The sequence below is a fragment of the Harmonia axyridis genome, chromosome 1, assembly GCF_914767665.1.
Source record: "Harmonia axyridis chromosome 1, icHarAxyr1.1, whole genome shotgun sequence".
Lineage (NCBI taxonomy): Eukaryota > Metazoa > Arthropoda > Insecta > Coleoptera > Coccinellidae > Harmonia > Harmonia axyridis.
The window spans coordinates 71,633,866-71,875,452 of NC_059501.1; the positions used below are offsets into that span (position 1 = coordinate 71,633,866).

Genomic DNA, 241,587 nt, shown 5'->3' on the forward strand with positions numbered 1-241,587 from the left:
ACCACGTGATAACAGTAATTTATTTGAGAATGGTGGAGGAGGACGGAAACCTTCTTGAAAACTCGGCCAAAATCCCCACACTCTACTTCTGGGGGTCGCCGCGTTGCAGCAGAGGCTCCTCTCCACGATGGTGTGCGACCATAGTGAGTCGTCAAATAATCAAATAGTGCTTGGAGGTTTCTGAATATATTTTTTATATTTTATAATGTTTTATGGCGGTATTATAAATTGTTGATATTTTTGGTTCTTGTATACAATGAGTTCCATAAATGAAAATGTTTTTTGCAAGGCTTCAAATTTCATAATTTTTTCATTGATGTGCAGACTCCACAATAAAACTGCTAAAAATCAAAAAGTTTGATAGAATCTACTTAATTTTTCAACTACTTGATAAATTAATACTTGAATTGAACTTGATTTGATTTCAAGTCAAGGAAAGTCGCTGGAATATCAAGTCAAGCTGTGAATCTCTACTCATAACCATTTCGTGGATCTTTGTGTGGTTTTCTGAAATAATTACTGAATTTTGGCGACCAAAACGTTCAGCAACAACAAAGGTTCTTTTACCACGTAAAAAGCCAACATACTACCTTTTAACCGTTGTTGTCAATTGAGCAGAGTCTGAAAAACGCTTATGGAGCCTTTGACTTGCACAATTATTTTTTTCATAAAAAACTCAATTAACCTCAAAAATCCCGATCCAGACTGAACACTAGGTTTGCGAAATTCTAACGAGCATCTTCTGAAGTTTGGTACTAAGAAGATGGTATGCAATGCTGGTGCCATCTGTGATGTAGTACTGTTATTGTATTATCAAAATTGTAATTTTATTATTTCTTATCTCGACTTATTTTCGTTCGACCCTGACCAATGTTGTGTCCATCGCCAGAATTTGCATGTTCTCCTATCCAGGATCGATCTAGCATCTTCCAGTCTCCGTAGTGCCTGCCCAAACTACTTGGACCTCATTCAAATCCCCCAAAAGACGGAATCGCCCACGGTTTCATTCATTTTCCGGCCGCGAAAGAAGGGGGAAAACTCCCCGCACGTGGCGGAAAAGCCGGCAGCCACTCGCGTCGACGGGAAAGCCGGAAAAGCGGACCGAGGAAAACTCGGGAGACAGTTGGTGCGTCGACTGTTGCTCCCCGCGGACGTTTCCCGGATACACAGGGTGTTCTAGTGCAGTGAGCGCACCGATGCGGTGGCCGCCGTGAGATCACACATGTTCGGAACTTGTGGGTAAGTTTTCTCAATTGGAATTTTTGAGATTTTTGTTTTTTTTTTATTATTTTGAATTTTTTCGTGGAAGGTTTCTTTAGTGGCATATATAAGAGCTAGGCTTTCTGAAGAAAATTCTTATTGAATATTCGTCGGGGCTCCAACAATGAGGTTTCACGGTCATCAAAAAAATACTTGAATTTCAAGAGGATCAAAAATTTATTCAAATTGAATAAAATGATTCGATTCATGATTATTTAGGTATAAAATCTACTAACTTTGAAGTTCCTTTCTTCTATACAGGGTGTTTCCAAATTAGACGTGAACCTTGAAGGAAGTGTTAAAATCACTCATTTGATGTCAATTGAACCATATTTATTATAGGTAATAAAGGAAAATCAACAGTTTTCGAGATATTGTGTTCTTAATGAAAAGTCTCACTTTACTTAATTTTTCGTCAATTTTTTCTACGTTGACCAAGTTTGATTCAAATTTTGGATCATATTCATCAGAAAACGATATGACATGTATAAAAAAAAACAGAACTATGCTGTATTAGATGTTGAATAAAAATTAGTATGATTTGAAAATTGGTTTTTATGAAGGAAAGAATAGTTAATTTGCCTGCATCTTTCGAATTCCACAATTGATGTATGATAAAATTATTTCAAAACCTTGCCAAATTCCTTCATTGTTTCCTAAAAAGTTTTCGTTAGAATGTAGTCACTAGTTTTGTTTTAGTAGAGTTTGATTCGAAAGAAAAAGAGGCAAAGAAGAGGTGTTTTTTTTGCAATTGAAATTTCAGTAGAAAAATGTATTCATAAATTATTTTTGAAATGACCTCAACTATTCCTTATACAAGCACGTGGCCTCTCTCTTATTTCTTCAGTTGTTACTTTCCGTCTGAAATTTACTTTCAAACTTCTCGCTGTTTCGTCTATTCTAACGGTGTTAGATCCGGACTCCTCGCTGGCCACGAAAATAATCCAAAATCATAATCAAATTTGGTCAACGTAGAACAAAATGTCGAAAAATGAAGTAAGGTGAGAAATCTTTCGAAAATCACAAGTACTCAAATATCTCGTAAACTGTTGATTTTTGGATATCACTAAATATGGTTCAAACGACAACAATGATGATGAGTCAACGATGAGTCTTACTAACACGTCCTCCGAATTTCACGACTAATTTTAAAACACCCTGTATATGCTGAAATCTCGTTTATTCTTTGGTGTTTTATCTGAAAAACCTAATAAGCGTGAAAATTTTGCCGCCAAAATTTTCATGAGTAGGAAAATGTGTTGATATGGTAATTTCCCGGATGAAATTTGTCGACAAAATCTCTATTTCGTCGAAACAAATGACAGGAGGGAAAGCAACAAACTCGAACGAAACTACGGCAAATTTGGTGTACTGACATTTCTCAAAATTTTGCCGCTGAAAAATCATCATGTCGGTTTTGACGAAATGAGTAAAAAAAAAGGTGAGAGTTTTCTCCACTTTAGTGAAATGGTCAATAAAAAAGTTATTTTTCGAAATATGATAGAGAACGTTGAAATTTCTATAGTTCACAAAGAGTCACTGGTTTGACTGGTATCTGTGGTGAATTTCGATTCTGCCTATCTGTCTATAAACACAATATAGACATAAAATGTGCCACTTATATATGAAAAAATTGGAGTTTTCTATGGTGAATAGCTTGCATGCATGAAGCTTGAAATTATTATGCTTCATATACAAGCAATATTTCAGCTTTCTTAAGCTGGAAATTTATCGCTTATAGAGAGTTAAAAAAAAATGAGATCCTCAACTCCGTCGGTTTTTTAGTCAATGGAATATTGCATTATTTTTTTCAGATATTTCCTAGAATTTTCTATGGTTCTAGTTATGCGAACATTCTGAAGTTTGGTACGAGGCTTAAAAATTTCATTCTACATCTGAATGCAGTATTATATCGAATCTGCTCTTCAAAAATCAACATTTTCACAAAATTTGTATCAAAATTCACAGTTATTTTTTTCTTCAAAGAACAATCCGAAAAATGACGTTTTTTGATGAAATAGATACTGTATTGAACCAGTTCTAATGAATGAGAATCTGAATAGCACACAGGCTACATATTTGTTGCTGCAGGAAAAATTTGAGTGACTATATTATTTGGTGATTTCATGCAATTTTCTCTTGAAAATTAATTTGTTAATTGTCCAACAATTATAAAATTATGAAAAATTTAAATAGAATCAAATTTCAACAATCAAAGCGTCTAAAAAATATTATAAAATATTGTTCTGAACGATCTTATTCGATAATTTCAAAAGATTCTAGTATTATTGAAGAATTCAGAACAAAATTTTATGAGATCGAAGATCTTGGAATCACATTACCTCTAAAGGTACATCGTAAAATTTTCACACCTACCATAACAGGTACCTATGTACCTTGAAGACCTACCCTAACTCATTCAGTAAAACTTAGTCATAAATAGTGAAATTTCTATTTTTTCTGACAGACGAAGGTCGGTGCTAATAACCAGAACTAGGTAACTCATAAATGGTGTTAATGTAAGAAATTGCTCCTTTAGAAATTCATCCGGAGGCAATTGAAGATTAACTGGTTGAAGCAGAGTGATTTACAAGATGATTCTTTAATAATTTACTGTCATCATGATTCGATTGTTTACAGATTTAATATTTATTGTTAAACAAAATATATGAGATACATTTATGGAATAGATATAGTCAGTGAGTGCTTCCCTGACTCCTTTTTTTTTTGGATTTTTACGACACAATTACAACATTTTCAACATGGATTTAATACGATCCAGAAGCTCATCGGCACTTAAAAGAATTTTAATGTTTAATATTTTGTGATATTAGTGTTTTATATTGTATGATTTGAGGTTCCTGAAGAAGATACAAAGCAAGATAGAAACGTTGGCCCATGGGCCGATATTACTCCAAATAGAATTCTCCTACACCACTTAACCATATAATTGTTTCAGTGAAAAAGAAATTATGGTATATAATATATATAAGCAGTTGGGACCTTCAAAAAACCATTGCTTGCTCATAAATTGCCCATAATTTTGTTATAGATTGGAACCTTCTTCAAGAAGTGTGAATATGTGAATATTCTTCATGCATACAGAAAAAAAAAAAACAATTAATGCAAATTGCAATCTCTACTAGATATCAAAAGCACTCCAAAAACATAGTAGTTGTTGAGGAAAAATTCTATATAAAACTTTCACTTCAGTCTCCATTGACTGGCAATGATTCAGTCAAACCAAACTGGGTTTTTGTAACCTAACTTAATAAGCAAAAACGTTTTTTTTTCAACCTGTCAAAAGTTGAGTCCAAGAAAATAAGGCAATACGCCCATAAATGAACGAAAGATCGAAAACTCTGGATAGTGCGTTGCCTTTTTGATTTCACAATCGCAGAATGATTATTTATAACTGTATATGACTGATTTGTCTGCATATCGAAGGGCTTGAAATATTGAATCAAAAAAATTTCTGTTGATTTCAATGGTGAGCTAGATAGTAAGAAACATAGGGTAAATGCACTGGTTAGCCCACCGGCACTGGTTCTCGACCATTCCGTGATTTGAGATAAAATAATAATAAAAATATGTAGTGCAAAATATTTTCGCGGTACGTGTTCTCGACCATTCTACCCTTCCAAGATAGTTTGCATAGTAGTGGTATAGGTCAAAGTTTTCGCGCTAAAAATTAGTTTATAATCGTCTATCATAGAAAAAGGTTCTTTCTCGTCCTCTGTTAGAAAAGTGCTTTGTGATATATGATCAGAAAATAGTAATTATTTCTTATTTTAAATGAATTATGTATGTATATTTTGTTCCATATCAACTATAAGATATATTTTTGAGTGTATTTCAATCAAGAAGCGAATAAATGTATATTTAACTGGTATTGGAAAATTTGTATCTTTTATTTCTCGACCAAAGTGGTCGAGAACCAATAAGTTACTTCAATAATTGTTTATTTCAACCGATATATTTCTGTTGGATCATTTTATTTTTTTTTTTTGATACCCTGATTCATTTATATTTCTACTTTCTGAATATTAGTTTGCGACTACCGAATTAACGTTGAAACACTTATTTCTACCCTTTATTTATTCGCGGTCGAGAACCAATTTGATTGTACTTAATTCTCGACCACTGGTGGTCGGCGTTTTATATTTTATTTACTTATTAGTTTCTAAATAGATATTAAGAGCAAAATAACCAAATAATTTTGTATGAGTTGCTATTTTGAAATATTTATAGAAAGTGGAAACTTCTGCAAAATATTTTTTTTTTTACGTTCCGAGTGTTTCTTACTTGATTACCTCATCTGAAACCCTTCTGAGTGATAGGTACTGATGTCGATGGTACGGTACGAAAGTAAGTACTAATCACTCATTTCGCTCTAAAGTTTTTTATAAAATTTCCAAGTGGAGCGGCCACTATTATTAGTGGTCGAAAACTAACACAAAAATGGTCGAAAACTCTGCGGCGTGGTCGAGAACCGAAGGTTATTGAGATTTTCTAGATGTTTTCACATTTCAAAGGTTAAATGCGGAAAGAATGCTTTAAATTATATGACAAATCATTTAAAACTCGCCAAAGAATCGATGAACACCAACACCATTAAAGTTAAAAGTGTATGTGTGAAAAAATCGTGCTCGAAATCGATGTTTCTGTTAACTGGTCGAGAACCAGTGCATTTACCCTATTTATTATAAAATATGTGTCGTATATTCTTGATTGCCGACCTATCTAAGACGAGACACTCCATAAAGCACCCTAAGTAAATACTTCACACTATTCTCTCTCTCGATTCCAAAGCAGACGAGATGTGGTTCGACCGTGTTCAGAGGTGAGAAATCTCGGAAGAACCCATAAAATCGGAAACACGGTTCAACTCGCAATTGTAACAGTATTCTCGAAGGTGCGATAAACAAAAAATAATTGAGTTTTACAGCTCTTACTACCTGACGAAGAAGATCGTTGTTTTTGCACCTGGATTTGCGCGCCTATTTCTAAGAACCTGCTGATGAGGGCCATCATCGTGTGGGATGGTATTTTAGGAAGGTCTTTATGTACCCGAAACAGTTTCATTTGGGCCAAGTCGATGACTTTTTACGGTTTACAGATTGAGATGAGGGTGGGTGGTTTTTTCTGGAATGAATGGAAAGGCAGACATGAAAACAACTTGTCGAAACCAATAGAATACTGGAGTCGAATGTAAGATCTATATTATTTCGGAGGAAGTGAAAAGCTTACATTATTGAACTCTTTCAGAGGAGCACTAAGTTGAAGAATGTGATAAAATGCGGAATTATGAGATTTGCAGAAGAAGCTTTATGATAGTATTTTATTTTCTACCATTACATATCATACAAAATGCTGGGAGAATGAATGTTGTTGCAAAAGGGAGATGGGCAAGACTGATAACATAAAATATCTAGACTTAATCATCAATAACACTTTGAAATGTGACAGTCATTCCCAGTACTTAACCAACCGATTAAGAAAATTTGTGTACACCTATTACGAACTGAGAAAATTATCACCAATAGAAGTACTTAAGAAAGGATATAAAGCTTTAGTCGAATCTATCTATTCATACGGAATAGTTGTTTGGGGCGGTACTGACGAAAGTCAAATAAAAACCTTGATTTTGACGCAAAAATGGATTTTGAAAGTGATAACCTCAAAACCAAGGAGATTTCCAACAAGTCAACTGTTCTCAAACAGTTGGATGATGAACATACGACAATTGTATATTTTCAAGTTTATGTACCAAAATAAGATGACAACAATCAAAAATTCACATATTTACTACACAAGACAAAGAAAAAATTTGCAGATATCACAGGTCAATACAACACTATTTCAAAAGTTTGTATGTACTACTGATCCTAAAATATATAACTGCATCCCTCAGGGGGTGAAGAACTTTAGAAATTTCAGACTATTCTCCAGGAAACTGAAATAATTGGTAATATCTAATAAAGATTTTTGCCAGATTACCTTAAAGACAAAAAAGTAATTATACCCTGATCTATAGTAAATTCTTTCACATGAATTATCTGAACCAACAAAATTGTACAAATCAGGACAAAACAATTCCCCCGGGAGTAAGGTGCATTAAATTATTCTAAAAATGTATTAACTCTGGAAATGTTGAAGTCGTTCACTAAAATGTATTCTATTCTATAAAATGTATTCTATTGACATGACTGTCACTTGGTTGAAATCTATTCAATTGATTTCAAATACAAGTTATTTCAATTTCCACATATCTTAAAAAAATACGTTATGGAAAAGTCTTTGAAAACCAATTTTAACCTCAGTAAATTTATTCAAAATAGACATTACGAAAAAAGTCTTTAAGTTGTCATGCGGTCTTCAAGTTGTCATGCAGTAATTGCTAAAAGGTATATTGAGTAAACAGAAATATATTTTTAAGAAGAAGTTAACCAACATCTGGAGTGTTTTCTTAACAATAAGGAAAATATATCATATTCCAAACATCTATTTTTTACTATATCTTAAACCATTCTTCTGAGGAGCTCGTTAATTATGTCTTCCCATATAAGAACCAGGTCATCATTTTAACAACAATTTTGAAATTTTATGCTGCCCTTACATTATTATAAGCCTCAGGAATATCTAAGGGTGCAATCTGCGCATGAATGACGAGAGATCAGCGCACAAGAGCTCAATTTAATTTTTCGTCAGTGCTTTCTTCATTTTTTTATATTCTGATTTCATTTCCTTTGATTCAGATGACACAAGAAATTTAGATTTGAGCTAGAAATTGTTATTTTATATTTACTTGCTGAATATCAACTCAGTGGGATCTGTTGTCACTGAAATACTGAGTGTTCTACGAGAAGCTTTGACAGAAACTATGCACTCATTATTAATATAGTATCAACATTCCCCAATAATGAATAATAAAAATTGTTCAAAATATGCACCTTCGGCTTAGAATTTCGTAGTTGCTTATTTGGTATTTAGTTTATTTTAGTTGCTATTTAGTTACTTTATCAAGTAATTGTCGATGAGAGGTAATTTCAACATGGTAGACAAGCTGTTGCATATGTCCCCAAATAAAAAAATCTAACGTATTGCGATTCGGTGAACGTATAGGGATTTTAATTTTTTTTATTATACGGTGTGATATGGGCATTGGTAAATCAGATTTTTTCAGGATATGAAAGTGTTTTTAGGAGCGAAAACCGATGAAACATTCACAAGTTCGGTCGGCGTCTTTAGTGGTTCTTAAATTGTAGATAATAAATCGAAATTAAATTACTACAATCAATCTACTACCTAGAAACTACGGGAACGTGTTCGCAAAAACATAATCATTAATATTCATCAGTTTCATAAACTAATAACAATTCAAATATAAGCAAATTTTATCCAATTTTCATTCGATTATCTCGGACTCAATAACAAATTTGTTCAATTTGAATAATCATGCTTCGATAATGGATCAATACTTATCGATTTCACTTGATGATACTTTAATCGATTCGAGTAGAGGATCGAGATATAAGTCACATGAGTGTCACTTCGAATCTAAAATTCAAAATTATCATGATTAAAAATATGAATGAACAGTGAACACAATTCATCATTTTTGCATCCGAAAAATTGTTGCAAGCAGCTGTTCACAAGCAAACAAACGCCGTCCAACATCTACGGCACCAAATTTCCTTGTTTCTGAATCATTCCCATGACTTTCAGGCGTTTTGAAATAGCTCTTTGCGTCACTCCGAATGATCCTGTCAATTGCGTTTGACACGAGACTTGATCAAGTAATGCCTTCAATTCTGCATCTTCGAAAACCTTCTCTCTTCCACCGCCATGCTGGTCTTCAACGTCAGAATCACCGTTTTTGAAGCGATGACACTACTCACGGCACCTTCTATCACTAATAGCGGCCTCACCATAGGTATGTCAAAGCATTCGATGAGCCTCAGCCGCAGATATATTCATATTGAAGCAGAAAATTAAAACCTCCCGCAAATGACGAGAATTTGGCTCGTAAACCGACATGTTTAATCGAGCATAACATTATGATGCAGATACAAATTGACTAATATTTCGATGGCGTTATGTTTACAAATAGCTAAGCTTATTGTATGACATCTTCGATCTATTTATTTCGACTACCACTTACCCCTGTCCGCTACAGCCATCTATTGCAAAAAGGCGGAAGCAAAGTTGTACACATATTATTTTTTCTTGATACACATAGAGCTTTTCTCGACCCCCTAACTTGATATTCCCGCTGCCCTATGCAGATGGTCTTATGAAAATAAAAAATTCCAATAGTTTAATTCCTAAAATGAAAGTAAACATCGATATGCCGTTTTCAGCTTCTTTGGTTTCTCGGAAAATGTGCTAGGAATTGTGCCATCCATTTTTCGTCAACTGCTCGACTTGAAGTCAAGTCAAGTTCAAGTTTTGAATTTTAAAAATCAAGTACATTCTATCCAGCTACTTGATTTGTAATTCATCGAGTGAGTTATGACCATTACCGCAAGTTGAAGACTATACTTTATCTACGACTATATCAGTAAATACAAAGAAAAAAATACAGACTTAGAATATGGACAGAAGGAACGTAAAATAAACATATGTGCTCGATCCCGAGTACAAGAGAGATGGAAACTTAGTGTCACCAATCACAATCGAACTAGCTTCGGCTAGCTCGAATCCAGTACAGAGTACAGACATAGAACTATATTGAAAAACTCTAATAGTTGCCTATAAAAATGCATTAAAATAAACGAAAAAAAATTTCCTGTAAACGATGATTAAATGATCTAACTGCTATACCAATCTTGAAAATTTTTTTAAACTCCTTTTAATTTTTTTCGGTCAAGTAATTATCTATGGAAACATTAGCTGTTGGTATTTTGGAAATGTATACCTATATAATATTTCATCTTCACTATCTGAATAAATCGTTTTCAGCAAATCATTCACAATAACTAGATATCAACTCAATTTGAAACCGTCAAAATTATTAAAGTAACATTCCCTTGGACATTCCTCTCCTCAAAAACAATAATGGACTGTTCCCTTTCGGCCAATCGAATAGAAGCAGAGAAGCACAGATTCATCTTTTCAGATGCATTATAGTGAGTTATAGTAGTGAGTTAGTATAACTCACGCTGTTCGTTTAAAGATACTATTAATTGCTCAAAAGGAGTTGAATAATGACTATATATTTCAATAGAAGTAGATGATAGTATATTATTCAACGAGCGGTAATGTAGGTCATAACTCACGCAGATGGAGTTTGCAGCCCGAGCTGCAAGCGAGTGCTGTAATTCATCAAGTGAGTTATGACTATTACCGCAAGTTGAATACTATACTTTATCTACGACTATAACAATGAATACTAAAATTCAAGATAGAGAAAAAACTTTATTGACAAACCTTGATATTTACCAATAGACGTCAAAATTGTCAAAGTGACCCTTCCCTCAATAAACAATAGCAACAATAGCATGGAATGTTTCCTTTCGGCCAACCGAATAGAAGCACAGAAGTATAGAAGCAGGGAACCATATTTTCCGATTTATTATAGTGAGTTATAGCAGTGAGTTATTATAACTCACGTTGTTTGTTAATAGATATTATTAATTGCTCGAAAGCATTTGAATAATGAAGATATAATTCAATAGAAGTAGATAAAGGCTTATTATTATATCAAAAATTTACGTAGGACTCCCCTGTACAGGGTGGGCAAATAAGCGAGGTAAGCGGCTATATCTCAAGAACCACTCATCGTAGAGACTTGCGGTAAAAAATTTTACCACTAAAGTAAACAAAAGAAAACACTGGAAATTGTTTTGAAGTTCATACCTCCACCGCTAGGGGGCGTAATAGCTATCGTCGAGTAGAAAAATGCATTTTACTCGAAAAATTTTCATATTAAGTTGGAAAAAAAATATCATCACTGTAAACCTGGGAAAATTCTCTATCTGTTTGAATTGTCACTTTCGATTTTGCGACATCAAATAAGGGTGGGGGAAAGATAGAAATCTGACTAATTGAAATGTCTGTAACTTCAGTTTGGCTCAACATTTTTGAGCAAATCAGATCTTATTTGAGAGACAACATCTTGTTGATTAAGGAAAAAATATACTTATGATGAATTTGATTCAGCTGCTTCCGATAGGGAGCGCTAAGTCAGAAGTTCATTGTTTTGTTCATTTTTCTCTGAAATTTCAAATGTAATGATAGAATTTCCTTAACAGAAACAAAAATTTCATTGAATTTGCATGAAAAAACCTGAAGGTCGTAAAGCGATAATTTCAGGCGTTCTGAAGTTATGGCCGAAAGAAGATAATCTTCAACTGATGCACTGCGAAAAACCAAATTGAGTCTTCAAGTTCTAACAGAAACAGAAATCCCATCAAATTTGTATGAAAAAACCTGAAGGTCGCAAAGCGATAGCTTCAGGGGTTCTCTAGTTATGGACGAAAAAAGATAATCTTCAACTGATGCACTGAAAAACTAAATTGTGTCTTCTTTCGGCCATAACTCCAGAACGCCTGAAGCTATCGCTTTGCGACCTTTTGGTTTTTTCATACAAATTTGATGAGATTTCTGTTTCTGTTAGAACTTGAAGACTCAATTTGGTTTTTCGCAGTGCATCAGTTGAAGAATATCTTCTTTCGGCCATAACTTCAGAACGCCTGAAATTATCGCTTTACGACCTTTAGGTTTTTTCATGCAAATTCAATGAAATTTTTGTTTCTGTTAAGAAAATCCTATCATTACATTTGAAATTTCAGAGAAAAATGAACAAAACGATGAACTTCTGACTTAGCGCTCCCTATCGGAAGCAGCTGAATCAAATTCATCATAAGTATATTTTTTCCTTAATCAACAAGATGTTTTCTCTCAAATAAGATCTAATTTGCCCAAAAATGTTGAGCCAAACTGAAGTTGCAGACATTTCAATCAGTCAGATTTCTATCTTTCCCCCACCCTTATTTGATGTCGCAAAATCGAAAGTGATAATTCAAACAGATAGAGAATTTTCCCAGGTTTACAGTGATGATATTTTTTTTTCAACTTAATATGAAAATTTTTCGAGTAAAATGCATTTTTCTACTCGACGATATCTATTACGCCCCCTAGCGGTGGAGGTATGAACTTCAAAACAATTTCCAGTGTATTCTTTTGTTTACTTTAGTAGTGAAATTTTTTACCGCAAGTCTCTACGATGAGTGGTTCCTGAGATATAGCCGCTTACCTCGCTTATTTGCCCACCCTGTACATTCATTCATTGAACGTCCTTTATACTCCCAATTTCACAAAGTAATATCAAGACAACACCAACAAAAACCCAATTACACCACCGAATCCGAAGATGGCATCATGCCACTCCAATAAACTCCTCCCGGATCTCTCGAAAACAGCTCTACACCGCGACATATTTCAGTCGGATAATAATTTCCGACAAAATAATAAACGTAAACCGCATAAAACACCCGGGCGGCAAACTTTTGCGGCGCCCGGCAAGTTTACCGTCTCCAGAAGTCCGGCTATTATTATCAGGTTGTGTACTCCGGATTCCAGGTGACTGGTCGTTGACTCCGGGCGAAATAACAACCCCCCCTCCCTCTGGCGACCTGGTCCCGGACTCCGTGCCCCCTACCCCAAAAGCACGGTGCCCAATTCGTCGGACCCGGAGTCTAGACAAACAACTGTGCCATTTAAGACGCAACTGTGTCATCGACGTCACTGGAAAATTTATTATTATTATTTTCGGGATTGGAGGGGTGGGGACTCTTGGATTTGATGGATTTTAATCCCAGAGTTTTATTCAGAAACAATTTACGTCTGATGGGGTTGAGTGGAGTAGCTTAAGCTAGACTTCACCCCTATATCATGCATTTTTTTCTCTCGTACAATAAAGGCACTATTATTATTATTATAATCAAATCAAATCAAATATTTTCAACCAATAGTCTGTACAAAATTTTATAATTATGATGAACTAAATTAGATTAAAATTTCCATGGACAGGCGAGAATCACCTAGGCAATGCCTGTTTTGTGTCCTTCTCACCCGTCTGTAATGGAGTGAAAATAATAGTACAGACCTGTGCAAAAAACAAGTAGTACTCCTTAGTGCACCCAAAAACATAGTAAACGAGATCATGAACAGCGATTATGTTATAGGTTATGTTCTCATCTTCCAGTAAATTTAAAAAAAAACGATGTAATGAAGTTAATAATCAATTGGTAATATTGTTAGATACTCTACAGAGAGTTTTCCAATTATAGGTTTCATTTTGAATTGGCTACTATTTAGGCTGCTGTCATACGAATAGTCAGTTTTTGACATGTGAACCTACGACAGCTGTATATTACAACATATGGCAATAACGAAAAAATTGGCAGAACAACTGAGAGTAACTCAAAGGGCCATGGAAAGGATTATGCTGGGTATAAGCTTGAGGGACAGAAACACCGAAATACCAAAAAAAGACCAGGGTAACTGACATCATGAGTAGAATAGCGAAACTTAAGAGGCAGAGGGTGGCACATGTTACAAGGCAGAGTGTGGAGAGATGGTCACACAAAGTGACGTTTAAGAGACCTCGAGAGACAAAAAGAAGCATAGGAACACCGAGAAAAATATGGATAGACGACATGCAATGTCGATGTGGCCGGCAAGCAATGAATGAGAACAGCAAAAGAGGCCTATGTCCGACACTATATGAAAGAGGGCTGAAGAAGAAGAAGATGTCATTAATAAAATAGTTCTGTTCGGAGAACAAACGCTCAAAAATTAATAAAAAGCGTTGAGAACGATATATGAGATGTGATTTATTGTGACGTTGTCGGTTAATTTATACGATGATCTGATCTTCTTTGAATTTGGCATGAACATTCGTGTGGATATTTTACATATAAATAATGAATTTCAAACTAGTCAAAACTGTTGTAAGGGAAATATTCAGCCTTTTCTTTCGATATTTTCATCATCATTTCATCCACTGTTGAACGAAAGCCTCCCCTAACTTTAGCCATCTTTTTTGGTCTTGTGCCTGAATCCAGTTTCCAGCTACTCTTTTCATATCGTCTTCACTGACTAGGAGGTCGTCCTCTACTTCTATAGGCCTCATGTCTAGGTCTTCACTCCACAAGTCTCTTCGTGCATCTTCCATCAGTCATTCTCCCCATATGTTCAGCCCAGCTCCACTTGAGCTTTAAGATCTCTCAACTGCGTCTCTTATTCCTGTTCGGTTCCTTATGGTTTGGTTATGTATCCTATCTCTGAGGGTAACTCCCAGCATTGACCTTTCCATTTTCCGTTGCATCACTTGTATTCTGCAGATGTTCCTTTTTGTTAATGTAATTGTCTCAGCTCCATACGTGAGAACAGGCAAAATACATTAATTGAAGACTCTCCTCTTTAACCTCATTGGAACATCAGCTGCCGGAGTTTAGCGACCGTCGCCCACGTCAAACCTATTCTTGTTCTTTGGATTTCTTCTGATTATCTATTCTAATGCCTATCTCATGGCCCAAATACTTATGTATATATGCACTTGTTCTAAGTTAATGTCGTTAATTTTTAGAGGGCAACTCAGAACCAAGTTTGTCATGTACCGAGTTTTTGATAGATTCATTTTTAAACCGAATTTTTTCGGGACATCGTTTAGCATATCCTACATGTATTGTGCTTCTCGTTTGTTGTGTTTAAAATTGACATTTGATTTTTGAGATTATTATATTTTACTGTTTTAATTTTCTGTAGTTCTTATACGGCAATAAACATGAAATTATGCTCTAAACTTGTAATTGTCATTCTAAATCTATACGTGAAATCTCAAACTCATGTGCTATAGAGCCCATGAGTTCCGTGACAATAGTGTCACGGAAATATGAGGTATTTCATCGTGACGAAATGACAAAATAATCTGCTAGAGAAATTACTGCTAGTGCTCTGCCCCAACCCATTTTCTCATGTGAATTTGTATATAGATTATGATTCAGTACACTTAATTCAGTATTTCGAACAAATATCTGAAGAACCTTTCGGATTTATCTTAGTTCCCTTCTTCTAAAATGGAATGCATTTAACCACCGTTTTGACAGAACAGAAAATGTAACTTTGAATGAAATGTCATTTGATACTTTTTTGAACGCTTCTTCTCCGTACGCTGAATGTAAAATCAAGTTCCGTTCCAAATTTCCTATTGATTGCTTTATCACAGCCACAAAAATTCGAGTTTTTACTTGAATTTTTGTGGCTCTTGTGTGAATTGAAATGAAAACTTTTTCAGTGAGAATAGACCCGCCTGATGTATTATTTTGCGTGTAGATATGTAATGATAATTCCAAGCTTTATCCACAATTACATCTTCCCTTCCGAAAACTGTGACCTAATTGATATTTTGCGCTTAACCCTACCTATTCACACAAACCCTAGGAGGCTGTCGATAAGGTTGACGAAACCTACGACATCCTTAGGAGCCTTGGCTATTACTCCGTGAGTATCCAGAACTGACTTTCCCATGTGAGTGGTTCTTAGGCCAGTCATCCCCGGACATTTGCACATTATGTGTTCGGCTATTTCTACCTTCTTCACACAAAGCCTTTAGATCTTATGTGCTAACTCAACCATGCGGTATAAATGGTATTTGCACAGTGCCCTATGAACAGTCCCACCATCAGCCGAAGCTCAGCTCGTGGAGGTTCGTAGTATAGCTCAGTGAAAGCACCCCAAATTACCCGGAGTGTTTCTCCAGAGGGTTTTTCTATTATCCCACTCCCATTGTTGGACCGCTGCCTCATATTGGTCTTTTCCAAGCCCACAGAAGGGCTCAGGACCAACAGGTATTAACCTTGATGCTCTTTCTACAAGTTCATCGGCATTTTCGTTTCATTCTATACCATAATGCCTCGGTACCCATATCAGAGTTAGTTTATTGCCTTTGGCCAGTTGCTTTATGTTGTTACGGCACTCCCATTTCAGTAGATACTCCTGGCTATATGTTTCTTGGGATCTCAGCGTGGCCTTACTGTCTGTAGTGATGTACGCAACCCTTTGAGGTTTCTTTTGAGACACCCTTGGGCGCAAGTATAGACAGCTAGTGTCTCGGTTTGCAAGATAGAGGGCTCACTTCCCATGCATCTAGAGATTCTGGTTTCAGGAGAGGTTATGAGTAAATGATTCAGTAATTCAGTGTTATATTTCAAGCACGGTAATGGATTGAAGGCGAAATCGGCAGATTGAGAATAGAATGAAAATGAAGGGCTAGGATTGAATCGTTTAGTCGATAATTGCGGAGAGTTCGGAATATGAAAATTTCACCATAAATTTGGAGGTTTTACCATAGACAGATGAAAAGTAGAAAAACCAGATATGTATCTCATTTGTTTTTTCGTTTGGATTTTTTTTGGTTTGGAACGTAAACTAAACCAATTTCAGTCATAGTCCAGAGTTCTGATATCCCCTCTAGTTGATGAGGATAAACGAGATGAGGGAGTTTCAGGCGAAGTCTTTTTTTTTTCTTTGATAGCTCACCCAGCCTACACTTTTACCTTATTAAAGGGAACAAACATTAAACAAAATAACATCTTTTGATCAGTGGAAAACGTCTCTTTTAATGATCTCAAGTGGTGGTGCTCATTACCATCATTTTTTCTATCTGGTCATTCCTTTTAATCTCCTAGTGAATCAATAAAAGTAAACAAAAATGATGTTCATCAAATTCCTCGTATTTCACTCTCCGATATCTACCATTTTGCGAATTGAGACAGTACACGAGTAACTGATTAAAAAACAGTCAAGTTCTCTTATTTGTACAAATATCTCGATAAGGAACTAGTCGTCTCTAGGTTATAGTGGGCGTGCAATCTCCGCAGAACGAGAAATTCCACATGTCTCGGTTTGTTCGACAAATATTCATTTATCTCGTTGGAGGCGCTATCGTGTTGATGCACCTTGCGTAAATTCGATTCCGTAGAATCGTAATTTCTTAATAATTCTACCTTTTGCTGTGCAATTTCCCTTCACAGAATTGACAAGATGGATGGAATATGGGTTGCTGTATATTTGTGCAGGAAAAACGCAATATATTGTGTTTGGCTTGTATTTATATCGAGGAGAATGCTTCGGGGTTTTAACCGCAATATCCTGTTATGGAAAACGGGGCAGTATGGAAACCCTTAGAGCGTGTCGTCGAATACGTTTTCGAAGCTGCTGAAATATGGGTAGTGTTGAACTAACAAATAAAATCAATTCATTCACGATCTCGAATGAAAAAAATATATGCGCATATTTGAAACTTCTTTGGGATTTTTGTCTCCAAAAAGGAATTATTGGCTGTTTGTTTAAATGAGAATGCCCAATTTTTATATTATACTCATATTCTCCATTGAATTCTGACTTCCAAATAGCCAACATGTCATTCTTTATGAAAATAGGTAAAATTTCCAATGAAGTAATCATATCATACGATATTAACTATTTATCCGGTCAATGTATCAGCAATAGGAAAATGCCATCCACACGACCGTTGTCAGACAGAAGGTCTCCACGCCATTACGTAGGACTCATAATCGAAAGTAACCCAAGGAGAATGCTTGTCATCAAGGGAGGATAGCGATATACCGGTTTCACCCTTATTAGGGATCATCAGTACCGCATAATCCTACCCAAGATGACAAACAAACGAAATAGCAGGCATCTTATTGAACGCTGGCAGTCGCTAGTCAGTATGAATTACTGCAGAGCGCCACCCAGCGGACAAATAACCTAACTACCTCCTCCATGAATACTTCGAAAAAGCAGAATCCCACGTCAACAAGGATATGATATGATTACTTCATTGGAAATTTTACCTATTTTCATCAAGTATTTCCAAATGTTAGCCGTTTTATTTATTATGTCATTCTTTATCTGTGGTACTTTTTGACATATGTCACTTTATGAATATATATAATGGTTTAAGCAAAAAATCATATCTTGAATACCGTCCGACATAATTGTCCAATTTTTTTATTGAATTCCCGAAAACTTCTACTGCAAGTTTATGATGCACTCTCTAGCGGGTCCGAAAAACACAGCAATTTAAAAAAAATGATCTTCCATAAGTCAAATCATTCAAATGGCATGCCCTGAATTTTTTTGCCTGTCAGACAACCTAGTAAGTAGATTTTGTTGAGACATATTTTGTTGAATACTTTTCAAAATGAACCACTAACATGTAACTGTAGTATTTACATGCACGTGGTAAAGCGCCTGGTAAATGTGTGATAACTCAATGTTGCGTCGCTTGAGTTCAGGAGGAGGCATAATACTGATGTGTATATGACATGGAATTTGAACACCGTCAATCTGATCTTGACAAGGTGATAATCAATAATGACCATTATTTCAAAAGACGCGATAACCACGAGATAATATAATAATTAAAAAATAAAGGAAGCGCAACGTTATTGAGCAAATTTTACTATGATGGTTCTACATCTCCAATTCCAGTTCAATAAATGAAAATCAATATCGAATCAATACAGAATTCAATAATTCAAATTGAGATGGCAAGTTTCAAAAGATAAGACAACAATGGTTTCATAAGTGTACTCCTAATCAGACTCTGCTCTATCGAAACTGATGTTCTTCGACCACGTTAAGTCAGCATACTACCTTTTGAACATTGTTGTTAATGCTAAATGCTCTGGCCATGCGAATTCGATAGTTGTTTCATAAAAAAATACACGAAATGATTTTGAGCTATCGTAAATTGAAGTAACGTGCGATAGAGGTGCAGCAGGAAGTGAATTCACTCTTTTGCGTGAATATTTGTCCATGAGAAATCTTTGATCGAAATAGTTGAAGCGCTTCCTTAGCGCCGATCGAGAGCTAGAATGCATCGTCGTTCCCAAACGCTGTTTATAGCTGTCTAAAAGGTGTAACAAGAATTTTTGCGTCGATATGTGACAATGGATGTAACATCGATTGATCAAATTAGTGAAAGTCGTCCAAAGCAACCAAAATATAAAAAAAAACGACTGGCAAGGTTATGACCTCCCTATTTTTGGATGAGCATGGTACATATACTGTTTATGGATTATCTAGACATAGGTAAACCACCAACAGTGGAGTGTGTAAGACATAAAGTTCTTGGATCGATTGAGTGCAGAAATTGAGAATAAAGCATTGCCAATTTTCAAATTTCGATTCCAACTGCTTGAGAACCCTGCATATTCTCCAGATTTGGTTGCCAGTAATTATTAGCTTTTTGCAGATTGCTCCAGTGAAAGAAATTTGGCTATAGATATAAGCTATAGACGAGGTTGAAGCTTATTTGAAAGCAAAAATGAATCTTTTTGCAGAGAAACGTTGGAGTGTTTCACCTTTGAAGATGACTATGTTGTCTAATAAATTAGAATATTTGAGAAGATATGTATTTTAACTGATTAGGCCCGAAACTCATTTAGTGAAGTGATACGTACTATACTCTTTCATGCAGTACTGTATTAGCTGTTTCACAACAAGTCTTCCACATCGATCACTGATTCCTATACTAGGAAACTCCCCATGGACCCGATACAACAGTAGAACATAGCTTGCTGTAGAAATTCAAGTCAAGTATATGGTCAATAGGAAATCAGCAATAAAGTCTATGAGGCTCTATGCCCATTCAATTATCCTGCAACCTATTCTAAAATAAGTTGATGCTCCATTTATTTGTGTCTCCAACAAATATTCAAGCTGCACTTCCTTTTTTATATAGTAAAGTAAAAGTAAAGTCTACATCAACACATCACAAAAACCAACAGGGCACTATTCAAGTGGTAAGAGTCGTCAGGTACCTAAAGGGTGTAATACGTCAATGAAACCAGTTGCACGTCGCTTGAGCTCAGGAGCAGGCATGATATTTTTTAGATTCCTAGCTTGAAGTTTCTTACGTTTCGATATGTATTTGGTGCATTTATTAGCGATTTGAATAAATATTTTGAATTCTGCTATAATTTCTTCTTTTATTCAGTTCAGGGGGCCTATATTATAAATTCTCGCATGGTGCAATCACATGCACTGTTTTATTCCATAACGCTATGACACTCCAGTCTCATTGTAAAAAATATATCCTTGCTCTCTTTATCATAATCGAATTATGGTGCCAGGTATGTTGTAAAGAAAGATCGTCCTTTCATCTTCAAGATTATGAAAAGTAAAGAACAGAGGATGAACGTGAATATGGTCCCACAAATACTTCGTGATATAGAATCGAAGTAAATAAAAGCCCTTGTTCCAAAGTCGTAAACAAAGCTCTTCGGCATAACCAACAAGTTTATCTAAGGAAGTTCCGAACTCTGTAGAAGATTACGATCTCTTCCAATTTTTCATCTGTCCATAAACGGCCGGAGCAAAAGTCGTGGACCAATAGATGGCGAGTCCGTTCTCACACCGTTAAATTTACCGTCGACGGAGTAAAAGAGTTATGCCTTGCCTGGATCGATTTTACGAGTTTAGGTGAACTAAGTTTGTCGCCCAGGTCATCGTTTATTGCCACCTAGGTCCCGCAATAACAATGTTACTGTTTGTTTTCTTCCTTTTCTGGCGTTTCGGCAAACAACCAACATAAAACCCGTAGGTGACTTATTGGACGTCGAACGGTGCAAAGTCACCTTAATCTTATCGCATCGCTTCATAACTGGGTGAAGTTGTTTCCTCGCGAGGTTTTGTATGTGAAAAATATTGCCAATTTAACGCATATTATTTCCTGTTTTATAGTGGCATATTTCAGATTGTGTGAAAATAGCAAGGAATGTAATCAGTTTTCAAAAAGAAAATTTACAAATTTGATATCTTGATTCGCACTTTTAAAGTTGATAAATAGTGTTTTAGACCAAGAATATTCCATGCAGTGTAGATTATTGATTTTTGAACAAAATTTCATGAAAAAATCTCCAGTTTCCATGGATAATTTTAGAAGGAAGCTGGCGGATGGGCAGATTTTTCATTAATTTTTTGGATTCAACGCATTCTAAGATGTAAAAATATCAAAAAGGTGTTTGAGCAATTATTTCCCCAACAACGCGGAAAGTAATACTTTTTCGCATATGACCTCTGAGAAAGAGAATCGGTAATTGTTTTTTAATAGAATATTATTTCAAGAACCATATTGAAATTATGTCAACATTCAATTGTTTCAACATTATTCTAAATAAACTGAAATTCATATGGGATAATCTACTGTTCAAACAGGATATTCAGGGTGGGCCAAATTGAATCTTTTTAAATGGAGAGTTCTATATCTATACTAGATAGACTGAAACTGATCTAGATGTCTAACGGTCAATTTTCATGAGAAACTCATTAGCAACTTCATAGCAATTATCGTTACATAGTTACAGGATGTTTTTCGAAAATGTTGGGAATATTGCTTAAACTTTTTTTCTGTTGGTTTTGTGGAAACCGTTCCATAAAAACTTTTTACCTAGAATTCAATGACGTTAATTCAATTTTTCGTAAACTGATATTTTCATAAGATATCACCATGAGATTAATGAGACAACCCGTTTATTTTACATATTTCGGTAGAGCTGAAAATAACCATTTCAAAAATACTTGATATTTTTTTGAAGTCATTATTCAGCCCTATTCTGTAATTTGAAATCGAATAGAGATGGTATGGATCGAATAGAAATGTTCCGGAATTGTTTCGAATTGTTACTATGTAACTCATGTAGAAATTCTATGGATATCAATTACGAATAACATTCGGCGATAAAAGAAGAATTGGACACAGAATATCAAATCTGGACGCGATAGAAGTGAAACATTCCGATTTCTCAGATTACGATTCGATTCGATCGTTTCGATTCGAGTTGCAGAATAGGGACCATTATCTTCCATGGGGGTAAAAGTCCAAAGACGCTAGGAACATCGAACATGACTTCAGAAAAATATCAAGTATGCTATATTTTTGGAAGGGTAATTTTCGGTTCTCTCGAAATATGTAGAAATAAACGGGGTGTCTCATTTGAAGAAAAAAATTGAACAGTGAGTGCAATTAGTAGTAACTGTTGTTTATCGTCTCTAAATAAATATCTCATGAAATATCAGTATACGGTGAATTGAATTAACGTCATTGAATTCTACGTGAAAAGTTGCTACAAGATGGTTTTTACCTCGGTTTCTACAGAAATTAAAAATTTCCAACAGAAAAGAGTCTGAAGGTGTTAAATTACAAGATCTCGTTGGCCAATTGTAATCACCTCTTCAAGAAATAATGCGACCAGAAAACTTTTCTTGCAAAATTTCGATGGTTTAGTGGCTTGTGTTGCATGTAGCCTTGTCTTTTTGAAAATAAATTCCAATTCCATCCATGAAAATCATTAATCATAGCTCGGTAGTGCAATCCATTCACCGTAATAGTTGCACCAGTCTCATTTTCAAATAGGTAAGGTCCAATCACTACCAGCTCAAAAATCGAACCAGGTTGAGGATGAGGAGAGGGTATTTTCAACAATTATTCTTAGTTTTTCAGAGCCCCAAATGTGACAAGTCTGCTTATTAACGTAGGTCTCGAGATGTAAGTGGGCCTCATCACTGAAGATAATTTCTTGATGATAATCTTTTTGATTGTATTTCAAAGATTATGTTTTTGCAAATCTATGACATACCAAATATCCAGTTCATATGTAATCTCCAAAATTTGTACGAAGAAGATCGTGATTTGAATATTCGAAATTGCGAAACCTTTCCTCTTTTGGCTCCTCAGTTCATGTTCATGCATAACCTTATTTTACATCCTTGAAATACCCTCATCTTGAAAGTAATAATTGATTAATTCACAATCCCGTATGATTAACTCTCATCCATTCTAATGTTCCAACTTCTATAATAACCTAAAAAATATGTACAGTCACGGAAAATCCTCCAAGAGCTGTTTACAGTCCCACTTAGTTCAGACATAATTGTTTGGCATCGATAGTAATTGACAAAGTAAATATTTGCGACATATTGGAAACCGAGAAGCCAATAACATAATTACAACGTCGGTAAACTGTAAAAGTTGGGATGTCTTCTTTAGATTCAATGGAAATTCCCGATGTATACCCACATACCTGAAAAATTGTCCTTTTTCGATTTATTTGTTGATCCTAAGTTGGAGAGATCAAACGTTTTGGGGTCATCGTAGGTGTATTTGATGACATTTATTTGCAGGGTTGGTTATTTGTTGAATCTTGGGTATACATTCAATGAAGTAGAAATCGCAACACCATGGATGAAGGATATTTGTGACACTTGGTGGGAACTTGCTAAAACTTAACAAAGATGTACATAGAATATTTTATGACTATCCATTATAGAATGAATGCACTGACGCACCTATTATTATTTAAGTTGAAGTATTGAAGAACGAAACGTTTCTCTTCAAAATTGAATTAATCGGAAAGGGTTAATTATTGGACGATTCATTAAAAGTACTTCTTAAAAAAAAAAAAAATAATGAAAAGAATATCATTTTAGTATATTTCTTCCGAGAAAAATGATGACAAAAAATATGATAAAAAAGAGTGACTAAACTCTTTTATACTATCCGCAATGAATCTAAAGATTGAAAGAAATAAATGCACATAACTTATCGTGGTACCTTCATTTAATACCCAAATTTAAAAGCCTCCTCTATGGAAACCTAATAAGCAGTTTCTGGCATAAGTTCATTGTGAAAATCCCGCTTATTTTGGTGTCCCATCACCTCTTACAATGTTGCACGACATTATCTTTTGCATGTTGCCAAAAGTCGACAAAGTTCTTCTAGTTGCAATATGAACTGGTATTTTGGGCTACTTCTACTCAAACATGAAAATGAATTGTTTCAGATATAATTGTTGCCTTGATATTGATGATGGACCATTTGCTAGACAGTTTATTAGGCTGTTTCCGTTATCTGTGAAAGCCTTGCTCTATTGGAGATTCTGTCTGCCCTTCTGCCTTTTATTGGGAGCTCAACTGTGAGACCCTTAGAAACAAGGTTGCGGTCTCTGACAAGGTGTAAAAACGTTAGGTGTTTAGTTGCTTTGGCTAGTTTGATTTGGGGTCTTCTCATATTTCCTGATCTCTTGAGATAATTCGGGTCCAAACCGAATTTCTCATTGTTGTCTTTATATTGATGATGGACTATAAGTTTAATAGTTTATTAAGCTGTTTCTATCCTCTGTGTATTTCAGATATCTTGTAATAAGAAAATGATAGGAATTAGCACAACTATCATCTCTCAGAATTTGTCATAGTGCTTCATAACGAAGGTTACATTCTCACTTCTTCATTAAAACAACTCAGATACTAGAATTGATTAGAACTCTAGAATTGGAAGGAGGGCTGTAGAATAGAGCACTGATGAGGAGAGACGAAATAGACCTTAAGGTCGAGGTGCAATGTAACCCCTTACCAGTAATAAGTATAGTTTACTTTAGAAATTCCGTTCAATAGATTCTATTTAGACTTTGCTTCAGATAATTCAAGTTGTTGAACTTGCTTGAAATGAGATAAAACAGCAGACATTGACCATAACATTCAGAAAAAAACATATTCAGCTATAGTTAGGTACTCCAGTTTAAAATATTATTTAAAATATCTATGTTCTGGACATGAGATGAATATTTTTCTTCATTTCAACTGCGATATATTTGATAGAAAATCTTTGTTTTTTACTTTTTAGTTTGTGCAGGATGGGACAAAATAGTGAAAATGAGAAAAAATCTAAATATGTATATCCATTATGTAGTTTTGATTAATTATAGTTTTTCCACAACTAATCCAAATTCAATAGTCCGTATTACCACCTCTTCTTTCAATCAACTGTTTAATACGCCTAGGCATCCCACAAAGCAAGACATTAATGAAGTTTTCAGGCATATCGTTCCATTCTTCCATTCCAATTCGTTGTGCAGAGGAAACAATGATTGGTTCAATGATGTTTTCTACGTATATGACTTCAGTCATTCTTCGTTCAACGATAATAAGAGGGGTACAGCAACCGAACATTATACCCCCCAGCCTTGAAAGGGCATAACTTCGTGGGTAAAATTCAGTCGCTCTAGTTTGCCTAGACCTCTCCAAACCCTTTCTGGTCGATTATCACTTTGTAAACCGAATCGTGTCTCTATCAAAAAAAGTACGTTGTGCCATTTTGATAAAAGCCAGTCTTGGTGGTGTTCTGCCCATTGCCGAAGGATAGCTCGTTGTCCAGGTGGTGGACGAAGTACTCTTAAAGGTCTTCTTGCCTTTAATTTGAGTAATGCAACCGTTTCCTCATGGTACTGGTTGAGGCTACCTGTCTATAGGTCATCCAAAAATGACTTCGAAGGGCTGATACCGTTCGATTCCTTCGAGTAAAATTTGCGATATAATGGTCTTCCCTTGCAGACGTCGCTCTAGGTCGACTTGGCACCGGTCTCTGGGCAACGCTGCCAGTTTCCAGAAAAAGGCCACTATGCACCTTACTGAAGTTTGTGGAATATTTAAACGTTACGCAATCTGGTGGTTCGACAAAGCTTCTCGATTTAGGGCTACTATTCTTCCCGGACAAACTGAGAAATTGGATGTACCGGCATTTTCCACGGAATACTCTCAATATTACAACTCTCGTTATTCGCTGAAAACTGATTGACTTCGAATACACCTGTATTCTCCGAACGAGAGTCATTTTTTGCTGGTTTATTGTTTTCATTTGAGTGATAAGATTCCACACACAAAAAATTGTCATGTTACATTCAACAAGTATTTTCTGCACATGGGATATCAATGAAATGTCTTGAGAATTATATCGTTTCATTCCAAAATGAAGTGACCACCACATGGTCATGTGAGTGGTGGTCAAAGCATCCTTCTGGGTTCACAATTCCTTTAGTTGTTGAGTATATAAAAAGCACCTAAAGAGTTTCATAGTTGCTTTTGGAGAGAGTCAGCTTCCTCCATCTGTTACGAAATGTTTAACGTAAACACAGCTTTAATGTGCAAGTTGCAGATTTGTCGACAAGACCAAAGTTGACCCGGCGGTACAGGTCTCTCTCTGGTATGGTACGTATTTCCGTTTGTACAAGAGGCGGAGATAACGTAACGCCGTGAGAGAAACGGTGGGAAAGAGAGAACGTCCGATTTACGATCCGAGTCGCCGTAGGTAAGCAGGCGCCACTCCAAATCGAGGGCATGAGAACGCAGAGCGCCGTCTCAGCGAGAAGCGGCATACAAGCGACGCTGACGTCGCCCACGCTTGATCCACAGCGTTCACAGGAACCTCTCTCGACGGAGGAGTTGAAGGTTGGACGTACCGCTCTCTGGACGAAGACTGTATTTTGCGAGTATCAGTGGAAGCATCAATTTTTGTTTCAAGTTTGTTATCCTCGGAATTATCCAAATTCTGCTGCAAATTTGATGCTCACTGAAAACATCTCGAGAACTTTGAGACTTTGGGAGAAGAAACTTCAAGAACCCCTGATTTTTTTTCGAAATAATAAGATATCAGAAAGAAGATCAAAGATCTTGATCCCGTCTCGAATTACAGGACGTTTCTGAAAAAACACTGCTTTAAATATTATATTATCTACGTTTCTGTTCGGGATTCTATAATGTTTTTTCTTTCAAAAATTTCCTCTAGTTTATGTGATATTCATAACAGAACAACGAATTAATTATCGTTTAAGAAATATTGACGAGAGTGTTGGTGTTTCTTAAATGGAACACCCTATGTTTTTCAACGCAGTTTTTCTGCCGCAGATTTATCGAAAAGCATCCCGTTATCGATTTTTCAAAAATATCATCCATTTTAAAGATATCATGATTTCCGACCTCATTTCTTTGATAGAAGAACTCATATACAGAGAGTGGTACAACGAAAACTTAACACCTCGATTTTCCGACTTTAAAATGAAAATATGGAAAATCGCTCGAACTCGTCAATTTCTGATTCGAGGGGAAACAACTTTTCCGCTTTTCCTTCCCCTAACGGGGGTGAGCACAGCCTCTTGATTTTGAATGGGGAAGGAGGGTGTTGAGAAAACTGATTTTGAAGATCGTGTAGAGTATTACATGTCCCTAAAATTCCGCTTCAAAATATCCATCGATACTGAAATAACAGTGATAACTGAAAATAGTGAAAGAGGCAATGTGGATTTTATCTCGAAAATGTTATTCGTATCCCGCACATTTCAGAGGTATTTAATAGTTAAGTACTCTTCCACACTTTTACCTGTCATTTCGTTATCGTTGGAAATTTTGAAGCGGAATTTCAGGATCAGATAGTACTCGATAAGATCTTCAAAATAAGGTATCGCAACACCCTCATTCCTATTCAAAATCAAAGGGTTATGCTCACCCCCGTCAGGGGTTTGCAGTTACGGGGAAGCGAAGAGCGGAAAAATTATTCCCCCTCGAATCGAGGTGTTGAGTATTCGTTGGACCACACTGTATATAAATATTTTTCATTCATTCCGAGATTCAATTCATTTTGTGTCTATTGTATAATTGTACGGGAAATTAGACTTTATGTGATGTGTAGACAAATCAGTGAGGGTTGTATTAGCATCTGGATTGATAGATGTCCTTTCAATCTATTGTTATCCATTTTGTGGTTTCGAAAATGAACGTAAATAAAATACACTTAGAATATCGATTGAATTTTTATTTCAATATACCTCCTAATGCTTGGACTTGTGTGAAATACAACATCATCCAAATGTCCTCCGCATGATGTCTTCCAGGACTTGACTCTTGCGAGTTAACTTTCGATGACTCATCGGCCAATTTCAGGAAATATCTCACCAATAACTGACGGATGTAGGTTTTCAGATCATCAGTAGTCTAAGGTTGATCGGCATAAATATGATCTTTCGCATAATCCACAAAAAAATTCAAAGGCGATAAATAACAAGATTTTGGTGGCCAATTCACATCGCCGAAACGAAAAATTATTCTTGCAATCCAAAACGAGTTTTGTTGTGTGGCTTTATTGGTACATCATCTTGCTGGAATCAAATTTCTTTCTTCCATATCATTCATTTGATGCCAAAAAACATCGGAAATCATTCTGCTATAGGAGAATTTTCGTACTTCATTTTCGACGGAGTACGAGCAAATCACTACACCAGACCAAATTGTACACCATACAGTGACTTTTGTGGATGTAATGGTCTCTCAGAAGCTTAATGAGGATTTTCACTGCCCCATATGCGAAAATTATGCCACCGAGTGAAAAATGCCCTTCGTCGCTGAAGAAGATTCGATGCGAAAAAACGTGTTCCAAACGTTGTTGTTCAAGCATATGTTCTACATATTCCATGCTCAGCTGGTTTTAGTTCTCGTGTCAACTGAACAGGATGGAAATGCAAATCCAGGTACAAAATCCGCCATAGCGTGACGTAAGAGAGGCCCAAATGTTGTGAACGCCGAGAAATGGATAAAATTGGATCTTCTTCAATACTTCAACTTACAGCAGCTATATTTCGGTCGAGCATGCATTTCAATCACTTATGAGTCTTAAGTCATCACTAACAGATTGAGTCTCTTAGAATTTTTTCATTGAAGATGAATAATTTTTTCGGAGCATAATCTGGCCGTATTGCACGAAACGTACTTACTAGAGAATAATTTTTGTTTTAGTAAGTTCTAACAATTTTCACTCGTTCAGCCGTAGATAAACGATCTACATATACTGTTGAATGGCTAACGGTTAACTAAACAAATGTCGTTTTGAGTGACAGTTCTGTTTGACATATGTCATTGAAATCCTGATTACGACATGGATAACCCAGTACTATTGCTTCAAGTTTCGAATCTAATACATAAATATAGTGCTGTGAGTCCAAGGGAGCAACAGGCGCATGAATGGACTATAATTAAAATCCGGCTAACAAGAATTCAGTGTTTTTCTAAAATTTCTGATATTTCATCATGATATTTCGTATTTTTTCCAATACTTACGTAATCTTTTCTCCTTGTTGAAAGATATCTTGATCATTTTAACCAACCTTATTGTTTCGGTTCATTTTAGTTAATTGAATCATTTGGCCCTTTATATTCGAGGATCATATATCATCCTGAAAAAAATGAAAAATTATTTTATTAATTGTTAGTTCAGATGAATTTAGTAATGGAGAATTATTACGATCAATTTACTCAATGACAAGAGTGCTGCCAATAAGAAGCAATTATAAAAGTTATTTCAATTATCCATTTATAGAAGAATCTTTCATTAATATAAATTCTTTTTCGTTTTGATCTAGAGTGGGTGTCAATCATTGTTCATCTCTTAACAAAGACAAGTTTGAAAAGGCACTATATCATTATTTCTCATACCTACATCAACGAAAATGACTTCCAATTCTGAACTATGCAGTAAAGATGCCACAGAGTCCTTATGTGCTATAAACAGGATTTTTCCGTGGATATAGGATAGTGGAGACAGCATTAGCTGAGTGTGAAGCATACGGTGAAACCCATCCAAAGCTCCCAATATCCCGAACATTCGCAATAAAATTTGTGGATTTTACACCATAATACGAGTAGTATTCTCAAAATGACGAAAGTCTGGCCGTTGTGGGCTCTTGGGCTAGTAGCCTCTGATGTGACAATTGGCCTCATCACTTTATATGATTTTTCAATGAATCATTGGAAATCATCCAATGGACTATTTTGATGCATTTCAACGACCCAATCAGCGAAGATACGACATTGCTGATGATCGACAGAATTCAGTTCTTGTGTTAATTGAACTGTAAATGCCTTATTACGTAAATATTTATGTAAAATACGGTTTTATGTAGTTTGTGGAATGCCTAATTCACAAGATAGATAGGGAATCAACAAACATTTGCAGATTTTCGTCAACATTCGGACTTAATCAGGAATATTCTCCGTTTATCTTGAACGAAGTACACGATTTCGATTCTTCATATTACTTAACTTGTGCCACCAGCTCAAATTTTTTCAACCCCTGTTACTATTGACGGCCGAGAAGGTGCTTCACGGCGATCCAAAAGTATCATCGTTTCATTTTTAGTGAAAGTGTTATATGTTAAAAAAAAACAGCTTCAAAAATGACAGCTGCTCATATGAGCACATAAAGCTATTATGACGATGAAAACAAAAAACTCTATTCAGTTGTGGTTTAATCACAACATCAGTTTTTGCAAAAAATAAGGAACCTAACGAACCTATATTTCGAATTCATTCTTTATATCTCAAAAAATGAAAGAGCTATGAAAAAAGAACAAAAAAATCTTGAAACTTTGACATTATGTAGTTCAGTTACGAAATGTTTGGAGACACATATTTATGGAAAACAAGTCTTAATTTGACACGAAAAATATCCCCTTGAAAAATTGATACTGAATTTTGAATCACCCTGTATAAAGCAGAAAAATAATGAAAATATTATTGCTGAATCAAATTCGAATTATTACCGCAAAAGGAGGAATAGTTCAGTAGTTTTATCAGGTAAGCAAATGATATGAGTTTGACAAACCATAATTTTTGTTTTGAGTTACATTTAGTTTCCGAATGTTATTTTTTTTTAAGTTTGAGTTTATAGGTATTTGTACCTCTACTCTTATTGAAACAATAATAATAATTATAATAATAATCTCTTTGGGTGGGCTTATTGAATGGTCTATGGACCACGACAGCTCATTACCTTGGACAGTCCATCTCCGATAATAGCCCTCTACCCGAAAACATCTCCTCCCCTTCTCCTTTTTTTTCCATACAACAATGGGAAATATGAAAAACCACATCGATCCCCAAAAACATTATTCCCAGATGCGATCTCCATGCCGAAAACTTTCAAACATATCCCGATGACGCAGAAGGCAGCCACGATAACATTTCGACCGTCTGACAGTCCTCATAATAAATTATGAATTCTCAAAACATGAAACAGCTATGAAGAAGAATCTAAAAAAAACTATGTAGTTCGGTAATGAAGCGTTTGCAGACAAATTTTTATGGAAAAAGCCACGAAAGATACGCTCCTGAAATCTTGAAACTTAATTTTCAATCACCTTGTACAAAGCAGAAGAAAAAATTAAAACAGTAATGTTGAATCAAATCCAAATACTCAGCGCAAAAGAAGAAGAGAAGTTCAGTAGTTTATCAAGAAGGCAAATGATAGGAGTTTGTCAATCTCTTCGGGTGGGTATTTTGAATAGCTCAGGCATCTTCAAACATGATCCACCACAGCTCATTACCTTAGATAGCCTATCTCCGACAATGGCCCTCTACCCAAAAACATCTACCCATCCCCTTTTTTCCATACAACAATAGGAAATATGAAAAACCACTTCGATCCCCAAAAACATAATTTCCAGATGCGATCTCCATGCCGAAAACTTTCAAACATATCCCGATGACGTAGAAGGCAGCCACGATAAAATCTCGACCGTCTGACAGTCCTCATAATAAATTATGAATTCTCAAAAACTGAAACAGCTATGAAGAAGAACTTAAAATAACTATATAGTTCGGTAACGAAGCGTTTGAAGACAAATGTTTATGGAAAAAGCCACGAAAGATACGCTCCTGAAATCTTGATACTTAATTTTCAATCACCTGGTATAAAGCAGAAAAAAAATTAAAATAGTTATGCTGAATCAAATCCAAATAATCAGCGCAAAAGAAGAAGAGAAGTTCAGTAGTTTATCAAGAAGGCAAATGATAGAAGTTTGTCAATCTCTTTGGGTGGGTATTTTGAATGGCTCAGCCATCTTCAAACAGGATCTACCACAGCTCATTACCTTAGATATCCCATCTCCGACAATGGCCCTCTACCCAAAAACATCTACCCATCCCCTTTTTTCCATACAACAATAGGAAATATGAAAAACCACTTCGATCCCCAAAAACATAATTCCTAGATGCGATCTCCATGCCGAAAACTTTCGAACATATCCCGATGACGCAGAAGGCAGCCACGATAACATTTCGACCGTCTGACAGTCCTCATAATAAATGATTGGGTTGTTTTGAAAAGGGACCACTCGATTTGTCTCCCTCGCGTCATCTTCTCGACCCACCTTTCGAAAAACACAAATTCCCTGTTGAAATACAACCGGCGCCGGTGTCGACTATCGATCCCACCCGTCTCCCATCAGCGAGTCCTGTTTTGCGATCGGGATGCGAGCGGGAATCCTGGATGAATGAGTGGTGCTCGTGGGATATGGCTCGAGTGGCTTTGCTTTGTTACGGTCCGGTGACACTGACCTAGAGACCAAGGGCGTTTCTCGGGGTGATGATTATGAGGGATGAAGAGGACCGACTGGATGGATTGTTTGTTTTGCACAATGTTCTGGAGAGGGGTTGGCTGGATGGTGTTATTTCGTTATGAGATCTGGATGATGAGAGTTTTTTAATACTAAATATAGGAAATGTGGAGAAGGGGATTTTGGTTTGTTATTGTCAATAATAAACCTTTGGAATGGTTGGAGAGAAAACATTACCCCTATTGAAATTTTCATTGTTCACCTTTAGAAAAGCATATAATTCAAAATGTCAATAAAAAAAAATTACTCCGTCCGGCGTGCAGAGCTTTTCCCTGGAAGGTATAGGGTGCGCTACTAAGTTTCCGTTGTTTATCAATGAATGTCTTCAGAATTATTATTATTATCATTTCTATATGAGTGGTTCTTAAGCCAGTCAGCTCCGGGCATTTGCACACTATGAGTTTGGCTGTTTCTACCTCCTTTCCACAGAGTCTGGATAAGGGCATTTGCTCTAACCGTTGTGAATCTTGATGCTCTTTTTGCAAGTTCATCAGCTTTTTCGTTGCCTTCAATACTACAATGCCCCGGTACCCATAGCAGAGTTACTTTATTGCCTCTGGTCAGTTGCTTTATGGTATAACGGCACTCCCATGTCAATCGAGAATATGATGAATATGATTCCTGGGACCACAGCGTGGCCTGGCTGTCCGTAGTGATGTAGATATGCAATCCTTTAAGGTTTCTTTCGAGACACCCTTGGCAACAAGTGTAGACAGCTAGTGTCTCGGTTTGGACGATAGAGATCTCACTTCCCAGGGATTTAGGGATCCTCGTTTTAGTCCCGTATACCCCGTCCCCAATACCTGTGCCTTTTTCTGATTTTTGCTCCAGTAGTAAGTGCTGGTCGAGTCAGAACGTAAAGCACCAAACATAGACATATTGTAAACGAACTGTTTCAATACATTAGTGATTTTATTTTGGAGTGATAATATTTTTGGTTGTGTGAAAATATCTGATGTTTTTGACGACCATCTCGGTGCAATAAACTTCGTAAATCGTTTCGACAAAAAGTCCTTCATATGGTAAACAGATGGATCAAAATCAGAAAAAGGCACATGAATTGGGGTATTGGCCTAAAAAGAGGATCTCTAGATCCCTGGAAAGTGAACTATCTATCTTGTAAACCAAGATTCTAGCTGTCTACATTAAAATGGAAGTAACACAAAACAACTGGCCAGGGGCAATAAAGCTACTCTACTATGGGTACCGATGCATTGTGGTTCAGAAGAAAATGAAAAAGCCGATGAACTTGTAAAGAGGTCATTAAGGTTGACACCTGTTGGTCCTGAGCTCTTCTGTGGGCTTGAAAAATACCAGTACAGAGGAAAACTCTCTGAAGAAATACTCCGGGTCTTGCTCAGGTAGAGAAACTTGTGGTGCTTTCACCGACCAATACCAGAAAGCTCCTGAAACTACAATGAACTGAGCTTCGGGTAATGATGGGACTGCTGACTGGACACTGTCGGTGCAAATACCTTTTGTACCGCATGGCTAAGTCAGCAGATGAGATCTGCAGCCTCTGTGGAAAGGAGGTAGGAACAGCCGAACACATAGTGTGCAAATGCCGGGGGCAGATTGGCCTAAGAACCACTCACATGGCAGAGTCAGTTCCGGATACTTACGAAGTAATAGCCAGAGCTGCTAAGGATTTCGTCGGTTTCTTAAACAGCATCGACGGCCTCCCTGGGTTTGTATGAATAGGTAGTCTTAAGAATAAAAACCAATTTGGTCGCAATTCCTGGCAGACTAACAGAGCCGTAACGATTCCGATTCAGTGAAATAATATTAATTATATGTCTTTTTTTACGAGAAGTGCTAACTTACTCCTTCCATTTGAAGAAACCGATTACTGAAGCGGATCGAGAGCTTCAAAAAGTTTACAGAGATGCTGTTCTAAGTGGAAGAATGTGCCGTGATTGGTTCCGTCGCTTCAAAGACGATGATTTCGATGTTGACAACCGTAGACCGTGAAGGAACATGATATATCATTAATGACATATCCGACCAAGTTAAAATTTTGCGATGTAGATGTACAGTAACAATTTCAAGCTTGGTGCCAAATTTCATGTTGATTCCACCACCATAACAATAAAAAATTCAATATCGAAAAAACTACCCAATATTTCCTCAACAACAATGTCAAATTCAGTTTATATTAAATAACCACTGGAATGTGCATGTCTATTTTGAGGAAAATCGTCTTCAAGGTCCCTTAGGTTAGTACTTTCAGCGTTTATTCTTATACTATAGTTTCGAAAAATCAAGAAAGCTTTAGTGCCTTTACAACTAGTTGAACTATCCGCCGAAAATTTCTTTCTTGGGGCTCGATATCATTTCCTTCAGATTAGGAATGTGAGGTTATAACTACAAGATCAACAATTTACTATCATTTACTATACATAAACACCGATATTCTTCTTTCAGATATAACTATACTTTGTGATGGAAACATGATGACTACTCTTATTGTTGCTGTACCATAAATTTCAGAAACTTGATTTCCATACTTATCATTGAATTTTCCCACTGATTCAACCCAAGAATAATAAATCCATAAAAGTAGATAAATCGATATTCATGAATTCCACTACAATTATTCACGTATTAGTCCGATACTTGTCGATACTCAAATGACGCAAAAATTCCAAACGAGCGTAATAAACAATAATTCCCAATTAACATCTGTTCACTAATGGGTTTATCGCTGATTAACAATGTTACGCAAATTGATTATCGCTGCTAACTTGTTCGATTGGACTGAATGATGGCTGTTATCCACTAATATATTCACTGTGTACAAACTATTTTGTTATGCTATTAGCTGTACGAGGTTGTTGGGTATATTGCAAACTACTGTAGTTCTTGTATTAACATGCGACACAGACATGTTGACCCGATGTAATAAGCATCGCTTTGAAATGTTCATTTTCAGCTTTAAAGGAATATTTAGTTCATAATCCAATTCGTTTCCAATTTATACAAAAAAAAAGTTGAGATGGATGCTGGAAAAAGCAGAAGTCAGTGCTTTTTTCCAATTTTTTGATTTATTGATGACAAAATTTGACATCTTTCATAAGAAAACAGCAGATGTTTCTGAATATGCAATCAGTATTGTCATACAAATTTCGTAGGCAATAATTCTTACTATAATAGCGTAATTAGGGGTCGACAAGATGAAGACACGAGTAAGAACAACGTCATATCTTGTCTTGGAAAAAAGTTAAGAAACTGTACTTCTCGACATATTTTATCTTGTCTTAACTCAAGAAATTTCAAAATTTATTTATTTAAAATTATTACATCCAACAGGCACATGCCCAATTACAGGTGTAAGTAACATGAAAAAATTACCAAATAATGATAACTAATGGAATCGCCGTCGGCAGAAAAAAATCAATATTAATTTTCTATCAGATAATACCATTTTCTTTTAAACTCATTTAAAGACAGAAAAAAAAACATCAACTGAAGGGACATTGTTCAGGCTTCTACACATCTACAAAACAGGACTGTGAAAATGGTGCTGTGAACTTGGGACACTAATCCTAAACATTGAATTAGATCTCGATGCAAGTCTAGGCACGTTGAAATCCAGAAGAGAAAGTAATGATTCTGAGTCAATATGATTATTGATCAATTTATATGCAAAAGTAGCATCAGCAATTTCTCTTCTTTTCCTCAAACTAGTAAAATTAAAATCTTTTAACAAATACTGATGGTCGGGATGAATAGGATAAATATTATGCTTCTTAAAATACAAAATCTTTCTCTGAATAGATTCCAACGCTGAAATGTATTCATTGTGATATGGATTCCACACCACACTGCAGTATTCAAGCTTGCCACGCACTAAGCAGAAATACACTGATTGGATAGCTCTAAGATTTTTGAGAATTCCCTGCAGTTGCGCAATAGAAAACCCAAAGACTTATTGGCACCGCAAATGAGGACTGAATGACAGCTTGCGGTCGAACAAGACGCCCAAGTCTCTAGTTTCAACAACCCTTTCCAAAGTTTCACCCTCAATTGTATTGTCGAACTCAATAGGTGAGAGTTTTCTGGAGTAACTCATTACTTTACATTTCTCTATATTTAAGGGTAACTTGTTAGATGAACACCATTCAGACAAGCGCCGGATATCGTCCTGCAGGATGACGCAATCAGCTATACTGACAATTTCCCTAAAAAATTTAAGATCATCTGCGAAAAGAAGCCATAACGATACTAAAATATTACAAACGTCGTTGATGAATATGAGGAACAGTAGCGGCCCCAGGTTGGAACCCTGTGGAACTCCAGAATAAGCTATAAAATAATAAGATTTCACTCCCTCATATTCAACATACAACCGTCTGCCACCCAAATAAGACCTCAAGAGCAACCGAAGGTCGACAGAAATACCGAACCTCGCGAACTTTCTCAAGAGCTGTTTATGGGACAATCTTGACTCAAGAAATTTCAAGATCTTGACACAAAAAATTTCAATATCTTGACACAAGAAATTGAAATTTCTTGAAGTTCGCTAGAGAATCACCATATACGGTGACATCGATTCTTGAATCAAGACATTGCAAGATCTCGAAATTTCTTTTGTGATTCTTTTATTGTGTTGAATTTCCCGATCTTTATTTGAAATGATGGAAATATACTTGTTTGGTGGAGAAGACATGAAAATGTCTACCTGTTGTCATCGAAAATAGCAAGCGTTTTAACGAAACGCTAAATTCAGATATTATACTTATCACGTAAATTTACTCTAAAATTTGTTCTGGAGATGTCTAGCGAGGGTTTTTCACTTTGTAAAATATCTTGCAAGTTGGGAAAGTTTTTTTTTCTTGGTGGTATTTATCCAAATAACATTCAAAGTTCTGCTTTTATACTTATGATGTAATTGGCTCCCAATTTTATTCACGTTGAGCACATGATCTGAATTTTTCATCTGTCTTTTCTCCTTGAACCAACAGGGGACATTGCATACAGAAACTTTCAGCTTTAATACTCCACGGGCTCAACAGACTAAAGTAGATTTGCATGCAAACTTTGCTTAGACGAACACTTACACTATAATATCCCTTCCTTTATAGATTGGAATTTTGTTTTGTTAGTGATTACACTCTTGAAACCTTGTTATTTCATCTTCAAATACCGACGTATAATGATTTCCTCGTTTCAGTGTTAAGGTATTCGTGTTAATTATCCTCTACCCATCTTAATAACATCGTAATGTGTACGTACTCAAAATAATCGTTATTGAAAATCGATCATGCTGTAGGAAGGTCCAGGCAACATTATCACGATATAATGATAGGTTTGGCAGTGTCGATTACAAGATAGTCGGGTTGGTCATCACGACAAAGGAACTTACTGCCCTTCGATATTTTGATGCGCTAATTCATGATGCGTCTTTTGAATGAAGAAGATTGTTGTTGTACATGTTGGTATTCGTATTTTCGATATTTTCAGGTTGAAATTGTGTAATAATGAAATCCTAGAGTTTCAATATATTATTTACCTCATTGCAAATTGAACTTATCTGAGTTCATTATAACTAATTATGTGTTTTGCAGTTTGGAGGATTTTTGGCAAACAAGTATTATTTTAAATGTTTGTTATATTGTGTATTGTTTGATACCTACATATTTTTATTAATATTCCTATATATTAAGTTGATCGACAGACTAAAAAATAGTCTATTGTTATTAGTTATCCCTATGAACTGAGAATGAACTGCGTTATCCAAAAACACGACTCTGTAGCCGTGTTACATGGAAAAAATAATCAAGTTTTTCTGATCTAATAATCCTTCATTAGATTATTCTTGCCGTAAAAGCTACAGAGCCGTGTTTTCTGATAAATCAGTTCATCAATAAGCCTCATATACAAATCAAATTACAGTGAAATCTGGAGGATGAATTCTGAGGTATTGATTTGAAAAAAAATGTAATCTCCCAATATTCCGATCCTCACTAAATTTTGCATAATTTTTTGTTTCAATATTCTGCAACTCATTGCCAAATTTTAGCTCGGGCAGATGGGCATTTCGTCAAATATTGGGAAAACTATCGGAATTTTAGTGATCTAATATGTTCCTTTTAGAGCTATCATGTATTGTAGTGTAGTGTAGTTGAAGAAATCCATTATTCTTCCAATAGATGGCTTTAGATATCTGTATTTCGTGTTGTATAAGTCTGATCAGGTCCGACCAGATGATGTAGGAAAGATGAGATTTCGTACTACAAAAACTTTCCTGACTGTTATGCGAAAAGTTGACTCAGTTCAGTTTGAGCTCGCGTCAGAGATATACACTAGCAAAGGGAAATTACGCTATATTCTACAGTTTTTCTTCGATAAAGGCGAAAATGCAAACCAGACAGCTGAAAATGTGAAAAAAGTTTATGGTTCGGACACTGTAATAACCAATCAAGTGAAATTTTGGTTTCGTTGATTCCGTTCCGGTAATTTCAATATCAAAGGAGCACCACTTACTTGCCAATTGTCGAAAATATCTATAAAACCATGGACATTCTCAAGTCCGACTGTCATTGCTTTGATTACCCAGGAGCTAAATATTGCACACAAACTCTTTGGAACCATTTGCATAATGCTGGTCTCATGAAGAAGCTGGATGTATGGGCACCACACGAGTTAACGCAAAAAAAAAGTCATGGACTGAATTTCCATCTGCGAATCGCTGCTGAATCGCAAAAAAAATCGACCCATTTTTGAAGCAGTTGGTGACTGGTGATGAAAATTGGATCATTTACGACAACGTCAAGCGAAAACGGTCTTGGTGGAAATGTGGTGAGCCGAAGGAAACCGTAGCCAAGCTGGGATTGATGGCCAGGAAGGTTTTGCTGTGTGTTTGGTGGGATTGGCGAGGAATTATCGTTATCTACTATGAGCTGCTCCCCTACGGCACAACTTTCAACTCAGAACTGTACTGTCAACAATTGGGCAGTCTAAAGGAAGCAATCGCCCAGAAGTGGCCACCTTTGGCCAAAATGAGAGGAATTGTGTTCCATTAGAACAATGTCAGGCCACACACATCGATAGTTACTAGCCAGAAGCTCCGGGAGCTCAGTTTAGTTGGAAGGTTCTTATGCATCCACCTCAAAGTCCGAACCTGGGACCAAGTGATTATCATCTCTTCCTGTCCCTGGCGAACAATTTTGCTGGTGAAAACAACGCTTCAAAGGAGGCTGGTGAAAATCGACTGTCTCAATTTTTGCCAATAGGGACGAGGACTCCTATGAGGCATAATGATATCACATTCAAAATGGCAACAAATCGGATAATTCTAACAATGGTAATTAAAGCCTTGTTTTTCATTTCTTCTTACTACACCTAACATATGACTGGCTGGTTGAATGAACCTACTTGAATTCGATCTCAAATTCTCGATTAGTTAATCGAAACTCATTATCTAAGATCGTCCTTGTCTTGAAATTAGAATTTACTACATATTTAGGCAGAATTAAAGACGCTATTCATATGTAATAAGTGCGTGAGATAACTTGAAAAAAAAAAAACTTTTTATTTTCAAAATGGAAAAACGGTTTTTAATCTTTTCGAAAGCTGAATACTTGTACAGTTTTCGAACTGGCATATTCGAAAACTTTTTTACCTTCGGTGTCATTTTCATCTCAGACTAGTTATATATAATACTTACTGAATTTTTTCGAATCAACCCCTGACATATTCAAATATCCTCAATCCTTTTCGAATGAAAGGCAGACAAGCTGTCAGTTCTCTTCATCCAGTATATTTATTCAATTCAGTTCAGAATACGGACGCCGATTTGTCGGCAGAGTACCTCGTCAAAGGAACAGAGCGCCTAGTAGATCAAATGAGAATACCGACAAGCGGTACTGCTGCTGACACCCCCTTGTCATGTTTGGTTACACGATAAGCATTTCTTACAAACCTCTGCCCTTTCAAATTTGTGATAGGTGTGTTATTAAATTCTGCCAGTCGGACTTCGAGATCAGTGCCGGGTTGACTGAAAGCGTAAACAGCGTGGGGAAATGAATTGGATAATGCTTTTCAATGTTGTTTTTGTTGAGAACCCTTACAATTGAATGAGTTCCCTTCTCTATTCCGATGTGATTGTTTTCTTATTTTTCGTTTAGATGAACTTTCGGATGTATTGGAGGAGAAGCAATTCTGGCTCTCTTGAAATATTGCTGTTTTTGTATCGGATAGGGTTATATCTGAAAACATTCTTTATCTCACGACTGCTTCGAAGAATACACTGAAATATTATTAAACAGTCGTTCCCAGTTCGTCACGTTGACTATTATAATTCTCCAATTTTAAGCCGATAATGGTCTCAAACAATAAAGTTCGACCCATCGATGATGAACCCGTCCTCTAATCCCAATTTTTCAGTCATTCCTGTCGTGAAAATGTTAACACTCGAACGGAAACTGAAATTTTCAGGTTAGATTCGGATTTCGAATGCCTTGGTGAAGTTCGTGAAAGGGCGAAATCCGACCAAGGGTTCCTCATAATCTAGGAATTGCAGGTTTAATAGAAATGCATTTTGTATTCAGATGAGAAATAACATTACGACCAGAATATATTTATAAAAAAAATTGCCCAATATCTCTTTAACCCCAAAACTGATTAATTTGAGATTTGGGATGCTGATATGAGGTGATGATTTAAAGTAGCAAGTACAATTTCAAACTGATCTCATAATCAGAATCGTAGAACAATAAAGAAGAATGAACTGATTCACTTGACTGTGTGAAGGTCAGGTTGTTCGAAAAAAACCCACCTCTCAGACCATTGCCGACATGTTTCGATTTTATTCTAAAATCTTCTACAGGACTCCAAAATAAATTAGAAGATTTTTTGAAACACTTAAATAAACTATGATGGAATATGGAATGAGACATCACATTTGTACAACAATTCAATAAATAATAACATGAATATCTTAAAAATACAATGCAAAAACAAATTTTGAAACGAACAGTGAGAGAAACATTGAAAATAATTCAGCTCAGCATACAGGTACTTGATGATTTAACATTAAAAAAGAAAAACAAATACTTATAGTCTATTTTGAGGTTTTTTTGTCAGATCCATGAAATATATGAAATAAATAATACTTTTGGACACCATCAAATTAGAATTTAAGGAAAGAACGGATAAATCGGGAACAGACCGCTCTATTTTCACAAAAAAACCACAAAATAGACTGTAAGTAATTGGTTTCCCTTTTTAATGTTCAATCATCAAGTACCTGTTTGCTGAGCTGAATTATATTCAATATTAGTTGAATTAGGCTTCGGACAAGGGATTACAGGTTTCGAATTTAAAATGAAATTTTCAAAAATTGAACTCTTAAACTATAGATAATAGCTAGGACTTTGCGGAGAAAAATACTAGACTGTATCGGTTTTTGAGAATCTATTGTTTTTTCTGATCCACTTCGGTTCCAAGGAGGCTAGAACGGTTTAGAACGAATGCTAGCGCTCTGCTCTAGGAACTACCTCTCAAAAAGGTTCAAGGTCAAGTGAACCACGGAACCTCCTATTGAACTTAAATCTGTATTTCATAAAAAATTTCGTTGAAGTAGGACACTCAATAATTGAAATCTTGAAATAAATCAGATTACCCTCCATTTTTACCATGAATCAATACCGTGTACGTCAATATCGACTTGACGTTCCACATGTTATGATATTCCCAAAATATAAACAGGTTAAAATTTCCAAACTCCCACTCATTGAGATGCTAAAATTCATCATAATTTAATTATCTTAATCCTAGTGTTTGTATTTTCTGATAAAATCTAGTCGGATAATGTACACATTCTTCAATTGAATTTCCGCAGCTTTATGACGATGTTTTTCACCGTTTTTATCTCAGGAATGCCAAAACGATTAAAATTCCTCCCGGAACGTAATCCCCAGAAATTAAAGAAAACAATTATCTGGGTGCGCTTGGAATTTTGAAACAACAAGGGGAATCACCATTATTACAAGGAAGATTAACAGTAAAGAATTTTTTTGATAAAATAGGTAATAACGAATGTAAGAAAGCTATCGAAATCTAAATAGCAGTTGTTTGGCGATTACCATGAGTCAATTATAATTTTCATAGCAAAGCGAGGACTTTGACAATATAACCGTTGGTTATTCCCTCATAATCCCAAATATTTCGACAGTAGAGAAGATGATTTTTACATCCTTTGTAGGTTAGAGATTGAAAAAACAGTTTCTCATTGGCTGTAATTCAGCGTAAAGAAGAACCGAAAAATGAATTTTGTTATGAACCTTGTCACTCGCATATTTTCATTTTAACTTCTCAAATATTCATTGGGCATCATGGTGATGGGAATTATCTTCCCGAGTTCAACAAATTTTCTTTACTTCATTTCAACAGAAGGCTCTGGGAGTTTTAACGACATAAAAACGAATACAGAATAGAGGCATTACTTGATCAAGTATCGTGTCAAACGCAACAAGAATTGGCATGAAGCCGAGAGTTGTTGAACGGCGTTTGCTTGCTTGTGAACAGCTGTTTGTAAGCCAAAGACGGAAGAGATTTCTGCATCGCATTGTGACTGGAAACGAAAAATGGGTTCATTACGACAATCCCAAGCGTAGAAAATTATGGGGATATTCCAGCCATGTTTCCACGTCGATGGCCAAACCGGTAAGGTCATGCTGAGTATTTGGTGGGACCAGCTCGGCGCAGTGTATCATGAGTTGTAAAAACTACCTGAAACAATCATAGGCGATCGTTATCAAATGTAATTAATGCGTTTGAGCCGAGCATTGAAAAACAAACGGCCGTTATACAACGAGAGACATGATAAAGTGATTTTACAGCAAGACAATGCTCGCCCCCATGTTTCGAAAGGGGTCAAGACATACTTGGACAAGTTGAAATGGGAAGGTCTACTCCATCCATCGTATTTTCAAGACGTTGCTCTCTCGGACTATCACTTGTTTCGATCAATGGCACACGGCCTGGCTGACCAGCACTTCCAGTATCAGAAAGAAGCAATTCGGGGATCACTTCAAAAAATTACCAGTTTTTTCAACGCGAGATTCGTACGCTGCCCGAAAGATGGGAGAAAGTAGTTGCCAGCAATTGACAATAATACTGTGAATCATGATTTTATAATCAGTTTTTTACAATGAAACCTCAAATTTTGAGAAAAAACGACAGAAGCAAAGTTGTACGCCTATGTGATATTTCTTTGTGTCATGGTGTTCGACTATGGAACTACTACGAGGTCATCTTTGAGAAGCAACACTCAAGAAATTTTTTCTATATTGAAGTTGCCGATCGGAGCTGATCTAATAGAGACATAATATTCTTTCCATTGAAAAACTTTCTCTGAAGTGTTTGTTTTTTTATGGGAGGGGTGCAATAAAGACCCGCCCCTAGAAGCGCTAGTGAAACGAACTATTTTTTTCTACCGTGAAATCATCTTCGTCAATCGGCATCTATAAAAACTATTGTGCTTACAGAATTTTTCGCAGAAAATAATTAACTCAATCTGTTCAATTTCTCCAAAAAGTCATCTTTTGATGGAATCTAGAGATTTCATTCGAGTCAGCTTCGGACAAAAATCTTCACCACATCTTGGTTTGCAATTACCATCTGTTCACCTATAAATTCCCGTTTCAAAATCAGAAAACGAACTCGATTTAATATCAATCGTAAATTTCAGAAATACCGATAGCAACTTGTTGCGCACACAAATCTTCATCAAGCAGCCCGGGAGTACGGCAGTAAATCACGAAGTACAAAGCACCGTAGTTACTCATAGGGTCATGAAGTAGTCGCAATAACCCATAACTAGATCTGCTTTATAATAGCCAGACTAGGTACGTGATAGAATGCGAAGCCAGAGCCGATTCTTTCAGGTTGGCGAAATGCATTTTTTCCACGACGATTCAACTCGCACAAAGGGGTATAAAAAGTTAGTCCGCGATAGTCATCGTTACTATGTGCCTTTCTGTGGTATTGAGAGATTTATGGGGAAAGGTTTTATGTACATTTCTCCCGATGTTCATTACCTGAGAATTAATTCCAGGAGATTTGACGGCTCCAGAGAAACAAACGCTCGTCGGAGAGTCGTCTGCGGAATGCTTTGTTGAAATAATGAATAATATAAATAAAGGGTGTTTTTTTTAGAGCTATAGAACTTTAAATTGCAATAAAACAACGATGGATAATTCGATTGACATGAATTTTAATTATCCGCAAGATAATCTTGTGGCAATACATTTTAAATATGATTTCTAGCATATGACCGCCACGCCTGGATCGGATGTAGTCCAATCTGGACGTCCAATTTTCGATGACTTTTCCCAACATTTGTGGCCGTATAGCGGCAATAACACGGCGAATGTTGTCTTCTAAATGGTCAAGGGTTTGTGGCTTATCCGCATAGACCAATAACTTCACATAGCCCCACAGAAAGTAGTCTAGCGGTGTTAAATCACAAGATATTGGAGGCCAATTCACAGGTCCAAAATGTGAAATTAGGCGGTCACCAAACGTGTCTTTCAATAAATCGATTGTGGCACGAGCTGTGTGACATGTTGCGCCGTCCTGTTGGAACCACAGCTCCTGGACATCATGGTTGTTCAATTCAGGAATGAAAAAGTTAGTAATCATGGCTCTATACCGATCACCATTGACTGTAACGTTCTGGCCATCATCGTTTTTGAAGAAGTACGGACCAATGATTCCACCAGCCCATGTAGCGCACCAGTCAGTTTTTCTGGATGTAACGGTGTTTCGACATACATTTGAGGATTAGCTTCACTCCAAATGCGGCAGTTTTGTTTGTTGACGTAGCCATTCAACCAGAAGTGCGCTTCATCGCTAAACAAAATAAAATGGACATAGTGTGCGATAAGTATTCCGCATAGAACCATTATTTTCGAAATGAAATTGCACTATTTGCAAGCGTTGTTCAGGCGTGAGTCTACTAATGATGAATTGCCAAACCAAACTGAGAATAAATCACTTGACAACTGTTGAATCGGTCGTCATCTTGAATAGTAATACCAACTTAAAGTTATATACCTCGAAAAAAAACACCAGTTAACATAGGAAATTATGAAAAAGGAAAACGAAATGGATGACAATGACATTTAATCAATCATAAGACCTGCAAAGGTACTGAGATCTTACAGTGGACTATGACTACCACTCGTGGGAAGTATGATGAAAGTTCTCATCAAACATGAAACTTTATAGGACTCTCCTATACGATCCTTCAATCCAATTAGGAATAAGGAAGTGTATTTTGATGTGCCGGGAATATAGATACATGAAAAAAGAATATTCTCAGTATCTCATAGCAGAGCTGCCTGAACTTCACTCGACTAATCTTCAGTGGTTCCAAAGCTAGTCTGCTAGTCTGAAAGTGTCACTCAAAGCACACGTCGCTTTTAACATCTGTCACCTAGTCATATATATGTACTGTGTATATTATTTTATATTCAGTATTGAGAATGAGATGAAACCCGAAACATGCATGTCGACAAGATTTTATATATTTCATTAAAATATTGTGATATACGTTTCACAATTTTTTGATAAAATACATAAATTCTTGTTGACATGCATGTTTCGGGTTTCATCCCATTCTCAAAACTGAATATAAAATAATAAACACAAGTACATATAGATGACTAGGTGATAGATGTTAAAAGTGAAGTGTGCTTTGAGTCACACTTTCAGACTAGCGAGTGTTTTATTTATTTTCTTTCATTAATATTGCACATGGAATATATAAGTTGAATGCCTGGTCACTTTGGTGATGGAAGGTTGGACCAGAGCCTTTCTATGGTTTTCCGTCAGCCCCCAGACAACAATTGAGAAATAGAAAAAAAAAGGAAGCAGAATAGTACAGGACAAAATCAGACCTAGTTATTCCTCTCCCATTCGACTAGCTCGAAGTCTAGAAAGGTTCTCTCACTCAATGAACTGAAACAAGAATGATGTTCTCTGAATTATTATCTCCGGAACGTGGTATAAATTCCAGAAAATACTTGTCACCTCTTTCGAGAAGCTACTGAGGCATGTGAACCCTTGCTATGCGTATAGGAAAAGTTGACAACATCTTGGCACGAGGTTCTTAAAACCAGAACAAGTGATGGACGTAGAACTTAGGAAGGTAGTGCAGTTTATTGAAACTTTGTCGCCCATCTGGTAAATAAAGTGGGGCAGCACAATAGATCTTTGACTCAAAATGTTTGCAAGGTAAACATGGCCTTATCGCCCCTGTTATAATCCAATATGATACTGAGTTTATAGTGTAATTCTCAACTATTATTTTAATGAACTGAATCCTCTTTCTACTTCTTATTGACTGTCTGATTCAGATTAACTATTGAAATGAAATAGACATATAGATGTTACTCCAACACTTTGCTGGGATATTGAAGGCTGAATCATAATTAATAGCATCATAATCAAAACTGAAAATCGTATTAACGTGGATACTATTGAATGCCACCCGTGTCATCAGATACGAAAATCATTAAAAAAAAATTACTTAGGGTTAAAATTCATCCCTTCATTCGTTTCATCATATAATATATTCTAGGCAGAACCATAGCACAAAAAAAATATAGAAATAATAAAAGAATCATGTAATTCATTCAAGTTATGGTAAAATTCAAAATGTCAAGAAAATACTACCGAATCCTCATAGTTAAAACGTACACTCCCTTTTTTTAATGATATATGTATGATATCGTATTTGCAAATTATTACTATTACCAGAATCTTTTTATTTTTCCTGTAGTAATAAATTGAATGGTTGGTTTCTATGGAAATATATGTGTCCATAATTATTATTATACATAGTTTGACAACTTGTGAACTTAGATCTGTCAAAAAATGTCAAATGTTTTATTCCCATTGGGAATAATCATTCCGCTGTGTAGGAAAGTCCTCACTTTGCTGCTTAGACAGGAAACGTAATACTTTGTTGATGAATATGTTGTTCAAAATTAATATTCGGTGTCAATCGGAGAAAAGCAATTTTTTTTAATAACAAAAGGACCTCTTCATGCTCATGTTTCATGAATTTGGAGGCTATCGAATTTTCTGTATGACGAATGCCTGGATTATCATCATTTGCAACGTTCCATATCACAAGCGACGAACGAGAAGATCCATGATAGCTGCCGTCAAAAAACACGCTCAACACGTGACCCTCGCAACCCCTGTCATATTTGACATAGTGCCAACATAACTCGAGCACTTGTTGAACTACTCACGTCGCCAATGAGCCGATTTTTAATATTGTTGACCCCTGGAAGTTAACGAACTCGGGCCTGACTACGTTTCGCGTTTAGTGGTGTTAATAAGTGGCTCGGCTCCTTTGAAACGTTATGCCAGCGGAATGAGGAACGAATGTGATAAACCGCTCACGTCGAACGTGTTATTAAATTCACATTGCTGATCTTCCAATTTTTTCCCCATGCGATTGAGCAGCGGGCCGGCTAGAGGCCTTGTTGCCATCTTTGCGCTTGGGTTTGGGGATGCGATTCTGCAGAATATGTTCCTATCTGCTTCTGTAATATTTGACATTTGTTCGGCAACGATTTAGATCTAGATCTGTAAGATAACGCAATAGAATTTGCAGCTGTCGCGTTTTCTGCACCAGTACATATTAAGATAGCGGTTCGCAGTAACAAGCAACACTCATTGTTGACTTCATAAAAAATGGAAACTATCGTTCAAATTGTGTGCAATATGCATAGTCTTTTTCATTCTTAATTCTTTGGTGAGCGATTTCACGCGAAATATCAAAATGAATCGGAATCAATACTCATTAGTCCAACCAAATCTGCCTGGGACACACTCTTAAACCATCGTAAAGAGGTGGCTCTGCTGCAACGCATTAAAGTGTGGCAGGACGCTCATAACGCCACCTTTCGGGTAGACAGTTACTACAACCCAATCTAATGGACCATTCGAGTAGTTTATTCACGCATGTAAAACGGAAATACATTTTTTTAAATAATTGTGACTAACGTAAATGATCATCTTTCCAACTAGATATAGATACTCAATAATATCAATTGAAAAAAAATATGGAATATAATATTTCCATTGAAAGGACATTCATTATTTTTCTTCCTATAGCTTATGCTTCATAAATGTAATATGAAATGCAATGTTGCATAAGAATTGGTTAGCATGAACTCTACTAACAACAAAACATTTTACATAGGCACCTACTTATTTTGTTGCAGAATTCTTATTTATCTACCTTTCCTACAATTCCCGTTAAATTTCAAAAGATGCATTAGTAGAATCATTTCCAATGAAGAATGGAATCTTGCAAATTCATAATATGTACTTATGAATTTTACAATTATGTTTAGATACTTTCAAAAAGAAAAGTGTTTACTATTACAATCTGAATGAGTTAAACCCATTATATTGAACAATTTGGCAACACTTCCAACCAATACATATTTTTCGCACAGGCAACAATTATTCTCTCAGCTTTACTTCTTGTTTTGGCCAATAAAATCTCGGTTTGTAATGTTAATATGACCGCCCACTGACTCAATCTAGTTTTCGGCAGTCAATTACATATTTCAGACACGAATTCGACATGGAACCAATTTCGTAATGGAGACCAGACCTCAGATTGAAAAAGAGTTGCTGGTGCTCTCTTTCGCTATTAGGAGATAATAAATGGTGGAACAAAAAGATTCACGTTTTGGTTTCTTCATTTATTATCAGTTATCACCCTTATAGCGAGAGAGATTCTCAATATTTGAGTATCAATATAATCTGAACATTAATATAATATCAACTTGCATCCAGTGGCGACTAGAGGCAGTGTTAGATGGTGAGTCACATTAGGAAAAAAATATTATTATTATTGTATTATACATAAATATTTTAAGTTTATACCTAGAAACACAGTTTACCAAGTGAACTTTCCTTTGTCAGTTGCATAGTAATCATTTTAAAATTTTTTATTACTTATACTCAATTGATGATAATATGATGAAAATCCTAAAAGGGTTGGGAAAAAATTTTAAGTTGTTGAATCACCAAAAAGCAAATCGATTACCTGTGTAATGAGTAAACATTGCCTGTGGTGCTATAGATTTTTTCCTATAAACCGTTCACTTCTCCCGGAAGAGATTAATTCATTTGGTATGGATTTAGATGTACCAGGAAAAACTGATCTAATTTTAATATAATTGCAAATTCACGGCCAACGAAATGATTCATTCAAGGGAATACTGCCAGTTAACAAGTACTACCAATATTTTCATTTACCTGGGGAATTTGAGACGCCTCACCCGGTCCAGCTAAACCCATTTCGCCTTTTGGTAGTAATCGAGTCTATTAACAAAATGAAAAATGTTATCGAAAAAAGTTCATACAAACAAGAAGACTAACTTACACGAGACAGTCGGAAGCGAAAACTAACCCGATTTTTCGCTTCCCGAATAGTGCAGAATAATTACAGTTCGCTCTGCAGCATCGGCATGCCTCAAATTCATTTTAGAAGCTGCCTTCAAAGGCGTAGGAATATTCTTGATTTCACGACGCGCCCTTGATGATATGTACTTTATACAAAGCATTGATAAATTTTTCAAATATTCGTGAAAAAAACATATCAAAAATCATTACAAAAGAGGTGAAACTATAAGTTCGTGAAAGTCGTGGTAAAGTGCTGTCCTCTACTATTTTCCATCGAAAAAAGAAAGAAGATGAAGTGAACTACCTTCACCGTACAAAGTTTGGTCATCGGTAGGGATTCATCAAGCCAAGTAGCTTGACATTTTACCCAACTACTTGACTCGAAAATCAAGCTCGTGAAAAATTACATACTTGAGCTTGACTTGACTTGATTAGGGATATTTATTGCTTGACTTGATATCAGGCTACTTGATATTACTTGAGCTTGATATGCACGTGTCGCAAGTCATATATTTCTTAATCTCGTGCGCGCTTAGACTAAATGAGGAGATTCCTCGAGCGCCGAGAGACTGAAGTATTTACCACTGTGACTTTATTAGGAGTTTTTTCACATTTTTATGGAATCTATTGATAGATTTTGGTAGTTTCAGAAATATCTTTTCAAACTTGGCCAAAATGTCCAAGGATTTTTCATCAACGCCAGCATCTTCAGCTCCTGTTGAAAGACAATTTTCCAGACCTGATCTTACAGTTACAAAAACCCGCAATAGGTTAGGCGACAAATCTTTAAGATGCCTCGTGTGTCTTAGATACTGGATGAAGAATTATTAAATCGAACAAACCCTGGAGGTTTCTCAATAATAAGAAACTTCAATTGTTTATTATTTTCTTTTGTTATGATTTATAGGGATGTAATTTATGTTTCTATTTCAAAAAAGTTGATTTTTTCGGTTTTTTTATACAATAAATTTAGTGTAAAAGTGTTTTTTGCAAGGTTCATTTTCATTTCATTATTGATGTGACACTACACAATAAAACTGCTAAATATCAAGTTGCTTGATATGATTCAAGTACTTGATAAATAAATATCTGACTTGACATTGAATAACTTCTACTTGACTCGAAATCAAGTCATGCTCAAGCCAGGCCATGAATCCCTAGTACAAAAGTTTGAGTGATATGCGAAAAACCACGTGGTGATAATCTCTCTCAAGGAAATAAATTAAGGAATAGATCGAAAATAACATACTGCAGAAACATCCAATTTCTCAGGATTTAAGGTCAGTAATGGTGTTTTCTCTATTCCTTTCATAATCGACATGGCGTCAGATGGCGGTTTGAGTATTATATTGTCAATTTTGCTGAGATATTTAGTATAAATAGTCTACAAAAAATTTCATATTTGGACCCTAAAGATAACACAAGTTTCTTTAGTTATCCTAATGTAAAATTATAATATTTCCTCAACGACTGCTTCCCTCGTGTTCGAAAAAAAATATGTATCTAATAAAAGCCAACACCTCTTCATCATCACTGCACCATCACCATAAGAAAACAAAGACCTAAAGGGCACTTCCTATCATGTATCCTTTCTTCAAGACCAACAACAGTCCAGTTCTCCATACGTTGAAACCACTAATTAACAAGACAAGTTTGTGTACAAACAAATACCAAATCGTTCGAACCTATCGGGTGGGGTGGTGAAGCTCAAAGTGCATTTCTTAGAAGATGACATCGGCAGTCGCTGGTCAAGTCATGAATGCCTAGACAAACACTTTTAGCGGTTTAGGAGCTAGTTGGTCGCTGTCGCTGAACAAACAGCGGCGTCTCTTGTTTGCTTCTTGCATTCCTGAGGTGCTTTTTACCGGTAGGAGCGGTGGCCACTTGGACCTCTCGATCTATGGCGTATGGAGTAGTTCGAATGATTGTTGCGGAGGAATATTACATTGATATTACATCCACTTGGTGTTCGTCGTTTTGTGAATGACATTTGCTTTGCTGTAGCGTTCCGTTATTTTACACTGCACGAAATGAGATTGATCAAATAAAACAAACAGGAAAGATTTCATTCATTCAAAGTATTGTGCTCCTTTCTTATAATCTACTCTCACTGGAATGAAGCTATGTCAACTGTTCGTTGAATTGTTGTATGTTCGTTATGGCCTAGCCAGAATCTAGCGTTCTCATTGTATGGGTTCAAGACAGTCAAGGAGATGTAGGCACAAAACACAGTTATTTTTATTGAGGAAACGAAAAAATCAAAAGGATTTGATTTCTATTACGATTCCTTCAGAATGATATTTTAATATTGCAATGGCGCCTTATTGGTAGGTATACAAAAAATACATCGATTCGGCATAGTTGTTAACATCTTTTTGTTTTTGTTAACTTAATGAATGAATTTACTTACGTAATGGACCCAAGAAATAGAAATTTCTTTATGACATTATGACTGTTCACTTGGTTGTAATGAACTCTTTCAAGAAAATAGTTACCTCAAATAGTTGAACTCATATCCCTTAAAAAATTTATGTAGGTACCTTGTGAAAACATCTCTTTCACTTTTAGGTTGTAGGTACCAAAATGGGTTATTCAATTTTCGTGGACAGTTTTGAAAAGGAAAAGTTCAGCAATATGATCTCAAAATATCATCATTGAACCTTTCCAGAATATGAAAACTGGATTAGGTTTAAGTAAATAGACGAAACTATTTTATATGGAATGGAATAACCTCCATTGTGCCACCAGAAAGTCAAATGAATTCATGAAGGAACAACATAAACTGCAAAATAATCTTGAGGCCAGTTATTTCCCTACTGAACCAGAATGCAACTCTTGTTGAGTGAAATTCTATCCACATTTATGGAAAAGAAAAAGAAAACGAAGGACACATTCAACTGCTTCGCAATAAAATCTGCTCTAGCATTGACAAAAATTGTTTGATGACGACGGAAACAATGTCTTGTGTATTAGGCAGATTTAAAACATTTAAAAAAATAAGCCGAATTTTTCCAAACCGATGTATTCGATATTGATGCTATACTCAAATGAATGAATAATATTCGTTTAAAACCTGTAAGGTTTACATTACAGGTTTTAAACGAATATTATTCATTAAGTATATGTGATGAGCTGCTTTCATGATGAATGTTTTTATTTAGTATTATTTTCATCATTTTGGCGTTTCAAAAAAGCACGTTATTCAGAATGCTCCGAAATGTCTTCCCTACTGAGAGGATCTTTTAGTATTGAGTAGGTAAATTTGACCATGATATAGAATGTAGATGCTTTCAACTCCGTATACAAATAGAAAAAGTTTTCAATCATTACATTTTTAGATCGGATGGACTGGTGGACATTCTTTTTTTTCTTCTTAAAACGTGGGCTTTAGTCATATTTTTATTGGATTTATTAGGCAACAAATTCATGATGGCATCAATAGCAGCATTCACCTATTTTGGTGGTGTCCCGCTCATCTGAATATCATCACTGTCCATTTCAAATGTCTTAAGAAGTTAAGTTAATTGGGAATAAGTGAACCAATGATTATCTGACACTTGTCACAATGACGAACGAATCTGTTTTCAAAAGAACGATTGCATAGGTAAGGAGATTGTAATGAAAAATCGTTATTTATTGAAAAAAAAAATTATGGTAATGATGATTGCGATTTGAGAAAAAATAGTGAAAAATATAATGGTCATAATTGGAACATAGAGTAAGTATAGTAATCATATTTGATACTAATTAACATATAGAGTTGCCTGAAAACGTTGTAATTCAAAAGATTAATGTATTTTTCAATTCAATTGATGAAATCAATCAAAATATTAACGAACAAGGGCGCAAAATATACCCTCTGAGTGGGCTTCACTGTTTTAAGAGAAATGTTTTATGACTATGCAATCGAACCGCTGCTTGAAATTTCACTTCTTACTATACATCTTGCAAACTCCGAAAATGTACTCGAATCATCTCATACCAACTGTCCCAATTTACTTAATCATTGTACCACACCTAGAAACCATGCCCTCCTGGGGTTTCGTAAACACAGAATTAATGGAATCTTGTTATCGTCCATTTCCAGGATCAACAACGTTTTAATTGAGGCAATTTCGCAATACGTCCCATTGTCTTCTTCGCGTGTGTTACGATTGGCGAGACTGTCGTTGCCGAGGAGGAGTCTCGTCCGTCAGTTGGCCACACTGTCTCCAATGCTGAATTACGTCGTTCGACAGAATGATGATTAACATTAAAGTAATTTGTAATTCAAAGTACTTGTTATTGAGGCGGCACGTGGAACGATCTTTGTTGAGTACATGTCGTCGTAGAGTGATGATAGTACGATCTCAGACAGGGTGACCAATCTTATGAAAATGTTTGCAGTATTGCTGTCGCTAAAATTGAAGAAAATTTTTTTGTTGAGTTGTAGAAGTTTTACAAAATAGTTTTTTTTGTCTTTTAGGTCAAGAATTATTGAGTGAATTTCCAAGTTAATCTTTTATGAGTTCAATTATTATAGGTAATTTCTTCTCGAAATGTTCTTGTTCTGATTTAATTGCTTCCTTAAGAGGGAATACCATCACGTGATTGCTCATTCAGAACGAAATTATAGATTTTTCCTATTACAACTACCGATTTTTATGGGGTTTTCACATAATTTCTTATAACAATAATGTACATTGTAAAATGACAATATTTTCAATAAGCGAATGAAAAAAAATTTTTTGTAACTCTTCGGTTTTCGCACAATTGATGATAAGTTCGATGCACAAAGCACTGATATATCTCTAAAATAAACGTGAAAAAAAAAATTTAAAAAAACTCTTTAGAAAACTATAATTATGTGGCAAAAATAATCGACTGTCGTACATTGCTGCCCTCTACTTATATGCTTCGTGAAGAGAAAGAAGATAAAGAGCGAATATACAACTTCGTACACCATACAACGTTTGGTCATCGCAGGAGCTCCAGAGGGGAAATGAATGGGTTCCTAATATTTGAGTGATATGCGGAGAGCCCCGTGGTGATAACTGGTAATCCCTCTTTAGGCATTCATTCCAGACCTCATATAACCTTTTTTCAACTCCATGGCCGAAGAAGTAAAATCAAATTTTTTCTTAAAAATTCGACTTTACTCTTCAACATATTCACCTTCAAGACTGATTTATGTATCTACAGAGTGTCCCAAATTCAATGCATCTTGAGAACTATATAAGGCTTATGAAAGAAATCTTCAAGCCCCCTTTCCCTTTTTTTGAAATGATAACATATCAGAAATCAGATCAAAAATATCATATAATAATAATAATTGTATTTATTGGGCGAAAGTTTACTTGATTCGTTCTCAAGTTTCTGAAAAATGACTGTTACTTCGTTTTATTTTGGTTTCTGTTAGAAATATACGGAAAATTCTAAACCGTTTTTTTTTTTAGTGAAATCAAAGGTTCATCATACCCACAACTGATCATAGAAATTAATTATCGTTTTAGAGATATCGAGAGGAGTTTTTTGAATTTATCGAATAGCATCCCGTTATCGGTTTTTCGAAAATGTCATCCGTTTCAAAGATATTGAGTTTTTCGACTCTCAATTTTTTCCATGGGAAACCTTATAGGTATCTAAAAATTTTTCATTTATTTTGAGGTTCAATTAATTTTGTGTATAAATTTCAATCGAGTCAAATATAGGCTATCCCATTTAAAGAACACCGACTCTGCTCGATATATCTTTAGCAATAATTTCTGATAAAATGGGACACCCTATATATACTTGATTAAAATTATACAATTGACACAAACTTAATTGAACATGCATACAATTTTACATTGTAGTTAAGCAAAATCTCGTTATTATTAATTCCCTTTAATAAATTATCTTTGTTCATTTAAGAGCTGATGTGAACTTATTGCAAATACAGTCCAACCCAATCAAGGATTTACCGTATAATTCATCACAATCTCAAGACCAGTTTCAGCATTTCAGGAATTTAACTCATTCCATATTTTGAATAGTTTATTTAGCCGTAAAAATTATACAGGGTGTTTCCAAATTAGACGTCAACCTTCAACCTTGAAGGAGGTGTTACTGTCACTCATGTGCTGTCGATTGAGCCATACTCATTTATAATAAAAAATAAACAGATTCTGAGATATTTCAGTTTGACAAAATTATTTAAAAAGTTCCAAATTCCTTCTTTATTTCCTACAAAAATTTTCTTCAGAAAATTTCCTGTTTCGTTTATTCTAACGGTTTTAGACCTGGCCACGAAAATAATCCAAAACTATAATCAAATTTGGTCAACGTAGACAAAATTCACTAAAATTAAAGTAGGGTGAGAAATCCTTTGAAAATCACAAGAACTCAAATATCTCGTAAACACCAAGGCTCAAACGACAACAAATAAGTCATACCAACACATCCTCCAAGGTTCTCGTCTAATTTGGAAACACCCTGTTGGGAGTAAAATTTTAAAAATTTTCATAGCTAATCCATGCTGATTGTTTGAAATATGATAATTCCGATCAAACCTAAATATAGGATTTTCGGAGAATTAATATGCAGTAGAATTATAAATGATATTATTGTGAAAGTAATCAATCAAATATTGATACATGTATTTATAGATTATCTCTCGATTTCCTGAAAATGAAGGCTTTACTCGAAATTCCAAAAATAAAAGATATCCATGATTCCATGAATTTTCGAAAATATGCTTGAATTCTGAGGAAAGTGATTGAGTGTCACTCCAGAACATATCTAGATTATTGTTTGTTCGAAATCACAGTTCAGTAACTGTGAAACTCGTGTAAGCAATCGAAAAAATTGTGCAATGAAAATCAATATGACTCGGAGATATCCATTGTATCGGTTTGGCCGAAGCAACAACCCAGACTATGGTTGAGGAAATCGATGGAACCGATCGACCTGAGATATTGAAATATTTCGCATTATTCAATTTGCGAATTCCCTTATCTCGCGTCTTTTATCGTTTATGAGGAATTTGATGAAAAATTGCATATCATGCTGGAATGGAATAATCACACACACCCACTTTCTTGTCGTATACGAAATGTTCTCCATTAAACGCATCAGAATAAAAGGTTGGTGGAAACCCATAGAACATCCATTGAAGCGTCTTCATTTTCTGGATGGGACAATAATGGTATTGAGTGTTTTTCAAGAGCTTTAGAACTTTAAATAACAATAAAGGACGGAAATGTGGCAAGAATTAATTATTTATAATCTACAGATTATAAATAATATATAAAGGACATTTATTGAATAGAAATTTGATTACAGTTGTTTTAACATTTAGGTATAGAGGGCGAGGATGAGCTGCGCAAGCTCATTCTAAAATTTAAATAAAATTGATATAATGCCTAACATACATTTACATAATTCATACATAATATTTATACTTGAATGGATTTCAATTAACCTGATTGTCATTGTTCGTTGTAACAGTGATAGTCAAAGCCAAGCACACACGTCATACTTTCAGTAACATATATACAGGCTATTTGAATCGATGTAAATGATATTGAATGTAATTGCTCTGCGGCAATTTCTTGAGTTCTGAACGTCCGGGAAGTGCTCACTTCCTGGACGCTTTTTCTCTGAGAAAGTAGCATTTCCCGGCCTAGTCCGGAAAGTACGTACTCCCCGGACTAGGCCGGAAAAGAATCATAGAATCCATAGCAACCGAGATAACGGCTGACAGTTCATATGAAATTAGTTGTCAAAAATTTGCATGTTTTTTGATCGCAATCGCAACAAACAAATTAACAAATTTTTTTTTCTTCTTTTCTTTTCTTTGGCTTTATCAGTTTAATATTAGATTTTATAGACGAAAATCGAAATATAAAATTGAACCGAGTAAGAAATAAAAATATTTTTGATAGCATTAAAATATGTGTGAAAATGATTTTGTGTTATTTTATTTGATAATGAAATCAAATAAGGACGGAATCCATTTTATAGCCATCGATAAAACAAGTTAATATTATATTTGGATTGGAAAATTAAATTGAACGAAATAATTGCTTTAAATGTTACAATATCAACAACAATTTTTTTCATCAACTCTGTGGCTTCTTTAGGTCAATTTTACCAGACATTTTGTCTTTCAACTGCAAAATTAACTAGAAAAAGAATGTCTCGCTCTAAATTGTTTTAAAATTAAAATATTTCTGGAATTCATTCTGTAATTCAATTTGATAATAATTTTTCAAGAAATAAGAACAGAATTTATTGAAAAGCCATGAATATTTCAATATCAACAACAATTGTTGCGCCAACCCTGAGGTCTTTTCATGTAAATTTTTATTTCGACTGTAAAATGTAAAATCAAATAGAACAAACTAATTTATATAAATATTTCAATATTAAACACAATATTTTCGCCAACACTGTTGCTTCTTCAGGTTAAATTAACTTTTGACTGTAAAATTAACTAGAAAAAGCCTGTCTCGCCGTAAATTAACATTTAAATATTTGTGGAAATTCAATTTTATTATGAATTTCCAACAATTTAGAACAGAATTAATTGAAAAACCATGAATATTTCAATATTAACAACAATTATTGCGCCAAAACATTTCTACTGTAAAATGTTAAATTGAATAAAACATAATAATTTTCATACATATTTCAATACTAACAACAATTGTTTTACACTGTGAAATGTAAAATTAACCTGAAAAAACCACAGTGTTTGGAAAACAATTGTTGTTAACATTAACATATTCGTGAAAATTATGTTAAATCATAATTTTCAACATAATTTAATAAAATAAATTTTATTTTATTTTCTAGCATCGATCATATCAAATAATTACCCCAAATTCCCTACCGCCGCCCTAGACGCCAAAAACAACCAATTCATAAGGCTGCATTTCGAGTCAAAACCACTTTCAAACCACCTCGTCACCATTCTCATATCCATCCCGGTCTATTAAAGGCGTTATCCTAAGACATAAATTAGAACGGAATGATGTCCCCCCCGGGGGGTCTTGACCTACCCCCCTATTCCGGAAAGAGAAATAATGTTTCTACAAATCGGAACAAAAGACCATCAACCTACCCAGGTAACAAGAACTGTGAACTGCTAAATCGGAGTAACACAGGTATTACTCTGAACGAAAAAAAATATAAAAGTCATACCATCAGAGCCATTCTCAGCGGTAGATTTTGAAAGGAGCACAATGGCAATATAATAATGAGGATGTCTCACTTGGTTTGGAGGTGACTGGGCTTGAAAAGACGGTAAATGTTTGTAGTGTTTGTACAGCTTCTTCGGGTGTTTATCTAGCTTTGGCTGGTGGGTTGAGAAAGTGACAAAACGCTGATAAGATCGGATACGAGTGTACTGCAGTTGGGCAAGTGGAATGAAGACGACAATCAGGTGTACATAGCGCGTTCTATATCGTCTTTACCTTCAGGTGGTCTTCTTAACAATGGCTGGAGAAATTGTGAAGTTGGCTTGGAATTATTGGACGTTGTTGCTTTATTACGATTGAGTTGGGGATTAAACGTTGTCTTCGGTTTTTGGTGGACTTCGTAGGGGCATATGGTGTCTTTGAATTATGTCACACTGTTGGAATAAGCTACTTGAAGAATGCGATGTGTGTGTATTGGAATTCAAATTATTGGATCGATATAATGAAAAATGGGGAAAGTACTAAGTTAAAGTCAGGAGCTTTTGAGCGCCTGTTTATATATATGTGTCATTTGCGCTCTCAATTTCGGATCTGTTGTCAATTAAACATCAGTTTTTTTTTTTCGATGTATTCGTTTATGGAGACGCTGTCGCACGTAACTGTGATGATTATTCTAAATAACACACGAAATTAAAATTCTATCATCAAGGAAATATTAGGTAGGTATGTTTTTTCAATATTCTTCTCGAAGTTTATAAAGTTCTGATCATGTGATCAGCTTGCAAATTGGCACTGAGCTTGATAATGCTATTTTATGTCAGCACTCACTTTTACATGAAATTTTATTTCTGAAGGCAAATTTTCATCTCAATTGAATTTGCAGTTTCGGATTTTGAAACCAAAACCAAATTTTGAACTGAAATTAACAAACTTCAGGATTTTAACCTATCCAGAAAATTTCAAGTTTCTTGTTCTTTTCATTTGCAAATTATTTTATTCACAGCCGAACGAACGGGCATACTTGAATTTGACCATGAATTCGACATCAGTGACTCGAACCTTATAATACTGTGTGTTACTGAATAAATACTCTAGGGTTAAACATTTTTTTTTGTTGATTGTATTATATCTTAAGAATTATATAATGCTGTATATCTTGGAAAATTGGCTCTGCCGTTTGTAATAAATAAATAAATAAATAATTATTCAATTATCTTCGAAGGTTGAAAGATATAAAATTTCAACGTCAGTTTCGTTTGAACTTTCAAGAAAAGCTCTTGAAAGCTCTATCGTTGCGTCATAATGTCATAAAATTAATGTTCATATAATTGATTGACATCTCTGTTGCTTTCTTAGCCGACGAAATCGTTGACTAAGCATTTTCAACCCTTGAACTCATGACTTATGAATCAAATTTCAACAAGGTTCAAGAAGTAGAAAGCAAAACTTTGAGATCCCAAATCTCGTTTGCGCTTGAGAAATACATCTGGTAATTTGTACAGAATCACTTCCGACCCATTATCAAAAGCTTATAAGTACAACGTAAGATGCCAAGGTCCCTAGAATTCTATGTTTACACACTGTACAAACGAAAATGATGAAATTAATACAGAAGCACTTGTAACCAATTACAAATACATATACCCAATTTCATCAATATCAAACTGGATACCTTCATTGAAGTTCATCAAAATGTGATAAAATTACCGCTGTTACAACTTGTTGCGGACATAAACTGACTTTATGCAGACTGAAACTAGAGCAATGTTGTTAAGTATTGCCTTAAATTCATTCTGCCAGTGATATTTTTTAACCCGCTTACCTGCATCTTCATTCATTATGAAAGTGATAAAAAATCATTTAATCGAACAATATAGGACATACGGATTTTTTATGGAATGAATATCAAAAAATCGAATGAGGAAACAAAATTTTCTATATCTAGACCTGGCCAACTACTTTAGATTGAGAGAATCACTTTCAGGCAATAGTGCGCATTTTGATGCGCAAATTGCAGCACGAAGAGCTCAAAAGCTCCTGACTTCATGTCAGTGTTTTTACATTTTTGAATAATTGATTTGAAATTATGTTGCCTTCTTTACAATAAAATTCTATTTTGATGAGTTGAATTCCGTACGATAAGAAAAATGCTTTATAGAATTGGATTCATAGCGTGATTTGTAGAAGATAACATAGATCAGGTGAAACAATATTTCGGACCGACTGTATTATTAGAATTTTGCTCTCCAGTAATATATTCCCGATATTACAATTAGAATTATCTGTGTATGTGTCTGTATGTGATTTACGATTAGTTCAGTATCTCGAATAAGCAAAATTCCAATTTCATGATGATGTCTTGAAAAATTTTGTTATTTTTGATCAGTAGTTTGTGTACATAATGCTTTCTGAGATAGAAGATACAGTACATGATAGTTTATCGAGCATATTTATTAAATGATCTTCTATCGATATATTCATTCACATTTGTTCCAGAGGAAATCACTGCAAATTTTCTAATATATTACAGATAGTATCAACTCAAATGGAGAATACCACGTTCATTCCCAATTATGAAGTTTTTTTTAATTTTTTCAAATCATAATATTGAAAATATAATAAAAATTCATTTCAATGTAGACAATTTTATGCGGTATCATTGTAGCAATACCTAGATCTTTTCAATCTCATTATTTCAGTTTCATCTCATTGCTCCCTTTTAGAGCTAGAAGGATCAAAGATATAACAACAGTTTTTTTTACAAAATTTCATGCCCAATATAGTTTCCTAGAAAAGTTTTAAATGGAGAACTAAGGGTTTCTTCATTCAATTCTTGGATTACACACAAACGTTTTCATGAACAATGCACAAAGGTTTATTATTTACAATAATAAACCAAAACAATACAAGTTAATACAAGACTGTTGTGTCTGAATACTGAAAAAGACCAGAAATTACATTTCGCTTTTGAAAGACACGTACATTGAGCTGGAAGACTTTTTTCTCAAACTCTACGTGCCACGATCTTTTGTACCCTTACAGGTGTTGTCAATGGACTTTCTCGGTCTTCAAAAACGAGTAGGTATGAACTACATAATTGACTTGACTTGACGGAATTTTGTATGGGTAGATTTGGTTCTATTATGTTTCTATGTATAACAATTTTTCACGGTATTCAGATTCAGATTTGAAAGATTCCCTGTGATGTCTCTTTCACACCATCTTATTCATATTACCTATCTGAAATCGTCACAATGTTGTTTTTCCATTTCTCACAAGATATCATTCACAATATCTCATCTTTGACAACAAATTTGATCGTGTAGAGTTTTTGCGTCTAGATATAAAATAATACCTATTTTCAAACTTTGTGTAAAGAATTCCATTTTGATCGCGTCATCAGAACTCTAGAAAAATCAAATAAATATTTCAGTCGCAACAAATCCGATGGATCTGAAAATTTGCGTGTAGATGTAAAATAACATGTTGATCGCAAAATGATGCAAATTTTATGTTGATCGAGCCACTAGAATTATAGAAATTTCAAGTAGAATATCGAAAAAAAATCTAGATGAAATAATCGATAATTATAATGTTCTAATAACTCATATCTCATATAATTTACTGCTACAGTTTTATGGTCTTTAATAGACGCATGAATGAATGAGCGCTTGAAAGCTCTCGGATTTTTGACCTTTGGAAGATATGAAACAAATTATATAATATGATTTATTCCCTCCTGTATTTCTAAGAATAAATAATTAATTCAATGGAGGATCATATCCCGCAGGGATATTTTCTTATCATTTTGAATCGAATTTACAAATTTTCATTATTTCACCATGATTTATCTTTATAGAGTCATTAATTGTAGGCTTCTGTGCGCGTTCAGTTCCAAAATATCAGTTTATAAAACTTTTATGAGATACTGATAGAATTTTATAATATAATTTATGAAAAGTTTTCATTCACAAAAATTAAGCAATGTTATTGCATTTTGAAAAAATCCTCTGGGATTTTGTGCTCTTGAACATCTTTTATTTTGAGAAGACCTAGTTTCAATAATAATTTTTTTCCAGAACATTTTCCTTGGAAGCTCCCAACTAACATCAAACTTTATAGGTTGATCCTATATGAAAAAACTGACTACCCCATTATACGCAATTAGCTGTCCTCTTTGAATGTACAGTTTCATGTCCCGAAATAACGTTCGATTGTTTTTCTGATAATTTTGATTTCAATCTTCAATTATGAGAAAAAGTTAACCAATTTAGTGGCCAGTCAACCTAAGCATTACGAAAAATAAGAGGATACCTCTTCTTGTTGCTGAGTATCCATTTACCTACTTTCTATTTCTGGATTTGAGTTCATCCTGAGTCGTTGAAAATTTATCTGTTATTTGTTCCTTCCATCGACTATTTCACCGCACTGTTATTCGAAAACATTTCCAATTCGGATCACAGAAAACTTTTCCAATCAACTTTCGTACGTAATACTGTTCAAACCATGATCAGACCAAACATTAGCCCAAATTTAAACTCTTCAAAAACAAAATAATACCCATCATAACAATTATTCTCGAGATGCAATCATGTCAAACCTACATATTCCTCGCAATTCTCCAGATTACCAACCAAAACAAGGCCATTTGTCGAAACTAGGTCCCCTCAGACCAAATTGTTTGGGAAGTAAGTAAATTTAACAACAAATCCGTAAGGCAAACAGTAATTTTTACGTGGATAGAGCCATCGGAGAGTGAAATGTTTATATAACGTATTGTAAAATGAAGTTATTTGCATTGTGACATTATCTCGGGTTCATCAGCCTCTGCATTGGATGGAATGCAGGTTTTTCAGAAGAAAATGAGATTATCGTCCCTTGATAAAAATTATAACACGTAGTTTACAAAAGATAAAGGAGTAAGGTAACTAGATGGGTTTCCCCTTCTTCTGATCGATGGTTCCACTTCCAAGAAATGATGCGTTCCACTTTTTATTTCCGGAAACGATGGATAAGTGCATCTTTCAAAGAATCGAATAAGAACGGTGTTGAAATTATGACTTAAAAAAAGTGCTTAGGAAAGAATCAAGTGGAGTTGGAGAGAACCTCATCGATAATCACAAATGGGTCTATTATAGTTTTCATTTATGCTATTGTTCTCCAGTTATGTTATTAGACTTGTAATTGATGTACCAGGTTTGAAGTGATGATTGCTCTATACAAATATGTGAAAGAATTGATCAAATATGAAGCTGAAGAGTAATTATTGCCTCATTCCCTTATAAAGGGTTTTAGAGCTATAGAACTTTAAATTGCAATGAAACAACGATGGATTATTCGATTGACATGAATTTCATTTATCCGCAATATAATCTTGTGGCATTAGATTTTAAATATGATTCCTGGCATATGACCGCCACGGCTGGCTCGGATGTACTCCAATCTGGACGTTACTTCTTCTAACATTTGTGGTCGTATATCGGCAATAACACGGCGAATGATGTCTTCCAAATGGTCAAGGGTTTGTGGCTTATCCACATAATCCAATGACTTTACATAGCCCCGCAGAAAGTAGTCTAGCGGTGTTAAATCACAAGATCTTGGAAGCCAATTCACAGGTCCAAAACGTGAAATTGGGCGGTCACTAAACGTGTCTTTCAATAAATCGATTGTGGCACGAACTGTGTGACATGTTGCGCCATCTTGTTGGAACCACAGCTCCTGGACATCATGGTTATTCAATTCAGGAATTAAAAGTTAGTAATCATGGATCTATACCGATCACCATTGACTGTAACGTTCTGGCCATCATCGTTTTTGAAGAAGTACGGACCAATGATTCCACCAGCCCATAAAGCGCACCAAACAGTCAGTTTTTCTGGATGTAACGGTGTTTCGACATACACTTGAGGATTAGCTTCCCTCCAAATGCGACAGTTTTGTTTTTTGAAGTAGCCATTCAACCAGAAGTGCGCTTCATCGCTAATCAAAATTCGCTTAAGAAAATCGGGAACAACGGCAATCTCATTTTGGGCCCATTCGACGAATCTACGCCTTACTTGATGATCGTTTGGCTTCAATTCTTGCACGAGTTGGATTTTGTAAGCACGCAAACCCAGATCCTTTCGCAAAATCTCCCATAAAGTGGATGGACACAGATCCAATTTCAGTGCTCCATGGCAGATAGACTCATTCGGGTCTTCCTCAATGCTATGTAAGTCCACATTTGGCCTTGCCCCCTTGGTCGCCAGATTTAAATCCCATTGAACACGCTTGAATCAGTTGCAAAGAGCTTGAGATTCTCACCAACCAACTCCTCATACGCTTTGTGAACTCAGATGGCTTTTACCGCAACTCTTGAGAGCAATTGATCAAGGCTACTTCAACAATCTGATCGACAGTATGCAAAGGCGTTGTCAAGCTGTAGTTGTTGTTCGAGGAAGTCATACTCCTTACTGAACTTTATTTTTTCAATTTCTTAAATGAACTGATTCTGTACTAAAGATACTAAAAATAAATTTTCGACTGAAACTGTGACACTCATAAACAAATGGGCGGAAAAATTATTCAGATAAGTGATTAAACATCAAGATCTATCTCATTTGAAAAATTGTTGAAAAATAAATGGAAACTTTTGAAACAGTCTCAAAATTTCTGAACTTGTATATTTCTTAGAAAATGAGGAGTAACCGTCATAATATCTCTTTACTTTGCAGTTTTTCCAACTGCAAAGAGAGATGATCTAAGAACTCCTTTGCATAGAAGGAAAAACACTCAGAATTCTGCTGCTTATTACTGGAGTGCTAAGATGTTCAACAAGATACCCAACGATATGAAGAATTTACCAGAGCGAGCATTCAGGAAGGTTATCAATCGGCTCTTGATTGCAAATGAATTTTATTCAGTGGAGGAATTTTTCAGTTTTCAATTTTAATATTGCTGTATTGACGAACCAATTAAAATTGATGGCAATAAATTATTATTATTACTTTGCGCGGCAAAAGAAGAAACTATTTGATACTTCTGCATAAATGTAACATGATCTTCATAAATTACACCATGAATTATGGATTCTATAATAACAACTATTGTTTTTATTCAGACAAAAATTGGCCTCACATTTTCCGCATGAAACGGAATAAAATCCGATATATTTATATTTCCTTTCTACCACGTCATGTTTTTTAGTACAACAAATGCCTATGTTTTCTCTGTGTTCAGTTCATTTCTGACTGATGAAGTTTGAGGAATATATGTATTTAAATGAGACGATTTGGTTGAATCAACGTATTCTTATTAATTCTCCGTTATTTCATTTTCAATAGTTTCTTAGTGTTCATTTTCAAAAAATATTGAAACCTTTTCATTTCTTCAGTCGAAGTTATTTTGCGTGAATCTTTTTTATGATAATGAATCGTTTAACGATAGTGGCAATTAATTTTCTGAATTTCGAGAGAAAAATCAATATAAAGATATTCTTCACCAATTCAACATACCTATGTATACTACACATACTAACCTATCCTGCTCCCCTAGTAGTTATTCATAAAACTCTAGAGGTTCAGAGTGATATATACAATATAGATGAGAAATTGGTCCAACCAATTTTTGGCTCTACTGTCCTCATCGTCATCTAGATACCTTCTGAAAGTGCGATACTTAGGTACATATCTTGTTAGGACAACCGAGAAATTTGGCATTAAGACTTTTCCCTTACTGTGCTCGGTACCTGAGAGCTCTCAGATTGTCAACATCGATCTCACCATACAGCTTTATCAAAAGACTCTCACCAATTCCACACAAGTGAGTACGACCAGGGTATTTTTTTCAAACTTGCCACACTTTTCGATTTCAAAGTTTGCAAGAGTTGATGTTGCACTCACTTATATTATAATATTAAAAAATAGATGTCGTGTGAGCCAAGTTCAAAGAATGGGAGAAAACAGAAGTAGAAGAGTGTTGATTCTCTTGAAAATTCTGATGCAGTGAGAAGAACTAGGAGATCTATGTCATCAAAAGTGATGTTCATGCTGTCAGAATGCTTCTCTCAAATGTTTTGACAATCATGACATATGCGTCATTTTCTACCAGCAAAACTTGGATACCTTATTCCCATGCCAGCAATAAGTTGGGTAATTGATTTAATCTTGTTGAAGTAATTCGGAAGGATCTGCTTGCTTACTAGTTACTAAGCAATATGCATGATCTACAATCTACATAGGTATTCAATACACAACAATCATTTGATGACATGCTAAAACGCACTTTCTTAAAATAAGGCATTCTTTCAAAATGCTGTATCTTACTGACTATCGGTTAATAAAGACCTATGATAAGTGATTTTCGTGAAATAATTGATGCTTTTTAACCCTGTACTGCAAAAGTTTTCCATTTGACTCGTAGTTTCCGAGTTGATTGCTTGATTGAAAGTAGAATTGATCCGACTGAGTTGACATTTTGCGTGTATATAGGGTGATTCATTTGTGAATGGGCGAAAGCTAAGGGTAAATAGAGAACACTGAGGCGAGTCAAAATAACCTTTATTTAAAGGATCTATCTCTCTTCAATCAACATACAGAGTGTATAATCAGAAGAATATCAACTTCTGCGAAATTGCGTATGAATAGCGTTGTCAGAAAAATAGGATTCTAACAGAATATCGAAGTAGAATTAGTACAGCACTAACGTAAAGTCAAGTGTTTGAAAACAAATCAAATTTATACAGATCTGTGGTATCCAACGGCTCAATTGGAGCTCGAATGAACGAACCTTGAAAAGATCCTGGATTCACGTTAGTGCTTTCCTCATTTTTTAAATAATCACATTCTGGACAAAAGGTATTTTTCATCATAATCGGAATTTCTTGAATCGATATACAACTCGGTTTTCGCTTCATCGTTCTAATCCCTTGGAAACGACCACATCGCGGTGGTCCAGCATTCTTCTTAGCAGTATGTTGGTTGAGATTTATCGCGACTTCACTTTTTATTGTTCCTCAACAGAGATAAATATATAAAATTTGCTTGTTGTAATTTCTGTATATGGAGTATACGATACTATCGTAAAAATGCTAAATATACTGTGTCCAGTCGGATGTATTTACGATTGTAGATCGTAAAACTTGACATCTTTTACATATTTTATCATTCTCGGACATTTCTGCCGGCTTTGCAGACGCAAGAATGAGGAATTACCGTCGTAAAACAGATTGAAACAAATGTAATTGTGTCTTTATTTCACTTATGATGGCATCATACAACAAATATTTTCGATCTGATAGGATAATGTTACAGTTTGTGTCTATTATGGTCTCAATTCCGTTTTGTCTGTCTGGAACAATGATAATTGATGGGTAATTTGGAAAGTAGAATTTCTAATTTCTTCGATCAATAAATCAGTTGTTCCAACTGAAACTGAAGATAACTGACCTCTATGGAGAAAAGTCGAAAAAGCACAGAACACAAATGAAGATTTTATAGGCAAGAGTGTAGTAACATTGTAAAATTTTTATGATTCTTTCAACCTTATATTATAATTTCAAAACTGGTGGGACAAATGATTTTTTCAGCATAACCGTTACATTCTTTGTGAAATTTCAGCTATAGAGGGTGATTTTTCCTAAGTTAAATCAGTCAAAAATCTTGAAAAGGAAACATATTACGGAAAAATAATTCGAATAAAAGATGGTTGTCAGGAGGTAGTGCACTTATGCTAGATAGTCTCTGACTTTGTGCTATTTAAATTTGTTTGTCATAGGTTTTATTTTTCTTATTTTATTTGTATTGCCTTTTTGACGAATAAATTATTTTTATATCAACATTTTTGACTGATCAAACTTAAAGAAAATCACCCGGTATGTAAGGATCTGTTTCATAGTGACAACATTAAGAATGTGAAAGTTATGATCATTTGATGAAAATTCAAATTTCCAATTTCCATTCATATCTTGAAAATGAAGGGAAATATCAACAAGTTTTCAGTTTCTTTCATTTCTCACATAACTGATCTGAAAGTAGAAGATTGAGCCTTTAGTGATTGATAAAGATTTCAGCTGATACCGATAGACAGCTTCCTACGCAAACGTGAAATTCCCGTAACCACAATTTCTCGCGTCCTACTTGTCAGACATTGCTGAAATTTGGTATAGATATTCTGAACGGATCAATAGTAGTTCCATAAAAATTTCAGCTCTTTCTGATGTGTATCAAAAAGTGTGTATTGCTCATGTGCAAACATGAAATGCCGAGAATCTCGATATTTTGTGTTCCACCAGTGATTAAATGAAATCATTATATATATATAATATCATATCAGCATTAGAAGTTTTGCTGAAATTTCAACCATGTAAAATCCGAAACAGTGAAAGCCACCTGAAAAATCTTCTCCTAATCAATATTATTATGGTTATAAAACAAATAAAAATGTTTTTCTGACTGAATTAATTGGAAATGATAAAAAGACTTGTACCTGTGATAAGGGAAGACGCTCGTCATGTTTACTGTTATAACTGCCGTAATAAAAAAGAACATTCCACTTTGATTTTCAGTCGTAACATATATATGTCTATCAAATCGATAAGCTAATCTGTATGTTTCTTCTATTAAGAAACAATGTAACGTAGAAATTCGATTGGCCCTCACACTGTGATTTTTTTGATGGATCATAACTTATCAATTACTGTTCTTCTTTCAAAATTTTATCTACCGCAAGGAATTTGTTACTCAATAATCAATTGCGGAAATTCAATATAATCCCTACTTATTTATGTATACCTTTTAAATCAAAGATAGAGAAACTATTTCAAGAAAATTTTGTCAGTTCTAACGACCTTGAAACCTCCGTTTCCATGGTATATTTTTTCAGTCTCCGTCACAGTTTCAAATGACAATATTATCTTGAGAACATCTAGATACAGCTGATCGTTAGGAGCTCTAACTAAAAATAGGTGCAGGTACTTGAATGAAATGTTTATAATAAATATTAGAATTGGATATCATGTTCGATACTTTCTCACTGTTGTATAGGATGGCACAATGTATGTCACAATATATACGGGGTAACTGGTGACCTACGGGGCGATAGGGGACCTCAAGCTGAATAGGGATAAGGGGTTCAAATGACCCCTTAGGATATTGATTTCCGAGATATAGGGTGATTTCCGAAATCTTGAAATTAGGATCCATTTATTTTCGATACTATAAAAAGGATTTTGCTGATATTAAACATGATTGCGGTATTATGGTGCTCATTCTCCCTGGAAAAATATTGAAATATGTACACAAAATGTACTTCTGAAATAATTTTATTTACGATAAGCTGAGTTTTTTTAAGAAAACACCACGTGGTGTTTCGAAGATACTCAATTTCGTTCTGAAATAGGACTAATTTCCAAATCTCATTCTCTAGAGGATTGTCATCGGTATAATTATTCACAAATGAAATGAAAGATTAAAAATATTGAATTCGGAATACTTATTTATATCTATTCGATACTGAACTGTCATATACACCAACTCTGAAATTGATAGGCCAATCAGAGTCAAGAATCAAGTTGGGTTATCGATAATCCGAGCTTGACTAGAGCTGCAGATTGGTTCATTCAACAAAGCGTGTAATAGTCAGTAGTAATATTCAATAAGTCTGTCGATTTCTTTCATAACGAAACTGAGTTGATTAAAAACATAAAAAGTCCGCAGAATACATAGTGTTTTTTTCGAACAATATAGCTGAGTTTTGAAATAGAAGATGGATTCATGAGACAAACTCAATTATGATTATTTGAAAAAAAATTGAAAATGAAAAATTAGAAAAGTACTGACGTGAAGCCAGGAGTTTTTCAGGGCTCTTAAAATCATAAGCTAATTGTACCTTCAGTGAACACTTATTTTCATATATTCAGCCAGAAAAGGAGCACAAACTCCTTTTATCGGCCCGGAACTTTTCTGTGGTGCAGACAAATGCACCTACAAGAAAGAGTTTCAGGAAAAAGAGGTAACCGAAAGAGAAAAACTCTAGCGGAATCTTCCTGATCTGGATTATTCCAAAAAGTTTCTTCGAAACTTTGACTCTACAAGATCCAAGAAGTATCTAAATCTTAGTAAACATATGCTACTACTCCTTACTGGATTCCTCAAAAGGCATTGCCTCATGAGAATGGGTCTAACAGAAAATGACAGATTCTGTGGGGAGGAGGAAGAAACTCCGGATCACCTGGTGACGGAATGCCTCGCCATCGCTAGCCAACGCGAAACCTGCCTTGGACACGAAACTTATAGAAGTGAGGAATTAGCCTCCTTGAAGCCATCTCAGATATTGGAGTTCATCAGAACTCTGGAACTGGAAGGCGAGCTGTAGATCACGTTATGGAGAGAATAGCTCTGATGGGGGGCACAATAGATCATTACGTCGCAGTGAAACGTAGCCTCCTTAATTAAATCTAAATCTATAATCTATGCTCTCCATACGGAATTCTGCACAAAGCTTGAAATGTTTGTATAAGAAGTATGAGAAATATTCACATGAATATTATGGCAGGAAGGTGATAACTAACAATATAAGTACCTATTTAATTTTAGGCCAGAAGAACAGACTAAATTAATTCGTTCAAGAAATTTTAAATATTCAAGCTAATTGCTTGGCACCATTTTTTTTTTGGAAATTTGAGCAGAATGTTAACATTTCCCTACAAAAAAACAAGAAAGGCAACATCTCAACCAAACCTGAAATTTTTCCTTCAGCGTTCTACCTGAATCTCGGACATACCACTAAATACAAAATTCTATCTTGATCCCATCCGTTGTTTATATTATGTCATAAGGAAATTCCAACTGCTATATATAGGGAACTCCATATCGGATTTTGCCCAACGAATTGAACCTCGACATATTCGAGATGTGAACCTAACCAAAAAGTTTCTAGGTCTTTCCGTTCGGAAAGTATAGTATTTACGGGCGGACACAATTGAATTTGAGGACGAATTCATCATCTGAGAGTCAAACCATATCATTGGAAACCATTTCCGCTTCAAAATTCACATACATCGTGATGCAATAATAAAGCGATCTCTTCAAGAAACAACAGCTCGAAAAACATGATTCCGAAAAGGGAATGAAGCTCATAAAAAGTACTAGTAGGTGATAATTATAAGAATGTGAAGAAGTTGGGGGAATTTTAACTACCAGTTAAGTTGTCATAGCAAATTGAAGATAATTATTTCTTATAACCACAAGATTCCCTACGTCCTCTAGCACGTTCAAACACTTGGAGATGGGCCAATGTGTATAACAGATTCACGAACATTTCTACGCCATTGTATTAAGACGGCCTTCCATCTCCGACTTTCCTTTTGGATGCAGGAGATTTTGCAATAAGGATCAGTTAGAAGGTGGCGCTTGTTAGTTTGTACGATAGATGGCGTGGTGGGCTGTTCATCTCACAGAAGATCGGAACCACTTGGTATATAAACCTCACTGATGATTCAACAAGTGATCTCAGAATGAAACAATCCTCTTTGAGAGGCTGAGAATGAGAACGCCTCGTCAAAGTGCCAATAAATGAATTCAGTCGAAGACTAAGTTATATTTAGTTCGTGTGGCTATCTGTCGGTTTTGTTACGATAAAAAATTCAGTCAATGTAGTCTTTTCTCTCCTACTTAAAGAAAGAGACTTTGAAACTAATCACAATGTGAGAGAGTGAGTATCAACTAAATGATCCTTATCTCCAAGGAATTCTTATTGTTTTCCCATTCATCGAATTATGACACACTCCGTCTAAAAACGCTATATACGATGAAAATTCATTATGTTCTCGATAATTTCATCCGGATATTTGGGGTATGGATCAGAAAGCGATAAGAGATATCCACGACATTCGAAACGATTTCGCGAAAAGCCACTGCTCAGTTCGTTCGAGATGTTTCGCGGGATGAATTGAGAAAAGCTAGAGTTTTGACGGTGGCTTACTGGCCCCAGAGGCTGGAGTGCAAGTGTTGGAATTATGAGAGAACATCTTGGCTTGGTATGGACCTAATCAATGTGGGTCAAGAACTTTTGGATATCTCATATCAAATATAATGTGAGTCGTTCAAGTTGATTTTCGTTTGTTTGAGTTTCACAGCTAACTTTTCCGGGCCATCATTGGATTTTAAAATACTTACATGCGATAATATGTGAATGTGCTCGATTCTATTTTTATGGTTTCTGGTTATTTAGTAGAAAACTGAGCCTTTCTGCAACGTATTTTCTTGGGATATTCTGATAGGACAAGGATTAGAAGTTTTCATTATTCTGGTTTGATATTGAGCGCTTGTTCGAAGGATCAGTTATTATTCTGATCAAATGCTAGGAATAATTTAATTTTGAGCAGAAAGTAGATTCAAGCTCAAAATTGATTCTGTCCGCCATAAACAAAATAAATTTCGAAATGAATGTGTTAGAGACTGGAAATATTCAGAGTAGGTTCACGTTCTGAATATATTTATAGTTAGTAGTGAGCAAAACCAAATAAAATTTCGTTTTCGCAATAATAAAAGAAGTACTAATTCGAGCGAACTGAAATTTAGGGATCATCTTCCCAATAGTTAATCAAATATTCATTAGAAGTTCCGTGGGAATCGTATATTTGGAAAATGATTTTCTTTTTTTTTATTTCGATATCTCAGAATCTATTCGTCCGATTTCTCTGAAATATTGTATGTTTATAAAGTACAGCGATGAAGCGAGTAATCAGAAAATTAGCTCTGTTGCTTCTACAACGGGAAAATAATAAGATTTTAGATTTGTTCCGAGTTTTTTCAGTAATCTGAAGCAACGGTCGAAGAAAAATCTAGGTACAAGAAGAACAGAATTTTCTTGGAAAATGTTAAGAAGACTTACAATTCGATATCAATCAATGGAGATCTAGATTGAAAATACGCCAAAGCCCAAATGTTGTGCGCGCCGAAGAATGGATATATTTAGATTTTCTTAAACACTTCAACAGCAATAATTTCGTCTGAGCGTGCATTTCGGTGATATATTGGCCTCAATACAGATCCTGTTTCTTCGAATTTTTTCCATGGCTCTCCGAAATGCATGAAACGTACTACAGAGCCATATTGTTGAATGACAGTGCTGTTAGACACATCTCATTGAAGCAGGACTGTGAAATCCGGACCATGACATGTATAACTCAGTATATAGTGTATATTGAAATGGAAAAAATCTAAACTTTTATGCATGTAATTCTTATGTTCTTATGTCTTTTCATTTCCTATAGAAGAATGTCCCAAAGAAAGTGATAAATGATACTGAGAGATGATCTGTCTCAAGAGGCACAAATGAAAAATACATTTGAATTGAGTTTTGGACTTCTTTCTCTTTTGCAGTCAGGCCATTGGCCTTTTATTGCTCCATCTCATTGTTGATCACCTCTGGTGGAATTATTGTCTTCTGCTCTAGCTGTTGCCAAGTTGCCAATAAAATTATTAATGAAAAGTATTACATAATCTCTGTATCAGTCGATGTTTGGCTTAACGCGCACTTCCTAGGAAAGTGCCATTTCTGGTCTCTGGTGTTTCCTCGGGGCGTTTTGTCATAATTGCAAGTCTTCCTTTTAAGGGGGTTTGCTTGATTTTTCACTTTGTTGAAGGTCTTCACACTTAGGTCTATTAGATGATGTTCTAGGAATGATATTTGCAGGTCCTCATGTATTGTTACGTTGCTGACAAACCATGTTGTATTTACGGATCTTTTCTTCTCTTCTCTTTCGACTGAATATTTGTAACTTATTGTATATAGAATATATTGGTTCTATTGTTTTTATTTATTTATTTTATATCTCTTCAGTGGAATCAAGGTAGATTTTTAAGGGGGGCACCACTTGCGGATTTGAGGGCAGGGACTTTTTGATTGAAACATCTAAAATAAAAATGAAATTCAAAATATCCGAGAGTCCTCTCCAAAAATCAAACAACAGTTGGTGACATTCATCAGAAATATATATAATAAATAAATAATATGAAGAACTTGTTTCAAAATGAAAATTGGCATTCACTTTCGCGGCAATTTAAGGTTGAGAAAATTTTGTGTTTGATGAGGTATTTTTGGTTGCTTTTCGACAACAATCAATTTTTTCTTGATTTATTTTTTTTTTTATTCAATTGAATTATTATTCAGTAAGTACTAAGGATGTGAATTTTTCAAGCTTTGGTTGGTTGCATATCCAGACTCCAGTTGTTGAACCAATATCATCAATTCAGAAGTCTGGGTAGGGGGATGCCCCCTCCTCTTATATCTGACAATGACTTAACTCAAATGACTATTGAAAATAAAATCTGGTAGATAATTTTTGAAATTCAGCGTTCCAACCAGATTATTCCGATATAGACGAGGCCAAAGAAATAGCGTACGAAGAAGTAGCATCTCCTCTATGCTTTCCGCGACGCGCTATAAAGCATAGAGTATCTGTATCCCCGCGAAACCCCTAAAAGCTCCGATACGCCGTCGCGTATCGTAATCGCCACTTTACCCGCGATCCCAAATGAACTCCTAATGAAAATACTCCTTACACGCACAAAATAGGTACATATCACAAAATTGGTGCTACAAGCCGATCAAGTGAGCGCTTTTTTGATTTGCGCAACCGCGTCCGTTCTATCGCACCTGTAGTGGAGCGCGATCGGGGTGGGGGTTTTCCAAAGCCTACTATAATCCATTGTATTATCACGTCGACTCTGCATCGTCGAACACCGTTGACAGATATACGCACGCTTTTCGAGCAGCACGCGTATATTGCCGCACGAGGCCAAAAAAAATACGCGCGCGATTCGCACAATATTCGCCCGATGTGCCCTGTGACCCGTAGCGACGACCACGTTTCGGTCGACAGTGTCATCATCTTCAGGTTAGCGGGGGTGGCTACGGTCCGGCAGTGAGAGTGGCCCGTTGAAGTTTTTTTGATGGTGACTTTGTGTGTTTGGTTCGCGGACTTCCGGCTCGGAGGACCAGGAAGTGCGAAGGGATAAGTGTATTGAATTTTCGGAGTTATCTAGGATGGTTCTGAGTGATGCTCACCGCGGCATTACTCGCCTCTGATCTACTGGATGCACCCTAATGTGTAAGTGAGTAGATTTTCAAGGGTGTCAAGAACCCCTATTTTTTTTTATGCGACCATTATGCACATTTTATGTTCAAGCGAATTTTGTTTGAGTAAATATACATAAAATTCATACCAGACAAAATGAAGCATGCGGTTAATTCCATGCAAGTTTTCTTTTATCTCAGAAAATTTGTGATTTTATCATTGAAAAATTCAAAAATTAACATCTACACGAAATCTGAAATTTTTTCAAATAAAAATTCATGTAGGTATAATCGTTGCGTGTTACTCATTTTAGAATTTCATATTTTTCTTTTTTGATATTTTTTAATTCCGTTCGCTTGATTTTAAACTTTCAAAATTTGAAGATCTACAATTTAAATAAATACCAATGCGCCTTATCGTGAACGATTTTTCTATCATAAGCGATGTATCAAGTTGTATGCTAGAAAGGGAAAACTAGGAAAATTTCGAAATTGATTCCTCGCATATCGCTTGGTGAAACATAATTTTAATATTAATAAAAGAAAACAAATAAAACACTTGACTACGTTTCACAATTTTTTTGTGAAATCTATAGTCAAGTGTTGTTTTCATTTTCTTTCATTAATATTAGGAAAATATTTATTTTTTTTTCATTAAGTCTCCGAAAATTCATCATTCCCATTGAACGGAAAATGAAAGGACAAGTTGAAATGAATGAAAATGATAAAAATGAAAAAAAAATAATTAAAAAAATTCAAAAGAAAAGCCTAAAAACTAAAATAAGATCTCAGAAATAATAATGCCGGAAACTCAATCAACCAATAAATGTTTTGAATACCTGAACAATAAATCATCAATATATGTATAATCCAATATATTCCACTCAAGTAATAAAAAAAATTCATATTCCAGAAATAAATTTTTAATCAAACAGCGGGTTATGTGGAAACTCCTGAGATCTTCAAATATCGAATTCTTTGAACAAACCTCGAAATTTCATTATTTCAATTAGATACCGGTTCATCAATTCTTTTTCTTCAACTCATTGGATATTATTTCAGTTTTCCCTGGAATTCGATTGAAAATGCATTTTGCTATCGTTGAAAATATTCTCATACTTATAATAGAATATGGACATTTTTTATAAATATCTGTTAATTTACTATATTAATCAACATAGGTTGAAAATCTGATCATTAAATTCACCGATAAAATTGAAAAATTTTTTGATCGGCAAACTATAAAGCAATTTTGGGAGAGTTAATTCGTATAATTATCTTTAGTAGAATATCTTTTACGGTAGAATCATACTCACGTCATTACATGAGAATGATGAACATTGTGATATTAGTTCGATTTATATGGAAATAATGATCATGTAAAATATCTTCATCTTCTTCTATATTCAATTTTTTTTAATCTTCATATGATATAATCTTGCAAATTAAAGAATATGCTCCAAAACTATAAAAGTACCCACCCAATCCGTTGGAATGATTATCAATTCTATAAAAAGTATAATTTCATCTAGTGCCGATATAAAACGAAAAATTCTCAATTGAAGCTCGCCAACAAAATACTTCAATTACAAAGTCGCTTGAAAAATACCTGAGAAATTATAATCAGGTAATTCTGAATCACTCATTGAATAATTTAGCCGTTCAGTTGATTAGTAAATATTGTATCCGAGTCCGAGTATGTTAAAATGAACATCAACGGAGTTACGTCTGAATTGAAATTATCGATTTTTGTTTAGGCTCATTCTAAATTACAATAAAACGATCTCGGTCTCACCTTCCCTCAACTCTTTCCTCGTTTATTTACTAACACTCTGTTTTTATCTAGATATTTAAATACTTGATGTGTTTAAAAGTAATATCCAGCATTATCCATGACCGATACCACTAGAAACGATATATCGAGTAGAAAAATAACCGAAGTGGCTTTTATCTTTTAATACGTTCATTTGAGCCATGACAAGGAATCTGAGATATTTTTGATGCTATTAAGTTTCTCTCTCCAAGGAATATTCAACTGAGTCATTTCCTCATCTAGTTTCGTTCATTATCCCAATAATGAACTTGAAATTTTAAATCTTTGCATTTTGAAATGTTTTGCATCAAAATCTACCTTTGAAGCTTATTTCGGAAACTATTGGACTAGATAAATGAAATTCATTACAAATTGGTTTCTTCAATTTTCGAAGCAATGAATCTAATATAGATAGAAATTATTTCGGGTGAACTGTAGATACCTGATACTATTTTGAAATTTAAGAATCGCTTGGATACTTTGCAAACCTAGATATAACCTTTTACAAAGTCTCAAAAGTTTTCTAGTTGAAGAATTCAATACTCACTGTAAAATTTGAAAAGCTCTTGATTTTGAACTCGCCATCATTCGCATGATTTAGATTAATGATTTAAAGATATTGAAATTAAAATCGAAATCTTCGAAAATCTTCGAGTGAAATTTGCAGTATTTTCATATCAGACATTCTTCATTTCGTCGGATATATTCATGGAATCGAAAATGATGAAACAAATGGAAATGATAATCACAATAATTTTAGTTTGAACACAAATAATCAACCTAGTCAGATAACTTACATTTTAAGATGCACTTTAGGTTCTTCCAAAGAAAGTAGCTTTTTGCTTTCAAACTTCAAAAATATTAGTTTTAGATTCTATTGAGAATTAAGGTTTTGATGTTTTCAATAACCTGCATTGTTTGAAGTAGAGAAAAATTTCTGATTTTTTTACACAAATCTAGTTTCTAAGAACACCACCAGACGGTAGATTCATGGAATTTCAATTTTTTTACGGATGCTTTGTTCGATATTTTTATCAATTCTAAAAATACAAAATACTCTCGAGATAAACTAACAAAATGGGGCAGGGTGAACAGACTAACGGCCGATAAGGCTTAAAATTCGAGTGAATATAGAACATAGTTGTGCCAACCTAGAGACTAAAAATTTATGAATGATGTGAGTTATCATAGTCATATGATCCTCCTGGAATTTCACATTCTAGTAATTATTTTACAATTTGAATTTTTCCGATTTTCTGTCTGAATTTTCGGAGTGACTATGACATATGAAATTCCGTTGAATTCAAAATTGTAATCATAAATCTAAACACAAAATTTTAATTTGTAATTTGAATATTTTGAGAAAATCAGAAAACCAAAATTTCAAACGGCCATATGCAAAGATCGGTTCTGCCCATTAAAACCCGAGATTTGAACCTTCCTTCAAAATTTCAAGTTTCTAAATTTTTCCATTCGAGATTTATTATGTTTACGGACGACTGGACCGGACGGGCGAACAGAATCGATGGACGGATTCGTCAAGAGTGGATCGAAACGAAAAATATATTCAAAATTTGAAAATTACAGACATCGTGATGTACTGATATACCTAGCGATTTGTTCGGGGAATGAGAGCTCAAAAACAAAAATTTAACGAAAATAAAACTACTTCTGAAATTAATTACTCCAACTTTAAATAACCTCAATTTAATGACTTACAGACTCGCTAACAGAAGAATAATGTCGATAATCTTATCAGATCGAACGTTAAACGTCATCGAAGATAGGACTTTATATGCAAATCCAAAACAGGAAATAATTAAGTGCTCTAACACATCGATTTTTCAAACTTGCGTGCTCGAAACGGTCCTGCCTTCATACCGTGTTCAAAATTCCTCTAAAACCTAGAAGCGTGTTCTTCCTGATGCTACAAGGACTATCGATCGAATGTTTACGTTGTTTTGATTGTACAAATTAAAATGTGAAAAATGAACTTCTAGAGGGATTGTGAAGTCTGAGAGCTATTCGCATTTTTTTCAAGCGAGTGATTGTGACGTATAGATAAAAAGATTCAGCTGATAATCAATCAGAGATAAATACATGGATTTTGTTTGTTGAATATTTTGAAGTAGGAAATAGACAGTCGCTTGGAATTAATGCTCTATTGGTTATTATGTTTCATATGAAGTTTTGAAGAATGTGGAACGCTTCCTGGAAATATCTAGGAAGCTATAAATTCAATAATAATCGAATGTTATTTGTATATGTATCGATAATAAAGTTTGGTTCATTTATCAGAGAATATATGCTATTTATTGTAGAAATGCTATTATAATAGCTTTTATACAATATACAATATAATATAGACAAGAGTATTCTTTTGCGCTTTTTATTTTATTAGGTAAAATTGGGCGAATCTTGTATTCAACAGACCTGACCTTTTATGACAATTTTCTATTTTTACCCCTTCAAAAACACCTTAAAATATCGAATGAGTTCACAAAAAACTATCATACAATTAAAGATTATGGCAATAAAAGAAGTTGAAACTTCTTACGGAAATTCTGACAATTCAAGAAAATACAGATTTTATCACTTACATGGGTAATTGGTTATTTCTCAAAGATTAAAGGAATTTGGAAATCAATGTGTAACTGTAGATCATAGGTTAACTCGGTCCAACAAACCTAATGTTGGTTGTTGATCTACATATGATACAATCAAAAGGAGATTATAATTATGGTATATCGACACTTGAATGTTGCATCCGTCAAAATTTGAGAATTCAACTGAAAATAAACATAATGTGAAATGATCGATGTGATTATATGAATCGAATTAAATCTGTGATGAATACATGGTCTTCACAACGTCGAAATACATTGAGCAACTGAAATGAAAGCCAAATTTTAGACAAAGTCTGCTGAGTCAACTCGTAGAATAAGTAATCATATTCTACTGAAATTTTGTGTACTTCTATAAATAACACATTGATAAAAAAAAGTTATCCAAAAATTCAACTATGTTACTTATTACCAGTTAATCCATGGATAATTCAATGAGCTTCTCAAAAAAAGAATCCATTATTCTCTTGAATTTTCGTTAACCGTTTTCATTACTATTTGTCCCTATTAGTGAATTCTTTTAAAAAAAATTAATGGTATTTCGTAAGAGTCATTCGGGGGAGGTGAAGTATCCACAAGAAGAATGAGTTACCACTTTCAGAAACCATCCTGACACGCCCAGCTATAACTTTCAGAGATGAAGAACCCCAGTTTGTCGGAAAATGCTGAGAGGCACAAGAATAATTGAATTTTCATTAAGGGGTGGTTCTTGGACGGATCGAAGGTAGCAAGTTGGGGTGGGTTCGAGGCATAATTCGTATCAGAAATTAAGGGGCTTCTAATTTAACGTGTCTCGGATTATACGCTTTATAATCTCAATTAGTGTTGCTTGCTGCAGAAGGCTGTAAGAGATATATGCTTTTTAGTCTTAGAGGGGGTTGGGTTAAGCTTGAAAGCTCCGGTTGTTTGAGTCTAGGGGGAAATGTAAGGTTTGTGAGGGTGGTTTAGGAAAACTGACAATATTGATTTTTTCAATCAAGAGAAATGAATATTTTGCGAATGGATTTTTTTTCCAATAATTTAGTTTCAAATTCCTGCAGTAAATATTTTCATGAACTCACCGCAAATTGAAAATGTGGTTCATTATTTAGAGTTATGTAATAGAATCCTTCAACATACACTGTGTCCGTAAAGTATGGAACAAATTCATTTTTAGGTAAACAGGCCATTTGAGGAATAATCCTGAAACTGGTCGATTTTTGATTTTAATCTACCGTATTTTGAAATAATAATCTAATATGAAGGTAAATTACTTTCGAGTAATGACGTCACCGTCATTTTTTTTGAATGGAACACCCCCATGTTGTCTCACTATTTGGATTACTCTAGCTGAGCTGATTCCAAAAATATATCACATGTTGATTCCAATTGATACAGAGTGGACAAAAATACAATAGTTTTGTGTGTGCTCATAAAGTAACGCGTAACATTCTTTATTAGTTAAATCAACAATATTGTCAAAAAAAATTATTGTCTAGCGGCCATTGGTTTGAATATAACACCCTGTAGTTTGTTACATTTTTAGATTGATAACAATGAGCTGTTTTCAAACATGTTTGGTACTTGTGGTCTAGCAGACAGAATATGAAAGAAATTATTTCTTTTCAATTTAAAAAAACATAGTCGTCTAGATTTTTGTGAAATGTCGTTATTTGTTTAGTAATTTATTGGTGTTCAATGACAGTTAAGTTCGAACATTTATAGAGTCATGTATTCCATCAATAATATTATTAATATTATCATATTGAATTTTTGTCCACTCTGTACCAATTGAAATCAACATGTGATGCATTTTTGGAATCACCTCAGCTAGAGTAATCGGAAAATTGAGACAACATGGGGGGTGTTCCATTTAAAAAAAAAGACGGTGACGTCATTACTCGGAAGTAATTCACCTTGTATATTAGATTATTATTTTAAAATACGGTAAATTGAAATAAAAAATCGACGTGTTTCAGGATTATTTCTTAAAATGGTCTGTTTAGCTAAAAATGAATTTGTTCCATACTTTACGGACACGGGTATATAATTTTTTTTAATTTTTCAATATTTTTCGTGTGTTTTTCGAAAAAAGCTTTTTCTGCCGGAAAATTTCGAAAAATTTGAGTCCTCATCGCCACAATTTTTTTCATAAGAATCCCCTCAACTCTTGAACCGTTAAGTTTTAACCCAAGGTGTGGTATATTGCCGAAATTGTCATAAAAAAGGTATCTAATGATGCAATAATATATTGGGTGTGCCATTTAATAAAAGGAAGTAGTAGTCTGTTTCCGACATAACCGGAAGATGTAGAGTTCTAAAAATATTCGAAGTAGAAAGATCATTGTCTCAAACCCCAAAATGCAAATTTTCAGCTCAAAATTATGATTACTTTTCCATAAACGTTTAATAGGCCATTCCGGTGAATCACCCTGTAGGGATAAATAGATAGAGTGGACTGAAATGTCAATAATTTCAACTAATACTTGAAACACCGACTCAATCGAATGCGTTGAAATGATATGGAATTATTCAATTGAGGACAATAATAAAAAATATAAACTACTCAATTTAAAACGAATTTGTATCAACCACAAAATATGAGGCAAACCACGGTCGTAAAGCATCCCTCTACCGATCATCTGGTCCCTCTCACCCCTTTAATCCCTTCGAAAAACTCACTCCAGGCGAATAAAGTTATTTAAGCGTAATATTCGTGCCATAAAAAAGCTACATACAAAAGCCAGACACGCTCCGATCTACACAACACATACCTTCAAAAACAACAATGCCCCCTCAGCTACATCCAGCAGCGATTTTTTTTTAACCCGAGCTAAATTCTTCATTTTACGACACGCAGCCCCAATAAAATACCTTGCTACGGACCACCCTTTGATGCAACAAGGGGAGGACAACTGAGGACGAGAGTGAAAAGAATAAATTTAAATTTTAATTAGATGTACGCCGATACCACCAGTTCGAACTGCCGTATATACGGCGTATATCGCATTTTCGGATCTTTCTACAATTCGAATTTTATTGATTCCCAACCCTTTAGCCTTGTGGATGTGATTTCGGCCTGTTTGAGATGTTAACGTAGTGGAATAGTTGGGGAAGATAAGGTGATTTGGCTTTAAATGTTCATTAGATAGCAGTTAAATTCTTTAATGAAGAATTAATTGAAAGAGTGCTGCAGCTGCTTTAGAGCTTCTGGGGAAGAACCATAACTATTTGGAATTTTTGGTTTATTTATTGTTTCCAATAAAAACGAAAAACACCATGGAATTTTGACAGATGTGAGGTCCTAGCTTGATACCGGGGAATTGAGAGCAAATGCAATTCAATTTCATTATATCTATATGCCTAAGACAAAGTTGGGTTAGTTATACTATCTACGTGTATGACTCAGAAATAGTAATACTGATTTTTATGATATTTGACTTGTTGAAATAGTCGAAAAATTCTTCGGACAATTTTATGAAAAAAAGGTCTTATAAAAATGGACCCGAAAACGCTTTTTTTTAGAGATATCTACAGGAAATCTTGACAAGATATTCAACTGAAAACTGGAATAGATATTCCAATTTAGAGTTCAAATCACGTGATGTGCCAATTTCGATTGCAAAGTTACAGGATGATACTTTTTTTTTGGAATACTGCCTGCTTTTTCCTTCAGAATTGTTTTGGTGGACTTCTGGTAGTTTGAAAAATATAAGAAGGAACTTTGATCGAGTATACCGAATGTATTTTTGTAGTTTTTCGTATTTGCTACTGATTTTGAGAAAAAAATTGCGAATAATTCTTTTGAAATCCTCAACAAAATCCCAATTATCGAAAATATCCAATAAGTTGGTAAGCTGTGATTAATAAATTAATTGCATATTAGGTTTGGTATTTATTTTCTGTAGTAATGATTCAAGAAGATTCGATCTTCTTCTTCATCATCAGCCCTATTTCATCCAGTGCCGGACATAGGCCTCTTCCAGTTTTTTCCATGCTTCTCTCTCTTTTGCTGTTCTTATAATAATAATAATAAACGTCTTTATTTTTTCTTTTTCAGTACAACACAGGCGAAGTTTAGCCTCAGGCTATTCTTACACTTAACCTGTGCAGCACGATACATACAAATATTACAATAGCGTTTTTTACTCTAGAGAGGAGAAGAAAAGAAAGAAAACATGTCAATAAGTTTCATGAAACAAAAATCAAAACAACATACCCAATATGATAAGAAGGGTATAACAGGACAGATAAAATAAAAGAGTCCATATTAAATACTAACCCGATAATTCGAGAAGTCTAGCTCTCAGAACACGCTTCATCCGAAATTCGGAGATATGTAAGTAATCAATGAGAAATGTATTGAACATCTTAGCGGCCTGGTAGGTGAACGATTTCTGAAACATAGCACTGGAGTGACGAGGGATGCTCAAGTGATTTCTACCCCTTACCGCGACCGAATGGACAGCCGACCTAGGAACAAGTCTACTATAGAGTTCCACGGGAATTTTGTACTTCATTATTTTGTATAAAAAATAGCAAAAATTATATTTTCTTCGAATATGCATTGGAAGCCAACCCAGCTCTCTTATTTTGTGCGAAACATGATCAAACTTTCTAAGAGAGAAAACGAAACGACAACAAAAATTCTGTACTTTCTGAATACGGTGCTGTTCAAATTTCGTCAAATAATTTCCATAAACAACATCCCCGTAATTGAATAAAGATAAAACCAATGATTCACCAAGAATCCTACGAATAGAAGAGTTAAGGCAATGTCTGTGCGAGTATATCATCTTGAGAATACAGAATGATTTCTTGAGCAGGGTATTTACATGAAAAGTGAATTTCAAGTCAGAATCAAACGTTATACCCAAATTCTTGATGGTATCAACGATGGGCAAGACTGAACGATCAATCTTCACCTGAAGTCTCTGTGAAAGATTCTCCCTCAAGCTCCTATTTCCGAATAAAATCACCTGACATTTACTCTCATTTAATTTCAAATTGTGTTTCCCAGCCAATCTATTTACCGTTTCGAGGTCACTATTTACACCATCCTGAGCTTGAAAAAAGTTACCCGCATTCAAGTCACAATATATCTGAGTGTCATCAGCAAAGGCCTGACACTTACAATATTTAATTGATGTTAGGATATCACTTGAATATATAATAAAAAGTAGAGGTCCCAGAACGGATCCCTGGGGTACACCAGAGATAACATAACGCGAAGAAGACAAAATATTGTTAATTTGTACCTTTTGAGAACGGTTATTCAGATAAGAGAAGATGAAAGAAAGTGCATCTTCAGAGAACCCATAATATTTTAGCTTGTGACAAAGTAATGTGTGATTGATGGTATCGAATGCCTTTGAAAAATCTAAGGTTATTAAAGCTGTTACATTTCCGTCATCAAAATTCCTGGCGATGTCATCAGCCACCTTCACCAATGCAGATGAAGTACTATGTCCAGCCCTGTAACCAGCCTGACAATTGGGAATAATATTGTTGTCAGTGACATATGATGTTATCTGTCGATGGATTGCCCTCTCAAGTATTTTTGACATCGCGGGCAAAATGCTAATAGGTCTGAGGTCTGAAAACTGCTTGGGGTCATTGATTTTACTTAACGGCCTTATCACCGCAACCTTCCATGATTGTGGAAAATAATTCTTTTCAATGCAACAATTAACTATATGGGTTATATATTTATCAAGTGAAGAACCACAGTATTTAAGCATGTTGATCGTTATACCATCCAAACCAACAGCATTTGATTTTATGCTCGAAATAATCTTTCCGACCTCATCGACAGTAATAAATCGAAACTTAAAAGAAGTTTCAGGACTTGTTAAGTTAGGAAATTTTTCTGTAGCGTAAAAATTTAAGAGATTGTCATCAACTGGCTTATCAACAAAAACGGAACTGAAATAATCATTAGCCAGCTCCGGTCGCTCCAGGTTGGTCGGCAAACGCACATTACTTTTTTGGGGACTTATCCTCCTCAAACTATTCCACAACAATCTAGAATCTCGTGCCCGAAATATACCATCGTAATAAGCTTTTTTTTCTCGTCTTATAGACGACAGAGTGAAATTTCGTATTTTCTTGTAACAATCCCAATCATCAGGCGTTTTGGATATTTTAAATTTTGCTAGAGCTGAATCTCTCTCCCTCATCATCATTTTGACGGGAAAGGTCAACCACGGTGCATGTTTTTTCGTCACACGAGACGCTTTCAAAGGAGCATGCCTCTCGAACACGGACCGAATCAAACCGGAGAAAAAATCAACTTTTTCATCGATATTATTTATAGCAAATATATCATTGAACGATTCTTGTACTAAGTCTTGTTGAAACAAGGTAACATCGAAGTTTTTGAAATCTCTATAATAGTGTATTTTAGGCTCCGTGACTGACGATCTAAAGCTGAGTTCACAATGAACTAAATTATGATCAGACACATTGCTTGCATCCATGACACCAGAACTTAATACGTATTCAGGGTTAGTTATAAAAATTGGATCCAACAATGTCATGGAGCGTCCGCATATTCTTGTCGGTTCATTTATCAACTGTTCGAGACCATAGGCCTCCAAAGAATTAACCAAGATCCCGTTTGAGAGCAAGTCGATGTTAACATCCCCAAAACAAATCAACTCATCTACAGTGGGAAAAATTAAGGACAAGGAATCGTCAAGAGACTCTATGAAAGAAGGTAGACTACCCTTAGGGGGACGATAGACGCAACCGACCGCAAAGGAGGTATTTTTTATCTTTATCCGGATCCAAATTTGTTCGAAATGGTTGTTAATACTACTTGAAATTAATGATATGGATTTGATTTTATTTGATACATAAATTCCGACACCTCCGCCTCTGGTTTGTCGATCTTGTCTATAAAAAGTGAAACCATCGATGGTTATGGCCTCCGCATCAACCCCATCACCCAACCACGTCTCAGAAACACCCACGACATCGAAATCATCTATTAATGTTCTGAAATCATCAAAATGAGCCAAAAGTGAACGGATATTCAAATGACACAACTTAAAATTTCTAGCCATCCCACATCTTCTAATTACCACAATAGAATTAATAATGAACGTAAATCAAATAATGAATGATTAGTAAACCGTAACAATTTCTCCCCCAAACAATGAATTCCAATTTAAATACTAAGAAGGTAGCAGTGATACAAATATTAACAAAACAAATTATATTTTATTTTCAAATTGAATATGTTTCAACCAAATATCATACAATATCCCAACATGTACAGCCAGTTAACGTATAAAAACAAACACTAGATAACGTTCCTAAACAATATGGTAGGCAAAAAAAACAATGACAAATGGTAAAAGATAAGAACGTTTACAGTATACTCTTTGTTTCTTTCTTCCTCCCCGCAAAAATTTATGAAATGATAGAAAACTTAACCTAAAACTGTATATAAACAAACAAGTTTGTATTCAAAATTGAGATTTGAACAGTGCAAAATGAATCAACGAGACGATAATCTATAATGAAAGGATTTTTCTGAATTCAGCATAACTTCTTAAATAATGTTTTTTACCATCAAATAATATACATATTCTTCCACCTTGAGACCAAACATTCTGTCTTCCGCAGATCCCCCTTGCCTTGATGAAAACTTCATATCTTGACTTAGTTAAATCCTCAGTAATAGTGATATTAGATCCCTTCAACTTTTTCTTATTAGATAAGATCTTGACACAGTCATCGGACGATGAAAACTTCACAATAATTGGACAATGCTTCTTATTTCCAATTTGACTATTAGCATTTATTCGGTAACAGTTTTTTATTTCAAAATCAGACAGTTGTAGTGAAAGTTTTCGTGTGAATAAATTTCGAACAATTTCTCCAACATTTTCATCTTTTTCCTGCTCGACTCCATAAATTCTCAAATTAGACAATTTTTTAACCTGATGAAGGTCATCTATTTCAGCCTGGCATTTATGATTTTCTTCAGTTAATTGATCGACTTTCAACTGCAAGTTACGATTTGCATCAGCTAATTGTGACATATCCATTTTCACTATGTCGACTTTGCTTTCCAATTCGATGATTTTTTCAGACAACTTCTCTGAGACCAATTCTGATAATTTGTCAGCTATCGATTCCATGAACTTTTTATCTTGGAAACATTCACTAATTATTTTCTTGATATCGGATCTTTGATCCTTTGTAAATACCATTTTCAAATACTAAAAATTTTAAATCAATTTATTTGATGAATTGATTGATAATTGCTGGTCAATTATGGTTCACGTCAAGCGCCGACTCAATAGCACGTCTACTCGCTCGAAACGCTCATAGCAGAATAATTATAATAATAATAATATCCATTGCTACATCGACTATGTCGTCTATCCATCTTTTTCTCGGTCTTCCTATGCTTCTTTTTGTCTCTCGAGGTCTCCAAAAAGTCACTTTATGTGACCATCTCTCCATACTCAACCTTGTAACATGTACCACCCACTGCCACTTAAGTTTCGCTATTCTACTCATGATGTCAGTTACCCTGGTCTTTTTTCGTATTTCGGTGTTCAGAATTCTGTCCCTCAAGCTTATTCCCAGCATAATCCTTTCCATGGCCCTTTGAGTTACTCTCAGTTTATCTGCCACTTTTTTCGTTATTGCCATAGTTTCAAGACCATAAGTTGCCACTGGTAATATACAGCTGTCATAGGTTTTGCGCTTTAAGTGTAGAGAAATGTTTTTGTCCTTAAAGATTCGATAATATCGTATAATTATCACAAAAAGTAGAAGAATTTTATCAAGGCAACACCTAACTTTGAATTTTTATGACCAAACAATGATGTTGCAACAGAAAATAAATAAATGGCTTTGAATATAACCGTATAGATCTATTGAAGATTTTTATAGCTTTCCGAGGTAATTATGTTTGACGTAGTCATTTGTCTGAATACACACAGTTTTCTTACCAGAAAGTGAAGATCTACAATTTACGAAAAATTTTCCTTCCCACGTAATATACGTCAGTAAGCCATTCATTTCGGTTTCTCATAACCATTTATTTTATCCAATCATCAATATATTAAGCCATTATTCAAGAACCTTTTGGCGCCTCTCCTTTAAAAATCGATAATATGCATATTCAAATTTTCACAAGCGCTTTATGGATTTTTTAATTCAATACATATATTAAGAAGAAGACCTCCATATATCGAATTTCAGAATCGAAATGTTAATGATTCATCTTCGTTTATATATTCCAGGGTATCATGTGTCAGTATAATCATGCGATTCCGCTGGATTCGATACATTGTATATCATTATTCAACTGTCCTAATGAGTATGCGCATGCACAGCGTTTTTCGTATTAATATGTAGATTCACCGGTACAAAAATAGGAATTAATGAGCCTGCAGCTTGATTAAAATACATAAGTCATTTTCCACAGAAATTATGTTACTCTGAGAAGATATCATAAATGCGGACGAAATATTGATATATTATTGCCTTGCAGTGGAGACAAAAATGTTGTCAGACCATTAATAGAATTAATAACATTTAAAATTAACACTGCAATTTAAACATGCGGTTGGATCTATGGCGATGACAGTGTAAGGCCGAAGGTGGAGAGTTCGAGTCCCAGAGAGGGAAAGAAAATTTCTGGTTACGGAGGACCATACCATACTAATTTTTCTAAAGTCGTAGAACGCGAGATATTGGGTTTCATGTTTTCGCGTTTAGAGATTCATCAAGCCAAGTAACTTGACATTTTAACCTCGATGTTAACCAACTTTTTGACTTGAAAATCAAGCTCGTGAAAAATTACATACTTGAGCTTGACTTGATTTTAGAGATTTATTGCTTGACTTGATATCAAGCTACTTTATATTATTTGAGCTTAATATGCACGCGTCGCACAGCATATATTTCTGCAATCTCGTGCGCGATTAGACTTATTAGGGGGATTCCTCGAGCGCCGTGAGACTGAAGCACTCGCCAGTGTGACTTTATTAGTAATTTCCTCACATTTCTATGAAATCTATTGGTAAATTTTGGTAGTTTTGGAAATATCTTGCCAAACTTGGCCAAAATGGCCAAGGATTTTTATCAACTCCAGCATCTTCAGCTCCTGTTGAAAGGCGATTTTCCAGAGCTGCTCTTACAGTAACAAAAACCCGCAATAGGTTAGGCGACAAATCTATAAGATGCCTCATGTGTCTTAGATCCCGGATGGAAAATTATGAAATCAAACAAAGCCTGGATGTTTCCCAATATTGAGAAACTTAATTTTTTTATTATTTTTCATTTTGTTATGATTTATTTTGATTCAATTTTTGTTTCTATTCCGAAAAAGTTGATATCTTCGGTTCTTTCATACAATGAGTTTAATAAATATAAGTGTATTCTGCAAGGTCCCTTCTGATTTCATCATTTTTTCATTGATGTGACACTACATAATAAAACTGCTAAAAATCAATTAGCTTGATATGATTCAAGTACTTGATAAATGAATACTTGACTTGACTTGAGATTGAAAAACTACTACTTGACTACCTACTACTTGAAATCAAGTCAAACTCAAGCCAAGAAGCTTTGAAAAATCAAAGCCGTGAATCCCTACACCTTTGGTAGATCCGATCTGAATTTCCTCATGCTGAGTAGTCAACAACTAGCAAATTTTCCAAAATTTGATTTCCCGTATTTTTGCCTAACCTCACAAATATGGTCTATATATGATGTTATCTGATAATATGTCAAACGCGTCAATTTTGCTGACGTCGAAACAAAATAAACATTACTTACACCTATTTCAATCTTTAACATTTCTAGAAGGCCAAATCTCGTTGTCCTCAACAACACGATCTTGAAGTCAACCTGAACCCATTCAGTTTTATGTACCTTTTCGAAAAATACCATCTGACCACTCGAACCGCCCATTTGGGTTACGTAAATCAGAATTTAATCGTTATATTGTGAATCACGAGGCGTTGCTCGATGCGCCGACAAATGATGTTTACCGAAGAAGTATTTTCAACAGATGTAAACGTCATAAATGCTAGTTTAATATCATTTGAACCGAGGGCTCTTGCTGCGCACTCTACCATGCCGCACAGATCAGGCAGGTATTTAGCACATAACATTTATTGCATTCAATAAGTAACATGTTGAATGTTGCGCCACACACGTTTTATTTGTTATTGAATATTACCGCGGAATCCCATAATATTCGAGACGTGATAAATCTTGTCGATATGGCGGATTGGCCCCTAGAACTGGATGTTTATGGGTGTTTAATACGGCTGAAATGATGTCTTTTTATGGTTTGTGCTTTGAATGACCATAATTCGAGTTTGTGGATGTTCCAAGTTCAGAAGTTCAAACTCTTTTATATATCATATCTAAGGATTGGTAAACATCAAAAGTCTCAAGGCTCGATCAGAGAGCTGGTTTTTATTCACGAGTGCATTAAGACATCTCCAACCACTAAATGATTTGAAGCAAAAGAAACAATCCGGGCAAAGATCTCCTGATATAACTTTTCAGTCTAGTTCATGGATTCAAGTAGAATTTTCGGTCCTCTACCACTATTATGTTCTAAAAGTTCTAAGTTAAGCGCATGTACAGTTCATTGGAAACAGCTGAAATTCTCATGAAATTATGTATACTAACTGACAAAGAAACTGCAACATCCAGAAGGAGCTGTTTAAATTTAAATTTTTCTTTGTTGGTGAAACATAGATAGTATAGCAAGGAGCAAATGATTGGAATTTGAAGAAAAACACGGGTTTACAATTTTTTTAATAAATTTGTTAATAATGTGTTTATCCACCGCGATTATCTATACAGTCCTCAACACGTCTCGAAATTGATGCAATAAGATGGTCTATTTCTTCTTGAGCGATACTATCCCTAGCTACCTGTAATTCATGTCTCAGAGCCACCACCAAAGTCCGTGGGGCTGAAGTAAATTTCCAAGCCTTCTAGGCTCCGGAAAAGTTCAAACTATCTTTGGCAATATTAGGTCGGGCATTATCTTGCTGAAATGTTGGATTCTCGAGCCGGTTAAGGTAAAAGAGAACATATAGCTCCACTATATCTTGAAGGTAACGCTGCGGTGTCATGTTACCTCGAAAAAAGACTTAGGGTGACCTGCTTGCATGTGCAATAGCACCTCATACCATAACGCCTACTGTCTAGTGTACATGACGCTCAACATCAAACTGAGATTCACGTCTTTCTCCCCGACGTCGTCCAACCCTTCTTCGGTCGTCATGTGAACCCAAAGAAAATCGAGATTCATCAGAAAAGACGACCTGATACCATTCCACATTCGAATGTTGACGTTCTCTGCACCACTGTAATCGTTGTCGGCGATGCTCAACCGTCAGAGGTAACATAAGATGCAAAGGGTCGATAATGCTGCAGTCCAAAGGACCTTATCCGACGGCAAACCATTCGGACAGTTACAGAATGGCCTTGTTCTCCTTACCACTCATCAGCCAAAGATTGAGTTGTGGTAAATCGGTCTCTAATGGTCATAAGACGTCGATTATGATCTTCATTTGTGCTCCTTCGACGTCCGGTGCCAACCCTTCTTCGATTTTGGGCATTATCAAACCACGCTTTACAACATCTCATAACAGTAATTGGATTTGTGTTCGTATGGTTAGCGATTTCTCGAAATGTAGACCAATAATTCGACCTCTTTCAAATTCACTTAGCTGGCGATAAATTTTGCGTTCATGTGCTCTAGGCTTTTAGCAACAACTAAACATCGACTTTGGATCGAACAGCTGGTTTGTCGTTAAATTTAAAACACTTGCAAAAAACGACTACAATGTTGTGATAAAAATTGTTTACATGAAAAACCTTCACGATTTTTTTCTCCAAATTAAAGTTCTTATGAAGTCTATCCTAATTCCGCAAGTTATAGGACCTGGTGTTTCTTCCACCAAATCTGCTATTTGTAGCAAAATTCTCTTTGTATTATTAGTGTTGAGCTTTAAGGGCCACTGGCTACTGTCTCAAAACTCTCGTTTCGATTTGAAAACTTTTATTTTTTTCGTTGGTGTTGTGCAGGACAATTGTAAATTTACCTACATATAGGCTTGTGTCATGCTTTCCACTTTGCTTTTCTATTCAATTGCAACTATTAGACTTTACAACTGCATTTCGCATTTTGTCAAAGTTGTGTATTGAGGAATGCTAGGATCTGTTGCACCAAACTACTTTGCAAATATTCCTTTTATTATCAGTTATCACTTCGCATTTTCAATTCTGAACGTTTTTGTACAATGTTATAATATTATTTTGATAAGTACTCCAGATGTCGAGAGAGCCTATGTGGATCGTTCAATCTGACTGCATATTCTTTTTTTGGCACAATAGCAATATAAAATTATCGGTAAATTTAAAATTCAGCAGGTGGACGAAAATCTTTGAAACTTTAGTTCCACTCCAGGAAATGGTATCAACAAAGATGTTTAAAACCCCAATTTTTATATTTTTTTTACATATCGTAAAATCCCGTGTATCTCCAATCCATAAAAGAGGTCTACCTCCTGGTGTATTCAACTAATTAACGCACTGCGTCGGGTCTCAAGAAGTACATGAAAACAATACGTGTTTGGAAGTCGGTACACCGTACCTCTGCGCTCCTAGACTGACGATGTTATGGCATATTATTGACCATTGTGCGTTTCAAGTCGAAGGGATCTGATTGTTTAACGGCACATTCATCTTGCACTTTCAGTTAATAGGAAGGCGAATAAATACTGCAGGTATTTCTGTTGGGTTCGACAACACCATCAACGAGTAGGATTGAGTTCTACCTGTTGGTGATGAAGGTGGTAGTCTGCCACTGCTGGTTTTCCGTAACAATGTCTTTACTGTTTACGGCTAACGAGTATATCTGGGACGATAGGGAATTGGCTGATTTATTGAACTGGGTTTGAGTTCAGCTTCGAGATAATGTGGAGTTACGGAGAAAATGATACTTCGGTTGCTTTGAAGAATGAGGGCAAACATTTTAGATAAGGAAAGGGATCTTGAAAAAATCAAGACTTGGGGAAAATATATTCTGGAGGTTTAATTAAAAGCTCTCAAGATTTCAATTCGTTCATGATTCCTACAAAATATGTATATTTTTGCATCTTGAACCTACTATTTACTCGATTGTAGCAACAGCTCGTTTTCTAGAGGTAAACTCTTATGTCTCACTCATGATGGTAAACGCGTTTCTATGTTTCTTCAGCGCAAACATTTCAATAAAATAATGTCAATCTCTTGATATGAAATTCTAATATAGTGAAGTTTTTTGTTGAAAAAGCAGGAGGTATCATCATAAAAGGCCGACAGTGTGGGATTCGAAGAACAAGACCTACAGCACTAAACCTAACCCCCTCTTTTTGAGTATCCGGGCCTCTATTTGGTTTTAAATCATTTGACTCTTTTTGTTTGTATGACTATCACATCAACATCTTTGACTGTCTTCTAGTCAACTAGTCTTTTTAACTCGTTATTTGGATGTTGACTAGCTATTTCAAAACCTTCCGGCCTTTCTCTTGAGGAAATTTGACAGGTTCCCATTCTAGGAATTTGTGGATTTGTTGGTTTCTTACAAACTAAGGCATTGCAGCATTGCAGCTCTCAACAGTTTATTTTCTGTTACTTGTATCTTCTTGATATGGCTTTTGTCTGCATAACACCATGCTGCCGAACCATATGTCAGTTGGGATCTTCCAATTAGCTTGATCATGCCTTCTTCCTAAAAGTGGGTAAAGTCAGCTCATTTGCACCTTAAAGAGTATTTTTTATATTACTGTCCATGTAAGTCAATTATCTTGTTTTACACGTAGATACTTGATTTCATTTTCCCATTTTAACACCCCTTCATCTCTTTTTATATTAAAGGTGATCACTAGTCTCCTGACTTTTTTACCGTTTATTTGAATTTTAAATTTAATGAACTATTCGTTCGTACCTTCTTCTGATGAAGGTGAAGTTACTTTCTTTTTATTGTTGTATAAGCAAGATTTGATTTCGCAAATATCATTCCATAAAAAAATTTCTGCAAAAATTTCTCTTAGTTTCAACCTAGCCAGATCTATTGTTACGGAAATAGTGAGTGTTTTTTTTGATAAATTCTTGAAAGTCATATGGTTCTGGTGACACTATAAACGTTAAATTTTGCATCTTGATCATTGATATTTTAATTTTACATCTAAATGCAAAATTTCATTTCGATAGAATTATAGTTGTGAAAGCATCATGAAAAAAAAAACCGTTCATGGTCATGAAACCCCTAGTCAGATTTTCTCATTAGAAAAATTGTTTTTGAATAGGTATTTTATTCGATACTATCTGATAGAATTTTGTGTTTATATAAATAGAGCATCGATAATTGCAGTTACCTATTTAAGTTTCATAATACCTCCATCAAAAAGAAAAATTTGCGTTCAAGTCCATGGACATAACATATTCAATTAGATTGAATCAGTTTTAAATCTAACACATAAATTAATTGAAAAACAGCACAATTGAAAAATAGAGTACCAACTTTTTCGGAAACCTCACCATTTAGAAGATTATAGTATTCTTCAAATGAAATTTGTGAATTGGCGAACGTAAAAAATGCTTTCTCTGACATTTCTGTTCGTTTGGAAGCTATAGAAGTTCCAAAGAAAAGCCCTAGGTAGTATAAGACAGATGATCAGATTATTTTATTCAATTTTTTCCACATTCAGGTTAGAAAAAATGTAAAAATTTCAGCCTATAACAAATCTTCATCTCGGACGATAAGTGCAAACCAATCGAAATATTTCGAAAAAGAAATGACGTTTTAAATTCACCTCTCGTTTTCTCCGAAGCACCTATCAATCAATTAAAATAATGACTACGTTGGTACTTGATATGAATGAAATATACATACGAAGCAGATTCGTCTATATACTAAGTGGATACAATGTCTTACAACTGTCTGACGTGACTGTATGTCTGTCACGTAGACTTTTCCTCGTTACCCACTATGGAATTTATATGTTTTCATATCCAAATGCTTCCACAAATATTTACCTTGGCTATAACAATTATCCGAGAAATCTGATGTTCCAATTTCACATTTACACAATTCTCGAAAATTGAAGTGGTTATGCAGTAGGTATTTATGTGGAGTACTGTTACACAATAAAACAATTTTAATAACGAACTGGATACGTGATATTGGTCAAGTTTTGGCGTTTTTATGGACAGGCATGAAATATGCTAACTTTTTTCTAATTATTACTTCGATTTTTGGAATTGTGAAGTTTTTGTTTTTTTTTCCTCTTAAGATTTTGGATTATACAAATAGTAAACAGAAATTCAAGGGTAAATACGAATATGTTAACTTGGACTTATATTCCTATTATGTGAGATTTAGAATGAAATCCTGGTGACAAATAAAGTAATCGTGACTAAAATAGTAGATAACGATAAAACAACGCAAATTCTACTCGGTCCAATGATTTTAGATAATTAAATCAAAAACAATAACATCATTCTGTCAATTGGTAAAAGGAATAGATTTTATACTGTGTAGGCTTTGTTACTGTGTTCTATTGTATTTTAGGTACTGTTAATAATTGTTCATCCAACAGAAAATTATTGGACATTTCAGAATTTTCCAAATCAGAAAATTGAATGAAAAAACGCAGCAAATTCAATATAATTATGTATTCATTATATACTTTCATCTTATAGAATCGAATTATCAGGAGGTGATAGCAGATTTATTTATTTATATTTGAGATAACTATTTATTTGTCAATAATTTAAGAGATGGTAAGATTAATTAACTCTTCATAACCGTTATGTGATTGTCACGTTTGTATTTCTATGGGTAGAAGATGCACAGAAAATTGTATTCTTTCACCAATATTTCGAAATAGATCTGCTAAACATTTTCGAAAAATTGTTGAAGATTCACAAGTTTAGGGATTCACGACTTGGCTTGATTTTCTAGCTACTTGGCTTGAGCTTGACTTGACTTCAAGTCAAGAAGTAGTTTTTCAATCCCAAGGAAAGTCAAGTATTGATGTATCGAGTACTTGAATCATATCATGATACTTGATTTTTGGCAGTTTTGTGTAGTGTCACATCAATAAAAAAATGATGAAATGAGAAAGAACTTTGCAAAAAACACTTTCATTTATTATTTCATGAAAGAACCGATAATATAAACTTTTTTGGAATAGAAACATGAATAAATCACTATCAATCATAACAAAATAAAAAATAATAAAAAATAAAGGTGCTTAATATTGAGAAACCTACAGGCTTTATTTGATTTCATAATTTTCCCTCCTGGATCTAAGATACATGAGGCATCTTATAGGTTTGTCGCCCAACCTATTGCGTTGTTTTGTACTTCTAAGAGCAGCTCTGAAAAATTGTCTTTCAACAAGGATCTGAAGATGCTGGCGTTGGTAAAAAATCCCTGTTTGAAAAGATACTTCTGAAACTACCAAAATCTACCAATAGATATCATAGAAATATGAGAAATCTATTAATAAAGTCACACTGGCGAATGCTTCAGTCTCTCAGGGCTGGAGGAATCACCTCATTCAGCCTAAGAGCGCACGAGATTGCAGAAATATATGCAGTGCGACGCGTGCATATCAAGCTCAAGTAAAATCAAGTAGCTTGATATCAAGTCAAGCAATAAATATCTACAATCAAGTCAAGTCAAGCTCAAGTATGTAATTTTTCACGTGCTTGCTTTTCAAGTAGAGTAGTTGGTTAAAATGTCGAGGTACTTGGCTCGATGAATCTCTAATGATGGGAGTTATGTTCAAATTTCAAAGTTGTTAATTAATTTTTAGATTCTCCACTTGTAAAAACTTTTGATTTTTCGAACGTCCCCAAAGATTTATCGATCGAAAAAAGCGCCTAATATATCCAAAAGATTCAGCAAGCTGGCATTATTAGCATATATCCGAAGGTGGAAGGTTCCATTTCTTCGAGTACCTACCTCTTACACCTAATCACCTTCCTTGGACATAATAGCCTCTCGATCTGTTACACGATAAAGCTAATTCGAGAAAACCATGCATCAAATCGTCCAATCAATTTTATCTCCGAAACAACTTTCAAACTCATCGTTCTAGCGCGTTTCGCAACCGACCGTTTAACGCTTCGGTACCACTTTTGGTACCCGTGAGATTTATTTATCGGTTCTTAATCGGATTATACCCGATAGTAATACATAATTCAGCTATTGCAGCCAGAACGATTCGTCTTATTTAATCTCAACTCGGCGTTTTATACTGGTTTTTATCACCTTTTGATTATGTATAAACACGACTGTGTGCTTTTTGTTCGTTGATAATTTCATATTGCCCGGAGGATAGTGGAGACGAGGCCTTATTTATGGACAATATGTCACTATTATTGGATTAAATCGGATTCAAAGGTGATGCTGGATGTTTTATGCCGTTGAAGAAGACGTTTTTCATGCCGCGCCTCAATGGTAGGATGATTTTTTAGCTGCCGTGAAGAGTGTTGAATAGATGCTGTTTGTTTTTCAGTTGATGCTTGAACATACGGAAAAATACGTTTATAGATAGATAGAAATTCACAGCTTGACTTCATATTCAAATTGATTGGCTTGACTTGACTTGAAATTGAGTCAAGTTCAAGTCAAGTAGTAGTTTTTAAATGAACAGTCAAGTCAAGTATGTATTTATCAAGTACATAATTTTTAGCAGTTTCATTGTGTGGTGTGCACATCAATGAAAAAAAGATGAAATGAGAAGGAACCTTGCAAGAATACTTATATCTATAAAACTTACTGTATGAAAGAACCAAAAATATCAACTATTTTAAAATGGAAACACAAATGAAACACTATAAAACATAACAAAATATAAAATGTGAAAAAATATATTTCTCATTATCGAGACACCTCCAAGCATTGTTTGATTACATCCTTCTCCATCCAGGATCTAAGACACACGAGACATCTTATAGATTATTCGCCTAATCTATTGCGGGTTTTTGTCAATGAGAACAGCTCTGGAAAACTGTCTTTCAACAGGAGCTGAAAATGCAGGCGTTGATAAATAATCTCTGGCCATTTTGGTCAAATTTCATACCTTCCACCATTCAAAAATATCTTGAGAACTGTCAGCACGTGGTTCAGTCAGAAATTTTTCTACTTCATAATTCCAAATCCTTTCATTTGTTCGATCTACAGGAGATTTCTTCAATAAACTTAGAAGATCGATGTCAAACTGTCAAAATATATGTCGTGCGTATCAAGTTCAAGTAATATCAAGTTGCTTAATATCAAGTCAAACAACAAATATCTCAAATCAAGTCAAGTCAAGTATCTAATTTGTGACGAGCTTGATTCTCAAGTCAAGTAGTTGGTTAACATACCAAACTTGATGAATCCCTACAGAATCTATTGATAGAAACGATTCCATTTCACCATTTTCATTCCATCGTTCTAAAGAAATATAAGAACTAAGTGAGTGTTATCATATTCTTACTTTTTCAATTTATTTTCCAAGCATTTTTTCGGTACTTATACGATGTGAAAAACCAACGTTTTCATAAACAGATTTGAAGATATACCAAAATGTTCTAAAAATCATGTGAATAATAGCGAAAAGTGAATTTCGCGAATCAGGAAGTATTTTTTACGATTTGTTCCTCCAGGAAACACGGCTGAAAGTAATTTTGAAAAAGTTGAAGTCAGCGAGCTCAAAAAAAGTCTCTATTCCTCAAAAATATCAGAGTACAGAGATACGAAAATGCGAGTAGTATGGAGAGAAGGAATTAAGTTTTTTTAATACTTCTCCTCGAATGGATGTAATTTTTTGTACTGGTTGGAAATTGTTGGTTTTCAGTAATGAATATTTTCCCTATATTATTATTTAACTTTTTCAAGAAAATCCTTCAATTTTTCCATTTCTCTAAGACTTCAATTATCCAATATTAAATTGCATTCTGCAGAGTTGACTTCTGTTAGGGCGACAAATTAGGTCTCTGCCTAGGGCTAGCGGCAGCTCTGCATTGTTGATTTTCAACCCAATAGAATTGAAAAATCACCATATGAATCCAATTTTTCCAAATTACTGTATTTACCTCACTTTTCCAACAGTATGAAATTAATAATTGATATCATTCCATAAGAGTCAAAAGTGCTTAGGTATTATTTTAATGGGGAGTACTATAACTGATATTTTTGAGGTTAACTGTTAATTTTGTTTTTGGAAATTCAATATATTCAGCGAGAGACACAAAATAATATTTCCAACGTAATAAACTACACCAGTGCTTTCCGATCGATCCAATACAACTATGAACACCTGTATCACAGTTTTAATCAACGTCCAATTCCGTTAATTTCGTGCTGCAATGCATTCGTCAAATTGTTTCAGATACAATCTAAAACGCGGCCAAATTCGATACGAACAATGTTAATGAACTCGGATAAGCAGAAATCGTATCAATTGAATTGAATGCCATCGAATTATTGAATAATGGACTATAAAACTTCCCAGCGCTATAGTGAGGTTGTTGATATAATTGTGATTGTACCACGCGATTTTATTGTAACGAAATCGAAGCTATTCCTGAAATATCCGGAAGGTAGAATCGATATTTCTACGATTGCATGCAACTGCCAGAAGCCGTTTCATTGTTGTAATGATCGTAGCTCCTTTATTTTCACAACTCGAAGGCGCATCTTTCTCAACCTATCCCAACATTTGCTTCGGTTTCATTTTGCGCAACTGGCAAGGAATGCTTGGAATACATTGCTCATTGATAATTGAGAATGTGTTTGTTGTATTGTATGGAACTGAGACAATGTATTGAAAATTGATTCTGTTACGGTTGAGTACAGGAAATTTCTGTTGACGTGTGATATTTTTGATGGAGTTGTGACGTTATCTGAGCTGTCATCTGACGTAGGAAACATCTCAAAATACTTTTTATACACTGATATTCAGTCAATGATATTTTATTGGAAAAAGCAGCATTGTTAAAAGTAATGAATTCCACAAAACTTCGACTCGTGGATTCTAGTTTTACATCAATGTTGGACCTCGAAAATGAACACAATTGATCATCTAACCTTGTTCATAAATTGTATTTTTCTGATGACATAATTTTCTCTAAATTTGGTGTGAGTCTGATTATTTTACATATTCGAATTAAATTTTGACTATATAAAGGCTCATTTTCACGGTGATAGTAACTATCGCGATAGTTACCTTTAAGTCGATTTTCTCTGGTTCTGGTGGCTTTATCAAAATGGAATTTTTCATAAATCTTGAATTGGTTGTCTTACATCTGAATATCGATTTTTTTCTCGAATTCGCAGTTTTGAAATTATCAGGTGCGGCTTCGAAAAGCAATTAGACATAATGTCTGCGTCTAGCAAAAATTGTCGTCTCAATACTTTATATGAATGTACCTGTATTAGTGTAACAAGTGTTTTTCGTGGTTCATGTGCATATAACTTTCTCATTCATAGGGTTCTCAGAAAGATACAATAGAGAATATCTCTCCCCTACCCTAATTAGTGTGCAGGCACCATGATACCATTGCGCAGGGATACAACTTAGAGAATAAGAAAAAGAAGAAGAAATTCACGGTGTACAATATGATTTTATGCCAGTAACCCAGGTATAAAACAAGAAAAGGAGAGTTCAGTGGAGTAAGTTACGTGGTGATGACCAGTTGAGTTAGTAGAGTGTTCAAGGATGTTTCCAAGTGTGTAGCACATGGAAGTTCTCGTCTGTCGTCCATCAGTGTTTTAATAATCTCCACGAAATCGTGATACCTCAGACAGAAATGCAAAATTTTGAACCCACTTGAAAGGAGAGCTAATCGCATATCGAACGAACGCAAATTAAAAAAAAAATCTGCGACTAAAACGCGAAAAAGTTTCTGCAACATTCGAGGTTTTTTTCACATAAATGATACGCCAAGCATTCTTTTCATTCAGAAATGGGTGAAGAGTTCAAAGAACCGGTTTCAACACTAGGTAAATCTCGGGTTATTGAGAACGGAAGAGAACGTGGAATGGGTCTGTTCGTGATGATCCCGATCTGTCCATTCGGAAGCGTGCAACTGCTTTGAATGTGTATAGATAATCACTACACCGCATTTTGCTTAAATATCTGAATATCAACCCCTACGACATTCAATTGGTGCAAGAATTGAAACCCTATACTATTATTCAGAAGTTAGAAATCATAAGCCAGGCAATTGAGCGCCTACAAACGTTCAACAACATCTTCTTAGAGAGGAAAAAGAGTTCAGTATATGACCATCAACATGTTCAATGCATTTCCGCTTAATTTGAGAGATTTGTCTATCTTAAAGCAGTTGAAGAAGAGGTTGTATGATCTGATATTGAAGTGTGAACCATATTGTATACAAGAACTCAGGAACTTTGTAGAAAAGATTTTATATGAGCAAACATGTTTGACTTGTTCCATATTTTGTGAAATGTGTAATATTTTGGAATCAATGAATACTACTACTACTAGATACAACTAGGTTCCACTATTCATCATATTATTTGTTTTCTGTTTGGGAAACTGAGAATATATTGCTTTCGCGCCAAGATCAAAAGAACTGTCATTAGGCTTTTCCTTTTATCTTATCGTCCGGAAACGAATACCCTAATACCACCAGGTATCCGCTTCCCACTCTCCCAGCGTATTGTAACACCTACCTACGACCGTTGGTACTACCGTGATGTTCCATAAACACCTCAATTGTCGTAATAAAAAGCCATTCAGAACGTATCATGAACCGACTTTTTACGACCCTTAATATTTCCGGTGCCACTTCAAGATCAAGTAGCATCTGTCCATCTGTCAGCGGCTGTAACTCTCTGCGAGATATCCATGATATGATATTAATACTTCCACGCCTCACCGTTTTATTACACGTGTTGAGACTTGCTGCTCGGCGTTGATTACAATGGTGTAAAAGCGTCCTTACAATGGCCGTAAAATAATAAGGGTGATGGTCTCGACGCCGGATCTGAATCTGAAACTGGCGTTTTTATCGCCACTTGTCATTTATCGTAACGAGTTTTGTGGTCCGAAAAACGGGAATTTAATTAGTTTTATCTTTATGTCACAATCGGCGTTTTTAGAGCAACCTCATTACTAAGGTTGCTTTGATGTTTGACCTGCGGGTGAATGTAGAATTAATTAATTGTGCAAAAAAGAATGTAGATGATAAGAATATAAAACCACGAATTGATGAACCTTCTCTATGAAAGAATTCATTGAAAGAATCGCTATAATTGAAAAGAGAAGCGGAGCTTTTAAGCGTTATTCATTCATGCGACAATTTCACCCTTGAAAATCATAGGGTGATTATTTTCATTTGGGTCAGTTTATCTCGAAAAAAAAATATCTTACATTCTTAAGGAAAATTGTTTCGAATGAAAAGTGATGATTTCGAGCAGGAAGTCCACTTATGCCAGAACCTCTTCCATTCAACTTCTGATGGTTGAGCATCGCCGGCAACGATTACAGTGGTGCAAGAACGTCAAAATTAGAATGTGGAATGGTATCAAGTCGTCTTTTCTGATGAATCTCGATATTCTTTGGGTGCACATGATGGCCCAAAATAGAATTAGACAACGTCGGGGAGAAAGAAGTGAACCTCAGTTTGATGTTGAGCGTCATGTACACCGGACAGTAGGCATTATGGTATGGGGTGCTATTGCACATGCAAGTAGGTCACCTTTAGTCTTTATTCGAGGTAACATGACAGCGCTGCATTATCTTCAAGAAATAATGGTGCCATATGTTCTCCCTTACCTTAACTGGCTCGAGAATGCAATATTTCAGCAAGATAATGTCCGACCTCATGTTTCCAGAGTTAGTTTGAACTTTTTCGAAGCTACCCATGTGAATCTTTTGCCATGGCAGCCCAGATCCCTCGATATTTCGCCCATAGAGCATGTTTGGGACATCATGGGTAGAAGGCTTGAGAATTCACCCCAGCCCCTACGGACTTCGGCGGCTCTGAGACATGCAGTACAGGTAGCTTTGGACAGTATCCCTCAAAAAGAAACAGTCCATCTTATTGCATCAATGCCGAAACGTGTAGTGGAGTCTATATATAATCCCGGTGGACAAACACATTATTAACAAATTCAAAAAAAAAAAAATTGTAAACCAGTCGTTTTTTCTCCAAATTTCAATTATTTACTCCTTGCTACACTATCTATGTTTTACCAAAAAAAAAAATTAAAATTTGAATAGCTCCTTCTGGATGTTGCAGTTTGTATATCTATTTATAATCTCGGAAATATTGGGTTCTCTTCAATAATTTTTCTTTGATTTTCTTTGGTTCCAATGATGTGATCACCTCGTAAGTTCGCATGGTGCTAGAAATAACTCCTATCAACATCAAAAACATACTAAAAAATAGTGTCAATTTCGTGAAAATATTGGATAATTTTCTTTCGATATTCATCTTGATTTTGCCATGCTTCTGATTCAGCGATCAACATGAAATTTCGCACGATACTTTATTTTGGCATTCTACATCTAAATGCAAATTTTCATTTCGATCGAACCTCACCAACAATAGTAGGTAATTTTGTATAGTACGGTTATGCGATCAAAATGAAATTTTGCACCAGGCTTCACATTGTTATTCTACATCCAACAAATTTTGATCAAGATCGAATCTGCAGTTTTAAGATTATAAAAGGAATAAAACGGTCTTATTCACAGAACCCCTTATCTTATTTTGCCTATCAACCGATCATTCGAGATCTGAACCTACCATGAAAATTTCAAGATTCTAGCTCTATTCATTCGGAAGTTATGATATATACGGCCGAAGAGACAAAATTGCCTAGGATTGTGTGAAATTCATTTTGCTAGCAGAAATTTTCAACAAAATATTCGTCTTCCCAAATATGATCAAAATGCTTCCTCTACCTTCGGTATACTGGGATGCAAAATGAAGGGTTACGCAGCTAGATCCGTCCCTGCGTTCCCAATCACGCGAGACTCTGTTTTTCAATAATTAACGAAATTAATAAGTCCCAGCACGACACCGAATCAATAAGTTGCAACGATACTGCACCGTGACATGTTTATTTGGATTCGGATTTCTCGAGACCGTGTTCCGACCCCGTATATCTAGTTGGCGTATTAACAAATTGACGTATAAGAAACCTTGTCGACGGACCGTTGATTTCACGGCGTTTTTATTTACCTCTATGGTTTGATCGATGATTTGTTACCTTTCGTCACGGTATCATTCCAGTATGCCACTGTGTGATATATCTTCGCGGTCAATCGTAATGGACGATTGATTGTGAGAAGCACAGGTTTGCGGTTGAGAGAGGCGTTTTGATTGAAATTGAGATTTAGAACCCAACAAGTTTTATGTGTAGATTTAGTTTGAAATGAATAAAAATAAGAAAAGTCTGATTTGGGTCGTTTTTTATTTGTTTGCTGCATCCTGAATTCTATTGAGTAATTGTAGGTAACATGTAACTGATAGGCAAGATTCCTCATATATGTCCATGAATAAAAATCTGAAGGATTGAGATCCGGTGAACGAGGTGGCCATGGGATAAGTTCTCCTTAACATATCCATTCATTCGGGAAATTTTCATTTAACTTGTCTCTCTCTGTGTGGTGGTGCACCATCGTGCTGATACCACATACGATATTGACCTCTAGATCATCTAGAGCATTAAAATCTGGAATAATCATCAAAAATATACCGTCACATCTATGCAATAGACTGTAAATTTAGGCATAAGCCAATGGGGCCACCAACCAGGTTTGGTGTTCATTACGCAATTCTGAAAGACTTGAATTACCTAAAACCATATTCTGACAAACTTTCGATTCTTATATGTCAATTGAGGAACATTATTGAAACTACTGACCCACCGACAAAACTGCGTATCACACTTTCTGATTGTCCGTCTTGAACCTTGACCTATTTGAAGAACTTCACACAAATTGAGAAAACAAGTACCACACTTTTCTCACAAAATAACTCACCAAACACAGTTCATTAAACATCCGTAACTTTCTACAAATATATCTTATTTCCGATCAATCAGTCCAACCAATGAAAGAATTTGTCTACCTTGCGATAACTTATAAGCAACACCTTCCTTATAAAGAAGAATTTATGGTTTTAGAGATCATAGATATCACGTATTTGGTCGGCATTCATCTTCAATACGTCGAAGACTTCACTCAATTCGATGAAAATTCATTAAATTTCTCTACTTGATCTATGGTTTTATACTTGAAACAACGTGTTGAAATTGGACACTGTCGTTATTCACGCAAGTTGCGTGGGTTTCCCAGTAAACAAATAAGCCAATAAAAAACTCGGGTATTAGGTAACCATATCAAATTTGTAAGTGAACAACTTAATTGACAGGACTTTAATTCCCGGAAGATTTATCTAATGTAATGCTTCGACAATATCTTGATGGTCAGAGAAGATGTAGAGAAGATGAGTACTACTTCAATATGTTGGATATACACATTCTCGTCTTTAACCTTAGGTGTTATGCAAAATTTGACATAGATATGTGGTTGAAAGTGTTGCCACTTCAAATACGCAGACCTCAACGATTTGCATATTTTCATACTTCCACAAGATCCTCTCGAGACTGTACTCAATTGGAAAAGTACCCAAATACCATTGAAGTGGCCCCTGCTCACCAGACACCTTGCACAAACTTGCAACGATGGCCGGAGGCGGTTCACGACTTCGTCAAATGTCAAGGGAACCGCATCACAAAGCCGTCAATCAAGGTGTAATTAATTAATCAATCAATCAATATTTCCAGCATCTTCGGTAGCTCCGCATGCGCTGCTGGTTGAATTGAAGACAGACAACGATGTTTGTTGACGTCCCACATGTCTATTGTTTCGCTATCACCTACAGAACTCTCTTCCCCTGCGCATTTGTTATTCGAGGAGACTGTGATGTGAGTCAACTCTGGGAACAGAAAAAATAAATAAACAAAGACAAGGGTGTGCGCTATTAGGATGCGAGATTCGTCATTTGTTGGAAGGTGCTGGTCATCCAGGAAGCTAGGTGGAAGACGCGCAGCAAGTTTGGGTTATTGAAGGGATTGTGTTATTTGTTGTACCTCCCTATTCATGTACAGAGTTGATTTTTCCTTTGTTCAATTGATATATGTATTTTAAATGTGTAATCTATTACCTCTAGTGGCTCTAGTCCTCTAATTCTGGGACGGTATGAGTCTTCATCCTATAGAAATGGCTAATCTAAACTTTTTAGTCTAAGAAGTCTTGCAAGATTACTTAAGTCTTATTTTTCTGTATAAGGAGTCATCCACCAAATGAACACGCAAAACACTGATATAGATAATTCAGAAAAACCAATAATAAAAAGTTTGAATTTGGCCACTATGAAAAAATAACCCAATGTATTAAGAAAGAATTGATTCAAGTTCAAATAATCTGAATAATCTTGGATAATCAAATTTTCATTGCTCTTTCAATAAGGACACAGTTCACAAGTCTGGTACAATGAGGACTTTCATCAATTAGAAATTTCGACACTCAGTACTTGATACTGGTACTCTTTATCGTGTAAAGAAAATTCACTTTCAAATTCGTCTAGAATACTACGAATAGTGAGTTCATCCACTGGATAATGTCTACCATGAATTCTTCTTAGATATCTCCCAGTATTCAGAAACGAGCTCTGATTTTGGTGAACCCCTAAAAGAGTGCGTAAAGGTGGTGATTTGTGGACAAGTAATCTTCTGAAGGGTTTTTCAATGGATTGATACAATTCAAAATGATTTTAATGTCATCACTGTATTGTTTGATGACCAAATTTCACAAAAGATACAATGCATCTCAAGGATAAGTAATAGAAATGACATGAACACAAGATATCTTTTGTTTGAGTCAATTGTCTACCACATCTAGATTATTGTACGTCTCTCTTATTCAATTTGAAAGCACATTATCATCAGTAGACTACAAATAGTCCTGAATAGAGGCATGAAAATTTTAAAAACTCTTTTTATGGCCTATATCGTTAGGATTCTGATCCCTCTTCATGTTTCATTGGATTTCTTATTATATAATATCCTCAATGCTAGAGTGAATAAAGGAGCAGCATTCATAGAACCATAAAAACACAAGCCATACTGAAGTTTAGTTTCTATATTTAGGTACATAGTAGACTGTCTTCAATGCTCTTCCAGATATTCTTAAGCCATACGTTGATGATACCAGCTTTTCATCCAGGCTTCCTAGGTGATATTTTCAGTTAGTTCTTCATCAAAGTAGACCTCTAACAATTTAGAGTATTGTGATTGTTTTGACTCTTCACTACCTTTCAACATTCTTCCTGAGCCTTATATTACAAGAGTTTGTGGGAGGGTTATTTTTGTGTTGGATCCATTCAAAATTAGGTAATTATCCTTCAACTGAGTAAGTAGTTAAAAAAACGTATTCTAGAAGCAGCATCTGAATGCGTAAGCTCGCTTATGTCTTAATTTCCTCAACGATTAATAACAAGGAATTAGACATAATTTCCATAATCGAATCACGCCATCGATTAAGGAAAGTTGATAGCCTACAATTGTCGGCCAAGGACCGCTTTCTTACATGCCAATTCGAATAACCCGCCATATTAGATCAATCAAAATGAAAATGAAGAACACCTCCGGCCGAAGTGTGGACGTAGTGTATCATTACTGGCAGTTGTGACTGATGAACCAGTGCAATGGCACATTTATAGCAAACAAATCGTCTCCATTTAACATTAAATGGATCATGATTGATGCCCCTTGAGCTCGGATCCAACACGTAAAGGTGATGATTGCTGGCATGAATGCGATATAAGCCTCGGCAAATTATAAACTAGCGGCGGAATGTCTATACTGGCAGATAAACAAGCCGCAACAACATCCTCTAGTGTTCGAAGAGATTCTGTTGGATGGTTTGATGAGATAAGAGTTGTGGTCTGGTTGTGAGTTATTGATTCATTTTTAGAAAATTCTGCTTAATTAGATCATGTCATGATAGATCTGTTTCGATTTCAAAACGGTGGTGTGGATTAAAAATTATTATTTGAAGTCTCTTTCTGTCCGATCTTTTGGTTTGATAATTAACATTTTTCTATAAATTCTTCAAAATTTTGGATGATCTGACAGAAGTCGATCAAACGATAGGTTATTGAAAACCCTTTTTATAATTAAGCCTTGTTTGTCTGAAAAATCCGAAGAAGAAGAAATTAATCTATTTCGCAAAATTTGAAGTTGACAGCAACGCACTCATTGCGTATACCTTTATATGGAAGTACTCCAAACAAATTCAATATTTTCAGTCAACTTTATAGTATAAATGAATTCTTTGAATATCTATAATGCTATTTACTTGAAAGTATATCTGTTCAAAGCTTCTCCTTATTTATTGGCATTATTTTTACAAATACTTCACCAAAATATTCACCATAGGTTTTGAAATAATATATCGTTCGAGAGCAGAACTGAATGTTTCTTTATTGTGGACTGAATTTAAGAGGGAACAGCACCACGTGACTGCTCAGTAAGAAACGAAATTGAAGGTATTTCTTCTTAAAAATCATGTTTTTTGAAGAATACAATACAATCTAGACTTCAGTATTTCAATATTTACAATTTTAGTATAATAAGTCTGGTAGCATTTCGCTTTTCGCAAAACAATTGATGATATGGTATCTACAAATACTGATGTCTTCGGAAAAAAAATCCTACAAAAATCATTACAAACGAGGAAAAATTTCAATTTTGAGATAATGAGTGAAAATACTCGGTAAGTACAACCTTTCGATGAAAGTTGGAACTATTGTAATATTCCTAACTTCCACTGATCATTCAATCGTTGTGGCAACACGGCACATTGTTTTTGTCCCTCCTCTTCTGTGCAAATATTGGCAGCTAGCGAAAATGTCACTTGGTGTTTCCTCATAATAAAGCTTGAACCTTAGGCGCAATAATAAAAAATATGTTTTTTAGCTTTTGTGCATTTGTGGCACTATGATTACTCGCTTTAAGCTATTAAAAAAACAGCCTCCGCAGTAAAGTTTTTGAAGCATGTACAACGTGTTCTGTGATCTTTCGAATCCCAACCTTAATATTTGTAATAAATTCTATCGATTTCAAGCCAGAAGAACTTATAATATTGAGGTCAAAAGAATTGCACTTTTGTGCATGAGTAAAAAGCTCACCTTATATTCGAAAGAGCTCAAACGATCCAATCCTATATCTGGAAAATTTAAAATTCGCGTGGCATTAACTATTGCTCAAACCAAATTTCAATAAGTACGATACAGTGGCGTACCCAGACATAAGCCTTGGGGGGATAAAGAAAAAAATGTTTTTCTTTTTTTGATGAAGTTTTCCAAAGAATTTTGCTTACTCATAATAAGATTGTGATATATAAGGTTGTTACATATAATGGATATTCCTTCTGGGGGGGGATATATCACCCTTATCCCCCCCACCCTTGGGTACGCCACTGGTACGATAGGTATTGTTAAATTCTGCTGAAGGATTTGTGAATACCCCCAATATCATATATCTTTGGTAGATTCAGAAATCAACATTAATAATGGCATTGAAAAAGCGAATGAGAATGTCCTGAACTCAATGTTTTTGAGCCAGCACAAATCTGATTGACTGAAAAGACAATGGGTATATCGAAGAAAAATATTTGAACAACGTTATCTAACATTTTGGTGAAATTCCGTTCGAGACGACCCGTCTACGTTTTCGAATTATGCCTTCCACACATGTAATAATAGAAATGATACACGAACGAAGAAAATACATGTGTAAATATTGATATGAGCGTTGAAACGTAAATCCATCGAAGAAAACCTAAAAGCGTATCGGATTTTCTTTAGCGTCAGATCTGAATCATTGTGGTTTTTGTAATCTAAACTAAAATCGAACTATTGCGGCTCGTTTCCGGCAATAGGTGGCAGTGAAAATGATATGCGAGTAACATTGAGTTTTTTTTTACACATGTAGAAGTGGAACGAGGGTATTTGATTCCGATAATGCTAAGCTTGTGTCGATCGATTTATGGTGAACGTTTAACCAGAATTATCTGGTTCTATCTGAAGAAACTCATAGTCTGAGTCAATCGAAGGCTTTAAAATCACTTTTGTGATGAAAAAATTTTTGGTCTTCGATTCCAGAATTTCACAATGCAAATTGAGTCTGAAACCTTTTTGAACATTTTGGAAACATTTTTGGTCTGCGAATCCAGAATTTCTCAATGAAAAATGCGTTTAAGACTATTTTGAACCACTTCACAAATTTTTGTTCAGCTTCAGCTTCTCCAATTTTCCTTTATTGGTCTCGATTACGATTAGGTTCCATATTGGTTTGGGATTCTGCAATTGCATCCATAGATGTACAACTTTGCTTTTGCCATTTTCTTCCGAAAATCGAGGCTTTATTGTAAAGAACTGTATTGTCCATCGCTGGCCACTACTTTCTCCTATCATTCGGGCAGCATACGAATCCGGCGTTGCAAAAACTGCTTCTTTTGAAGCGATACACGAATCGATCCAATTTTTACTTCTTTATGAGACCGAAAGTGCTGGTCAGTCAGGCCGTGTGGCATTGATCGAAAAAAAAGATAGTCCGAGGAGGCAACGCCTGGAGAATACGGCGCGTGAGGCAGGACTTTCCATTTCAACGTTTCCAAGTATGTCTTGACCACTTTCGTCGAGCATTGTTATGCTGTAAAATCACTTTATCATATCTCTCGTTGTATTGCGGCCGTTTGTCTTTCAATACTCGGCTGAAACGTATTAATTGCGTTCGATAACAATATCCTGTTATTGTTTCAGTCGGTTCAAACAACTCATAATACACTACGCGCCAAGCTGGTTTCACCAAATACTGAGCATGACCATGGAACCGTGAATATTCGGGTTGGCCGTCGACATGGAACATAGCCCGGAAATCCCAATAACTTTCTGCGCTTGGGATTATCGTAATGAACCAATTTTTCGTCTCCAGACACAATGCGATGCAGAAATCCATTCCGTCTTTGCCTTGCAAGCAGTTGTTCAAAAGCAAACAAACGCCGTTCAACATATCACGGCTTCAACTCGTACGGCACCCAATTTCCTTGTTTCTGAATCATTCCCATGACTTTCGGGAGTTTTGAAATATGGCTTGTTGCGTCACTCTCAATGATCCTGTCAATTCTTGTTGCGTTTTACACGAGTCTTGATCAAGTAATGCCTCAAATTCTGCATCTTCGAAAACCTTCTCTCTTCGAGGTCTTCGACGTCAAAATCACCGTCTTACAGCGTTGAAACAACTCTCGGCACGATCCTTCACTATTAGCGGCCTCACCATACGTATTTGAGAGCATTTGATGAGCCTCAGCCGTAGGTTTCTTCATATTTAAAGCAGATAATTAAAACCTCCCGCAAATGACGAGAATTTGGCTCGTAAGCTGACATGTTTAATCGAGAATAACTTTATGATGCAGACACAAATCGACTAATATTTGGATGGCGTTATGTTTACAAATACCTAAGCATGACATCTACGATCTATTTATTTCGACAACCACTTACCGCTACAGCCATCTTTTGCAAAACGGCGGAGGCAAAGTTGTACACCTAATAGTATTACACGATCAGAAAAAACTTATTATAAAGGGTTGATTCCAGGAATTAATGACTTCTAAACAGAGGGCCTCACTCATCCTCAGATAGTACATATTCATTCATTTGTGTATAACCTGCAAAATAATAACAAAACGTTACTGATTTACTTGCAAAAATATTTTCATTTTGTTGCGATGATGATGTGAATCTAGTCTGTTTGAATGAGGAATTTCCTCATGGCCAGAGAACAAAACCTCAAGAATTCTTGTCATCCACTCCTATAGTGGCCCACAGAGAAATTTCTCAACCAGTTCACACGTGGCACCTACATTATCCAAGAAACCAATAACTGTAACACTGATAGCAAGTATTTTCTTGATAAATAGTATCGAGCCAGAGAGATGGATACTGTAATTACTGCTGCATTCAGTAGATCTTATCGGGCTTCATATATACGCGATATAATCGTAATACACTGATACGTCCACTGCTCTAGCTTTAGGCCTTTCATGATGGCAGATAACTAGATTAGTTCGGTTTCTCGAAGCGTTTTGGCAGTTTCCCGATATGGTTAGGAGTTTCACGACCGAATTCGAATACGAATTACAAAATTATGAACGACGGTAACCTTTGTTCGATGCTAACAACCTAAATGCTGAGAAACCAGTTGGTTTTAAGACGAAATTGACATCCGATGACTCTTTAATGGAACATCGTCATCGGGAAATTCTCATCAATTCACGAAATGTGAACTCTGGAGGTCGACAATTCTGTAGACTGGTCAAGGGTGTTAAAAAAGGAACTTCTTTATAGTCGATGGTGACAAAACGTATAGAATTGGTTCTGTTCTACGAATAGACTCAATGAAACAAGATTTCATTCGTGACGGAGAGAATTACTTGGTAGTATGTTACATGTGTTGGTGCAATCGAAGGTTTTCCACGATATCAAAAATGGTTTTTGAATTCTTTGTTAGTTCTGCTTAATACTTGAGATTCCTTTTGCAACAAAATATAAAGACCTACTCTTCAGTTTCCTAGTCATAGTTCCACAGCAATAAGGTTCAGTAATCTAAAAACTCAACATTTACGTTATTCAGGGTTCATCATCAGTATTTTGCTTGTGCTTGTGTTTTTTCTGGGATGAATTTTCTTGCCAAATCAGTCACGTGAGTTCTCGAAAACAATTATACTTTTTAGGGGTACAATAGGAACAATTGAATATATGTATAGAGTATATTGAACAATGAAAGAACACGAAGCAAGAAATGAAGTATATTCGATAAAATGTGTTATTCGGTGAGATAAATGTCCGATTATTTCTTATTTCTTATCGGTTTACTACTTTTCTTTTGTTTTCACGTTTTTTGTTGAATTAGTACAATAGGTGAAACTAATAACTATTCGTCTCTAAAACATCGGAGATTGTAGAAAAAACAGTTGTTCCAAAATGTGTTATCACTTCGAATATTTTGGTAAATGCTTACCTTGCTTAGTTATGAGAAAGATGAACGGAAAAATGAGGAAAGCAGTCTTTGAAATTCAGGTTCATACTGCGTCTTTAAAGACGACATAACTTTATTTAGAAGCATATCATGTGATTTATTTATCATTACTCATATATACCTATATACAATTCTGTGGTCTTAAGGGGTGGCAATTGGCGCTTGAATTGATCGATTAACTCATTTTTCTCGATATTCTGCTTGAATTTTCTATGGTTCTCGATGTCGGTATCAATTCAAAAATTTGCAAGAATTTTGAAATTGTAAACCTGAAAGATTTTCCAAAAAGAGGTTTCATTCCTATATTGAAAAAAGTGGTATAATTTGAGAGAAATCGATGAATGTTTAATTCGTTGTGAAGAGGAAGGTGTGCCATTAATGAAAAAACGGTGTGATGTCACTTGTGGAAAGCATAATTCCCAAGACCGAAGAGGAATTTCCAAACCTGAGTTTTCGGCTACAGCAGCTATATTCTCAGTTGTTCTTGAGCGAGGCACACGATTTCGTTTCTCCACATCACTTTCTAGTCCTAACAGCCAAATTTTATCACTAGATTCACTTTTGCCGGCCGAAAAGGTATTTCTCAACTCAACGAACCAAATGTGCTTTAGTTTTGCGAACTTTGACTGCAAAATTTGTACCAATATTGCGGTAAATTTTAACAATTACAATGCTCTGTTGGAGCGTGTATCGTTCCATTGTTAGTAATAGAATAGTTTTCACTTTTTAAATCTTAAAAGATTACAGCTTCAAATTGTGAAAGCTGATGAGACGTTTCATTAAAATTCCTTCACCTATTCACGAATATTCCCAACTCGCTGAGATCCATTTTCACGGAAATATTCAGTATTTTTTTCTGATAATACTGCACCATGTTCGAATCCAGTCGTCTCAGTTTGCATAATTTGTTCAATAAATGATGAAACAATAAACCACAGTTTTAAATTCAATTAATTAATTAAGTTTTTAGGGATTCACGGCTTTACTTGGTATTCAAGCTACTTGACTTGGGCTTGACTTGAACTTGAGTTGATTTCAAGTCAAGCCCCAGTCAAGTAGTAGTTTTTCAATGTCAAGTCAAGTATTCCTTTATCAAGTACTTGACCCAAGTCAAGTAGCTCGCATATCAAGCCGTGAATACCTGGTTGTTTTTAATCCGATTTTTGGATTTGCCACTTTTCAAAATATAAACTGAAAATTTCTTTAACGATTCCATAGATTAAAATAGACCAATATTAATTGTATTGTCGTAATACTGGATGTTCTTTTTTCAATATCACTCATTACAATTACACGTCCTCTCCAAAACGCAAACTCTCAGTTGATAAATTACGAAGAGAGTTGATGAAGACATCTAGAAAACAAACAGATCATCGATCTCCCACCTCCGGAACACCCAGTAATTTCACAGACAACGCACAAACCTCTCCGTGCAAGAAAACTTCATTATCACAAACTAGCATTAAAAACTGATTAACGCAAGTCAGTCCAGATTTTCGCCTTGTGAGGCGTTGAAAAAAACATCGTGGACGATAATGGATTTTAAATAATAAGTTTATGTTGTGGTTAATTGAGATATCAGATTCTGCACTCGGGGGAATTTGCTGAAGGACTCGAAGTCGCGTTTTGCAAGGTGGGTATTAATTTAAACGATCCGTTGGAGAGATTATCTTACGAAAGAAGGTATTTAGAACACGAAAGAGCAGATTTTAATCGAGAATCAATATTGTGTAACGGAATAATGTTGTTAGTTTCTATCAGATCTTGTTCGATCGTTTATTATGTACGTTATCATTGAAAATTGAAATTGATGTAGACCATATGATCTGTTGGATCACCCTGTTTAAGTATTCAAAGAGTTTAGCAGCTTAATTGGTTCAGCATTTATTGTATAAGTATCTGGAAATATAGACTTCTAGATTTGAAAAGATGAGTATTTCACTCAGAAAATATTCGAGCAGCCAATTTAGAAAGGCTTGCTTATAAAGGGTGTTTTTTTTAGAGCTATAGAACTTCAAATTGCAATAAAACAACGATGGATTATTCGATTGACATGAATTTTATTTATCCGCAAGATAATCTTGTGGCATTACATTTTGAATATGATTTCTGGCATATGACCGCCACGGCTGGCTCGGATGTAGTCCAATTTTCGATGACTTCTTCCAACATTTGTGGCCGTATATCTGCAATAACACGGCGAATGTTGTCTTCCAAATGGTCAAGGGTTTGTGGCTTATCCGCATAGACCAATGACTTTACATAGCCCCACAGAAAGTAGTCTAGCGGTGCTAAATCAAAAGATCTTGGAGGCCAATTCACAGGTCCAAAACGAAAATATTCGAGCAGCCTATTTAGAAAGGCTTGCTTGTAATTAGCAAGTTAGCAATTTAGGATATAAATTTTTTTGAGATAGAGCAATACAAAAATTTATGAACTTCATACAACAAAGCACGTGTAGATGTCTCAATATTATCAGAGGAAATGTGAACAGGGAAAATACATTTCAACGTATGATACAGAATAAGCTGACATATTTATATTGAAGGACTTCCTCATCATCCAAACAAAATCTTCTCCATCCTTTCTCTTCACAAACGGTTGAGAACTTTATGATTAAATCTGAGAACAAAAAAGAAGAGGAGCAGAAAGGAGAAATGAATGTTAGTTTTCATTATACGAGTATTCTAAAAAAGAATCTGAAACTGAATGGATAGCTTGGAAACCACCATGAAATTTATAAGTTGGACAAGTATTCAGCAAGTGGTCAATGGTTTCTTCTACACCACAGTGCTTTCAATAGAATGCTATTTGAAGAACATACCATTGCAACGGCCATGACCAATCCTAAGTTGATTTAAAATACTCCAAATTTTCCTAGGAAGATTGAAACATAGAGCTCTCTCTGAAGTTATTAAATGTCCTCGTCTTGCAAAATTTGAACGTGTCTTGAGATGTAAAGGAGAATGCAAGCCTTAATCATAATACATGTTTGGAGATTAATTCATCTTTTTATATTGCTACAATTCCTGGATAAGGTTTAGTTTTTCTCGTATCAGCTCTATGGCTCTTTGCTTATGGCCTTATGTCATTAAAATTGAAGAGAATATTGCAATATGTTGATCTTAAGAATAGAAAAAAACATATCATAATACCAAATCCTAAAGCGCCAATTCAATCAATTTTTGTTAGTAATAAAAAAGAGTATACATAGTATAAACGACTAAAAATTAAACACCCTTCGATTACTGGCTGAGAATGACTAACCGTTACTTTTCCAATCCTAATGAATATTCCTACGGTGGAATTTCGACACTTAAAAGCATCTTCAGCATTTCCAACTTACACGAATATCATTCCAACGGCAGCACGTAATATCCAAGTATCTGTTTCTCGTAGACCATCAATCAATTGGGCAAAAACACACCTATCTACACTTCACGCCAGCCGATGTTCTTGCCGCCAGGTCTTTAGCGCAAGGTATATTGAAGTATTATGGTAATGTAACAATCTGATAATATCTATTAAATGCAACAGTAATAATTACAGTATTCATCTCGCATTGGTCGAGATTTATGAGTATAGCATTTCGGATTTGAATATGCAGGTTTTTTTTAATGAGAAGTATCTCATTTGATGTTATGCATTTGTGAGGTTGGAAAACCTGATAGTGGTGTCATGTTACTGAAAAAAAACTACGACGTATTTGCTGTACATAAGAGAATGGTTAGCTGTCGACATGATTCGGAAATAGCGATGAACAGGATTCAATTGATTCTGCGAAGATTACAGATGATAACTCAATATTCCAAACTCCCGAAGATTTTGTCCATAAGAAAATGATTTGAATAGCATTTTAAGCTCGTTTCTTTTAAGACACCAGTACATAGAAAAATTTCTACAGAGTTTGTAAATTTCTCCATTTAATGGTGAAATATAGTCTCACCCTTCATATCAAAATGATGATATAATTCCCACACAAGACACAATAAAGTATTGAGGATTCACCTGTTCTTCAGAATTAGCAATACAATACGAGTATAAATCTCAATCTAACACTCCTGGGTATAAGAAGAAAAAACACATGTTTACCTCAAAAGTGGAGTCAACATAGTCACTCTCAAGAGTGATATATGCACTACAATGCTCCTTCAACTTTTTAATACCCTATCTTCAAAAAAATCGTCATTACTTTCGAAATAGGCTTCAACCTTGGAAATCACTTACTCATTAGAGCTAACTTTCTTACCCTGAAGCATTCTTTTGGATTTTGCCAGAAGCCACACTGGGGGCCAGGTCTGGACAATAAGCTAGCTTGCCAAAAAGCTGGAAGCGCAAATTTGACAATATTTTACATTTATTTGTGATAAGATCTTGCAGTAAGAAAATGTTTTTTTTGCATTTGAGGAAGTTTTCTCTCAATTTTAACACTCATTAGATCTATTAACGTATTCAATAAGTAATATTCACTGTGAATGATTTTACCTTGGTCGAGATAGTCAATGTTTGAGAGCTGACGCTCTCTTTGACTGTAGGGAGTGTAGGGATAAATTAATGTTCCATTCACTGTTAGATATCGAGGTAAAAAATCCTGTTTACTCAGCTTGAACAGCTCCAATCAGCCTTGCCTTTAAACAGCGGTTAGTAAACGCTGCATCGACTTCGAGCAAAGCTTTTTCATGGTCAAATTTTCACGCAAAATAGTGAATACGCCTTCTGATATATTCAACTCCATCGTTATCTGACCGTCTGACGAAACTTCCATTCAAGATCGCTCAAAACCATTTGGTGGTCTTTTTTGTTGTTTTCTGAAACAAATTCCGAATTTGGGCGACCAGAGCTTTCGTTACCTATCATCTGTGGTCCTTCGACCAGATTCAAAGTCAGCAAACTATGTTCTGAATAACACTTATCAAGCCATTTCGTTGCTTATCAAATAACAACAGATGTAGCACCACTTAACTTCGAATATCTAAATTCAGATTTAACTTTAATTTAACTTCTTCATCTTTCTCTGTACTTATTACTTATGATTGCTCTCAAATGTTTCTGTAGTTTAATGAATATGATCCGAAACCTAACCTAACCTTCTTTTATTCTTATGTTCGTTCTCTTTCTGTACATTTGAATTCAAGTTTTCATAGTTTCTATCGAACTTTTTCTCACGATTCGTTTTTCATCTTTTTCACACTTCTCCTTCCACGCAGATTTATCTGAGAGGTTTGCTTGGCTTTTTGATGGAAACTTACCACCACATCGCGTAAACAAATTAATTCAAATCGTATGAATAATCAACTGAAATGTCCCGAGCTTCATGATTTGATCCAACTGAAATGTCTTAATTAGTTTCGTATCAGGCTACATGAAAAATTTATAGCTGCATTATGCCGATGTAATTAGCGCTACAAATGAAGTCCATATACGCAACCTCAGACCATCGAAACCGAGCTCTTTACGACGTATCAGCTAACCATAATGGATCTGAACCATTCCACTATCTTTACGATTAATAACATATTAGAATATCCCAGGGAATCTTACATGGGAGTTGGAGGACGAGGAGTCGGTTTGTAGGTTATGTTATGGCCGGTAAGGTACAGTCCGATGCTGGTTCTATTTTATGTCGGACCATTAAACTTGTATCGAGATAAATCAAAAGCCTTTATGTAAAGTGGATACCGCTATATGTTGTACGTACACCAATATATCGTTATAATAATAAACCAATACAATCATAATATCTAATGAACATCGCAGAGGGCTATGTACACGACGGGGTTTCTGATCGAATACAGCGCTCTGGGTTTTGCGAGGCGACCCCTAGCGGAGCAGGGGTGAATCAGCGAGTTTTTAGCGGAATTGGATTTTGGTGTTCGGAACAAATTTCTGAAAGTGATTAATAGAAAGAAAGCCGACGAAATGGATTTTCGAATATGTTTTTGAAGATGGTATGCTTCGAAAGACTTCAACCAGAAAACTCAACACTGTTGTTTATAAACTCAGTCAAATATTTTCCGAGATGCTTTACTACTTCAGAATCTGCATAACGTTATGGAACAGCATGAGGAAATAACTTGATTTATTTTATTATAGACTCAACATGAGATCAAATTCAATTTGTATTTAAGTAGCGTGAAATAACAAAAGCAAATGACAGTGAGCAAATAACAATTATACAATAACAATTATCAAGTAACTGAACATGAAACAAAATTAAATGTGTATTTGAGTAGCACCAAATCAAAAATGAAAAATACCGAAGAGCAAATAGCAATTATAAAATTACAATTGACAAAAAGTCAGCGCTTGCCTCGAATTTTCATCAATTATTATTAACAATGCGAAAAACGACCAAATTTCTTCCATTCTAGTGAACAGTTTGAAATTTGTGTATTATGATAATATTATAAGGTTACCTTCATTCAAACATGCATTTGTTACTACTAATTGCTATTTAGTCTGCATAATAAAGATAACATTTGAGCTATTTGTTATTCGATGCTACATGAATGAACACTTAAGTTTTATTTGATAATGAAAAGTAATCGTTTTTTTGAGATACTTTTACACGTGGTGAGACTCAAGGGCCTAAACTAGTCCCCAATAAATCAGAATTTGAACGATTTTGAGACTGATGGTTGGCTGCAGCTTCAAAATTACCTGTAAATGGCGCTCCAACCATAAAATGAAGATGCTGTGGGGTCCCACAGAGATCAGTGGTTTAAATTGCTCAATTTGTTCACTATTAAATGACGATTTTGAAGATGAAGAACGGAACCCACAGTGATTTTGCAGTTCTCACATATCAACGTTGTAGATAATTATTAGAATCAATTTTCCAGAATAAATTTTCCAGAATCAAATGATTCATAAATTTCAAATTAATTTTCTTCGATATTTTGAATATAGAGTGCACTGAAACTATACTAAATTGATCATCAGTAGATCATAGATTCAATTCCGAAAAAAAATATCACAAGTCATTCAGTATATTTCCAAAGACTTTGATTGATTAATTTCAACATTGCAAAAGTCCAAAGTCTTTCATTGGATATGTTATCATTCTCACGTGGAAATCTATCAAACTCAATCTGGAAAATTTACTAGATCAATGGGAAATATCACAGACGATCAGCAATTCGAGATTTATTCAATAATTCAGTCAATCCGCAGATTTAGATTTATCATATTTCCAAATTCAAGACTACGAAACTTGGAAAAAATTCAAGTTTTGATTATTGTTGCGTATCACAGTACCTTTAATTAATTTCAAATCCACTGAAATTTTGTCCTTAGTAATATCATTAATAGTAAAAGAATTGAATATTTCGGAAATATATGCATAGAATTCTGTTCTCCAATCTGCTTTCCTTAGCTATGCATTGGTTAACTATTTTATTTCTGAGTAGATTATATTCCGACATACTCTGTAAACTTCTGCAGCACAAAACGAAACTTTCCTTTCACATCTGAGAAAACATGCATTTTACCCGAAGCGAATTAGATAGCTGGCTTTCTTCAGGCCAACTTGACACCTTACTTATTATTATTCTAGATCTCAATCAGTGTGTGTGTCGACTCAATTTGATGTAACGCCCAAAAGTGGTAAATAAGACCGAATAATCTGCATTTCGTCAGATCCTATCTCTAACAGGTGAAAAATACTATTTTGTGATAGTTTTGACAAGTTGTCGCCGATATAACAGATGTCACGACAACATTGTTGATAGCTATTTGTCTGATTCCATAAATGAAGACTTAATTAAAATAATAGTTTCATGAAACTTGTAGTTTTTGTCCAGCATGTTAAAGTACATTGAGGGACTGTATAGAGATAAGTTGATTTTGTCTTCATCGGAGAGCATCTTAAATCGAAAATATCTAAAAAAAAATCTCCTAACGTTACGTTTGAATATGGTGGATTAAATATATTAAAAATTCGATACGTGATTTGAATAATATAGTTCCTAATGCATACTCAACTGCAATAAATTCGATTAATTGAACGATTGTGCTCGGGCATTTTGAGTTGTAACAAAAAGGTTACACATAATTTCGGCGCCCAATGTGGGGCTGCTAAGTTCTTTCTGGCCATTTGATGACTAGATCTCTCAGTTTTCCTGGTGGAGGTGACTGGTAATTTGGGATTGATCATTATCCTCGTTCCGGATAGCTCAAATTATTATTTTTGGGATCATCTCTCGGCAATTGTATCTGATTTTTCAATCGGGATTTATTTGCAAAAAAAAAGTCTGATAAATAAGATGATGTTCAATCTGAAGTGGCCTTAATATTTCGAAACATTAACCCCCGAAGTTTAGAATTTATACTATTGCTTTATTTTCGGCGAGTCAGCGAAGCCAAGCCAGACCTCAGGTACCTATAGTGGTTGGTGCCGAAGACACTCGACCAAATTGGTTTGTTCCGCAGCAGATGAAAAACGCACGCCCGTTCTGTTGTGTGGTAAAATGTATTAATTAAAACACCTAAATTTACGACCACCTAAATAAATAGGCGGCGAGATCAAATAATGACACGGGATTAGAAAATTCTGCGCGAAATCGTTCTGTCTTTCGGTGGTTTAACACCGTGGCACAGGTCAGGACTCAGAATTTCTGGGAGAAAGTTCGTCTTCTTTTCTGCTGTTTCATATTTTTGATAAGGGAGAACTCAGAATTTCAGGGAGAAATGTTCGTCTCATTTTTGGTAAATTCGGTTAGGTCGAATTGTTTATTCTACAGTTGAAGAAGAATTATATTATTTATGTTGACAACTTCAGGGTTATAGTTGGATCAAGTATGATTACTTAAGAATCCCAAATATAATTAAACCACATAAACACAATTGAAAAATTGTAGAGAATTGAAGCAGAAATATAGGTACGATAAAAAATATTTGAGTTTAAATTTTTTTTTTTACATTTCTCGACGAAGCAACGATTCTTCAAGGGTATGATCCTCAAGATAGAATCAATTTGTTTTTTATGGAACAAATTCAGCAGAAATCATGAAATTCGATATGACTCTTAGTATCTTACAGCTTTAACTACAACTATATTTATATTTATTTCTTTCTGTAACAATACATGAATTCTGCGAACATACTATAAAAATTTCCTTTAGGTGCGTCTTAAACTGGTTGATTTTACAACAACCTGTTCCTACTTCAATTTGTTCAAATTTTGTAGCAATTCTTGATACTAGGATTCATTATTATCTACATGCCCAAGTTTTCCAAGACATTTTCATGGAGAAAATGAAATCATAATCAGATAAATAACAACTACCTTCTACATTTCTCTGGGGAAAATTGTTACATCAATAAATAAATGATGAAATGAGAAGGAACCTTGCAAAACCACTTCCATTAATTGAACTCATCGTATAAAAGAAGAAGAAGAAAATATCAACTTTTTCGAAATAAAGACATGAATTAATCACTAAAAATCATAATAAAATAAAAGATGATATAAAAATGAAGTTTCTTTATATTGAGAAACCTCCAGGCTTTGTTTGATTTCATAATTTTCCATCCAGGATCTAAGGCACTTGAGGCATCTTATAGATTTGCATTACCTATTGCGGGTTTTTGTAACTGTAAGAGCAGCTCTGGAAAATTGTGTGTCAACAAGATCTGAAGATGCGTTGATTAAAAATCCTTGGCCATTTTGGCCAAGTTCAGAAAGATATTTCAGAAACTACCAGAACCTACCGACAGATTTCATAGAAATGTTAGAGAACTACTAATAAAGTCACATTGGCGAATGCTTCAGTCTCTCGGCACTCGAGGAATACTCTTATTTAGTCTAAGCGTAAACGTGATTGCAGAAATATATGCCGTGCGACGCGTACATATCAAGCTCAAATAATATCAAGTAGCTTGATATCAATTCAAACAATAAATATCTAAAATCAAGTCAAGCCAAGCTCAAGTATGTAATTTTTCACGAGCTTGATTTTCAAGTCAAGTATTTGGTTAAAATGTCAAGCTACTTGGCATGATGAATCCCTACTTCTTGAAGTCTGATTTATGAGGTTGTCAACAAATAGAATATTTTTTTCAATTAAATAGCCTACTTACTGTTTCATACATCATTCACCTTTGATCATAATTGACGTGCCTTTTTCGAGTATTCACTAGTTGAAAAGGTCATTCCGAAACTTGTCGAGTGCTTGCATGTCAAACTCATGAACCTATTTCAAATCAGCAGTAAGCTTGGAATTGACTGACCTTAAAGTGATTGCATAGTTTCCCTAATATTTTGTGAACAAACTAAATTATAGATGACACTTAAATTTTGCGTGGGTAAGAAAAAGAACTAAGTGACAATAATATGTCCATCAATTGATTAGAAAATTTCAAAGGAAGTGATAGATAAATTTCTTCTCGATAGCTTCATGTCTTTCAAATACAAGAATAAATTAAGCTATTATTGTAACTCTGCAGTACCTTCACCGAAGAATTCGATAAACAACCAAAAATTTGAATTTCTAATCTTGACCATCAACCTAAATATCTGATATTCGAAATCGAGTTCAACTGAGAAAATTCAAGGAATTCTACAGTGATGAGTGGTACTCCTCCAAATTCCTGACTTGATTTCCTAAATTACAACGAAAAAAACATGAAATCAGCATTCTCGATTGGATACTACAGTTTGGACCCTCTTCGGTCATTGTCGTAGGAGAGACGTCCAGCAACTTGTCGTCAGACCACACAGACCAAGTCATTGATAAATTAACTCAAAAGACGGACACTCCTAAAACAAATCCGCCATTCGGCACTACAGTGGCGCCCGATCTTAGTCCCATAAATAAAAAAAAGATCCAACATATGGTAAAATATTTTATTACCTCATCTACAAGGAATTATACGGATATGTAAATCGCTCTCTTCTTCTATTAACATTTGGAAACTTGAACTTTTCGGTTGCTTTACCGTCGGTTTTATTTACGACACAAGGTTTATTGTTTTGTAAATTTTAGGTAGCAATAAATAATTTATACGGTCCAAATATGTGTGGAATGAATAACTTATGTATCTATTAATCATCGGAGTCTGGGTCTTTACGGGAAATTATGGACCCAAAAGGTACGTCCAATGAATGGGAAAAGATAATAGAATAACAGTTTGATGAAGGAGCGGTTCTTCTGTATTAGAAGACTGAGGGGACTACCTTTTTGTTTTTATTTCATGGTGCATTATGGGCAGGAGTATCTATCGGTTTTTTAATTGAATTTTGAACGACTTGTTGAACTTTAGAATACAGGTTCCACCATTAGATCGACCAACTCTCACTATTTCCATAAGGCTCATGATAATCGAAAAATTCAAATGAGAGATTAAAATATAGCTTTAGTATAATTTGATTATGTACCTATTTAAGAAAAATCTTTTTAATTTTAAGAATGAAATGATTTATGTTATTCATTGGTAACCAATCATAGTGAAATTAGGATAGATACTACTTATTTCAGGAAATTCTTGAAAATAAATAATAATACACTGCTGATTTCCACAAAATTTATTGATGTTTAAATGACGACAATTGTTTCGCTACACTGTAGCTTTTTCAAGTCGGGTGCTGAACTGAGCATTCCCAAAGTATAACATTCATTTAAATAGGTATTGACAACATAGTTGAGAAGAAAAATGTGTTTTAAATGAGGTAATGAGAAAATGTGATTTAAATGAGGTAATTAACATTATATTGGAGGGTGCTGCTGGTTATTGCAGGATTGTATAAAGATGTTAAGTAGCGGTGATCTATTTACATCTGTTTGTTCATTCAGAAGGACCTTCTTGGAATTGTACCTGTTTATTTCTAGAGATTCTAAGAGTGTGAGTCTAGAACTCTTGTTTTCTGTATGGAGGATCTGGTAATTATTGTTGAACTCATGTCCGCATTCTTTTAGGTGGTTGGCGTATGTAGAATGGGTGGTGTTGGATGTGAAACTCTTCTGATGTTCATGGATTCTCTTTTTGAAGGATCTTCCGGTTTGGCCTATATAAACCATGTGACAATCCCCACATTTTAACTTGTAGACTCCAGATTTGTTATCTTTGTTTGTTTTATCTTTATTATTTCTGACGAAAGTTCCCAAATTATTGTTTGTCTTGAAGGATACTTTGAGATTGAATTTATCTTTGAAATACTTAGCAATACGCTCGGAAGTTCGATTAAAAAAAAATTCTTGAAAAATTGCGATAAACTTGGAAAATGTCGATTTTAAAACTGTTGTAGTTAGGTTTCACAGAATTTATTTTCGGTGCTCTAAACAGGAAAGAGAATCTTTCGAAATCGAATCATAGATATGAAATCAGATATTTTCGATCAGATATACTGATGGATGATGCATTATTTCAAATCATTCGGCGAAAACTAAGCGTAATATATACTAACTGACCAAGAAACTGCAACACCAAGAAGGAGCTGTTTGAATTTAAAATTTTTTTTTGGTATTATATAGATAGTATAGCAAGGAGTAAGTGATTAAATTTGGAGAAAAAAATCGTGAAGGTTTTTTCATGAAAACAATTTTTGTTACTCAAATATTGTAGTCGAGTTCTTCAAATTTTACAACAAACCAGCTGTTCGATGAGATCCAAAGTCGGTGTTTAGTTGTTTTTAAAATGCCTAGAGCACGTGTACGCGGAATTTATCGGCAGCCAAGTCAATTTGAAAGAGGCAGGGTTGTTCTTCCGAGAAATCGCTAACCGTACGAACACAAATCCAACTTCTGTTATGAGATGTTGTCAAGCGTGATTTGATTATGCTCAAAATCGAAGAAGAGTAGGCACCAGACGTCAAAGGGGCACAAATGAAGTTTAAGATCGACGTCCAACACTTATGGACATTAGAGACCGATTTGCGACAACTCGATATTTGGCTTATGAGTGGTTAGGAGAACAAGGCCATTCTGTTACTGTGCAGCATTATCGACTCCATCGTGTGTTACCTCTGACGGTTGAGCTTCGCCGGCAACGATTACAGTGGTGCAGAGAACGTCAACATTGGAATGTGGAATGGCATAAGGTCATCTTTTCTGACAAATCTCGATTCTCCTTGGGTGCACATGATGGCCGAAGAAGGGTTAGACGACGTCGGGGAGAGAGAAGTGAGCCTCAATTTGATGTTGAGGGGTGCTATTGCACATGCAAGTAGGTCACCTGAAGTCTTTATTCACGACTACACGACTAAAATATTTGAGTAACAAAAATTGTTTTCATGAAAAAACCTTCACGATTTTTTCTCCAAATTCAATCACTTTCTCCTTGCTGTACTATCTATATAATACCAGAAAAAAAATTCAAACATTTAATTAAAATCAAGTGTTTTATTATTTATTATTGTTCACGACGAGTATTGGATGAAATGTGTTTCTGATGGAAAAAAAAACCAATTGAAAGGTCCCCACTCCCCACTTAACACATAAATGTGGTAAATGTTCAAAATATAATAACTCTCCAACTGGATAGTAGTCCAATTTGAATGTCACTCAATATATTCCGTAGGAAATACATCCCCATCGACAAAAACTAAACTAACGGCCAACGGAGCCAGTGGTAGTAGTTTATCCACTTGATTTTACTGCTTTAATGTTCCACCCATACTATAATACATGGCGGACATGGCAAACCGATATACCAGGCGCCAGACGTCGTTTCATGGCGTTATATGCCATCACTTTATTATTTCAGTCAATAATTTAAATCTTGGATCGTGTTTATGCATATTTACGAAATACGGAACCGAATGATTTTTCACACCTTTGCTGGTGCTAATACAACACTATCTTCATTCCTAGGGAGGCCGGTTCAATCCATTTGATTCTTTATCAATTTGAAGAACTGAGCAGTTTGAGTTTGAGACTGGTTTTCTCATAGGTAGTTCATTACTAGTATGAATAGATTGATATACATATATGCTGAAGCAAAATATTAATTGATTATAAAATTGGATATGATGAAATTCTCCTGGTTATAATTTTTCAAATACCTAAATGAATGATTTAAATAATTATCATTTTTTTGAGAAAATCGAATTGGTATATAAACAGATCTGTTTATGGATAGCACGCCTGCTTCAATATGCTCGATCGGCTTTTATCGCAATTCATTTTTTTCTACATAGGCGTACAATTTTGCTTCCGCCCTCATTCTCCAAAATTCGAGGCTCTATTATAAAAAACTGGTTTTACATTTATTATTCAAAGTACTATCCATCGCTGGTAACTCCTTTCTCCCATATTTCGGACAGTGTACGAATCCAGCGTTGAAAAACTGGTCATCTTTAGACTAGCTGCCTCACCATAGGTATTTGAGAGCATTCGATGATCCTCAGCAGCAGATCTCTTCATATTAAAGCAGAAAATTAAAACCTCCTGCAAATGACGAGAATTTGGCTCGTAGGCTGACATGTTTAATCGAGAATAACTTCATGATGCAGACACGAATCGACTTATATTTCGATGGCATTATGTTTACAAATACCTGAGCTTATTGTATGACATCTTCTATCTATTTATTTCGACTAACACTTACCGCTACAGCCAGCCATCTATTGCAAAAGGGCGGAAGCAAGGTTGTACACCTAATATTAAATAGTAGCAATCAATATACTTTTATATATATTTTTTTTGTAGAATCATTTCATGGCTCGCACTAGGCTTCGATTTCTTTTTCTTTCTTATTTTACACATGGAATGCATTCAGTTTAATGAAGTTTCATTTCTTGTAATTTTATTCCCATTCTGTAATTGGCTTAGGCTGTTGAATGGTGTTACAAATAAATAAAATAATGAATGAATAAATGAATAAATATAGTGTGAAGACCCAACTCAAATCTCACACACGAAGCGCTTCCCAAAGCATTCCATCATACCTAAATTTCGCACGTTAACCCCCAATAAAATCCAGTGACGGTCTAAGAGGACCTCTTTCCCGCACAATAAACAGAAATAACAATCCTACTTCACAAATTAGGCGCCCCTTTCGCAGAAATGACAGCTCCTGAACTGGCGGCAATTGTTAAATGAGCCGTGGTGAGGATAATAAGATTATCAAGACGAAGAAATATAGGCCGGAAAGCTGCTGACTCCTCCGACGTCAGCTGCTGACGTCCTTCTGCCCTTTTATTGTTGCCATTGTGAAGTGACCATTCGTCAACCCATTTTTCGACAACAATAGGCATTTAACAGCCGGTGTGGCGGCAAGAATGCCACCCAATCGTTGCTCGTGCGAACAAATAGGCGATTGTCTATGTTGGACTATCGGATTCCCAAGAATTCACACCGCGTGCGATAAAAATGTTAAGATCAACAAGAAATTGGAGATTCCCATCAATAATCCAATTGCGAGCAGAATACTCTTCTTTATCAGTGACCTCGTCAAGGAATAATTTATTGATTTGTGATTCAATTAATGGATAATTTTGCCTATTAATGGTACTCAACTGAAGGCTTTTCCAATGCGAGGTTTCGTTTTGAATAGCCCGCTTTCTAGACAGCTGTCACTTCGGAAGCTGTAATCTTTTGACATTTGACAATTAAAAACTTCAATAATACTTAAAATAGAACGATTCACGGTCCAACAACGCAATGTAAATCGTTGAAATTTACTACAAAAATGGCGAAAATTTTGCAGTCACAGTTCGCGAAACTAAAGCACTTTTAGGTCCTCGTGAAGCACCTTCTCGACCGGCAATAGTGAAAAAATTTGACCTGTTAGGATAAGTTAGTGAACTGAGAATATTGCTGCTGTAGACCGTATAGTGTTAACGTAACGCTAGGTTTGTCGATTCCCCCGCGATCCTGAGAATACGGTATACCACCAACGACAATACACCGAATTTTACATAAAAACTTAGATCGTAAGGATTTTGAAGTTTAGTTAACAGAATAACTTAATCCGGTCGATCACCAGCATCTTCGCTGATGAGGTATTTGAAATGCCTCAATTCTGCATCGGATTTCCATCGAAAAATTATCTCCCCATTTTCATCTCGAAGGCTACGATAATAAGCAGAATTTTCACGTTTGAGGCTCGGAAAATGAAAGAATAATTGTTTGGAAAGCCTCTCTATTCTCAATGTGTTCGGGGTTGTTTTGGGCAGCTGGTGTGGTTGACCCTTCATTATTTGAAAATGAGACTTGGGCAACTGGGTGAATGGATTCCGCTACCGAGCTATGATCAATGATTCCTTAAGACCAGAATTGGAGGGTATTGATGTGGATGACATTTATGGCCAGATAATGCTACAAGCCGAACAATCAATTAAACAATCGCAATTTTGTGATTGTTTAATTGTTTTGCGCAAAGTTTCCTGGTGGAGTAATTTCTCGAAGTGGTAATCACAATAAGCCCCCGAGATCTTGTGATTTAACATCTTCAAACATCTTTTGTTGGGATCACGTGAAAGATGAGGTCTATGCTAATGCTTCACAATCTATTCGAGACTTTAGAGATTGAATTCCTGAACTGCAAATGTGCGAATTGGTCAATGGAAAGGATAGGCGTTGCAACGATACCTGTGGCTGATATCGTTTTCCTTCGTTAATGTCATACCTTTCTCCTCATAACGAAATTAACATCCAGTGAAAACTCTTTACAACCTCTAGACTCTAGAGGTTCACAAATAAATAATTTTTTACTTTCATCCATCTCATGAAAATTTTATCTTCATTGCGATTATAATGAATGAATTAGGATTCTGTTTATTAAGCTTCAAAGGACTATTATATGACCTTGAATAGCAAAAACAACGAGAGTTACAATTCTTCCAATTCATTATTACCAGATAGAAAGATTCGGCGTATTACAGTGTTGAGTTACATTTTACGATCTAGACATCTCCAAATACGCCTACTGCAGTAGTAGGCGAAACGTGAGATGATATACCACGGCTAGAGCGCCACGAATCTCCTTGCTCTGTTATTTTTTTTCAGTGATACCTTCGAGACGAGATTTTTCATGCACATTCACTTTCTTTTTTACACAATACAAAAATTTCTCAATGAAAGAGAAGAACATTTTTTATGGCTAGCTGTAATTTCAAACTCCATTGACATATCATTGTTTTCCTCAAAAGTAAGAGACGACAAAAGCTTTTCTACAGCTCATCGTATGATCTGATCACCAGATAAAAAAAATTTATAAAAAAAATTATTCTGAGTAACCAGTGGTACTCCCTCATGTCAAGAATACCGACATCTGGCGCCACAAAATGACTAAAGAACGTGTTTCGTACCGCGAATTATGGTCAGCCGCCTCTTCCATGTCTTATGAATTGACACCGATTAATGAAACTGGAATCATAAATCAAAACATCTGCGAACGCGACATCCGATACTGCCAACAGACGGCTTGACATTTGACGGCAATCTGACGCCTTGGAGATGACGCCGATCGCGTGAGGGACGCCTAAGCGCGTCTGTCTTCAAGTCGTCCCACCTTGGGAACATCAGGAACGTACTTACATTTTTGAAATGTAACACTGTTTCTAAACATTGTTACGTTTCAACAATGCAAATTGGTGTCGGTTTTGAAAGTAATTTTATTGAAAAATGGGGTTCCCCAAGGGTCAGTTCTTTCACTCATTTTATTACTGAATGATGAAATTGATCTAAAAATGATGAGGAAATTATTCGGCGTATGGTTCATGTAAATAGTAATGAAAAGACTTCACTCAAGGCGTACTTTTCCTGATACTTGGCTGACATCTTTACATGTAAATATTTCGAGGATAATAGTGTGGAAACTTCAAATTCCCTTCATAAGTTGTTGAAACCTCAAAACATCGATCCTGATGGTATATTTCTTTATCATTCGGTGGTTAAAACCAAATGTTGAGCCTAGGTATCTATTCGAAGGTGACTTCAGATCTTCGTAGCTAGGTTGAGGATCTAACTAGACGGTATATTTACTTGATTGGTAGATCTACTCAGTCAGTAGATCTGCTCAGCATGTAGATAGTAGTCGGTAGACATAGGTATCCAATAGCTATGAAGATGAATTCTTATACAACTAATTTTTCTGATGCTTTACTGGATGTAACTAACTTGGAGAAATGATAGTTATATATCATTTCCGAAAAAAAAAGTTCTAGCAGTTGTTTTTGAACTCAAATGTTAATATCTATTTTGGTATATCAAGTACCTATTTCAGCTTCAGCTATGGTTTTTCGGTTTCTTATCAGTTTGATCGAGAAGAATTAAGAATGCTTGGTATACAATTTGGCGATCTTTCGATTAAGCGAAGATTCACAGTTCTACCAACTATTATTACTGTTATATACGGGTCAGGTTTGAATCTGTCCTAAAAAATTGTCATCATACACCTTAATATTCTGCACGAAGTCTCTTACATCCGGTATATGTTGACACTAAATTTCAGGAAATCTCCATTATAATTTCTGAGTTATCCAAGTTTTAGAAAATAATTGATTTTGATTGACACATCTTGACCTCAAAATAATGTTCTCTGAAAATGTCTACTCGTTAGATATTTTCTTTCGATCGAAAGTAACCTATTTACTGTCTAATGGATAGACGCAGGGAACTAAAGAATGACCAAAAGTACAGACGCTCAGGATAAGAGTAATGATATTTGTAAAAGCTTTCCCATATGAGATCTTTATGTTATATAAATGTTCGTTGATTTCACTTCAAATTGATTGTCAGTTGTGTTTTTTGCAAGAAAATGTCTTGGATATTTTGCACTTGTATCTATATCTTTCATGAAACACTCATCAATTCGATAGAATTTACAGTTAAATCGGGTTTTCACGTGATGTTTCGCTTACTACTACGGCAAATATCTTCTGAGGTTTCTATGTTCTGGATTATATCTCGAAGCTGCATTTCTCCAAAGTACCCAGCCTGGAGTTTCAATCTACGATCTAGAAACCGCTGGAAATGCTTGGAGCTGTAGTAAGCGAAACGTCAGGTGAAAAACCAACTAGACCACTGCTAAAAAGCCAGGAATTCCCCATTTCTGTTCAATCTAGTCTTGATAGTCTCCAGTAGGGATTCACGGTTTGGCATGATATTCAAGCCACTTGGCTTGAGCTTGAGCCATGTAGCTTGAATAACAAGCCAAGCCGTGAATCCCTAGTCTCCAGCATTAGATCAATCTCTTTCCCGATTCAAGAATCATCCGTATATTTATCAGATATAAAGGCCGTACGAAGCTAGATCCGATGATCACCAACTTCCGCAAATCTCAGCCACCTTGAGTCGGATCTGTCTCGACGTCTGTCGTCCCAGGACCTAAGACCCGAATTTTTTGCCTCATGGCGTCTTGTCCGATAGTCTCCCGATAATTCGACAACAATTTACAACATATCTGAAGTACACACACTGGTCTCGTTGCGATTTCGCTCGATCGATCGTACCCGTGTATTTTGAACGAGCAGTACGTTTGAAATGTTCGCTATTTCGAGATCTCAGCGGGCCGTGTTTATCGGTTACGATTTGTGTGCTGGTGCCGTATCTGGGAGTTATGGGATGTTATCTTGAGTGAGTCCAGTTTTAAGGCGATTCTGAGATCGCGGGTTATCGCGGAACTATTCGGAATATTCGATGTTTTTTTTTTGGTGATAAGATCGGAGTAATTTGCGAAAAACATGCATTCCGCGGTGATCGATCCTCATCGGTTGGCATCTGAAGTGGTTGTTGGATGCTGGTCGTTTGATCCGATTGATAAGGTTTATGATTTGTTAGACTTGGCGTAGGAACAAGGGTCTCAAATTAAACATCTAATTTGGATTGGTTTGTTGTCGATTCGGTGAGGTGTTTGCGTAAATATCTGGATATTTCTTCTACTAGTTTCAGTGAAAAAGCATAAACAGGGAGTTTCAGAATTATTATGGTAATGTTATTGTTTATATCCCAACTCATCTAGGCCTTAGCTCTATGTGAAACCAAAAGCCTAGAGCTTCCATTAGTTTAAATGCTGCATTAAAATTTTAATCCTTCATTAAACGGTGCAGGTAGGCAATAGGCTCCTCCTACTGAAGGATAAAAATTTAATGACGGCATTCAATGTTAATGAACGTTCCTTCAACTTGGTGTTTGTCTCATCGCCATTTAAGTCACTACATAGTTAATTTCTCACCCAGCAGGGAATGGTTGGATGGTCCTCCGTAACCGAAAGATTTCTATCCCTCTCCAGCTTGAATAATCTGGACCAACGAATGCCGATATTGCAGTTCATACGAACATGCATCTGAAAGGTATCCAAATTTCCGGCGAAAATATTTCTATTTGTTTATTTTCATTAATGTTATTAATTCTACTGAAATCGAGAACACATATTTTTTTAATTTTCTTTTAAAATGTAGGCACTAAAAAGTTGAAACTCATAATTCTAAAACACCCTGTGTATGGTCTATCGTTGAAGTGATGGTAAAAGTTAGTTGAATATTTCGTTGATTATCTCATCTGAACTACAACAAAACTAAAAATTAGAACTTCAATAGAAAATTGAAACATTCAAAGCACTGAGCAGCTTCAGGAGCTTTTGAGCGCCTGTTTCTCAGGAGTCCGTGTACACCTCGGTACTGTATAAAACATGAGATGTAGTTTACTATGAAATTCTAGGCCGAGAGTATTAAAGAGTATCAACGGAAAATATTACTATCAAAATTAGAAAGCAATAAAAAATACTCACGCTCAAGAAAAAAATAAAACATTCAAAGCATTGACTAGCTTGAGGAGCTTTTGAGTGCTTGTTTTTCATGAGTCATTTTCATGAGATATGGTTCAATTTGAGTGTCATTGTTGTCGGTTAATTTATCTACATAATGGGTTAAGATGATGCGATTCTCTAAAAATTTGTCATAAACAATCGAACATGAAATATGTTTCTATATATGTATGTCTATAATTTGACATATAGAAACTCAATTTCCACCTAGTTAACAGTGCTGTGTAGCTGACCTAACTCTTATTTATGGTGTGTTGGTGAAGCAATCAACATTTAATTTTGTGTGAATCTTTAAATTGTAATTATACCTACTTCTCTATACGTAGAATTTCAAACCGCTCAAATCTTAAATCATGAAAATATTACATATTTATTTTCCCATCATCTTTCTGAATGATTCATTGTGAAACTTTCGAAACTCTTTCAATATTATTTTCTTATACCCACACCCAAATGTTCGACTACTTCAATTTTGTGGTCACGTTGAATATTTTTTTTATATTCTTCTTGAATATTCTCTGGGTCTAGTGATGCGTTAAATATCTAAATCCAACATTTTTTTTCGAATCTGTAGTTATCAAGAAAATAAAATTTCAAACGGCTATATTCACGAAACCCCTAGTCGGACGAAAGAACGATCTGTTAAGTCAAGTTTCCAATATAGAATTCGAGCAGCTTCAAACAGGTATTTGCATCAGATACTTGGAGGAAGCCAAACATCAAGAGGCAGGTTACTCGTGACTACCTATCTGCGTTTTTCCCAGTTTTCACTATATATTTTACCATCAAAACCAGCTTGCACTCTTTCAATTACTCGATAGTCTAGTATAAACCAACAATTCGCAGTTTTTCTCAATTCTTATTATTCCAACACTGCCCAGCTCCTTATCAATTACCTCACTCAACCGTGATCGCTTACACCTTCTAGATTATAACTCAGGAATGTACCTTGGAGCTAAAGCAAATATCCCGTATCATTGCTCATGTAATCCAAGACCCAACAGGCCTCGTTACAAATTATGATCACGTTAAACAATGGAATCTTTTTTTTATTGAGATGCCCATAAAGCGAAATATTTCAGGAATTCTGATGCACGACCGTTCTGATCTGGAAAATAACAATGGCGTATCGCAAATAATTCCACAAGGCAATCGTAAAAAAATTTATCGCTCTTTGTTCGAGTAAATTTTGCGTGGACTATAAGTATCAATATCTGTGGTGTTTCGTCACGAGAGGTGTTCTTTAGATCTGGACAATGTCACCAGTGGTGTCTATGTATTTAATCTTATGATATGTTCAGATTTACGATTGTTTTGTTAGTTTATTACCTACCTACGACAACGAATGATTTGTTGCAGATTCATGGGAACGAATAATACGTCAAAATTGCTATCCAAAGTATATTTGAGATTTGGTTAATGATGTTCATAAAAAACATATTTTTAATATAATACGCAGACCAAGAAACCATTTTTTTCAGAACTTCAAAAAACTTGTGACGCTATGCAGTTTCCATGCTTCAAACTACGTTTTGTGCAAGGGAAGTATATGTTCAACAGAAAATACTTCAGATAATTGGCACCTTTTTATTGACAGTTCAAAACGTAGGTAGTTGAAAATGTGTCGTTCTATATAACGCTCAATAATATGGTTCAATTCCTACCTTTTGGTCATTCTACTACTAAGAAGAACGAATTTGAACAATTGTACTCAACTGGTCGTCACCTCATAACTTACTTCCTCCACTCCTCTTCTTCCCAGTTTTCATACATTACAAGTTACAAACATACAATCATATCGTACACCGTGAATTTCTTCTTCCTTTTCTTATTCTCTAAGCTGTATTCCTTCGCAATGGTATCATGATACCGGCACACATATATTCTCTTTTGTATCTTTATGAGAACTTTATGAATGAATATTCCAACTTCCGTTTTAAGTCTAGCATTTGCAGGGTCTGCATCTGAGTGGGTGAACCCCTCAAAATTAATGGGCAGTTTTCCCAAAGAATGAGATGAAGAGATTTTTTCAACTTCATTGCAATTTTTTATGACTATTAGTTATTACGACAATCTAAAATGTCTCATACGTGAAGATTTATTATGATTGGTTTTTTATTGTGACCTAGCTCTCATAATAAAGACTGATACTGAATTCAACATTTCTAATACCAAATTGTTTATTATTCATATATCACGAGCAATAATATGTAATCCTTATCACTCAATTTGTGTGAAATCTATTACACGCAACGGGTAAGGCTAAATAAAAGCTGTTAATTTACCAAAACATTCGAGATAAGATCTCGGTTCCCATAACTTCGTTTTCATTCATTAATTTCTTATGATTCAATAACGTTAGATATTACGATCAATGTATATTTTGATGATTTAGGTATTCTAACCACGAAATCGAAAAATAGTGTGCCACTTCTAAGTGTATCTTCAATGTTTGTTGATTCAGATGACTAATAATAGTTTTATTTTTCAGGAAATCAAAAATACTGCTTGGACTAAAGTCTCTGATAACACTGATAACGGTGAGTACCATTCAAATAATTAAAATCGTGCAAATATGCATTATATCCTTTATAGATACATTTTTTCTGGAACTGTCTAGAAGTGTAATCGAATATAGATATCTACTTATTTGTATTTCGATTTCAATTTTTCCTAGGGAGAGAGCCATACAAACTCCGATTTGATCGTTATCTTATTTTGCTATTAAGTTTTTTCTTATTTACATTCCAAGACATACTTATTTTGACTACATATCACTTTTTCCCTGGCTGCTGAATAGCCAAGAAGCATAACATCAAAACTCATCAATCAACTCCAATTCGATTATCTCCTGCGTCTCGTTAAACCCCCTCTCCAATCAAGATAATCAATAACGACAGAAAAAAAAACAACTGCCACACTCAAACCGCCACAATTCCAAGGCCCACTTTAATTGGCAGTAGCAGACTTCCAGCCAATCAAAGTGTCAGGTTCTATGGCACGCAAGCAGCAGTTTATTGAGCAACAGTAATACACAGTACCGCCATTGAGGGCACCAAACATGGTATCAATTAGAGAATATCGATAATAATACCTATAATCAGATCGACAGACAGACGCGGTTGCAATTTGCAGGTTGTACCGCTGTGGCTTCATTCCAGGAAGGTTGGTACGCATGAAGTGTGAACGATTGATAAAGGCAGGAACGTACTAGGAAGAAATTCGAATGACTACATCAGATTCTCAAACTCCATACTATCTTCGAATAAAAATGATATTGAATGGAATTAAAAAGCAATTAGAATTAGATTACAAGAAGAGATTCACTTTCTCTGTGCTTCTCAATTGTGTATGTTTTCAACATTGTCGGCACATTTTTGACATCATTTTCGTTAGTCTGAAAATGGCTTCATATGAATTTCCCGAGATTTGTGTTGGTTAGACTGGTGACTGTTTCAATGTCTGCTTCAACAACGCCTTAAAATTGTTGAATTCACTACAAAGACAGTTGAACTTTTGCAGTCACAGTTCGCAAACTAAAGCAATTTTGGGTTGTCGTGAAGCAGCTGGCAATAGTAAAACTATTAAAAAATTTGAGCTGTTAAGGCAAGATATTGATGTGAAGATTCCTTCTCGATCTTAGCAATTAGGAGTTTCACAAATGACATCACCCCGTATAACGGAAGATATAGATGTGGATGATGTTTATTTTCAACAAAACGTCCTTACGTGCCATACAAGCAACTGAACTATCGCAATTTTGTAAGAAATATTATTTCTCGATGAGGTGAACATAATTGGTTACCAAGATCTTGTGATCCAACACCTTTAGACGTATTTTTGTGGGGACACGTGGAAGTTAAGGTTGAGCCAATGCTCTATAATCGAAACAAGACCTTTAAGATCGGATTCGTGAAGTTATCGAGGACATACAGAAGCAAATGTACGAATTGTACATAGAAAGCCACATGAAAAGGATATGGTGCTACAACCTCGTGGAGGCCATTTGGCTGATATCGTTTTTCATCGTGAATGGCGTCCTTCCTATTTGGAATGAAATAAACATCCATTGATTTCTCCTAAAATACTCTGTTTTTTTCTTGAAACAAATCAAAATCCAACCACTTATTGGGTAACCTAATAAATGAAATCAGTCAATGAATCCAGTCAACCTATTATCAGAACTGTTCTCAAATTCATTACCTGATAAGCATCATTCCTTCAACAAGCAACAAGAGATGATCCGAATTTTAACTCAATGTTATTTAGGCGATCTTTTTTTTCTTCTTATTCAATCCGAAATTCTCTTTTAGAAACGACAAGTGCAGTCAATGACATTAATAGTTCGGTGGCTATGTTTGTTTGTCAGTCCCATTAGCTTTCAAAGATAGGTACAAGTTAAAAAAACTTATAACTCTGAATAGCACTCATTTCTCTCACATATCTACAAGTGGTTTGCCATTGTCTAATTCTATTAATTCAATGAATGACATGTGCCAATTGAACTTCGCATTGCTGAAAGTGGTTCCGTGAAAAAATTTTTGAACAAATTTCATTTTGAACATACATAAATATTAATTTTCTATACTTAGTTATGTAAGGGACAATCAAGATTAAGATCATCAAGGACAAATGCAATGGTGGTTATTTCAAATCGTGAAAATGCGGTAGCTTAAGACGAACCTGCATCAGAATAAAGGCAATATTTTGCGCCTTATAAGTCGAGCTTCTGATAATGAATCTAGCGTCAAGAAGTAACACACGCTGCATGTCTTGGGCCCACGCTCACTTTTGAAAATTGGAGACATTGCAGTTTGCACTTACAGCAGTTTCAGCTCATGTAATGAATCTTGATTGTGTGAGGTAATATCATCATTTGTTTTTCCGATTCGTAACAGTCGATTGTTGATCGGTTGTTTGTAATAATTTGAGGAATATTATCAATTTTTATGACTGCATAATTATTTTTCGAAGACGTCAATCTATTCGAGAAAATACCCATGACGGGTAGTCGTCAGCTAATTATGCTTTATGGTGTTAGATGACACTTAATCATTTGCGAAAATCACAATTTAATCTTTTTTTTATTATACACGGTGTTACAGCTTTTAAAACACAGTTCATAAATGCTTAATTTTTTTAATGAGGTATACTATAAAAATAATTCTGTTAAGTTGAAGACAAAATCTTATTCGACAATGACTGCGTCTAGTCTGTTAATTCGAAACATTTTGCTCAAAATAGCAAATTATATAACGACTTTTTATAACAGGCTTGTCAAAATTTACTTAAATAAGTTCTTCTGAGGATGACAAACTGAAAACTCAGGAGAATTGTTCAATGCTGGTATCCATTTCTATAGAAATATTATTTCGATACTCTACTTACATTTGTTATGACTGTTGAAGCGATAAACATTGAATTTTGTATCATCTGACATGATTATGTTTCCTAGCTGCAACTGGGATGATAAAGACAAGTTTTCTTTCTGGTGGTAGGGATGTAATTGGTTTCTGCTACTTTTCCATCTTAGCCAACAGAGCATCTGACATTCCGTGTACGTGGTGTCTCCATTCCCCTTGCCGGTTTCTTGCCACTTTTCTTTTACATATAATAGGTGTCATCTATCTCCCTTACTTCTTCAGTTCTCTTATGGTCAAATAATATGATCCCCCCTATTGATCGCAACGTTAGCATTTCAGTAGTTTTTGAAATCTCCCGTTATTCTTACCAGTCTGTTCTCATTCAAGCTGTTAATATTTTCATTCCATTTCTTCTCCCTCTCAATAATGTTCTCGCTCTGTACAGGATCTATCAATGATTTTCCAGCTATCTTGCACAGCACTCTCATTTTAATTGTTTCTAGTATTTGAGCCGTTCTGGAGGTTTCTGGTCAGGCTTCTGCAAAATTATCTCTTAAGTAGTCTGATATTACTAGATTTAACCTAATTAATAAAATTTTCTACTCTGCTTTTTACTGCTCTGATTACTAATCAGAACTTCATATTGATGTAACTCAAGAAATTTTCAAGAAAATATATGAAAGCTTTCAAGAGTTAAAGTGGTTGACAGTTTTTGATAAAATGCATAAAACGAATAGATTGAGGAGATGTTTTAACACTGATTTAGACTATCTAAATTGTCCGAAATTGTCACTGAAATCATTTAGGCTGCCTACAGTTATGCCTCGAGGATTCTGGTGGAGGCAAAATTCGTACAATCCAAACAAGAGAAAAGGCTATCAAAGATCATAACTGCTATATAATGCGATGGGTACCACAGGAATGAACATCAACGGTGAATGGGTGAGTCATCTATGTTTCGCAGATGATGTTGAGCTTTTAACCGATAATATACAAGAGGCACAATATATACTGGATATGCTGAATGACATCTCTGAAAAATTTGGCTTGAAAATAAACATATCGAAGACTCAATACATGACAAACATGGTATTGAGTGGTCCTCTGAAGATTAACAACATTGACTTAGAACAAGTTTATATGTATAAATATTTGGGTTATGAAATTGGCATCAGCAGAGATAACTAAACCCATGAAATTCAACGAAGAATAGGTTTGTCATGGGCCGCGTTAAAAAGACTTAAACATATGATAAGACTTGATGTCCCAATGTGCTTAGAGAGGAAGGTCTTCATTCAATATGTTTTGCCTGTTCTTATGTATGGGGACACTTAGACACTGAGACACACTCACATTGACCAAAAAGAACATCTGCAGAATCCATATGATGCAACGGAGAAGGAAAGGTCAATGCTGGGAGTTACTCTCAGAGATAGAATACCAAACCGAACAATAAAGAACTGAACAGGTGTAAGGGATGCAGTGGAGGTCATTTTGCAGCTCAATTGGAACTGGGCTGGACATGTGGCGAGAATAAGAGAGGAAAGATGGACAAAAAGCCTTGTGGGGTGGAGATCAAGACATGAGGAGTGGCTGGAAACTAGATTCAGGAGGCACAAGATCGAACAAGATGGTTACAGTTGAGGAAGGCTTTCGTTAAGCAGTGGATGGGATCAGCTTGATGATGATGATGACGCATTATTTATGAAACCCCCTATAGATAACGATCAATGATTTACACCTAGTTTTTATTTTCGAAAACTTTTAAATACACTTAAGTGCTATATTATGTCTTCTAGTAATGTATATCGCAAAGATCTGTAGCCTACGTTGATGAAATATTGTTGATTCCTCCATTTGGTTGTTTCAGGTAACTAACATAATAGCTGTGTCGGCTTTTTGTCCCCGTGCTGAAATCAGATCGGCCATAATGACCCTCTATCCGTCTTCTCGTCCACTAAGAATAGAGAATAGAAAAGTCGTCGCCAGGAGGCCACACAATGAGAACGATATCGACCAATGTAAGTATTAATTATTGTTTTTTATACCATTCTCAAGAGCGACTTTGTATTTAACGATTTGCTCACCTTCTCTTTAGTCTGATCTGGTTTATGATCTGAATTGTTACGCTTTTGAACTAATTCAAAAGAAGTGAAAAGTGTCCTGACAACTTCAAGGTCATGAATGATGATTGATTGGAAAATGATGAAAGCATTGACGTGATGTTAGGAGTTTTTGAGCGATTGCCCATTCATATAGCTACCTATACATATATACGAGGGTGCAATTACCGTATCCTAGAATTATGGGTCCACAAACGCTTTGTTTTCAACATAGTTTGATTTTTTTGGAAATTTTTCTTCATAGCACATTTTTCAACAAAAAACTCAACTTAAACTAGCAATAGATATTCCAATTTGCAGTCTTCGTGCTTATTCTGTTTGCAAACAGAGTGATGTTTTTTCTAGAATAGTGCCTGCTTCATTCTTCCCGAAATTTTTTTGATGGACCACTGGTAGTTCAGAAAAATATAAAAAGAAACTTCGGTCCAGTGCCGCACTTTTTGTTTTTTGTAGTATTTGCTACTGCTTACGACAAAAAAAATTTTAAACAATTCTCTAGTAATCCTCGGGAAAATTGAACTTATTATAGATCCTGTTAGTAAGCTATGATGAACGAATTAATTATAGGTTTTGATACTTATTTACCCAATCTGTAGCGAAGATTAATAACAATTCGATAATATGCTATAATCATCACAAAAAAGGAAGACTATAGAAAACACCATGTTTCTCGAAAACAATGCGTTTGCGGGCCCATGTTCAAAGGACTTTTTTTCTAAAATTATCCAAGGAATCTCTCATTTCAATTTGTACCTCCAATTTAGGAACACCCTGTATATTAACACGCAAAATGACAAATCGGTCGGATCTGTTGTCCCTGGAATATTTTTTTCGATATTAGGCTTGAATTTTGTACAGGGCCGCTGCAAGGAGCGGCATACCGGACATTTTGCCGGGGTGGAAAATTATATGGGGGGCACAAAGTCAGTTAATGAGAAAAGACTTTTGGCACCTTTAAGAACTACGTCGTCTTTTTATTATAGATTTATAAATGGAGCGTCGTACTCTTAAACAATGCAGGATGTTTTTTGATGAAATCAACAAAACGTTGTTTCATAGATTTGACAAAGAGATTTCAAATTGAAAAATACAATTTCATATGGAATTGAAAGGATGTCAGAAAATAATAAGACAGGCTCCTTTAGAGAAAATTAGGCAAACCAGGGCAGCGAAATTTTATTTTGGCGGGGAGCCAAAATCTCGGGCGGTGGCCCTGTTTTCTATGGTCCTGATAACACTATCCACACTAACTCTTGAAGCTTGAAATTGTTGTTCACAATGAAGTATTTGCGAGGCTTACAGCTTTTGATGTGAAAGCCATAGACTGCTCACAAATTTTGCATAATATTACTTATATCGTCTGAAATTTTCTAAAACAAGAGATAAGATTCATCTTACAAAAACTAAAAAAACTTAAATTTTCAACAAGAAAGCTCTATTTCCAAGATAAGACAACATGACTGCGTCTAGTCTGTTAATTTGAAACATATTTTGCTCCAAATAACAAAATTCTGGAGAAATTATACATATAACGCTTTTTTTTAACAGGAAATTTTCTGAAACAAGAGATAAGCTTCATCTTATAACAAATCAATAGAAAAACTTAAATTTTCAACAAGGAAGCTCTATGTCCAAGATAAGATAATAACAGAATAATATTTCTAGAAATTAAATGTCAGATATTATTCTATTTCCACTTTTGATCATTCAATATAACAATTGTTTCACTACACAGTAGCTTCTTCATACTCTCTAGAATAAAAAAAATGTTATTCAGTTGTTAACTTGTATTGGACATTGAGAAAAAACCTCTTTCTTATCGAAAATTTGAATCTTCTTATGGGTTTCTTATAAGGTGAAACTTATTTCTTGTTTCAGAAAAAATTGAGGTTATAAAGAATATTAAGCAAAATGTTTGAGCACACTGTGGCTGTCGTATCAAAAGATATAAGCCTCGCAAATACGGGGCAGGATTTTATTCAAAAAATCTATATAGATGTGTCTCCTTTCTGAGGTAGAGGTTGTTTTATTTCAAAATATACTATGAATGTATTATGCATCAAACACAAATTTCCCAAATGAGTTATTCGATTTTCTTGGTTAGTTTCGACGGAACATTGCCTCCTTCAATAACTCCCAATAATAAAAAACAATTCATTTAGCTCCACATCAGCGCATTACCCTCAGGCTGCGATGAATCAATGCCCTAATGCTGATATTACAAACCGCTCTGTAGGTGAAAACGCGCCAACTAAGATTTATTTATCGCCTATTACTAATCTTATTACTGTATACCGCACAATAAATAAGCAACAATACCACCCGGTACACAGCTCTAGGAGCTGCTACAGTTCGCTGTGCTCTTGAGATAATGATATTCAGCCGGATGATTGGTTCTGCCAATTGAATAGCAGGTCCCCAGGACAAATCGTTATAAATTCTACGTTTCAATCCTGGAACAATCGAAATGGAACAGAACTAATTACGAACTGGACGTGGAAGTCAGATATTTCCTGGACAACTTCGACTGATTGCTGAATGTGTTCTGACCCTTCAGTAGTTTTAACATTCTGCAAATTGGTCAACATCATTTATTATCCAAAGCCACCTTTAACTCACTTGTATTTTTAAGGACTGTTCGCTTGGAAACAAATTTGATTACCTTGATTTTAGTGGCAGATCTACAGATTTGCCGACTATTCAAGTTTTGCCACCTCTGAATTTTGATACTTTAGTTCACAATCACATCAATTACAGTTTTTAACACTAAATTCTAACTTTATGATTTGTGCATCAACTTTTCCCTGATAGTTAGTATCGTATTGAGAACTAACGTACCTTGCAAAATAATTATCAAAACACACTATTTTAAGCAAAAAATATCTCAATCATGTGCCATTTTCAAGTTGAATTATAAAAGCATAAAGATATCTTTTTGTGTTACTTTAAATGTGCTAAATCATTAATTATATCATGTTACGAAATATTATTCATTAGTATATTTTACAAAGCGTTCAGCAATTGTTTATGTGAAAACTTGAAATATTCTGGCCCTGTATATAGGACTATACTTCAATTTATGTTGAAAATTTCAATTTTTAGGTATCCAATTTTTGAAATTCGTACTTTGAGTGGATTTGGGGTATCGCGTTCTCGTGGGAATTATTAAAACACTGATGAACGACAGTCGAGAACTTTATTGTGGTACAGCACTTGAATACTGTACTAACTCAACTGGTCGTCACCTCATAACTTACTTCCTCAATTATATTGTACACTGTGAATTTCTTCTTCCTTTTCTTATTCTCTAAGTTGTTTGCCTGCGCAATGGTATCATGGTGCCAGCAAACTTATTAGGGTAGGGGTAGATATCCTCTATTTTATCTTTCTGAGAACCCTATGAATGAGAAAGTTGTATGCACAAAAGTCCATTGTTACACTAAGGTACATTTATATTAAGTTTTGTGGCGACAATTTCGGCTAGGCACAGAGATTATGTCTAATTGCTTTTTGTCGCCAAATGTTTATAATTATAATTTTTCTTCTTGATTCTGTAAATCAAAATAAAAATTAATATGCCCCTCTCAAAATTTGCCGCTCTATGCTTCAGCCTAGTTATTTCCTAATTTGAGCGTGAAGTGCCGAATTATAAGGATCTACCCGACGAATTCGTGATCGAAACCAATTTTGTCCGTCCATGAATACAATTCGCGATCAAAAGTACCTTGAGTTATGTGTTCTGTGTTTATCAACCTGGCAATTTTCGAAGTTTATTCAGTAATTTTTTTATATGAAAATGAGAAGTTAAATAAATGGGTAATTTTGGTATGAAATGAAATTTACAATGATAATGGTTGTTTGGAGAGGAATTTTAGAGCTAATGTTGGCGGTGAAATGCTGAATTCGATGTTATTACCGAAAAAGAAGAGAATAGTATGTAATTTTCATTGCCAAGGAAATTGAGCTATTGTATTATAAATACTACTTCAGTACTTCGTTCACCAAATGGAACGTAATAAGTGAGTTTATGCTAGTTTATCTAATGTAGTAGCTCATTACCATGGTTAAGATGGTATATTTTTTGCTTGGAAAAACTTCAGTATGAAGGTTTTCCGGGGGGACATAAATCTTTTCATCCAGACCACATCGGAAAAAATGATAAGGAAAAAAAGAGTTCTCTTCGACCTCCTACTGCTGACATATATGTACAAGTCAAAGAATCATCCTGTATATTGAATTTTTAGTTTCAAGCGAAATTTCGAAATCATAGAAAATTCAAACAGAATATCCAAAAATATTTCCTTAAAAACTGATCGGACTACGAGAAATTTAGATTGTTTATATAATCATCAATACTCCTGAACTAGATAACAAAATCGACAACAATATCACATCTCAGCATCTCTTAATCTTATAATATATACATACAACTCCATAATCCTCCAATAGGAGCATGATTTGAACGAGCTCTCAAAAGTTACTGACTTCACGTCAGTGCCCATTTCTTTTTATAAACAGCTTGTCTACTACTTTTGCATTATTTTCTGAAATGTCGTTATTTGGCCAAGATGTCCTCTTTAAAGGAACCAAAAATAATACTGAGGTCATTAAAAATTTTGACTTCATATAATACAGTTATTTGCTTCTTCAAATTCTATAAGAAATTAACCCGAATTAAAAAATCAGAAGATGTTATAGTTTTATAGAGAAGTTATTCAAATTTCTGGAATATTTCGCTCTGAATAAACGGTGATATATAAATTATTAAAATTCCATTTTTCCTTTATTTCAGATTCTCTACTATTCATAAAGTATGAATCACTCAATCTCCTACTATACGATCCAAGAGCCATGCACTTCATCTGCTTCAATCCTAAAAGGACGAAACTAATGCCCAAGGTAAGATTTCTCATTCCATAACCAATGTTTCGATAATTCAATTGAAATTTAATGCTCGTCTATCATGCAATATAAAATAATTGACAAAATTCTCTAACTCCATTTATGTTTGCAGAGAAACCCTCTGAAAGGCAAGATAGAACTGTGCTTGTTTCAAGAAGAACCTTCCAGAGAAATGCCCCAAACTCTTCGCAGCTACGTGAACTACCACAGAGACAAAAGAGCCATGATCACCATGGGTCAAAACGGCCTTTACTTCGACAAAGAGACTCGCAACTGCACCAAGAAGGCCAGTCACCATCACCCACACAAAATGAGGAAGAACTGCAAAGGTGACAGTGGCTTCTTGATATCCAGCTGCATCGATGGCAAGAGGAGGTTCTGCGACGTGGTGAGGGACATCAGAAAAAGCAGGGGGGTCATACACGATCTCAAAACGAAATACTGCGAAAACACCTGAGACTGACAACTTGGCAATAACGCTTAACTGCTTGGTAGGTGAATGAAAGTAGCAGCGTGTGAGAGTGATAGTCGAATGTGTGTTGAGCTGACTATTTTATATATTTTTATGTGTATATGAACAGCTACAATATGTCGGCATTATGTGGAAGCTATAAAGTATGAGAGAATTTTAATTTTTAATGTACAAAATTATAGATAGTGAAATCGTAGAACGTATGAAGATGGTAGGCGTTTGGTTGAGTAATTGTCAATGGCAACGTTCTACGCTAGGACATTTTATATTCGATTCGATCTTGGTGACACCATTTGTTCCTCATCTTTAATATCCATACATTCCCTTCGATACTTTGGTTAGTCGCTCTACACCTAAAAATTTCACCTCTCCCCCATTATTTCAAATTCAACAGTTTATAGTCGATACAGTTTGTAACCCGTACAGAACTGCACCCAGCCGTTCAGTTACGAACTGTTTATTTCTTAATGAAATCTGAAAAACGGTTTCCCATTTTCAAAGTTGTCCGTTTTGTTTAAAGTTAATTTCAATAAATTGCCACTTAAACCTTTACAGTTTAAGGCAATTTCAAGATTGTCGCCAATAAATCACTCAGAATTTTGATGATCTGGACGAATGCTTCAGATTAAAAGAAATTATAACTTGACAAGAGATTGAATAATGTATATTTTTATGGTAATGTTTTGAAGAATGGTCAATTTTCTCAAACATTTCTTCCAATAATTCTTTTCAATCTGTGTAATATAAAAAATCTTCATCGTTCAACTCTTCGGAAATAATCGACAAATTTTATTGTTGAATAATAACTAGTCATCTTCATGTAGAAGAATACTCGACCCCTTTTTGTTTTCTGACTTAATTCATTCAAGCTTACCTTACCTTATGTTGTTCATATTCGAACACACCAAGATAAAGTTTCTTTTAGATCGGCTTATACTCAAGTTTTCGTGAGTCTATTATACGTAGAAATATTTCAATGTGTTCATTTTATATTAACAATTTTTGATCATTACTCAACCACAAAAAACAAACAATAACTTTTTCTCGGTTGTAAATTCAATAATTTATTTTTTGTATTGGAGTATGCATTGTAATTTTAGCTTTTGTATAATTTTTTCTTTTGTAAATTAACAAGTCATTAATAATGATAGTTGTACAGTTTTTTTTTACCCCCATGGGGTATTATTTAATAGGTTTTAATTATTGATGTGTATATATATTTTGTATTTATTTTCGGAATATATCTGATATTACGTTGATTATTCCCATTTCATTCATTCATCATTCAACATTTCATTCGAAGACCAAATTAAATTTTTTTTCAAAATTTATATGAAATTTGGTTAGTGCATTTTATTTTCGAGTGATCTGAAACAGTTCGATGAAAATTTCGAATTGGATTTTCAGGATGATATCGATTTTCATCAAAGAATTAAATTTTCAACGTAATATCAGATTAATTCAGTACCCTCAGCAGTATTTATAACTTGATTCTATATATTTTTCGATCAATAAAAATGAAAATCTGTGCCTATGATGTGTGCTACGTTCATCCATTTTTAATAAACCCGTGTTACAACAACCAAATAAATTTTCCTTGAAATTACAGCCCAAATCTTCAATTATTGTATGACTGGACTACATAACTACAAGCTTCTTAAAGCATAGTTCTACACCAAAAGTGGTCTACGGACTCGATTAGTAATTTTTTCCATATTTATGTATTTTTCAAATAATCGGAAGGAAAATAGTGGAAAATGAATGATTAAATTCAGTGATATAAACGTATTTTTCTAGAATAAGCTTTCCGCCTTGTCTATTTTGGTAGTCCAGTTTTTATGGAGAAATGAAGCTAATTTTATAATAAAACAAAAATTCGAAAAAATGTAAATTTCTGATTTTCATATTAAACATTCCATAATTGTTTGAATTTTATTCTTTTGGAGTCATTTATATCTTTTCAGTAATTCCCCAAAAACAATTCATTGTCAAATGTTAAAAAATGTGTGCTTTATGCTAAATGGAATAAGAAGTAGCCTCATAAGAGATCTGTGCCATTTGTAGCTAATGTACTTATTATGATATATACATTCCATAACATGATTTGCAATAAATATTCTACCGAAGAAACTAAGTATTTTCATTGAAGAACCCTGAAACCTTATGGAAAGAAAAATTAGCTTTTCATCTGTTTTGAAACCAAATATAAATTCAATCAAAATCAAGGCAACAATGAAACCTACGTAAATATTGACATTTCAAAGTAAAGAGAAAACCCTAACACTGAGTCATGAAGAACTCCCTAAAGGTAAGAGTGCAGAGAAAGTGGTGAGTATTATGTAAAATGGTGTGGTTTATTTTACTCATGCTGAATGTCATTTGTGATTTTTCTTTTTCGGTCAAACGTAGGTGGATCGGCATGTATCAACATCTTAAATCTATCAGTTTTACAGCCATGTTCATTCGTTCCATTCATAATACCGTGCGTATAAAATATGGCAGAAGAATGGCTTGGCACTACAAATTTTTATGACACCATTGAATTTCACAATCACGCCCAAAAGAACACCAGGATCCTATGCAATGGTAGTTATTTATATCTGTAATTAATACTAATGCCATAGAATGTAAACAGAGAATGTGGTGTAGAATGTGGAATGAATTTATAATGTGTAGGACTTGACTGAATATATTTTTAATGGACAATAAAAGTTTAAGTGCTCCTAATTTACATTGTCACGCACGAAGTGTAAATATGGATTTTTTTTCGGCGTTGTAAAAAGGCACAGTTATTTGATTCATTGCGCTTTGCAACGATTTCTTCGAACAGTCACATAAATTTTACTTGGAGAAATTGGAAGCTTGAAACTGCCGAACAGACCTTGGGAACAAGAAAAATTCAGGAGATATATGAATAAAATCAAATAAAATTTATACATGATTTTATTGCCCTTACCATTCTAATGTCCTAGAAACTGAACACTCGATCGGATTCAGATTCAGATGAATCAGATTCTTCCTTTTTTTTATAGTTTTTCATGTCATTCGCAAACCACTACCAAAAAGAGATTCTTCTCTTTTGCTCATTTGATTTTTGGTAAACCTCATCCATAGAAATTCTCCTTCAAATTTACTATGACGCTTATTATCAAAGGTTCTTTTTTTTTTCTCTTTTTTTTTTTCATTTAAATTAACGTGTCTCAGCAGCTAGGCCATTGACACAAGGTACAATGTACTTATCCTCTAGGTATAACAAATAATACAGTACATAAAAAATTCACAAAAAAGGAAACATCGAACTAAAATGATAACAATCAAATTTGATTATACAGTTGACAATCTTTCAGAAATTGAATTGATGCTTCGATTTGAGTTATCGAGGTGAGATTTTCTCTCAGATTATCTTTTAGTCCTATTCGACGACGGAGTTCACCATAATGTGGACATCGAGATAGAAGGTGTTCTACACTTAAAAAGGTGTCAGAACAGTGATCGCACATAGGAGGTACATTTAATGACATCAAGTAGCCGTGTGTCAGCTTGGTATGTGATATTCATTTCACTTTTGTGAAATGAAAAGTTCATGGATAAATAAATCAAGGCTTTTGCCTTTTTTTCAATTATTTATCTATGAATTTTTATAATTTTGACATTTTCAAGAAATTAAATTTTTAAAACGTAATATTTCGCCACTGTTGATGAAAAGCATATTTCTCCATTAAATGGGAAAAATATAGAATCATAAGGCTAAATTACTTGAAGAACCTCTTTATTGTCAATATTAATGTAGGTAGACACTGCACATTATGAAGATCGAAAAAGAAAATTTCGTCAGATACTTACCAATTATCTACCTTTATATTCATATTTTGGAAGTCTTGGTGGTAGAGGGGTAATAACCCCCAGTACCCCAATTTTTACGCCCCTGGATTACATAGCAACGAAGTAACAAATAAATATCTAGTCTAGAAGATTTCCAAAGAATCTACGAGAGACGTTCGTAAGGACGTTGGATGTAAATCGTCACATTGTACTCAAAATAAAAAAAATTGTTTGAAACATGTTGGGAATAGTAATTTACGTAACAAGTCCGGAAATTAGGGTTTTTTTGGACGAATAGACAAAAATAGACTCGCTTACGCTCGTCCTGGAAGTCTGTGAGTCCAAAAAAACCATTTTCGGGCGTGTTGCGTACAATATTTTTTCGGCAACCATGTAAAATAACACTATCGCTGCTGCTTTTCATATTTTATTGCGATTGCGATAAAAAAACATGCAAATTTTTGACAACTAATTTCATGTCAGCCGTTATCTCGGTTGCTATGGATTCTATGATTCTTTTCCGGCCTAGTCCGGGAAGTAGGTACTTTCCGGACTAGGCCGGGAAATGCTACTTTCTCAGAGAAAAAGCGGTTGACGGACGGACGGTTGACGAAAAACACTATTTTCGAAACGAGTGTATTTCTACGCAACGAGCGAATCAAGTTGCTCAAAAGAGCGCTAGTTTTCAAATTTTCGGTGATTTGCAGAAAGATAGAAAAAAAGCAAGAATTGAGACAAGAAAAGTAAAATTTTCATCCGACTTAGACAAAATGACTGTTTGTAGATTAGGTCAGATTAATTGTATTTTCATATAATTATTGAGAAGGGAATTTTGAAGTCATATATTTTTGGAAACTAAGAGAGATTAGGAATTTATTATATCAGATTTGTGTTGAAAAAACTGAATGAATTTATAATATATACATGTTGTCTTGGAATATTAAATATGAACAATGTATGTGTGCATATATGTATATTGAAGCAAAAACTTCATAAAAAATTTCAAAATAACGGTTTGAAAGTTCATTCCAATTTCCGTGAAATTGGTTCAGAATAATCAATACGGTAAGAAAACAATTTTTTTCACCAAATTCAATGAAAATATATAACTCTAAGGAAAATTTTTCAAACTCTGGAATGAGGAGTGATTTCTTGACAGAATTCAAAGCTCTGTAATTGAAAATAACCATGAAATTATTGTAAAACAAATTATGAGTTGTTTCTAATAAAAATCAGAATTGATCCCCACACACTTTTACTCGGAATCCAATATAAAATATGTAGCCTCAACAAGTCATGCCCAATACGAAGAATTTTAATTGTAGATAATCAAATCTGAAATTCTACACCCACACCGTTGAAAATTTCTAATCAAATTTATAGACCAACGATACACCATTTCTTAACCTCGATAAAAGAGAAAAGAAGCAGATACAATCGAAATTACCTAAGAGATAATTTTCGGTTTGTCATAAGCTTCAACCTTAGGTTATAACAAATACCAGAGTATGAACCAAAATTAATTATAACTCACACATAACGTTTTGTAGTATCGGGTTTTAAAATATAATTATAACTTAATGCAGATAGAAGCTGAATGTCAGGATAAAAATGGTATTTAATGTTTTTGACAGGTATTCGAAACGTCTGTGTAGAATACGTGAGTTCTTTAGTGCATGTTGAATTTTATTTTGATGTTTGAAATCTTTCTGAATATGCACTGGAATCAGCGCATCGTCACCATGAATATGTGTGAATTAACTGGCTCAGTTGCGTTCATCTTGATAATTAAAAAAATGAGGAACTTCAATCAGGAGCATTTGAGTGTCCGTTTATTAATGCACATATTGCACCATTGGAAACAACAGCTCTATATATTGATATATGTGATGTCCAAGCGTACATTTGGCGTATGAATTACCGAACACTCAAGCACTACTTGAACAAATGAAACCAAGCGTTAAATTCAGTCTCACATTCATATGGTGAAATGTGGATCTTTAACAAGTTGTCTTAATTGAGGATCATCGAATATAAGGACTTTTATCCCACATCTCAAATTAATACATTCACTACACGTTGTATCATCAACCCCAATTTAATTTCCAGAAGTAATATTTTTTCTCTAGTAACCAAAGCTTCGTTATTGACGATTTGTTTTCGGAGAATCTCCTGAAAGACGATTTCTTCTAATTCAGTGTTGAAGTTTACTTCTGATGTGCTAAAGGCATAAAATACAAGGATATTTCTTATATCCACTCTGCTGTCCAAGGAGAATGAAGTTCACTATTTTCAAATCCACACAAATGACAGATTGATGTTTTCTTATTTTTTCAAAACTGGTACAACTGTTTCATATACTTTCTTCATAGTTGTAGAATGACCAATTGGAAATGAACCATATTAGTCGGTGTTATGTAGAAGAACACATTTTAAACTGTTTTGAATCGTCAATAAAAAAGCGCCAATCGTTTGGACTGTATTCTATCGAACTCATTTTTACTAAAAATCTTTTTATATTATTTCGAAATTCCAGGTTTTTTCCCTAAGCGAAAAAAGACAGTAGATCTTCATCTCTTCGACGGTAAGATTTATTATTAGTACTTGAATATGTTAGGTTATTTTCTTTCAATCTGGATGCAAATATTTCAGCAGACTGAGGACTTCTTCAATCTGCTTCAAATTCGCAGTAGTCATCATATTTAATTATTCGAACTTCATAAGATTTTGTTTCTGTATCATTTTCTGAGAGTACAAGAAAATTTCTGCACGGTGAGAATAGTTATTTATAATACAAGTGCAGAAGGCATTGATATTCTTCCACGAGTTCAAAATTCAAAAACGAGCCACGAAGTGGCGAGTTTTGGAATGAACGAGTGGTAGAATGAGCCTTCTGTACGGATATTATACATTATTTTCTCTAATTCATTGCATTTTCATTGAAATTAATGAAATATTTCCGTAAATATAATTTAGTGATTTTTGCATTGAAAAATGTTGGTTGGCAGAACTGATTTCTTTAAGGCAATTTGATGAATTGACAGATAAAGCCGTAGCAGAAAGTTCGGAGTGCAACATAGAATAATAAAATATAACCATGAAAACTGTGCGTTTCTGATATATTCTCGCACGATTTTGTTCTACAAGATGTGGAAGAATAAACGGAATAACCACAGGATTAGAGAAAGGTATTTTCCATGCACTACAAGGTTTTCTCGCAGATTTTAGTTCTCCTTCTATTCTATGGTATATTTTTATCCCTTCAATATTAACTAGAAAAAAAAATGATGGTTATGATGGTTTCACTGGTTTGACATATGAAATGGTGGGCCCAAGATTTATCCTGATCTTCCAAATGAATGCAAAAAAAGGAGGAATGAGCAGATGAGCAGCTCTTTTTACAAAGTCATAAATAGCTTTTGTGCTTTCTTTCGAAGTGTTACGTGTGCTTGTGGATTTCATTGTTGTAGTTCAGTGTTTTGGTACTGTAATAAAAACGACGAAAACGACAAATTGATAGTACAAATTCACTTGCGAAAACTCAATAATATACTTAATCCAGTACGACTAAGTAACGATGGTCCTGACCTTAAAATTAGTGACGATGAGAAGAGGAGAGTTATAGGGCCATCTATGAATAAAATGACAGTTTAGAGCATGGGATTGGGCAGCTCTTATCAACCCGGTATAAGAAGGTTTATTCAGGTATTAATTTGGTAAATTGGATTCTAGTTGAGAGTTTGAATTTTCAATTTTAACCTTAATAACAAATTTAGTTCTTCATTTTTGACTAACGTCACAACAAACATCAATTAAATAAATAAAGCTGATAGAAAAAACCTGAACACTTTTCAGAAATCAGCATATTAAAAACTTTTAAAATCAGTTGTTTATCCTTCATCTAATTCTAAAGTGATGGCAAGGTGAGTATTGCATAACTTATAGCTTGCAGGAATCCCTCTTCTTTATTTATTCCAGAATAATTGCCATATCTTTCTCCTGCAAAATGAACACTACTATTACTAATTTTAAGGCTATTAACATATAAATGGATCATGAAAATCTCAGCAATTTCAATTAACTCAAAATGTTACGCAGTTTGGTTGGTTATTATTCCTAGGGAGTAATAGCAATCATAATTGTATCGTGTTATAATATAGATACTATTTTCTCATATTAAAATGCATTACACGATTTTTTCATTTTGGTTGGGAAAATCTAGTTTACAAGAATAAATAAAAGAAAGAAGTTTTCGATTTCGTGGTTGCTTTTAAGTGAAAACTCTATTTGTACCCATGTCGTCCGAGACCAATAACGAAACAATGTTGGAAAATACAGCCAAATTCCGCAAATACTCATAAATATGATTATACGTTACTGAACTCTTCAGCAAAATGAGCATGAATGTTTCTGAACCATACTAACCTCCAATTCAGCATACTTAACATCGAAATGTTGAGCTCAAGTGCTTAGAAAACGTTGCAGGATGCCTTCTCACCGCAGAGCATGTAATTTTGGTGCACAAAAATGCCTCGGAACGAATTATATGACCATTAAATTAGATATATGTGCACGATAACTGTACTAAAGGCCCTCGCACACTGTTCCACCTCAATAAAAGCGGTTTTTAGTGCTTTTCGAGCTTCTTCAGGGGTAAAGAAGGTTACGTAATGAAGTTATTCGAAGATTTTATTGCCTGAGAATTGATTGGGAGATAGTTATCTCTGCACTTTTCGATTCCATATTAAATTAAGGGTGGCGGATATGGGAAATACCTGGAAGTGACCGAAAGAATTTTTTGGGCGGTGGTAGGATATTACCCTCAACCAACTGAAATACACTAGAAGAAATTAATATTAATATTGTACGACAATTATATGAATTACTTCTGGTTTATCCGTTGGAAATATTTAACAAACAATAAAATGAATCATTTCTGATAATATGAAAGATATTCATAACACAAACAAAATACACAAAAACGTTCAATAATTTCCTAACTCAGAGTCATCAGTCCTTTAACTATCGCAAACAACAATTATATTGATCATCCGAAAGCTAGTGAAATGAGAATAAGTCATAATTCAATATGTATTTTATGAGAACTCTTGGTAGTTAGAATAAAAATGGATGTACTCATGTACTCGTAGAAGTCCTTATAACGTAAGCCCCAAAAGGGGTAGGTGGCAAAATTCAAAGGCAGCATTTCAAGATTGATCAACAAAAATCCCATGGGTAGAAATTCAAAATGCCAAATGTGATTTAATTCGGTCAGCAAAAACAGGAAAGAAGCCGATAAATGGAATTAATATCAAAAGCCACCAAAGGTGCCGCATTATATAGGTATTATACCCATAAACATCCAGGTGTTGCATGATCCCCTCATAGTTCTGTTTACGTGTTATTTACGCTGAAAAAACACATGCTCTCATCATCTGGCTTTTCGGTGTTCGCTTTGCCAAAGGTTTTCGAATTTTATTGCCACTTGGGGTGGCTTCTGGATTATTTTCCTTTTCTATTCTCCAATTAGAATGTTGAATCTTTAGAATGGAATGCAAAATATACGGGCAAAGATTCCATTGCATCATTTCCAACTTATCCTTTCAAGAAATATAAGTTTTTTTAATTTCATACCACATTCCATTATGTTATATTATTTTTTATATCGAATTAACTAGTGTTGGGCGTTGGCGCATTCAGATTTGAAATGATGGTTCATCTGCATCACCCGATTGTTATACTCGATAATCTTGAAGAAAAAGAAACAAATTGTTTAAGTCGACACTGAGCAGAAGAACCTGAAACCGAAGGGCCCTCTCTAGAGGGGCAACAAATGATAGAGGGCGGCATTGTCGACTTTTCTCGAGAAATCTGGATTCCAAGAGAAATGTATTGAATTTTTTTTTTAATTTCTACGAATTTCACAGTTCATTTTTCAAATCAAATTAACTAGAGTTGGGCGTGGGCGCATTCGAATATGAAATAATGGTTCTTTCGCATCATCCGATTGTTTTATTCTATAATCTTTAAAAAAAATTAAATTTTCAAGCTTTTCATAAAGTCGGAAATAAGAAGAAGCTTCTGTTATGGCGGTAAATTGGGTCTCTGCCTAGGACGGCAGTTTGACTATCGACGGCCCTGGTTCACGGATATATTCAATAATGGTTTTTTGAATTTCTTCTTGAATTTTCAGTGGTTCTGATAACGCGATCAACATAAAATTTTGCTTGAATATTAACATATTTTATTTTATATCAAAATACAATATTTTATTGTGATTATAAATCACTCCCGGCCTAAAACTCTAAAATTACTGACATTGTAAAGAAATGATAGAGTAATCGATTCATTGAATATCTTGGGGTATCCATTTTTAATTTCTTCCTCTTAGAGCATTCATTCTTCCTAAAAAAAAACCTATGAAATTTTTAAGTCGAAATTAATAATCCACATTCCTCCTCATCAAGTTTTCTCTGATACCCAAAAAGTTTCAAACAAGGATATCACGTAAATTACGACAAACGTGCAAGCAGATGTTACCGTAATAAATTTTCGAAAGGCCCACCCGAATGCCTATACCTTCATTCATTTTCGACTGCGACCGAGTACTAAATTTGTATTCCATTGTTGCAAGCTTATAAACACATTGTAAATCATTTCCCAACATGCTTCATGTACCTTACCGTTCATCAAACATGCGTGTGGTTCGTTAAAACATACGTCTCAAATATTTACACGGATTTCAGTGATGCTCCACCACAAAACAGATAGAAATGGACGAGGATGAGTTTTATCTTCAACGTTGATATATTCTCGTCAAATAATCCCAAAATTTGTTCATTACGAGAGCCTGTGTAATTTATCTGATCAAGATTCTTGAGTGATGAACTCATATCTCTGTTTGATCATCAAGATAGTGTTATGGGACTCATACCGTGTTTTGAATCGATTGCTTTGGTATTTGAGAGATTTTTGGAGTTTGTTTCTGTAGAAATCACTACTAGTCCAGTTGACAAACCCAAAAAAATGGGGTTAGCTGGAAAAAATTCCGAACTTAATGAAACTTCTATAGGTTGTTCAAGGGTACCATGGAACAACTCTGTCAAATGACATGAGTAGGGATTCATCAAGCCAATTAGCTTGACATTTTAATCAACTACTTGACTTGAAAATCAAGCTCGTGAAAAATTACGTACTTGAGCTTGACTTGACTTGATTTTAGATATGTATTGCTCGACTTGATAACAAGCTACTTGATATTACTTGAGCTTGATATGCACGCATCACACGACATATATTACTGCAATCTTGTGCGCGCTTGGACTAAAAAACAGGATTCCTCGAGCAGCGAGAGACTGAAGCATTCGCCAGTGTGACTTTAGTTTCTCACATTTATATGAAGTCTATTGGTAGATTTTGGATGCTTCAGGAATATCTTTCCAATCTTGGCCAAAATGGCCTAGGATTTTTTGTCAACGCCAGCATCTTCAGCTCCTGTTGAAAGACAATTTTCCAGAGCTGGTCTCACAGTTACAAAAACCCGCAATAGGTAAGGCGACAAATCTATAAGATGCCTCATGTTTTTTAGATCCTGGATGAAAAATTATGAAATCAAACAAAGCCTGGACGTTTCTCAATAATGAGAAACTTAATTTTTTTCAATTTTGTTATGATATAGTGATTTAATTTATGTTTCCACTTCAAAATATTTTCGGTTCTTTCATACAATAAGTTTAATAAATAAAAGTGTTTCTTGCAAATTTCCTCCTCATTTCATCATTTTTCATTGATGTACGACACTACACAATAAAACTGCTAATACTCAAGTAGCTTGATATGATTCAAGTACTTGAAAGATGAATATTTGACTTGACAACCTTGAAATGAGATTGAAAAACTAGTGCTTGACTCAAAATCAAGTCAAGCTTAAGCCAAGTAGCTTGAAAATCAAGCCAAGCCGGGAGCCCCTAAACATGAGAACCCATGAGAAGTGGTCGGAAGAACCTCAACATTGTCCGACATTTTATCGGTCTTTTGTTCATACATTTCACAAGTGCATTTGCTACTCTTCTATATTTGTGAACTTTTTCCTGAAGCCGATATAAACCGAGATAAAACCAACCAACATTAGCGGAATTTTCTCAAAATGGCATGGTGGTTTGGATGAAGTCAAGCGAAGCAACATTCCAAATGGTCTTCCAAAACTATGTTGACTACATCAAAAGGCACTATGGGAGTAGTAACATAGTAGTTTTTGATGATTTACCAAAGCACCAACGCAGTAGAACGTTATCGACTTTCTTTGCTGAACTCCTCTACTGAGTTTGTATTTTCCAAGACAACCTCAGTCAGCACCATTACATAGGCAAACTTCCTCTCCAACAACACAAATGAGATTAATTTTATAACGTAACTGAAGGATGAACTGGAAACCAAGAGTATTCGAGGCAAGCAGGCAGTAGAAGACGCTGATGTTCTTTACGTACAGACTACTGTTTCAGTTTCTGAGGATCACAAATGTGGAGTAAATACGGGAGAGGACATAATTCTTCTAGTGCTGCTGAATGCTTTGGGGGTTTCAAAGAAAAATAGTGAAAAGGGTAAAACTCAAACCGTCCCTCATTCTTCTCAATCTTTCGAAAACGGCCCCAGAGTCATAGTTTTCCTGCACGCCCTTTGGTATTGAGAATAAGAACGATTGCTTCCGTTGGAGAGAAGTTCTTACTGGCTGCAGCTGTAAAAAGGCTGGTCTGTTATGCTCCGCAGCATGCAAGCACTGCGTGTCCCCAGCGTGCTAAAACAGCCTTTAGTCTAACACCAACAAAGTAGATACTAACGACGAGGATGAGCAAAATCTTACCCTTACACACATTACAGACATTTCCATGGACCTCGAAAAGATGATTATGTTGACGAATAAAGTATTTTTAATGGTTAGACAAGAGACTTATTAAGAGAAGTATTAAATACATACTTTGCTTCACTTTCGGTTGATTCGGAAACAATAATATCACTTCGAAAATCATACCAGAAGATTATATACCGAATTTCGTCACTTTTATAGCTTTGATGGAGACATAATAAATATGCATAAATGAAATATTCTCTTTTATTTATTTCGTCAGTCTCAATACTTCGATGCAGTCTATCATAAGTCCAATACCTTGTTCTTTTTCATCGTACAAACGAAAACCGCCATACTGGCATCATGTCACCGACGTCGAAGCCGAACAAAGGAAGTAGGATCTTCGCAGTCCCTTGAATAAATCATCCGCCTAGTTGGCTGTGAATCTGGCGTTCTTTGTCGCACTTTTTTTTCGCATTTCTATTCCACCTTTTGAAGACAACCCGGTAGGAAGTCCGACAGCGCGGACAATAATAGCCGAAAGTGCCTGTGAATTATGTTCTACTGTGATTGTAACTTTCTTGAAGTGATGTCTTCAACGTCACCATGAAATCCCATGGGTTAAACGTTTCTATTACTGCTCCTTGAGGTAGATTTTGTGAAAGAATATGATTGTTAGTGGCAATAATCTTTTTTCGCTGACTTTTACAAGATGTCAAATGAATGTTCAGAATTCATAATATTTGAGGCACTTTTCACAAGAATAACACAAAAAACCAGCAAATTTTACACTATGGTCTTTCAACATGAAGTATCTTGACTGAGTGAACAAAAATTCAAGGAATATCAAACAATGGGATTCGGATTCGTTGTTATGCATCCCAAAATTCAAATAATAGTATTATCACATTTATTGTTTTAATTTTCGTAAGTATTTGCACAAGTGCATCAAAATTACCGATAATTTTGCATGACAGCGTGTTGTCATAAAAACTGCATGAGAAAGAGCCCTCCACCTTCGGTGTCGGGCTCTTTCTCCAAAAATGAAAATGACCGAATGCAGTTTTTCAAAGAAAACACGCTGGAATGCGAAATTATCCGGTAATTTTGATGCACGAGTGTAATTCGGGGGAATATTTCCCGAATAAACTGTTACATTACCTGTCAAACTGATTTAGAATGGAATTGCCATAGATTCGAACTGTGTAAGATGCATAGAAACTAAGCATCTATGAACAGAACAATTATCGCAGTGCAGTTTCGCTTCCTACAATGCAATTATCGCTGTAATTTTCGATAATTGTTCTCCAGATACATAGAATTTTTGAGAGGAGGGAAATATTCGTAGGTAATTGCACAAGTGCATCAAAATTACCGATAATTTTGCATGACAGCGTGTTGTCATAAAAACTGCATGAGTTCATTTTCATTTTTGGAGAAAGAGCCCGACACCGAAGGTGGAGGGCTCTTTCTCCAAAAATGAAAATGACCGAATGCAGTTTTTCAAAGAAAACACGCTGGAATGCGAAATTATCCGGTCATTTTGATGCACGAGTGTAATTCGGGGGAATATTTCCCGAATAAACGGTTACATCACTTGTCAAACTGATGTAGAATGGAATTGTCATAGATTCGAACTGTGTAAGATGCATAGAAACTATGTATCTATGAACAGAACAATTATCGCAGTGCAGTTTCGCTTCCTACAATGCAATTATCGCTGTAATTTTCGATAATTGTTCTCCAGATACATAGAATTTTTGACAGGAGGGAAATATTCAGTTATAGAAGTCTCCTTGCAAAATTATCCAGTGGTGTAGATACAGAGATGCGATGATCCTTTTCCTATTGAAAATCTAGGCCACTGTTTTTTTTTCGAGAAAATTATTTCATTTCTGAAATCAAAAATTTCACTAAAAAACGGTCTCTTGAATTTTTTTCACTGAATGAACCGTTTTCTAAATAATCGAGTACAAAGTAGGACCCAAGATTTTATGCAAAACACGGTGTAATGTCGTTTGTGAGATACCCAATTCCCAAGATCGATGAAGAATCGACAAACCAAAGTTTTCGTCAACCCTACAGGCTACGGTTGTTCTTTAGCACACACACGGTTTCCATTCTTCACATCACTAATTTTTACCAACAGCTCTAATGTGCCAGCCGCGAAGGTGCTTTACGACCACTCAAAAGTGTTTCAGTTTTGTGAATTGTAACAGCAAAATTTTCACGATTCTCGTAGTGAAATTTAAGAATTACAATGTTTTGTTGAAGTGGGTATCGTTCCATTTTTAGTAATGGCGTTGTTTTGGCATGTTAAATGTCAACAGAAGACAACTTCAAAAGGAACAGCTGCCCAGATAGCGGGGGAGTGAAAGCTCTCATTGGAACACCCTGAATATATTTCTGTAAAAATTAACAAGGTTTTAATGGTTTTATAGCCTGTAGGGTTAATATAATCCAATTCGATGTAACATGTGTTGTTCCACAGGACAAATTTTAATCAAATTGAATAGATTGTTTGGGTACTTATCTTTATATATCAATTCCTTTCTGTAACACTTGTTTTTACCATAAATGTATTGTTAGAAAAGGAACAAACTAGGAAAAGATCCAATAAACAGACCATTAATGATTCCTTATTGTTTGTCGAGTATAATGTCGTTGACCTTTCTTGTTTGATTATGTCTAGAATCGATTTCATTACTTGTAGGTATACATCACCAACATCTTTTTATATTTGCCCACGTTAAAGGACATGGGTTGAACTCTGAATGCTAGCAAGTTGTGTCCTCATCATAATGTTTTCATAATTTTTTACATGAGTTGATTATACATAAATATTTAATTTAAAAATTTCAAAAAAAGTTGTTTGACTATCCCTGATTCATGTTTCATTGACATTTTGTTTTTTCTTCTCAGTTAATGAAAGTTGTTGAAAAAGAAAAACATCAAAAACTTTTCTTGAAAGCGTAAATGGAAACTCCCAACCATTTATGACATGATATTCTTTTGAAGATGGACGTCATTCTATGTTTTCAAGCCATGTAACAAATTGAACATATTCAACTTCAGATTTGTGTTCGAAAATTGCATCCACTATAATGAAGCAAAAACGTACAAACGACAAATTTGGAGAAATATGTTCCTGACTTCATGTTAGTCAATTTATTTTTGAAAATGATATTTTATATTCTCACCTTTCAGAAGAACAGAATTAGTAAGAATTTGAGTTGTTCAGGAAAACAGGCAAACATTTCAATATAGTGCGTATAATCACCAATGTATTGCAAAATCAATTTGGTGACAAATTTATTTCCAGTAGTGGTCCTGTTAAATGGTCCCCTCGTTCGTGCGATTTAACACCTCTCGATTACTTTTTATGGGGCTATGTTAAGTCATTGTTTTATGCCGAGAAATCAGCAGCTCTTGAACCATTGGAAATTGAAGAGGTCTCACATTTTGTTCCATAGTAAGCCAATTTTCAAAAAAAAATACTTTTTCATTTTCGATTCTGCCAATACGTAGTATTATAAGACGGTTTGGATCAGAAATGTAGAGTGTTTATGAGAATGCCACGAACTTGAATAACTCAAATTCATCAAAACTCAAGATTTTGCAATTACATCCTATATTTTCTATCATTTCAGTCAATTCTACGTATAAAAAGTTGGAGGTTAATTAAACAAACCCTATAGCTAACATGACTGCTATAAGAGTTATCGAAGAATTGAACTAAGGAAAAACCTCAATTTTTAACTGAGTGAAGTTGTCTGTGACTTCCAGAAAACATGGAAATAAGGAACTAAAAGTCTATATTTCGATTAATTAATTTGAAATTTCATGATATAATTATTTGTTCGTTGGTATTCTTGAAAATCCATAAACCAATAAAATTTTCAATTACGAATGATTAATTACAATTTTTATGTAATGTCAAATTGAGTTATCGAAACATCGATTATAATGATGATGAAGAATTCATTCCTATATTATTTTTGTTTTGTATCATCATTTAAAGTTCTTAAGTTCCTACAAAAACACCCATTATATCGCCTAATTCTCGTGAACTCTCATGGATATTAATACATGTTCTGTGGTGGATTTGTTTTATTTGATTCTACATTCACCACAACGAAATTTCTACAGTCCATTCAGGAATTATTGACATCGAAGTAGGCCATGAACGTCTAGTCGCGGCTTTATTTCTGGTTACAAAAATATCACTAAAAATTGCTATGGTTCATCATAGAAATGACCAGTTTAAATTATTTTCATCATTTTTGTATCCGAAAGATCCCGAATTTTCGAAATTACGATTATTACGAAGGGACGCATACAGTCATGATTTCATAAATTGAAATTCAGATTAGATAACGTAAAAATATAAGTGAAATGCTATCTCATTTCAAGGAAATTCAATGAAGAGATATCTATTCATTTAAGAGTCGCTCATGAAAGATCCCATTGAAGATCATTAAAATAGGCATATTTCTTTTCGCCAAAGGCTCTACAAAAATTGTTGCATTACTGATGGACACTGGATACCAACCTGCTTGCAAAATTCTTATTAAATCACTCTTATGGATCATTTTAACTGTGTTGTCTAAACTGGTGAAGAAAACAGAAAAAACTGGTTGATAAAAAATAGTGTAGCTTAGTGAATGGAAGAGCCGTATCATAATAAGACAGAAATAAAATTCAAAGAATCCATTTAGTATATGAAAAATTTTGACATCACAGTTGTACTGTAACTTTCGAAATTGGAACCAATTTATCAGCCGATGTGTAAATTACTTTCTAAAGTCACTATTTATTGAAACTGTTCATGACATGAATGATTGATTAAACTTGTATGAAAAATATAGGTACTTATATGAAAAATATAGGTATACTAGTTTCTATTAAATTAAATAAATTATTTTGCCCATAACAGCTTTAACTCACTCACTAAAAGCATTTTTGCATGAAATTATTTTTAATTTGTGAATTTTAAAATTTTATTGCATTCTATTATTATCTTCAAGGAGGTAAGAGATGAAGAAATTCTTGAAGTTACTCTTCTGAATATATTTTTCAATTAAATACTCAGTAAAAATTCTATAAAGCAATTGGAATTTATTAGATTTTTGGATTACTCATTGAAGAACAAAACAAAGATATAACAATACTTAATTGATATAGAATATAAATAAGCTATAGATGCAATGCCAAGACTTTGTTTAGCAATCCAATCATAAAATAATTCTCTCTTCATAGATTTATATAATCCTCATGATCACCACTGTCAAAACAAAACATCCAAGTAAAAATCCAAATATCCAGCATTCAAAATAGTGCTCCTTCTACTTTTACCCTTGAATATACTTGAAAAACATTTTGTTTTCTTTCTAGAGTCCACTGTTGAATAATGCTGGCATTTTCAAATAACCAAGTTTCCTCCAGATAAATGAATTTCACATTTTGTTGCAAATATTCTCTGTATTCACCATAAAATCGTACTCAACTTATTATATTTTTCTGTTTATCAATAAGAATTTTCCTTTTATTAACTGTTTTGAACTTGTAACCAATTACGTTTATGTAATGTTGTCTTTGATTGATTAAAATCCAGATGCTTTTTGGTCAAATTTCATCCAGGCTGATATATTGGTTGCTTTTGGCTCGGGTTTTGGTAACAATCAAATCATTCAATGATTCTTTGAAGGTGAAATCGTATTGCACAGGTTTTCTTCCACTAATAATCCAGGTTGTAATGACTTGCCTTCTTCTTTTTTCAAACAGTACTGTGAGAAATACTCAAATAAACTAATCAATGTGTGTTTGAAATTGATACAACTTTTAAGTTTCAAAATTTCTTCGATCAAAACCAATAACACAAACATACTGAAATCTAACCTCTTGTCAATGACATTTCCAATGCCAACCCGAAATCTGCAATTCAAAATGTTACTGAATGAGCCAGTACCAACTTAATTTCGATTTTCCATAGCCACCCGGGATGTCAATAATTCCTGAATGGACTGTAGTAAGATTCATTATTTTTTATCGAAATATGCAAAATTTATAATTATGAACCAATAAAGAAAATAAAAAGTTAATTTCTTCGTTACAGTATGGCAATAGAATGTAATTTTGATCCTATGCATGCTATAGGTACTATTAATCAAAATTATTCGCTATTTTTCCGAATATATCATTGTGAACGATTGTGCAGCTGTCAAATTGTATTTCATCAACAGTAATTTTACAAGGAAGTAACGAGATATATGACGCAGCAAAAGGCTTCAATAAACGACTTTTAATCCACTAAAATACCACATTATCAGTCAAAATACCAAAGATATGCCTGTCATTCACGTTCGAAACAGTGACAAACACCCTTTTATTCCCTTGACAGGTATCACATTAGTATCCCTGTTCATTTGTCCAACTTGTCAAGGAAAGGATAATGATTTCGAATACTATCAGGATTCATTCACAGGACTAATTTATTTGGATTCCCCTATTCATGGAATAGTCCGGCATCGTTGAATTTCACACCGCATCGCACCTTTTGAATAGCTTAAGGCTTTGATATTGATATTTATTGGGTTAGAGTCAGAGATTACGTACAATCATAGAGACATTAAAACCAGGGGAGGTCTTGGAAATGGAGGGCTTCACAAAGAGTGAACGTAGGCAATGTGTTTGCTTTTCGATTTTTCGATTCAATTGCGTCCCCGGGGTCACGTTACGTCCGGTTGCTTTGTACAGGGAGGAATTGAAGGATTTTTCGTATTTTATGGCTTGAGGTTCGATTCGTTTTAGAATATCTAGTATAAAAAGCACATTATCGTTAATGCTTTTACGTCCTGCGTGGAATTTATAGCCAAACGAATATCTAGTATAAGTAACTTTTACGACTCAAATATTATAGAGATATGAAATAATATAAAAAAAAAAAAAATTGTTTATTATTCAATTGAATCATTAATAGAAATACTACCGGAAAAAAAGAAATTGCATTCAATGTTTATTTTCAGTTTTGACAAATATTGAATTTACATAATCGTTCAATAAGATCTAGGAAAAGACCTACAGTGAGATTTTTGTTTTAGGAATATTCAGTATAGCTATAATAAACAAACTGAAAAGAGGCAGAATGAATAATAGATCTACCTTTCGGATACCCATGTCTGATGTTGCATCATAAGTAATCGTAATATCATATCTAGGTGTAACATCTTTGAGAAATCAGGTTATAAGAAGTCCCTCATTTCCAAGGTTTATCAATACATTTTTCAGTTGAGCAGCAAATTATTCTTCTATTCCATATTTTGTAAAGAAATACAATATAATTGCAACAATTTGAAGGACCTATTGGAAATTCCTGACGAACTAAGGAGTTTTTTAGAGATTCATAGAAGATCTAGTTACTGTTGACGAAGACTTATCTAGATGGGACGGAGAGCAATGGAAGGCAGCAATGGAGGAAAAATATGATTACATCCCAAGTGCTTGCCAAATAATTGAATATTTGACAATTTGTCAAGCACGACAGTGGATTAGTGGAAAATGACGAAAATGAAGATTTCTTCATTCTATCCCGTTCACTTATACCTTACACTCATGGAAAAATATCGACAAATCGAAGTGTACCAACTGACAAACTTTTTTGACAACCTTTCCGGATTTGTAGAATGGAGTTTAGTACAAAAATTCCTTTAGGGATAAATAGAATAGCAAAATGAACAACATCTGTGACATATACTAACTGTTTAAATTTTAAATTTTTTTGTTAAAACATAGCAAAGCGTGAATTATTGAATTTGGTGAAGAAAATCACGAAGCTTCTTTCATGTGAACAATTTTTGCTACTTAAATATTGTCGTTTTTTGCAAGTTTCTCAAATTTTACAACAAATCAGCGGTTCGAGGAGATCCAAGTCGATGTTTGGTTGTTGTTAGAATGCCTAGAGCAGGTGTACGCGGAATTTATCGCCAGCAAAGTGAATTTGGGAGAGGTCGAATAATTGGTTTACGAGAGGCGGGGTTGAAATCGCTAACCGTACGAACAGAAATTGAACAACTATTATGAGATGTTGTCAAGCGTGGTTTGATAATGCAAAAGATCGAAGAACAGAAGGCACCGGACGTCGAAGGGCACAAATGAAGTTCCAACATCGACGTCTAAGACTTATGGCCATTAGAGACCGATTTGCGACAACTCGATCTTTGGCTGATGAGTGATTTGGAGAACAAGGCCACCCTGTAACTATCCGAAAGGTTTACCACCGGATAAAGTCTTTTGGACTGCAGCATTATCTACCCCATCTTGTGTTACCTCTGCCGGCTGAGCATCGCCAGAAACGATTACAGACTACAGTGGTGCAAAGAAAGTCAACATCGGAATGTGGAATGGTATCAGGTCGTCTTTTGTGATGAATCTCGATTCTCCTTGATGACCGAAGAAAGGTTAGACGTCGTCGGGGAGAAAGACGTGAACCTCAGTTTGATGTTGAGCGTCATGTACACCGGACAGTAGGCGTTATGGTATGGGGTGCTATTGCACATGTAATTAGGTCACCTTTAGTTTCTATTTGAAGTAACAGCGCTGCGTTACCTTCAAGAAAAAGTGGAGCCATATGTTCCCCCTTACCTTAACCTGCTCTAGAATCCAATATTTCAACAAGATAATGCCCGATCTCATGTTGCCATAGTTAGTTTGAACTTTTTCGAAGCGATCCATGTGAGTCTTTTGTAATGGCCGCCCATATCCCAGGAGGCTTGGAAATTTAATTTCAAAATCACATAAAAAAATTACCCCAGCCCACACGGACTTTGGCGGCTCTGAGACATGGTCCCAAGGTAGCTAAGGATAGTGTCCCTCAAGAAGAAATTGACCATCTTATTGCCTCAATCCCGAGACTTTTTGGAATGTGTATAGACAATCGCGGCGGATAAACACATTTTAACAAATTCGTGTTTTTTTTTTAATTTCAATCATTTACTCCTTGCTATTTATGTTTCATCAAAAAAAAAAAAAATACAGCTCCTTCTGTGTGTTGCAGTTTCTTTGTCAGTTAGTATATTTTAAAGAATATTCAGTAGTTAAATCCCGAGTGCTTGTCAAATACTTGAATATTCGACGATTTGGAAAGCACGAGGGGTATTTGAAAGACTATCTTCCATATTCATTTTGGAAAAATAGGTCTGTTATACCAACGTCGATGGTTTAAAAAAATACACGTGCAAATACCTGGATATTTTCACGTTGCATATATATTCAAAAATTTTGGTTCGTGATTTGTATTATATGCGTTTATATGTCTGGTTGAAATTTTTTGAGGTTAATAGTCGCAGAATATTTTTTGGGAATATTTGATTAGAATCCTCCCCAAGGAATCAAAATAACAAAATGAGAATATTAATGATTTGTTTATTTCAATCCTTAATAATAAGTTTGCTAATAGGAAAATACAAACCACAGCCTTAAAATAGGCAGAAAAAGAAGTTCTTTCAGTAGTTATAAATAATAATAAAAAAACAAATAATTTCTTGAAGATTATGAATTGAATAAGAACCTCAGATACCTACGTTATTAGTAGGTATACTTTTATAGTCGAATTATTTTGAAATATCAATTGAAATATTGTACAGGGTCTGCCATATTCGAAAACCACTGAAAACCAAATATTTGAAATTATCATTTTCAAGAAACGCTTTGTATCTTGAGAACGAATTGAGTATCTATGATCTGACTTCAATGTCTTATTTATTTATTCGAAAAAAGAACTCGGGGTCAATGGTCATTGAATATATTTTCTATATGTCGAGATGCTTTCACTGAGCATCGAATTTGGGACACCCTGTACACTTCATTCGCCAATATTTTGTGAAATCGCTGAAATTAAATATTTCTTGTTTTCAACTATTTCCCAAGAAATCTAACAGTGATTTATTCAAAATATATTTAAAATGCCTACTTTCCCAACGCGGAAGTATCCATTGGCCAACAGAAAGCACGAAAAAAAATTATATATCGTCGTAACACGATATGCAGTGATGGGCGTGACTTCAAGAAATGTAGATAAGCCACACTGGACCAGGAAACCAATAAATAAAACCAAACAAAACGCCATATATCCTCATCTAACGAATTGTACGTCTGTTTGTTTTTATATCGAACGAGATAAGTCGATTATTTTCCGACTTTGAATCGGACCCGTAGTTTTGTTTATCGGTATTTACGGTGACACACCTAGCCGCGGTAATGATAATCACTATAATTAATTGCGCTTATGATCAATTCATGTATCGTCTGGATGATGTAGAATGGCGCCACCAGGCGGACAATTACGATGGTAGGTATTTTCGCCTACGTCTGAACGTACTTGGAGAAATCGCCGTTGAAATGTGGACAAAGCGAAGAAAGCACGCGAAATTGTATTGTGTTGCCAAAGACTGATACTGCATAATTTAGTTTAAGATCAGTCGATATGAATAAAAAAAAATTGAGAAAAGCCTTAAGAGTTGTGAAGTGTTTATTCATTCATGTGCCGTTGAATACCACAAAACGGAATATGATACCTATACCGGGTGATTTTTGAATCACCTGATAGTTAAATCAGCCAAACATCTTGAGAATCTTACGGAAAAATGTTTCGAATAAAGGTTTTTATGTCTGTTCTTTTAAATTCTATTGGCAATTTCTTTCCATGTTTCGCTTGGATTCTTATTCAAATGAAGCGATAAACTTGGATTTTGTACTTCTACGATGATGATATTTAATGAGCAAGACACCACAAGAGTAAATGCTGCTGAAAATATCATTTTGAATAGGATACCGAATGAATTCAAGGAAAAATATAAATACGCTTACAAACGTTTCATAAATTATTGGAAACGTTTCATCAAACATACTCAAAGCTACACTCAGTACAAAGAAGATGGTATTTATTACGCAATCACATACACTTATTGGCCTTAATGAATAAGGTATGTTTAGAATCTAAGTATTTTATAATTAGGTACTCAGATATTTATGTGGGTTTATTTTTTAGGTGGCCCTAATATTTGGTGTTGATGGAGCAACTCGCTGTGATAAATTCTAAACTGTGTTTGAATGATAATGAAGGTTTTGGATTTAAGCCTTCAATCCAAATACCCGATAACAAAACGAATAAGCCAAGATAATTTGTAATAAACGGAACTTATATGCCACTCTACAGAAAATTGAATTGCAAATTGCCACTTTTCACATAATAACAAAATCATCAAATATAAGGTTGTTGGAAAGTAATAGAAATACATCAGCCTGGAAGAATTCTGCAAATTCGTTGCATTTTTCATTCAATTTGCCTGATAAATATGTCATTGTTTGCGGTAATCTGAAACAATTTTGGTGAATGCTTGGTCAGATTTAATTGCTCTCAATGTATTCACCAGAGAAAAAATTTTTATACATACTATTATCACCAAAGAAGAAAATAGTAATTTTGCTAACTATTCAGGTAATGATAATGTAATAGATGAATTTAGAGCGGCTGACGAGAAAAAAAATGACGTTTCAGGTAGGGTTCAAACTATGTTTGATAATTTTATAAACTGCAACATAAAGATATAGGTAATAATCATTACCTATATAATCATATAATTTATTCAATAAATCTACGTTCTTGATGTGAGTTAGTTTTAAGCGTTAATTTACCCACTATCGAAAGTGTACCCTACCTTTATAAAAATACATCAGTAGGGACACATTTTAGCGGACTGGGCCAAAAAATAGTAGAAGAAGTTAATTGCATACCGACGGATCAGAATTCTTGAAAAGTGTATTTTGTGGTCTGGATTTCCTCTGAGAAAGTAACGATTTCCAGAAAAACAAATCGTTCTTCATTGAGAATTAAACAAATCACACAAATATATTCGACATTAGCAAGAACAATCAATAACCACAATTTACAACAACTAGATGTATTAAGATTCAAATTGATCATTTCGGTATTTTTCAAGTTATCGGGAAAACAAATATATAAAACGTACTACTACTAATATTCGAATGTATCCCGAAAATTTTTAAGGATGCAGTGGTTGTGCTGCTAACAGACGTCACTATAGAAAAAGGTTGAGTAGGTCTTTTTAGGCAATCAATAGGATTAAGGCATAACTACTGATTGAAGCTGTTTAAATGCTTATTCATACAGTTTAGTTTACAGTTTTTTAAATTATAATGTTTTTTTGTGGGGAAAATCCACTTCTGCGCAAAAGTTTTATAATGGTAAAGGGAATCATACGAATGATATTCAATTTAAAACCTCGTGATTCATGTAGACCTGTATTTAAGATGCAAGAAATATTAACAATTCCCTGTTTGTACATTTTAAGGTGCTCTAGTTTTCATCATTATTCCACTCGAAATACTAGCCCCTATGTATCATATCACTCAACAACCAAGTTTGAGTCGATCCTATGTGTCAAGTCATATTTTTATATAATCATTCACCAACTGGATTAAAATTAATGAACAGGTCGATTCAAAATCGTCGTGGTACAAAATTTGTTGAAGGTCAGATAAGATAAGAATATTTCGATAATTAGTTTGTTTATGATTGAAATTGTAATGTTAAGTTTTTCCTTTTGGACCTGCCCCATTCATTTTGTATATTTTGTTATGAAGGATTAATGAACTAATATTATAGTAATAGTGATGCCTAGTAATTTAATTTTTGAAAAGACGATAATCCGCTAGCATCAGCTATATATTAGTGAAAAATAAAGATGACGGCAATGAAGGCGTCCATAAAAAATACCCAATTTTTTATTCAATTTCAAAATTACAATTTCTTAACGTCATATTTCAATGAAGAAAAGGGGTAATAGTCACTCCAAAAGCGGTAAAACCTATCATCCTCAACATTCCACAAATTCAAGAAAATCCCATTTCTCCCAGTCCACCCCTGTCCCTTCTTCCGGAGAGCCACCACCAACCGACTTGATTATCCACACTCTCATCGACACCTCTCGTGCCACATTCAATTCAGCAACTCCGCAATTCGCACAAATCGAAAAAGATCCCTTTTCAAGTGCGTCCGCCATCTGCCTACTACGGGGTCTACCAAATACGGCCCAATTTCCATTCAGGCCTAATCGCATATATCTTCTGGATCAATGCCTACTTTGGGACACAATCCCGTCAACGCGGGTCCGCCAATTTCGCATATCCGATTGGGTTCTCCGGATGAAAAGGTGGCCGGGAGGCAGATGACCTTGACATGAATGGGTTTCGATCAAATCGCCGTGAAATGCATACGGCCGAAGGAACAAATCATCCGTTATATATGGGATCTCGTTGCCTAATATGGCACAAATGATTTGTTATGGTTTCGGGATGGAATGACCACAAAAGAAGGCTAGCCAGCTTGATGGTGTCTGCAGTTTTTATTTATTTCGGCAGTTTGATTTTACAGAATATGAATTCGGGGAAGAGAAAACAACGATAGGTCATTCATTCGCCAATTGCACCATTGGAGGCCATATTATATCTTCCTATCTCTATCTATATACAGTGAATATGTGGTTTCCGAGGGTGTAATTGGTGAATGAATGGAAGAGCGCCTAAAAGTTTCTTCAGAATCATGATTCGAGTACTTATAACAGAAATACATGGATTTAAGTATTCATAGGACAGAATGCTTCAATTATTTTTTATTTTTATTTAATAATTTTAATAATTACAGTATTTTACAGTTAAGGCCAATTACAAAATGGGAAAATGAAGACACAAGAAATGAAACCTGAAAATGATACACTCAAAATAAATATTATAAAACTTGAAATAAATTAAATGGAGATAGGTACGAGAGAAAAAACTCATTGAGAAAAAAGCTCATACCTAACTTACTACGCACAGTGAAGCCGTGATCCCAGAATGTCCCTCTTTATATTAAATTGATTAGAATGAAATATATTCGCAATAATATGCTGAATTGACTTGTAGTCAAGGTTCATGTGGATCATCTGGTGATAGCGAATAGGACCGATTAACGAGTGCAATATATTTCTAAGTTTTAGTATACCCAAGTACCTAGGTACGACGCCGTTCTGGAGAATCAAATTGGAATCTACTTAACAATTGTTCATGTTTTATACCACGGTTTGGATAGACACTATCTAATCTAAAACAGAAAAACTTCAAGAAACACCTCTGTATGTTTCCTAAACCTTTGATGTGTACACTTTACCCAGGGCTCCAGTCTACGGGTTTATACTCAAATTTCGTATTTATTACAAAATTTGCATACTTAAGTTAACTGAAAAATCCTTCCTTGCCTATGACTTCCTACCATGGAGATTAGTAGTAATAGTAGAATGAAGTTTTGGTAATAAGGAAGGCGCAAACAGTAGTCGGCCATCATGTGAGTGCTGAAAAAGCCTAGGTGGTTGTGAAGGAAGTGAATGCTCATATTACAATCAAAATTTCAAATTTTGAAAGCCTTGTTTCATTAATTCTACCCAATTCTCTGCTTTGTGATTTCCTAGAAAATTTTGTACTGCTTGAATAACTGAACACCAGGCCTTAGATTCAGCCTCGTTAATTGTTGTGGAGAATTCTGGGTATTTAACAAATTTACCGGACAAACACCAAATTAATCTCTATTCAAAACTTTCACAAATTGCAGCATCAGCTCTAAACTGGATATACAGAGGAGGAAGTATTATTTTTTTATCTTTTAACCAAATTTTCGTTGATTAGGTTTGTTTTTCCTTGAATCATGAAATCTCTTGAAAGCCAATTTCTGATAATTCGGTGTACATTTTTAACTCTGTTGACATAAAGGCATGAGAAACAAGGATAGGTTGCATATTTACATTGCTGTCCAAGGAAGAAGTTTGCCATTTTCAAAAGAACAAAAATTGCCTATTGATGATCTTCGTATTTTTTTTTTTAACTAGATCAATTGTAGTTCATGGTAGTGGAATTATGTAGAAAAACACATTCTGAAATACGTTTTGTGCTTTTCATCACTTTTGTTCGAAATTCATCTTGGATTTTTTTTCTGATTTAGATAATCTTATCATCACGTGGTTAACATCATTAATCTTTATACACAAGCCAAATTTGAACTCGATCATATCTGTTGTCATTGAAAAATTAGGAGATTTTTTCTACATTTTTCTTTAATTTGCTATAAGTCTAATGATGTTGTCAACATAAAATTTTGCAAGAAGCTTGACAACATTATTCTTCATTAACATGAAAAATGTCAACTCGATTGGATTTGTAATTACAGAAATATTGGGTATTTCTTTTCCAAGATACATCTTGAATTCGATATTTTGATAATGTGATCAGTTTGGTGAAAAATATTGACAAATTCCATCTCACAAAAATTAATCCAATGACTGCTTATTTTTAGAGGTGCAGAATTGATAGGTTTCAAGCCAATTAATTTTTTTTTGGCCAAGATAATTCTTGTATTGTTCCATATTTATCTGAGTATTTTCTATATCCTTCGATGCGATCAGAAGAAGTCATTGAAGTATTCCATATTGTACGACATAATATGTTGAATATTCCGAATGAGATCCATGCTCCCAGATGAATATCTATTTCACAATTCCTTCATGTCGGTAAGGACTTATCTGTCGATTTCTAGAGGAATTTAAGCAACATTTATGGTGGAAATTGTAGCATATCGTCATTCAAATGCACCATGTTATCTTGGAGACCATCTCACGTACTGTTGAGGTTTCAGAATTTGGTCAAAAATGGCTTGGGAATTCAGCCAATTAGGTACGAGATATATTATTATTATATTACTAATGAGCCGCAACAATTTCGAGATCAAAGAAAGTAATCATAACGTTTATCTCGATTTTCTCCGAAACAATTTGTTTTACTAGATTCAAAATGCTTCCTTATGTGTTGAAGATTCTGGTTTTCTGCGTTGTTTGTTGAGAACGGCAGTCTTTTTGTAGCAATTTTTCATTTCATTATTTTCAAGCACAACTATTAAAGATACTTGAATATTTATCTTGACTTTTTCGGTTCTTCATATCATTGATACTTCATTGATATAAACTAAGAATACTTCAGTGAAGCACTTACTTCATGCAACGATCATTTAAGCGTGACCAAAGTCGAGACCAAAGAACTTGTTGTTGTATAATATACAATAGTTTTATTGAACTTTACGGTGTAGACTTATAAGCAAAAACTAGAAATATCTGTACTAGATAGCTCTCATCAATCAGATCATAGTTTTTATGTTCCCAGGACATCAAGCAGAAAATACTATCTCCTTTACTCGTAGGTACCACCGAGAACCTTTATCTCTTTCCTCTCTAGACTCTCATAACAATCTGAAACATCTATTTGGTTTGTACATTATTGAAACCCATTGTGAAAATTTTATACTCCTTGCCTCTCCTTGCATATCATAAAGCTTCACCGATGATCAACGTGAATCGCTGATGGCAATGAACATAATCATCTGCTACTGTTTAAAACGAAAGATTCAACTTGTTAACTTGATCGTCGTCAGGCTGATGAGAGCAAGGAAGACAAAAAAAGTCGCAGTTCCACTATTGCCCATACTTGAAAATGAAGAGCATCAAATGACATACAAAAGTCTAAAAAAAATCAGCATGGGAGGTCATTACTGTAAGGGTTTAATCACATCAAACGTTTTTCAGGTCTCATGTTGAATTCTTTCTAGAACCACCACATTTCCATCTATCTTCAAAATTAAGTTTGATACCCACGGCGTAATAAATAATAAAATAATAAAATTTATTAGTCCAATCGATCATAATGCGTTATATTTTGTTTAGGAAGAGGGTTCAAATGTTATATCAACTTGTGTCAATGATAGCATAAACATTGAATTCGAAGTATTTGACAATTCTCTCTCATTGAATTGTTTTAAATGAATCGAATCAAATTGAACATAACCTATCTTCTCAATATTTTGTCATAATTCATGGAATTGATTTGAAGCTTAATTTGATAGATATTGGTGATTTTCTTGAAGACACAGATATGGTAGCAGATACATAGAGTTGACTTGACTTGATATACGCTTCGGATGTAAATCTTGTTTCCAGCACTAAAACAGGAACACTCTAAGGTTTCTGGAAACAGCTACATTGTTATTGTTAGAAGAGCAGGAATTTAAGCTTGAAGATGCAACATTACCAAAGCGTTGTTGAAGATCAGCATAAAATCCAATGATTATGTACGATTATGATAGATTCCTTTATACTGAAAAAGTGAAATACTTAAGGGATGTAGAAAAACTCTTGTCTGAAGTTTTCTTATCTTAAATCTATCATTTACTTTTTGTAAAAAGTTGACATTGAAAAGTATCTCGTACAGATAGCTTATTTATTGTTTTATGATTGTTGATCACAAAAAAAGGCCTCTATTCCAAAGACATCAATATTATAACCATGTTACCAAGATTGTCGGGAGTAGAGAAAGAAGTGTACACTTCTAATGCACACTACTCACTGAGTATAACTCTAAGCATCATGTCACTAGATACATACTAATTTCTTAACTACTTGAGACTTAATACAACCATTTCCATCCGTTTCAAGAAACATCTATTCGGCTGGCATATCATTCAAGCTCAGTGTTCACTCAAGAACAAATTTAATATTGCTTGCCTCTTTCTCTTCAACGCATCATAAAGCCTCACCGATGATCAACGTGGAACGCTGATGGCAATGAACATAATCATCTGCTACTGCATAAAACAGAAGTCTCAACTGGTTAACTCGATCTCCGTCAGGCTGATGTGATCTACCAGGAAGACAAAAAGAGGACATAGTAAATGATTCATCTCCTCCATTATTTACAAGCAATTAGAAATAATTGTGGGTAACATACACCATTAAAGGTATACAAGGTAATAATGTTAATTTATTCGAGCTATGGACCAGTCGCGATGGTCATGTTAACGTCTTGTCGCCATTGGTGTAAGAACATAAACACTAGAAAAAATTGAATTGCAAAGTTAATTCGAAGAACTGGCAAGGTTAGAGTGATGACGGGTAGGTTAGGCTGGCGCCTTTTGCTGAGCCTTCCTTTGGGTGGGCGTTAAGATTGTCGTTCTTTTAATTAGAGCCGGTTGAAATTGGTGACATGTTTGGATATCGAATTTATTATCTTGGTCGATTCTCGAGATGGTGAGAAAGTTTGAGATGTAAATTTTTAAGGTTCAGTGTCTGGGCGGTTTACTGATTAAATTTGAGTAGACCATCTTTTGAAGAACACAAATAGTTTTCCATTTTTCACACGCAAGTTTGATTTCAATTTGAATTCAGCAAAGAGCGTACAAATTGAAATGAAAAAATTTTATATGAAAAGTTGATATTAATTTCCACTTCATCCACAGTAAAACTATTACTATTTACCAGACTCAACTACTAATTCAAGTAGAGAATATCCAAAGTCACTCGAACTAGTCATTATCCATAAGCGCACATTTTTCAAACCCTTGAGTTGAAAATGATATTTTTGCATATGTATTGGACTCAGATGTCGATTCTCTCAGAAAATTTGCGACGTGAATAGCTGTTGTTGTCACTACAAAAATGATTTTATGTCATTTTACAGTATTATAATTTGATTATTCTTTATTCTCGATCTGTGATATATTATCAAGGAACATTATCAACGATGATGAACTGATCGTTGCATGAAATTATAAGAGCACGAAAATGTTTAAGATTAATTCGGTAATGTTTTGTCTGAAGATAAGACAAACTAGGGTAGAATAGGTGCATGAGAGATTCTTGAATGAAATCCAATTTTCTACGTCAAATTAGCAGCTTCGTTGCCGATTTGAATTTTATTTCTTTATAATAAAGAAGATATGAAATTCAATTCGGCATTGTAGCTGCTAATTTGACGTAAGGCGAAGTTTATGTCCCGCAGTGGAAGCAGAAGGCTGAATGACAATGATATACAGGGTAACTCACCGCGATGGCCTATAAGACATTTATAGTAAACTAATATTAGTTTTGTGCTGAAAATTTTTATATTGGGGTTTGCGGGGATGATCTTTGCCCCTAAAATATTTTCAGACCTTTATAATTTCCTTTTATACCAGAAACAGAGTACTACTTTCCTATATCAAATGACACACCCAGTATATTTTTGCATTACAAGATAGCATAGTTGATGACAATTTCGGCAATATGCCATACCTTAGATAAAAACTCAACGGTTCATGAGATTATTATAAAAAATCTTTGAAAGAGTTTTTTGGAAAAATCCTATATTTTTTATTCTTTCAGACAATTTTACGTAGGTATAAAAAGCAAATCTCTCAAGCAAATCCCATACTTTAATAGTAATCGAGGAAAAACCTGAACTACGGAAAACTGCAATTTCTCAATGAATGGAGTAGTCAAACAGTTGTAGAAAACATAGAAAGTAACTAAAAAGTCGAAATTTCATGAATTGTAATCAATTTTTCGTTAAGATGGTTGAGGATCCATAAATCAATAAAATTTTCAATTACGAATAATCAATGACATTTCATGAAATGTCAAATTTAGTTATCCAAATTTCGATTTTAGTTTCTATGTCATTCATAGACTACTTCTTGCCTTTTTTATAGATACTACCACGGAAGGTGTTCTGCTGCCATTGCCTCCATGATTCCTCCAGGGGCTCAATTTGATCGACGAACAAGGCTAGCCGATAATAGTCACCAGTTTGTCGTGCATCTTTCTACAGCTAGGACATCGGTGTATCAGAAGGCTTTTCTTTACCGAACTGCAAGGCTATGGAATACCCTACCTCAAGATGTATTCCCCCTGGGTTACAACTTGCAGCAGTTTAAGACACGCACAAACCGATTTATTCTAAATTCATCTCGGGGCGCTTGAAAGGGCGTTATAAGCTCAGTCTTTTCCCGAGAGATGCGTATAAAAAAAAAAAAAAAAAATAAACTTCACTCAGTTAGAAATTGTGGGGATTTTCTCATTTCAAGTTTTTCCTCGATAACTCTCAAATTTTTCGTATTTTTAGAATCAGAATGAATATTCAAAGATATAGATAGGTAACCTATTATTAAAACTGTCCCTAGTGATGGCTGGAAATGGTGAAATATTTCTTTTTTCTATAAAATACTTAATTGATTTTTCGATCTGGCTACGTAGCTGCTTTTTTAAAGTAGCAAATTAAAGAGTTTCAAGGTCATATGCCTATTCTACATGATTACTCAAACTAGTGATAACATTGATAAAATCAGAAAATGTAATGAAAACTTTGTCCCTAGTCCTTTTCGTATTTCACAAAAAATTTGTTCTTCAGTGGTATGAAGATCTTTAGGATGCGAAATCATTTTCTTCGGAACTCGTCATATCAATTCTTACTTTGAAAGAAAATGGAGAAATAGATTTGATTGCGAATTATTCATCTTTTGTACATTAGCCATAGAATTTTGCCAAACATCATAGTCGAAATCATTACAACATCAGTCACACAACGAACTACATAAAGATGCATTTCAATAATACCCCTATCTACCACACTGGTCTATGCTAATCATTAGAAAGTAATTAAAACTTATAGATGTAGCAAATGAGTGTAACCAGTGTAACGCTCCTAAAGTGGAACGGGGAATATTCAGCCAATAAGAAAAATCAAATCGGGACATTCTTGTTTCCAAGACGATTTGCTAAATACCGGGGTTTATTTGGGAGTATCGTTAGCAATATTTTCATAAATTCCAAAGGAATTTCATAAAACTTGGACAACCCTTGTATAATTGAAATATCCTGGCTTCCTCCAAGTGACTTTGGATATACTTTAACAAGAAATGAAGATTCTTTGCTATTCTTAAAAGAAAAAAGTTGTTTTCATTCGATATTGTGTTTGATTCTTTTTGAGTCAGAATATCCGAAATTTCTTGAATTGTCCTCTGTCCAATTTCAGAGAATCAACATTGGTTAAAAAAAAAACAGCCACCACAAATGGCCCTAATCATCCACCAATTAGATTTTACTCCAAGTTTGAATTCCTCCAGACGATTTATCTGACTGTGTGGGGTGGTTTTTCACAATTACCCTCTTAAGTAGCGTTTATCTATAATTGACCTACCCATATATAAAATAATTTGACAGGCCTAATTGAGACCGAGCCATATTTCATTGATTTACGGTGCAATAAACGTGCCTTATCAGGGTTTTGGGAATTAGTTAGAAAATAATCGTCCATAAAATATAAATTGCGTTAGATGATGAAACAATGTTATTAAATTTTTAATGTCTTCACAGGAGACGGTTGGAAGGTCAGGAATACAGCCACCGGTGAATACACGTGACACCGATGCTGAAAAAAAAACAATTGATTATAATGTAAATCTAAATTTCAACTTTATGAATGTTATGGCAGTCAAATACAGAGAAACGATTATATCAATATAGAATAGATTAGGAAAGAGTTAAATTGAGCATATTACTAATTTTTTCAGAACGATATAGTTCATTCATTGAATAAATACCAAGAAACTAAATAAGTTTCTAAAGGGTGTTTTTTTTTAGAGCTATAGAACTTTAAATTGCAATAAAACAACGATGGATTATTCGGTTGACATGAATTTTATTTATCCGCAAGATAATCTTGTGGCATTACATTTCAAATATGATTTCTGGCATATGACCGCCACGGCTGGCTCGGATGTAGTCCAATCTGGACGTCCAATTTTCGATGACTTTTTCCAACATTTCTGGCCGTATATCGGCAATAACACGGCGAATGTTGTCTTCCAAATGGTCAAGGGTTTGTGGCTTATCCGCATAGACCAATGACTTAACATAGCCCCACAGAAAGTAGTCTAGCGGTGTTGAATCACAAGATCTTGGAGGCCAATTCACAGGTCCAAAACGTGAAATTAGGCGGTCACCAAACGTGTCTTTCAATAAATCGATTGTGGCACGAGCTGTGTGACATGTTGCGCCGTCTTGTTGGAACCACAGCTCCTGGACATCATGGTTGTTCAATTCAGGAATGAAAAAATTAGTAATCATGGCTCTATACCGATCACCATTGACTGTAACGTTCTGGCCATCATCGTTTCTGAAGAACTACGGACCAATGATTTCACCAGCCCATAAAGCGCACCAAACAGTCAGTTTTTCTGGATGTAACAGTGTTTCGACATACATTTGAGGATTAGCTTCACTCCAAATGCGGCAGTTCTGTTTGTTGACGTAGCCATTCAACCAGAAGTGCGCTTCATCGCTAATGGACGTAGTGCGCGATACGTACTCCGCACAGAACCATTATTTTCGAAATAAAATTGCACTATTTACAAGTATTGTTCAGGCGTGAGTCTATTCATGATGAATTGCCAAACCAAACTGAGAATAAATCACTTGACGGCTGTTGAATCGGTCGCCATCTTGAACAGTAATGCTAACTTAAAGTTATATACTTCGAAAAAAAACACCCTTTATAATTTTTCTGTAGAAATGACAACAACTTATTTTTTATGAGAAGGAATATTTTACTCATGAATTGAACCAAAGGCAGTTGAAAAGTTTTCCATAGCAGGTGTTCAAAAAAACCGAAATCGGAATACAAAATTTTGAAAAAACCCGGATAATTCGAAAACCACCTGTAAAATTGAAATGCTTAAAATTGAGGAAGAAGTTTTTTCCCAATTCTCACTAATTTCGAATGGGATCTTAGTATTGCGAACCCCCATATTTGAGCCAAAAAACCAGGCACCTGAATATATGAAAAATTGTTACTGGTTAATTTCAAAAGTTAGTATGTTGTTTTTTGTAGACCTCCATGCCCTTAATTAGGAAAAAATGATCAGAAGAATCTAGTCAAAGCTTGTTTCCAAGTTATAGGGTGTTTACTTTGCAGCTAAAATGGATTGTTCGATAAAGTTCTTTAATTTTTTGGGGTATTTATCTTTTTTACTTATAAGCTACATTATTAGACGGTTCCCTGTTAACTTGGAATCCAGCGTTGACCAGAGTCTTCTGATCGGCATTTCTTATTGAGGGCATGAAGGTGGACAAAAGACAATACTAACATTTGAAATTAACCGGTAATCAATATTTATACATTCAGGACACTGGTTTTTTAAGCTCGTTATCTTCAAAACTACAACAAACAAAGGGTTTTCTGATATGAGGTTTTATTTTTAAAGACCCGCTATGTAGAAATCTGCGAATTTTGAAGCTGTCATGTTTTGACATTCGACAAGGAAAAACTACGTCATTACTGAAAATGGAACATACATGCTTTAACAACGCTTCGAAATTGTTGATGACATACCTTCCTCTTTTGAATGATATAACAATAAAAATCCATTGATTTCTTTTAAAATATACCTTTTTTCATTATCAAAATGAAACCTTTCAGTGAAAAACCTTATAGTTTCACACACACACATTGAAGCGTAAATGCTCTGCTCAGGCGATTATCAATCAACAAACGCGGAAGACATCCTGAATTGACGTCAGTGGTTTCCCCATTTTTATGACTCGTTATTCAAATCTTGCTCCACTTTATCTTAAATTCCTTCAATCCATAACAATAACCAAATCTACCAATAAAACAGTACTTATCGCAGATTTTTCCAAAATGAAAGAAAGAAACATTGGTTATTTATACTCAATGATAAGAATGAGTTGGAATCTTCAAAGCTGTGTATATCGAAGTCTGTCATCTTCATTTAACGGCTTAAAATCTCGACATACCATCAACTTACATGCATTCGTCAAACCTCTTCAATTTACACGCGAAACTATTAAGTTTTTGTACTTTGTACCTATCAAGTTTCAGATACAGAATCTCAGCAAACAATTGAAAAAACGAGTTTTCAAGCTACAGTTGAAATATCAGTGTGTTTTCTGGGAAATATCGGTGATGGGATGTCATTACGACTAACTATGTTCATTAACAAGCCTCCTTTATACAAATATTTGCATAGATCAACAAGCAGACATGCAGTATCCACATTCAAACAGATTATCAGTGTGGTAGCGAAGGAATTTCAATATATCAGTCAATATTCTCTGCTAAGTGGTAGCAAGAGGTACTTACCATTATTGCAATTTTTTTTTTCCAGCATGAAATGTCGTAAATGAAATTCTGGAAGAACAAGATCTCCTCTGATCTCATAAATTAGGTTAGTTGTTCGTGATTTTTGTCCTTGGGGAGCTCAGGAAATATTGAACTGTTTCAGCAAAGACTAGTCTGTGAATGATTACAATCAAAACTTGTTTTTGTTTTAGCGTATTTTTTGAGAGGATCAGTTCTTTCAATTTGCCCAAATGTCTATAATTTTCGAATTTTAAGCCGACTGAAAATTTTGATTCAAAGGTCAATTCTGTCCAGCATACCTATACTCAATAACTTTCAAACGGATGGACCTTGACCTTGAAAATTCTTGTGGATAGCATAACCATAACTACAAAAATTGTAAAAGAATATCGATCAATAGAAACAGATTAGACAGAGTTGAAATTTTGCTCGTATACAAAGACAAGTATCCTCGAACTTTGTGCAAAATTTCGTGTTACTGTCGGCGGTATAAAAAACCGAGGCGGAATATCGAAAAAATCAACATTACCCATGACCAGTGGGGATAGCCACGATCTCCCCGGTCTTGGCTGAAATTTTTTGATATAAAATTTGAACCATGATAGTTAAAGAGATATTTCTTCTTGGAATGTTGGTTGATTGTCTGACAAATAAAGACAAATACTACTAGATGACAAAGCTACTTTCGAAATTTATTTTTGTAAGCCATTCCTTTTCTTCAAAAAAACTCCAGTATCTGGAATTGCTTCAAGAGGGCTAATTCCTCATTTCTACAAGTTTCGTGCCAAAGCAGATTTTGCGTTGACTGGTGATGGTGAGGCATTCCATCACCAGGTGATCCGGAGTTTCTTCCTCCTCCCCACAGAATCTACACTAATTTTCTTCCAAACCCATTCTCATGAGGTGTTTGCGACAATGTCCTGTCAGAAATCCAGTGAGGAGGTGTAGTATATTCTTGCTAAGATCCAGATACTTCTTGGATGATGGACCTCATGTCAGTGCTGTCCATAAGAGTAATAAACATAAGTAGATAGAGGGAGTATACGCAATTTTTACATATCCCCAACAGGGTTAGATGACGTGGTAGTATTGTGATATATTTTCAAATCCACAATTTTAGTATATCATTATGAATGTATATTATATTGAATGAAATATATTTATTTGAGTGATTCCCGATGAAATATACAAATTTTTATGTTTGGAATCCATTATTTTTCCTAATTTTCGAATTTGAAGTGAGCAGAATATTCATTATTTTCTGTATCTACCTGCTGAAATTCAAGGTTTGGCAACTATTGCGCTTCTAGTGTCAACGGTTGTTTCACGTCGTTTGGCGAGGTTGAAGTTTGTTTTATGAATTTCTGACATATTTAGCTATTGATCCCAATATATTTGAAACGTTGATTCACTATGGCACATAAGAAGTTTGTTGTTTGTGGAGAAACCGTCGAATTGATAGAAATATCCTCGGAAATATCGTATCACTGATATGTTTCTTTTTTCGCGCTCTTTATGTCAAATTTGATAGTTAATTCGCTTACTGAAAATGACGTATGATCCCTCTATCTATGTTTATAACTCTGGGGTGTTTTCCTTAATTTTTAATTTTTGTATATTTATATACACCTAACTAAACAATTCATATTCCACATGATTTTCAAAATAGTTTCAACATGACTTCAAAGCTTCATCATTGCAAAATCACAAACAAAAAACCGCCCACAAAACCCTATAATTTCAAGAATCGAAACACAGACTCGCGCCACAGACGAAAACGCAGATAATTTAGAAATAACCTCCCCCCATCCGGCTGGCTTCTAATCTCTGGACCATTTCCAGCCGTAATAGACCGGACCACATGCTATTCCCTGATGAAGTCCTCAATTCCGCAAAACACATAATTGCACCGTTTAGGCACCAAATTGAACGGAGGAAGTTCAGCGGTTCCAAACCGGCGAGCATCGGCCCATTACAGGGCTCTGTAATTGGTGCGGAGCGCGAGTTGCCTCAAACGCCCGTTGCTGTGGGGGGTCGCGCTGGGGGCCAAAACATTGGATATAGATGCAACATCAATTGGAATTTATCGATCGCGGTGAGACATCAATCAACCGTAGATATCGGTTTTAATTGGTTTGGAAATTCCTGTGGACGTTTGTATCTTGGATAGGTGGACGTTTCGAATAATATGATGGTGATATGGGAAAGATGGATGTGGTGGAGGAAGGAGTGTTTTGGGCTGGATGGTATTGAATTATTTCTAATAACTAATGATTCTTTGGAATAATGCATAGAAAAAAATTTCTTTTTCTTCTTTGAGATCGAGTGACCAAATCGGTGATTTCAGCTTAATATCTTGATTGATTGTATTGAGGTGTCCTCTCTCAGAGATTTTCTCAAATTTTGTTCATATTTTTCAGTTAACTTCATTCTCACCTTGTTCCAATGCCTCGCTTCCTATGTCTTGATCATTTCTTGAATTAATGTTATTTCTACACTTCACTCAACAAGTCCCTAGCTTACGCCCCAAAGATACATTTCTATTTAAAGGATGCCGTATACTCAATTAGGGAAATTGACCTCCTGTCAAATTGGTTGAATTCTTCATATGTTATAGTCCAAGTCAATCAAAACAAAAAGTTTAATAGGCAAAAGTTTTTCTATAGGCTATTGTTGAGGCTTGAGGTCCCTGAAAACATAATCATGCTGATATCAACACTCTACATAGGGTACCTACCATTTTTAATGTTTGTAGAAATTGTTCTAAATAATTTTAAAACTCAAGTGATGCTTTCACATAACAACTATCAACAAAGTTATTTGACAATTCTGATATTTATGGTCAAAAATGCACTGACAGAACTCTTCAAATGGAATGGTTATGAAAATACATTATTATATCAACATGATAAATTATTTACGGCAGTAAGCTGGAGCCAGAATTTTGAAATAACTTTGTTGACAGTTGTTATGGAAACCATCACTAGAGTTTTTCAAATTATGTAGAACAATTTTTACGAGTATAGTTATTACCAGTGGTACGCTATTTAGAGTGTTGATATCAGCATGATTATGTAATTAATAGGACGTTAATTATCGAATAGGATTTAGGTTATAACAAAAATTAAGTGATGGTTTCACATAAAAACTGAACGTGTTAACAAGTTATTTGACAAGTTTGGCAACAGCCTACTATTCAAAAAAAAAAAATAAATAAAAAGGAAGTTCAAATTGTCCTAGCAAAATTCAATATTTTTGTAGAGTGTGATACATAGTTGAATTCGTAATTTTTTTCTAATCCGTTATATCGACGTCCTTCAGGACCAATATCACTCCTTTCAATATTAAAACTTTGTGATTTAAAAATAAAGTTCAATAAAAAAAGTACGTAAATGTTTGATGAGGGCAGTGATTTTTTTTTAATGAACCGATTGAAAAACATTTCAATTGTAAGATCAGTGAACAACACATCTCAAAGATGAAAATAAATCGAATATCTACTTAGTTGCGCTAGTAGTTAATTTGAAAACCGAAAATCGCATATACCTCCAAAACGGCTCATTTTGCGGACCTATGTTTTTACAGAATTTTTGACTTATTCTGTGGTTAACAAAATATTGAATATTTGTTTTTCAACACCCGGTATATAGAATAACAATTTCAAGATTCTAGAAATGAAAGTCTGCTCAAAAATGAATAATGAATTAATTCTGCAAAAGAACAGATTGTATAGAATCCAGACGGGTGTGAAATTGGGAGCATTTAATGTATCTAGGGTTGAGGTTACGAGTAACAACAACCAATTCCATAGAAACGCCCACCTATCGATCAAACTTCACTCTCTACTATGTGAGAAAAATTCGTCATCCTTCTGTCACTTCATTGTAGTCAAAATGAGGAGTTGGTTGGACGAATTAAAAGATGCGAAAAAGTCTGCTATAGCAGACCAAATGCTCAAAAAAGTACTGTACGAATTGAAGGATGGAAGAGAATTGGTGGAAGAATATGATCTTCAGTCGAATTTAGTCACTCGAAGAGCTTGGAAGGTTAAGGACCAGCTTGGAAAACAGAAGGAATGGGATATAGAATTGGGTGACCCAGAACCTAACTCGGAAGATTTGAGTCGGGTTTCCATCAAGGAAAATGCTAGTCAGGTGAGACATGTGTGGAACTTTTTGTCTACCTTATCTTTATTTCTGTAATTTCTGAACCTCAGACCTCGCGCAAGTGTAGAAAAGTGGTTTCATTTGGTTTAGGTTTCATTACTATGTTCTCACACATATATATTTATTTACAGAATAGCAAAAAAAGATTATGTTATTATTTCGTAACAACAGATAGGATCAAGTTGAAATTCTGCTAGGAGATGAAACACAACAATTTAAATTTTTATGCAATTTTCATGTTGACCAAGACATCATAATCATATGAAGAATTTTGGCAAAGAAATACCTACGTCAGAGAATTGATCGAACAGTTTTTTTGCTGAAACAATATAAATTGTTTCATTTGTTTATCAATTATTCCTTTTAACTTTTATGTTGAAAGCTACCAGATTAATAAAATGAACCCCTTTCAGCCCATAGTTAGTAGAAGAAATACAAAAACGAGCCTAGAATGGAGAATACGGAATCTTCCTTATCCAATAGAAACATATTCAATAACCTCTGATGAAGAGAAAAATACAATAATCGTGAGGACAACAAATAAGAAATACTTCAAATCTTTAACAATTCCAGAACTGGCAAGACTAAACGTACCTCCTAGACAAGATAACATTTCTTTCATTCACAAATTCAACACCCTTATCATAACTGTAAGTGGACCTTTCTTCAGTTTTTCTTCGAAATAAATTTGAGTTTTAATTTTTATAGTACAAGAAACCGAAGGAGTTGTTAGAGTTCGAAAAAGCCGTCTTGGAAATTGCGAAAAGAGTTGAAACAAAGCAACAGAAGTTCGACCCCAACAGCTGCAAGCAAAGCTAAAGATTATCAAGAGACCTATTTTCCTGGTGTATTTTATGTTCTTCATTCATATCACCTATTTTTGGCTTTTCTGTAGATTGAATCTAATTTTATTATGTTTTAATTGACTCCCAAGGATATAATTTTTTGCTTCAATGTAATATATTTTGAACTGTTGAGGATTCAATGAATGAAAATTAGTATTTTATCTCCTTTATTCAAGTTCTCGTTTGTTTTCGTTTGTCATTTATTTCTTTATCCGAATCAAACTCTTATTTGTACCTACTATTCAAAGTTAACTAATTGTTTTTTTTTTGGAATCAGTGGTAGCGTATTTTAGATTTTGGTTGTCTCAGTTATAATATCATTCATTGTATTGTATATCATTTTCGATTTATGTAAAAAGATTCACTCCTCATCCGATTTTTTTTGGGAAATTATAAAATCTTATTGATTATAGTGAAAAAAATTCGATCAATGAATACCGAAAAAACGAACCTCACTGAATGAGAGAGATCCTATAGGATAATAGTAATTGAATATTTTCAAATAAGTTGAGAAAGTTCATAACTGATTAAAATATAATAAGTTTCAAAAACGGTAAGCATGTTTACCCATCAAATAAAATTGATTGGTGGAGGGGTGTAGCGTAGCAACATAATATAGCTCCAGGGTGTCTTATGGAGCTCTAAATTTGAAATGCGAGGTTATGGTCAAAAAGTGAGGCAGAACTCTCAAAAAAAAACTAGGTACTTCTATGATTGGTTCACCATAATGTTAGTGATGCTCATAATTTTTTTGCTCCAATGCATATTCATATTTTCCTTAATTCCAATAAATGAATGTTGCTATTGCTAGTACATTATCTTGATTTTATTGCTTAATAACCTATATTCCTTTATGGCCCTTGGGCATAATGTAAACAGAGAAATAATTTTTATATCTTATTCAATAATATGATATAATTCAATAAATATCTACTAATACTCGTGGTGCATAAATAAGGTTTTTTACCTTACTAAAAAGTGAAGATGATTTAGGAAAGTAATATTTCCTCTACTTTAGTTTCAACCAGTATCAACTCCACTAATGCATTACCATAGATAATTGTACTAACTATACATTTATATTGAATATTAACTTATTTTGTTAATGCATTCATCGATATTATTTATCATATTTATATATTATTTATTAGTATTTCTTCTTAATTGTTGTGACATTGAAAACTTTCTTCTAGAGATGTAAGTATCTTAAATATCGGTAAATCGATACCGACGCTTTCGCTCTAGCAACAAGTAATCAAGACCTACCGCCTTGGCAACACTATTACCATAAGGATGCCAGAAACTTGGATCGTCCAAAATTATAAGTGTTAAATTATTTATTTGATCACTTTTACTGAAGATATCTGAAGAATTGTTTATTTGCTTGATGAAAACAGATTCTTTTCCTATTGAAGTTATATACGTTTATGGTAGAATGTTTTGGTATTAATAAGGTAAATAACGGTTTAGCGCTCCAAATGAATTCCTTATAGGGTCTCTATTTGATATCCAAAAGATTCCTCAACTTACTATAACTAGATTTAAGATCATTTATCCCAAGCGATATCTAGATCTTTTCAACTTCATCATCTTTTATTGAAACTTCTCTCTTCACTCCAACCACCTTTCAAGCTCTTTTCTAAGGAAGAGATTAATAGTTTTCATCATGAGTATCCGTAATTTCCATAAGATAGAGCTTCTCAGATATGCTCAGATATTGAAGTTAATTTTTTGTGCTAGCAGTAACTGATACATTTTTCTTTCTTCATTAGGAGTTTTCAAACGTTTCGAATAGACTCAAGGGTCCTTAAATAGAACCCTGAAGAATTCCCAGACGTACTCAGATCCTATACAAAGTATATCAAGGAGAATCATTTATTGAGGCTGTAGGTTCCCAGTCACCCTCACTAATTGGGCAACGCGCTCATTACAGTCATCAGACGGTTTCCAATCGAATCAAACACACTGCAGGTGCGTTCCGAAATTCCAAAAGTGAAAAGTAAATAAATCACGATGAGGCCCGATTCAATTCGCATGCTTTATTAAATTGGGTGGTCACTTTTTATCGACATCATTCGACTAATGACCGACCAAATCGGGTGAAATTTATGCTGATAGCCTCGGTGTCTGTAATTTGGCCCTCGGACGTCGTCCGCGGACCGATCGTACTGTCGCTTACCCGACCGATAAATAATTCACGCTGGATGTATTGATCACGACGCGCATTTATTCTTGGCGGCGAAGTGTGAATTGGACGCCACGATTTTATTGATGGCCTCCCAAATGTATGGTATGTGAAAGGATGCGAGTTTATGAGAGGGTCCAGCCTCTAATCATCGTCTTCAAGGCCCTACGCATCTTGGAACGGAGATGAGGTGTTAATGTTTCTGTAACTGCTTATTAGGCTGTGGATGTTAACTAGGTATGTTGGATTCGTGGGTTTCGATGATCATTGAAGAAGAAATGAATGAATATTGAGGGGAATTTGATTTTTGGTAAGATGATGAATAAAATAGTGTAGTTGTTAACTTATTATTCTAAGGTTGAAACCTACCAAAAGAATTAAATGAACCCCTTTCAGTCCATGGTTAGGTTAGTATTTTACAGATAAGTGAATCTTCCTTTTATACTAGAGACATATTCACTAACCTGTGACGAAGAAGAAGGTATATGACCGTGATGGCAATCAATAACACAATACTTCAAATCTTAACTATTCCAGAACTACCAAGATTTAACATTCCCTTGAATTTGACGCCACGATTTTATTGATGGTCTCCCAAATGTATGGTATGTGAAAGGATGCGAGTTTATGAGAGGGTCCAGCCTCTAATTAACGTCTTCAAGGCCCTACGCATCTTGGAACGGAGATGAGGTGTTAATGTTTCTGTACCTGCTTATTAGGCTGTGGATGTTAACTAGGTATGTTGGATTCGTGGGTTTCGATGATCATTGAAGAAGAAATGAATGAATATTGAGGGGAATTTGATTTTTGGTAAGATGATGAATAAAATAGTGTAGTTGTTAACTTATTATTCTAAGGTTGAAACCTACCAAAAGAATTAAATGAACCCCTTTCAGTCCATGGTTAGGTTAGTATTTTACAGATAAGTGAATCTTCCTTTTATACTAGAGACATATTCACTAACCTGTGACGAAGAAGAAGGTATATGACCGTGATGGCAATCAATAACACAATACTTCAAATCTTAACTATTCCAGAACTACCAAGATTTAACATTCCCTTGAATTTGACGCCACGATTTTATTGATGGTCTCCCAAATGTATGGTATGTGAAAGGATGCGAGTTTATGAGAGGGTCCAGCCTCTAATTAACGTCTTCAAGGCCCTACGCATCTTGGAACGGAGATGAGGTGTTAATGTTTCTGTAACTGCTTATTAGGCTGTGGATGTTAACTAGGTATGTTGGATTCGTGGGTTTCGATGATCATTGAAGAAGAAATGAATGAATATTGAGGGGAATTTGATTTTTGGTAAGATGATGAATAAAATAGTGTAGTTGTTAACTTATTATTCTAAGGTTGAAACCTACCAAAAGAATTAAATGAACCCCTTTCAGTCCATGGTTAGGTTAGTATTTTACAGATAAGTGAATCTTCCTTTTATACTAGAGACATATTCACTAACCTGTGACGAAGAAGAAGGTATATGACCGTGATGGCAATCAATAACACAATACTTCAAATCTTAACTATTCCAGAACTACCAAGATTTAACATTCCCTTGAATTTGACGCCACGATTTTATTGATGGTCTCCCAAATGTATGGTATGTGAAAGGATGCGAGTTTATGAGAGGGTCCAGCCTCTAATTAACGTCTTCAAGGCCCTACGCATCTTGGAACGGAGATGAGGTGTTAATGTTTCTGTACCTGCTTATTAGGCTGTGGATGTTAACTAGGTATGTTGGATTCGTGGGTTTCGATGATCATTGAAGAAGAAATGAATGAATATTGAGGGGAATTTGATTTTTGGTAAGATGATGAATAAAATAGTGTAGTTGTTAACTTATTATTCTAAGGTTGAAACCTACCAAAAGAATTAAATGAACCCCTTTCAGTCCATGGTTAGGTTAGTATTTCACAGATAAGTGAATCTTTTTTTTATATTAGAGACATATTCACTAACCTGAGATCAATAGAAAGAGCTTTGACCGCGATGGCAATAAACAATACAATACTTTAAATCTTAACTATTCCAGAACTAGCAGGATTGAACATTCCTGTGAATTGGACGCCACGATTTTATTGATGGCCTTCCAAATGTATGGTATGTGAAAAGATGCGAGTTTATGAGAGGGTCCAGACTTTAATCATCGTCTTCAAGGCCCTACGCATCTTGGAACGGAGATGAGGTGGTAATGTTTCTGGAACTGCTTATTAGGCTGTGGATGTTAACTAGGTATGTTGGATTTGTGGGTTTCGATGCTCATTGAAGCAGAAATGAAGGAATATTGATTTCTGATAAGGTGATAAATGAAATATTTTAGTTGTTAACATATTATTCTAAGGTTGAAACCTACCAAAAGAATTTAATGAACCCCTTTCAGCTCATGGTTCGGTTAGGTTAGAATTGATAGAATCCCTTGCAGCCCATGGTTCGATTAGGTTAGAATTGAAATAATCCCTTGCAGCCCATGGTTCGGTTAGGTTAGTAGTTTACAGATAAGTGAATCTTCCCTTTACACTAGAGGCATATTCGCTAACCTTTCACTAAGAGAAAGATCTATAACGTTGATGGCAAAAATAAGACAATACTTTAAATCTTCAACTATTCCAGAACAAGCAAGATTGAACATTCCTGTGAATTGCCTCCCAAATGTATGGTAAGTGAGATGATGCAAGTTGGTGAGAGGGTTCAGCCTCTAATCATCGTCTTCAAGGACCTACGCACCTTGGAACGGAGATGAGGTGTTAATGTTTCTGTAACTGCTTATTAGGCTGTGGATGTTAACGAGGTATGTTGGATTCGTGGATTTCGATGATCATTGAAGAAGAAATGAATGAATATTGAGGGGAATTTGATTTTTGATAAGATGATGAATAAAATATTTTAGTTGTTAACATATTATTTTAAGGTTGAAACCTACCAAAAGAATTGAATGAATCCCTTTCAGCTCATGGTTCGGTTAGGTTAGAATTGAAAGAATCCCTTGCAGCCTATGGTTCGGTTAGGTTAGTGGTTTACAGATAAGAGAATCTTCCTTTTACATTTGAGACATATTCACCAACCTGTGACTGAGAGAAAGAACTATGACCGTGATGGCAATAAATAAGATAATTCTTCTCATAGTTCCTATCCGTTTCGGATGTTGGCTATCATACATGCTATTTTAACCTTGCTCACTGCAGCCCGGAACAATTCAGTTGTACTCATACCAAACTAAGTTTTAAGATTTGTCAACCATGAGATTCTTCTCCTTATAAGATAATAATAAATCTTTAACTATTCCAGAACTAGCAAGATTGAACATTCCTGTGAATTGGACGCCACGATTTTATTGATGATCTCCCAAATGTACGGTATGTGAAAGGATGCGAGTTTTCACCCAAAGGAGTCTACTGAAATACTCAAATCCAGATTGATAGAAAATAACCTATTTTGGTGGGGCCTTTTCAGCCTATTTTATTGCGCTTCTTTTTTAGTGCGCTGTCTCGGGATTGTTGTTTTCCACTTTTGGATCACTGATGGAATCTCCAGTATAGCAACTCAGTGATTCATCTCCATAGCGGAGCGGGTAACTAGGGATTCACGGCTTGGCTTGATATTCAAGCTACTTGAGCTTGACTTGAAATCAACTCAAACTCAAGTCGAGTAGAAGTTCTTGAATGTCGAGTCAAGTATTTTTTCATTAAGTACTCAACTCAAGCTCAAGCTACTTGGCTTGAGTGAAGTCGTGATTCCCCCTATTGGTAACTGCCATAGAACGGTTGGGTTCATGTCCCAAGCAGTGCTGTCTTCCGATATTTGACCAGCTTTGGACTCCAAAGGCTAACAAAGAGTCAATAAACTACTTTATTCAGGTACTAATATTTCATGTTATCACCAAGAAGGTAATGATCTGCTGCCTTCTTTCACTGAGGAAAATTATCTTATATTCTGCAACAATATAAATGTATCACCATCATGAATAGAAAATTCACTATTAGAACGCTTTCCAGAAAACTTGGATGATTTCAGTGAAGAACAAGAAGAAATATTCCATCGGGGCATTAAAACATTGGAAGATCGATATCAAGGATGAAGGGTATCAACATGATGACTACTGTTGCAGCCTTCATCAAAACTAGCCTACGGAACTCCATGATAGGAAGTCATATTTAAGGAAATTTTTATGAGATGAGTGTCTAAGATATGGAAGTTCTGGAATTTATGCTTAAATCCACGTGTTTTTTCACCTAGCAATATTTATTACGTGAAATATATACGCATAAGAAAATGCTGAATGTAGCATATTTCAAATAATGAATCTTAAAGAAAAAATCAGAGGGCTATTTCAAATTGTGCACCCGAACATTGACCAGGAAATATTTTGGCATCAAAATGTCTGTTTGCTTATGTAATAGGTGAAAATAAAACACTAATAGAATACATGCCTGAAAATTTTTCCTTAAGAACACCCATCAACTGAGAATTCCCGAGAGCAAAAGTGATCCCATTACTTCAAATATACTAAACGCCATTTCAACACTCCAGACCCAGTAATAAGCAAGATGATGGACCATGATGATCTAAGAATACATGAATACTAATACGGATATTTTTCAAAGTACACAATTTACATTTTATCAGAGCCTTCGAAGACGTTTCGGCAGCTTCTCATTGAAGCTGATCGATGGAGGCCAGTCAACTGATCGATCAACGTGAAACAAGCGAAACTTGCTTTATAATTTAACACTTCCACAGGCGATTTGGGCTTTGTCGGCTTGATGGCAGAAGGTGATGAGATGTGATCTTTAAAGATCACGCCACAAATGAAATTGAGAATACACAATGGTGTTGGTTAATGAACAATATTCTGGAGGGTATCTGACAGATCTTACAGGTTGTTTCAAGTCGAATATTCTCGGATTCAAAGAAGGAGAATATTTACTAAGGTGTATTGAATATTCAGAGAATTCTCCTTAGAAAATATTCATTTTCAGAGTATCTCTCATTTTCAGAGTATCTCACTAACACGAGTAACAATTTGTAAGGTAACTTTGGAAATATACTAACTACAACACCCAAAAGGAGCTGTTTCTTTTTGGTGAAACATAGATAGTATAGTAAGGAGTTAAATATTGTATTCATTTTCTGCAAGTTTTTTAAATTTTATAACAAACCAGCTGTTCAAGGAGATCCGAAGTCGATGTCTAGTAATTGTTAAAATGCCAAGAGCACGTGTACGCGGAATTTATCGCCAGCTAAGTGAATTTGAAAGAGGTCGAATTATTGGTCTACGGGAGGCGAGGTTGTCAATTCGAGAAATCGCTAACCGTACGAACAGAAATCCAACCACTGTTATAAGATGTTGTCAAGCGTGGTTTGACAATGCCCAAAATCGAAGAAGAGTAGGCACCGGACGTCGTAGGGGCACAAATGAAGTTCAGGATCGACGTCTAAGACTTATGGCCATTTGAGATCGATTTGCGACAACTCGATCTTTGGCTGATGAGTGTATAGGAGAACAAGGCCATCCCAACGGTTTACGGCCGGGTAAGGTCTTTAGGACTGCAGCATTATCGACCCCATCTTGTGTTACCTCTGACGGTTGAGCATCGCCGGCAACCATTACAGTGGTGCAGAGAACGTCAAAATTGGAATGTGGAATGGTATCAGGTTGTATTTTCTGTTGAATCTCGATTCTCCTTTGGTGCATATGATGGCCGACGATTGACGACGTCGGGGAGAAAGACGTGAATTTCAGTTTCATGTTGAGCGTCATGAACACCGGACAGTAGGCGTTATGGTATGGGGTGCTATTGCACATGCATGTAGGTCACCCTTAGTTTTTATTCGAGGTTACATGACAGCGCTTCCTCACTTTAACCAGCTCGAGAATCTTATATTTCAGCAAGATAATGCCCGACCTCATGGCCGCCCTGATCCCCAGATCTTTGCCCATAGAGCATGTTTGGGACATCATGGGTAGAAGGCTTGGAAATTTACACCAGTCCCCACGGAGTTTGGCGGCTCTGAGACATGAAGTAAAGGTAGCTTGGGATAGTATCCCTCAAGAAGAAATAGACCATCTTATTGCATCAATGCCGATACGTGTTGGGGAGTATATAGATAATCACGGTGGACACATTATTAACAAATATATTTTAAAAAAAATTGTTAACCCTTCGTTTTTTTACTCCTTGCCATAAAATCAATATTTCACCAAAAAATTTATCATTTTAAACAGTTCCTTCTGGGTGTTGCAGTTTCTTTGTCAGTTAGTATATTATCCAAATATTCGATATTCTGAGAATTCTTATTCATCAATGGAATATTATGTTCTACATTTAGATACCTGAACAATGTGACAATATTCATTCTTGTACATTTCTTGAATTCATGTGATAATTGGAGATAGTTTGACTTCCTCCAAAGCATTTCAAAATGCAAGATAATCAGTTTTTTGCTATTAAAACAGGGAGTTTATTTTGAGAGAAATTAATGCATATACATATATTTCATTGTCAATAGGAAGATATGCCATTATCGATGAACAATGATATCAGTAAAATGACCGTCACAGCTACAGTTGTAGGACCATATCCATTCAATGAAATTTTCATGGCCAATTTGCACATTCACGATGTATGTCCTCAGTAACTTGACGCATTCCATTTTAAGATCTTGAATTGATTGAGGAGCATTGACATAGACCTCATCTTTCACTGGGATCCAGAGAAAAAAGTCTATTGGTGTTAAATCACAAGATCTTGATAGCCAATTGTGATCACCTCTTCGAGAAATAATATGGCCAGGACACTTTCCTTGCAAAATTGCGATTGTGTCGTTGCTTGTATGGTACGTCATGTCTTCCAGTGGTTTACTTCTAGATTACAGTGTAATCTAGATAATATCAGTATTGTATTCAGATGAAAATATTCGTAATTTGATAACGAAAGCGTTGAACTCCTGACTTCAAAACACCACTCTTGTGTTATTGATAATTTTAAAATAAATCTAAGAAATTTGGGTTATAATAGGTTTTAAACCCTAGAAGTAACCGTAATTTATTAACCTTTCAGAAAAATTATCTCTCAGTTTTTTTATTCATACATTGTATTGTAATTATATATTCCTATTTTTTCCTGATGAATACCCAACTGAATCTTCCATTCACTTGAATAAATGGTATTCATGAATCGATTCAAATAAAAATCCTCAACTCCCAACAAGAGCCTACGCCTATGTTCGAAAACTATTCGAATCTAACAAGGCGTTGATAACAGGTCTCCTTTTCTATGACCACTCATTAAATAACAAATATTCAATTTAAAGGCCAGAAGGGCTCGATAAAATCGAAGAGACCGCAGAATCTAGTGGCCACTTCTTATCCAGCACCTGAAGACGATGATGACACGGTTATTACTGTAATTTTGTGCTATTAGTCAAGGATGTACAAGCTGAATGTGTGCCTGTGTGGTCCCAGTTTGGAAGGGTTCACGTTTAAACCCTTTAATTTCACAGCAGCCTAAGAATTTATTAACTGTCAATGAATAATTATTGCTTCGGAAAATATTGGTCGTACTATTGGTCCTTCAATAGTAGGAATTATTTTCTAGGATTCAGCTGTTGCAGCTATTCTGAAACAATAGAAAAGCTACAAGAGATCATTATTGAGAAAGCTCAAGTTGAAACATAGAGAAATTGAAATAAATGAACCTAGAATTGAAAATTTCGATACAAAATTCGAAGTTTGTGCTTCTGCATTTTTCCAACATAAATTTCTTAGCTTTGAATCCAAAAAAGTCTGATGTTTCAATTCTAGAACCAAATTGCTCATGATCTGAAGCAAACAATAGTGGAACTATCCATTTCTTGTTATAATCTCTGAAACTAAATTACATCAATTTCAATAAGGAATAATTTTTAATATGTCATTTCTTGAAGAAGTTAATTTTTGGTGGAGAGAATGATACAGAAGTGACAAAAAAAACCTGAGTAAATTAAGAACAGCAATTATAATTGTTATATTTAGATAATATTTATGAAAACAATATAAAACCTTGTTTTCTAAACTATTCGAAAAAGAATTATCGATTGAGAGAGAAAATGTTTTTATTGACTCATAGCCAGCAGCCATCGACCTTAGGTCCTTCAGCTCTATCGATAAAATTTCAAGGTTTTAGCTCCCAATTTGCATACGCATAATTTTTTCAAATTCTCCATATAACGAAGATATATTCTTCAGATCGTTCCAAGTAATTAATACATTGTGATTTCAATCAAGACAATCTTTCACAACTTCAAAACAATTAATACTCAAGATCAGAAATAACATCGATACAAGTATAACAACAGAATATAAAACGCTACCCAATTACAGTCTTGCATGAACCTATCAGAGATATAAAATAAACTAGCAAAGCTAAAAAAAAAAAAAAGTCCGATTTATAGGGGAATATGATACAACATGTTATTTTCATGTATATAGTGTTTAAATATTTATACTTAGTCACAAAAAGCAGTCGACATTCAAATGATCAAAGGAGTTGATATATGTGAAATATGTGGATGAAAATGACTTGAAAGGCTTGCATTGCATCTGAAGAAGCTTTCGAAGAAGTGTCAAATTTAAATATGAGAAAACAGTAAACCATTGAAAAAAGTGAAATATAAAGAAAAGGTTAGCTCACAGAATTTTACAATATGAATAAAAACTTCAGGCAAAATGCAGAGATTAGTAACGGAGTTATTTATTCCTAGAGGATACAAAACGAATAGATAGAGAGCTTCAGAAGAAGTCCTTAGTTTCTTCAAATTCAACTGGGAACATACCCACTCGAATATTCAAGTGTTGGAAAGGAATCCCAAATTTGATAGCTGGTAAAGACCTCGGAAACCGATTGACGCCATCAGAAGTGTTGATAATCAAAATCTTGTAGTCCCTATCGAAAAACCCTGTTAATCTGTCCATAAATTAATATAATAACTTTCGCTTAAAGCCAATCGACAGAACCACCCGTGAAATTTCTTCACACCAAACCTCCAGAGGGCATTGACGTCTTCACATCGCCAGATCGAGTACACAAATGCTATAAAAGGAAGAAGGAATTTCTCTCCGTTTAAAAATAGTTTAATTAGTATTTCGGGTGATAAATATTGAACCTTCGGCTATTATTTTTATCTAGATCTTGGTGTGAGAATTCGTGTTCCAGATATCTTATTAGGCACAAATTGGAAATTAATTCGTAACATGGCTTGTAACTCTTCCGAAAGAAGGAGTCCGGGATATTTTCGATCTAATTTATATGATATTGGCGCTTGTCACGTTTTCTAGGATAGCGGCTGCCATGCTAGACCAACATCAAGAGGTATTTTTTTCGACAGTTGGCCCACTGAAATGTTAATGATGTGGCGGCTACTGCCATAGATCTTTATGACCATTAAGTAATCTACATTAAATGAGTATATTATTCATGATTTCATTCAAAAGTCATCTCTATCTAGTCTATCAATAACCATTTTACTTGTTCAATGAGGTAAATGATTCATCGGTTCTGCCTTCATTAAAGCTCCCGATTTATAAATCTGAAAAAAAAGAAGTAACTAATGATATCAGCTCTATAATCAGTTAATATATCACATGGGCATAGACAACATTCGATTATACCCCCATCCACGAGACGCAGTTCGCGAAACATCACGAAATCGCAGCTCGAGTGGTGTTTCGCGAACTACGTCGAGTGACGAGGCTCGTATAATCGAAATATATTGTCTATGCTCGAGTTGGTATTCGTTACGATTATATAAAGAGTAATTTCATAACTATAACCAAAGCACTGCATTTTATAATTCAACTATGAGAAATTTACGTATTCTATTGGTTCATCAGGACATGAGTTATATAATTCTCAAACATGTATTGATGCGTTGTATTTTTGAAGAATCGATGACAAGCACCAGTATCTCAGAATCTAGAAGAATGAAGGGAGCAGCCACTAAAGACTTTCGATGGCTTACAGTTTGATCGGTCTTTTAAATACAGAATGCAGAATGCAAATTGCCAAATATGGGCAGCTCTATGATATTTAGAAGCACGATCAAGCTATAAAAAGGGTGCCAAATTGGAATGGTGAATGGAACAATACCTTCAATAAACGATTTCCGCAGTTTTGTTGGCACATGCCATTTTTTTTGGAGAAATTTTCAATAGGAAATGAAGAGGTATTTTACCCTTCAATGCCTTGACAGTCTGAACTAAGAACTTCATATCGGAAGATATAAAATTGCAAGAATAACGTGGCCAATTCCTGTAGCCATATCAGTAAATGACAAAATATTATGATATTTTGTCATTCAATATTTCGTGGAGTGTTTAGCAAATGGCGTCCTCTTGCTGAAACAACTTGCCGAGAACAATATCTTCCAATTTCGTCACAAAGGTCATAGTACCATTACGTTCACAAATCATAGTTACTGCATTAGCTGCTTCATCTTCAAAGAAAAACTACCCAATGCAGATCACAATGCACACCAAACACATTTTGATTGCATTGCTTTGTGAGATTAAGATATTTGGTTTGGTCTAGAATTTAAAATCTCTATTTCAAACCTTGGATCATCAAGGCTCGAATTGGAAATGAGATTCTGGTGTTTCTGCAAATTCGTGAGAGCTTGGACAAAATAATCATTTTCAAAGGATGAATAAATGAGTTTGACATCGAGCTTCTAAGTTTGTTCAAGAAATTTCCTATGAATAGAGAAAATTTAATGGCTTGGTATTATAAACAGACAAATTCCTGACTGAAGTGGAAGAGGCACGAGAACGTTTTACTTCTCTAATTATGTTGCTAATCCGTTCATTCCACCACATTTTGTGAAACCAAAACTGGCTTCTCTTTGAATTTTGAACTCATGGAAGAATAACAGGCCAATTTTATTATTCAACATAGTGGCCTTCGAGGGCGATGCAGCGTTTAGAGCAGCGATCTTCCAACTTTTCGATACCATTTTTCTGGTACGATTAGTCTTTCGCTTCAAAATAGGCCTCAGTTTCATCGATTACTTCTTCGTTGGCGCCAAATTTCCTTCCAGCGAGTATTCTTTTTAGGTCTGAGAAGAGGAAAAAGTCGCTGGTGGCCAAATCTGGCGAATACGGTGGATGCAGAAGCAATTCGTAGCCTAATTTATGCAATTTTGTCATTGTTTTCATTGATTTGTTACACGGCGTATTGTCTTGATGAAACAGCACCTTTTTTTCTTTAAATGGGGCCGTTTTTTAACGATTTCATTATTTAAACGATCCAATCAAGTTATATAATAATCGCTGTTGATGATCTGGTCCTATTGGAGGTAATCAAAGAATATTATACCTTGCGCATCCCAGAATACTGATCCCATAACCTTGCCAGCTGACTTTTGTGTTTATCCTAGCTTTGGATTCGGTTCATCGTGTGCAGTCCACTCAGCTGACTGTCGATTGGACTCCGGAGTGAAATGATGGAGCCATGTTTCATCCATTGTCACATATCGACGCAAAAATTCAGGTTTAATGCACTTAAACAGCTCAAAACACTGCTCAGAATCATTAACACGTTGTTGTTTTTGATCGATTGGAAGCTCACGCTGCACCCATTTTGCACACTGGTTTTTTTGAGGTGCACAATAAAACTGCTCAAAATCAAGTACCTTGGTGAAATGTACTTGTTTTTTCAAGTACTTGATAAATGAATACTTGTCTGGATTTGTCATTGAAAAACTACTAAATATTTGATTTAAACTTGACTTGAATTCAAGTCAGGCGAAGTCAAGTAGCTTGAAAATCAAGTCAAGGCGTGAATCTCCGGTATACACCCTTAAGCAATTCATTAGAGATGTCATCTTTGCCCCTGGGATTTTCCTATTTCAAGCTTTTTCAGATAAAAATATCCAAGTGATAAATGACTCCGATTATGCGCGAGCAGATGACACTTTGGTCCTTAAGTAAGAATGAGATTCCCACAGCCGTCTGGACCCGTCTAACGGCTAACGACCGATTAAAGTACCTCAATTGGGTGCTAATGCGCGTCCACATCCCCCTTCTGTCCTTTCGTAACCGGAGAAGCCATAGTTCGTGCCTCAAGTCGAACCGTAACTAATCGTTATTATTTTGTTTTCTATTTTTCACGGGCAACGTGATCCTCCGGTATAACCATGATCGCGTCTAATGTTGCATGATAAATCAAAAAGTTAATGCGGGAAAGAATAGATAGATGTATTGTTAACACTCGATAACTACCACTACCCTCGATTTGTTAACGGATATGGAAGGAATGCCTCACCATTTATTACTGTTATTTATATTATCGGCAGGCTCGATCCCACACAGCGCCAGTGTCTGTATTCGAAAAGTTCAGTGGCGTTCTAAGGTTACGTCCGAGGATTTTTGGTGTGTTTGTGTGGAAAAATTATCTAGTTTTACTACAAATACTCGATCGACAGTTCTGAAATGATGGAAGCACTGATGTGAAGTTAGGAGCTTCAGAGCGTTTGTTCATTTATGCTCCAATTGCACCTTTGGAGAAAAAGGTGCAAATAAATAATAGATTATAAATTTCATGTTTTGATGAACCAATAGAATCCGTAAATCGTCCCCCCATAGTTATGGAGTATGGTTATACCCTTGACGTGTTATGATCGTTTTGGTGTTTCGCCTTTTGCCATATTGGGATCATTCCCTCAGTAAAATTCATGGACATACGCCAAAATATTTTCTCCTGTGAAAGCTACATAACTGGGATAACTCAATTTATCGATCAAGTTCTTTTACACTCACAATGAGCAGTGTTATATAAATTTTCATTTATTATTTATTATCATGAATACTCATATGATTTTACATCGTAACTCTTTATGCTTAATCTTTGGACTCGAATAATAACTTTCTCTAATTCTGTGGTTATTCCGTTCATTTTTCCACATCTTGTAGAACAAAATCGTGCGAGAATATATCAGAAACGCACAGTTTTCATGGTTATATTTTATTATTCTATGTTGGTACTCCAAACTTTCCGTCACGGCTTTATCTGTCAATTCATCAATTTGCCTTAAAGAAATCAGTTCTGCCAACCAACATTTTTCAATGGAAAAATCACTAAATTATATTTATGGAAATAATTCATTAATTTCAATAAAAATGCAATGAATTAGAGAAAATAATGTATAATACTCGTACAGAAGGCTCATTCTACCACTCGTTCATTCCAAAACTCGCCCCTTCGTGCCTCGTTTTTGAATTTTGAACTCGTGGAAGAATATCAATGCCTTCTGCACTTGTATTATAAATAACTATTCTATCGTTATCATTTTCGGTGAAAAATGAAAATTTTCCTGATAAATCGAAGGAAAGATAATGCTTAACATAAAAATCTCATTCGGGCAGATGAGACAAAATTAATATCACCAATTATTCTTTGGTTTTAATGTTATAGGCACTTGAATGTAGGCATCATAGTCCATAATAGGCCGATAATGAAGCATTATTTTAAAATTCTGTAGCTTTGTGGCGAATGATAAAAAAAAACTAGTTTTTCTATTATGACACATCTTTGTTGTTTTCTAGCAGACAAATAACTGAAGTCATTAGAATGTAGGGATTCACGGCTTGGCTTGATTTTCAAGCTACTTGGCTTGAGCTTGACTTGATTTCGAGTCAAGTAGTAGTTTTCCATTAGCAAGTCAAGTCAACTTTATTTATCAACTACTTGAATCATATCAAGCTACTTAATTTTCAGCAGTTTTATTGTGTAGTGTCACATCAATAAAAAAATGATGGAATGAGGAGGAATCTTGCAAAAAACACTTTTATTTATTGAACTTACTGTATAAACGAACCGAAAATATTTTGAAATGAAAACATAAATCAAATAACTGAGGTTACATGTAAGAATAGCTTCAAGCTTAATGTCGCCTTGTTGTATCTAATTGAAGAATAAAGTCGTTTAAAAAAAAAAAAAACTATAAATCATAACAAAATAAAAAATTATGAAAAAATTAAGTTTCCTACTATTGAGAAACGTCTAGTCTGTTTGATTTCATAATTTTCCATCCAGGATCTGAGACACCTATGGCATTTTATAGATTTGTCGCCTAACCTATTGCGGGTTTTTGTAAATGTAGGAGGAGCTTCGGAACATTGTCCTGCAATAGAAGCTGCAGATGGTGGCGTTTAAAAAAATCCTTGGCCATTTTGGTCAAGTTTTGAAAGATATTTCTCAAACTACCACAATCTACCAATAAATTTCATAGAAATGTGAGAAAACTACTAATAAAGTCACACTGGCGAATGCTTCAGTCTCTCGGCGCTCGAGGAAACCCCTTATTTAGTCTGAGCGCGCACGAAATTGCAGAAATACATGCCGTGCGACGCGTGCATATAAAGTTTAAGTAATATCAAGTCAAGCAATAAATATCTAAAATTAAGTCAAGTTAAGTTCAAGTATGTAATTTTTCACGAGCTTGATTTTAAGTCAAGTAGTTTGTTAAAATGTCAAACTACTTGGCTTGATGAATCCCTGTTAGAATGTGTGGGAAATTTTTTCTTACACTCTTATGATGCAGTCGCATGATGCCTGCATTTCCCCAATGGACCGATAATAAATATTTTAAAAATTTTCTAGCTTTGTGGAAAATAGTCTAGTCCAATGAACTGCTAGCTTTGAGACTGATACGTCTTTCAACTCCGGAAAAAAGTGACGACCAATAGAAGTCAAAATCCCGATTGATGTACTACAAAATCACCGTAATCCGAAATATTTCCCTTTCAACATGAAGCGCACCTTCTTCGAAAATAATTACGGTGTTTATACAATATGTTCCGTATTTTATAGGCAACTTGTCAAGCCCGTGGGAAAGAGAAACAATTAGAGACGGTAAACCGCCGACTAAACAGTTGATGTAATGCTATCTGCTGCAACTGTATCGCTGCATCTACGGCATGTACGACAGATTTATCTACTTGTCCGCCATCTTCCTAGGAAAAATTGAGCAGTTACATTTAATGAACGAAAATAGATAAAATGTAATTGGAATGGTGTGTAAGAGATCGCTAGAAATAACTTCTGGGAGAGTTCTTCTTAAAACGGAGAGACTAGAAGATTATCGGATGTTGCTATTATTGCTGAAGACTTTTTCGATTATATAGCCAAGGAATTCTGATAATATCCAAATAAAAATACTATGTCACACAAATAGAATCACACCCATGTGTATACCTATTACAGTTATTTTACTGTTCACTAAAGCCTCTACTGTGCTCTATATTATTGAGGATGTTTACCTCGATGTTTACATCATTGTTCACCATTATTATTAATCATCATAATTAATATTATTGTTTCAGTAGTTTTTCATGTTTACTATTGTTATTTTATTGTATTCAAAAGTCTCTACTATGATCTATATCATCTAGGATATTAACATGATTATTCATCATTATTATTATTCATAATTCATTTCTTATGGCGTTCAGTCACATATCGGGTACAAGTTTATTTCTCAATATCACCCGTCATTGGTAGGCTACTTTATGCTTAGAAACTTGGAGTTCGGGAAAGTTTCTGTTGGATTCTGCAAACAGCTTTTGCCGGTAGCCTATTTTTCCCTCCTCCATTTTTGTAATTTCTGACTCAAAAGTATATGCGAAGGATTGCTTCATTCATTGAAGTTGTCCATTATATGCGTCTTCTTGGTAGACTTGCTTATGTGTGTGCTGGTTGAGGAGCCTGAATCCTGCACAGCACCTTCAGCAGTCGGAAAAACTACTGTTATTCCTCATCATTATTATTGTTTGTTATTATTATTATTATAGTTTTCCCCGGAATTTATTATGGTGATTTCATTGTATATTAAAGTGCCGACTATGTTTTAAGTTATTTAGAATGTTGACTCTTCTAATATTTCTCTATTTATTGTTTATATTATTATCTTATGAATGTAAAAAAAACTAACATATTTTTATCTTATTTTGATTCCACTATACTTACCTTACAAAAAAGATTTCCTTTCATGGTAACGTGTACTTTCACTTTTAATTTCAGTCTATGGTTGCTCTTCTGAAAACGAGGCTGAAAGCTAATTCACTCAGGTTGGATAAAATTGATAAACATAGGCGTGAAACTTTGCTTGAGCCATTTTTTCCGAAATTCGAGGCTTTATTGTAAAAAACTGGTTATGCATTTATGATTCAAAGTGTAGTGACTCGGTTTGCGCTCGAGAAACACTCGCCAAAAAAGTATTGTCCAGCGCTAGCCACTGTTTTCTCCCATCTTTCGGGCACTGTACGAATCCCGCGTTGAAAAAACTGGTCATCTTTTGAAGCGATCCACGAATCGATCCAATTTTTTATTCCGTCATAAGACCGGTAATGCTGGTCAACCAGACCGTGTGCCTTTGATAGAAACAAGGGATAATCCGAGGGAACAACGTCTGGAGAATACGGCGGGTGGGGTAGGAGTTCCCATTTCAACGTTTCCAAGTATGTTTTGACCACTTTCGCAACATGGGATCGAACATTGTCATGCTGTAAAATCACTTCAGCATGTCTCTCGTTGTAGTGCGATCTCCTGTGATTGTTTCAGTCGGTTTTAACAATTCATGATACACTACGCCGAGCTGCTCTCATCAAATACTGAGCATGACCTTGGAAACGTGAATATTCGGTTTGGCCGTCGAAGTGGAAGCATGACCGGGATATCCCCATGATTTTCTGCGCTTGAGATTATCGTAATGAAACCATTTTTCGTCTTTAGCCACAATGCAATGCAGAAATCCCTTCCGTCTTTGCCTTGCAAGCTGCTGTTCACAAGTAAACAAACGTCTTTCAGTATCTCCCGGCTTCAACTCGTACGGCACCCAATTTCCTTGTTTCTGAATCATTCTCAAGACTTTCGAGCGTTTTGAAATGTCTTTTTACGTTACTCCCAATGATACTGCCAAGTCTTGTTGCGTTTGACACAAATTTTGATCAAGTATTGTCTCTAATTCTGCATCTTCGAAAACCTTCCCTCTTCCACCTCCATGCTGGTATTCGACGTCAAAATCACCGTTCTTGAAGCGTTGAAACAACTCTCGGCAAGTTCTTCATGATGCCAACACAAATCGACTAATATTTCGATGGCGTTATGCTTACAAATACCTAAGCTTATTGTATGCCAAATAGAATCTATTCATTTCGACTACCACTTACCGCTACATTCATCTACTGTAAAACGGTGGAAGCAAAGTTGTACACGATTCATCAAAACCGAACTGTAGAGGGGTGGGAGGGTACTTAAACCGACAGACAGACAAATATACACGAAACAATGGTCTGAAATATATTGTACGATTGTAAATTTTTCAAAATCGTAGACCAAAAACTTCAGATCTCAAAATTTATTACAATGCTTCCATTACCTTCGGCTATATGAGAGAAAATTGAATAATTTGTTCATAAAATTCATAACAAAAGAACAAATATAGCAATTTTGCTAATTCATTGCTTATCGGTTAGTTCATTTTATGGTTTTGCGCGTTACCAAAAAAATCAAGAAAAATATCAAAGAAGAAATAATCAATTTTATACGGAATTTCATGAGAACTATTGAAATCCCAATGGGTTATCATTGAAATTAAAGTGAAGAATTAAAGAAGTTCTGAATGTTAAAGGTTGTTCGTACATACATACATACAGACTCACACGACGAAAGGTCTTCACAGCAGAAATTTTGAAATTAGGGACCAAAATTTCATTCCATCCCAAAGCTCTCTATCTACTTTCGATAAACCCAGAAGAACGTACAAAGTGATCTTAAAGCTCACCAACTTTCGAGAACCACAAACGAAAGGAACCGAATCCAAGATCCGATAATACAGTTCATTAATTCCTAACATGAAGCCATCGCATTGCAATGACCTCTAGGCTCGAATCCCCGACCAAAACTAGAATAATTTATATATTGCCCATACCAGATTAAATATGAAATACAACCTAGTGTTACAATGGTTGTTCTTCTCAAGACGACCATATCGATAAGAAGCCGACTAATTGGAGGATGGTGAACTAATATGCTTATTGATGATAGATCGTAGAAAGAGTATGAGGAAAGCTGGTCCAGATCTTGTCGAGGATTGATTGATTGGTTACACGATATGTGGATTCTGGTATGGAATATGACCATCTAGAGATTAACTGGGAGAGTTCATTTGGACTAGCGTGTGAAGAAAAAATTTGATGAATCTATTCGGAACTTGGGTGCATCTGTTTGATTAAGGGCTAGTTTTGAAGCTCAAAGATGGAATCGAGTAGTTGAATATTATTAATGTTTCTGGTGGATGGAGGAAATGAAGCATCATTTTTCACTTTGTCGTTATTTGGGTTTATTTAATGTAATAATCACCTTTGGGTTTTTCTTTTCAATGATCTTCTGTTCCATCATATAAGAAATAGGTCCCGTATAAGTGCGAAAGTTTTAAGAAATTTAAGAAATGTTATACTTTTTCAAAAATGTGAAAATAAGTTTTTTACTGAAGAATTTAAGGAATAGAATATTGTGAGCTTGTTTCACCAATGAAGTTGTCCAAACAAAATGTGACTGCCAACTACTATATTCTTGCGATTTCATTTGAGGGAGATCCGTTCCTGCACAATATTGTGTTTTAGAGTTTTATTAGGAAGCTATTGCTTTTGTGAAAACAGTTCAGAAGTCAAAAAACCAATTAATCGTTCTTCATAACACATATTCTTGAATTGAGAAATTTTGTTTCGTTGAAAAGTTGTGTTGAAAATTGAATAGGGGTTGCATGATTCGCTCCTTCGAAAGTTAACCACCATAATAAATAGTTATTTATGCAACAAGTGCAAAAAGTGAATTTTTGCACGAGTTGCATACAACATTTTTTCTACGTTCATGCAAAAAGCAAAAAATGATTTATTGAGGTGCGGCACTAGGTGTAGGAAAATGAAAAGCGCAACTTGAATACTTTATTATTAATATCGATTTGCATTGAAACAGAAACTAATACGTTACGAACAATTTAACTCAAACTTTATTTTTACCCTCAATGTTGAAAGTGAATGAACAATTGGTGCAATTTTCAATATGAATATTTCGTAGTGTGGTACTTTTTAAATCCACTTCTTGATTTGTTACTGCTGTAAACGTACTAGTACTTGGTAACTGTACATCGTTATTTCCTTCAGACTGAAATATTTGTTTGTCATGATGACAGCACGTTGAAGTAGAATGACAGATGAGTGCAATAAAAACTTTATTGCACTAGTGCAATAAAGAACTTCTTTTTCCACTAAATATAGTTCAATAATGTTTTGCTTTTTGCATGAATGTAGAAAAAAAATATTTATTGTTAGCCTTTTCATTGATAAAATATGTCTACAAAATACCATCCCTCCAAGGATTTTTTTTCATTTTTCAAAGCTTGTAACTTTTCAAAGAAAGGCCTAAGAGATTTTATTTACATGAAAGACAGTTTTTAATCATTGACAATAATTCACCCCCTAAAACCTTAAGCATTAAACACCTTGTAGATTTATTGATACCCTTACACATTTGATATACATGAAACATTACATTTAACGAAAAAATTACTGACTTAGTGTTTGGAACTTTTCAACGCTTGTTCAACCATGTACCTATTGCGCACTTGGAGACAAAGTAACTGTTTACTTTTATATGTGTTCATGATATAGGTACTTACAGGGTGATCCAACGAAAACTTAACACCTCGAGTTTACGACTTAAAAATGAAAATTCCGGAAATTGCTTGGACTCGTCAATACTGTTTCGAGGGGGAACAATTTTTCCGCTTTTCTCATCTCCGTAAAAAACTTCAACCCCCTAACAGTGGAGAGGACAACCCTTTGATTTTGAATAGGGATGATGGGTGTTGTGACAACTTATTTTGAAGATCGTACCGAGTACTATGTCACCCTAAAATTTCGCTTCAAAATACTCATCAATAATGAAATAACAGCGAGAAAAGTGAAAGAGACAATGTGGAATTTATCTCGAGAAAATTCGTATCCGACACATTTCAAAGGTTGAAGTAGTTATATTCTTCCATTATTTCACATGTCATTTCGTTATCCATTGACATTTTGAAGCGACATTTCAGTACTCGATAAGATCTTTATTATGAGGTATGGCAACATAAATCAAAATAAAGGGGTTGTACTAGCACCTGTTAGTGGGTGCAGTAGCGGTCTTTCGCTCTTGCTCTTCTTCGAATCAGAAATTGACGGGTTTGTGCGATTTTCCACATTTTCATTTTAACGCCAGCAAATCGTTGGATCACACTGTATGTGGTTTACTATAAGTTCATTAGTGGCACTAAGACTTTGGATTTTATACGAAGGGTTCTGCTGATACAACCCTCCTGACATTTGGCATTAACATTAGTGATTAGAAATTAATATCACTGCTATCAGATGATTCTCCAATTCTGAAAAAAGTACCTCCCCGGGCAGGACTTGAACCCATAACCTCCGAATCACTAGTCCAGCGCTCTAACCACTAAGCCACCGAGGCAGCTGAAGTGGTTAGAGCGTTGGACTAAAGATTCGCACTTTGCGAGTTCGATTTCCGCTCGAGGAAGTACTTTTTCCAAAATTGAAAAATTTTTTGCCGTGATAATAATTTCATATATCAACACACATACGGTTAAAACCACTATTGTTACGATAATATTGGGAAATTATTTGTCTGTTATTTGCATACATTTTTCATAGTTCAGGTGACTCCATCCACATGAAATTTTACATAAACGTAGAAATTGCTTTTATGAATCTACATTTCGATCGGATTAGTTGTCAATATCCAATTATAGCCGAAAGGAGAAAGAAATATAATTTCAACACAAGAAAATTTGACTGTTGTACCGAATAGAAGAGATATTTCATTCATGCAATGCACATATATTATTATAAATATTTATCTTCAACATATTGATTGAGTATCTCGCCACTTTAAACATGTAATTCCTTATGAAATCCATGTCGGATTCAATAAATATCCTCATACATCCCAAACCACCTCTCATCTCTCCAATAATTGAATATAGCCCGCTTTGATACCTCCGACGTTATCAATCATTATCGATTTCGAAAAATACAATTAGGCGCGATACAATAATGAACCCCAATAAAACATCGACAACACGACGGGATAATGATTTGCCAAAGAGAAACTGACGGGTACTTGAACATTAAGCCCGTTGTATATCATTAGGCCGGAATCGATCGCTTCGAGTATGTAGTCGGAGCTTCAGCGTACAAGAGGCATCATAATTGAAAGTAATTATTCGAAGAGACCGTTTAAAATTCATATTACGATACGTTAATTTCATCAGCTGCAGTGGCGTGTACGGCATGTAATGATAAAAATGAGATTTTGTGGCATTTTTGGGGCATTTGTCAAATTTTTTGTAGAAAATGGTTTTCAGAGGAAGACGAGTTTTATTTTTATCGAACTATAAAGTATAAATGGGAATCATATAAAGGAAACAAGTTTGCTTAAGGGCTTTCACTTGTGACAAATAGTTTTGTAATAATTGTCAATAACGATATGGCATTCTTGTCGCATTACTTCGTAGATGTGAGTGTCTAAAGGCCAGTTTCATAATAAAGAGTAATGCCTCCTTTTTCAGTAAAAAAAAACAATGTTTGGTGAGACGTACTCGTTGCGTTGTTTCAACTTGAGATCACTGATAGAATCGTCACTATGGCTCTCAGTTATCTCTGCCAAATACACTGCGCAAAAAAATTAACGCACATTATGGAAATCTCAAATTTATTCTACAACTGAAGGTGTTCTCAATGATAATTATTTTTATCAGAATTATGCATGCATATGTTATGCACTTTCAACGTTTTTCTTCAATACAGATGTTTTTTCCCAGCAGGAATAAAAAAAGATGAGATTATCAGATTTTGAATGTAGTGGCTCCATTCTGAAATCAGTTGTTCTCGATCAATTCTAGTGATCAATAGTTTTTCTTTCGTTTGATTTTCTACACTCGATCGCTATGCAACGCGAAACACACAATTTGACCCAAGAGAAATGTGCCCAAGCGGTAGTTTTGCGAGAAGAAGGGTGGAAATACACAAGAATTGCAGAAAGGTTTGGAGTTTCCCATACAAGTGTGTCCAGAATGTTGTAGCGATTCATGGAGACAGGTATGAATGTCTGAAGACCAGGACAGGGTAGACCACGGTTAACAACTGCCATTCAAGAACGTTACTTGAGAGTTTCTTCGTTGAGACAACGGTTTGCAACCGCTCGCCTCCTTCAAAATCAGCTTGAGCAAACTCATGGGGTTCGAATTAGTACTCAGACAATAAGAAATAGCCTCAGAGAATATGATTTAAGGCCTCGTATCGCGGCAAGAGGCCCAGCTCTTACCCCAGCCCATCCAAGAGCGCGTTTGGATTTTGCGAGAGAGTATATCCATTGGGAAGAGGCTGGTTGAGAAAGAGTTCTCTTCACAGATGAGTCTAGATGCTGCCTCTACCATTGTGATCGACGTTCCCTTGTATACAGACGTCCACATGAAAGATATGCTCAGTGCAATTTCCTGAATACTACTGGTTTCGGGGAAGGATCGATTATGGAATGGGGTGGAATATCTTTGACTGCTCGCACAGACCTAGTGGTCGTTGATAATGGAGCTATGAATGCTGATAGGTATATAAGGAACATTCTTGAAGAGCATGTAGTGCCATTTGCCCCATACATTGGTGAAAATTTCATCTTTATGGACGATAATGCCAGACCCCATCGTTCGCGCATCGTTCAGGAGTACCTTGAAGAGGTTGAAGTCTCTCGAATGGAATGGCCAGCAAGAAGTCCAGATCTCAATCCGATTGAGCAGGTTTGGGACAACCCCAATAGAAGGCTGAGAAGTTCAGAAAATCATCCAGCTACTCTTAATGATTTAGGAATCCAACTCAGAGAAATCTGGGAAGGATTAGATCAGAACATTTTAAGTTCACTCATTTTTAGTATGAACCGTCGTTGCCGAGCTGTAATTAACGCAAGGTGTAGAAATACCAAGTATTAAATTACTTATCAGCATTCCAGAATTTTGAAAATTGTTCATTTCTCTTCTTTCACATAAGATTCAGTGAAATCCTGAATTTTTCTTCCATTTAATGTGTCTTGTTTCGTTCAAAACCTTACCGAGAGAACATAAAAATGAGTTATAAAGTCAACGTAGAGTTAACTTTCATTAAAATTGAGATTTTCAGTATGTGCGTTAATTTTTTTGCGGAGTGTAAATTCTCTATTTCTATCGCGGAGGACTCTGTCTGAAGGAAATGAACTCAAAGCTTACAGCACGCGGACATCCATCCAAAGCCTAACCGCGCTCGGCACTGCTTGAATTCAGTATTCTAACGTGAACTGACAATTTCAGCGTGTTATGGGTAACTTTGCTGAACTAACAAAGAGACTACAAGTGTATATATAATATAGTAAACAACCGCTTAGGTAAATGTGTAAATGTTTGGACATCACAAATAAATATAAATAAATATAATTTCTGTAATTCTAGTTTTCTCCAAATAGCTCTTGATCCTTATAACAAACATATTAACCCTATTAGAGAAGAATTCCAGGTTTCATCTCCGTTCCTGGCATTTGATATCTATATTATTCAGACGTATAGTCCCCAATACTATATAAATAAAATTTCTAACTCTTCAGACACCAGTAGGAACTCCGAAGTATTCGCTAATAATAGAATTGCAACGAAGAAGTACAGTAGGAGTGCCCCAAGGATACAATATTGGACATCTTCTCATCTACAACTATCATATTTGAGAGAAATTGAATTTTTGGCGTTCTTGTGTGTTCCGATCCATTTTATAGGCCGAAGTACCGCCACTGAATTAAATTGAAGGTGTACGGTTTCCGATATTGTATGAACACGTATTACTTATTACAGGGAAATGTTCACGATATGCAAGATATACGAGGACGGTCTCTTTAATCTTAATACCATCCAACCTCTTCAATTTAAAACACTTCCTTCATATTTTAGGGTGACCTGCACTCAAGTTTATCTTCGAAACAAAAATTTAATTTTTGAGCGCTCGTTCCTCGAACAGATTATTACCATGACAGTGTCCAGTGCTGCTGACTGTGAAAACGGAATGGCCTAGAAACTTAAAATTTTGAGGGTTCGTTTCTTGAATGTTCGTTAATGAGCAAAATTGTTCTAATAGTACAGTTAACTTAGTAGTTTACCTCGAAATTTAAGATACCTAGCTAGAAACTTTTAGAAATTTGTAGTTGGTCATCATAAAGTTCCCTTAAATATTTCTGTATGTAGAATCATTCTAGAGATAGAGATGAGCATTATTTAAGGTCAACCGGTAGTCCCAACCAAAACAAGCCATATTAGGATTGTTAGGTATTGATAAAAACATATAAAAGTTAATTGAGTCTAACTTGATGAAGGTTTTTTAATTAAGAATTTATAAAACAATTGACAACATTAAGTCCTTTTTCTTTCACAGCATAATAAATCTCTATGATATATTTGACTTTTTGTCTTGAAATACAATTCTAGTAGTGACCAAATATTAATAGTTTTGGTTATTTTGAATTTTCTTTTGGTTGGATATAAATATTTTGTCACTATTGGAATTGTATTTCAAGACAAAAAATAGAATATATCATAACGATATATTATGTTGAAAAAGTAAAAGGACTAAATGATAAAAACGTAACTATCAATAATTGTCACTTATAATGTTCCGTAAATAAAGCCGTCCGAATTTTTGTTTTTTTGGAAATTTCGAAACAGCATATTCGATCGAGATGAAAATTCGCATATGTATGAAGAATAACAATTTGAAACCTCTTACACAATTTCATATTGAGCATGTGTGATATTTCCTCATTTTTATATTTTCGTTGGTTCATTATTACCGAGAGAAGTACGTATCTCACTAAATTTTTTCATAGATTATTGTAGAGAGACCAATCCAAGGAGAATAGAATCAGGCCAAAGAATAATGACAAAAAGATTGAAGCACAATTCTTTTGAAACGCACTTTTAAATTTTTTGCAATAATGTAGAGATATTGATATATTCTGTTTCAGAAGTTTTGGATTGAATAATCGGATTGATCGGAATGATTTTTCGTTATCATTCGTCATCTTCGAATCATTTCATGGTGAATCTCAATAAAGTTATCTCTCAACCCCGTACAGAATACTCCAAATTTTTGAATATGTTGGAAGTAACTGTAATATTTATTCATGTATTCTTTTCACTATATAAATTTCAATACAGGGTGGCCATTTGAAAACGAAACAGACGAGATTACAGACGAAATAAAGTTTTTCGATAGAAATGCTCGGACAGGTCGATTTCTGTTTCAAGGGGGACAACTTAAGATGTAGGTTACGGACGCATAGCGCTTCAACCCTTGCTACTACAACCCTCACCCCCAAATTTTGAATAGGGAAGATGGGGTAAGTGATACCTCATTTGAAAGGTATTTTTATACTGATTTCAGCACAGTAATTGTTTTTTCATTTTATGCATTATTTCTCGAAATATTCTTAACTAAGTATTTGAAAATGAAGTGGTGTTTTGTGTTTTCATGGCACTTGTAGTGTTTTGTGAAAAATCCACATTTTGAGCTTCAAAACAACCATGACTGTGGCTTCCTTCCTAACTAACTAACGCATGAATATTTCGAGAACTAATGCATAAAATGAAAAAACAATTACTGTGCTGAAATCAGTATAAAAATACCTTTAAATTGAGGTATCACTCACCTCATCTTCCCTATTCAAAAATTGGGGGTGGGGGTTGTAGCAGCAAGGGTTGAAGCGCTATGCGTCCGTAACCTACATCTTAAGTTGTCCCCCTCGAAACAGAAATCGACCTGTCCGAGCATTTCTATCGAAAAACTTTATTTCGTCTGTAATCTCGTCTGTTTCGTTTTCAAATGGCCACCCTGTATATCGCTGCTTAAGAGTTGCTATTTGGTAATCTACGTTATTCCATTCTACAAGGAAAGGCAAGAATAGTCATTGTGCTGCTTGAGAAAAATAATACATAACCTATATGGAAATGAAGAAGTAACTGACACCTGTGAATCACTTTAAAATTCAGAGAATTTATCAGGCGTTTCATCATTCAAATATGCGCTGAATCACCAGAAAAATCCACACCGTTGCTGGTCCTTATCCGAAGAATGCTACGGCCATCGGTGGAAAGCAAAGAACACGGAACCACCATAGAAATTGATCGAATAATTCAGTCGTATAAATTGAGATAAAAGTGAAGTGTTTAACTAATCGCTATGTGTTTCGCCGACTTTTACTCGAATATCTGAAATGCGTTACACAGGCCGTCGTTGTACTAACCATAAATATAATGAATTTGATAAGATTTATGCCCGAGCGAGGGAATGTCTCGTTTATCTTGAGAAACAATGTGAAAATATCATGGGCATTCAGTGCTGGAGAAGAGACAGAAACGGCCTGAATTTATTTCTACTGCTCATCGTCAGCCTTATGGTTTTATGAATAAGGAGAAATGAAACGAATAATTTGGTTGTGTACCAACTTTTAGATGACGAATATGGTAGATTGTAGATTACATACAGGGTGTTCTGATTTGTTTCCGACAAACTGAAATGGGTGATAGATCACATCATTTTAAGCAAAAAAGTTCCTATGAACATGGGTCTGGAAATGCTTCGTTTCCGAGATACAGGGTGTAAGAGTTGAAAAAATAATTCGCGTTTTCTTTAATATGTTTTGACTGCTTCGAAATCCTTTCATGAAATTATTCCTATTCAAATATTAAATTTAAATTCATTTTGAAAATTTCTAAGGCGAAATGCATGCGGATTTTCTATTGCCCACTAATGAGTAGAAGTGGAATTGTTGTTTTAAAGTGTTCTGAATATTCTGTTTCCTGAAATATTGCGTTGTTGGGATGCTTTACGAATACTGAGTTTTTATTTTCTTCGAAGGTCTGTAAAATCCTATTTCTCTGTAGATGATTTCTTCTTTGTATGCTTCGTTCGGGCCTTTGGTAACCAATACCATTTTCCTGTATTTGTTGATAAGCTATTAACTTAGTTAACTATAATTATAATTAATGACATCTGCACCTAACACACTTTAAATCTGTCATTGTGTATAGCCATTTTAAATCTTTTGCCGCAACAATTGTTGAATGTAAAACAATCAATCATTCGAAGATGTCATTTGTGCATTCAACAGAACGGTGGACATTTCGAACACCTTCTTTAAAAATTATTATGTTATTTTGTTTTGTTCTAAATTGTTACTTCTAAATAATATTTAATCTGAAATTATTACAAATTTGTTTCTACATGTTTTAGAGATTACAAAAATATGGATTTGGCTTTAAATGCGTTTTTCTCTGAAACGGTTGCCCCTAGCAACTTAAATGAGGTATACCTTTTTTAACTAGAAAAGTCAGAGGAATGAAGTTTTTTAGTCCAGAATGACGTACAGGGTAGCACAGAAAAGTTGCAATGGTTTAAAGGGGACGAAATGATTGCCAGTGGCGCCCTCTAGAAAATACAACCAAATCGACCACAAATTTGAATTTCTCACCTCAAAAAACCCTATGTACCAACTTTTATGCAATTATTTGGTATCAGTCGAAAGATATTTAAGAAAACGCGAATTATTTTTTCAATTTTAACACCCTGTATCTCAGAACCGAAGCATTTCCGGACCCATGTTCATAGGAACTTTTTTGCTTAAAATGATGTGATCTATCACCCATTTCAGTTTGTCGGAAACAAATCAGAAGACCCTGTATACAATTATTATACCATTATTGCGCATAGTACTCTCTACTTTATCTAATACTTAGATACTCATATTAATAATGCATTTCGAGAAAAAGAAAATTTCTGTAATAAGTATCGCAAAAAAATGAAATGTCAGATTGCGAAACAGTGAAAACACCAATTAATTTGAATACAAACAACCAAAAATCAGAAGAAACAAAAATTATACATGATATTCCTCATCAAGAGATAATGCCTATCGTATATTATTCTCATTATTATTATTATATACAATAAGAGTTAAGGTAATAAACCTATAAACTCAATACAATATGTATTTCTCAAGTTTGTTTGACATAAGTTGTTATGAATATGTTGAGCATATACTGGGTTATCCATGTCGTGGTCCGGATTTCACAGCCCTGCTTCAATGACATATGTCAAACAAAACTACATCCGAAGCGTCATATGTTCAGTTGAAGTTTGGCCACTTAATAATATGGATTGTTTATCTACTGCTGAAGTGTGAAAATTGTGAAAATTTACTACAAATATAATGATTTTATGCATTGTGGTCATAATATAGTTAACATAATCGTCCATTTGAGCTTTCAATTGGTGAGACGGTGAAAAACTCTTAAGAAGCTGGATTTGTTACTGATGTCTTAAGGCCTCAACGAAATGCACGCTCGATCAAAAACTTTGCTGCTGTATGTGTTGAAGAAGCTCCAAATTTATTTATTCCTCATCGCGCACAACATTTGGGCCTCTCTTACGTCAAGCTATAGCGTATTTTATATCTTGATTTGCATCTCCATCTTCATAAGGTTCAGTTGACACAAGAACTAAAGCCACCTGATCACAGAATTCATGGAACATATGCCGATTCGGTGCTTGCCAATAACGTTTGGATGAAGATTTTTCGCATCGAAGAAGTACATTTTTCATTCCGTGGCTATTTAAACAACCGCATTGTCGCATATTAGGAAGTTAAAATCTTCATGTAACTGCTGAAATATCATCCACAAACAGTTAAGGGAGAGCGGGGTTGGTGGTTCCCGGGGTCAGTTGTTCCGATGGTAATAACTTTCTAACGAAAACAGATAGCATCACATGCAAATTATGCTTCTAAAGCACCAAGTGAAGCGCAAATTTGGCAGTCATTTTCATTACCCTGGCGAGGGTGGTTGAGTGGTTGTGTGCACGAGATCTCAAAAAGTCACGTAAGTACCTGTTTTCATGTTTAAACTATTTGGTCTATCTGTTGTTCTTTTTGTAGTGATTTAGGAGTGTAATTGTGTAATTTGAATTTTATGTCTACGGATAGGGAGAGCAAAATTTGGTCGAAATACAATAGAGGACCCGAAGAGCAAAAGTTGGGGCCTTAAGATTAAAGCAAGGGAAGTTTTTGAGCAAAACTCAAGGATAAGGGTAATTAAAATTAAATCAAACTTTCAGGTTTTGACAATCACCATTCGAGCACCAAACATATGAATGTAAGGCACCATTTTGTTCGCAGCTAAGTATTTGCAGAGACCATCAATGAACGCTACACACAGACTAAGGCAATGGTCCCCGATGCACTTCTAAAGCCACTTCACTCTGAGTTAGCTTATTGTTCGTCAAAGATGGGGTTATTTCTAAGAGAGGATGTTAGTACGATGTTGAAAACTACCGAAGTTTGCATTTAAAAAAGAATATATTTTGGTTCTTTTCATATACAGTATATCACTTGAACATTCTTCCCTTCGTTCAGTTTGACATGTGTGGTCATGGGCACTATACGTTTTTTCAATTTATTCTATTTTGAATGTATTTACTTTAATTATCTCAACAAGAACAAACATTTCAAACGGTCCCATTTACGGAACTCCTATTGGGATTTTGTCGATAAACTCAAAATCCAAATCTAACCTGCAAATTTCAAGTTTCTCGTTTCTCCGTTCCAACTATCGAACGGAGAAACAGTGTTTACGAACGGAAAAACTGAATTGAGTTTAACCAACCATTCATTATCAGTGTGTATCTAAAAACCTTATCCTTTGAGACCATTTTCAGGAATGGAATAGAACACTTTTCGAATATTGACTCAGATCAAAATTCGAAAAGTGTGCTATTCGAAAGACGAGCACTCAAAAACAATTAGAGAGATCGCATTTAAAACAAATTGCTGAATAACTCCGCCACTGCTACGGCTTGAAAGTTGAAGACAATATAAAATATCAGTCAACAATTCTTAACCCTAAATTTTCATTCTGTCCTTAAGAAACGCGTGTGTGTTATCGCGCTGACAATAAACAAGTTATTAAATCAAGTACACGCACAAGTGTAGGTACTGTTACAAACAAGCCAACATGTATTCAGTGCAAAACTTTGAAACAAATGGACTATAAATATTATATATGGTGGATTGGATATCATTCGCTATAATATTACACAAATGCTGTAAGTTGGAGTTGAACCAGGAGATATTTCCTATAAATCTGGCAGGAGGGAGACATTTATTCGTTTTGTGGTGGAGTCTGCCTGTATATTTCGGCAGAGAATTTATATATCGTGATAAGGGCGTGATCGGCAACATCATCGGGATTTTATTGCAGGAGGAAAAGATTTGGGAATAAATAAGAGTGCTTCAAGGAGAAACCAGCCATAGGCGTTCAAGGAAATTGAAGTTCGGAAATATTCATAGGCTTCTAGCTGAAAATTGAGATTGTCGCTATATTTGCACAACATCGTTTTGTGATTGAATTCCATATTTCATTCGTTTTATTGTTGTTTATTATTACTGTTGGTTATTCCTGACTTTAGTCTATCAGCGTTGGAGAAAACTCCCCTCGCAGTCGGCTTTCTCTATCTTTGAATTATTTTTGACTCTATAGGCTGGTCCGAAAGTGGTTAAAACACTTTCTGTTTTGAAATGGGAATGTGGAATTTTAATATCATATTCATAATCTTCGTAAAATTCTGATTTCGACATACACTATTTGTTGTTATTTTTCTTTGGCGTAGGCAGACATCCCAGTAACTCATATGAGCTATAAATATTGATGAGACTTTTTCAACTGAAAATATGTAATCATTTCGAACTCATTAAGAGAATTCAGATTATATTTCATTCTCTCCAAATGAATACATATTTCCAAATATTTTGACGATTTCTTTAATTTGGCTTATCTTTAATTGATATTACTAGCAGGTATATATTTTCAATTGAATAAAGTATATAAAAGTATACTGCCACCACTAGTACAAAACATGAAATGCGAAGCATTTTGAAAATTATTCATTTTTGACACATCTCTAGACAAAAAATGAATAAAAGAATGAAGACTACTCATAAGCCTATCCGACAAGCAAAAAAAGACAGGGCATGCCAAAAATGGACTTATTGACATTTTTGAAGGTAATTTTTCGAAAATTTCAGTTTCCTTCAGACCACCTGTAGATAAATCCGTAAATTTGCAGAAGACTTGGAAACTTTTCGGGAATTCAATAAAAAATAAATCGAATTATCTCGAACAGTTTTCAAGATATGATTTTTAGTTTAAAACTTTTGATCATAGTTCACTGTGGTGTAATTGCTGAAATTAATAATTTCTATTCCTATTTTTAACCATGAAATTTTTCGAAAAAAGAGGCCTACGTCAAAAAGTACCGCAGTTAAATTATGACAAGTGGGGTATTTCGAAATAAAATTTCATGGAGGTTATGAGTATGATACAAAAATTAGGCCTTGCCATTTAATATGGTGATATTACCTCTTTCGAACCAGCCTGTAGATTTGAAAATAGTTTAAGCTCATGCGCTGAGTACGGTCGATTATGTCAAGATTTGAATCATCCAGGGCCGTCGCTGAGGGCGCAAAAATTCAAGGCCAGAGAAGCTTGATCAACAAAAATCACATGTGTAGAAATTCAAAGTATCAAATGAGAATTAATTCGGTCAGCAACGAAAAGAAGGATGCCGACAAATTCAATTAACATCAAAAACCATCAAAGGTACCGCATTATGCATTATACTCATAAATAAACAGATGTTACGTAATCACGTCTGATTAAATAAATAAAATCCCCTTATAGTGCTGTTTACGTGATCCTTAAAAAATACATGCACTCATCAGGCTTGTCGGCGTTCGCCTTGCCAAACCTTGTCGAATTTTATTGCCATTTGGGGCGGCTTCTGGATTATTTTTCCTTTCAATTATTCAATCAGATTATTGATTCCTCAGAATAGAATGCAAAATATTCAAGAAATGATTTCATTTCATCATTTCAAATTCCTCCTTCTTAAGAAATATGAGAACTGAAAAGTTTTTTTATTTCATACCACATTTCAATATCAAATTTTTCGCTAGTGTTGATTGTGGGCGCATTCGAATAAAATAATGGTTTATCCGTATCATCCGATTGTTCTACCCGATAATTTTGCAAAAGAAAAAAACAGAATACTCAAGCTTTTTCGAAGTCGAAACTGAGCAGAAGAATCTGAAACAGTAGGGCGCGCTCTAGAAGAGCGGTATATAATGGAGGGTGGCATTTTCTAATTTTTCGGAGAAAAATTGAATATATTTTTTTCAATTTCAATGAATTTCACACATGATTTTTTTATGAAATTCACTGATTTCTTATTATATTATCGTTGCATCGAGAATGTCTGCAACATGTATTCGAATTGAAAATACTGGTTCATCCTCATCATCTGGTTGTTTCATTTAATCATATCAAGGAAAAAACTAAATGCTTGCGCGTTTTATGAAGTTGAAATTCAGCAGAAGGATCTGAAATCTGAATTAAATTCGTATATTTCATCATTTATTCATTAGAGTTCAGTTGAGCATGTTTTTTGTTTATTACATTCCACGTTTCCTATAAATCATATATTCGAATTAAATTTGAATCCGTTAAAAATATTACACTTAAAATACATTTTTCCTTTCCTAAACTACTTTTGGTGGAAAAAATGTAGAGTTTTCCACACTAAATATTTCAATATAAATGTACCAGTCCACCTCCCTTCCGCTCACAGGCATCAGAAAAAGAATTGAAATTGACATTTCATCAGTAAGTAACGAATGTTTCGAGGACATTTTCTACTCGAAATTCGAAAACCAACAGAACAACCACACAAAATTATAAAAAATTTTCACTCCACTGGCAATAAATCTTCAAACACCTTTCAGGTGACAATAGAATGGATTGAAACGTTAACATTCTCAATCGCCGTCATTGACCCATTGTTGCCAACAATAAACCATGGACAATTTCGCAAACGGCACCCTAGTTCACCGCTCCTGACCATTACCAAGATGGCTCAACGGTTAACCGAAATCAATTTAGTGACTTTTCCCAGTAAACGCATATAAATTTACCGAAATTAAAAAGGCGGTGGGATAGAAACCAGGCGGCGAACGTGGTAATTGCAGGCCTGTCGATGAAACAAAATAACCATCGGCAAACGCCTAAGAACATCGGCATCAAAGGACCCCATACCTACAAGACAAGGCTTCATTATCTTAGCAAGTCTCGCAATGCGGTAAGTAACACCCAGCGTCAAGTTCTTATGATGGATGTTGGTACACCTGATTGTGGTGTTATTGTCGTGCTGAATTTCGAAAAGAAAACGTGATGGATGGGGGTGTGGTTGTGACCTATTTTAACAGCTCCCTGATCAGTTTTTAAGTTCAAGGATGAAAAAATGGTGTGAAGTTTAGACCTGAATAGGTAATTTTCGTTGTCATTATTCTCATTTGAATCTATTACTCATTAGTATTACATTTTCTCAACTGAAAACTCCAAACTCAAAGATCATATCTGACAAAATGGATATTGTTGATGCTTGTAAAACAAACAAATTTCAAGTCCCATGTAGAATTTCATGATGTTGATTACCAAATATTCCGTAACAGCATATAAGACTAGGTTGAAATTTAGTTTTTCTACAAGCGTGCGCTTTCAACTCTTTTTCCACACGCAGTTTAAGTAACTCACAAAAAGTCAATTTTCCGCACGCAAATATCAAAGAATAAATTGAATCATGTCATGTCTCTATGAACCGAACGCCTAACTAACGTCAGGGATGACTTAACTATGGTAACGACATGCAGAATTACGTCTGTCATTTATGTGTATGTGAATAACAATAGCGTTTCGTATTACTTTCCCCAGACATAATGACGTTTGAAAAGTAGTACTTTTCCAAATTCGTGCGGAAAAAAGCCCAGCTTTTCACTTTATTTTTTCCGCACGCAAATTTTGAAGAGTCGCATCAATCACAAAATTTTGGCATATCTCTATACGCTAATCATAAAATTCGAACGTTTCTCTAAGCGGCTGAGCGCATAAAAATATAATTTCTTATAACGTCAGTCGGTATCAAGACGGAAACCTTCCTCGAAAGTGTTTCATTAACGCTAGTAGGAAAAATATTGTTCCTAACTCATGAGGAAAGTGCCTTTTCCGCACAGAGACTACAGTCTCTTGCTCATCACTTTCCACACTTATTAGGAAAATAACTATTTCCACACTCAACAGTTGTTTCGTGCTGGAAAGTACCCCTTCCCGCACTTGTTAGGAAAATAATGGTTGTGAAATACGTGAGTACTCGAATGTCCGTGCCGAATTTCAGATAGATCATAGCATTAGAATATTTTCTAAATAAACTTATCCCCAACAATCTAATAATATAATATAAATCACGGGTTATGTATGCAGTTCTCTGATGGGCTCAAAGCTTCTAATTCCAAAAGAGTAGTGCTTTTCCCGAATGTTTTCATACATATTTTGGTATTTTTTTCAAATCGACGGAGAATATACAGAAAAAATTCAAAAACGTCCATTCTAGAAAAAATAATTTGAGTTTTGAAACAAGAAATACGGTAATTTTTGAGTTGTTGGTCAATATCGTGGAGAAAATTACCTATATGGAATATATTCACTTTCATAGTATCGAATCACACAGAAGAAATATGAGCGAAAGTTGTGTTTAAACGAAATATTCTTTTAAATTAAGTTCAGTAAATTTACTTTGATTATTCACTTACATTGTCGACTAGCTGAAAAAATTATCGATTGAATAAAGGAACTTGAAAACTAAAAAAGTATTTTATTTTAAAGAAGTGTTTTGAAGACGTATTTCGCATTTAGTATTTCCAATATTAAATGCCAAACGATGCGGTATTTTGCATTTGAAATAAGAAATTCAAAAAATATTTTTATTTCGCATTTAAATATATTTTATAAATCATTTTATACACCTCTGGTTTCGTTCTGAAATATTTCAATAGAAATGCTATATCTTGAAAAAATTACTATGATATATTATTTGTGCATCTTATTTCACATAAACTTACTTAATTGTAGCACAAATACAAATAACTGATGACATACGAGTAACGAAGGGGGTTACCCCCCTATTGATTAGAAGAAATAAAGGAGAATTTCAAGTAACAATAAAATTAAATAAAAATTGTAAAAAATAGAACGATTTTGCTTTTTCAAAGTGGGGTAACCCCACCTCCTTGAGTCAAATCTAGTTACACCAATGACTGATGACGCTTACTATACACGATTAATCTGCTTCAGTAATAGTTAATTCTGTCAATTATGAATAACTAAGAATATTCAAAGTTTATACTCCGCTGATGAGAAATTATATTCATTTAAAGTTTGTTATATTCGAGGAAATGTGTGGATTTCAAATTGTATAATATTTCAAAATAATTTTTTGTATGGAATTCAAACTGATTTGACTTCGATACAACTAGCGCTATCTGTTGGCAATATATTGAACATACAATAATGTGAAACAGTAATCTGACACAATAAAAGATTTCTTCCTTCCACAGTAGGTGGCAGAATAGTCGCTACTCTCATATAGTTTTCTGTAATACTTGCAGTTGTTTGAGTTATTGACTTTCGTTATGAGATGGCAGTACACTACATTCAATGCATATTCTGTTTTATAACGAATATTGTTGGTTGGTTTATGTCTTATCCCTATTTTCAACTCCCTGAATTATTCACAGTAATTCTTATTAAAAGTAAACATGAACTTTGACACTCCAGATCTGAACAACCCGATACCTATATCTATATCTGCGGTGTTACCACTCAACCAAGTAAGGCGTCTTTCAATGTTCCTATTTCCCTGTATATTGGCTATTTTTAAAAAAATGGTTGCTACACCATGATAGTGTTGATGTTTTTGAAGAAATGAAATTTTTACAAATTTCATTCGAATTGAGTAACATATAAAAAAATTTTGAGTAAACACCAGACACTTTGCATTTCTTTATTTTTGATAATTAAATAGGTAATAAGGTTTAATCTTATTTATCAAAATTTCATAAAACTGATAATAAAATATAGTACTGAAACATATACCTACCGAATTATTGAAAGATGTATTCAACTGTTATATGTATTTTGGGCGCTCGTTCTCCGAATTCCGAATATTTTGCTCTATCATGACTTAAAATGTCAAATTTAATAAGATAAGCAATCCGTCCTCTTATTGCATGATATAAGGCAGTGTATTCACTACATTTCCTGAACATTTGTCCATAAGAAACCTTTGTTCGAAAAAAGTGCCGAGCTTGCTAATCGTTGATCAAAAGCAACAACGCATCGACGATTCCAATCACTATTTAGAAGAGTTTAAGAGGAATAAACAGGATTTTTTGCATCGATATGTAACAGTGAACCTCATTTGAATGGAAAGTAGTCGATGAAAGTCGTCCAAAGCAACCAATATCTCAAATATCGAAATTGCATTAACGTGAATTCAGCTATATACAGCAATATTCATATACTGTGTCCGTAAAGTATGGAACAAATTCATTTTTAGCTAAACAGACCATTTTAAGAGCTTTACTTTATGAGCACACACAAAACTATTGTATTTTTGTCCATCCTGTACCAATTGGAATCAACATGTGTTACATTTTTGGAATCAGCTCAGCTAGAGTAATCGAAAAATTGAGACAAAATGGGGGTGTTCCATTGAAAAAAAAGACGGTGACGTTATTACTCGAAAGTAATTCATCCTGTACAGATTATTATTTTAAAATACGGTAAATCAAAATAAAAAATCGACGTGTTTCAGGATTATTCCTTAAAATGGTCTGTTTAGCTAAAAATGAATTTGATCCATACTTTACGGACACAGTGTATATCCAGCTCTATGGTCTGCAAAGGTGAAATTGGCGCATGAATTAACCAGCGCTCAAAGGCTCTTCACGTTAATGCTTTTTCTCTCTCCAATCTCCATATTAGCAATTTCATTTCGGAGATATTCAGGAAAGGAATCCCTTATAAGATTATCATATATTGGCAGATGTTGATTTTTACTGTTTCTTTCTTATGAATATTTTGAAAATTCTCCTGCGTATTTTAAGAATTTTTCTTGCATATTTTCAACTTTTTATGTTGATCTACCCTCTATTGAATATTATGGAATTTTCAGGATTTGAAATGGAGCATTGAATTTTAATTAGTGTGATTTCGACTCCTGCATTGATTAGTTCACCTAGAACAGGTGATTTTCAAAATGAAGTAAAACAGAGAAAGATGAAAATGAAATACAGAGGGACGAAGCAGTCTTTCGGATGTGGAAATAATAAAATGTCTGTCCGAATGAATGTATATTAAATATTCATTCTTGTGAATAACTATTTAAAAAAAATTATCCTACCAAAAAAGTATAAAATTCCGCGAACTAATCCTATTTTTCGTCTCCCCTTCCACCAGTGTCAGTAATAATATTTGACCTATAAGTTTGCAATAATTCAGCATCTATCCTATCCTCTTCCCTATTTTCATTAGGTATATAAGCATCTTCAGGTATAACTTCATTTTTCACGAAAACTTCACAACATAGGCAAGATATTCTGGTACACTTTGGCTTATAACATCTTATACCAAGAACAGGCACTCTGTCCAAACAAGATGCTTCATGCTCGTCTTCTTCGGCTGCACAACACATCAATCTTCTAGCATTTTGTGACTTCTTGCAGACTGCACAACTTTCTGGACAACATTTTTGTGCTTGAAAGCAGGCTGAACATTCTTCACATGTTTTGGGGATGTAAACTCTTCGGTATATTATATAACGGACGATGACTATTAAAATAATGAAAGCAACATAGCACAAAATACCAATTAAAACGTAATCCGATGCTATCCTCTTGTAATCTACATCATTTGACATTTCCTTTAAAAAAATGACAAGTCAAAAATACGGCGATTTTCAATCACAAAAAAATGAGAAAAGTATAAATGAAATACATAAGGTGAACTTTCATAGAGCCCAAAAGCACAATACTCGATAATATTGATAATAAGTTGAAAAATAATAATAAAAGGAATAGGGCAGACCATAAGTCATCAGAAGATTTTGCGAGCTGGTTCAAATTTGTATTCATGCAACTTCTTCATGTAGATTTTTTTTTCCAAAATATTTGATTGAGTCTACTCAACACAATCTTTATATTATATGGAATGCCATGAAAACATAGAGTGAAGTGATTTTGAAATGATATAATTAATTAAAAGCTTGAATTTATTCGAATTTTTCCATTTCACATAAATGCTCAGTCTTCTAGCCTTGAAATGGACCAAATTTACAATCTGAATCACTAAATTCACACACATTTCATTCAAGTGAGTATCAATATATCAACACACCTAAAGAATGAAAGTTGTGATAATCGAAGAAAAAATTAAAAGACAAAATAATAGAACAAAATAGTTTTTTTTCATAATTTTCCTTATGTCATAAGTGTTAACGAAACTGGGAAATTGTATATTGACTTATTCATTTCTGATTTTTTGTTCTGATATTCAATTTCAAATGTGTTATGTTTTTGTTCGAAGCAAACAGATAGGAAATATTTTTATTATTTCATTTTCTGAAACATCAATTCTACGATTTTGATACTTTTGAATTTTGTTTCTTTTTCGATCTAGAATCTTTTTATTTTGAAACTGAGGGGTTTTCTTGTGCTAATGGTATTCACGAGTTATATTCTAACTTCTTGGTTTTCACGAAACTTTCAATTTATATTTTATATAAACTTCATGGGTTTGTGAAAGCTCTTCACATATGACAGTATGTTTCATAATCAAAAATTTTATCACAAGGTGCATCCCTTTCAGAAGGCGACAAAGAGATCGGAACTCATCGATCGCGATAGATAAACATAATACATCGAGATCCCCTTCTTATTACATATCCCTTTCATCATCTAAAGGGTGACATACGGTGCTGGACCACATGCTACAAAATGCCGCCCTTTCATGTCACTCTCTTGTCTGTTTTTACTAGGGGATGAATTATTCAAAACCTTATGCTCGGTGCTGCTTCAATAACAACTAGTAAACTCTCGATATCATTATTTGCCACCCTCTTCCTGAGACAATGGTATGGTACCTACTTCAAATTATAAAAAAGTTCTATTGGTATTGCCACTCTTAACTAAAAAAGAAATAATTGGTGAAAATTATTGTCGAGAGAGAAAATACTACAAATTGTATAATATTTATACAATATGTATAGAATATCTAAAATTTTCAAGATATAGTCTAACAAATATAAAAATTTTCGAGTACCGTATATTCGAACCCAGGTTTTCTGTGAACAAACTCCGGCACCTATCTAATATTCAGTAAATTAATTCCGAAATTATTGAATTTAACACCCTGTGGAGAAAAGTATTGTATTCAGCAGCATTTTGGAAGCACATTATTGAAAATGCTTAATTTTTTCTAGTCAACTGTTAATAGTTATGAATTTGAATTTTTCAAAATTAGTTTTGTGTGATTATTGACTTCCAGATTAATCAATCGTGTTCTCCAGCTAGGAGTATCAACGCCGTAAAGCAAATGATTTTTGAAGACAACATTTGAAAAAAAATCAAATATCGGTAACTTAACGTAATCATGAATTTTGATACATCTTTCGCTTGAAGATAATACTTGATCAATAACAAACTGATAGAACGCGAAAGTATAGATATAAATATTGGATCCTGATATCCTAGATATTAACAAAAAAATTCATCTTATAGAAATTTCTTCTTGTTTCCAGATATTTCCCTCGAACAAATAAAAATAATAAACTATAGTTGAAATTTGCAATTTTTTTCAGATAGAAATTAGCTCTCAAAGTTTTGGAGAAAACCTTTAGACGGCGACTTTGAATTCATTAGAATTCATCTAGAATAAAAAATAATATCAAGAATAATGAGAAAATTTCGTGGAGCAAATATTTAATCTCTCTAAACATTTCACGTTTTGGAATGTACAGAATCCAAAAATCGTATGAAAATTCCGTTCACTGTTCAAAGCTTTGGGAATATTAGTGCTCTTTTGATGAAACTCAATACAAAATTTGCTTTTTATTCTTCATTGGTTCTAGCTTGAAAACAGAACCCATAAATTTTGAAACGAAAAATTTGAAAAATTAATATCATGTATAGCTACGATGATAATGAATAAAATATTTCTTGTCCTTATAGTTTCAGAATCATGAACTTCTGTATTGAATTTTTTCCGAGTTCATAGTGTAATATCGTAGCATTTTTTCTCTGTTTTTTTTTACATCCGTGTGAAATTTTTTCCTGAATAATATTACAAAAATTATCTGATCAGGTAGAAACTCAATATATACTGGTTGCGTCTTAAAATTGTACATTAAAATCAACTATAAATTTATCTCATCAAATGAAATTTTTTTTAGCATTTTTCCAATTTCGGCTCAGGTAAAAATTATAAGCATTTAATTGTTTCACAATGGCCTAAAGCAGTGCAGTTTGATATTTACACTAGTGAAATCGATGTAGGTTAACATTGAGATATATAAATTATTGTATTATCTATTTGGATGAACGCTCAATTAGGTAGAAGTCGTTGAAAAAATCTTATTTTGCATGTCCCTCGGAAGTGAGAAAATTATCAATGACTATACAAAAAAAAAAGGCTATCACATTTCCAAAGCTGTATGTTCAAGGAATGTCCCGGCTCAGGGATGGATTCAAAATTAAGGTGTTATTATTGTCGAACTTTTTTCTGATTTTAAATAATTTGACCCTCTATATCTAGAAAATAATGCGTTTTGTGAAAAATGATGAAAAGTAATTTTTTTATCTAGGAGGATTGAAAAAAGTGGCTTTGTGTTATCTGTAATTGCTTCATTCATGCCAATTTCATACACTTCGAATTGGAAACCGTTAGAAGACGAAGAAAAAGATAATTTAGTATGTTTCAAAGTTATAGAAAACATCAACGTTAAATTCATTGCATTTTGGATAATCATGTCAAAACTACAAAGGACCAATTTTTTCAGTTGGACTTGAAGTAGACTCTATCTTTTCATCTGAGCTGAATTCAGAAAAATGTTATACATTGAATTGTTGAATAAGTTGTTGAATTAAATTAGTCAGAAAGAATTACCACCTTGAACAATTGAAAAATGTCAGTCAATCTAACGCACGGGCCCCACGACAGGAGCCACCAACCCACAAGTCTATCCGATTTGATTTTCCAAAACCGATTACACACCTCGTTATTCGATGCATATTCGTGAATATCAACCCCCTAAGTTGCCCTCCCACCCCCGCCACGTTCGAATAAGAGAAAATACATCACTGTCCCTAAAATGAGGCAGGAAATTCGATACCTTCCAATTACGATGCAGGCTCCACGACACACATTTACATTTAAATTCGTCATACGATCCAGCCCCAGTCAATAATACGAGCAGTGAGTGGTTATATTTCGGATGTATTTGAATATGATATAACAAAACGAATCAAGTTATCAAGGCAACGTTGTGCCGTGCATGATGGGAGTTGTACCATAATTGGATTTATGCTCGTCAATTTGAATTATGCCATTCCATGTGATAATTTCTAGTTATTACCCGTCGAATGAGGTTGTTTTTGTAACGCGCAGTATAGTTGAAGTGTTAGATGTGAAAATTGCCAACTTCATGGAAAATGTGCTGCGAATTCATCGCGATGTTTATCGGATTTTGTATTATTTGCAAATTGAACCTATTGAACCCAAGCTTTTCTGCACAATTTATTGAAAAAATTGATTATAATGATGAGTCCAAGTGTATTTTGTGTGTATGGCTTCGATTCTGGTGCAGCAGCGCTTTCGATACGCTTGAGTGTGATATTATTAGGGCAATTTTAAGATCTTGTGGAGTCTGCTGGAATTTACTCTTACTCATTGAGTCATATCTCAGAAGACGTTCGCAAAGTGTAAAGTTGGGTGAGAAAGTTTCTCATTGTATAAATATTCTGAATGGTGCCCCACAAAGCTCAGTCATTGGTCCACTCTTCTTTTGGTTTACATTAGTCAATTTCATCTGATATTGTCACGTCCTTATGCACGAAAGTATGACTTTTAGCTACAATACGATTTCCTGTAAGTGTCCGACCAAGTAACTAATTATTAATTGATGTACCCATTGAGAATGAATGTTGATCTGAATCGACTAGAGGGATTTCCACCAAAATATTGATTGAAATTGAACAAAAAATAATCGGTTGCTCCAGTATTCGGTTCGAATAAGAATCAACAAATTATTAAAATTGATTGATTGATTGAGTTTTTGTTACATTGGCAACTTTCGTCAAGCACAAAAATATAACATATTAGTGTCTATGAGAAACCGCAATCAGGCTATTATTTAGTTGTGGCAACTTAAAAAATACAACATGCTCTATTCACTAGGCTATAGGTGCTTGGTTCCAGCAGGAGGCAACTTTCAGACGACTAAATAATATTATCACCGATACTAAAAAGTTGCTTGACTTGATTTCAAGTCAAGTAGTAGTTTTTCAATCTCAAGTCAAGTATTTGTTTATCAAGTACTCGAATCATATCAAGCTACTTGATTTTGAGTAGTTTTTGGGTGTAGTTTCACATAAATAAAAAAATGATGAAATAAAAAAGAACCTTGCAAAAAACACTTTCATTTATCAGACTCATTTTTTGAAAGAGAAACATAAATTAAATCACTATAAATCATTACAAAATAATAAAAAAAAAGGTTTGTTGATACTAAGAAACCTCCAGGCTCACTTTGATTTCATAATTTTTTATACAGGATCTAAGACACATGAGGCATCTTATAGATTTGTCGCCTAACCTAACCTATTGCGGGTTTTTGTAACTGTAAGAGCAGCTCTGGAAGATTTCCTTTCAACAGGAGCTGAAGATGCTGGCACTGATTAAAAATCGTTGGCCATTTGGTCAAATTTGGAAAAACATTTCAGAAGCTACCAAAATCTACTAATATATTTCATAGAAATGTAGGAAAACTACTAATAAAGTTACAATGGCGAATGCTTCAGTCCTTCGGCGCTGGAGGAATCCCCGCATTTAGTCTAAGTGCGCACGAGATTGCAGAAATATATGCCGTGCGAGGGGTGCATATCAAGCTCAAGTAATATCAAGTAGCTTGACATCAAGTCAAGCAATAAATATCTAAAATCAAGTCAAGCCAAGCTTAAGTATGTAATTTTTCACGAGCTTGGTTTTCAAGTCAAGTAGTTGGTTAAAATGTCAAGCCTTTTGGCTTGATGAATCCCTAGTCTTATGGTCCACCTTTGTTCAGTTTTTCTCTTGATTAGGAAACGGGGGGCGGATCCAGCGTGTTGAACCTTTTGTTGATCTATGGAATAAGGAAGTATGATCATATCTAACATAAGTTGGAGAACTAAGTTGGCTTCCGATGAGGATTTGTTTTGAATTTTACGCTTTCTGTATATTTCATAATAATATTTTGAAGAGAAGCTTTGAACTAATAACTTAATATCTACAACCAAAATATCAATCACCTTGGTTTTGTTATGGAAATATTGAGTACTTTTTTCGATATTCAGCTTGAAGTTTCTATGGTTTTTGTAACACTATCAACACGAAATTTGGCATGAAGCTTGGAATTTTATATCCTTGAATGAAAAAGAAGAATTCCTTTTCACCAATATACAATGTTTCCTTGTCACAAATCGAATCATGGTTAAATTGAATGAATTGCTCTTCCAACTGCTTGACCATCTAGCTTTTTCTTCAAATCTGATCTCCTGGTGGTTACAGACTTTTTGCAAACCTCAGAAGAATACTTAAGGTCCATCAGGAACAGAAATTTTACTCCAATAAAGAAGCGATTCTTGAGATTGAAGCCTATTTCGAAATCAAAGACGAATCTTCCTAAAGTAAAAGTATTTAAAAGATAGAGGAGCGTTGGAGTTGGGGATTCATCGAGCCAAGTAGCTTGACATTTTAACCAACTACTTGACTTGAAAATCAAGCTCGTGAAATATTACATACTTGAGCTTGACTCGATTTTATATATTTATTACTTGATTTGATATCGGTTACTTGATATTACTTGAGCTTGATATGCAAGCGTCGCACGGCATATATTTCTGCAATATCGTGCACGTTCAGACTAAATGAAGGGATTCCCCGAGCGCCGAGAGACTGAAGCATTCGCCAATGTGATTTTATAATTAGTTTTCTCATATTTCTATGAAATCTATTGGTAGATTGCGGTAGTTTCAGAAATATCTTTCCAAACTTGACCAAAATGGCCAAGGATTTTTCATCAACGCCAGCATCATCTGCTCCTGTTGAAAGGCAATTTTCCAGAACTGCTTTTACAGTTACAAAAACCCGAAATAGGTTAGGCGACAAATCTCATGTGCCTCATGTGTCTCAGATCCTGGATAGAAAATTATCAAATCAAAGAAATCCTGGAGGTTTCTCAATATCAAGAAACTTTATTTTTTCATTATTTTCTATTGTTTTATGATTGATAGTGATTTTATTTATATTTCTATTTAAAAAAGTTGATATTTTCTATTCTTCCATACAATAAGTTCGATATATAAGAGTATTTTTCGCAAGGTTCCTTCTCATTTCATAATTTTTTATCTATTTGATACGACACAATAAAACTGCTAAAAATCAAGTAGCTTGATAAAGGAATACTTGACTTGACTCGACTTGAAAATTAAGTCAAGCCGTGAATCCCTAGTTGTAGTAAAAGGTGTTTTTTTTCGAGGTATATAACTTCAAGTTGGCATTACTGTTCAAGATGGCGACCGATTTAACAACTGTCAAGTGATTTATGCTCAGTTTGGTTTGACAATTCATCATGAATAGACTCAAACCTGAACAACGCTTGCAAATAGTGCAATTTTATTTCGAAAATAATGGTTCTGTGCGGAATACGTATCGCGCACTATATCAATTATGTTATTTTGTTTGGCGATGGAGCGCACTTCTGGTTGAATGGCTACGTCAACAAACAAAACTGCCGCATTTGGAGTGAAATTAATCCTCAAGTGTATGTCGAAACACCGTTACATCCAGAAAAACTGACTGTTTGTTGCGCTTTATGGGCTGGTGGAATCATTGGTTCGTACTTCTTCAAAAACGATGATGGCCAGAACGTTACAGTCAATGGTGATCGGTATAGAGACATGATTACTAACTTTTTCATTCCTGAATTGAACAACCATGATGTCCAGGAGCTGTGGTTCCAACAAGACGGCGCAACATGTCACACAGTTCGTGCCACAATCGATTTATTGAAAGAAACGTTTTGGACCTGTGAATTGGCCTCTAAGATCTTGTGATTTAACACCGCTGGACTACTTTCTGTGGGGCTATGTAGAGTCATTGGTCTGTGAGGATAAGCCACAAACCCTTGCCATTTGGAAGACAACATTCGCCGTGTTATTGCCGATATACGGCCACAAATGTTGGAAAAAGTCATCGGAAATTGGACGTCCAGATTGGACTACATCCGAGCCAGACGTTGCGGTCATATGCCAGAAATCATATTTAAAATGTAATGCCACAAGATTATCTTGCGGATGAATAAAATTCATGTTAATCGAATAATCCATCGTTGGTTCATTGCAATTTAAAGTTCTATAGCTCTAATAATAACACCCTTTAAGTATCACTCTTGAAATTGACTATGTTGACGACTTAAGTCGAATATTTGAAAAACAATGTATTTTACTGGATAGGTCTGATAGATTTTTTTTTTCTCAGTTCTTTGCTCTCGAAGGGCGCAATTGGTGGACAATCTTCATGTCACAGCTTCACCAATTATTTCCAATAATGCACTTCAGTACATCAAACAAAACTAAAAATGGCAAATACTAAAACACAACTACTTCCTACAACCTTCCACGTCCACCCCTCTCAAAACCACCCTTATATTCCCATCCCATACACAATCGGAGATACCGAATCAGAAGCAACAAAACAGCCAGATTGACATCCGGGATGACACCCAATTCCGGGCACTTGTGTTCACTCGTGTTGATGTCAATTAGAAACGTGCCTCTAATCCGATTAAGACGGACGCGAAATGTTGTCTGCCCGTTGGCCCGTGTGCACTTTGTGTGTACCGCTTATTACGGCCGGTAATTATGAATGCTAGGATTGAGTTCGAGTGCCGGATGGATGGTTTGCGATTGTGTGATTAGAAATTAAGTGTAGAGTTCGCCTTTTTTAGGGGTGGGAATTTCGTTTGATGCGAGGATGGGAATATTGCGTTGCATTAAGATTAAATTTCGGGTGTTTAATCTTGATCCCCCTTGAGTGTGGGATGGGTTGGTATCTTGTTCGGGAGTGTGTTGAGCCTTTTATGATGGGTTTTTACGTTTGACGGTTCGATGGTTTGGTTTTTTTGGAATTGTAAACATGTAATTTCAGACAAAAAGTAATGAGATTGGGTTTATGAATGTTTATTTTGACTAATAGCATAAAAGCTAACGGACTAATCCGTTTCTCAAAAAACTAGAAAAAATAATGCTATATTTTGTGTCTATAAACAGAATACTGATTCGGCAGCTATTGTGTTATCAACTTTCAAACTTTTGAAAATGTCAAAAACAAAGTTTTTAACCCTTTCACCCAATAGTCCAATAGGTAAATACATTTTACATAGAAAAAATTTCGAACTTAATAAAACTTCCACAGGTTGTTCGGCGGTGTTGTGGCATGACTCTGCAAAGTTATCTAACACGAGGACCCTGTGCTAACTCGAGGAGGGGCTGAAGAACCTCAACATTTTCGGACTTTTTTCGGTTTTTTGCTTATAACTTTCAACTCAATTAGTTTTCGACCAAAACGTTCTGAAACATGTTTCTTTACCTCATATCAACCGAGATAGAGCCAATCAAATCTAGAGGAATTTTCTCAAAATGTCAAAAATTGGCCAAAAACAAAGGTTTTGACCCTCTTACTAACAATTACTAGCCGTTTTATGATAATTATAGTAATTACTCATCAATATCGATATATTGAACATAGGGAGGTGGAGGGGGTAGGTAGCTTTGACTGAAAGCCTATGTTTTTGTGAAGAGTAGATATTTCAATGTTATCGTGGCATGTTATCACCTTACTGTAATTCCTATTGACCCATAATTATTTTGAGTGTTTGATTGTCTCAGTCTTTACTTGTCGGAAATTCATCTTGATGATTAAAAAGTAAAATAACTTATTTCCGCTTTATATATTTATTTTCAATTATTTTGAACCTTAATAATCAGATCAACTAGGTACAATCAATAAATACCCAACCAAGAATTAATTGAAAATAATGATTGTATATAACCCGAAAAAAGTCCAAAAAAAGGGTTCATTGGCCCTCCTCAAGTTAGCATAGTCCTCGTGTTGTATAACTTGATAGCGTCATCCCACAACACCCCCGAACAATCTGTAGAAGTTTCATCAAGTTCGGAATTTTTTCCAGCAGACCCCACTTTTTTCTTTGACTACTGGACTATAAATTTGGTCGACTATATCTCAATTGATATTAGTTTCACGAAAAAGTTTGTGAATACCAAAATGTGAAGAATTTAATGATCTACAACTTTAGACTGAACGTTTTGGTCGAAAACTACTTAGTTTAGAAGTTATGAGCAAAAACTGAAAAAAGTCCGGAAATGTTGAGGTTCTTCGGCCTCCCTCAATTTAGCACAGGGTCCTCGTGTTGGATAACTTGACAGAGTCCTGCCACAACACCCCCGAATAACCTGTAGAAGTTTCATTAAATTCGAAATTTTTTCCAGCAGACCTAACTTTATTTCTATTGCAATTTCGTATTTCTGAATTACAAATTAGCAAATTTCAATTCTAATTCATATTTTCTGAAATCAATTTTGCCTTTTCTGAATTACATATTGCTACGAACTACCGATTCTGAATATAAAGTTCTTTTTCTGAATTAATTCCCTATTCTGAATAATATCAAACTTCCAAGTTGTTTTTCTGAATTATAATGTCAAAGGTGTAATATATGGGTAAAATAAATGGAATGTGATTTATTCAACAAATGCATAAACGAACTAGTGCTAAAAAGCTGCTGTCTTAATTCTATAAGCAATCAAAATTATATCTTCTTAAAATTTCAGGTTTGTGGGAGGTGAGCTAGTGAAACTAACCTTCATTCATTCACTCTTAGTATATTATGTAATGGAATTGTTATACTTTTATTTTGTATATTATGTCATATATCAATTCCTTGAATTTAATTATATCTTCTGCTTCATTCAGATAATTTAATAATACCATGAAATAAGATGAGCTAAGACTTCATTCAATAAGTCCCGATTCTAACCAGGAAAATCACTTTGCTTTCGAAAAAGGCTTCAACTTCGGAGATAACTTCTTTATTGGACACAGATTTCTTTCCCTGGTGCATTCGTTTGAGAACAACAAAAAGCCGTAATGGCAGTAATCACTGTAGGATCAGGAGAATGAGCTAGATGGTCCAGCAGTTGGAAGCGCAAGTATAGTGATGAATATTTGTTTGATCGACTGTCATATATCAACGCCTGAAATCCTGTTCATTTCATTTAGTTATAATTTAATTTTATTTGGAATCGACAATGCGTTGTTGCTATTTATCAGCGGTGAGCAAGTATGTTACCCATATTTGAAACCTTCTGGAGGAAAACTCCGGTTCTCGTTCAGGCAAAGAAATTTGTGGTGCTTTCATCGAACTATATCAGGAACCTTCTGAAGCTACAACGAGCTGAGCTTCGGCTAATGGTGGGACTGCTGACAGGACACTCTTGGTAGAAATACATGTTGTACCGAATGGGTAAGTCAGCAGATGAAATCTGCAGACTCTGGAAAGGAAGTAGAAACAGCCAAAAACATAGTATGCAAATGCTAGGGGCTGACTGGTCTAAGAACTCACATGGGAAAGTCAAGTCTGGATACTTACGAAGTAATAGTCAAGGCTCCTATGGATGTCGTCGGTTTCGTTCACATAATCGACAGCCTCCCTGGATTTGTATTAATAGGTAGGGTTAAGAACAAAAGATCAATTACCGGTAGGCTTACAGAGTCGTAGCGAAGATTCAGTGAAAATAATAAAATAATAATAATACTAATATTAAGAAGAGCTTATTTTGG

At 34.8% G+C, this 241,587-nt stretch overlaps 2 protein-coding genes across 7 annotated transcripts; both read left to right on the forward strand.

Annotated features, from left to right (window-relative positions):
- Nucleotides 1-1,139: 1,139 nt before the first annotated feature.
- LOC123671181 lies at nt 1,140-150,520 on the forward strand. Of its 6 annotated transcripts, none has more exons than XM_045604889.1 (5): nt 1,140-1,239; nt 138,022-138,070; nt 142,764-142,914; nt 147,809-147,915; nt 148,031-150,520. In XM_045604889.1, exons 1-5 carry the CDS (start codon nt 1,223-1,225, stop codon nt 148,373-148,375), a joined length of 669 nt encoding a protein of 222 aa, XP_045460845.1. In that variant the 5' UTR covers nt 1,140-1,222; the 3' UTR covers nt 148,376-150,520. The 6 variants fall into 6 exon arrangements, with proteins under 6 accessions (XP_045460845.1, XP_045460849.1, XP_045460848.1 ...); XM_045604893.1 differs by lacking the exon at nt 1,140-1,239 and adding an exon at nt 73,055-73,235; XM_045604892.1 differs by lacking the exon at nt 1,140-1,239 and adding an exon at nt 75,853-76,260.
- A 38,295-nt stretch (nt 150,521-188,815) lies between these two features.
- LOC123673934 (protein DPCD-like) lies at nt 188,816-190,217 on the forward strand. The gene is made up of 3 exons (XM_045608705.1): nt 188,816-189,277; nt 189,703-189,939; nt 189,998-190,217. Exons 1-3 carry the CDS (start codon nt 188,816-188,818, stop codon nt 190,106-190,108), a joined length of 810 nt encoding a protein of 269 aa, XP_045464661.1. The 3' UTR covers nt 190,109-190,217.
- Nucleotides 190,218-241,587: the final 51,370 nt, after the last annotated feature.

What these genes read in the sequence shown, in the direction of transcription:
- LOC123671181 (XM_045604889.1), top strand. An exon ending in CTCTGATAACACTGATAACG is followed by an intron (nt 138,071 to 142,763) that starts GTGAGTACCATT and finishes TGGTTGTTTCAG; the next exon opens with GTAACTAACATAATAGCTGT. An exon ending in TGAGAACGATATCGACCAAT is followed by an intron (nt 142,915 to 147,808) that starts GTAAGTATTAAT and finishes CCTTTATTTCAG; the next exon opens with ATTCTCTACTATTCATAAAG.
- LOC123673934 (XM_045608705.1), top strand. Translation starts at nt 188,816, where the DNA reads ATGAATAATGAATTAATTCTGCAAAAGAACAGATTGTATAGAATCCAG. An exon ending in TCAAGGAAAATGCTAGTCAG is followed by an intron (nt 189,278 to 189,702) that starts GTGAGACATGTG and finishes AACCCCTTTCAG; the next exon opens with CCCATAGTTAGTAGAAGAAA. An exon ending in TCAACACCCTTATCATAACT is followed by an intron (nt 189,940 to 189,997) that starts GTAAGTGGACCT and finishes TAATTTTTATAG; the next exon opens with TACAAGAAACCGAAGGAGTT.